The following is a 288358-nucleotide window of genomic DNA, read 5'->3' on the forward strand; positions in this document are numbered from 1 at the left end:
AGTACCTCACAACGCACACCACGGTATGTAGCGGACAGAGAATACGGTTCCCTTCGCCACATCTACCCTGCCTGCGACTTCCACATACACCGTGGCCTGGATAAGCGTGACCGCGCGTGCCTTCATAGTACCCTTCTAAATGTGGCATACACTTTTTCTTGCACAAAAATGCTACAGTAACCACTACGCTGGTTTTCTATGAAGCGCGAGAGCATGTGCCATGATACTCACGGCGGAACTCACTATGAACACAACGATTCAATGAGAGTACCTCGTGGTGCCGCTGTTGCACACGTGTGAGGTCCGACGTCCATCGTACACGCTGCAGGGCACTCCTAACTCGTCTCGCATGAAGTGCTTCACAAAGTAGGAATCGGCGCCGGCAGAAGATATTTGTTCGGGCACAAGACAACGCCTAACTTCTCGCTTCTTTTCGAGCCTCGCCTCGTGCTCATCGGCTGTTTCACGGACTCACCGTCGATCTTCATTTCTATTCGTTCGTTACTATCAAAACCTTACCTCTCCTGATGTCACTTCTTCAAAGATATGAGAAGTTCAAAAGTACTGAGTTGCAGCTCTGGTTTAGGGAGGTCAGCGGAGCAAGCCCATAATATGTGGGCTCTATCGGCGCGCTGACCGTATAGAGAGCTCAGTCGGGACTACAGCAACCGGGAAACATGGCGGCTTACAGGGCCGGTGAAGGGAGAGACAGCGTTTGAAGCGGTCGCCAAAAGACCGTTTCAGATTTTCGTAACAGATTTATCACCCTATAGAAAGGGGAGTCGTCCGAGCCGGTAAAGCACTGCGATGGCGTGATGCGCGACCAACCGGTCCTTCGCAGAAAATACCGCCTGGGAGTCGGCCAATGGCCCTGCTCGGTGGATGAGAACCCGAGCAGCGTCGCCTGCGGCCCTGTTTTCCGGTGCGTGTGCAATGAGAGCGATCCAAATTTCCCTCCGTCGGCTTGTTTATATAACTTGCAATGAATCAAGGGTCTCCTTTAGGTTGCAAATAAGGCTTGGGTGAATGAATTGATGAATTAATAATTTTTCTACAACTTCTGTTTAGATACCTCTAAGACCTGAGATTCCATTAGTTACGAAAGACACCTTGAGTTTTCTTTAAGTACTACTACCAAAGAGCTTGCACTGCTAATACGTACATGCTACGCCTGGACTAACCTATACTGCGTAATATGCAGCAGTGAACTTCTTTCTGTAGAAAGAGTAGCCTGTATTTACTCTTTTCGTTGCGCATCTTTTGCGGAAGCATTCATAGAAGGCCCTTGATTCTCTGGTGGCTATCTTCCTCTTTTTCATCTTTCAAACCCACCCGCATAGCATCGACCACTTTTCTTCCTATCTAAACGCGCCCAAGTATGATATGCACACTTGCTATAAGACATGAGTGTACAGTGGGTGCTTTTTTATCGCTACCAAGGTGAGCTTTCTCACAGTGAGAAGCGTGAGCATGAACGTAAGATGCAGATGTATTATAAATTTCGTTCGATAAGAACTTGGGCACTTTTATGCCCGGTTACTTGCCTTGCAAAGCGGGAAGTATGATTGAGGTTATTTTTAGGAGACGCGCTAGCGAAAGCCAAACACAACAAACGCAAGGCATCTGTGCAGTTGCTTAGCCGCCGCTACTCCGCCGCGCTGTGCTAGGCATGACGTCACCGCGTCTCCTCCTTAGGAAAGCCGCTCTGGTGCTACCGCGGTCACTATGGACTGTACCTCCTCCATTTTACAAACATGCGACCAGGGTTGGAAGTTCGTGTTACTCCAAGAGTGTATTTTAAGGCAACGTATGGATAGATGCGGGTGCGGGTTTGCGTTGCGCTTGTATTTGCACAATTGATTCCCATGGTTTCCCCACGGAAAATTCCGCGCTGGGTGCGAGAGGGGATGGAAGGAGGGGGGGGGGGGGGGGTAATGAGAGCAACCGTCATTCTGAAATCAGCCCGTCGGATATCAGCGGTATGACGGAAAATAGATACGTTTAGCATAGCGCGTGCCGCTACCGCTTACCGCATACGGCGCCCGCACTGAGTACGCGCTGACTGGTCCCGACTAGGCAAGCTAGCCCGATGCTGACGAGAACGTTGAGCCATCTAGCGTCATCAGGGCGGTCTGCGCATGCGCAGTGGCGGCTCGCGGTAGGCGGTAAGCGGTAGCCGCAGGTACTGTGCTAAAAGTATCTAACAGTGCTGGATCCAGTGTAAAGCAGAAGTCTGTTGCGCTCTTCGTATGAGAGGTGCTTCTCTTCCGGCCAGGATTACACTCGGAAATTAGCAGCGTGCTCTAGAAATATATGAATGCAAAAATTGAAAATGTGTAACTTCTTCGGTTTTGCTACCACAGTACAATGGAAAAAAAAAAGAGAGAGAGAGAAACCAATGCAGGGCCAGTGCACTTATGTGCACAATTAAAATAAGAAATGGCGGAGTAACTGCGAAGATAGGCGCAAATAGGTTCTCGGCTCTTGGCGGTTGGGACTCTCTACGACAGGGGTTTCGGTTCTACTAGCTGTTGATCTCGACCCACCCCAGCCGTCGCTGGGCGAGCGCCGAAGACTGAACGTGACATCCGCCCAGAGGCGCCGTTCATTTCAGCGACCCAAACCCACAGGGACTACGAACTCCATTTGCTGAGAGCTTCGTTCGCGATCCAAAATGCGCGCCCCTCGAAATTTCCTCAGCATCTATTCCGCTCTGAAACGTGCTCGAAAAAGCATCAATTAAAGCGCACGTTTCAGTCTAGCCTAAATCCCTATACGTCGAACGTGACGTCGTTATTGAGCCGGCCATCAGAGAAGAACGAGGACGGCAGCGGTGTTGGAAGCCGGCTAAATCTTCGGAAGACAGCGCGGCGGGTGTGTCGCGTCTGGAGGTACGCCGAGGGCGGTCCGCAAACGAACAGGCGAACGTAGATGAACACGTGAAAAAGTGCTTGGGATGTCGACACATGCCCTGAATTTCTGCTTTACTTTGAGCTCACAGAAAAGCTTCTTTTTCAAGAAAGGCGTGTTGGCTATCCTGAAAGGACGAACTATGAACGCTGTCCTAGTATTTTGCGCTCGTGGACACTTTCCGCCCGAAAATTAAGCAGAGGCTTATTAGCATATGGGGAATTCACAGAAAACAAGTTAAGAATAGCACCCCGGTAAACGCTCTTAATGTAACCTTCTTGACGTCATTCGAATTGCGGTCACAACAGCTTCCACTACCATATAGCCAGAACCAAGCCAGCAGCTCTCCTGAACTCAGTGCCGATACCTGCCGCTGATAGAGCGTAACCAGTGCAGAAGAGCTGCCGAACCATGACACGAAAAACGAAAAAGGAGGATTGACAGGATGGTTACCACAGGTTAACGCAAGATTCAGTGACAGCTGTAATGGTATTTTTGCTTCCCAATATGTTGTGGTAGAGAATGTGAGCGCGACCTCACAGCTGTACAGTTCTAGGGCGCTCTTTTTAGTTTTCCATACATAGTCGCCGCCGCGGTGGCTCAGCGGTTATGGTGCTCGGCTGCTGACCCAAAAGACGCGGGTTCGATCCCGGCCGCGGCGGCTAGAATTTCTTTGGAGGAGAAATTCTAGAGGCCCGTGTACTGTGCGATGTCAGTGCACGTTAAAGAACCCCAGGTGGTCGAAATTTCCGGAGCCCTCCACTACGGCGTCTCTCATAGCCTTAGTCGCTTTGGGACGTTAAACCACATTAAACCAACCAACCATACATAGTCGTCTTTCGTCAATAGGTCTCCTCTCCAGTCCGCCGCTCTAGAAGCGCAGCGCCGCCGATGATCCTCTTCTCGGGCAGCGCGTTTCGCAGCAGCTGCCGCAGATGGACCGTGCTACATTCCTCCGCTCTCGCCACACCCTTCCTCCTCCTTTAACTGTAACCACGCTCTGAATATTTGCAGTGGTACGCCTTCCTACACTCTTGCCATACCCTCCTCCTCTTGCCGTACCCTCCTTCCACGGCAGCCCTCCTTCTTCTCGGGTAACTCCCCTCTGGATGGTTCCTTTGACAACCACCCAACGGTTACGTATTTCTCCGCTCATGTTATACCTTCCTCCTCGCACGATAACCACCCTCCGAGTGGTTCCCATGGCAACGAGTGGTTCCCACCGTTACTCCGACGACTACGACAGACTATGACATACTACTACGATGCGAAACCCAGGAACGGGGTGCTTAACAGCTCTCGCTGTGAAAACTTGGTAAGACTGCGGCTGCTCCTTGCATGTATGGCCTGCTCAAATGCCAACCCACCATCAGAGATTATGCGAATTTCAGCGCTGAGTGCGCGCTAAACCTCCCTTTGCTAAAATGAACTGGTAACCGCAGGGGTCGAAGATGCAGCTACTACTGAAATCTGCAGCATCTTTAAGAGTTTGTAGTAGACCGAATTCGCAAAGCCGAATGGGTTGGCGTTCAGTTGATGCTTAAAGGGCCACGGACCAGGGGTCTGGCATTCTAGAAAAACAAGCCCACTACATAGATGAGGCATCGAAGATAACCTCTGCAAAATACTAGAGCCATGCGCGCCCAGAAAGGCTGCAAAAATTAAAATCAAAGCCCGTTCGTTCTTTCCTTCGAGAAGCAAACGTCCTCATCTTCTACTCTGGCTCCCGAGCCTTCGGGTTGACGTCATCCTGAAAACTTTCGCTAAAGGCATTCCACTAGTGCGTCGTTCTGACTGGCGGGCGAAGGGTGGGCGTAGCCGGTTCGTCGCGTCCTCTGCTCGTTGCGCGCACGCTCGCAGCGCCTTCCGTTTTCGCACACGCCTGCAAGCTCGCGTGGCAGAAAAAAAAAAACTGAGGAGGGAGTGTCCGGCAACCGCCTTGAAGCCTAGTCATAAAAAGTAAAACTATAGTAAAACGGAGAGAGTCGGTTCACCCCCCCCCCCCCCTCGCCGCCGTGATCACGCCAAGTGATAGCGTGCTGTGATATCTAGCCCCGCTGCGTGCGCTCTCCCTCAGATTTTTTTCCTCCATGCAAACCCTCCAAAACAAGGTTTTTAGTTGCTTGGGCCAGTTCATGTAGCTTTATCGTTTTCTGTGCGTATGCCGTGTCGTGTGTCCTAGAGCCTTTCCCTCGCTTGCACACTCGACCGCATCGCACACAAACTGCTTGTCGCTCGTTCATCTGTCTACACTGCCACTGTCTTGGTTTTTCTTGGCTCCATTGAACGACAGGAGCTTACGAGCAGGGAAAAGACACAAACGCACAGGACACATAAACACAACGGAGAAGGGCAAACAGGAGGTTGCCGGGTCTGCGCTTCGCAGTGCGTTTCGAACAAGAGTGACTCCCGCCTTTCCGGCCATAAAACAATGGGGAGGCCTCACAAAAAAGAAAACTCATGAAAAGCAGGCTCACTAATTGGAGTTGTCACTGACAAAAACAAGCAGATGTATGAAAGGATGCGCTAGTTAACAAGTTTAGGTGGTAAAGCCGATCGCGTCTTTCGATCGTTCAGTACGCGGAGAAAAATGCAACGACGCTGTTTCGACGCTGAGGACAAGCAGCTTCAGATAACACGGTAGGCGTGTGGTACAGAAAGACATATGTGGATACAGCGGAGCAAGGCCGCAAAGGCACGCGCAGCAAGCAATGCGCAATGACGATGGAGAAGTGGGGGGACGAACATTGGCCGGTAAACGACAGGGGTAAAGCAGTTTTGTTGCAAGTGGAGAAGGTGAAAACAAACAGCTTTAAACGAACAAGGAAAAAACTGGGGACAGGAAGGACAAAGAAAAAAAACCGTGACGAAACACCGCGAGGAGGCCCAAGGAGCAAAATAGAGAGGGTGTCGGGACACCCCCCCATGAAATATCCCGGGTAGCAAAAAGCAAGAAAAGAATTATTTTCAAGGAGGGGCCATGACGCAGACATGTGACGCACTCCACCAGACACCATGCCTCCGGCTAACATTGGAGGAGGAAGGGCGATTTTCCTTTTCGGAGCCTACTCGACAAGGTGCGAGAGTGAAAAATCTCGCGGAGGGAATGGAAGGAGGGGAGCATGGAGAAGTAGATTGACTGCGATGGTTGTAACTACTCTATTAATGAGTCTTTTAAAAAAATATTAGCGGCCGTGTCTTCCAGGAATGATGCCTTGCTACCAGAGAGGTGGAAAATATTTTCGACTAGAGGGTGGTCCGTGGTCCTTTAAAGCCGGAGTGTCACCATCGCGGTTCGCCTTTCTCTTGCATCTGGTTGAATTGAACAGTGGTGCTTTGGGAGCGTTCTAAAGACCTTGCAATACCACAGTGTGTGCCTAACGGAGGACGGCAGAACAAACGGTTTGTCTTGTTAATGACGTCGGAACATTCTAGCAGCACCGTGGTGACTTGCTTGCCGTCTGGGGCTCTAGCAGCTTCGTCCACACGGACACGGTGTAGTGGGCGGCGTCTCTGAGTGCGTGGTTTTACGGCATCTCATTTCAGGATCATTTTGGCGGCAATCGCTTCCGATCTGCCTCACGGACACGTACCTCGGGGTCTTCCCGCCTGTGGCACATGCATTCGCTCACGGGCACGTTCACGACGATGCTCCCGAAATTGTTTAACCGAGGGATTTGCCTTGGAGCCGAAAAGTCGGCGTCACCCGAAGCCTCGATAGAGTACGTGAGCTTCTACAGGGAAAAAAAATCGGCTTTTAAGGAAAGAAAAGGCCCTGTAGCTGTCCCACTTCTCGGTGGACACCTCAACCGCGCCGGGAGGAAAGTGATGAACGAGGGAGTGAAAGAGGAAAGGAGAGCTCTGAGAATACTGTGAAAGAAAGGTGGTGGTGGTGGAAACTTTTATTGCCAATGATGTAAATCGTGGGGGCGAAGCCCCCTACATGGCACTTGGATGCCTCCTCAATGTGAGGAGGAGGCACCCTTACAACGCGAAGGATAGCCCCTGGAGCGCAATCCTTCTGTGAGCGCTGGAGATGATCCGGCGCTGGTCTTGAGCGGACGAGCTGGTCAGAAGAGACTCCCCTTTTATTGTAAACTCTCAAGAAATGAAATAAAATAAACAAAAAAAATTGGGGAGGAAGCCCGCACCCAACCAGCGGTTATCGCAGGCGATCCAATTAAACATAAAAGAAAAGGGGCCAACGCCCAAGAGAAAATTTAAGAAAAACCAATTACAAGAGAGGAAAAAAAAAAGAGGCACAAATGATGGGCGGGGAAAAGTGATTTTTAAAGCAAGACGCCCCTGAAGGATTAAGAAGGACGAAATGAACATGAAACAGGGATGGGTCCAGCGTGCCCAGATTCTTCAGACAGGCTCGCAGGCGGCCAGGAGGAGGGAAGATGCGGGGATATGTCAGAAGGAAGAAGAGACAGGAAAAGAAAGCGAGGAGAAAAAAAAACGAACAAGCAAGAGATACTGGGCTTAAGAAAGCAGAAGGGGTACATAAAAAAGGGGAAATAGAAAGGAAGATCAAGTAAATGACAAAAAGGCATGTAATAAAGCAAGGAAATAGAACGAGCGAAAAGTTAAAGAAAAAATCAAACAAACAATTAAAACATGAAAATATAACAGCTAAAGAAAAGAAAAAGTAATGGCAAAAAATAGAAATAAACATGAAAAAACGAAAAGCAAACAAAACAAAGACTGCATGTACACGCAAAGCCAGCAAATAACAAGGTCCACATACCATCCACATACCCGTGAGGCAGGGGCAGGGCCACGGCCCACCAATATTGGCCATATGGTGCCCCCGACCACATGAGACATGGGGAGGCACAGAAATGGCAGGGAGGTCTACGAGCCATCAGGGCGGGAATAAAGACGAGAGACAGGTGAAAGAAGGGAAGAAACGCCAACAGCAACACGAATAAGCAACGCACGAGACCGAGGGGAACCTAACAAAGAGGGGAAGTCATGAGGGGAAAGAAAGTGCGGATAGCCGGGAAGCCGTGCTGCTATGTCTGCGGTGAGAGGACAGGCACGCAGGTAATGAAGAACATCCCCCACAGCTGCCCCGCATGGACAAGAAGGCGAAGGAAGGAGGGCAAAACGATGGAAGTACGAAGGAAAACGACCATGGCCAGTTAGGAGAGGGACAAGAGATCGGGGTGGAGGGAAAGAGAACGGGAGGCGGTTAATAGAGGGGACAAAAACAGCCAGGAGGGTGTCCGAATGTTCCGCGGTCCAGGTGTCTGACCAAAGCCTGAGTACGGTGGTACGCATGCGGGTGCGCACTGACAAGGGTGACAGCCACGACGGCCGCAGGAGGCCACGCGCCGACGCCAGTGAGGCGGCCCAGTCAAGGCCGTTGTACGATCGCTTTTGAGCGGATCCGCCAGGCAGGCGGACTGGCGGACCGAACGACCAGACAATAGGCATTCGCCCCGTTCGGCAGGCGGAAGGAAAGTTGGTGAACTTCAACTTTGGGGCGGACGAGCGAACCGCCCGGCGACCGAATTGCAGCGATTGGCTGCTTTTTACGTGACGTAGGCATCCGCTCCTGCCGGGCAAGATGGCCGTCCGTCGACTGAACTGGGGAGCGAGGCATAGGTCGTGGCTGTAGTGGTGGCACCTATGCCGCGAGGCATACTATATTGGCCACATGTTGATATTACGAGTGTTCAGAGCGACTGCAAACTTCTCCGCGTGCAGCAGCGGCGAGCAGCGACAGTTTCCCGAGTTGAAATCGACGCTGATGTAGTTGACAGAGCGCCTCTTCAAACCGACGCAAGACCTACGTGTTGGCTGTGTCACGAAGTGTTTATATGGAGCTGTTTGTGGTTGCTGCAAGCGTTCGTAATTCCTGCGAGGATCATCACGCACAGCGGCGAACAACAGCTGCTCGCGGTGAACTTTTGTGCGTGCATGAGCTGCGTAGCACAGTGACTAGTGTCCGTGTAGTGAAAGTGATTGCGATCGAAGCGAGTGCTTTTACGTCAAGGCAGTGAAATGTGCGCCTTCGAGAGCTCACTACGCACGCCGTGCTTTCCGAATGCTGAAATGAACGTGGCGTTGTGCAGCTAGTCGCATTCGTTGCGATGGTTGCAGTTATCGCGACCGAAGCGTGCACATGACGTTGTTTCCGCTACGCATTCATTACCATTTTGATCGCGATTTGTGTTGGCAGTGTGCTTGAGAATTGCCGTGTGTGCGACGTGACGCGACGCGAGCTTGGCTGCACGGCCGTAGGACTGTTTTGCGGCGACAACAGCGATGTCGCCATCGTTCTGCGCTTTGGTGCTCCATTCAGTACGTTTTGTGATGATGGGTGCTCGGGTTACGACTCGCCGGAGAAACTGTGTAACCTGTGTTAAAACATCGGTGCAGTGCAAATGTATCTTCGGGAACGTCATTTCTTTTTATATCCTGCCGGCTGTGCGCACATTTGCCTGCAATAAACATATCGGCGTGATGAATGGGTGACTGAACACTTCCGCTAGCCATTTCGGTTTAGGTTGTAACAACATGGAAACAAGAATCATTGCCGCTTTTGAATCACGACTGATTGACAGTGTACAAATCTCTAATATGTGCCAACTCATAAGTCTGTTTTTCATGAGCATTTCAATTGATGTAGTGCAGGAAAAAAAAAGTGTGGCAGCAGCTTATGCAATCAAAACTGACCACAGAGCAAGTTGAGCATAACGAGTCTTGATGAAAAAGAAGAAAAAAATATTGAGAAAACCTTTGCCATTGCTTTTTTTCTCTTTTTGCTTAGCAGTGTTAAGTCAATACTGACAAATGCTTGGCAGTATTCAGTTTAAGTGGGATGTTGGTTTCCACTGCAATCAGAAAAATACAGTGGTCTTGAAGCACCTCATAGGCAATGACAGTGTCTGTTGTTGATTTTGCTCATGGTCCTTTTCGATCCGGGGATCAGTGGTACGAAACTGGATGTGTTCGCAATGCTATTGTTGCAGAGCTGCTTGCGAAATCGGCCTTATTGGTGTTAAGTGGTTGTTCAGCGGTGCTTCCTGGGTCAGCCGCAGCACTTTGTTTAACAAGCCATTCTCGAAGCTTTGAGAAGATCTCGTCGATGCACTTGCATATGTCTGTCTGCTACCACCTTCATTTGCCTGTGACTGCTTGCTACAGACATGACTACTTGCAGACTGCAAAATAAGCCCTGTGGAGCTGGTAAAGCTACGCTAGGAACAAAGACGATGGTAACAACATCACTGCACAGGGTAGCAATTCTTGCTCTGTTGTCGTCCCTTAGCACAGTTTCGACATGCCAACTTGCCACCGGTGCACCCCACAGTACGCTATGATCAAGTTCTGTGAAATTTACAGAAAGCAACAACGGGAGAGGAAGTAGGTTGTATAGGCATATCTAGTGCATGCTGTACAGATAGCTTCCTGCCTTATTATAGCCTGGCCCCTCTGTTTTTAATCCTTCATCACCCAGCACCTATGGCCCTATTTGTGTTATTGGCATGTGCTGCAAATCACCAAACACATTTCATACTCTTGACCCTGCTAGATTGTTTTGGCCCATTAAGTTGTTTGATTCAAATCGGCAAGCTTTTAGAAGACATTTCTGCAATAGCCAACTTTTTCTTGTTCTTCACGACATGCACCTTGACTGCAACATCCCCCTATGATGCTTTTGTTCTTTGCTTTGAAAAAGCATGCATTTCCCCTATTTATGTGAGGCTGGTTTTCTCGTGCTTTAACTTGCATCCAATAGCTCTAAACTGGATCCAAGCTTAAACAGCCAGCCTTCGGCAGATTTCCCTTGCCAATTCTTATGTATCTTGCCTTTTCCTGCAATCTCGGACGTCCGCCAAGGCACTCCTTTGGGCCTCAGCTTCTCATTACTTGCATTATTACCGTCCCTTCAGTGTTTTGTCATATGCCTTCACTGACAGCCATATGGTGTGTGCCATATTGTAATCAATACCAGCATTTCAGTTGCTCAAAACAACAATTAGCATGCCCTGGATTGTCCTGTTTGCTAATGTTACTAAGAATGCAGTAATATTGTTTTTTATTGTCAGCATTACATTTTGCCAACTTATAAGGCCTTCCGATAAAGGTATATTCACTGTATACTGGTTCAAATACCTAATAATCCTCATACACCCACCCACAACCTATGATATTTACACCATGACGTGTTGTTAGTATCACCGTCTTCCAAGTTACTTGCATTCAATTCCCCTGTGTGTCATCAACATGGGTATTCTAATGGCACATGGCACAAATCTAACTTAACTAGAATCCTTGAATTAGTTCAGTCCTGAGCCGCTTGTTTTATTTTCTCAGGCCATTTTTGAAGGTCCAGTGTGACAGCACCAAAAGTGCATATTTGAATGTCTTCATCTTATGCAGGTTTTTTTTTTTGCTCCTTACCAACACGTACCCAACTAATCAGTTCCAACTTGTAGTCTCTCTTGCACTAGGTGCACTAACACTCTTGTGCCTCGTTTAGCTCATATGCCACTGAATTTCAAGATTCGTTTTTGTTCGTGCCACAGAAGGCTGTAACGGTCTTGCATCCCACAAGGCTGTGTATCTTATTGTCCTTCGAAGTGGTTACTACAGAAATCATGCTATAAATTACGAACTCACTGAGCTCCTACCTGGCACACCATTTTAAAGCTCGCTACTAAAGTAACGTCATTTAGGACCACTGAGGTGTGATAAATATCAAAACAAATAGATCTGATATAGTGCTCAGTCACTCGGTCACCTCGGCAAGCCAGTACAATGCTCTCTTATGCATAACGTGTTCATTGAGAACTTTGTTCATAATTTATTTCGAACTATATCGGAGCAGATTTACACAATAGTAGCATTTGGGCTAACTTTGCACAAGCTAGCTCTAGCTACCTACATTCGCCGACTGCAAAGCTAAACATGCATTAGTGCACCCACCTGTTGTTGACCAGGCTTCTCTTTGTGCTTGTCTGTTCTGCTCAGCTGAGCAACACACTGACTTCATGATGTGGCTCAGTGAGAATTCTACATGTGTATGCTTATGCATGTAACTTGTATATAGTCACATGTACTAAGGATAGTATTAACTGGGCAATTGGTTCAGCTTAAAAGCTCTCATCATCAGATTGCAGCAAAGAGATAGCAATAAAAGACAAAAGTCATCACTGCCTTTCTGTTTTTCTTCGTCATCCTTCGGCCTGACTTCAACTTGGTTTTTTTCCAACTTCCTTATGACTACTGATGGCTCAGTTAATTCGTTTCCTTGCAACCGAGATTGGCAGTGGAATAAGGATATTTTGCTAAGAAATTGGTAATTAGTAACTAGTACGACATTATTCTATATATAACAAGTGGTGCGGATATCGATTAACAAATACAGATTCTCTCTTTTGCTTGCTGCTTTGGGAATCGGAGTTGCCCTTAAAATTTCTCATATTATTTCTTACTGATCAGAAAGGACGTACCTTCAAGATTGCTGTAGAGCTTTACTGGAGAACTTAAGCATCTATGGCCCACACATACTTCAATGGCTTATTTTTCAATTCATTCTGTCCTGAGACATCATAGCTCTTATTTCTGAAAATTAACTTTTTCGCATTCTGCTTGATATGATTGTGTTTGTTTGAGGTAACTGCAAAATATGAAGCAGTTCCCGTTCCCTTGACTATACAAAGCATTCTATCCTAGTCTCCGCCAATATTTGCTATGTAAACTTTCCAAATCGGTTCTTGCATTTCCTTAACCTCTAGGCCAGTGTACTTACTCCCTTATCTAATTATGTATGGATTAATGAGGATGGCACATGTATACTTTTCTGAAATACGGAGCAACCACTTTGTTTTAAATTCATGGGACAGTTAAGAATGCTTTGTGGTTGTACGCACAATACGCCACCTTGTTTCTGTGCATGTCAACATTGATTGGCTCTCAACAGAACTTTCCACACTTGTTTACTATGCTGCATACTGGTTTGCACAATGTTCACTGCAATGTCACCTCAGGAAGCACTGGTAAAAGGAAGCGGCCTGCCCACTGTCACTGCAGAACAAAAGGGTGCACTTTAGTACAGTGATGCGCACCATATCCGCTTTGAAGCCACTGAGTGGTATTTCTATTTCGATTTTCGTAATGGTGTGAAAAACATGACGAAAAAAATCAGAAAAGAAATCAGTATTATTGCGTTGTCATTTTTCTGCAGTTAACACTGATCTTCCATATTAGTAAAGGTTGGGAACATTGTAATTTCCTCATGTATAGATGCATTCATATCTGATGGTAACATGCTAAAATATGCTGATTTTTTCATGCATGCATAATACACACATACACATACACCTTTTCTTTAATGAGAGACAGTGGCGTGTTTGATGTCATTTGACCACACATACTATGATGTGGATAGAGTTGAAGTGCGGCGGGAGTGAACAGGGACACAAGAAGAATGATATACAGGTGATGCTGGACTTCCCACAGCTGAAGAACCAAGCTGGGCAAAAATGATCTGGTTTGGTTTGGTTTGGTTTATGGGGTTTAACGTCCCAAAGCGACTAAGGCTATGAGAGACGCCGTAGTGGAGGGCTCCGGAAATTTCGACCACCTGGGGTTCTTTAACGTGCTATGACAGAGCATTGTTAAAGGCTGTGAACAAGCAGTCCACATCAGCAGCAGCAGATGCCCTCTCTACAGATGCAACAACCAATCTTGTCAAGGTCACCTTGACGTCAAAAGCAGTAGCATGGACTAAGCCTCGGTACTATTCCCTTTTATCTAAGAGCACACAGAGGCATCTGCTCTACATCACCTCTTGTGTAGGACAGTCCAGCATACACTGTTCGTGATATCGCTTTGGACAGTTGGCAGTATCAGTGAGGTGTTTGTTGCGGGTTGTCTCTTTTTGTTTCATGTTAACTATGCGTATCTATTCCTACAACAAATATTTTTGTTTGCATTGAATTGGCATCTAAGCTCAGCCAACAACCAATGTTCAGTTTTGGTTTTTGGCTGTCAGAACATGTTATCACCGAACACTATAGTCAGATTCAATTTAAGTCTGCAGTGAAGCTCTGCCATCTGGACCGCCGCACAGAATTCTTCCGCGCCAAAAAAAGTAGTCCGCTGTTAAAACTTTTATTGTATACTACCATAAGAAGCTTATTACAAGAAAAAATGATAAGCTCTAGAATTCTGATACCTGGATAGATTAATAAAGTCAAACATCAAACAACTTATTTTGTTTACTGTTATTGGTTAGTGGAGTAATACAGGATGCCTCGGGCCATGACCGAGTGCTAACAACTGCTGTTTCTTTGAAGTTTTATCCTACTATACATGAGGTACGCGGTATGTGAACCAGGATCATAAAATTTCAGTCACAGCAATTTCATCTTGCTCAGATGTTTGATGTGTGTTCCACAAGGTCATCATCCTCAAATCCATCAAACCATTGTCATGAAATGCACCATTATTTTTTTACTTGCAGTTATGTTGTAGGTAGGCAGCCAACGTCTGTGTTGAAGTACTCCACTCAGGATGTTGGTTTGCTTCTGCAAACAATGGAAACTCACTAAAAGCATGTGTTTGATTGCACAGACGGTTACCAGTTGAAAATAATAACAGTCGTATTCACCCGACATCACTGCTATCATTCAGCAGCACAGAGAACCCTATGCAACAATTTTGTGGCAACAAACGACAGAGTGCAGGAACCACTGTGTATACGCATGTATGGAGTGCATGCTGCACGTACTGTTTCTTACTTCAGAATGCTGGCCTTTGCCAGTTACCACCCAGCAGCTATTGCCCCATTTCCATCACTATGCAAGATCAATGCTCAAATGCATGTGCGGTAATTAATATCCAACTGTACAGCACTGCATACAAGAATTCCCAGTAGGTGTCAGCAGTTCACCCATGATGGCTATCATTAATCCTGCTTTTCAATTATAACCTCAGGAATGCCTTCAGGTACTTTCCCTGGGCCTTTTCACACCTCTGTCCCATTATGGGGGCAGTGCTTCTAATTAGCCCCCTCAGTTCATCCATCAATAACTGTTCCCTCTTTAGGCTGGTCACTGGTACATGTTCCTCCATAATGTCATTTTCCACCTGTCTTAGTTGTTTTTTGGGCTTCTCCCAATAAATGCAGACTTCATAATCTCTTTTGTCAGTTAATTTGTTATCCTTTGTCATTGTATGACCGTCGCAGCATTCCTTTCTGAAAATTTGACATCCTTCATTTTAAATACCCCTAGTATGCGGTCTTGACATTGCGCGCATCCATCCCGGCATCCGTGGGATTGGTACGCGTTACAGATTCCGCAAATATGTGCTTCCGAATTCGCTCACGCGGAAATGTACAGGTCACAGCCTGCCTTAATTTCGAGTGCTACCATACTGTACATGCGCCCGTTTCTTCGCCCTCCATCACGTGCCCCAGTACTACGGAAGCTCTTTCGCAGCGGCTCAATGCGCGGGCACAGCGGGGAATCAAGGCATCAACCCACGAGACGATTCACTTTGAAACCGGTTCGCATCTCCGTGGTTCGCCGCGTGGCGTCACCTTTGCGTGTGCAAAGTTCTTCGTCCTGTTGCCGGCTGAACTTCGGCACGCCATGGCTATGCCGAAGTTCAGCCTAGGTGCCGGTCGCCGAGGAGCAAAAAAAAAGACCACGTTTTCGCACCGTCTAGGTTGCCAACAGGAGCATGCTATTGGACAGACGGCAATCCCGGGCGCGCCAATCGGAACGCTTTAAACCATCCGCCTCGTCCGCCAGCTCCAAAATGATCGTACAACACCCATTCCGCCCCACGCCCGAGCGAAGGCCGAAAGCGAGCGGTTCGCTCGCTGGCGGATCCGCCCAAAAACGATCGTACAACGGCCTTCAGCGAGCTCGTTGCCCCAGACACCACAATGGGCGGGGACATGATAGAGGAAGACAGGACGCTGAAGAGAAATGGCGGCAAGAGTGCGCTTGATGTCGCGGACGCGTAAGTCGTTCGTAGAAAGAGAGTGAAGAGCCTGAAGGAGAGAAAGGCAATCAGAGTAGACATGCAACGGACCACGGTAAAGGAGAGGGGGCGCGCCGGGCGTAACAGCAGGCCTCATGAAACGCAGCAGCCTCTGCGCAGAAGGCACTAGAGGCTGTCTCTAGACGAAACCGGCCCACGTTCCGCAGCGCGCCGGAAGATGAGAATGCGACGTAAGCAGCACCCGCAGAGTGGGACGTATAAGAGTCATCCGTGAATATATGAAGGCCGGGAAGGAAGGACTGAGATGGAAAGTGAGAAGGGAGAAGACGGGCGAAGGAGAATGAGGAAGCCAGAGAGGGATGGTCGCACCAGGGATCAAAGCGGTGCAAGATATCAGACGGTAGGTAAGTGTGACCGCCAAAGGTGACGGGATCTACACCATTTAGAAGGCTGAACTCTGCACAGAGGCGATCCAATTCCAACGGAAGAGGGGTACCCGGAGGAGTACCTGAAGCGCTGCCGTGCGCGTTGTTTGGAAAGCCCCTGTGATGGCGAGAAGAGGGACCCGCTGCACAGAAACAACCTTCTCCCGAAGGCGGGAAGTGGCGCTGCGAGACCACCAAGCGGGCGCGGCATAAGTTAAAGCGGGTTGTATAACTTGAAAATAAAGCCTACGTAGAGAACAGGACGGGAGGGAACGGTGGAAAGAGAGAAACGAGACAAGACGCGAAGTGAGGATCTCTGCCTTGTCGCGGAGAAAGTGAGCATGCGGTAGAAAAGTTAGGTGGCGGTCAAAGACAACGCCTAAAATTTTGAGTTCCTGTTTGAAACTCAAGGGGCGACCCGAAAAGCGAACGGTTGGATTGCGCTTTTCCATTCCGCCCACGCCATGAGAAAACAGCATGCAAAATGTTTTTATCCACGAGATCGTCACCCGCGAATCAGAGGCCCAACAGGCTATTCTGTTAAGGACATCGGCACACAACTGCTCCAGCTCGTGGCGCGTGCGGGCCGGAACCAGCACAATGGTATCATCGGCATAGGCCTGTATTGTTACGCCAGGAGGCATGGGACATTCGAGAAGATCAGCGATTATGACGTTCCACAAAAGGGGTGAAACGGGGGATCCCTGAGGGCTGCCGAGAGTGGGGTTGGCGGACACCTCCTCACCAGTGCGTGTACGATAGACTACCGTGCGCTGCGAAAGAAATGAGCGCAAGAGGTGATACAGGTTGGAAGGGAGACCGCGGCAGCGAAAGAAGCGAAGGACGAGGGGGTGCCAAACGCTATCAAACGCGCCCTGAAAATCGAGTGATATAAGAACTACGGGCGTGCGGGATATGCGGAAATTTTCCAGGGCCGTTCGCAACGAGGCCAGGGCTTGCACTGCGCTGCGCGAATGGGTAAACCCAAACTGGTTGGGATGGAGATGGCCCCTGGCGTGCAAGAAATAGTAAAGACGGCCGTGAAGTAGGCGTTCTAAAAGTTTACCCAGGATTGAGTTCATCACTATTGGCCGGTAGGAAGTAGGAAGGGAAGAGGGACGGTTTGGCTTAGGAAGGAAGATGATCCGCCCCCTTCGCCACGCGGAGGGAAAGTGGCCGAGGCGGAGGGCACCGTTGAAAAGGAAGAGAAAGAAGGACGGGTGGGCACGCCAGAGGCCCGTAACCAAGGGCGCAGTCAATCCATCCAGGCCGGGAGCTGTGCCAGTACCGAGTGCGTTCACGAGCAGCTGAAGCTCGTTACGCGAGAACGGGACGTCCGGCGGCACACTGGGCGTTTACATGAGCCCGACAAAAGTCGGGTTAAGGGGGCTGTCGGGCCGAGAACCGGTTGTCGGGCTCATGTATACGCTAGGGGGTAGAGCCAAGGGACCGTCGAGTCGAGCTGGGCCAGCCCGACTGCAGGGGGTGGGTTGACTCTGCCCGACCCGGCTGGAAGGAGCATGTATACGCTGCCGCATAGGTTTAGCGCTGCCTCTCCTGCCTCCTCTCTTTCCTCCTCTCTGGTCTGGCTGGCGCTGATCAGGAACTCGGAGATATTTTTTCCAGATGTGCGCCGAACACCGCCATGTTGCTTTCCTCCTCTCTAGCTGGTTCGGAAAGGCGGTATCCGTGCGTCCCGTGCGTTCTCTGCGGTTCTCCGTGTTTATTGTATGCGGTTGCTTAGCTGTAGTAGCCCGATTTGGGTGTATGTGCGATTAAAGCTGAAACGAGGTCTTCGGGAAACCACTGCGCAGTCGTCTGCTGTTCAAACAACTACAGGAAGCGAAGGCGGCTTGAAGCGGAGCAGTGTGAAGAACACAGAGAGCCACGGCGGCTGTGCGGTTGCGGGCTGTTTCAGCTACACATACCTTACACGCGAGCACCTACTGCTGATGTCGCTAAGATATGTGTCGTCTGTGACCCTTGCAAAATCAAAACATAATAATTTGGGTAAATGATGCAGCAGCATTGCGGGTTACGTGAAACATTTCTGTTATAACTGCCGACACTGGCGACTGATTATTAACGACACTGTAAACTTAGCTACTTGACAGTACTTCAAAGCCATGATGCATTGCACAAATGCCACAGCTGTTTGCTTGCAGTAAATATCCGATAAACCAGCAGGACTTAAAAAACTGAGGGCCGCAGCTTTGACGTGTCCACCTTGCATCGTGACACCTCATCGACCAAATACTATTTTCAACTGACGCCATAATGCAAAGCGCCGATTGTTTAAAAAAAAAATGTGCCTATTAGGGACGTGCAATCAACAGGCACGCAGTGCCCACCCGACCACACGCATGCACTTTTTCGCTCTTTCGGCATTAATCAGAGGCCGCACCCGAGACGGACCAAACAGATACACTCCTCAGGAACTGTCACAACATGTGCACCAGTTTCGAGTGTGTAAATTACATCGCGTTCGAAGGCCAGATGCCTCTCTACTACATCATTTTCCGAGTTTAGCGAAATGTCAGACGACGCGAAGCTCCACATCCAGTTTCCTCTGTTCCTGCGACACTTTGCTTCGACGCGCGGCGCCGACGGATGCACTGGCGCTCCGAAGAGCGCTGCCACACACTCGCATGTTCACGCTAAGAGTGGACCACCCTAAATTTGCAAGCTTCACCAGTTATTTTACCGTTAGTACGAAGTAATCAAGAAATTTATGCAAAGCCAAAAGCCGCAACAGAATTCTGTGCGCTTATGCGCTCCAGCGGTGCCTTCTCCATGTAGCACTACAGAAAGTACCGTTTTTCAGGACAGTGCAGAGGGTAAATGTAGTGAAAGACTTGGTCGAACGTAGTTTCAATCTGTTCGTGTCACCGGCGCAACGCAGGGCAGACCGCTTGAGCGCTTGACAGCAACACTGCTGTTAGCCCGGAACGGAGCGGTTTTTCTATTATAATTATAACTACAACATAGAAGCGCTCAGCAAGTTTCGTGCTCGCATTGATAAATGTCTCCTTTATAGATACCAGAAAGCCGTTAAATGAATTTCGCACACTTGAGTAGAAGCGCACCTCCATTGTCGATTTTCGGCACAACTTGCAGGGAAACATCTGCGGTGCCGCTCGCCGAAGCACGAACCATTTTGTTCACAGTTGCTGAGTGCATACAGTGCAACACTTTGCAGGTCAAAATCATGCAAAAATTAATACTCGGATAAGGCTGAACAGCGCGGTGAGTACTCGCTGCCTGTATGGCCACCCAAGCCAACATGGCGGCGAAATCAGCCAGACGCAAGATGGCGCTGCTGTCGAAAGATGGAGCGCGCACCTGAGCGAAGCACTCGACAGCAAGCGACAGCGAAATCAAGACGTATATAAAGAATTGGAGCGGGAGATGCGCGGTATGGGTAATAATTTTACATGGGAACAGCTGCGCACCTGCTGGAAGAACATGAAGAAAAGGTTTACGCTTGTAAATATTGAAAAAGTCGTCCTTGTGTGACCTCCCGGGTAATTTATTCGCGGATTTTAGGAGCTGTTCGGATCGGACCAGTCGTCGCTCAGTCTTGAACGAGACCATTTTGACGTGAGGCTTCGGAAGCGGCGGAAGCGAACGTTTTGACGTTACATCAAGTACCATGTTGTGCACATTCGTCCATGAAACTAAAATCTCCATGAAATAGAGTTGATTCAAACATAACATGAAGCTCAACGCAGCAGCGGAGACACCCATTGTAAATCAAACCGAGCCGCGGCCGGCTTCGAAGAGAGCGCGCACGCGAACGTGCAAACCAACCGACGGGAAAGAGCAGCAGTCGGGAAAGGGAACTTTTCGTCCGCGCGTTCCTCCTCTTCTAGCATGCGTGTGGTTTGCTTGCTCGACGCTAGGGGTAGCGACGATCTCTGCCCGACCGGAAACCGGTTCATGTAAACGCGGTGGGGTCGGGCTGGTTAGCCCGACATCTGGCGCACCCCGACCCGACCCGCAACGTCGGGCTCCATGTATACGAGGCTACTCGACAGATGCACGGAGAGACGCGTGTAATGGTGTATCTATCAAAGAGTTGTCAAACGCCACCTGTGTCCGGAGCAAAAGTGCCGCCGACTCAACGACAGAAGTCGTCAGAACGCCGTCTCCTGTGTCCAGAGGTGGGAGGAATACGGGGGCGCGCAGTTTGGCGAATGCATTCTTAAAGGGTGCGCCGAAAAGGTTTTTTCGAGTCGCATCGTGACAGGCCTGGCGCAACACCGAGTCCTTCGCCTCCCTGATGTTGCGACTGTAACAGGCAAGTGCCGCCTGAAACGCGGTGCGATAGACGGGGCGCAGCGATGGTTCTGAGCAACGCTGGAAGCGCCGACGCAATGCTCGAACGCGGCGCCGCTCGATGGTGAGCTCAGGGGACCACCATGGCTTCGGTGCCGGATCACTCACAACTGTACGCTTGTGGCGCTCAATCAGCGTGTTAACTCGGTCGTGGAACCGGTTGACGACGGTCTCCAGTGCATCGGAGGAGCGCAGATCGGCGCCAGCAACCCGGGAAAACCATGGGTCCCTTGCTAGGCACTGAAGCAGACGAGCCCGGGATGCAACCGTTAGGCGGTGCTGCTTCGGAGAAGGAGGACCAATTGACACCTCAATATAAGAATGCTCGGACAGAGATTCGGCGTCCGAGACGGTCTATGTGTATCCGGAGCTGAGCAGGGATGGGGAAGCGAGTGTGACATCAATCCACGACTCCGCGTAATAGTTGTCGTATGTGGGGGCGGAAGTAGGGTCATTTAAAACAGTCAGTTGGTGAGCCAGGGTGAAGTGGACGAGTTTGGAGCCACGCGAGTCGGAGGGTGCGGGGCCCCACAATTCATGCTTGGCGTTGAAGTCACCGGCCAGGATGATGGGGCGGCCGGCCGCCAAAGCGACCACTTCGTCCAGTTCGTCTAACGAAGAGTCAAAGAGGGCGCGCGGCGGGGTGTAAACAGAGACAAAGAGGAAGGAAGTAGACTGAGAGGTGCAGAGCACGGCCACAACAAATGTGGAGGCGTAAATAGGGAACACCTCAAAAGGAGGATCCCGCGCAAGGACCAGTGAGCGCGGATGTGATTGCGCAGAGAAGACGGCAACCCCACTAGGAAGACCGGAAACCCCGCCACCGACCATGTAAGGGTCCGCCACCGCTTCCAGAGAAAACGGAGAAGAGAGGAAATGACTCCAGAGGGCAGCCGTCGCACGCCGGGTATGGTCAAGGTTGATCTGCAGAAAACTAAAGCTAGCCATTGCGATATAAAGAGGCATAAGAACGGAGATAACTGAAGTAGAAAAGGATCACATATGGGCGACAGCTGCTTAATACATTGATTAATAGATTGTGGCGGTGGTGGAAGCAGGAGGGCCGAGGACTGGCTGCGGAGACAAGCGATAAAGGGCAGCAAGAAAAGAATACGAATGAAAAATCAGTGGAGAAGACCGTAAGTACAATCAGAGTCGCAACCTGGCGGTTCGCGGGAGAGGTACGCAGGGCAATCGCGGCCCTAAGGGCCATAATTGGTCCTGGCGCGGACGCGAGCAGCGCGCTCCTGCAAAATTGAGCAGGAGGCATGCCCAGCTTGATGGTTAGAGGGGCGGCCAGCCGCGTCGCATGGGGCGCACTTGGCGTTAGGGTCCTGTATTGGGCGGGGACACTGTGCGAGAGGGTGCGACCCCGCACATCTTGTGCAGCAGGCCTTGGAAGGGTCCGTAGCATGCGGACACGCCTTAAGAGCGTGGCCGTATTGGGCACAGAACGTGCACAGCGGGACGTGGAGGTTCTCCTGGACCTCAACGGAGGTCCAGCTCACGGTGACTCGACGGGCGTCACGAAGCCGGGAAAAAGCGGGAGGGTCAACCTCTAGAACGTGCACACGCTGTCCAGAGCGCTGTGTGATGGACAATCTGAGCTTACATTTCTGCGGATCAAGTGAGAGTGCCGGATTCCGCCGGTTGAGGGCAGTCACGAGATCCTCGGGACGGATATCAGGATCAACCCCGGACAGGCGGACGTGGGGATTGCGTCGCTGAGGCATACGAACATTGATGGAAGCCCGGGTGGCCTCGATACGGGTGATGGCAGCCTGCAGGCGCTCGAGGTTCCCAGCGTCCCGGGATGTAACCACCAGGGCGCGACGGGTGGGTCGGAGTGTGACGGCTCCTATTCCCTCAGATTCTGGGTCGATGGCAGACTTGATGAGGGTAGCAACCTCGCGACCCACGTTGTCGGAAGCCCCAACAGACGTTAAAAGCATCTGATGGGGCTCCTCGGCCGGAGGAGAGTCCCCGAGATCGACGGGGCCTGGGTGAGCCTGTGTCGCAGTGCCTGAATCAACGCCGACAGGTGGAAGAGGGCCGGCACCGCCGCGCAGAGCCGCCGCAAAGGTTCTAGGCACATTCGGTCCGACACGCAGAAGGCGAAGTTCCGCCTCGGCCTCGGAAGCCCTGACGGACACTTCGGCATGCTGGGCCCTCAGGACCTTCAGCTCACGATCCCGGGCGATAACTTGGTCCCGCAAAGCACGGACGCGCTCTCTGTCACGGATGGCGCAGGCAAAGAAGTGCTGCGCATTAGCATTCATGGCAGAGACCAGGGACACAAGGGTGGCCCGGACCCCTGCTGTGATCTTATTCTTTCCGTCATTGATGATGGACAGCAGTTCTTCGTGCGCCGTTAAAAGGGAGGTATCCGTGCCCAGCTCTAGGTTGTCGGGGGCTGGGGTCTTTGGGACACCGGCAGGTGACGAGGAAAGGCCCGGGACGCCGGTCACGGGGGTCAAATCTGAGCCCGAAAGAGAACGGGGTTCACTACCTGAAGCGGCACCATGGTCAGGTAGACGATGTCCATCTGGTACGATCGTGTTGTCCGGGTTGTCAACTGTAGGTTCCGTGTCGAGGTCAGAGGTTACCTCAGGAGATGGCGGATCCGCGCGTAGTCCAGGTGCCAGGGCCAGCCCGGCAGCAGCAGCGCGGTCAGTCATGGCGGAGCCAGTAGCCGCCAGGCCTAACCAGGCCGCGGCCTGGGTGCGAAGTGCGGAGAAGATGGAAATTGAGGCGTTGTCCTCCGAGAGGGAGGACACTCAGGGGGTCCCCAAGGTGTTACAGGGCCCCTCCGAGCAGAGAACCTCTGCTGGTGATGGGGGATGAGGGAAGGTGGGGCATGTGAGGAGGGTGTGTAAGAAGTCTCCTGGTTTGCCGCAAAGTTTGCATGATGACGGGAATTGGTCTGGGTATCGGGCATGCAGCAGTATTGGGTATGGAGCAGTTCGGGTTTGTAGTTGTCGCCAATGTGCAGCCTGCGGTGTGGTGAGGGATGGAGCTGGGGGTGCGTATTCCCTTCGTTTGTCTCGGTAGTACGAGAGAATATCACGGAAGGAGAGCAGGCGCTCCGAGGCTCGTAGAGGGGGCTCGACTCCTGCCCGGAATGTGAGACCTCGGGCTAGGGAATGGGCCTCCTCGTTGCCAGGGAGGCCAGCATGTGCTGGCGTCCAGATGAGGGTGATGAGGCGCCGGGGCTGCCAGAAACGTAGTAAACGAGCAGCGGTGCTGGATATGTAGCCCTTCGCATAATTTAAAATTGCAGATTTTGAATCGGAGATAATTTTTGTGGCAGATGTAGAAATGAGAGCAAGCGCGATGGCTGCCTCTTCTGCCTCTGTGGTCGAATTGGTAATGATTGAGCTGGAGGTTAGAAGCTTTGCATTATTGTCGGCTACCGCCAGGGCCATACGGGAGCCTGTCGTATATTCCGCTGCGTCCGCGTAGACCACCTCATGGTCCTCGCTATACTGTTTGTGAAGGGCCCGAGCCCTTGCTACTCTGCGTTCCCTGTCTCGCTCAGGGTTATTAGGATCGGGTGAGCGTGGTCGGGCCGGAGAAGGGACGAGGAAGGCGGGAGACGGGGTTACGAAGTGAACAACGAGGAAAGGAGAACTTTATGCAGGAATATTTACATTATTTACAACAAGGGTAACTGAGAATGAATCTCAGTGAAAGAGAACGTCTTCAAGATTCAACAGGAGTGCCCTGGAGTCTCACAACAACAGCCCGTTAAATAACGCACGGATTCCCCACATCCCTGTCTGGGGAATATAGTTCGAAGGATGACGTCCAATAGCATGAGCAGACGTGGACTCCGGAGGTACCACCCACGGCTGGGCGGTGCTGGCTGTCCCGCTCTCCCGCAGCTCGGTTGATGGGAGAGGGTAGAGGCTCAGCAATTAAACACTGCTGTCTTTCACTCAGCACACCACCACTCTGTTCGTTGACCCGAGGGTCGACTCGGCCACGGAACGCCGCCATCGTCGCCGCATCTTCGGCGGTCTTTGACTTTCGCCGCTGCCACCATGGTCCCACGGTCCTGGAAGGTCGCTGCCTTAATCCACTTAGGCAGGAGGGGAGCGCGAGCTGCCTTAATCCACACAGGCAGAGGGGGGGGGGGGGGGGGGCATCCCAAACCCAACAGGGTGCATGTTCTTGGGGATGGGGGTTACGTTGAGGTTAGAGCGGAGGGTAGCAGAAAGGGGGACCCCCTCGGTAGGCTCTGTAATTGGGGTCAGGCTCAACTGGGACAATAAAGTACGACCAGCCTCTGAGCTGGATAGACGGGATAGTTGTGCCATAAAGATAGGTTCTTTTAGCTCCTCAAAGGTGTTGTGTACACCTAGTTTGAGGAGTCGGTCGTTGGATGTGCTGGGGGGAAGACGTAGAGCCGTTCTCGTGCAACTACGTAGGAGCGCATTAACCCGGTCTCTCTCCTTCTGTTTGAGGGGTAAGTATGGAAGGGCATATGTTGTGCGGCTTATGATGTAAGCCTGGGTGAGGCGAGTCGTGTGCCCTGAGTAGAGGAATGTAAAAAATGAATCATTTTTGAGGATCGTTGGCCAATACCGAGTTGCTGGTAGAAGTGATAACTGCGATACAAGCAAATTTCTTCCTGATGCCCAGTGCGGCTGGCCTGCTGTCTGCTAGCTCCGCTATTGGAGGCGTCCCAGAAATCGATCATGTCTTTATTTTATTATGAGACGAGGAACACAATAAAACGGTGACGCGAGCAGCACCTTTACTACAGCGCTGGCCAATTCCGAAGCGCCCTCATCTGCGGCATCGATGAAAAACAGTTAGGCTTAGCGACGACTACGGCAGCCAGGGAGAAACGTTGGCCGGGGGGCAACGCAGTTCGACGCTCGGCGTGCCCGCGGGCGGCGTCGTTGCCGAAAGCTCGACTGTCTCGCTGATTGGATCAGCGGCTTGCGTCTCGCAGTCGCAAGGCTGGAAAATCGAGAAGCGAGCAACTTGCCTGCGCGTCGTCCGGCACTTCTTTCGTGAACTGTAGGGACAGGCTCACTGGCTCTCCGAAGATCGCGTCCGCATACTCGCGTGTTCACGGAGAGTGGACCATCCTGTACATACGCTTTGGTTTTAGTTTTACATTACGGCCTTCGTACTACCTCCTTTTTGTTTCGCCGAGACGGCGTCTGTCAACGCGGAGATCGCGCCTCGCGCAACTCCTGTCGCACTCGAACACGAAGCTAGCAGGGCGTCCGCTCCGGCGGCGTGCCTAGTTTCCGCGGCTCGCCGCTGCGACGCTGGCGTCGCGCTCCCGAGTAGGGTGCCTCGATACCAGCGCCGCCGTTCAGGGTGGAGACAACATCGCGGGCGCCGCCATAATGAATCACACTGGATCAGCTGCGCTAGCGGGTGTAACGGCGCCACTCTGACTCTCGGCGGGCGTGAGAGTGCTTTTGACTACAATAGTCTTTTTCATCAACATCGCACTGCGTATCTTTTCACTCACAATAGCCATTTTAACATCCAACGGTCGAAGACGTAATTGCATGACTTAATTTTACAGCCCCAGGTGGTCTAGGTTTAACATCTACTGTTCAGTCTGTTGGTTTGAAAAACGCGCTAATATTTTTAACGATCTGTTGCCGGGCAGGTGCTGCTGCTACATGCGGATAGAAGAAATTGCTGCCTCTGTTTTTTCCATGATATTTCGGATTTTAATTCCCACGTTCTGTTAACGCTCGCGTGTCGTCAGACGCCCGAGCGCTGCGGCTGGTTTCGCTATCGTTGCGCGGGCTGTTTCCGTTTCTTCTGCTCGTAAAAACTGGTGTCTGCCTGCTTTCTAAACTTTCAAAGGGTAACTGCGAGTTGCTCGCCCGTTTATTCCTCACAAGGGCGCAATTACATCTGCTTATGGGGCGGGGGCTGGTATATACAAATGATGCCGCCGTACACCGACGTTGCCACTGCTCCTGCGTTTTCTTTCTCGAGGCCAAAGAAAACGAATCACCCCTCGTTGGCGATAGCATAAAGGATTACTGGAAGTTTCTCACTCGTTTAATTTTCATGTTCTTGCGTGCGCTCGCATGCACACTTCGCTTGCGCCATGGAGATATGCACCGGTTGCTCTCCTGCGATTTCTGTTTGTGAAACACAATTCTACACATATTTTTTCATATTTATTTTATTCAAGGCAATCGGTATTCATTAATAAACCATGCATGTAAACCTGCTCAAAGAAGGGTGGATTTTAGTCATTAAAAAACTGCAGTAATTCTGAAAATTTCAAATTCGAAAACGAATTAGTCGACATTGAAAAGTCACGTTTTTGGAAAAAAAATCGACCATAGAGGGTTTTGTTTAAAAAAACGCGGTTTTTAACGTTGGCTATCCGTGTATTTCCTATTCTGTCTACAAAATTGTGTGCTGATGGGTTAGGCTGTTCGAAAAATAACCCCTACGTAAAAGTTGATCTTTACTACTGATGAAGACGAATAAGTAACATAGCTTTTCAGCCTACCCTCTTACAGAGGGTACAGAGAACAAAACAAAAGACAATGCAAATTATTCATTTAATGCCAACTGTAATTGCAGGTCATGAAAAAAACACGAACTATAATATAAGTAAGCAAGACATTGGGACAGAAAAGTGGGGCATGTACCATCAGCAACGAATGAAACGCGAACAAGTAAACTGAGATGCCGACAAAAAAAGACCCACATTTTAGTTCTTGGAAAGGAAATACTAGATAGGTTGCTTAACACCTCTGAAGAATAGTCTTCGCGTCTTCGATGTTAAAGTAACCTGAGCCAGTATTGAGCTTCGCCTCACTAAGAGCATCTTGTTTGGCTGTTCGCTGCCTAATTGTGATGTTCGCATTTCATTTCTTGCTGATAGTACCTTGGGGCGTAACCTTAAAGGAAAACATAAAAGCAAAGCATGAAAAAAGGTTCAAACCACGAAATAAGTCAACAAGACTTAGGGGAAAAATGTTGTTGTGTGCACAGTGTGGTGTAACCTTCGCCGCAAACATGAAAACAAAGTAGGAAAAAGAAAGATTCAAACCACGAAATAGCAGAACGAGACAGAGTGGTAAAAAGCACAGTGAGGTGTAACCTTTAAAGCAATGTACTCTAGGGCTGATTCCGCTTTACTTGAACTTCCCATGTTTTCCTTCGCTCGGAGTCTCGAGGGAAGCGAAAACAGCGGAGGCCTTTACGCGTTGACCCGGCGCACATTGGCACACAACAACCCGTCATGCCGCCTCGGTGGTCTTGACAAGCTCCTCAGTCCAAGCAAATAAAGCGATCGACCGCAGCCACTGGGCCTCGAAAAATGGAAGCTCAGCTGCTTGCACCAAGTAACTGAGACCAGCCCGACCGACCGCTGTGATTCAAAATGGCGCCGCAGGGAGAGAGAGGCGGAGTTGGAGCGGTCAAAGGATGGCACCACCCTGAACGGCGGCGCTGGCATCGAGGCACCCTAGCTCCCGAGGGAGCACTGGCATTCCAATCGCAAAATGGGTGGTGGCAAAGCTACGCGCTCCGACGCGCTCCGTACGCGATCCGACGGAGCGGTCTCGATCTGCCATTGGAATTCAGCATCAGTAAACATACTTCAAGGAACACCTTGTCAAAACTGTTTAACCTGGCTACCACCGGCACATTCATTCGCGAGTGAAGCACGGAATCAGCCATTTTTTCTTTCTCGCTTTCCATTATATTCCCTATGTTTCACAATAAAAAGAATCAATTCAGCCTTGGTACCAGCATGACAGATGAAGCCTCAGCGATCTTTCCTCTTTTTTTTCACATTGGCAATTTTCACGAGAAAGTCAAGTCCCTTGCAGAGGTCCCAACGTATACAAGTACAGCAGAAAAGGGCACAACAGTGAAAAGAACAGCATTCGCAGGAAAAGTCCTGGGCGAAAAAGAAACACAGAGCCAATCCAGCCAAAACGGAAAGCATACCTCAGTTATTAGCCAATCTCCGATCAAATCACAGTGACAGAAGAACGACAAGCGCAAGAACCAAAGTGCATGCAAACCTATTTGAATTCAGAGAGGTCGAAACAGGACCTACGAGGTCAGGGGTAATTTTTCTGTCAGAAAATAAAAGGGCATTGAAACTAAATGTCGTGCAACTCAATGCATATGAAAATAACTAGGCACAGGCTGGCGCGGCTCACACAAACTCACACAAAGAAGACAGACGGAAGTTTTATGTATTTAATCTGTCGCAGATGTTGACGTAATGGCGAACGACATTTGAAGAGAGATCTTCGATGCAAGAAATAGTAGGGCACCCAATAGCCAAAAGCTGCCTGTCATAGAGTTTGCGCATATTTTCTAATGCCAGCTCCTGTACTTAACTCCATGCCCATCCCCAGCCGCTTAACACACTGAGCAATCGTGCGCTCCGGCTCACCACCCGATCTGCACTGACTGCCAGTTGCGATCAGCTGCAGCAGGAAAAGGGCCCCGCGAGCTGCTTAAGCACGGCAGGCCGCGTCCTTAACCCTGGCGTTCGGGTTTATTCCTGTCTCAACGGGATGTTCTCGATGCCTCGCATGGCTTTCTGCAGCCAGCGGCGCCGCGTCGCGCGCCACCATAAGGAAAGGACGGGGGCAGCTGGTAAATGGAATCAATAAGCGGAAGCGAGGAAGCTCAAGGAAGCGCTCGCTAACCAAATCACAGGGAGGTGAGTAGGGAGCAGCCCCAAGAGCGAACAATCTCATCAGGCTTAGCCCAAGTTGCCAACGTTCCTTTCTCGGCGTCGTTATGCGCGTGGGTTTGCGCGGTTACCTCGGATGTTCGCGTGGGCCACGCGAGGCGCGGCTCGCAATGGCTGGGGGCCGCTTTGCTTTCTCCGTCTCCCCCTCCGAGAAAAGCCGCAACCGGCGGTGCCCGAGGATGTTTTCCCGTGCGCGCATTTCCTCGGCCTGTTAATTTGGGCCCGCGTTCGACTTAAGCGCACGTAGAGGTGGCCCGTGTGAAGCGCGCGAGCCTTTCACGGCTTGCTGTAGCCTCTCCTCTTCGCCGAAAGTGTAAGATCCAATGTTGCAGAGCCTGCAGCCAGCGAACAGAGAGAAAAAACATTGTAAGCCAAAACTTAGCCCAACGCAACACGCCTGGAAGGTCTAAGCCCTCAGAGGCTTATTTGCATGGTAATCTAAACCTTGAAATACTCCTCGGTGATTCAAAACCAGTGCCTGAACGACGAACATGGCGCAGTACAAATGACAATACGTGTTTTAGGTTGCTATTCATTCTTTCTGTTTTCTCCTTCAGCGTGTTTGCTCGCATTTTTGACCGGTTCTGCTTTCTTTCATCCTTTTGCATCTGTTCCCTCGCTTCAATATCGGCACTGTAAGCACAGAGGGAAGATTTCCGCCGCGGCAGCTATCCTCTGCTGTCCATTTTTTATTCTCTTTCTATGCGGCGAGAGCACATTTAATTAAAGGCCTCTTTTCTTTTTCTTTTCTTTTTCATCTCTCGCCGGGGAAGGAACCTCCGTTCCTCCTCTCCACATGCCACGGCTTCCCGCGGCCATCAGACAACGCCGGCTTGTGGGCCAACCTTTCTCTCTCTTCTGCCAGCAGATTCTCTCTCTTGTTTGTCGCGCTTCGGTGAAGTAGGCTAGGAAGCGGAAAGGCACGGCGGCAGCCGTGAATGTCAGAAGAGCAGGCTGAATTGCTACGACTGCGGTCGACTTCTCGCATGTATACAGCGCACACTGTGCTAGCTGCACACAGCAGCGTCACCGTGTGCGATAGGAAGAGGAGGAAACTCTAGCTGCCCTCCTCCTCCTCCCGTGTTTTGTGAAACTGCTGAGAATTGAAAAAGTTCATTGCCAAAAAGTGCAGCAGGAAATCTTTCCCCGCCATTAGACCTACGTCTTGGACTATAGAAGTTCACCTAGCCAAAAACTTCAGCAGGTCAGTTAATTTTAGTCAAGCACATAAAACAAGCATTTTAGTTATACAACTAGACTAAAACCTGCGGACATAGACCCTGCGCATATGGGTTTTCCCAGCGCGCCTGGTTTTCAATAAAGGTGTCTCCTTTTTCTTCTTTAACAATACGCGCCTCTTTGCTCTATATATACAAGGCCTCATTAAAGGGCGATTTCTGGGCTTCTTTCGCGATTTACGCATTTTAAAAACACTTTTATTCCAAATGCTTTGCGTCAAATCAGTTTCGTGATTGACGTTTTCGCGACCTCCGCTCGGGGACTTTCAAGGACAACGCTGCGTTTCTTTAAAATATTTGCTGCGTTACATACGTTACCCGCAAGCTAATAATAATAATACTAATAATCATCATCGGCCGCCTAACAAAGCCCACTGCACCACAAAGGCCTGTCCCATATATCTCCAATCAACCCTTTCCTGCACCAGCTGTGGCCACCTTATCGCTGCAAACTTCCCAATTTCATCTTCCCACCTGATAGTCTGCCGCCCGCTGCTGCGCTTGGCTTTTCGTGGAAACCAGATCTAGTCCGCTTGTCGTGGCGCACGCGCTATCTCGAATCCGGGGTCCGTTTGATAGCGTGTTGAGTCTTAGGGCTTAGAAAAGACTGAACCTTCGAAGTTTGGGAAAACGAAAACAAGCTGGTTTAATGGCACTTTTACGAAACTTAATTACGTACTGGAGACAGAAGAGCAAATAATCAATAATTAAAAGTTGATAGCGCCACGAGACTGGACGAGCCTTTTCAACAGCGCCCAGAGCGTCCTTTCGCACTCAGAACCGTTCTTAAAGGGCAACTGACTACCCTCTGGTCGAAAATATTTTCTACCTCTCTGGTAGTGAGGCGTCGTCCCCGGAAGGCGCCGCCGCATATATTTTTTGAAAAGGCTCTTTAGTAGCGTAGTTACAGCCATCGCAGTCAAGCTAATTCGCCATGCTCCTGTCCTTCCGTTCCCTCCGCGAGATTCTTCTCTCTCACGCCTCGTCGAGTAGGCTCCGCAAGGGAAAATCACCCTTCCTCCTCCGATGTTAGCGGGAGGCGTGGTGTATGGTGTAGTGCGTCACATGTCTACGTCATGACCCCGCCTTGAAAAAAAATCTTTTCTTGGTTTTTGCTACCCGGTCTATTTGAGGGAGGGGGGAGCGGCGGGTCTCCCAAAACCCTCTGTATTTTGCTCTCTGGGTCTCCTCGCGGTGTTTCGTCACGTTTTTTTTTTTCTTTTACCTTCCGCTCCCCAGTTGCTTGGGTCGTGGACGTAGTCGTCTGGAGCGAAATGTCTTCCGCAAACCACCACATTCTTTACTCTTGTGTCAGGAAGGCCAATTCGTTGGAGCCAGACACGACTTAACTCATAATCTCCTGGCAATCTCTGCCGGATCGTGGTTCGAATCTAGTAGCTGCGTGCGCATCCAACGACGAAACAGCGTCGTTGCATTTTCTCCGCACACTGAACGATGGAGAGGCGCGATCGGCTGGACCACCAAAACTTGTTAGCGAGCGCATCCTTTCATACATCTGTTTGTCGACCCCAGTTAGCGAGCCACCTTTTCATTACTTTTTTTTAGGCCTCCCCATCGTTTCACGACCGGAGGGCCGGGAGTCGGTTTTGTTCGAAACACACGGCGAAGTGCGGACCCGGCAACCGCCCGTTTGCTTTTCTCCATGTGTGTTTATGTGTTCTGTGTGTTTGTCTTTTCTCTGCTCCTAAGCTCATGTCGTTCAACGGAGCCAAGGCGTAGACAAGATGCACTAATGATAAGCGGTGTGTGTGCGGAGTGGTCGAGTGTGCGAGCGAGGGAAAGGCTCTACTACACACGACACGGCATACGCACAGAACACGCTGAAGCATACATGAACTGGCACAAGTAACTAAACCTTGTTTTTGGGGCTTGCATGGAAAAAAAAACTGAGGAGGGAGCGCACACGCAGAGGGCTCTCTCATGGCGTGATCACGGTGGTGGGAGAACCCACTCTCTCCGTTTTACTATTTTTTACTTTTTGTGACTAGGGTTCAAGGCTGTCGCCGGACGCTCCCTCCTCAGTTTTTTTTTTTTTTCCTCCATGCGGGTTTGCAGGCATGTGCCAAAATGGAAGGCGCTGCGGAAAGCGTGCGCGACGACGCGACGCCCCGGCTACGCCTACCCTTCGCCCGTCAGTCAGAACGACGCACCAATGGAATGCCTTTAGCGAAAGTTTTCCGTATGACGTCAAACCAAAGGCTTGGGAGCCAGAGTAGAGGACGAGGACGTTTGCTTGTGGAAGGAAAGAACGAGCGGGCTTTGATTTGAATTTTTGCAGCTTTTTGGGGCGTACATGGCTCTAGTATTTTGCAGAGGTTATATTCGATGCCTCATCTATGCAGTGGGCTTGTTTTTCAAAAATGGCCAGACCCTAGTCAGTTGCCCTTGAAATCCCCTAAGGTTCCGCCCCTCCATCAGGTGGAGGCCAATCCAACACGAGGCATACTTCCCTAAGATGGGAACCAATCAAAGTCGCACAGCACTGTAACAGGCGGAGCCACTCGTTGGTCAAATGTTTAGGGGAAACCCCCAAGGTGGAGTAAATTGGTAATAAGAGAGTTGCAGTCAACCAGTGGGAACGGGAGAGAAGAAATTGCAAGTCTGCTGCCAATTTCTGTCGTGCAGCAACAGTGGTGCAAGCGACGCCGCTGCCCCCCACTGAGGCGACCTCTGTACGGTGGGGCCGGCTCCTGACGGAAACGGCTAATTACTTGATGGCTCCGCCCCGTTATTCCCCCGAACGGGCGCCCTTGGTTCTGTCTGTCGTCTGTCGCTGTCCCCAGGCGTCCTTCTCCGGGAAGGTCATCCCCACCCCCCAAAGCGTGAGAAAATCCCGCAGGCGCTTTCTCAGCGCGGCATCTTTCTTTGAGGTCATCGGCTGATAAAACAGCGGGTCGCAAGCTGAGTCATAACACGTTACCCCTAACGACTTAACGACTATTGGTTATCGTGCCTTCACATTACACCCTTTCCCTTACCCATTTGTTGTTGTTAGTTTCGTCTAGATGTCATTAACCTGCGTTTGTTCCCTGACCAATTCTGCTTTGTTCCTGTCTCTTAGAGTTGCACTAATCATTTTTCTTTCCATAGCTCGCTGCATTGCCCCCAATTCAGGGTCAACTCTCTTCCTTAGCCTCCCCGTTTCTGCCCCATAGATGAGTACCAGCAAGATACAGCTGTTATATACTTTTCTCTTGAGGGAAATGGGTGTTAGCATACACCGCTTAAGGAAGAAAAAAAACACGCCTTGTAAGCCGTCCACGGTATGGTAGCTACCGCAGCGGTGGTTTAGTCCTTTGCGCATTCTCCGGTGCATGCAGGAGGTGCGGAGTTCGATCCCAAGTGCAGCCGCGTAGCCACCGGTTTTCAAATGGTTACGAGTTTTCCCCTGGCCTGATACTCGGCTTCTCTTGGATGAAATGCATGGAAAATGGGTCTATGACCCCTTCTTACATAGTCGCAAAACTACCTTGTGCCATGACGCTCTTCCGTAAAGCTTCCCTTGCGCCATAAAAACTTTTGGTATGGTATGGTATGGTATGGTATGGTATGGTATGGTATGGTATGGTATATGGTATGGTATGGTATGGTATGGTATGGTATGGTATGGTATGGTATGGTATGGTATGGTGTGGTGTGGTGTGGTGTGGTGTGGTGCGGTGCGGTGCGGTGCGGTGCGGTGCGGTGCGGTGTGGTGTGGTGTGGTGTGGTGTGGTGTGGTGTGGTGTGGTGTGGTGTGGTGTGGTGTGGTGTGGTGTGGTGTGGTGTGGTGTGTAGGGAGTTAACGTCCTGCAGGTGCAGATTGGCTTTGAGCAATGCCGTAATGTAGGGCTCCGGATTAATTTCGACCAACTGGGGATTCTTTAATGAGGACGAATGGAAGTCGGCCTGTATCAATGAACTATACTGCATTCTAACACCAAAGAGCCAACTCTCAGCGAAAACGGAGCTTTTATAAGTTATAGAAAAGACTTATAGAAGGGAAACGTACGCGTTCCCGTCACCGGCCGAGTTAGCAAGTAAACTGCTTGCGTCGTCGCAGTTTTTCGTCTGCGGATCCAAGAGGCTGTGCTACACTGTCATTCACTTCAAAACGGGATCCAGGAAGTTCATTTCAGTGTCGACGTCAAAGCTTCAATTCAGCGGCGGAAAAATTTTTGAATTCAATTTTCTGGGCTGGGAGAACAGCTTCTCTGATTTCGTCAAAGGTGTTGGTGACCCTTGTTGGTCGAGCGAATGGGTCGCAGTGTAAGGAGGAAGGCCGAGAGCGATCTTATAGGCTCCTCTGATCATACAGTCAGCTTTGGTGGTGTCGCTTTTGAGGAGGTAAAGGTATACGGCAGGCTATACAATATACTGCTGAGTATCAGAGCCTGAACCAGCCGGATTGTATCATCCTCGCGCACACCTTTCCTGTTTCGAGAGATTCTGCGGATCATCCTGGTGATCTTTTGTGTTGTTTTGGGTAGCTTGAGGAGACAGTTCGTGTTTCGATCGCTCTGCAGCCATAGTCCCAGGATACGGATAGTAATCTTCGCGAAAGCGAGTACCCTCAATTTGGATGTCAATTTCTCCAGATTGTGAAGCAGGGGCCCTGAATCAGGAGGACCTTAGATTTGTCGGGGCGCAGCAGAGTCTGCATCTGGCCGCCTGACGCTCGACGCAAGTGGCTGCCAACTGCATGGTCTCTTCTTTTTGGGCTAGAGAGCATTGTGTTGTCCAGATGGTGATGTCATCGGTATAATTTTTGAAGCCGATGTCTGGGACTTGCTGCAACTCACTTGCCGTGCCGATCATCGCAACGTTAAAGAGGAGAGGTGGAATGATGGAATCATGTGGGGTGTCTTTTTGGGCATGCTCAGAGTGTCAGGGTGGGTTTCACCCATCCCACTCGTTGAGGTGCGTTTAGTCAGGAAAGTCTTGATGTAGCCATATATCTACAGGCTGCAGATTAGCGTGTTTAGTTCACTCAGGATGGCCTCGTTGGACATGTTGTCGAATGCACCCTTAGGTCTAGGGTCATTATGAGGTGTTCGTGGTCGAGCGGTATGTTAGAGAGGACCTCTTCTTCTATCAGCAGAAAGACGTCTTAAGTAGAGAGGGTGGCCCAGAAGCCAATCATGATAGGATGGAAATGGTTGCTGCCTTCGATGTAGTTCTGCAACCTGTTCTGGATTTCTCGTTCTTAGAGCTTGCCCAGACACGAGGTGAGGAAGATGGGTCGAAGCGCCTCCAAACCGGGCTTCTTACGCGGCTTCGGGATTGTGATTTCCGAATGTTTCCGATCGGACGGGATGTCTCCTCTGTCCCATAGGGCGTCGTTGATGTGGGTTGCAACATCGCGTATCTGGGAGCCTCCCAGGCTGCGGATCAAGGCTATGTGATCTTGACCGCAACCGCTGCAGTGTTCCGTGCAGCTGCTCGGACGGTTGCGTAGACCTCCGTTTCTGTAACTGGTGTTTCCAACTGTTCGTTCGGACGGCCAATGTAGGTTAGCGGAAGTGGGTGTGGACTGCGTACCGATGCACCGGTCACGAAGGACAGTTAATAAGCCCACATCGATCCCAGGAAAGATATGAGCAAATTTATTTAGGGAGCGGTTCGTTTCAGAGCGTGATTCTGAAGGGTCCACCGGGCTGCGGAGAATGGTCCACGTGCGCGACGTGCCAAGCGTGCCTCGCAAGGACTAGCAGAATTGCTGCCAGTTCCTGTGAGCGAACTGACTCGCGTGTTCCTGAGCCTCCTCCGTGGGATGGGCAATGCGGAGTTTGAGGATGCAGTTCAATTTTTGAGACTTCCATCTTCGGACAATCCACTGCCAGAGTTTGAGCAGGTGACGGTCGACTTCCGGTGTGTCCGATGTGCGTTGGACTTCTGTGGTGCCTGCTCAGTGTACCTGGCCAAGGTCCTCGCTCCACTCGCTTATAGATTTGATGGGACCTTCGGGTTGGGGGTGGTCTCGGTATTTGTTCCAGTCCATAAGACGGGCTGTGCCAAGTTTTCTTCGGACGCTGGGAAGTGCTGACGATGAAGTCGCCGCTACACAGGGTTTCCCCAAGGTTGCCCCACATTGCCTCACTTATATTTTTGGTCATGAAGTGGTCCGGGCAGGAATCGCGAGTGACACTATTGCCCTGGCGGGTAGGTTAACGAGTAAAGGGGATCAGTACTGAGCTCCATGCCTAGTCAGTCCAGGGCCTGTGAGATAGTGAGGCCTTTCTGGGATGTAGACTGGTATCTCCAGTCTCCTTGGGAGACCAAGTAACCGACTGTAGCCAGTTGACTGCTGCCGGCGAGCCTGGCTGCCTCGTGTAGGATCGTAGTGAAGTCAGCTCGAGCGGGGCGGGCTAAACACACTTAGTATGAAAGTAGTAGTATGACTAGATAAGCACTTGAAGTTTCATCTCCATGTCCAATCACTCATGCATAAGGTTTCCTTCGGCATTCATATCATAATCAAAACACGTGCATATTTTCAACCGCACATCTTACGTTCATTATATTATGCATATATCCACAGTCACCTTAGCTACTGTTTGTCCTGCTGGGGAAATACATATTTCACTCACATTGAAAGACTTCAGCGCCTGCAGAATCAGGCCATCAGGCTCATGTCATTCAGTTCATTCCTAACACACTCTTTACCACTTTATCATAGCTTGCGCATACTTCCACTTCAACAGTTATTCACTGTGAAATTATCCATCATTATCTACAAGGTAATTAATCATCATGCTCATATGGATGGCTTTCCTGATCAGCTTATAAATACTAATTCTACTAGGTTTCAACAGCGTAATAATCTTCTTCTACCTAAAGTGAGGACTAATTATGGAAAATTTACCACAATATTTGCCGGCATATCCTGTTGGAATACTTTGCCATGTGAAATTAAAGCGTCGTTTACTGTTCACTCATTTCATCACCGCATCAAAGAGTACTTAATTAATTTCCTGTGTAGTCCACATGCCTAAACAGTAGTAATCCTTGTTTAAAGTCTCATTTTCTTTGCATTATGTTTCAAAGTTGTTGCTGTATATACTTTTTGTTCCGTTTTTCACACATAACATTGTAAATTTTTTTTGTAGATTGTTTATTTATGCTAATTGATACACTGCCTTCCATTCTTTGCAATTTTACCACACTTGATTTGTTCTAGGAGGTCCCCCCGACAGTCGTGTACTATGGAACCTCCTTCTGTACTGATTTTATTGTATTTGTATTACTATGTACGTTTTAAATAAACTTGAAACTTGAAGTACTCGTTTTTCCGCGCTTATGGCGATGACTTCAAGCATGTTGTGCTCGATAGCTGTCTCCGGGAGTGTGTGTTCGATGGCAGTGCCATCTTTGGACACGAAGACAGATACTTTCGGCACGTCGGCATTTCGTATGGCGTAAGTAGCCCATAAGCTTTGAGGAAGGGTTCGCGCCAACTTCCTGCAGGAAGATGGCGTCGGGCCTAATGGGTGATGCTTGTATGAAGTGCTCCAGGAGTATTTGTTTCTTCCCAAAGCAGCGGCGGTTCCGCGGTGTCAAATTTGGAGGTATTCTCGGAGCCCGTGTGTAGTGGGCAGTGCCTTCCTGGCTAACATTGCTTTCCAACGACTCACAGTCGCTGGCGGTTACATGTGTCGGCATAGGAGAACGGCGATATGCTTTAGCTCGAGGGTTCTCCGAAGCAGTGGGTCGCTTGTGACCGCCGTTCTTGACTTCGGTGACCAGGGCCTGCTGCCAGACAAGTTCCGTGCGGAAACCCCCGAGTTGTGTCACAACCCGGCTCGTGGGGGTGCTGAATTGAGCGATGAGTTGGGAACTAAATGCGTGAGAGGCGTTCTAGTTCCGCGCGTACCAGCTGCTGTGGAAGAAAGGGGTTGGTGTACCCCTCGGGTTAAGTTTGAGGGTGTTGGGTTTGGGATACCCCCCCCCCCCTCTGCCTGTGTGGATTAAGGCAGCTCGCGCTCCCCTCCTGCCTAATTGGATTAAGGCAGCGACCTTCCAGGACCGTGGGACCATGGTTGCAGCGGCGAAGGTCAAAGACCGCCGAAGGCCGAAGATGCGGCGACGATGGCGGCGTTCCGTGGCCGAGTCGACCCTCGGGTCAACGAACAGAGTGGTGGTGTGTTGAGTGAAAGACAGCAGTGTTTAATTACTGAGCCTCTACCCTCTCCCATCAACCGAGCTGCGGGAGAGCCCGCCCTGCCGTGGGCGGTATCAACAGTATCCACAACGGTCCGTCTGATTGGACACGTCATTCTTCGAACTATTCCCCAGACAGGGATCTGGGGAATCCGTGCGTTATTTAACGGGTGTTGTTTTGAGGACTGCAGAGCACTCCTGTTGACTCCTGAAGACGTTCTCTTTCACTGAGGTTCATTCTCAGTTGCTCTCTTTTTGTAAATAATGTAAATATTCCTGCATAAAGTTCTCTCTTCCTTGTTTTCAACTCGTAACCCCGTCTCCCGTCCTTCCTCGTCCCTTCTCCGGCCCGACCACGCTCACCCGATCCTAATAAGGGGTAACAGGGGTCTGAGGGGTAGTGAGGCGCGCGGGAGCAAGGGGTGCGCGAATCGGGGTCCCTACATACGCAAGGGCTTCAATTTTACGGCTAAGTACTGTGGTCTTAGTGTTTTAGCGTTCCACCATTTTTGCCAATTTGTCCAAATGGTGCACTCAGGTGTGCGTGTGTGTGTTTGTGCGATTTGAGGAGCAACCGGAGCCACAGCTATTTCAGCCCAGCTCACCTGTTTCACCGATGGCTTCGGGAGCTTCGGTTTCTTGTTGGTCTTCTTAGCCCGGGGCGGGTCAAGGGGTTGTGCGGGGTTGGGTGGTTAGGTCCCGAGAGGTGGACTCGGGCCTGGAGCGACTGCTACTGCGGCTGCAGCTGGGGCCGTATTACGGAACTGTCAAAAATTTTGTCAAACGTTATTGACAGTGACGTCAAAATGACGAAACGATGTGACGTCGACGCTTGACGCAAAATTGACGCAACGAGGAATCAGCCAATTACAGCAGAGCGGCGCCCCAAAGCATTTGTCTGCATGACGAGGGACCGTCTGCTAAATTTTTGCTAAAATAGTAAAGAAATACACAGCGTTAAAAATAATTATTATTTATTCTGCCAAAAAATTATGTTTAAAGCTGAAAAATATCAAGAAAAACAAGAAGCGCAAGAAGTTACGCTGTTAAATTTGCTAGTCTTACAAAAATGGATGTCGAGTTTCTATTGAACATGTATGGGGAGCTTAATGATTCTAAAGGATCTCTATAGAAACTCGCTGCCTATCGACTCAGCTCATTAATTAGTCTATTTACTCTTTAACGAGACCTAACTATAAAATTTTGCTCTGTACGCAGTCAACAGAGATTCTTTAGAATTGGTTCTATAAGAGTTCATAATGAGCCAAATTTTATAGAATTTCTTTCGTGCCTTCACAATATGAACTCGCTCCGTTCGCAGTCAAAGCAAATTCAATAGAATTTCCTCCGTAAGACTTTATAATGAGTCGAATTTTATAGATCGTGTTTTGTGCCTTCGCTATATGAACTCGCTCCTTCGCAGTCAAAACAAATTCAATAGAGTTTCCTCAGTAAGACTTCATAATGAGCCAAATTTTATAGAACTTGTTTTGTGCCTTCGCTATATAAACTCGCTCCTTTCGCAGTCAAAACAAATTAAATAGAATTTCCTCCGTAAGGCTTTATAATAAGTCGAATTTTATAGATCTTGTTTTGTGCCTTCGCTATATAAACTCGCTCCTTTCGCAGTCAAAACAAATTAAATAGAATTTCCTCCGTAAGACTTTATAATGAGTCGAATTTTATAGATCTTGTTTTGTGCCTTCGCTATATGAACTCGCTCCTTTCGCAGTCAAAACAAATTAAATAGAATTTCCTCCGTAAGACTTTATAATGAGTCGAATTTTATAGATCTTGTTTTGTGCCTTCGCTATATAAACTCGCTCCTTTCGCAGTCAAAACAAATTAAATAGAATTTCCTCCGTAAGACTTTATAATGAGTCGAATTTTACAGAGCTTGTTTTGTGCCTTCTCTATATGAACACGCGTCGTTGGCAGTCAAAACAACTTCTAAATGGCTCGGTATCGCTTCAAAATGAGTCAAATTTTATAGAGCTTGTTTCGTGCTTTCGCTAAATGAATTCGCTCCTTTCGCAGTCAAAACAGAATCTGCGGCATTCTCTCGGTAAGACTTCTTGAGCCAGAATTTATAGATATTGTTCGCAGTTTTCACTAAATCAATTCGCTCTAAAAGGCGGTAAAATTTTAAATCAAACTGCACATCAGCAAGCTAGAAAGAATTCAACGCAAGCATATAACATTAAATCTTCGAAAGGCACCTCAAGAAAAATCTCAAGAAAAATTTGGCAGAAAACAGCGGCAATGTATTCGTTTGCTTTCTTGAGTAACGAAACAACCTCACCGCCGTTACGATCACTTGAAATCTCCGGAAACTGGATCAACAAAGCATACAAATATCTGTAACGAATATTTCTTCCTCATTGAAAGAGAAAATATGATCAGCTCTCACTACTGACTAATGAGCATGAATAGGAGTAGCCTTGTACAACGTTGTCATTGCATTCGCCTTTTGTCGAGTTCTTGTTTATTTGCGTCTGCACCAATTGTTTACTTTTTTTTCTTTGGCGAAAAAATGGACCTTCTCGTAACGTCTTCTCTATAGCATAAACGCTGCGCACGTGCTCTACCACGAGCAATGTTTGTAGACCAAGCACATGACGCACTGTGAGACTGTAATTCGGTGAAGTATTAGCAGAATTCCTTTGCAAAACTTCGTAAGTCACCTTTCCAGCATCTCAAAAACACTTTTACCATGGCGTCGCGGCTCGCGAGGGTCGGGAGTTGGGTGCAGCACTGAGGCCTGGCAAAGTTGCGTTTCACCGTTCCGTCGCGACTGCAGCGAGGTGACGGTTCATTTCACCAGCGAAGAAATGGCTTGACAGAGTTGCGCCTAATTCCTTTATCGCCGCGACAACAAAAAGCAGAAGCGTGCACAAGAGGCGCGCGACATTTTTCGGACAATATATTTCTCCAGCGCTGCACCCGATTTCTGCCCCCCCCCCCCCCCCCCTCACGAAAAAAAAATTATCTCAATGGTAAAGACTCCTTCCGCTGTAAAGAGAAGCTGACTTCGTGAGTTTTGCAAAAGAGCACACCTGTAGTTGAGACGGGCAGCCGCTACAGTAAACAGGCCCATTATTAAGATTATGTTCCTAACGTGTTTTTTTTATCTTCGCTAGTATCTGTAGACATAAATTAATAAATATTGTTTGTTTTAAGCGCTTCCCACATTTTGCAACAGACCAGCTGTAAGGCCTACAAGTCAACTTCACTGTGTGACGAAAATTCCTTTACCATGTTGGCATGGCCCCACCTTGAGTATTTAGTCGTTAGGTGCATATTAACTCTATGTTAGGTGCAATGCTGGCTTTTCTAGTCCGAGCAGATGTGCGCGCGCTTCATGCGGACGCCTACCGCGCAGTCTGATAGTCGATCCTCGACTCAAGGACGCTGAACCAGGCGTTGCCTTCTCAAGGGAGGGAGATGCGTCTAGAACCACGTTGGTAGAAATGCCAGCACTTCTAATTATGAGTCCTGCCGCACAAAATGAATTTCGCACCCCAGAGTCACCGGCTCTCCCAAGGAAACCGAAACTCCCTCCAGGCGCAGCGGCAAAAAAAAAATAAAAAAACTCACACCGAGGCCAATCCAGTCCAATCCCAAAGTCGTCAGCACCGGCGCCATGTTTTTTTTTTGTTGCAGGGTGCCGGGTGGCATGCGGGTGGCGTTTCGCGCGTAGTTTTTTTTCCTGTTGTTGCGCCTGTTGTGCCGTTTTTGTGCTGTGGTTCTTAGGATGTACTACGAAATTGGTGTGCGACCTGCGCGCTTCAAAAGACCTTCTAAAGCACCTGAAGTTCTGAAGATATTGGGCGCCGTATTGCGCCCTGCACCACGCCGTGACAACGCCGGCATCAACGTGGAAGAAAGAACGGCAATTTCCTCACTGGCGTCCCAGAACCCTCCTCGCAGCGCCGCCTCTCCTCCTCCGCTCTTTTCTCCCTTCTCCTCTTTTTTTCTTTCACGGCTGTTGCGCTCTTCGGTCTATTCCTCCGGCAAGTCTGCCTCCGCGCACCGCCGCCGCGAATCTGCGCGTCTTCTGGACCTGGTCAGCGCGCCTCTCAATGTAGGTGGTGGTGGAAACGGTTATTGCCAATGATGTAAATCGTAGGGGGCGCCTGGTTTGCCGCAAAAGTTTACATGATTACGAGCATTGGTCTGGGTATCGGACATGCAGCAGTATTGGGTATTGAGCAGTCCGGGTTTGTAGTTGTCGCCAATGTGCAGCCTGCGCTATGGTGAGGGACGGAGCGGGGGGTGCGTTTTCCCTTCTTTTGTCTCGGTAATACGAGAGAATATCACGGAAGGAGACCAGGTAGTGCATTCCCTGCTCACGACAGTATGAGGCATTAAAGGCTTTCGCCTTAATAAAGCGATTCTGCTCGTATTGTCTTTCACAGCTGTTCTGCTCCTGGCGAGCTTCTAGGGCGGCCGGCTCGCGATTTTCGCGTTGCCCTTCGAGCCATTTGTGTGGCCGGCACGTTCCTCGCGCAAAGAAGGCGACTGCGCACGTACTTAAAATGGCGTTAAAGGGCGATTCACACGATTGTCCGTTCGCCCGCGGCCCGCGCACTACCTGGTCTCCTTCCGTGATATTCTCTCGTATTACCGAGACAAAAGAAGGGAATACGCACCTCCCGCTCCGTCCCTCACCATAGCGCAGGCTGCACATTGGCGACAACTACAAACCCGGACTGCTCAATACCAAATACTGCTGCATGCCCGATACCCAGACCAATGCTCGTAATCATGCGAACTTTTGCGGCAAACCAGGCGCCCCCTACGATTTACATCATTGGCAATAAACGTTTCCACCACCACCTACGTGTTCATGCGTCAGCACATTGAGAGGCGCGCTGACCAGGCCGCGGTTCAGAAGACGCGCAGATTCGCGGCGGCGGTGCGCGGAGGCAGACTCGCCGGAGGAATAGACCGAAGAGCGCAACAGCCGTGAAAGAAAAAAAGAGGAGAACGGAGAAAAGAGCGGAGGAGGAGAGGCGGCGCTGCGAGGAGGGTTCTGGGACGCCAGTGAGGAAATTGCCGAAAGAACGACCTTGTGTGATTGCTTATGAATGTGAGTAGATTCTTTAAATTAGCTTCCAAAATGTTGTGCTGGGGGTTCGTGAAGTGCTGTAAATGCTGCTGGGTGTTGTCTGACTACTTCGGAGTGCAGTAGAAGTTTGAGTTCGATGCAACGGCTTCTGCAAGTCGCTTGTTTTCACGTGATCGCGAGCCAGTCACACAGCCACGGAAACCGTAACTTCCTCTCCGCAGCGAAGAAGTTGTGACATGGAGTGCAGTGGCATGTTTTTAATCTCACGATTTCGTTGTGCTCATTACTGCGATGAATGGAACCAACGCGCGGAAAGCACTGTGTTGGAACGACGTATGCTTCTCTGTGGCAGTGGTTCCCGGCATTTAGTTTTTCGTGCTTGTATGTGTATGTGTGCATGTGTACAGGGTATAATTCCAAGCTCAACAAAACATGGTCTGCCGAGCCCACGTTACAAATGCTCACAGTACTCAGGCCGTTCAGTGCCTAGAAGTGGAATGACGATCTAGCTACAACTGCCTTGAGTTGCGCACGTCAAATGCACAAGGAATTTTGCCGATGAGATTCGCTGCGAAAATAACTTTTGGTAATCCATTTCGGGCGTTGTTCGCTCATAGAGAGTATAAGCAATTTGTGGGGGCTGGCTTTGGTTGTTTTTTTTTTTGGCATTTCAAGCATACTTCGAACTGGTGCAATTATGAACCTCTGCAAAGTAAACACAGTAACACACCTTTATCGCAAACTGCGCATAATGTTTTCGACTATGCTTTTGAATAATTTTATTTCGAAGGACTTTATGGTGACGCATGGAGTTTCTCCAGAGTTCTTCAAAGAGAGAAGTACTGAGACTTGGATTTCGCCAACATGTGTAGTTGCTGTTCCCACTTGCACTGTAGTGTCATGCCGTAAAAAGCTTACCATTTTACATTGTATTTTGTTATGTGTGTGTTATTGGTGCTGATTCATTTGTCTGGCTTTAACCTCACTGCTTTTCTGCAGCAACTGGAACATAGCTTTGTTGATCTCACTACCAGAATGCTTGAGATATCGTCGGTTTTTAATGTATGTAACTGAATGTAGTCATTTCAATGGATTATACAGGCTAGCAGTTTAAAATAGTTATGTGACATTGTTAATGCACCTACTATCTACAACTATTTCAGCAGTGCCAATCCAACACTAGTGGAGCAGGAAAGTGAAAAGTTTTTTATTGTAGCAGGATCGGAATCCATCCCTTTGCTTAAAAAAGGGGTCATCAGCATCACCATCTTGTCAGATGTTTAGAGAGTGCAATTACTGTGTCTAAGTCGCCATTTCGAGAGACTCAGATGTAGACGCTTTGTGCTGCCTTTGAGCTACTGAGGTTGAGTGACTGCTGTTCTCAGCTGTCACTGCACCTAATTTGCTTTCTGTAATTAATCAGTGACTTGTAAAACACAGAAGACAGGTGAATTAGTTCTCTAAAAACAAGTGATTGTGAATGTCACTGCATTATTGGCAATAAATATTGTTATGTATTAGATTAATATTGTTACAGGTTAATGTAATAGTTATTCATTCTCATGAAATATTCTAGTCTGGCAGGGGTATCAGTCACAGCTGGATGGTGTTTACAGTTCTTTTCTAAGGGTACATTGCATTTATTTTGTAATCGTACTTTCTGTATTGTGCTTTTAGTAGTCTTTTCAAAGCTAGATCACCAAAGTGCTGCTGCTTGTTTGCATTAGTGTGAAAGCAGTTGTGTGCTAGGTCTCACTGACTTATTTTTTTTCTTTGGCCTATATGCAGACATCTGGGTACTTCAGACTGGCAAGCATGGGTGGTGCCTATTTGACGCCTCCTCATCTCTGCACAGACAAGAATGATGCACCTAATAATCTACCAGCCAGGTCACATCATTGGCTTACCGCAAGTCATCAGCACATTTTATGAAAGGAAATGCTGGTATCTATGCCATTGAATTATTTACTGCGGGATATGCACAATGAAGATCACATCCAAAGAATACCTGGAAGTGCCGATATGAATCAACAACTGCCTCCTTTTGACCAATTTTTATTTTCAGAATTATGCACTCAATTAAAATATATGCATTCTAAACTAAATATGTCTATACCAGCATAGTTAGAAAGTCAGACCTTGCATCAAGCAGTTGCATATTTTAAATGCGTGCTTGAGTTGATTGTTAATATCCCCACACATTTATCCTCCATACTATTTACTACAAAGGAATGAAACGCACATGAAACAGATTGCTTTTCGAAATATTTGTTTTGTTTCTTCTCTAAACCGGATATAGCTTTTCTTCTCATTTTTCTTTTTGTTCACTTGATACTGCAGCATATCATTGCTTTCTTTAGCAGTGAATTTTGCAGCCTGTTTATGATGGTCTCTTAGATTGTTGGGCAAACTGACCATTGTAAATCCAGGCAACACTTAAACACAGCTCAGGAAAGCATATGCATAGCTATAATATTAGTTGCCTGTGGACAGCAGCAGTTGTGTGAAGAAAGGGGGCTGTAACAGATGACATTCACAGCTTGTGTTGTCACCTAAGAAGGATTATTGAGCAGCCAACTGTCAAGCATCCTATTCTGGCCGCCCTGTATTCCCTATGGTTGGACCAATTTGTACACAAGAAGCAACGTAGAAAAACACAAGTTACGTATATGTAATGAAAAAAACCAGTTCTTTTGTTGGCACAGTCAGAGATTTGATGTACAGCTTTTTTGTGGTTAATAGCGGGTAGTGCAAACCAGTCTGAATTAAAATGCTAACAAAGGCGCGCCCTTGTAGCAAACGGTAATATGCATGATGGCTAACTGGATGATTATTGCTCAGTATCAGACGTAAAGTGTTCCTTGAAATTTGCATTTTCATCGGACGATTTTTAGTCATGTAGAGTAGAAATGAATAATGTACTCTGTTTTGTCATTCTTGTACTTTGTGTCTTGCTTGAATTAAGAATTTATTCCTGCTCAAAGGAGTACAGACGCCTAACTTTTGGGTGCATGTTTTCTGCTTTGTAATGATTCCTAAGGCATGGATTATTATGTGCTATTCTAGTATGCCCGCTAAATAATTTACAGTTGAATTTCTTTCTCATGCTGTTTCGGTTTCAACAGCCGAACGATGACTGTGACATCAAAGTGTGCTTACAGGTCTCGCAAGACATGAAGGAACTGTGATATGATCACTGTTTTGTCCTTTTAATTTGCTACAATGCTAAAGCCAAGCAGCCTCAACAGCCGGAATGACAACAAATGAAGAAGCAGCAATTTGCTGTTTTTTATGCCTCATGTGACCTATAAGGGCTCGTTAACGTTACATTCGTTGTTAGGCTGGTGAAACTGAAACAGCATGAGAGAAAAATTCAATTATAAATTATTTATAGTTAGCAGGTGAATACCACCCGGTGATCCATGCGTAGTAGTGTTTTCCACATTACTGTGGAGAAGAAAACATGCCACCAAAATTAGGTGCGTGTACTGTTTAACAAGAGGCAGTTTAATTCTGGACAGTAGATTTCACGTGTCCACTTCAAAACAAATGTGACTCCTTCATCATGTTCACTCTATTGTGCACGCAATCCTTGGGACAGCTGTAAATGATATCCTTTCAGAATACTACATACAGGTACACAGTGCTTTCTTTCTAACTTTTAATTCTCACAGAATGAACATGCAGCTAGCCTTTTGCTGTGGCTCCTACTAGCATTGTGTACCTTATGTAGGACATAAGTGAATAAAATTAAGGCAGGCATATACTCAGAGACATTGAAGGCAGAAGGCTAGGCAGTATTTGTGTGAGTCGTTACTCCACTGTTATTTCGTGAAAACATACTCTCTTTGAGGTGTGCTCTTTGTTTCACATGTGGCGCAGAAAATGAATCTAAAATTACTTGTCTCAAAATAAAATGTGCTGGTACTGCTCGTGTGCCATGTCTCCTATCAGTTTTCATCATAAATGCTGCTAATTACTAAGGCTCGCCAGAAGCTGCAAACATTCCATTCCGTAAGCTGCTGTAAAAGTTGCAAGTGAAATAAAGTTAGTTGATTGTATGTCATGTGCTGTTGCTCTGTATGATTTCTTGCATGCTTACAGCAATCAGTGGTTACCTCATATATGTTACATTGTGCATGCTGGGCTTCTATAGGAATGTGGTGGCCAGTTAGTTATTGGAACTCATTACTCAGATCTTATACAGTGTCAAAAGTATCACATTGTAATGAAATAAATGCATTCCAATGGATTTACCTAAAATTCATTTAACTAGCTTCAAAAGAAAGTTGTTGCAGTATTTCTTTTAAAGGACATTAGCCGTGTTCCTATAAAAATGTGGTAGCCAATTAGTTATTGAAACACTGTACCCAAATTCTATACAAATTCAAAAGCAGCACATTACAATGAAATGAGTACACTGAAAAGAATTTCTAAACAATTTCTCAAGGAGTTTCTAAAGAAAGTCATTACATTATTTCTTTTAAAGGACATTAGCCACATTTCTATAGCAATGCGGTGGCCAATTAGTTATTGAAACACTACCCAAATTCTATACACATTCAAAAACAACACATTACAATGAAATGAGTGCGCTGAAAAGGGTTTCTAAAGGGACTCTTCAAGAAGTTTCTAAAGCAACTCATTACAGTGTTTCTTTTAAAGGACATTAGCCGTGTTCCTATAACAATGCGGTGGCCAATTAGTTATTGAAACACTGTACCCAAATTCTATACAGATTCAAAAACAAAACATTACAATGAAATGAGTGCGCTGAAAAGGGTTTCTAAAGAGACTCTTCAAGAAGTTTCTAAAGCAACTCATTACAGTGCTTCTTTTAAAGGACATTAGCCGTGTTCCTATAACAATGCGGTGGCCAATTAGTTATTGAAACTCTGGACAAAAATTCCGTACAGATCTAAAAGAAACACATTACATTATAATGAGTAAATTTGAAAGACTCTCTAAAGAATCACAAAAGAAATTTTTGTAAGGATTATGCATGGGTAACTTTTGCTGCCGCGGGGGTGCGCTGACGGTGGTAAAATGTCAACAAGCCGCTTTGCACGAAAACAGCTGTTCCACGCCTTGATACTGTTTTCTTACGCGGCGTCGAAAATCAAGGTACTGTGCGGTTGATCTAAATGCGGAAAAATCGACGAAGCCAACTTGTTAAGGTCTGTGTTGTTCGACTCTTACGACCGGTGACAGAAGTGTCAAAGCGTGAAGCGTTGCAGTATGTGATGTGTGGTCGTCTGTTTCTTTTTCCTCGACCGGGAAACAGAAGACGACTACGAAGTGCGATTTGCAGGGGAAAATAAAGTTCTTTGCCAGCATAAGCATGTTTTATTCGTATGTAGCTGTGGCACAGAGGTGACGTCGGCTGCCGAAGCTTGTATGAAACCCGCGGTCGCAAATAACCGCAGTGCACACAGCACCCGCCGCTGCACCGACAGCGCACTCGCACGCACACCTCCCAGTTCATCGCCGAGTTCGTCGCACAGCCACTCCGCAGTCTGCTTCTCCAATCGAAAAAGGCGTCGAAACAGCTCGTCCGGCAAGTTAAACGCGTCTTCGTATGCCCTCCTTCGCCGTTCGTTCTCGCCGGCGCAGCCGCCATCGCCACATACACCACCGCTGCCGCCGCCATTTTCTGTCAAAAACGCAACGGCCAAATTGACCGCCTCGAAGCGGTCAAAAAAAGTCAAATTGCGCCTGCATAATTAGGTGTGCAACGTCACCACTTCTGTCATGTCCGTGACGTAAACGACAGCCACCCATGACGCAAAAAAGTAACATGGCCGCCGGCCACGGCCGACCAATAGGAGCGCGGCTACGGCGGGGCTAATTGACACTTTTTTGACAAGTTTTTGACAAGTTTTTGATTTGACAGTTCCGTAATACGGCCCCTGATGGAGTCTTCCTCAGAGTTGAACCAGCGCTTGCGGAGGCTGACAGGTGGGCCGTCCCGGCATGCCCTGTGCTGCGGGTGTTGACGCAGGGTGCCGGATGGAGTTTGGCTGGCTTGACTTTCCGCAGACAGTCACGGGTGCTCATGACGTGCTCTTTACCGCACAGTGCGCACTTTGGCTGACACAGGTCCCCCCCCACAAGATATTTGACACAGCACTGCCTGGACACCGCAGTGTCCGGGTATCGGCACACGTCATGGCGATGTTCCGTTTGCATGCAGACAGCACACCTGCCTGGCCGGTCGGTAGTGGAAGCAGTGGAATTCGGCGTCGTGGCAGTAGACTACCTTGGGTACCATGGGGCCCTCAAAGGTGAAGAGCACTGTTTTCATTTCGCATAGCATTCGGGCATAGGATGTTGACGCCCTGTGTACGCAACCCGAGGCCGGCCATAAGCGTTTCACGGGATTCTCCTTCAGGGAGGTCATGAATGACCCCCTTCTTTTCCTGGTCGCAGAAGGGCCCTATGCTGTAACGTCAAAGGTTTTGCCGCCGAGGACTAGACGGGCCATCTGGCGCACCTCGTCCGCCACTTCGATGTGGGGTGTGCTGACAATGAGGATGTTGGATCTGGTACGAGGACGGACGACGTATTCTCCTGCAACCTTGTGAGGATTAGAACAGGCACCAGAAATGGCACGTCAGATGTCGATGATGTTGTGGTCTTTAATTGATAATCCTCGTCGATGGCTGATGACGATGTGATGTCGCCCTTCAGTAAGGGCGGGAGGCGACGCTGGGGCCCGCGTGTCGTTGTGTTGTTTTCCGGGGTGAGCTGACTCAAGGCGGATGCAGTCGAGGCCCCGCTGGTAGTCAGAGCTTCAGCAGGGGTTTCCGTGACCTGCATGGCAGCTTTGCGCTTTTTCTTAGCCTTGTGTTAACTCAGCGCCTGGGCCCAGCCGGCCTGGTTGGTCGGGTGTGATGATCGGGAGACGATGATGCTGTGAGAGAGGGAGTGGATTCTCACGAATCCATTTCAATATCCGAGTGTTCTTCAGGAAGTGGCAGAGTGCCAGGCAGGCCACTGGTTCCGGCCGGCGCTGTCTCCATGTCCATTTCCGGTGAGGGAGTAGAGAACAGCCCGCGGAGGTATGATTAGGCCAATCGCGGCGCAAGAACGCCTGCGAGCGCGAAATACATGGGAGGCCTTTTTGGGAGGCAGTGTGGTCAGAGCTCGTTCTGCGGTACCGCGGATCAGTCGGGAAGCACGTACGACCTTTCTCGCGGCTCGGTGTAAACCGCCCCCATCGGGGGCAGCGCTCCAGAGAAAAGCAGATTTTGTTCTCTGAGAACAGTCAGTTCCTTGGGGCACTGATTGCACCGCTGCCGCATGGTAGCTTTACATTTGGCGGAAGCTGCGTAAATGGCACCTTGGTGAAACATTTCAGCCGGCTGTTTTTCAAGGTGATCTACAACTTCTGCATCGACACTTCATTCCTGACACCAGTATTTAAAAGCTTAGCTAATCAGTCTTGCTGGTTAACAAAGTTTCAAGAAATAAAAAATTGGCAGTGGCTTAGCTCTGGTTAAGCCGGGATATACAAGCGAAAAGCTGCAGTTATGCTTTGTTTAACGTCATGGCTGCCGCAGTTCGCGCACAACGCACTGGGAGCACCACGATAACAGTGTAGGCAAGCGCGTTATATAGCCCTCCTTTCGCATGCGTAGTAACTGTGGTAAACACGCGGCTGCAAGTAGCGTCATACGAGGAAGCCGAGCGCGCGCCGATGGACACTCGGTAAACACGCGCAGAGCGCGCGAACGACGGCGAAAGTCGACCGGCGGTGCCGCGCTCGGCGGTGGCTCCGCCGACCACGAGCGCCTCTCCAGTGACGTCGCGCGGCGAACTCGCGCATGCGCCGCTGTGGCTAAAATTGATCACGGCGCACGCCAGATCCGGTGTTGACTAGCCTAGTGAAGCGTTTCGCTTCAAAAAACACTGATAACTAGGCCTCTGCTTGCTTGCTTGAATATTTTGTTCAAAGGAGCCCTGCCGGTATACGGCCATACGACTGTCAGCAGCCCTAAATTGGTTTCACTCGCCTAGGACATGTCTTTTTTTTTAATATCGGTTATTTTTAGCCGGAACGCCGGTATATGTAGCGATTCTTGGTCAAATGTCTCTAAGGGTGACTGATACAAAAGTGAAAATCTATAATGCACATATTTCAAGTACCAGCGGGTATGTGCGATTTAACCGCCTGTTTTAAGCTTTGCTTTTTCAGTAGGGTATACGAAGAGATTTCCCGACGTTCCACGGACTGCTTACTGCATTAACTGTTTTGACATCGCTACAGTTGCAATGGCCCATTCGACCAGCACTTTTGGAAATCTAGTATAGGTCATTCGAACATGGCGGTCAGTTTCCACCGCAACTACAACTGTAGGCATAACGACAACTGCAAGAAAAAGCACGCTTGCGCTGCTTTAGTTCGATTTATCAGATGAACTGCTGGGAAAACTCACACATTTGAACAGTATAACCGATCCACCTACGATTTATTAGCGTTTAAAAGTGCGTAGAGGATCAAATCTTTGTTTTTAAGTTTATGCCGAAAATATGGAAACGACCACGCACTGATCAAGTATTCTACGATTATTCTCTGCGGAAAACGAAAAAAAGAGAAAAGACTTTTGTTCACTCATACTTCGCGATGGTTAGACAGATATGCATATTTCTCAAAGCATTTACATTGAACCGCCGTAAAGAGAAATGCTGCTTATCGAAGAATAATTCCGGGCAACCGGGCAGCTTTATGGCTAGTGCTGCACATAACGCGGTGCGATGTCTACACAGAAAAGTACAGCAATATAATTTCTTTTCAATAGCACGATGTACTAAGGGCACCAGATGGAGAATTTAAAAAGGAAGAATAAAAAAATGTAGTCCACTGGACCTCCGTATAGGCAGAATGGGTTTCGGCTTTTCGGGTGGCCGATTTTTGTGGCGGGAACTCTACTGCGACGCGAAAGCTGCTCCGGCCGCGTGAGAGCAGTGTTTTAGCGTAGTTTGTGGGCGCTGTAGTTAAAGGGACTATGCAGTAAATTAATTGAGATTACGTAAAGAGGAGAGATAGGCATTCCATCACTCGTCACCCCAGCGCAAGAATTTTCGAGCTAGCATCAATAACAACGAAGATATAGATGATTAAGAATGACGCTCCTCCTCTCCCCCCCTCAACTCGTACACGCGGAGCACCAGGAAAAAATAAAGAAAACAGCTCTGGGACTGGGCTCCGCCCATGAATACGTCATTCGCTGACGTTAGGCTTGCGACTTCCGGTTGTCGCACCCAGCACCCCAGCAGCAGCGCCGGCAGCGTCTCTCCGCTGAAGAGGATTCTGAACATGTCTTTTTGCCGCGGGAGCTCGATCCACACGTTCCTAGCATTCTTAGAAACAGTGACTTATTGCCCTGTGTGGCCGATTTCCCCAATTAAAACGAATTAACGTCCGGCTCTCGCCTTTTTTTTTTAATTCTGCCTCGTACGGTGGGCGGAGTCGACCAACGCGTGGAGCGCCTTTCACCCAGTCCCGTGGAGGCTTTGCTTTCACTTTATTTTGTTTTTTAGGTTTCCATGAATAAATAGTTTCATTCGCAGATAATATAGCCGCAAAATAAGCCCGAAGAAATAAAAATACGCGCGGACTATTTGCTACTACGGACTACTACGTATTACTCCGCCGATGGCAGAGCGGCAAGCCGCCACGGGACTGGGTGAAAGGCGCTCCACGCGTTGGTCGACTCCGCCCATCGTACGAGGCAGAATTAAAAAAAAAGGCGGTAGCCGGACGTTAATTCAATTTAATTGGGGAAATCGGCCACACAGGGCAGTACATCGCAGTTTCTAAGAAAGCTCGGAACGTGTAGATCGAGTTCCCGCGGCAAAAAGACAAGTTCAGATTCCTCTTCAGTGCACCTTTAAGGCCCATCGCCATGGACACATCCGAGGCGCACCAGCGCAGCGTTTACGCGCCCAGAGCCGCACCGCGACAAGCGTTAGAAAACATATGCAACTCGATGGCCTGTCGCTGCTACCGCGCTCAGCTCGGCTCGGCGATGCAAACGGCGCGAAGGGCCGTACCGGATGCCGAGAGAACTGCGTTCTCTGATTGGTTACACCGACCGCAAACCAGCGAGCCACTTCCGGCGCCGGCGCGAGCGAGGCGCGAATATCTGACATGGACAGATATTTGCCAAGCGTCAGCGCCAGCTCGCGTCTGCGCGTCGCGCATGCGCAGACCGGCTCCGGCGTACGCTGCTACGCGTAGGCGCTGCGCTGGTGCGCCTCGGATGTGTCCATGGAGATGGGCCTTTAGCCTTCTTGGATTGCGGCGCGCTTCGGATTTCTTTGCTTGTCACTGCGACAGAGGCACTGCGAGTGACTCCCGAACTCCCGACAGAAAGAGGCGGCAGAGGTAAATTGAAACCATATGCCCTGGCTCACGCTTGCCCGAGGGGGTCGAGCGGCGGCTCGAGCAGACGATTTTCACGGCTACCGGAAGCATGCCCGTGACGCTGTGGCCGCCGTGGCTCCAGCGAATGACAGCGTGACGACGTCACGGGTCTAGTGACGTCTATCTTCCCGATTTTAGCTTCAAAATTAGTCACTACGAAGACACCAATCGGCCCGCGAATTTAAAAAAACGCGGTTTTTAAAAATTCATACTATATTTCCGGCTCAGTTCCGAAGACTCATACTTGGTGTGAATGCTGCTTAGCATCATTTCTAAGAGTTGAAAACATTTACAAGTGACCTTTAATTAATTGCATAGTCCCTTTAAGTTCAGAGACGAGCGAAGCCAGCAGAAGACAATCATTTCCGCGCAAATGCGCGTGCGCTCTGGTCCTGGAGTGCGAAAACTAACAACTAAATGGAAAGCTAAAAACAAATGCATGAATAAAAATGTAAATAAGCGAACAAAAAAGTGTTGCGCGCAACCTTTTCTTCCTCTACACAAAGAAGAGCCATCCCATCTGCTCAGCAAATTACCCCAGAGAAGCCGAGCAAGAGGCCAGAGGAAAGCTTGTACCCATTTTATCACCGGTGGGTACCCGGCGGCACTGGGGTCGAACCTTGCACCTCCAACATACAACGTGAGTGCTCAAATCACTAAACCAGAAAACCCGCTGGCCACTAGCGTGCTCATGGTTCGAGCATGCTCTCGCGCGCCTCTGCAAACGGAAGAGAAAGACGACAAAGCGTCCCCGCGTGCGCTCGTGACTCGTGTTCCGCTCGTGACTCGTGTTCCACGTAGCAAGGCGCACGAAACGTCCAGCAGCTCTTCTTTGAGTGGAACCTTTCTGGAAACGGCCGGTAAGCCTTTCTTCTTGCCTTTCTCTGGCATTCTAGGCATGCGTGGTTCCTCTCGCAACGATTCGTGTTCCACGCAGCAAGGCGCACGAAACGTCCAGCAGCTCTTTTTCGAGCGGAACCTTTCTGAAAACGGCCGGTAAGCCTTTCTTGCCTTTCTCTGGCATTCTAGGCATGCGTGGTTTCTCTCGCAACGACTCGTGTTCCACGCAGCAAGGCGCACGAAACGTCCAGCAGCTCTTCTTCGAGCGGAACCTTTCTGGAAACGGCCGGTAAGCCTTTCTTCATGCCTTTCTCTGGCATTCTAGGCATGCGTGGTTTCTCTCGCAACGACTCGTGTTTGCCAAACGAATGAACCGCCGGTGCCTCGCGGCGCGTCGCTTCGGTCTCTTCTGCAGAGCGGCGCCGTGAATCTTGGCCGCTGCTCTTCCCTGAAGGTCTTCGAAGTGCGCGCGCTACGAAGGGAGAAAAACTGTGCCCGCTTGTGCCGCTCGTCGTCACCTGTAAATTACTCGCCGAGCACGTTGCAGACCTTCGGCGTGTCGACGTTCGCGCCGTGCTTCGCGCAAAGGTGAGCACCTGCGCTCGAGGCAGCGAGGCTGACGCTGTAAACGCACGTAACCACGAAGTGTCTAATTGTTTGCCGACACTTTCACCCCTGTTTCGCCTCTTGTGGCGTGTTTTTTCATCTGATTTTTTTTTTTTTGTCTTTTACGGGGCGGCTCCGATTGGTACAGAAATGATCCCGCATAATGCTTGAAACCTACCGCGTTGGCCCAGTGACTGTTGGTAACCGCGAGATCGCAGGTTCCATCTCCAGCCGCGGATGTTCCACTTCGACGGGCGCGAAATGCAATAACGCCTGTGTACTGAGATTTTGTTGCAATTTGAAGCATTCAGAGCGGTCGATGTAAATTCGGACCCTTTTCATTCCGTCAAATTTCCTATGAGCCCGGGTAGAAGCAGCTTTTCAACGCATCCACGCAACCGGAGGACTTGTAACAATTTCCGCCTCGGTCTGAATTTTCCAGGGCCATCTCTTCCGCTTACATAATCCGGGACCAGCACATTAGCAAGGAGTAAAGCAGGCGGCGTGATCAAGGACCCCCCACCCTCCCCCACCCTCCTCCCCCCGTGAGGAATTATGCCATCGGCCAAGTAGAGAGGTAAGATAGCGCATATTTTAAGGCGGAAGCCTTTAATGTCTCATCGTTGTAAGCAGCAGTTGTCGACAGAAAATGTCACGCTTTTCAATTGGTGGAAACGGTCGTGACGTCACAGTGCGCGAATTTCAAACGGGGCCAATTGTACTTTGGCTAGTAACCATGTAACCAATTGAAGGGATCGTATAGTGATGCTCCAATTTAGTGAGACAGAGCTTAGTTAACTGCTTAATTACCCAATTAGCCTAATTAGTTTTACTAGTCAGGCCATATAAATAAATAAAATCGATTAAGAAATTGCTCGAGCTCAGGAATCGAACCCCGGTCTTCGGCGTGAGAGACGAGCATGCTATCCACTCCGCCATTCCAGCTCGATGGTTTGGAATGAACAAACCGCGTCTAGTGAATACGGTGTCTTCACTCACTCTCATCCTCCTCCATTCCCTTCTCGCGAGGTTTAGGTGTCCACCGGCAAATGAGAGACAGATACATTTCCTTTCCTCAAAAACCAATTTACTGACGAGTGAGGCGTACAACCGAATGGGCGATGGCGTTCTATGGACTCCTTGGCAGCGTTGCAAGACGCTGTCGCGTTCCACTCTTAGGGGCATCAGCGACCACACTTTAGGTCAAAAAAGTGCCCCCCTGAATTTTGTGAGACAGTTACTGCGTAATTTCCTTTCCTCAAATACAATTTTCATTTTCTTCATTACGGCTCCTCTTTATCTATCTTCTTTCACTCCCACTTCCTCCCTTCCTCTACGGTGCGGTTCAGGTGTCCACCGAGATGACAGAGAATTACTGCGCCATTTCCTTTCCTCAAAAAGCGTTGCGTTCAAAGGGCAAGGCATCGCGCTGAACGGGTGGTGTTCCGTGGACTCCTTGGCAGCGCTACAACGCGCGGTCGCGTTCCACTCCTAAAGGCGAAGCTTAAGCGTCATTAATTAGCAGTTAATAAGTATTCGGACATTAATCAGTAATTAAACATTAATTAGTGATTTGTCATCACTTAGTGATTAGTAGTCGATTATGTGACGCCACCGGTGCCACAGAAACAGCGAAGGTGGTGCGGAAAACGCTTCCGCCTCTACCCACTTTAGACAGTCAAAGTGCCCCCTGAATTTTTTTGCTCGCTTTCTAAAATCAATTCTCTCAGACGTAGGCACTCCTCACTTGCAGCCAGCACTCCTTGATTGAGCCTAAGCGCTTGCAGAGAACTTTTACTGGCCTTTCTACTGCTGTGCAGACTAAGCGCGAGGGAATTTCTTGTGGCTTCAGAGGCAGCTACTTCTGCTGGTCAAAGAAGACTGAGACATCTACGCTGCGGACAAGAACCCCTTCGAAGCGCGATGCTTAAATGCCGCGGTCCCCGAGCCGGGCATTTGCACCTGGGGTCGTATTAACGCGATATCGTTAAAGGCCCCTTATATACGCAGAAAATCCGGCTTCGGCGTTGTCGCCGTTGTGAGCGAAAAATAGGGTGGCCCAGGTGGACACCCGCCGGATAAGCAACCTAGGTGGGCCGCCTAGGTCACGTGACCTTGTGGATTGCGAGCAAACAGACCACCGTGACAGCTGGCAGTTAAATTAATGATTGCTCGCGACAGGTTGCTCGGGGAGACTAGCTTGGGTCGCACAAGCCCCACTAGTGGCAGCGCCTGTCATCGCAGGGCAGTGGCGCATCTCTTAAGCGCCGCACCACTGCGCCGGGAATGGTATGAGGACTCCCAGGGACATATGAACGCGGAGCTTAAATGTCCCCTTCAGTTTTTTTCTAACGATCCATTTCCTTTCCATTTCATTTCGTCCTCTATCACTGGTCGCTGCTCCCAGTGGCGCATGCCATGAAAAAAGATCTCACGCTGATTGAGACAGAAACACGCTTATGTCGCCACTGACTAGCACGGAGGCGTCCCGCACTCATGTCGCACTGGCGGACCGGCGCCAACTAATGAAGAAGCACGATGGCACGTTTGACATGCGTGACGAACTTTATAGGACCTAATCCATGCTCGGCAAATAAAACTTCTATCGGTTCTGCGAAGAATTCGCACAGCATGGTCCGTATGACTCAGCCGCACTGAATGTGGCGGCGCCGCTGCCATACCGGCAGTGCCTGTGATTGGCCGTCTGCTTCCACACTTGGTGTTACTTTTGTCACGATTGACGCCACGGCCAAATGAGAGAGAAACGAAATGGATCGTTACAAAATATGGCTCCTAGTCGGCTACTGGAAACCGTCATTATGTCACTTGGGAAAGTTCTACCCAGAAGCAAGTTTTATTTGTGTGGTTTTGGTGAAGACCTGCGAGTACAACATCAGTGCATGCCACTCCAGCACATCATTCTGTCTTACTGCAGACTCAAGGACCGGACCCAATGAGCGCCAGCAGTAAGCGCCCCGTATTCTTCGTGCGCCTAAGGAGCCCTCCAGAGGCACCAGAGACACAGATATCCGCTGCGCAAGAATCATGTACTAAGTAAGCGATCACGTGCGCATTGAGCGCTTAATTAGGCTACTCATTAACTGACGTCCCGACTAACTCATTGCAGACAACAAGATGCGGCTGCCCCGCAGGTGGACACCTCACGAAAAAAGGCAAGTGCTGCTTTCTGCGCCTTTGGTCCGTAACGGAAAGTAACGGAGAAATGGGTTTTATTTCTTGATGTATTGTCTGCCTACACTGATACTTTTCCCAGCGTTTCACCAGTGCTCCAATGTTAGTAACACAGAAAGCCTTGTCAGTGTGGCGAATCCATGATCGGACCGCATGCTGTAATGGCGGCCCCCGAGGAAGTCTTTCAGTGGCACAAACAGAAGGAAATCAGTCGGAGCAAGGTCCGGACTGTAGAGGAGTTGTGGCGTATCTCCCAGCCCAATTCCTACATGTAATGTTCATGTCGTGCGATGCGCAGTATGAGGGCTTGCATTGTCTTGCAGGAACGGGACTCTCCTTTGGTTCGGCCGCTCTTTGTTCAACGTCTTATGCACATCTCTGAGGACCTGGCCGTAACAGGCACTGTTGATCGTCACACCAGTCGGCAGAAAGAAAATCCACATAGAGAGAGAGAGAGAGAGAGAGAGAGAAAACTTTTATTTAAAAAGAGGAAGGTTGCTCGAGCAACTTGGGTGGCACCCCTAGTCCAAGGCGCCACTGGCTTTAGCTGACTGACGGACTTGCTGAACCAACTTAAGTTGCTGATCCAGGGTCTCGCTGGTCAGGGCCACCTCCCACTGCTCATATGTCGGGTTCGATACGGTTAAGTGTTTTGGTTTCGTTGTACATTCCCACGATATGTGGTAGAGTGTAGGGCAAGCTCCACACCAAGGGCATGTATTCTGATATTGAGTGGGGCTAATCTTGTGTAGGATGAACAAGTTAGGGAAAGTGTTGGTCTGAATTTTCCTCCAGTCTATGGCTGCGGAGGAGTCTAGTTTTATGTGAGAGGGTGGGTATTTTCTGCGCTCCAGCCGAATATGTTCTAATCTGTCACCATAGGTGCTAGGCATGGGCGTGGGGTAGGGATGAGGATCCGCCCGGTGGGTTAAATCTCGGGCTAGATCGTTGGCTACCTCATTTCCAGCTAGTCCTTCGTGACCAGGTGTCCATGTTAGTCTGTGTGTTAGGCTGAGATTGCCAAGTAGCTGTGTTGCTCTTGAGGGAAGCCTGCCATTAAGAAAGTCTCGGCAGGCTTGTTGGGAGTCTGTTATAACGTGGGAGGACTCTCCTCTTTGGTCTTTATGTTTGATGGCGATAGCTATTGCCAGAGCCTCTGCAGAGGAGGGGTTTTCTGCATATATAGAAGCTTGGAGAGCCGGTTTTAGTTGGTGGTCAATCGCAGCGACTGAGAACTTTCCCGGCGTGGGGTAGGCCCCAATGTCTACGTAAACGGCTTTACGGTCGCTTTCTAGGTGTTTCTGAAGTGCCTTTGCTCGCGCTTGTCGTCTGCCTTGCTGATGAGCATGATGCATGTGACGTGGGATTGGACTAACGCTGATCTTTTCTCGGGTTTGGAGTGGAAGAGAGGTTTTACTGCCTCTTGTCTCCAGCCCCGGCCATGTCCCTAATTTAGTCAGGATCGTCCTTCCCGCATTGGTTTTTAGAAGGCGTTCTTTTTGGCTTTCCAAGAGGGCTTCTTGGAGCTCGGTAAAAGTGTTGTGCAGACCAAGCTCTAGGAGTCGTTCTGTAGAAGTGGCTATTGGAAGATTGAGGGCAGTTTTGTAAGCCCCTCTTATGATTGTATCGATAGCTCTGGTTTCCACAGTGCCCAGTTTTTGGTAAGGGAGGCCGTATGTTATCCTGCTCAGAACTAGGGCCTGGACGAGTCTAAGGGTGTCCTCTTCTCTCATACCCTTGCGGTGCCAGGTAATGCGGCGGATCATTCTTGAGATTTGATTAACTGTTGTTTTGATGGTTCTGATCATATGGTCGGATCTGAGGTTACTTTGAAGCCAGAGCCCCAGTATCCGGATCTTGTCCACTTCATTAATCTTGCGTCCACCCAGGAAAAGCTCAACTTCTCCTGGGGATGTGTAAGGGAGTTTGTGGAGTCTAATGACCTCAGACTTCTCCGGGGCACACTCCAGACCACTTTCCGCAGCAAATTCTTCAACCGTGTGTATGGCATCTTGTAGGGCTTCTTCTTTTTGGGCTAAGGAGCCGTGTGTGGCCCATAGAGTTATATCATCGGCATAGACCGTGTAGCCTATGTCGGGCTGCGTTTGAAGCTTTCTTGCTAGCTTTAGCATGGCAATATTGAAGAGGAGGGGGGATATTATAGCCCCTTGAGGAGTACCCTTGTTAGGCATGGGGAAGGGATGAGAACGGACTTCACCAATGCCTATGGTGGCGGTTCTGTTGGAGAGGAAAGCCTTGATGTAGTTAAATATCCTCTCTCCACAGTTTAGACCACTCAGCTCCTCTAGGATAGCCTGATGGGAGACGTTGTCAAAGGCTCCTTTTAAATCCAGGGCTAAAAGAAGGTTTTCTCCGTTTGTGGGTATTGTATTAAGCACTTCTTCGCTAATCCTTAGGAAGGCATCTTGTGTACAGAGACCTTTTCGGAATCCCACCATAGTGTAGGGGTAAAATTTGTTATCTTCTATATAGTTCTGGAGTCTGGTGTGTATGATTCTTTCATACAGTTTTCCCAGACAGGAGGTTAAGGAGATTGGGCGGAGGGACTCCACTGCCGGGGGTTTCCCGGCCTTTGGAATCATAATGATGTTCGCATGGCGCCACTCAGCTGGAACCTGGCCTTTCTCCCATAACTCCTTGTTAATGTATTCTGTTAGGTCTTTCATATGGTCGTTGCTGAGGTTTCGAATTATAGCGTTGGTAACCTTGTCTCCGCCCGGTGCTGTGTTCCGCTGAGCTATTCTTGCTGCAGCATAAACTTCAGATACCGTTATGGAGGCGTCTAAGCTTGGATTTTGTTGTCCTTCATAGGTCAGGGTGCATGGAGGGGTGTGGTCTCCTATGTACTTGCGATGCATGGCTGTTATGAGGTCTTGGTCTGTGCCTTGAAACTTATGGGCAACTGTTGGAGAGTTCGGCTGGTAACTGATTTGGCCTTATTCGGGTCGAGCATGCATCTTAAGATGGTCCATGTCTGGGCTGTGCTTAGAGTGCCTTTCAGGGAAGCACAAAACTCAGACCAGTTTTGTCTACACAGTTGTATAGCATATGCTTGCGCTTGCTGTGTAATCTTAGCAATTCGTAGTTTTAGTTTTCTATTGAGACGCTGCTTTTTCCAGCGTTTAGTGAGGCCTTTTCGAGCCTCCCATAGATGCAATAGGTGGCGATCTACGTCCGGTGCTTCTACGGTCCGTTGGATGGTTCGAGTGTTGCTTGAGTGGGCATCTTTGATTAGTTGAGTCCACTCTTGAATATTTTTAATGCCTCCTTCTGGCGGCGGGCAGTCTCTGAATTTTGTCCAGTCCGTGATGTGTACATTTCCCAGAGCTCTTCTGATTCTGGCAGTTGGTATAGAGAGACTTATGATGTTGTGGTCGCTGCCCAAGGATTCCCCTAGGTTAGTCCAGGTTGCGTGATTAATGTTCTTAATGAAGGTGAGGTCTGGGCAGGTATCTCGGCTAATACTGTTCCCTGTTCTGGTAGGAGAGGTAATATCAGTGACGAGTTCTAAACCTAGCATTTCCACGGCTTCAAGTAGATTAGCACCTTTTTGAGAGTCGCTTATGTAGCCCCAGGAGCTGTGTCTTGCATTCATGTCTCCCAGAACCACCAAGGGGTTGTCCTGGGCTATTCTGGTGCATTCTGTTAGTATAGGCAGAAAATCTTCCTTCTTGCGGCTTGGAGGGCTGTAGATATTTAGGATAAAGATGCTCTGCTTTCCCCTCTTTTGCGGCAGAACTTCAACTAGAACATGGTTAATATCTATGAAGGGGAGTTGATGTGGGACTGTCGTAACTGATTTGGCCACAAGAGTAGCTACTCTCGGCGAGTCCGTAGGTGCCATTGTATAATATCCACGAAGGTAAGGAGCCACGCGGGTTTCCTGGAGACAGATTATATCCGGGGGTATAGGAGACTTTTGAATGAACATAAGCAAGTAACTGCCCTTATTTTTGAAAGTTCTACAATTCCATTGCCAGATTTCTAAGTGGTTTTGTGCTTGTTTAGGGGAGGGGGCCATCTTGACTGCTAGCAACGGATTCACAATCGCTGACGTCAGCCACGCTTGTGTGTCTTCTGTTGACTTTGGCCCGGGGGTTGTCAGTCAGTCCTGCGCGTTTCCTGACTCCCTGCGTGACAACTTGGATTTTAGAATTGAATTCTTCTTGCACAGCGGAAATTTTCTGTTGCATCTGGAGGGATTGTTGTTGCACTTGTTGTTGCAGAGCTTGCATCTGAGCCTGGATTTGGACCATAATTTGTTGGAGAGTTGGTTGTTCAACATTTGTGTCAGGGGGAGGGCATTGAACAGAGGCTTGGGGAGTTGTGTTCTGCGTCTGAGGCCGTAGATTGCTAAGGTCTTCAGTTTCCATGCTTGCTGGGGCTGGTAATGCTTGTACTGGGCTAGGTGTTGCTGAGCGAGAGCTAAGAAGTTGGTTGACCTTTTCCTCTAACCTTTGTATGCGTTGGTTTTGCTCTGCTATTTTTGCTCTGAGCTGTTTGTTAGTATTTTCTAGCTGTTTGCAATCCTGGCATGTATTAGTATTGTTTTGAGCAGGGGAGACGGCAACCTGAGACCAGCTTACCCTTTTGTCGGGGGAGTCCATTTTCTTCCCTGGTGGAGGTCCTTGGCCCTGGCTGGTCTTGGTCTCCTGCTTCGCCTTGTCTTGCTTGTGTTTTGGGAGGGAAAGGTCTCCTGGCCTTGACTTGGACCGGGAACTAGATCGCCCTCTGGATCCACATAGAACACACCAGCGCTGTCCCAGAGAATCGTGGCTATGATTTTTCCAGCAGACGGAATCCTATGGAACTTCTTGCTATTTGGAGAGTTGAGATGCTTCCACTCTTTGATGCATGTTGCAACTCCAGGGTGAAATGATGCATCCACTTTTCATCGCATGTGATGATCCGATTTAGGAATGGCTGGTCTTCAGTGCCGAAACTGTCCTTTAGCTCTTGGGAGATTTGCCGGTCGAACACAGAGAGCTGCCTCGGCACCCAACGTGCACTAACTTTCCGGAACTGAAGGCTTTCTTGAATGATAGTGTTCGCTGATGACATGAACTGCAAGGCATGATCAATGAGTTAGACAGGCAGAGCAGAACGGTGGGGTTAAAAAAATAACATGCAGAAAACCAAAGTAATGTTCAATAGTGTAGTAAGGGAACAGCAGTTCGCCATTGGTAGCGAGGTGCTGGAAGTAGTAAGAGAATATGTCTACTTAGGGCAGGTAGTTACCGCTCATCCGGATCATGAGAGGGAAATAACTAGAAGAATAAGAATGGGGTGGAGCGTATATGGTAGGTTCTCTCAGATCATGAATGGCAGTTTGATAAATATCCCTCAAGAGAAAAGTCTACAACATCTGTATCTTACCGGTACTCTCCTATCGGGCAGAAATGTGGAGGCTAACAAAGATGGTTCAGTTTAAGTTAAGGACAACGCAGCGAGCTATGTAAAGAAAATTTATAGGTGTAACGTAAAGAGATCGGAAGCGGGCGGAGTGGATGAGGGAACAAACGCGGGTTAATGACATCCTACTCGAAATCAAGAGGAAGAAATGGGCTTGGGCAGGGCATGTAATGCGAAGGCAAGAGAACCGATGCTCCTTAAGGGTAATGGAGTGGCTTCCAAGAGAAGGCAAACGTAGCAGGTGGCGGCAGAAAGTTAGGTGGGCGTATGAGATTAAGAAGTTTGCGGGGATGCGGTGGCCACAACTGGCAAAGGACAGGGTTAATTGTAGAGACATGGGAGAGGCCATTGCCCTATTGCCCTGTAGTGGGAGTGGTCAGGCTGATGACGATGATGAGTGTTCAAAGTTCCCAGAGAAAGCAAGTTCTCGGGATGTTATCCGTCAATTTTCGAAGATAGGCGCTCCACGCTTTCATTGGTCTTAGGAACAGCGGCACTGGGCTCTGAGCCGCCGCAGCCGGGATCATCCTGCACTGAGGTACGGCGCTCTCTAAAACGTCTGCACCCCTCACATGTTTTGCTAGGGCTGAGCGTATAGGCTGTATTGAGCCTGAAGTATACTGTGAATTACGCATAATTTTACATCACAACTCGCTGTTCGAAGTACATGCTCACCATACGCTCCGCCACCTTGTTCAGAACATGACTTTTAGTTTCACACAGACTTTAGGCCACCGTGTGGCGACAGCGGAAACTCGTCCCATGTGTAAATGACGAACAAGAAGTGGCAGGATCTGTAACACAAACGAGAAAAAAAAAGTGCCGGTTTCACATGAACGTCCCTCCTAATATCTTATGCACCCGAGCTGCGGCCGGCAGAAATAAAAAGGACAGGGAGAGGATAGCAAAGATTATATATAATCTTTGTTATTGGTGGCGAGATAGAACAAAGAGCTATGTACACTATTTACAAAACACAAAAAGTAAACAAGTTTGCGCTACTCGCACACGAGTGTCCAGGCACTTTCCGAGGAATAACTACTTTCTACCCAGTCACAATGGAATTCAAAGTACCTACGGAAATCCATTAAAGTAATGCAAATTTCACTTTAGTAATTTCTTACTAGCCTCAGCCTTAATGCAGTCATGCGCCCGTATGCGAAAAAACATTCACCCCTGTCCACCCGGAACAGGACGAGCTCTTCAACAGCGGAGATTTTGAGAAAGTTGTGCAGCTTTCCTTTGTATCTGTATGAATGCACGCAGCTTGATACTAATAATTTCACCTTTAAAAGGCGCGATACATTGAGAAAGAAACTTTCCCTTTCGTTACACCGTTACACTCGTATACGTTCTTGCTTAGGCTTCTAAAGGTATAGTATGCTGACTTTTACTCGGACGACATTGCGATAGTCCAAACGCGCCTAGCCCTTTCTTATTCTAAAGCAGAAAACCAGTCGTTTAACTTTTGACCCCCTAAAATAGCGCCTCGTTACTGGTGCCCTTTCAGTTGAAGGTCACTTTTGAGGAACGTGAGGAACGAGACGACTCTGAACGGCCTCGCGGACGCGCCCTGGGGCGCAGAGCCTGCTGCGGTGGCAGCAGGAGCGCTGGACGACCAAGAAGCGCCGAAGGATCAAGGGGTGCTGGAGACCCACAAGACTCTGGAGAAGCACGAGTCTCTGGAGGTGCACGAGTCTCTGGAAGACCGCGGGTCTCTGGAGGAGCGCGGATTTCTGGAGAACCACGGATCCCTAGAGGACCGCGAGGCTCTGAAGGACCACAAGGCTCTGGAGGACCACAAGGCTCTGAAGGAACACGAGGCACTGGAGTACCACGAGGCTCTGGACGATCCCGAGGCTCTGGAGGACCACGAGGCTCTAGAGGACCGCGAGGCGTCGGAGGTCTAAGAGGAGTCGAAGGGCCCAGGGAAACCGAAGAGCCAAGAGAAATTGAAGGGCCAAGAGGAGCCGAAGGGCCAAGGGAAGCAGAAGGGCCTAGGAGTTCCAGAGGATCAAGGGGTTCCGGACGATCAAGGGGTGGCGGAAGACCAAGGAGGACCGGAGGGCCAAGCGGCGATGCAGAGATAGGTGGACGGGGCAGAGGGAGAGGCAGAGGCGGCGGAAGAGGACGAGGCGGACTCTCTCGCTCATCATCGCATCCTCGGTCGTCGCAGCACAGGTCGTCGCAGCCGCGGTCATCTCATGCACGGCACCTGCAGCACATGCCACCTCAGCCACCAATCCTGGACCCAGTGCCCGAGAAGAAGGGCATACCGTTGGTCACCGACGAATGGGTAACTACGTCCGTTCCTTGTGTGATTTGCGTATTCACCGTGAGCCCTCAACAAACTGCCGGCCCGAACAATATGAAAGGGAGCACACACTGCGCACTCTACAACTACGTTTATTTTTACTTCTGCTTAAAATTCAAGAAAACATCAAAAGTATACGTGTCTAAAGGAAAACTACTCAGAAAAAGAGAATAGTAATCGCCGACTGCATGCTAATAATGTCCCTTTATCAATGCTTCAAACTCCATGTGCTGCGCGCGTGTTTAAATCGCAGAGGTTCTCGCCGGTCAAGCCTAGAAAAGAGAGGGAAAGGGAACTCTGAAAAAAGTGGTACGGTTTCAAACATTTCCAAACCCGATTGCCTCCACCGAAAGTGGTTCGACTCTTATGGTACGTTCACACTTGGCCATGCGGCGTCAAAAACGAGCCAAACTCGCAGCCCCCGAAACTATGCGGGCCCCCATCCATCCCCGCCGCTGGCTCGACGGCGGTGTTGTATGCGGTGTTGACGAGTTATGGGGCAAGCATAAATAGCACACCCTCCTCTTAACGTTCGTATTGTCTAGCGGCTAGAAACCGGTTTTTCCGCCGGCAGAAATCAGTCCCGGATCGATCACGCTATCCGCCGGGTTTTTCGGCGGAATCGCTGCCGCAGCGGCGGATATCGCTCGCTGTTGATACCGAAAGAGTGAACGTGTCATCTTTAATGTTCCTGCTGCGGTGGCTTAGTGGCTATTGCTATCGGCTGCCGAGCCCAAGGTCGCCGGATCCAACCCCGGCCGCGCCGGCCGAATTCTAATGAGCGAAAACTTCCGTTTGCTGTGCGATGTCAGTGCACACTAATTGGCAGTTCTAGTATAGGGTGACCCTATCGGTTAGGGGATAGTAGAATAGTTGGGCGCCAGTGCGCATGCGCAAACACTAAAGCTTTTTGGGCGCGTGATTCCCCGCTGTTCCTTTATTCTCCTAAGCGATAGAGACATTATTCTAAAGCTCTCTAATGAATCCCAGGTGGTCGAAATTAACCTGACGCCCTTTGCCATGACGTTGTTAGCGTTGGGAAGTAAACCCGACATGCCGTATCATCTGCACTTAATGCGGTTAGGCCGCGTGCTTTTTGCTTCGTACATGGGCGGACACCCATGGCTCTGCGGGCACCTAAAATGTTTTTACGGGAACCTAGTCACTCGACCACTACCGCCATCAGGTGTGCGCCATCAGAGTAGGTCCTGGGTCCCTCGTGAAGCTCCAGCCGTTATTCCGCGCTAATTTCCGGTGTGGCAGTCGACAAGCTTGCAGGCGCCGATACGAAGAAAAGAGATGTTCGACGGTCTGCCTCCACGTGTTTCATGCGGTCGCCTTGTGGGCGCTCGTGGTACGACAGCTTCATTTCCTGCTGCTGGAAGCGAGTAGCTCGTCCAGTTTTGACTTTCCACTAATGATCGAGCAATCATCTTGCGAAACAGCTTCGAACCGAACACTAGAGCCTTAGGACAAACGATAGTATACTTAACGCCGCGACCGCAACGCGTCTACTAGGCTGCTTTCTCGACCCTCTACGATGCAGTCGTATTTATTATTTGATAAAGAGAAGAAGGAATAGGGTTCCGCCCTCCGTGACTGCATCGCTCAGGGAGGACACTTGAACGTGGAGATTGCCAGGAGATCAAAGTACCGTTCGTGAAGGAGAGAGTGTAGAGGCCATGTACACACGATATGCAGAATGACTGCATACAGATACATGCAATCACGTAAGCAAATAAGCAAGGCTGCAAAAAGTACGTGCGTCTCAATAAAAAATCACTAACGGATATCAATGTCGAAAATATACACACGCATAATATATGTGCATGGGTCACACACATGTAGTTTTCTGTCATTGCAACGACGTGTGTTACGACCATTACGACGCTGCTGTTAGCTTGGTGAGGAGGAAGGTAGTGGGCCTTCAGCTTCGGGAACCAGCTTTGCCAACTTGGCCGCAAGCTTAGGGGAACTGTTGCGTATTTCTGAACTTAGCTTACGGCCGCCGCCAAGACGTAGTACGTTGGTGGTCGTCACTGCTCAAGTCGAGCTCGTACCGCCTGCGCGTCGCAGGCCCGTGTAGATTCAGGTTGCTCGAAGATTAGGCGCCACAAAACGTACAATCTTTTATACTTGAGCTGGAGACGTTATAGCTGCTGCTTATTATGCGACCACCACAAAATCAGACCTAAACAAGTCAAGCGGCGTCGAACGGCCGTGCGCGAGCTATCACTGTTTAACTCACTTGAACAGTACCTCAAAGAGCCTGGAATTCTCTCTTTTTCTTCCCGGGCCAGTAAATGAAAGAAGTGCAAACGCTATCTCGTCGGCAACGTCTCTGCAAAGCACTCACTCGGAAACAGATCTCTGCAAAGGTTTCGGCCGACAGCTCTTACGAGCGTCTCTGGCTTGGAAAGCTTTCTGCCAGAGCACGGATCCTATCATTCCGGTCGCCTTTGCCGCTGTCGGCCCATTGCGACAAGCGCTGCACAGCGAACAAGACAGGCGCCTGCCGGATGGATCAGCTTAGTCTCGGAACTCTTCTCCGACAGCTGCCTTTCTATAGGTGTTTTACCGCTGCGCCTCAAGGCTCACAGGAAGCCAATATTGTAAAAGCGAGTATACGGCACGCGTCGATACTTCAAGACGCTCAGTATACATTTGCAAATTGCCTGACTAGCAATGCGCAATGTCAGGCTGTTATTTCAAATAACTTGTGCTTCATGCTGTGAGCAAGCAGTAAAGTGCTGCTAGCACTAATGCCGCAGTTTCCGGCGTTCATTTCTCCTCGTCGTGCTGCAGCCTTTACTGCTCAAGTGCACCTACAGATCCTTCGAGCTTATTCTCAACCCGTACTGTGCTGAACCAAATAACTATACGGTGCATTTTCGAAAAATGGCTGCGCCCACTTCCTCCCATTTTTCAAGCCGGAATGTGGCGTCTATAATGAGTATTTGGTGATAATAGTGAGACCATTCATAACGTCAGCGGTGGTTTCGACGCGTATCTATAGCAGCAGAAAGGTCCTTGTGCGTTATTGCCTTGGGCTACGCTGGTGAATCTTAAGGTTGAAGGCAGAAAAAAACTCCTTGTATGGTGCATCAAGGGGAAGTTTCTGGCAGAATGCACGGCAGCGCACAAGCGCTTCTGTAGTTGCGTCCAAATGAAATTCCAGCGACTGACAGGGCCATAATATTTAATCACGATGAACGCATCCCAAATTTGGTATTATAAAACTGCACACGCGCGTAAAATACGGCTACGGCTTTGCGTCCTGCGCCACTGGATAGGCATTGCGGTATTTGAGGGAAGCGCCTCCAAACAGCTGTATTTTTGCGGCATGCATGCAACTGAGGCAAAGGATTACGTGTTCACGATGCAATGCTTCCTTTCCAAAGCTTAGTGGCAAAAAATAAATGCGACATATATGCTGCACCAACACCGCAAACTCAATTCACACATGAGAGGCGTTCGTTGCAGAAAAAGAAACACCAGTGCGCGCACAAAGTAGAAGTAACCTACGTCTAAAACCCGAGCAGAAAAAATTATATGAGTATTTTCTTTAGTCAATTCCTGTGTTATTTTTTGCTTGTGTGTTGATTGATTGATTTCTTTGTTCAGTTATTGATTGATTGCTTCGCTCGTTCATTTGTCAATCGATTTGTTTGTTGGTTTTGTTCGTTCATTGATTTGTTTGTTTGCTGATTGATTGATTTTTTTGTTCGCTTATTGATTGATTTATTTCTTTATCTGTTTTGTTTATTGATAGGTTGATCTGTTTGTTCATTCCATTGTTTATTTAAGCTCCCCTTGTGTCGGTTGTATTCGACTCGCAGAGGCTGTGGGGCCCCGAGGACATGGTGCAGTGCCCGTTCGACCCGTCGCACCAGGTTCTTCGAACGCAGCGGGCGAACCACATGCGTTTCTGCACAAGCAGGACCAACGGAAGTAAGTGCCCGACTTTCGCATGCATACAAGGGGACTGCGTCTCCCACGCCACGCTCCGCGCAAACGCTTGGGCGGCGGCTGCAACCGACGCACGCTCTCCTCCTCCTCCTGAAGGGGCAGAAAGTAGAGGGGCCTTTTCGAAGCAGCTGCCACAAACACCGCGACCAGGAAGAAAAAATGTCCCAGAAAGAAAGGAAAGGCGCTCGGACCGCGATAGAGCCAACGCCTTAATTCTCGACACACGACGCCAGCACATGAACGAGCGCTATGCTATGTTGATTAAACGTTATCAGCAGTGTAGAGAGCGGAACGCCCACTTCGTACCTTCATGCTTCGACTTCGCTCTGTTTCGGGAATGTGACCGACATGACGTAATAGACGAATCTTATTTGCGCGCAGAATAATCGGTAACGCACTGTGTTGTAACCTTTGGTGTAATCAACCGCAATAACCTACGTGTGATCGGCCGCATGGTAGCGCTTTCTCGAAGTTATGCAGCGTTTTTGTTCCGAAAGCAACACTACGCGAGTCGCCGAGCCATTTCGCGGAGCTGAGGAAAGGCCATACTGCGCATGCGCGAGGAGCGGGGACGTCACACGGCGCATAGCTGGCGCGCCGCCGCCGTCGCTGCGCGGGTGACTCAGAGGTGCCGCCGCCGCGCTCGCCAGTTGCGCATGCGCAGTAGCGGCGCATAGCTAGCGTGCCGGGGCCGCCTCCGCTGCCGCGCGCTCTCCATCGCTTCTATCTCTCCCCTCGTTGCTTGCTCAATCCTCCAGGTTTCAACAGAGCTAAACCACTGCCAATTTTTCGATCTGATACTTGTCTTCACTTGGTCCCAAATTGCAAACGCTTCATTGTCAAGCTAAAGAGCCACGGTTTAGTGTTGACGTTCTTTCTAGGCTTTCAGCTCGGAGATATGTATTTAAACGTCTACACTGCGGCGCACATTACGAGGACGTACGAGTTCACGAAAAAATTGGTAGGAACAAAAAAAAAAAGGCCTCTGTGCATGCCCATTTTGAAGTATTTTTACGAAGCGCATTCGCATGCGCTGCGCAGTTATAAGAAACAGAGCATACGCATGCGGCTCCACAAAAGTATCAAGTTGACTGTTCACAGGTGCAATTAATAAGTTAATTTTAACTAAAGGTGCAGCCGATAATTCTAGCAAACTATGTCAGAACGTAGCTTAAGAGTTCCTGGATCAGCAGCGTGCAGTAAGAGCGGGCAACTATTCTGCGGCCTCAATTTCTCATGAGGCGAGCTTCATCTCTACAATCTCCGAGCAGTTTGGCCTTCTCTCGACACGTTAATTTTCTGTGAAACAAACCCATCACCACGCGAAGTTTTTGCTCAGGTCTCGCTGCAAGACTGTGTATAGCCTCAGTGTCATTCTCAACCAAATGACGGAGCCCCGAGTCTTTGGTGAACTTATTGGTCGTGGGCAGCATTGCTCTCATTTACGTGGCACTTTTGTGATAAAAAATCGGCCAGGACACGCTCAAAAAACTAGGCAAACATAACTGTACACTGCAAGCGAGCTTGTCAGTGGTCAGTCATGCAGTTCATAACTGACTGAATGACTAAGCCACGACGGAATCGCCCTGCATTTAAGGTGATGGCGGCACATGAAATACAGCTGTCGACATCACCGGTCCATTTCGCAAGTAAATTGTGTACGTCGACATAGCTTTTCTGGACGTGGAGACGCCCCTGCTAATTAGCAGGGGTGTCTAGACTTCTAGGGGGGTGGGGAGAGGGGGGAGAAGAGAAGCGATAGTCATTTTTAATTTTGTATTTGTATCGTTTATGTTTAGCGTGGGACTAGCAACGTTTGACTACAACACTGATGACAAAGACTGCGAACAATTACTTCACTATGCACAAGGACTAAAGTCATAATTATGAAGCGAAAAAAAAAACACTAGAGAACAAGTACTACATACAATGTGTCGAGAAACTATGCGGCAATTCAGACTATACTAGCAATAAACCTCATAAAAATAAACTAGCTGTTCAACACCACACGCGCAATGCAGGTGTGGAGAAAGCTGTACTTAAAACGTGTGGAAGTTCGTGTGGTGGTTCGTGGTTTCTTCCACCACACGTAGCTTTGGACTTTATGCCCCTTGCCGTGTATGCCTTTCTTCTGGTGCTATTAAACAAAATTCCTGATCGTATGTAAACAAAAAATTTCCTTACGACCCCCTATCAGAAAAAACAAGGAGATGAGCACAGGAGATCACTGGCTCAGTGCCCCTTCAAATGAAACAGTTCATGAATTACGGGTGAAGTAAGGTGAATTAAGGGTGATTTAAGGTGAATTAGGGTGAATTAAGAGTGAATTAAATGTGAATTAGGAGTGAATTAGGGAGGATTAAGGGTGAATTGAGAGTGAATTAAAGTGAATTAAGGGTGAATGAAAGGTGAATTATTAATGTGTGATGGTGGTGAATTATCGGTGGTTACTATGCCAGCTAATGACGTCACGTCATGTTGACATAGTAAGTATCGATATGACGTCACCGGCGCGGCAGAGGAGAGCGCCCGCCATAGCTTCTCGGGGTCACTGTGACGTCAGAAGCGTCGAGCGGCGGCGCAACAAAAAAGCAACTTGAAATGAGCAGGCGTCATTGCTTTTGCATTATTCAAATGCGGGTTGCCGCAGTGATCTCGAATTTTTTGTTCTCGGGTTGGGGAGAGGGTGGACCTCGTCATGATGGAGGAAAATCATCCCCGGACTGCTGTTAGGTTTGAGCTTTTACAAGGTTTTGACATAAATATCTAGGTTAACTTCTCATCGTTAGGCAGCACATCCAGAAAGTAGAATTTTTTTTGTTCTTGGTGATTTCGAATGGCTCCATTTCAATCTTTTTTTTTTTTTGGTCCTGACTCAAAATGACGAGCTAGGTTTTTCTCACCAGTCGCGATGTGGGGCAAGAAATTTTCTGTTTTGATGTTGAATGCAAACTATGATGCAAACGCTAACGCTCCAGCAGCTCAGAGCAGATCACTTTTCTTCGTTGTAAGTCCTCGGATGAAGAAATTCGAGCAACCCACGTAGTGAACACCTTGGAGTATCTCGTCAGGGTGTCGATAATTTCCGCCGCATTTAACGTGCTCACTCAGAGCTGCAGAGCCAGTTTGCGGCTCGTAGTGCTCCAATCAACACTAATCGTGTCATCGTCGCGCTGCAACGTATTTGTGCTGGTGGCAGTGGCAGGGTGTACAGACAGCGCCTGATCGTGCAGATCCGTTCCGCCGTTTCTTGAAGCTTCGATCCTCCTGAACCAGTGTCCGACAGTGCTCCTGACAAACGCATATACAGCACGCAGACGTTCGTGAATGCGACACCGAAGCCATTTGCGTGGTGTGGCACGGTGGCGCCACCTATGCGATGGAGGCGAAAATGCGCACTCATACTCCGAAAGCACAATTATGCCAATCTGTGAGATCTTATTGTATTACGTGTTTCACGTAACAAGGAGGAAAGGTATTAGAAAACATTTTTCCACAATACACGGAATAAAGTTGCGCGCTTCGAAGGTTTTGGCTTTCCGACGGGAAAAACGCAGCAATTATATTTGACTTCAAATCAGCGTTGGTACATTCTTACGCGCCCTAGAGAACACAGAAAGCCTGCACGGGCAAAAGAAACAGTTTCTCTGCGGCAGCGGCAGCGGCGATGACCAAGCCGGCGGGCTTGCGGAGACAAGCATTCCACGGGGCAGGTGGGCTTTCTTGCGGTGCCTGCGCACTCCAGTTTAGTAAAAAAATTACGAGGAACTTTAGCGGCTAAAGTGGTGAAAGGCGAAAGCCTGAGTGCTGCATTCTCCTACGCGATTGTTCACTGCACATTTTGTTGGTGCATTAATTAATTGCCAATTAATGACGCTAAAGCTTCGCCTTTAGGAGTGGAAAGCAACAGCGTCTTGTAGCGCTGCCACGGAGTCCAAGGAACGCCACCACCCGTTAGGCGCGATGCGTCGCCCTTTGAACGCAACGCTTTTTGAGGAAAGGAAATGGGGCTGTAATTCTCTGTCATCTCGGTGGACACCTGAGCCGCACCGTACAGGAAGGGAGGAAGTGTGAGTGAAAGAAGAAAGAGGGGCCGTAATGAAGAAAATGAAAATTGTATTTGAGGAAAGGAAATTACGCATTAACTGTCTCACATATCTCAGTAGACACTAGTCGAAAATTGTATTTGAGGAAAGGAAGTTGCGCAGTAACTGTCTCACATATTTCGGTGGACACCCGTCAAAATTCGCACGCGGTGACGTCACGACAATTTGGACCAATCTGAAACGCGGACAAATACGCCTTGCTCGTCGGTAAATTGGTTTTTGAGGAAAGGAAATGTATATGTCTCTCATATATCGGTGGACACCTAAACCTCGCCGTAACGGGAAGGGAGGAAGATGGGAGTGAACGAAGACACCGTATTCTCTAGACGCACCTTTGTTCATTCCAAACCCTCGAGCTGGCATGGCGGAGTGGTAGCGTGCTCGACTCGCACTCCGGAGACCGGGGTTCGATTCCCAAGCTCGGCCATTTCTTACTCGGTTTTATTTATTTATCTGGTGTGACTAGAAAGGTTAATTCGACTAATTGGTTAAGTAAGCAATTAACTAAACTCAATCAAACTTACTTGGAGCATCACTATACGATCCCTTTAATTGGTTGCATGGTTACTAGCCAGAGTACAATTGGCCCCGTTTTAAATTCGCTCACTGTGACGTCACGACCGTTTCGACCAATTGAAAAGCGTGACATTTCTGTCGACAGCTCCTGCTTACAACGATGAGGCATTAAAGGCTTCCGCCTTAAAAAAAAAACCGTAAACTGTCACCGCAGTATGCCTGCAAGTGAGAAAATGCGCCGCGAGTGGTTCTGCACGCGTACATACAGCTGGAGCGCTGGAGCTGGAGCGGCTCGACACGCATCTTTTCACCACCACCTTCCTGCAGTGCGTTCGCTCGTGTAGCCCGCTCCAAAATGTTGTTAGCCCTCCGTAAACGGCAACCAGATTGTTCTCATTATTTAAATGTGGCAGGTCTGCCCCAGTGCATACTGCAAAGGAAATACTTTCTCTGCGGCGGGGATGACCAAGGCGTCCCACTCGTTGGGCCGAAGACAGATCTCAGGGGAGGAGCTATGTGACAAACCAACCAGAAACTGTCAGTGGTAGTCCGATTGGCTAATCGCGTGCGGGACTTCCGAGCGACGAGCGAAATTTTCTGTGGGTGCAGGTCCGAGCGACGAGGCAAGCGACGAGGGCAAAATGCTTCGCACGACGGCGCTGCTCGTCGCTTGCCGCCTTCGCGTTCGCGTGACTTTTCGCCTTAAGAAGGGCAGCGAAGGTGGCATGGAGCCCTTCCCTCTTCCTCCTCCTGCTGTGAATCGGCTATAGTACAACAGTCAGATGCAACTCAATAACGAAATGGCAGATGCCCCTCGAGGAAACTGTCTGGGCAATGAATGGCGTCGACCGATTTTCATGACGCCGTGGCTAATCCCCTAAGACCTACTAGCGTGACATCCCAAAGGGTGGCAGATGAAAGAGGATAAACCATGCCTTAATCGGATTAACCACGATTTCATCTAATTTGGTTAGCGCAGTCGCAGAAGAGTCGCTGACCAATTGATTTTCTGTTTCAGGGTACAGACGCCAGCGCAGGGCAGGGGAGCATGAGCTGCCGCCACCTGACGAGGACTGGGAGCTGGGTAAGCTTCCAGAGTCTTTAAAAAACATTTCCGCACGGTTACGACCCAGAACGCTTATACCGCGCGAGCAAGATAAAGAGGGACACTTGATTAGCATGCCGCCAGCACTACCGAAGTGTGGCTTAAGAGGCATCCTCTTTATTACCTGTCTCTCGCTAGCTCTATTCTGAGCACTTTTCCGCGTTCAGTGCAGGAGTAAAAATAAATTTGGCCATTGCGCGTTAATTAAACCAGCTGTTCATTTCCATATTGTCTGTATAGCTGCTGTACGTATTTGCACTGAGGAGTATCGTGCTACCCCGCGCATAGAAAGCTGCATGCATGGTCGCATTCATAACTAATCCTTGGAACGCGTTGCCTACACCCACAGCATGAGAGGAAACCCACAAAAAAAATGTTCGGTCCAAACTTACCTCCTTAGCGCATTAATCGGCGAAAGGTAATTTGCATTAGCGGCCGAGAGGTCGAGTGGCAGGCCCATTTTGTCGTTTCACAGGCGACTGTCCGGTTGGGCGTCTCGCAGGCCCGTTTTGGTGTCTGTACGAGGGGGTACCCAAAAGAAACCGGACTAAATTTTTTGGTCGCCAAAGCTTCTGTGGTACCGCGTTTTGCCACTAGGAGCGCATAGAACGAACATTCCAGAGTCAGTAAGCAGATTGCCGTCGTTGAAGGAGGTCAGACTAGTTTAGGCAGAGTTTTAGAGTGACGACTGTTTTGTGTGAATGTCGTTTTTGCAATGGCTGATTTTCGTGAACAGCGTGCGCCGGTGAAATTCTGATTTTTGCTCGGAAAAAGTTGAATGGACACTCTTGAAATATTAAGAAAGACGTACAAGGACGATGCTATGGGGACAACTCAAGTGTTGCTGAATCGAATCCTGAATCAAAGCAACAATCATGCCAACGGAAAACTTCAAATTCACCTCGCCTCAAGAAAGCTCGTCAGGTGAAACCAAACCTCAAAATAGTGCTTATTTGTTTTTTCGACGTGAGAGGAGTCGTCCATTGAGAATTTGTTCCGCAGGGTCAGACAGTTAGCCAGGCTTTCTACTTGGATGTTTTGAAAAGATTGGGCAACAGTGTGCGGTGGAAGCGGCCAGATTTGTGGCGGTCGGGTGACTGGTTTTTCCATCATGACAATGCCCCTGCTCACACAGCTCTGTCTCTACGACAATTTCGGACCAAAAATGGCATGACCCCTATTCCTCAACCCTCATACTCTCCCGACCTGCTACTTTCTTTGTTTCCTAGAATGAAAAAATAGGTGAATGGAAAGCGTTTCGCTGATGTTGCTGAGGTGAAGAAAAAAACGACGGAGGCACTGTCAAGCATCACAAAAGATGAATTTAAACAATGTTTTGAAAAATGGAATGAAAGATTCGACAAGCGTATCATTGCCAGTGGGGAATACTTTGAAGGAGATTGAAGGTCTGTGCTTAAAATGTGAACAAATAAGTTCAAACAAAAATAAGTCCGGTTTCTTTTGGGTACCCCCTATATATACGCTCACGTCCATACGTACTCGTCCTGCTTCCGCTTGCGGTCTTCGGTTCGATCGCATTCCCGGTACACTCCACGGACTCCAGCGCCCGCTTGCACGAAGAAAACAGTCTAGTTCCCAGTGTTGTTTTATTCGCAGTCTAACCCTGCGTTGGTTTCGGAGAAGGAAAGGCACAGAACTGGCTCACTGGGTCAGTGGACACCTCAGTCGCGCTTTGGGGTACGTGGTGGTGTCCACCTAAGGCCCGTTTCACATGCGACTACAACGAAAACAGTCGGCCTAGTCGTGAGGCCGCAGTGCGATTTTCGGTCAGTCCTTTCACATGCAACGCGTGCCCACCGAATTCGGTCGGAGGGACAGGCAAGTTGCTTGATGTTCGCATAGGCAACCAATGATTAAACGCGACAGAAACGCTACTCTCAATATGTTGATGATGTTATGACGACCAGCGTACTTTTAGATGCAAGACAATATTTGATATGGTTTAATTAGAATGAACAGTTTTTCTTCCGCCGCGGCAAGGCTCCCACGTGACACCATGTCGCACGCCGTCTGGCCGCTCCCCATTGGCCAGTTGCAGAGCGAACACACCGACGCTGCGATTGAATTACAACTGGACGGAACTCTATCGCGAGCCGTCTGCGGCTAAACCGACGGCCCTCCCCAGTTGCAAACCGACAGAATGCGCAGCGTCGCAGGCGAAAATCGCATGCATGTGAAACGGGAGTAAAGCATTACCCATAACGCGGCTGCCGCTGCACCCTTTAAATTGCTTCTACTAAATGCCTTGTACCAAACTATTAGAGCTCTCGGTGTAAAATTTTCCGAATGCGCCTGTGTAAGGCGACATTCTACGACAGCAATGTACGGTATATATTTATTCATTCATTTGTCTCTGCTTCGGCGGCTCGCACTGCGGGATTCTGGCGCATTTTCCTTTGCGCCTCAGCCATGACGGCTCGTTTAGCGGCAGCGTCCATCGTTCAAGGGCCAGGGTCATGCACGGCAGAGAGCAGGAGTAGAATTGATTTAAGCGTCACTGTCAGCCGATTTCATATTATCACTTCTAGAACGTTCCACATCTCACGATGTCGTTCGTCGCGTGACCGTGGGCAACCTAGAGTCACTGGAAGGAATTTTATTGCTGATTTTATGGAGGACTATGGCAGCTGTGTGGCCGTTATAAATATCCAAGTATTTTTACATATGACTCTTCTGCATCCCTATTCCGTAAGGCCTGCATGACTGCTGAGGTTTCCACTAAGTCAAATGCTTTCTCGTAATCAATGAAGGCTATATATACGGGTTAGGTATATTCTGCGCATTTCTCTATCACTTGAGTGACAGTGTGAATATGGTCTTTTGTCGAGTAGCCCTTACGAAATACTGCCTGATCATTTGGTTGATAGGAGTCTAAGGTTGTGCTGACTCTATTACCGATTACCTTTGTTAATACCCTGTAGGCTACGGACAGTAATTAATTTTTCAAGTCCTTCCCGTCTGCTTTCTTATGGATTAAGATGTTTGCGTTCGTCCAAGTTTCCGGCACGCTCAAGGTCATAAGGCATTGCGTATACAAGGTTAGTAGTTTTTCTAGCACAATTCCCCCCCCCCCCCCCCCCTCCCCCCATCCTTAACAGATCTGCTGTTGCCTGACCCTCACCTGGTGTTTTCTCCCTGTGCATTGCTTCCAAAGTTGTTGTTTTTTTGTTTTACTTCCTCTTTCGTTATTGGCGGGATGTCCCATTCCTGTGCGCTACTGCCTCTCTCATTAACGTCCTCCAGGTGGTCGAAATTTCCGGAGCCCTTCACTACGGCATCTCTCATAGCCTGAGTTACTTTGGGACGTTAAACCCCAAAAAGCCTAAATACTGACTACTGTATAAATTTGTGTAGAACTCTTCAGCTACTTTAATGATTTTATCCCTATTGCTAATGGCATTGCCCTCTGTCTCTTGACGCGTACATCTTATTTCTTCCTATACCTAGTTTCCTCTTCACTGCTTTTAGACTGCCTCCGTTCTTTAGAGCATGCTCAATTCTCTCCACATTAAACTTCCTTATGTTGGATAGTTAGCCCTTACTGATAAGCCTTGATAGCTCTGCCAAGTTCTGTTCTGTCTATGGGGTTAGACACTTTCACGCTTTGGTGTTTCTTACACAAATTCTGTCTAACCATCCTGCCGCCACTACGGCGTCTCTCATAGCCTTAGTCGCTTTGGGACGTTAAACCCCATAAACCAACCAACCTTAATGATAGCTGTGACATCATCGTTCATTACTTAAACTTAAAAGTCGTCCTCAGTTAAAGCCGAGATTCGAATCCCGATCCTCTTGCATGCAATGCGAATGTTCTACCTCTACGCCATCGCTCGTTTACCACATCATGTAGTACCACATCAATTCTGGCGGGACGTTGGCACCATGCCCAGTGCACACCGAGGAGACGCCAGCCAGCCGCTTACATCATTTGCGCAGTATTTGTTACCCGGCAGCCGGTATATTTAGCCAGCGCAGGTGGCAGGCAGGGGCGCCTGCCCATAATGCCATTGGCTTCGCGTCCCCTGTTTCCATTCACCGCGGAAGTCTGCTTGCAAAAGGGCAGTTTACATTCCACTGATGCTCGGAAGAATTTCTTTTGGCGAAATTCAGCCTCATACTGTGCATACACGGGGCTCACGCTCTGCGCGAAAGCCATGGTTGTACACTGCAGCGCTCATGTTGGTCTTCCACAACGCCTGTGCAGACATCGTCCCTGGCCAGCCGGGATACGTGCCGCTGGCAGCCCCACAGCAGCCCGTCTTCCGCGAAGTCAACAGCATGAGCCACTCTGAGAAGAAGGAGTTCTACGTCGAACTTCTGAAGCAGTACAAAGGTGCTCATGGGTAAGTACGTGCCCACACACTCCTTCCTTGTTACGTCAGCCGTAAATTTCAGTATACGAAGTTGCTTCCCGAGTGCCATGCTTGGTTGTTTGAAGCGCCCGCTGTCTGACGCGGGGTAGGTAATGTTCTGTCGTTGACTGCTGCTGCACTCGCCTCCTCTAAATTTGAGTTCTCATTAAAACAAAATTATAGACATTTCCCTTGTCGCACGCGCGTGCGCGTATGATCTGCAACTTTTCCCATTGATGCTCACGTGGCAAATATTTGCCCGCGACCGCGCTCTGCACCCCATGTTTTAACGCACCCGAGACTGCCTTTTCAGGATCATCTGTAAACCAAGCACGCGACTTGCTCGTTATTCCTGAAATGTTGTTTCACAACAGGAGTTCACGCTTTCCATTTAGGGAGACCAGCCAAGAAGACGACAAGGGACAGAACAAAGACGAAGGAGCCGCGTCCTCCTCGAAAGAAACCGCAAACCATGCGTCCTCTTCCAAGCCCCAAGACCCGTGCTTCCATGCGTCCTCTCCACGCGTCCTCTCCCAAGACGTCGACTCCGCGTCGGCTAGTGTAAGCTACGCATGGACATTATGATTATCACAATAATAACCATCATCCTTACTACGCCCACTGCAGGGCAAAGGCCTCTCCATATTTCTCCAATTAACCCTGTCCTTTGCCAGCTGAGAACACCTTATCCCCGCAAACTTCTTAACCTCATCCGCCCACCTAACTTTCTGGCGCCCCCTGCTGCGCTTACCTTCTCTTGCTATCCAGTCCGTTACCCTTAAAGAACATCGGTTATCTTGCCTTCGGATTACATGTCCGGCTCATGCCAATTTCTTATTCGTTATTTCGACTAGGATGTCATTAATTCTCGTTTGTTCGCTGACCTACTCTCTCCAGCAATAATACTACGCAGTACGTGTGGCTTACGTAAGCTCCCCATCGAATCATGTACAGTTGCATTTATCTTATTCAACCTTAAAAATGAACCACTAAACACTAAAATGGCACGGTAAGCGCTAATCAGATACGTTGGGCTAGCACGAACGGACCGGACCTCATGTGCACTAGACGACGTCCAAAAAAATGAATGGCATTTCAGGCTCATTTCAAGATTTCAAGAATTAATCATCGTTTATACCTATAAGAGGGGAAAAAGAAACAAGTATTGCGTGCCATATTCCCCCCAAGCTCGTCAGCCCCGGATGCACGCCCGGGGCGTGCAGTTGCACGGTTGCCCGGTCGTGCTTTGTGCCGTGAGCTGTAAACTTTTATTGCTAGGTGAACTACTTAGTTACCATTGAGCTGCACAGCTTTCTTCAGGACAACGTTATCAGCTTCCCGCGGCGTATGCATCGCCCTAATGTGAGCCGGGGCGCGTCCTTCTCAAGTTGTTTCTCTTGTGTCTACGTCCTCAAATGTAAAAAGAAAAAGCCAGGATTTGAGGCAGCATGATGTCACAAGAGCTACGCCGCCGATAAAAAAAAAATGAAACACTAGTAAAATTAATGCCTTGTAGTCAGATTCGCGTCTCTTTGCCATTTGAAAGTGTCGTTTTCTTCGCAGGTAGGCTCCCTTTCCCCCTTTGATCCTTTTAATGTTTGCGGGATCATGTAAACCAAACACACAAAGCGGCGGGCTGCAAGTCGACAGCTTATCCTGCCGTGCCAAGTTTCCCCTTTTACGCTACTCCAAAACATTTTCCGGGTCTGTTTTCCATTGCCTGGTTCAGGAAATTAGTATTTTATAGCTCTATTTATTTATTTAATTCTTGTACCTTCAGAGCCAGATTCATTATAGAGGGGAGTGGTTACATAACTTAAAAAAAAAACGTACAGTACAGCAAAGTAACTGGTGGTACAGAAATTATGGCTCCTATTTAACCAATATTATCTAACGGGTTCTTGATGTGCTGGTTAATATAATATAATACAATACATACAGTGCAGCAATACAGTACAAAAAAAATGGTAGTACAAAAAAAAATAAATAGATGCTCCTACTTATACAATGTTCCCTAATGCGGTTTTGAAGCGTTGGTTGTCAACAATCATAGCGGTTGATGCAGGAAGGTGATTCCAATCAACATCTGTGCGCGGAAGGAATGACTGAAACCTGGCATTGGTTTTGCATACTGGAATTCCGACTTCGTTATTGCGATTTAAGCCTTGATTAAATGTATTTGGAAAGGGAGATCAGTCCGTCGCGAATGGAAGGATAATGAAATATCTTGTGAAAAAGTGAGTCTAAGGGAGTTACGGCGAGACGCTAAAGAGGGAAGGCTAAGATTTAATTTCATTGCAGAAATGCTTGCAGAATAAAACGAGCAGAATTGTTTTGTACCATTTCTAATGAGAGTATTAGGTATTGCTCTACTTCGTTCATTTTTAAGTGAATCGATGCGACGACGAGCCGGACAACAGATATTTTAACGCGATATCATTAGAGGCTCCCCGTTCACTAGAAACGTCGGCTTCCGTCCGTGTCACGAAAAGGTCCATTGGTCGAGAGGGTCGTGACGTAGTCATGACGTCAGTACAGTTCATTGGCCGAGAGGGTCTTGACGTCATCGCACAAGGCGCTGGGGAGAGTATGCGCTTGAGGGATCTCTAATGATATCGCATTCTACTGCTGTGAGTAGCTTAGGCGTCATCCAAGCTTTTTTCCCATTTTTTCCTCCTCCTCCAGGGCGTGCCGCCCAGCGCCGCCACAACCATGGACGGAACGCGCGGCGAAAGAGGTAGGCACTCACCCAGAACAGATTTTGTTCGCTCGCAAACTGCGTAGTCTCGTGGTTTAGGCAGGAGTTTGTATTTTAAATTCCCAAAGAAAGCCACGCCAGAGCAGGCAGTTGTGCCGTGCTGTTTTAAAACTTCCCAGACCTCCAAGTAGTCGGGCTACGTCGCATGGATTTGATGCACCACACTTCAGAAACAGGACAGAGCGTAACACATCGCCTTATTTTTGCTGAAAGATACTTCAGACACCCGATTTCGTCTTCTCTTGCAACTAGCCACCGTTCCTTGCACGAATTAACCCAGCTTTCTCATCTCTTCAAACATTTTGAAAAAGCAGAATGCCACTATGCTGTAAGTCGCGCTGCCATCTGCAGCGCTGCTGCCGGCAAAAACGGTATCTGTGATATCACCAGCCACATTCTATTGCAGGTATTTTTGAAACCACCTTAGCGCTCTCAACGATAGTTTTAATAATTCCTGTGCATCTTGATTAACGTCACCCTCATTATTGCCACTGCATTCCGCCTAGGCGGCGCGGCAGTTGTGGGGTCAGGATTTGCAGACGCCGACTACCACGAGAAAGTGAGATTCCCATATGGAAATGTTAGGTTTTAAATTGTTGCTCAGTGTTTCGCAACGCCATAGCCGGGTGTTCATTTCAACCTTTGGATTGCTGGAAAAAAAAATTTAGTCGATAAGTATGAGTAGTTAACGAATGCTCTTGATAAGCGATGACAGAGCAGCTTTCTATTACGCTCCACGTCAGCTAAAACAATGCTATTTTTGATAACGGTTCTGTAAAATGCCCCCTGAAATGCTGCGCACCTTTGCCACAAACAGCGAATTTTCGTCAAACACCAAAACCCTTTCCGGGAGTGTTCTTCAGGGTCATGGGCGGCACACGAAATTACTAAGAATTAATAGAAATAGATTATTTGAAAATTAAAGCAAACAGATTCTGTTCGTGATGTCTCGTGCAATAAGCACAGCATTTTAACCGTTAATTAAAAAATAATGTAGTACAAGTTAGTTTTGATCAACGTACTCTACCAGAAAGGGCCCTGCAAGCGAAAACTATAGGTCAAAATTTTGTAATCAGTCAACATAAGAACCTGGTGGCACATTTAGTTTCTCCCGCAAGGAATCCAGCGAAATGTCTGGCCAACCGAACATGGCTGCCATTCTTAGAAAGACACGCGCGCACAACGAAATCGTTCAGATATAAGCGAGTCGACGTTTCGTTGGGCGTCCTTTTTAAGTTTTCCATTTGCAAATGGAAAACTTAACTCTTTCACGTCAGTAAAAGTAGGACACACGCACACACCTGGCCTTCTCGCGGCCGTGTCTTTCGGGTCAGCAGCCGAGCACCATAACCACTGAGCCACCGCGCGGCTATACATATACTCTGATCGGACATATAACATTCAGCGCATTTTTCTGCGACGCCTCGTATTAACTTAGTCTTGCTCTATATCAGCCACCTAGTACAGGCTGCTCGCTCTTTGTGGGGTGACTTCAAGCTCAAATTCTTGGCGTGTCTTTTCTAAGCGGTAGCGCGCGTCTCTCGCAGCGCGTTCTGACCTCCCGCTTTTCGTTCTGCATGCAGCGCCATCAGAGGAGGTGGACCACAGCCACAGCCCCATAGACCAGATCCCACAGGAGCCCAGCCAGTCGACACCGGGGGCCCTCGTTCATCCCCAGCTGCCGGCGGGAGGCAGCGAGGGGGGTCAGCTAGTGACGCCTGCCGAAGATATCGCCGCCATGAACCAGCTGCGGACGCGGCTGGAGACTATGCAGGTGGCCACAAACTACGACCCTTATGCGGACGAGGTAGGTGGAACCGGCAGCATCGGCCTCGGGCTCCTGGGGCGCAACCCGCTCAAAGCGCTAAACGATCCCATTCAGAAATCACGGTCGGCAGTACCACACTGCGTGACTTATTTCCTTCCCAGACTGTTGAAAATTACTATGGTTTAGGTAATATTGATTTAGAGACTTACTATTGCATTTTGTGCGCCTTGCTCCTCAATTATTCGATGTAATTTGTCCTTTAAGTGGTTTATAAGTGGTCCGGACGACATCGTCGACAAAGTGGGAGGTCGCTGAGGTATCCATGGTCCTCACATCTGGCTTTTTTTTTTCTTTTTGAAGCCATATGCGGTGAATAACAACGCAGAGACTTTGTCTGCCTGCGAGACACAACATTTAATTGGTATTTTCTCGCTCCTTTTATCCGACACCATAGTTTCACCGTGCTGTCCTTGTAGATACTCTGTGGTAAATTTATATATGCTTCCGCGAATCAGTTGCGCAGTGCCTGCATGACCGCTCCTGTTTCCACTGAATTTCTCCTATTACATGAAGGCCATTTATGCTAAGTGGGCGCGTCGTATTCAGCAGAGTTGAGAGCACAGTTTGATTATACAAGTGTGAAAGAAGATATTGATACTTGGACTATTTCTTTCCGCGAATTCTGCCATTATTTCTTCTCGGCCATTCTTAAACCCCACGCCATAGTTTCCAACTGCTTTTTCTCCCGCCAACTCCTGTACTTTAGACGTTGAAGTTACCCTTAAAAATAGTGAACTGAGTTTTCACGCCGTTCACTGACGCTTCAACAACATTCATGGAACCCAGTACAGTCACTACGGGACCTCCTACTGGATAAATTTGTCCATCTTATATTTTCTTTTTATCGCAATAAACTCATTCTGATGCTGAACCCTTCGATCACTTCATCGTAGTGGTTTGGTGGTACGAAGGCTTGTTACTGTCAGCTCGTATCTCTTATTGGCCTTTATTGCGGTGAGGGCTACTCTTGTGTTAATGCCGAAATTGTTTATTTTCCACTATTCTTTTATGTATTAAGAGTCATTCGTTAATGTTTTTTTTTCTGTCGGCAGCCCTCTATAACATAGGACGTTCCCGTTGTTCAACACCGTGTGTTAGCTCACTAGTAGTTCTTCGAAGTGCACACCTCGGCTAGATTCGTTCGATAAGGTTGTAGCATTCAACTTTGCCAGGCTCAGTTCAAAATGGCGTCACCTCCTGATCCACAGATTCGTAGCACCCTCTCTTTCGGCACAGATCTGTCCACAACCTTGGTCAGGTGCTTCAAAGCCACCCGAAACTGAAAGTCAAGGGTTACTGAATTCATGGTTTGGTTTGGTTTTATGGTTTGGTTTTATGGGGTTTAACGTCCCAAAGCGACTAAGGCTATGAGAGACGCCGTAGTGGAGGGCTCCGGAAATTTCGACCACCTGGGGTTCTTTAACGTGCACTGACATCGCACAGTACACGAGCCTCTAGAATTTCTCCTCCAAAGAAATTCAACCGCCGCAGCCGGGATCGAACCCGCGTCTTTGGGGTCAGCAGCCGAGCACCATAACCACTGAGCCACCGCGGCGGCAAAAAATTCATGGTTTAGCCACAGGATAAGGAGTGGTTAACTACTACACCAGGGCGCCCAAATCTTCTGGTCAGGGTGCACTTTTCTAGCTCCCCAGGGAGCCTTTCTAGTGTGGTCACACCTTGATTAGCTGACCCTACCTTGGAGTTTCCCGAAATTAGTTAGCGCCGCAGGCTTGGCTTCATCGACATCCGGTCATAGAGACTCAGTGGCTTGTCCGCATTGGAACAACACATTAACGATCACACGATATTCATTAAGCAGTGCAGTTCTGTCGAAGCATTTCTAATGGCGGCAGTATCAGTCTCGTGCAGACTTCTTCGACCGCTTTCGCAGATTATACACAATTTCCTCCAACTTCCTCAGTGTGCTAGAAGTATTAAGCCAAATTTGTTAGGTTTACCCCTGAGAGACCGTAATAGACTACAACAGACAATAACGGACAATTCCAAGTGGTGCAGAGAAAACAACTACGCATTTGTTTCGTAACGGGGCCTCGGGCATCTGCGTGCTTTTTAATAACATTAGGGAGTTTTATCACAATGGAAACATAATACAGCGCATACACCGGACCAGCCTCGGCTGCCTGCTGCGCATACGCAACAGGCACTCGGCTACTCTAGTGGATATTCACTGTGCAAAACTTTGTGGTCATCTTGGGCACTTTGTTTTGCGAAGAAGACAGCAGAGAGTTGAGACACAGACGTGTATCGGAGCAGACATATGTCTGGGGTACGTGCACAATAGCATCCGGTAATGCACGCTTTTACGCTAATACGTCTGTGATAGGCTAAAACTCTCTATCAAGGCTAAAAAAGAAAGTGGTCTCGAGTTAAGTCTACCAAAAGTTGCTCACCGTGGTACACTCGAGGGCCACGTGTACAGAGTAGACGAAGAGCGCGCTCCGACTCCGAACAATAGAGAGTGGGTGCACACAGGCGCGTAGAGTCAGGTTGCGCTGTTCAGTAAAATAAATAGTGGTCGGACGAGTCACATGACAGGTGGGAAGTGCACGGCAAGAGGACCGGCCTGATAAGGATGAGGTGTTCCGAGGAACTGAAAGGGGGGTCAGACGATACGTATGCGGCAAACATATTCGGAGGGCAGCTGTGTTACAATATGCCATTTCAGAATTTTATCCGCAATGCATAGCTTGTCGGGATCCCCGAACCACGGTTTTTATCGCTCACACAATCATTGATCAAAACAAACAATATTCGAACTCTTTGGTTGAGCAATAAATAATAGCCGAAAATTTTCGGCTTTGCAGGGCCGGAAGGAAAATAAATGTTGCAGCTTTTCCAAGGATTCCATCAGTGGCGTAGCCAGATTAATTTTTTTTTTTTTTTTTGGGGGGGGGGGGGGAGGGGGAGTGTTATACGCCGCCAATAAAAAAAAAAGCGCCTGCACCCAAAAAATATCTTAGTCATTTTTCTGCAGTAATAAAGCCGAAAGCTTAGTTGTTTCGTTCACTGTAATGTCTACATAATACGAGTGCAAACAGGATTCCAAGGACTTGATTCGTAAAGGTTATTTATTTTTTCACAAAAAAAAGTCCTACAAGAAATCGCGGATATTTACAATATTTACAACGCAATAACTTACAACGCAAAACCGTATGCTCTACAACAAAGTCAGCAACTGCGAACGAATGGCATTTGTCAAAACTTCTTCCCCATGAATTTGAACCTGCACACGGACGCAGAGGCGTCACCTCCTAAAAAAATGCACTTTTTATTTTCGCGCTAGTTTATGATCATTTGAGAACAATGCCAAGAATGCAAGAGTAGGCTAACGTGAAAAGGTATTTTTTATTGGGTGAACTGTGCCTACATTCAAAAGGAGTGCCATATACGTCGTGTGGTGGCGAAACGTGACTGTTTTCTACGCTAACTTCTGCTTCCTATTAAAACAGGAAATATTTTGTCAGTAAACCGACACTCTTCTTGTCTTCGTTTTTACATTTTAGTATATAGATTCGGTGTCCATAGCCCGGGCGGAAAAAAAGGTCGAAGGGGGGGGGGGGGGGGGGGGCGGATGCAGCGCTCAGAAAATTTTCGGGGGTTTTCTAACACCAACCCCCCCCCCCCCCCCCCCCCCCCCCCCCCCCCTGGATACGCCCTCGGATTCCATTATCCCGATAACTGACGTATTCTTTAAATATCTTGCGCAAATAGTGAGGCGACGTTTACGACACCGGAACCGCGGCATAAGAAGCTGACATCAATGTTTTATCTTCGAAAGGTTAGATATCAAACTCTCCTAAAAAGTATACAGCGATATATGCACTACGAAGCCAACAAACCTTTACTAACAAGAAAAAAAATACCCCAGCTCCCTGAGACGCGCAGATTTTGCCGCAGTTAACCTTTCGAGTTCGCTCCCAACATGCTAAGTGCTCCCCAAATTAGGGTATCGATTCCTTCTTGCAGGTTCCACCGGAACGCATTAGAGGCTCATAACCTCGCTTTCGCGTGTGCTCGGCTGCTACCGCTAACGAGCTGCAACACATTCTGCAGATGATTCACGGGCGGCATAACGCTGCGAAGTATCAGGTCACCGGAACCGCTCGGGGCGGGCCAGCCCAGGGCGTGGACCTTTTAATGGAAAGTGGCGACGGGCACTGGTAGTGCTGCTCGTGGATTAAAACTGGGCGCTGCACGGAAGCCCGCCATTAATTTTTAGAAATAGGTTTGTTGAAGTAAAAGATGGCTTCTGTGCCATTGTAATACCAGGGTTGGTGGACATCACAAGTATGGTGAATCACGCTAACTAGCAAGTTGTTTCACTAATTTTTGATAGTTAACTTTAGCGGACGATCCGCGCAGACCGCCTACCAAGTGACGCAAACGTCACTCCGCCGAGTGACCGTGAACGCCCTGCGCCGAGTCCGATGGGGCGCAGCACGCTAAAAAAGGCGCCGCGGTGGCTCAGTGGTTACGGCGCTCGGCTGCTGGCCCGAAAGACGCGGGTTCGATCCCGGCCGCGGTGGCTGAATTTCTATGGGGGTGAAATTCTAGAGGCCCGTGTACTTAAAGAACCCCAGGTGGTCGAAATTTCCGGAGCCCTTCACTACGGCGTCCCTCATAGCCCGAGTTGCTTTGGCACGTTGAACCCCAATAAACCAAACCGAACCAAGCACGCTGAAGGTCATTCACGAGGAGTGACGTTTGGTCACGGTGTATGAGGGCCGTGCGGATCGTCCGCGGTCCGGTCCGCTTGTGGAAACTGAACGCTGAAAAAAATATAATAAAGAGAGGCGGGGATTTGAAAAGGCGCAGGGACAACTTCAGGGGCAAGAGTACACTGCTTTCGCCTAGACTTTCACAGCGTTTCATCTACGATTGGGCGGCTTTACTTACAGCATGTTCAAAGTGTTTCACGGCCCAGTTCTCTTTGTCGGCGTTTTTAAAGGAAAAGCGCCGCTATCGTTTGCGGTATACGAGAATGGTGTACACAAGGACCCCAAGGCAGTTTTCTTCGACGCTGTTCGCTTTCCGTCTATGAGGTTTACTTACCCCTCTCGGCATTAAAAGACGCACGGGCGGGACCGGTGACGCGCGTGAAACGCTCCCGACGGCCGGCTTAACGTGGCTTACCGTTTTTCCTTTCAGCAATGTGCTCTTGAGCTCAGTATACTTTCCGCTATTTTGGGCCCCTTTGTTTTTGCGGAAGAAAACAGAGCAAGGCGGGTTTTACTCGCCTTACCGCCGCACCCACGCCTCCAAAGTGATACGCACGGACAAGCGCTGTGGGCAGAACATTAGATTGACCGATTCGATCATTACTTTTGTATCATTGTATCAAGCACCACCCATGCTAACATTTTCCTCCAAGGCTTTTGTGTGTTTAAGATGGTCGCTGTGGTGTTAAATGAAAGTTTTCGCCCTGTACAGAGGCAGGACGGTATGGCCCGGACGCTGAAGTGCCGCGCAGGAGGCTGTGGTGCACGCGGCGAAATATCTGTAAATAAATGAGAAAAAAATAAATACACGATTTCATGAAGTTTCTTTAGTGGAAACTGCCCTTTCCATAGTATTTGTGATAATAGAGAGCAAATAATTTAGCACTTCATGGGAAACTTTTTGCTGAAAATCAAGATTTTCACTCGAACTTGAGCTTAAACAACATCGCCCGATATTCACCCCCCAAATTCCGGAAAAAATGAAGCCCGAAAACGATGGGCTCTAATTATGAAATACGAGCAGAACTGCCCGAACGCGCGTACGTTCACCCGTCGCTGAACGTGTTGTTGCGGTCGCAGGCTTCGTACCAGGCCGCCGGCCGAGGCTCGGTGATACCGAGGACTTCCGTCTTCGGTTGGATCGTGACGTCCGACGACGAGGGAGGTATCTGCTACTACTCGCCGCGGGGCCGCGGTCGGCCCCTGTACTGAAAAGCGACCACCCTGCTCTGCAGCCGGCCCCCCGCTGATTGGCCCCTTCGCAGCGCGCCGTGTCCAGAAAAAAAAAAAAAAGCAAGAAACCGGCGTCCAACGGTGAACAAAACTGTGTCAAGGCGGGACTTGGCAAATCTTGGACATCAGCAAAGAGGACACTCTCGACACGACGCGGTCCCTGCCATCCTCTTCAACTTCGACTCCTGCGTGTCTGTGTGTGTGCAGGCGTGCGTGCGTGTGTGTGTGCGCGTGCGTGCGTGCGTGCGTGCGTGTGTGTGTGTGTGTGTGTGTGTGTGTGTGTGTGTGTGTGTGTGTGTGTGTGTGTGTGTGTGTGTGTGTGTGTGTGTGTGTGTGTGTGTGTGTGTGTGTGTGTGCGCGCGTGGGCGTGGGCGTGTGCGTGTGTGTTTGTGTCACTAAACTTTCAATAAATGAATGAAAGATTTCCATGCTTTCGTAGCTGCTGGTATACAAGCTCAAAGATGCGTTTTCTGCTGGGGGTTTCGGTGAATTTCCAGTTCAGGCCAGACTTATACACATTACAGAAAAGTAAGATTAGAATTATATCCAACTTGATTTCAGTGGTGAGCAGAGCCTGGAAAGTAACTTAACAATTATAAGAAGTAATCAATTACTATTACGTTATTATCCATCCGTCTCTTATTAGCATGTAGCAAATTACACGTACGAGAAAAGCTGGTGAAGCTAGCATGACTTACACTCTGTTGCAGTACACACGTTTGCAGTTTCGCCAGCAGTTGTTATTCGAAATTTTCTTCGGCGTTTTACGTTTGCTAGTGAACACACGATTAACGAAACTGTAGAGTAGCTCGATGTACGAACCGGAGGAAAATGCGTTGCTTTAACATGCGAAGACCTTGCGCACCACCTCGAAGTTATGCAAGGCGCCGCACTTTGCTGCTGTTCGTGCTCCGTGAGGACAAAGCCCGTGCTCACTAAACATGACATTCCGTTGTGCCGTCTCGGTGCAATGTGGAATTCGAAGCGCGGGGCGAGTCAAATTCAGGCCGCTCGGGCTTGCATGTGCGGAAAAGCGCGCGCGGCTTCTTCACAGCTGGACCGTTGTCTCCCTAACTGGGCTACAACTGGCTACAACCACTGGCTACAACTTGCTTTTGGAAAAAAAAATTCTGACAGATTGCTAGTAATCTGTTTCTGAAAAAAAATAATTGGACTGCCGAGGACCTTGCATCTTAAAAAGGTAATCAAGGCATTAGAAAAATCGATGAAAATGTAATTTATTAAATAAAAGTAATCAATTAATTTGATTACTTGCTGTAAGCTGCATACTTTCTTCGAATTTTGTCATGCACAACAGCATGCACTTAAAAAATGGATATTGAGTTTCTAATAACATTACGACAGAATCATGGGAACTAATTTCTCCTTTGCTGTTTCATGTCGCAATGTCCCACTTATGCGGACGCTGGCCGAGATTCCCGACCTGCATGATGGCCTGTACGCGGACGATATTCCCCTCTGGATCACAACAGGAGCGATCGGCGCGGTACGGGACATCGTTCAAATCGCAGAGCAGATGGTCGAGGCTCACGGGCGAGATGGGCCTGGCCTGCTCACCCCACAACTACTCACGATCCGACCGCGACCACATGATCCCCCCATCGAAGTCACCGTCAACGGCCAACCCGTTCTCTCGGTACAACGCCTCCGCGTGCTCGGACTCCACATACAAACAAACGTGGTCGCCATATATACCATACAAATTCCTGGAACGCAGATAGCACAAATAGCCAACGTCATCAGACGTGTGGCCAACCGCAATTACGGCCTGGGGGAGCGGGACACGCCGCGCATGGTGGACGCACTCGTCGTCAGCCGCCTCGCATACCCCCTTCCCTACCACAACCTCACGCTCAAGCAAACATAAAGGGCCAATATCATCCTACGGAAGGCGGTCAAGACTGCCCTTCGGATCCCCTTGAACGCCAGCACGGACAAGCTTCTCCAACTCGAAGTCCTCAACACTATATAGAAGAGCTTTTAGAGGCCCATCGGTCGAACCAGCACAAGCGTCTATGTACCACACCCGATGGCCACAGACTCCTCCGACAGCTCGTATACTCCATCCCGGATGGGACGCCGGACGCTGCAACCAGACCCGTTCTCACTCGTATAACTGAACAGCTGTGACTCCAACCCCTGCCACGCAACTTGAATCCGGAACTGCGCCCGGAGAGAAGACGAGCGCGCGCCCAACACCTCACTCGCCAATTTAGGAACCGGCAGTATGTTTTGTACACAGACGTACAAAAGTGGGATTCCCACCGTTGCAGCGGCCTCCTCAGACATACGACACGCGCGACTGTGGCGGCCATGAACACTCGGGACACAGGGGAAGCAGAATGCGTCGCCCTAGCCCTAGCTATCGATCATGCAGCCCGACACACCGACGAGATGACCATCTGCACTGATTCACAAACCGCATAAAGACACTTTCTCCGTGGCATCATCCCACGCAAGGCCGCACGTGTACTTGAACCCTCGCTCCGCAACACTCCGTAACTGTCACGAGGGGACCTGGGCACGAGGGTATCCTCAGTAATCGCGTTCATGCGTACACTCGAGCAATCTCTTTCCGAGCACCGATGGAACCCTCTCCCAACCACCGTGGTAGCGGCGACGACGGCATCCCCGACTACGATGCGATCATGATTTACATTCGCGAGAGTAGGCGCCTTCACCCACCGCCACACCGCTCCCTCGACACCCACGACAGCGCAGTCTGGAGGCTTGCACAGATCAACTCGTATGTCTCGCCGGTAATAGTAAGCCGCATGCACCCGTCCTCATGCCCAACTCACTGTTCTACCCGTCGGGCACCGGCGGCCAACCGCTACCATTATCTTTAGGCCTGCCCGCAACTGCGGGCTGTCGGGCCCATCCTGAACCCATCTTGCTCTTCCTGGGAGTGCTCTCGTCGTTTTTTATAGCAAGGAAAATGGCTGAGCTACTCGAGCAGCGCTACTGCATCAAATTTTTCCAGAAACTGGGCGACAGCCAAGTGGAAATCATTCGGAATATTCAGACGGCTTTCGGTGACGGTGCTATGAGCAGCACACAGATTAAGCACGGTGGAGAGCGAGCCACGCTCCGGTCGGCCATCAACATGCCGAAATGACCAGGTCATTGCCGAAGTGAACGCTGTGGTGATGCGGCACCGTCGTGTGACTATCCGAGAAATTGTGGATGAGGTGGACATCAGCACTTTTTCTGCACATTCCATTATCACCGAAGATTTGGCCATGAAGAGAGTTCGTGCCGGAGCTGCTCACGGTGGAGCAAAAGCAGCTTCATGTTGAAGTCTCACAGGAGATGCTGGATTTCACAAACAGCATCGCCCACGTCATGAACACCATAATCACTGGTGACGAGTCCTGGGTGTACGGGTACGACCCGGAAACCAAATCCCAGTCATCACAGTGGAAGCAGTCCACGTCACCAAGACCAAAGAAGGCCCGCAAAGTGCGCAGCAACGTCGAAGTGATGGTGACTGCTTTCTTTGACTCCCGCGGTGTGGTACGCCACGAGTACTAACCACAGGGTTAGAAATAACCAAAGAGTACTACAGGGATGTCCTCCGTCGCCTACGTGCACGATGCTGTGCGACGCAACATACCGGAGTTGAGGTTAACAGGAAATTGATGCATTCATAATGACAATGCTCCTGCACATTCCTCGCACTTGATTCAGACTTTTTTGGCGAAAAACCAGAGTCCTGTAGTTCAACAGGCTCCTTACTCTCCTGATATGGCCCTTTGCGACTTCTGGCTGTTTCCCGAAATCAAGAGGCCATTGAAAGGATCGCGATTTCAGACAGGAGAGAACATTATGGCTGCAACGACAGCTGAGCTAAACTCCATTCCGAAAGAGGCCTTTTCGGAATGCTTCCAACAATGGCAGCACCGCTGGGAGAAGTGTGTGGAGTCCCAAGGAGACTACTTTGAGGATGATTAGGTTTCCAACGCTCCAGTTATGCCAGTTTTTTTTCTTTTGCCAAAGACCGGATACTTTTCTAACAGACCTCGTATGTATCTCCTCTGTTTTGTACGTGCCTACATTTTTATATTTTAGCAGAGCTACGCGTATATTCCGATCAGCAATTACTTGTATCAAGATCGCAACATTCATACAAAAATAAATGTAAAATTGGCAGTGGCTTAGCTCGGCTATGCCAGGATATACGTAGAAAAAGCGAGCGCAACGACGAGGCAAGCGATATGACGTCATACCAAACGGCGGAAGCAGCTCCGCGGCGAGGCGCGCGGTGTGACGTCATGCCAGATGGCGCGGCGAGCGCGCGGCACAGCGGCACCCGCCAGCTGCGGCGGTTGCTAGGCAACGGCTCAAGGTCGGTTTCTGTGCCTCCTCAGAGCACCGCCACAGCGAAACCGCAAGTTCGTGGCCAATGTAGCTTTCGCGGCAAAAAAAAAAAAATTGCTGATAAAAAAAGAAAACCTAGTTTTTCAGCCCATCAAGATGCATAAAGATGTCAGAGCAGTAAAGAAAGAAGTCGGACTAGTTGGTGATGGCTCATGACGAAGAGAAACTCACAAAAAGACAGACGTTTCTGTCTTTTACGTGGTTGTTTGTGTTTTCAGCGCAGTAGCGTTTTTTTCCGGCATGAGACATGACATATCAGAGCAGCACCTTTTTCAAGCGCTGCCTTATATACCTTTTTTAAGTGCTCGTGCAGCAAAATGCACATCAACCAACAGAACTTTGGGGTTATTTCTCTTGATTTTTATCTGCCAGAGATTGTAAACCTGACGCCGAAACGTTTTTAGAAACCTGTGTTTATTAACAAATCCCCATTAACACAGGTTAGGAGGCTGTATTGCCGAAGTGTAGGGTGATCTTCTTTTACGGATTTTTATTTTAAAAACCAAGAGAGATCCGCCGGTGCAGTCTATGCCGGTGGAATGTAAAGCAAGGCGTACATTATGTACGTGACAGTGCAGTACACGGAAAGCGGGAGCATAACATGCGGCAGAGGCTGCAGTACGGATATCAATCCGCCTGAAGCAATATGAAGTCACATAGCTACAATTATTTGCAGGAGAATCCTGCCCGTTTCTTTCACCATCTTGCTTGAGTTCCTTCAAGACCGCACCATCAAAACACCCATTGGAGTTCCAGTTCTTTGTAGACAACGAGAAACCACACGCAGGCTGCAGCACGTCCAGCCGGCGCACTTTAAAATCTCCTCTTCAGGCCTGTGATACGGCCGCTAACAGGCCCATATATATGAGGACTTGGGTCCCCTAAACATTTGACCAACACAGTTCCCACTTCGAGTTATTGATCAATTCGCTCTCGCCCTATCATAAGCTTGCCGTCCCGGTTAGCCCATTTGGTAGAGCGACTGCTCCGGTGAAGCGGTGGTCCCGGGTTCGAACCCCGGACCAGGACGAATTTTTTTTTCACTGTGAAGTTTCTGAGAAAGCTGTACAGCTTTCTTTTGTAGCCGTATGTCTGCTTTCAGGTGGATTTCAATGAGTAATTACTCCCTTATTACAAATCTACTCCACCTTGGGGGATTCCCCTAAACATCTGACCAGGACTTAGGTTGCAGACCAGGGTTGTACTCATCAGGTAGCCACCTTCACCACCCCACCAAGGACCTTTAACCTCAATGCCGAAGTACACGAGCCGAGTAAATATATACTGCAATGCATGAGATTGGGGTGGGCTAACTCTAGTCTTCTGCCTAAGAGGAGAACGACTATCCCTGTGTGCGCGAGAAACTCATGTCGAACGGGTGTGCGGACGATCCAACGAAAAACCAGAGGTTAGCAGCTTCGTTGTGCCGACTGAACTTTCCTTCACATTAGGTGCTCGTCAACCCTAACCGTGGAACTCTATAGCCGCACCCTGCCCCTTCGGCCCATGCCTGACGAAACCAGCCATACCAGTGCACCTGTCCCATCTACCGCCAACAACTGTAACAGCGTCACTCGCCAACTCAACACAGCTGTATTCAGCGGCACAGGTGGGACGACTGACAGTTGCTGCAAGCAAATATAATGGCTGCTAACTTACCAACTGCGTCAGTTACACGTCTGGGCGTGAATCGGCAAGCGAGTCATGCGCTGCAATATATTCGCTCATTCATTGTGGACTGGAGTAACTGGAAAAAACGCACGGCGGCTTTGCGATGCCGTCATCACATATCTCGAGGCCCGAACGACCACGCTCTGCCGAAACAACACCGCATTACAGCCGCCCCACGCGCACCATAATATTGTCGCTAACAACCGGCAGGCTTATTTAAGAGAAGCTTTCATGGACGGGACAGGCTCACAGAACAAGAGCTCGAGCGAAGACAAAGCCGGCACGGCGTAGCCTAGGAATGTTCAACTGCTTGGGAGCGCCATTGAAGTGTTAACGGCACGGCAATATGGCACAGCCCCACGTGGTCAGCGCTGAAGTCCTCAGCCTGGATGATGCCACCCTTCTTCTGAAGAGAAAGGAGCCTCATCCGACGCCGCAGCACACATGCTCCCTCCGTGCGCGGTAGCCCTCTCCCGCGGTATTATCTGTGCAGAGGTGGCTGGACTTCGAAGGATCAGTGTTGGGATTGCCCTTCTCACTCAGGCCATCACTTTCGAGGCTCGTTTCCCTGTCCCGGGTGGCCCGTACCTTTACCGAGATGTCGAAATCCGACATCCACCACTTGCTTAGGGGCCTTCCCAGCACTGGGAACAACAAGAATCCAACGTCTGGCAGCAACAGGCCTCTCGCTAGACACTGCATCGTCCTATGCAGCTCAGACACAGGGACATCATAATCGGTCTATTCCGGAACTTGTGGCGTCAGTTGGCGAAAGACGCATGTTACCGAGTATACTGCGTGCTGAGTTTACAACAGCTGCATCTTGCCAGCAGTCACCTATGGGGCAGAAACGTGGAGGCTAACGAAAAGGGATGAGCGTAAGTAAAGGACAACGCATGCCGCGAGCTATGGAAAAAAAAATGACAGGCGTAACGTTAGGAGACCGGAAGCGGGCAGAGTGAGTGAGGGAACAAATGTGGGTTTATGACATCCTAGTCGAAATCGAGGAAGGAATGGGCTTGAGCAGGGCATGTAATGCGAAGGCAAGATAACCGCTGGTTTAAGGGCAACTGAGTGGATTCCAAGAGAAGGCAAGCGTAGCAGGGGGCGGCAGAAAGTTAGGTGGGTGGATGAGATTAAGAAGTTTGCCGGGATACGGTGGCTGCAGCTGACAAAGGACAGGGTTAACTGAAGAGATATGGGAGAGGTTTTTGCCCTGCAGTGGACGTAGTCAGGCTGATAATGATGATCATGACACGACTCGGAGCTTTGCAATCGTCGCCGGCTCGCTCGCTCGCTCAAAATCGGCAATTCAACATAAGAGCTGTTGAGATACTTGATGCGCAAAACCGAGCACGTCGAAAGAGAGAGACAAAACATTTATTCAATGCCTTTAGAGTCTTGAGAGTCTTCATGGGTGGAGTCCCCAGTCCAGGACACCTACGGCGGCAGCTTGGGCTGTTCGACCAGTGAAAACTGATCTCCGGGTTCCCAGCAGGACGCTGCCTCCCACTGCTCCGGCGTGGCATTGTTTATGGCTGGGACTGCAGGGTTGTGTTGGAATCCCTGTGTGGTGTGACATAGTGTGGCTGTCTCTCCGCACCATGGGCATGAGGGCCTGAATGCAGTGGGGTGCACCTTATTTAGGGCAAATAAGCATGGATATGTGTGCTTGTTGGGTGCTACATGCCTCCGACTTATAGTCTGCTCTTTAGTGAGTTGGTTATGGGGTGGGGAATAGAATGTCCTTAGTCCCCTAAGGTGCTTCAGTATATATGGCCATGCGTCTGGGTAACTGTCTTGAGTCCTAACGCATTAGCCGTCGCTCGGTTAGTATGTCCTCGAGCGATGGCGTCCGCCGCATGGTTCCTGGCCAGGCCGGCCGTTGCCACATGATGAATGTTTTTCTTCGCTTGAGCTGCCATTGCTTAGAACGCGGAGAGATTTCTTGCCAATTCTGCCTTTCAATGAACTGCAACAGGACGTCTGCGAGGCCGAGATGATGGTGATCGATGGATGGCTAAGCGACCCGGATGGCTAAGCGAAATCGCCCTTACACTAGCGTTATCACTGGCGTCAAAGCGTAACCGCAACCGTAATAAATGGGACCATTACAGTTTTATCAGACAGCTGCATGGTTCTTAACGGCATTGTGCTTTAGTGCAGGTATACTTCGGATATTTTTAACAGCGACGTCCCGAAACACAAATTTTATTTTAACTTTGCAGGTCAAGTAGTTTTCGATTTCACCCATTCGAGAAGAGAGCTTAACTAGCTGGCTGTAATAATTATATACAAACGAGCAGGCGGAACAGTGCAAGGACGAGTACGAAAAAAAAAATCGCGACGTAAACAAGAGGGATGAAAGGCCCCATTTGCCCCATGGAGGCTTAGCGTCCATCCTGTGTGCGTCTTTAGCCCTGTCCATTTTACGCTCGTAAACACCACTTGGTTTCATTAAAGGGGTAGAGACACCAAATTTTTGTGTTGTATCTTTGGGTTGTAAATAATGCGTAGCGATTCAGTGAGCATGGAACACCATCTTAGAAGCATGAACTCGCATTATATAATTAATAATCGTATTATTTGTACAAAGCAGTTTCGGTTTCGGTTCGTAGTTGCCAGGTTTTGCCAGGCTCTTGCATGACGTCAAAAACCAGACAATGCGTTGTCACGTGGGTCCGGAAAGCCGTGACGTCGGGCAGGCTTGTCGTCTGCTTGACACGCACGTGGTGCGCGTAAACACGGAGAGCCGGGCGGAAGGCAAGTCGAACAGCTCCGAGTCGGAAAGAAGAGTTTTATTTCGGCGAAGACACCGATTATGAGGAATCGCGGGATGACGCAGACGAGGAAGAAGACGCCGCGGTTCGAACCGACGATCGGCCGATTTCAGTCTGGCGATGGTCGGCGGCAGCGATTTTCGTGCCGTCGGCGCGTCTGTCACACAGCGCAGACGCCGACCGAGCGCCGGTCGTCGCCTGACGAGCGCATCGCCGTCGCGTCGCCGAGATAGCAGCCGTCGGCCGACCCGTGTGAGTTCGCACTAAAGCGATGTGATGAGTAGGCCTTTTATTATAGCACAGTCGACTTCCAAAGCGCCGTCAACTGCGGAAGCGAGACCAACTAGGCCTAGCGACGACTAGGGCAGCCTGGGACCAGCGCGCAGTTCAGGCGCGTTCACACTAGGCCGACGGGACCCCGAGGTCGACGCGACAGCGACGCCGACGGTCGCGTCGGCCAACCTGGTCGTTCCCCGACTAGCCGTCACACTGCACCGACGACGACGACGACGCCCCAACGACCAAGCGTCGTCCTAGTGTGGCAACGCCGCCGACCAAAACGAGACCCGTTGGCCGACGTGCCTTGGGCATATCGGTGGCCGAGCGAAAACATTCGCCGACCAAAAACAAGTAGCGAGCTCAGAGCGCGAAGTGCAATCATTATTTAGACAAATAATCACAGCAACATTCATCAAGACATATGGCCACTTGGCCGACGCGCCGCACTGATCGTCGCTTGCGAACTGCCGCCCCACTGCAAGCAGGGACACGGAGCGGTGAGCATCGCTGCGCCGCTCTAGCTCCGCCCGCAACCGGTGTCGCACTTCGCCGCCGTACAGCAGTCCCTCAGAAAGACTGCTCGAGAAGCGACAAAGCATGCCTGCTTATGTTTCGAGCTTTCGGCAACGGCATCGCTCACGGGCGCTCCGGGCGGCTAGCTCTTCTGCTGCCTGGTTGCCGTGGTCGTCGCTAGGCCTATAGCCTCTTCCGCATCGAAGCCGCAGCGGCCGGCGCTTCGGAAGTCGCCTGCGCTATAATAAAAGGCCTACTCTACACATCGCTTTATTGTCTACAGCATCATCTCACAATAAAATAATAGTATGGTAAATCTCCACGACGTCTTCAGCAGCGAAGCGAGCGGGCGCCAGGCGAGCCGGACCCCACGTCGGGCCAAGCGGCAGCTGCGAGGCGGTTGTGGCAAAACGTTTGCTCGTATCACAGTCGTTACCTTTGCCAGCAGCTCAGTATTGGTCAGCGATCCTCAAAAATGACACATTTTTCACATTTCTTATCCCAGGGTTTATTATTACGTCAAGAACACACTTTCGCTGCTTTTTATGACACGCCGGCAGACGGGATCCAGGCTGGCTGGCCGGCCGGCATGCTCGGCGTACTTCACGTTCGCACAAGAAAATACATAACATCCATGATACCAGAGAATGCTTCCTACATTATAGCACGGGCAATATGCCTGTGCAAAAGTGGATCTTTCGGCAACGCCGGGCGTAAAGCACAGTCGCACTCGCGAGCGTGCAGAAAAAAAAAGACTCGCGAGCACTCGTAACCAAGGTTGCTAGGCCGCGAAACCGCAAAACTTGGTCCGGTACGTCAGAAAACTGTGCAATGACGTAGGAAATACTTGCTTGTGTTTTCTTCTCTGTTCCTACGTCACATTGATGCACTAGCGATGGCTCAGACTTCAAGAGTGAGCATTTTCACAAACTTTAAAATGAAATTAAAATATGTTCTAGACCTCCCTTAAATTTAATACTTCGCTCTTATGGTCCTCACATACAAAGGAAACGTATGGCAGTCTTTTGTGCAACCTTGGAATTTGATGTCTCTACCCCTTTAATGTACTTCGCTCAGAAATGTTGCTTTTCAGTTCGACAACAGTCCCGCTCTATTTGAATGACGCTTTTCAATCAGTAATATTGCCTCTCAGTTCGACTACTGCCCCGTTCTTCCGATCGCTAGCTTACGCCGCGCATTAACTCTATAGACACGCGAAGCACGCCCACTCATACGGTCAATAGGGAAGACGGAGGCCCTCTAGACACAGGCCCTGCGCAGCAGCGTTTCGGCGGAAGCGCACCTGCAAATAGACTGGTGAGCCTTTGAAAAGATACCACATGCTGTTTTTGTACTACGTATCGCGTTTCTAAGCCATTAGTTACCGAATGCTTTGAGAATCTTCGGCGCATTACTGCTGGGTTTGAAAACAAGATTCAGGCATGTGCGGCCGGATATGCATGCAAAAAAATGAAAAATTCACTTACCTTTGGAGCGCATCGCCATCAACAAAAGGAGATCACCCTTCTCGTTTGGCAGCAAGTGGGCAAAATAAAATAAAAAGTAACACACTACGACTTCAGTTCACTTCACTCAATGCTGTATATTTATTGCCTGGACGGCTAAATAATGCCCCTCAATAGTGTATACAAAAGTTTGTTCGGAAGTACGCACCAGACACGCACATGACGAGAATAAAGTGCACGCCTGGCTCTCTGCCTCATGTAGGTATGTACATGCTGGGCTACCTAAATATCCACTTGACTAAATGCTGCATCGGAGAGCCTCGTAATAGTGACAGTTCTCTCGCGAGCCTTTGAGAGTAAAAAAAAAAGTGTGTATATAGCTTGGGCAATGTGTTCAGTGCACGCCTGACAGTTGGCTCGGCCAAGCTGCGAGTAAATGCGGGATATCCTTCAACGGGAGCAACGTGCGCCGTGCTAGGGAAAAGGAAGCACCGCCGCCCCCAGCAAGAGGACTAGCCACGACGACCAGGCCCGAGAAGCACCGCTCCCGGTCGCCATCTGCAGACGGGCCTCCCTGTCGACGACAGCGCTGACGCCTGCGTGGGCCAGAATTGCACCGCAGTCCCGTTCAGTTTGCGAACGACAACACTGCTCCTTCGTTGCTTATATATATATAGGGGGCCATTGGCATCGAGCTGAGCCTTACTAGTATACGTTATACGCATCTGCGACAAAAAAAAAAAAAAGGGAAAACCAATCTGCGACGTGTGCAAAAAGCTGCATAGAGGAGGAACTCAACGGCCTCTCGCATTACAGATAAACGACAACGACCAAAAAGAAGGAGCTCAGTGACATGCCAGGTGTCAAGCTCCATTAAGTTTTGTTGACAATTTTCAACACGCCTCCAACTTTACAAAGTTGTTGCTGTATACGTGCGGTAGACCTTGGATCTGAAAAGGCGCCAGTTTCTTCACGTTAAAGAGAAAGTAGGAGGCGACTTGGTTTGAAAACTACCCAATAAATTAGAAGAAAAAAAATAGGAAAACGGTGTTGTCTGCGCTCAACTGAACAGTAATTAAATGTAGAAAGAAAAAGCTTTCTAAAACTAGGGGGAAAAAAAGAAAAGAATGCAGCCACACGTATACGGTTTAGACACATAGTAAACGGAGCTCGCGGGTGCATGACCCAAGCTTCACTACCGCGCGGTCTGCACGCGCTGCGCTAAAGAGTGTCACGCTGCCTAAGTGACATAAAAGGGCCCCGCGCTCGGTGCACGCTGGGGGAAGAGTTGTGCAGGAAGAAACACTTTCGCTCAGCCGGCGCTAACGTGCTCAGTTTACTTCCAGTTTTACTTTGCTTCCTTCCAAAAAGGGAGGAGCCAAACTTCATTACAGCATCGGCTGTCTCCAGAAGCCAACAAACGCCCTGTAAACAAGGCATGCACTCCGCGAGAGCACAGTGCCGCGAACAAATGAGAAAAAAAAAAAGTGGCTGTTCCAAAGCGTCTCTACGTTAAAGTAACAGTGTTGTTTTGCAACCTTCCCCCAATTTATTAAATCCATGCTGTTGCAATTTTTGTGCTATTCCACTGCGCCGTAAACAATAAAAAAAAATAAACGAAAAAAAAATTAAGCCTTGCATGTTTTTTTTTTTGCACCACTTCGAAATGCAGCAGAAAGTTAGGTGGGCGGATGAGATTCAAGAAGTTTGCGGGGATACGGTGGCCGCAACTGGCAAAGGACAGGGTTAATTGGAGAGACATGAGAGAGGCATTTGCTCTGCAGTGGGCGTAGTCAGGCTGATGATGATGATGATGAAATGCTGCGCCGCTGAGTTTGCTGGTTTACTTTACCTTACACCCTTCTGGCTGACCACGTGATCCTGAGAGCAGTTTTTACCTCTCTTCTAGTAGTGCCTTCACAACATAAAAGACCGCGAAAATTTCTAGTCCAATGGGAGAAGTGTATTTGGAAATGGTGTACTTCCAAGCAGCAGGCTCCCTGTTATCCTATCGTTATCCCGGCATTTCTGGAAATATATTCAGCTACACGCACTCTAAACAAAAAAGAGCAAAATGGGATTAAGCTGACCTCTAGCTATAGAGGACCGCTTACTCCCTTTTTATTCCCGTATAGGAGTATTTGTGTTTGTGCGCAAACGTTAAATACAGTGAGTGCTACAGCAGTACGAAGGCCAATGAGACACTTCCTTTTTCGTCATAATGTGCTTTTCATAAGATCGCGTGACGTGTAATCGGCGCTGGAATATAAAAAAAACTAGCAAAAATAATCAGTCGTTCCGTAAGAGCATCATCTTTTCATGGCAGCACCGTCACTCAGCGCCGGCCAATACAAGGGCATAACTTCAGCCAAAAACCTCAACTGTCATTGTGCCACCACTTCTAAAGAAAAAAAAAACTTCAACACCAACACCTGGCCGCTTTCAAACAAGGTACATGCCACTGCGAGCATTATAAGCTATAAACATGCCTACAGAACATATTTTTGACAAGAGAGAACACAGTTGAGAAAAAAAAAAAAAAAAACTCCCACTGCGATTCCGTTTTTTATTCTTTAGCAAGTCCATTTTGACATATCCGTTTTAGTCGACTACCAAATAAAATTTGCTGCACTATTTTATTACAACGTACGCGTGCAAAAAGATTCAAATAAACTGCATACTTGTCGCCCACTGACGTAATGGTTCCAGATCTCGAGTGAATACACTATGCCTCAAAAACGGAGTGAGAACTTTTAAACACTGCCATGACACCCACGTGACAATGAAATGATTCCTACAAGCGCACATGACACCTCGCGTACGCACCACTGCATGAGTTACTATACTGGAAATACTTGTGTGGTGTCCACGAACCCCACAGGCACACAAAACGCGAGTGTACCTTTCAGAAGCCCGCATTTACATTACCCGGCCGCGGCGGCTGAATTTCGATGGAGGCGAAATTCTAAAGGCCCGTGTACTGTGCGATGTCAGTGCACGTTAAAGAACCCCAGGTGGTCGAAATTTCCGGAGCCCTCCACTACGGCGTCTCTCATAGCCTGAGTTGCTTTGGGACGTTGAACCCCAATAAACCAAACCATTTCCATTACTTGATGGGACCAGCTATACACTCCCGGGAAAACTATCCAAATATACTTGCTGCGCAATGCGGCCATTACTGAATACTCCCAAGTCCCATTTATGCAGTAACGTGCTTCAAGAATGCTCCGAACAACTTGGGCATTGGCCATCTCATCACAACAGGTCCTGCACACAACGTGTTTAGGAACAGCAAGCTGTTTCGGGTATACTGACGAACGAAGGCCGTCTGCATGCAACGCCTCTACCACATCTGCTTTCGTTCTGTTATATGGCACAATCATGGGCGTCCGGAGGGGGGGGCAAGGGGGGGCGGTTGCACCCCCCTGGAAAATCACTCACTCGAACCGTGAGTGATGGCCGCACACCAGGGGCGGTGGTGCGCTCAGTCAAAATGGTAAAAGCAGCCCCGCATGGTCACATCTGCGAAATGCCGCGTCCGGGCGTGCGTCGTTCCGCCGTTTTCAAACCACGCCATCGTTAGCTCTACTGAAGGGCGACCTGTTCCAGACATACAGCGGCACCGGCGAGCATGTGTTTCGAGCCGCCTTGAGATGGGTGTCTGTTTCTTTGATCTCTAGAGAGATAGCGACACAGAGGCAGACAGTGCACGGGGCATCTTGTTTTCGCCTATGTCGTTACGCCGGTCACCGATGAATTCTTAAGGAGGGAAGGACAAATCAGCCGTGTCCACCCCCGCTTTGTCGGGCTGCTCAGGGGCAAGCGGGCGATGAGTTGGCGCCGCCGCCGCTCGCTGTCTCCTCCGATCCACGTGTAGCGCAGTTCGGTAGAAGCGCCGCTTTCAGAATCTCCGGCAAAGGGGATTAGCTGCTTTTGTTCACGGCGACGCAGTCTCCCGAGGCGCCCCCACACCAGCGTTCTTTGCGTCTTCTGTGAAAACCAGCGCCTTTGGTCAACGCAGCCCGATGGCGCCTGCCTGGCTCGCCTGTCACCTCTGGCTGGGCCTCAAATCACAACAGCGCCCATGTACTGTGCGTGTCAGTGCATGGTAAAGAGACCCAGGTGGTCGACATTACCCGGAACTCTGTACTACTCCATCCCTCATAGCCTGAGTCGTTTTGGGGCTCTGAACCCCATAAAAACACAAAAACAAATTTTCCGACCGGAGTGGCGAGTGTCCCTTCCCCTCGGAAGTTGCGCGGCGTTCCTTTCACCCCCAAAGTGCGCATTCGGGGATACTGCGGCAAGTAAGCCCTCGCACGTGTGCGCGCCTCTGTGTTTGTGCTTGGGTGTTTTTAGTGGCCGGTTGTCAGCGAAGCTGAGAACAACCAAGACAGCGGACGAGAAAACGACGAGCGGCGAGCAGTGTGTGTGGGGTTGCTCGACTGTGCGGATGCGCAAGCAAGATGGAGCGAGGTGTATGAAGCTGCGAGCGTGCATTTATCTTGTAAATAAGTTTTCGTTGTATATATAGTCATCTTTTGTTTTCAACGTACGCGTTCAACAGTTTTTCCAATCAATGTGTATGATGAGTGTGCACCGAGAGCGTGTAATGAAGCACAGAAGTGAATTTATCACACGTGTAATTACGCAATTCGCCCAGAAAAATCCGAGGCGCCTACAGTTGCTGTTCAAGGAAGACTGACTGAGTGACTGTAGTTGCGTGTTTGCGAACATATTGTGCTGTGTGCTGGTCATCAATCCGGGTGAGTCGAGAACCCGTATGCAGGAAGACTGAGCACTCTTCTCCACGAAGTGATATAGCATCTTTTTGCATTTTTTATTAATTTTAGTTGTTTCTTCGTTGATAAACTCCAATGTACCTCTCCTAGCCGCGCTTTAATTTGCTGTTTGTAATTTTTCTTTCATGTGTGCATTTTGTTTAATTTTTATTTATATATAAATAAATAAATTTACTCCGCAAATAGCGCCTTTTTGCTACGAACATACCCCCCCCCCCCCCCCCGGGGCACCAACGGGGCCCCCCCCCCCCCCGGGGCACCAACGGGGCCCCCCCCCTGCAAAAAATTCTGCGGACGCCCTTGGGCACAATGGTTCTCAATTTACTACCTACGGCTTTAATTCCCCAGTAAAGGAAGTCGTAACGGTTTAGTGTTACTTCCATCTAACGGCTATATACATGTTTTTTTTTTCTTATTTTACTGCTGTGAGCGGCCGAGGGGCACGGTACTGGATTACCAGTACGAACTGATGCCTATAGAGGTATTGCTGGCGCTTATTAGAAGATTCACCGTGGCGGCTGCAAGGGCAACAAATAAAGACCGACAAACTACGGTCGACTGCCGTTGTCCGGGAAGCGCCCGTGCAGCAATCAGAACGCGAGCATGCCGTTACAGTTCCTTAACAAAAGGTAACAAAATGTAAAGGGCTCAGTACGCGCGCGAAGCTAGCACCCGGTGTGAGCGGTAACAGGGATCGCGCTTTAACGGTGAGGTATAAACCTATCTGCCTCTGCATGGAAGGGGGAGAAGAAACTGCATAAAGTACTATTACGGCTACTAGAAACTGTGTCTTCCTCGTTCAGCTGATAGCGAGAATTCGTGGCCCATCTACACTGCAACGAACGTGAACAATCGGTGTGCATCAAAACACAGGTTATAGACCGAAAGAGCCCCAGCTTTTTTTTTTTAATGGTCACGCATGCACTGCGTGCAGTCGCGCTGGGGAAGTTGCGCTTCTATACAGCCAAAGGCATGAAACCCGCAAATACCAAGGCCATCGAGAGTCCCGTTAACACATCGACACGGACGGACCACTCACGAGCCATGCCAAGCCAGTTTTTTTTTTTCTTTTGTCATCTCTACACAGATTTTCCAGGCATTCGCCGCAGTCTGCTGCGTTTGGTCGCCGAGCTCAAGGTCACGAACTCTATTCCGACCGCTGTTTCCGCATGTCGATGTCGGCAAAATGTTCAAACGCCTATGCATAGAGATTCCGGAACACATTAAAAAAATCCCAGGTCAGTTAGACTGGCAAGTTGGTGAAGTTCCATTTTTTTTTTTCGACGCAGCCTTTAGAACAAAAGACGGACAGAAGCAAGGACGACATAAGCGCTAATTCCAAACTAGCTGAGAGCAGCACTTTGTTTTAACTACGCCAAAAAAACCCTATAGCAAGTCTAGTTACCAGTTACGTCCGTCTGTCTGTCCCTTCTGCGACGTGCAACTTTCGTTTCATGGTATATTTTTTTCTTTTACGTAGTTCAGTGCTCTTTCAGTTGCAGTTTCTTTAGGTATTTCCACAGTTCAAAACATTTGTGTCTGTTTCCGCTTTACACTATGCCTTTTACATATACGAATCTCAATCAATTCTTACCGGTCGTAAGCGTCGCGCGTTCATATATTAGTCTTCAGCTCTGATCTCTCCTTTCTTGTTTTTTTTTTCAGGAGGAAAGAACTGCACCTCCTAAATCTTTTTGTATCAAACTCACCCTTTCTGCCCGCTCTGCCCATTCAGTTCTCTCTCTCTCACACACACACGCACACACACACACACACACACACACACACACACACACACACACACACACACACACACACACACACACACACGCGCACACACACACACACACACACACACACACACACACACACACACACACACACATGTGGAAATGCTTTAAGCAATAACCTTCACTTGATTACGCACGCAAAGAAAAAGGCCAACTAAGCAGTCGCACAGTATCCAGCTACGCATGCAGCGCGGGATCCAATTGGGCCGTAGAGCTTACATCTATATTCCACTTTTTTATAAATGGAAAGAACTGAGCAAATGATTCCTTGCCTCGTTAAGATACGTCAAGAAACTCGCCTGACTTACCTCAAGTCTCAATCAATGACGACGATTCTTTCCCCGTTTCTACAAATACAGATGACCGGGACATTAGACACACGCATGACTTATGCGCCCTTTCGCCATTTCGGCCGCCAACTCGAACCCGAAAAGATGTATTTCAAAGGCCACATTAACTGGAAGCGTATCATTAGTGTTCTTTCATTACGAGGGCAAGTCAAAAATAACACACGAAGCTATTCATCCAAACAGCGAATTACCTAATTATAAAGACTCGTGCAGATCCCTTGGAGTCGGTGCCTCACCAACACAGGTAGCCGCCGCGGTGGCTCGGTGGTTATGGTGTTCGGCTGCTAAAGCCAAAGACGCGGGTTCGATCCCGTCTGTGCCAATCGAAATTCGATGGCGGCAAAATGCTAGAGGCGCTTGTGCTGTCAGTGCACGTTAAAGAAACGCAGCTGGAAGAAATTGTACGGAGCCCTCCACTACGGCGTCCCTCACAGCCTAAGTCGCTTTGGGATGTTAAACCCCATAAAACCAAACCAAATGTGAAACGTATGCCGAGATTTCGACAGGAAGGCAGGATGTGCAGAGAGGATTAAAGAGGGAGCCGCCATACGCAACACCCATATAGAGATGGCAAAAACTACTAGCCTTTCTTTTCGGAGGTCGCTTGCCTGTACCTGCTGGAAACGAAACAGGCAAAGATGCGTGCAATCATAGACCGAAGCAGAACTTGGCAGAACGTACAAGAAACACAAAACAAAAGCCAGTAAAGTCGTGTTTAAGTAGAACATTCTCAAACAGAACATCCGCTTCTTATGATCTCTATGAAAACAGAAAAAAGAAAAACCTTTCTGTTTACAAACGACAGTATAACAACGAGCGCTCAGCATGAAACCACAGGCAGACTTTGTTACCTTCTCTTAGTTGGTATTATACTATACTGACACTTGCTTTACAAAAGTTTTTGGAACACTGAACCACAGGAAAGCTGATTGGCTTCGTAGCTAAAGGAGGCGGCCAGTAATTAAGGGGTGCAATACCTACTGCAGCACGCGTGTAAGGAGCGAAGTTGACATCTATTCTTGAAATGGTAACAACGCTCCTTACTCGTTAATTTTCGGCATTGTTGCCCTCCATTAGGATAAATTTCACTAGGCACCGTGACCAAGCCACAGCTGTGGATTTATTTGTGGATTTAGGCTCACAATAGCCTTACAGGGAGGCAATGAAGTTGTTGGGAGCACGAAAAAGTACGCAGCTCCGGCGGACAACCTCAACAGAAGGCAGGCCACCACGCTCTGACGACTGCAAACAGACACGTATCCAAGCAGAGTCGTGCATCATAAAATGTGACCGACTAGGGACATGAACGAGTGCGTGTGGTGTGGGGACCATGCCACGACGTAAGTACCACGTCACCTGGGGCGCCGAAAAGAGCCATTTATTATCCAAGATTAACAGCACTAGTCCAAAGCAGTGGGAGGCCCTCCTGACCGACTCGGACCCGAGCACACAGCTCATGCTGGTGACGAGGGCCAAGGCGGCGGTGGAGGCCAACGGCATCCTGGATTTCCAACAAGCGCGGTGGGTTACGATGCAAAGACGCCTTGCGGCTGGCGAACGCATTCGTGACCAGTCGAATCTTGCATTCGACTCCCTACCTCCACCTGCGGAAACAGGAGAGGATGCCCTCGAGGTCATCCTCCGCAAAATCATGAAACGAGCGCTGGACCTCCCGTTCTCTACCTCTACCAGCCGCTTTTTGGCACTGGGGATGGTGAACACTTTTAGGGAGCTTCGGGAGGCTCACCTCAACAACCAATACACTCGTCTCACAAAGACAGGGTCGGGTCGCCGCCTTTTAGCCCGACTTCACATCCAGCACACTCAATTCACAGAGGAGAGATGCCGCCTTCCCGTACACTGGAGACGCGTCCTCCACACGTGCGGCCTCTCCTCACCATTATGTCCAAAGAGGATCATAATGGCAGGCGCCTGGCGCGGGCGGAAGCCTTGGACCGCCACTTTCGGAGCAAACCAGGAGTCTTCTACGTGGACGCGTCCGGCCCGGACCCCAGGGGATGGTACACGGCCGCGGTCGTCCACGAGGGTAAAACAGTGGACGCCCTTACTTTCAAAGCCCAGTCAGCAATTCACGCAGAAGAGGTTGCCATCGATTTGGCAGCCTATGACACCTCCTCCAAATACATAATCACCGACTCGCGATGGGCTTGTCGAAACGTCACGCAAGGGTGGGTTACTCCCCTAGCTTATCGCATTTACCAAAATTGTAGCCGAGACTCGGATCCCGCGCACCGATCTATCGTTTGGGCTCCAGGTCACCAAGGCGTCCACGGAAATGAGGCAGCCGACGCCGCCGCCCGCGCGCTCTCTCTCCGGGCATTTCCCACGGGACCCGACGCCGACCAGGACTTCGATTTCAATCCGATTTACACTTTTAAGGAAATGTGCGATTATTACAAATCCACGCACCAAACTCTTCCCACCCCGTGCAAAGGCTGGGGAAGGTCAACGAGCGGGTACTCTTGCGCCTGCTCACCAACACGATGTTGTGCCCGGCAACTCTACAGCATTTCGATCCTCAATTCGACGGGCGGTGCTCACACTGTGGGGAGGTGTCTGAAACCTACCACATGGTGTGGGCCTGCCAGCAGAACCCATCCCTACACCCTATCCCGAACCCCACCCGAGAGGACTGGGAGCGCGCCCGGGCTGCGGCAAACGCCAATGGGGTGCCTGACTAGACATCCCACCTAGTGGTTGTAAGGGCGTGACCCTTCAGGTCACGACCCCCAACACCTCTCCCTATGATTAAATAAATGTTTTCACCACCACCACCATCCTGGACTAAGAGGGAACTAACTACCACTGAAGCTCTATATCCCTCTCTCGCCCCCCCCCCCCCTTCCACCTATACCCTAATTCTTCCTTACTGAAATAAATGTTTTCACTACTACTAATAAAAGTTACTCAGTAGGGACGATAGACTGTTACTTGAAAAAACTGCTCTTGTGCGCCATTAAACAAGTGAAGTAGAGCAGATTGGTCATTTCGACGTGACAGTCAGACTTAATGCCCCCTTTGAGTGCGTGTACGTAGGGGATGGCTTTAGAGTGGGGGGGAGCGATTCCTCATGGTCTTTCATGGGGGATGCATCAGTTTTCGGGAAAAAAAGGAACCATATTCATTACCTCCAAAACCTGTGGCTCGGCCCTCTGCTCATTTCGCCACCTGCTAGGCCACCTGCCTCGTCGAAACTACATATCCCTATCGTTTTCGCAGTCTTCACCAGCAGTGAGACGTCACTGCTGATGAGTGCAGTGACGTGCAGTCACTGAGTGCAGTGCACAGCACTAGTGTGAAGTGTCGCCGTCACAGTGAGGAAGACGGCAGAGCTTGATAAACGTATCTGAATCGACATCTCTGCGGCCATTCTTCAACCAGCAATACCAAAATTTTAACTTGGTTTGTTCCGTTCGTGGAACCAACTCCAAAAGTTTCTGTCACTGGAAAATTACAACTACCACAAAAAAAAAAAAACGCAAAATACGTGCAGGAGGAACTTGCATCACGCAGAGCCTCAACAGACTTATTGTACTTCGTGTTCTTCTCCGCTAGTTACAATGTTTATATAAAGTGGACTACGAACAGGCGACCATGCAATGGATTCTAGGAAAGGTGGTAAGAGGATCCTAGCGCGAGCACACGAGCACCTCCCTGCAAGCGGAACTTTTTCTTATTCACAGGCACGGTATAGTGGAGATGGCGTCCAGGGTTCAACACTGTCCCGGTCGCAAAATGATGTATGGCGCTTAACTCCAGGGCAACAAGCCTCCGAATCGCTTTAGAGGTGGTGAATACGTCTTGCAGTTTTATCTTGCAATATGTCCACCGTAACTTTTGCCAGTTTCCACTTGCGAATTTCCACAGTTGCCATGGGACACTTTCAGCCTGCACATAGCAAGCACGACGTCGCCGCCGTTCAGCTCGTTAGCGGGTCTGTTCCTTAAGTGGTGCGCAGAATGAAGCTGCAGGATGTACTCTTTCGTCATTCTCGTCCAAAGGTGTTCAGTGAGGCGTAGCATGTATACATGTCTTCGGACAGCTACCACACATGTTGTGTACCCTGTGACGTAGACTTTGGTATCTTGCGGCGGCGTCGGGAGCCTCGTTCCGACAAGCAAGTAGGCAGGAGTTGGATCTCAGTTCAGTGAGTGTGCCAAGAAGTGGTTATGAAAAATTAATACCCAGGACCTAGAAAGGACTGGCCGAAGAAAGGCGCTGACTCGGAAAAGATGTGGTTGGAGCGCTTCCTAAGCAACTCCTGGAACGTTCGCAGAAGTAGCAGTCGCGGATCACTCACTTCACAAAAGTTCACACTCGGCAAATCAAGTAGCGCTCTCGCAGTTGTATCAAAGTGCCCCCGACACCACCGTACAGCACTTGGCAATGCGCTCAAGCTGCCAACAGTGCTGAAATGTGGTGATTTATTGGAAGGATGACAGTTCTTCCGCTCTTCGCGTGATGTCAAGCGAGATGAGCGCTCACCGACTCGAAGCATGCCTTGGCTGTCTTGGGAGCCTATCGGCTGCGACAGCCACTGCAACCACTAAGGCCAGTGCCACCATGTGCGGCTAGACGAGACCATTCCGATCGATACATTGCGTGCGAGGTGCTCCGCAGAATTGTCTAATCTTGTACAATATTTCCACTCAAAAGGCTGCGTTCGGTCTTTTACAGTTCATGTGGTAGTGCGACCATATATTTTGCACTTCGAAGCTTGACACTTTGTTCAAAGTCAGGTATGGTCGCGCTTACGGAGTGATCCTTGTCAACAGGATCTGACATCCCAAGCTCTACGATTCCTTCGAAGAGCAGAGTGAGTCACCGCTCTCCTCACTGCCTCTTTTAGCTTGTGAAGATGTCGTGACACCGCGAAATGTCCAGCTGTGCTAGGAGTTCATTGTTATGTGTCCAGACCATGTCGAAACTACAAACATGGCCTGTCAGAACAGTCCGTATCTGGTCAGAACCAATAAGTATACTTGTGCCACTTCTCATTACGAGTGCAGGATAGCATAGTTTGTCCACAGTGTTATTTCCGTACTTATCGATGCCACAAGAGCTGAATCTATGGGCGTGCGATATCTAAGCAAACCGGTGAAATCTCAAGTGTACGCAGAACAACGCCCGTGTCGGAACTCTGGCTTTTCAAGTGTAGTTCCACAACGCGTCGTTTCCAAACTTGATTTGATAAGCTAGCGAATATGTTTAAGGCAATGGTGGTAAAACCCATGCACGGACTTGAGATGTCTCGAAAACTCTTCCGTTTTGAACGTGCGCTGGCTGCCACCATCGAAACTCCTCGAATATAGCACCACGTGTTTTCATTTATTGCCCAGGAACGAAATGTTCGCAACAGTGCACACGAGTTCAATCCGTGCTGGACATTAGGCCTGCTCGTTCAGATGAATGTGCACACGGTCGTGTCAGTGCTCACGTTGGTCCCACTATGACGCGTCTGTCGGTTCACACCCCCGACTCGCGTACTTGAGGCATGATGACCCCTGCAGGTGAAGCAGGTAATCCTTCGCCGACCGTCTCGTGCACGCTGACCCTTCGTTGTGCAACGGAAGCAGCGCATGCGCTTGGACGGAAGTCGTTTCTGCTGCTGGAGAGGAAGCCCAGAGTGGCACGACTTATTCAGTAAGTAGCTTGCAGAAAACGTAGCTCTCGGCAATCCATGGAGAGTTGCCTTGAATAACCGATGACGTAGGCTGATTGTGCCTCACAAGCTTTCCGGTGCTGCCTGGCCGTGTACTCAAGTTTGATATCCCGGCCTTTTCAGCCCTTGAAATCGCTCTTCTCGAGGCTCTTAACTGCCAGAAACGCCAGCAAACGGTCCAGCTCTGACATGGTCGCAGTGGTGACTCGGGTCATCAGCTACTGCACCAGGTACTGGACGACGATGTCAGGTAGCAGCGATTGAAGTAGGATATCGCAGAGCATCGAAGGAAACGATGACTTGCTCACGCCCACGGTCGTGCAAGCGTCTTCGATTTTAATGAGGACTCGGTCGTGCATCTCGCAAATATCGGCGAAGTGCTCTTGTTCCAGCGCATCTTGTAGCCAAAGCGCCTCTTCAACGAAGCAGTCGGTCCAAGAGGCAATCTTCAGTAGTAGGGAGGCTCACGATGGCGCAGCATATTCTTTCAAGAAAAGCATAAATAGCGTAACTTTTCCCATGACAGTAAGGCCATTGTTACGATTGATCGTCTAGTCAAACTGTTCCCAAAACTCATACTCGAATGGCACAAGTCCCCAGAGAAGTCCCTAGAGAAAGGAGCGATGGCTAGTTGTAGCTTGGGTAACTTAGCTACGAGCATTTCAAAAGGATCTGCGACGACATGAGTAGCGAGGTCTCCGTTGACGGAAGAGTTTGTTAACTGAGAAGGTCGGCCAGAGTGCGCTTCACTAGTCTTCATAATCAATGACTGCCACGTACTCAGTTTCAAAAACCCTTCATCCCAGATGTACTCTGAGTTTTACGTTTATCTTCTTAAGCTAGTTGTTATTCGTATTGAGCATCTCGCACAAGGACGTTACAGTTGGTTATGTGCCGCAGATTCGGAAATCAAAGGAGCACTTGCCTCATTGATGAGTAGGACGTTTTGCGCTCGTTGAGCCGTCCACTCGAATTTCGGTCCATCCACCTGAGATAACCGCACTCGTAGCCTAGAGATCCAGGCTGCAGATCCCGGATTTCGACACCAAATGTTTTCATTCAATCATGAATGGACTGAATTAGCCCGGGTGGGAAAAAGGCTTTGAAGGCGGACGCAGGGATCAAATCGTGCAGATAATGTACGTGAATTTCGTCTTTTGAAACCAGAGTATTTTTCACCATATTGCCTTACCACTTTTTCGTAATCACTATAAATTAGTCTTCAGCTTATAACCTTCCCCGTACCTAAGTACATTTGAGGCTCCGGAAATACAAGGGCTCCGGAAATTTCGACCACCTGGGGTTCTTTAACGTGACATCGCACGTTAACGTGACATCGCACCAGGTGGTCGAAATTTCCGGAGCCCTTCACTACGGCATCAGCCTGAGTCGCTTTGGGACGTTAAACCCCCATAAACCAATCTTTTGTAGCCAGTAATGTTTTCAAATATATTTAAGGTACGGGGAAGGTTATAAGCTGAAGACTAATTTATAGTTATTACGAAAAAGTGGTAGGGCAAAATGGTGAAAAATACTCTAGTTTCAAAAGACGAAATTCATATACATTATCTGCACGATTTGATACCCGCGTCCGCCTTTAAAGCCTTTTTTCCCACCCGGGCTAATTCAGTCCATGACTGACCGCAAACATTTAAAAGGAACTACTCAGCTACTTTGTAAAAATTGTGAGTACTTATGTACTGTTAATATCATTATTATTACTCTCTGCTTTTTTGTTTACCTCGGCGCCCTCCTTAAATGTGTTCTCTTCGTCGTTTCAATAAAATGGCGTTTTTAGTTTCCTGTTTACTTCGTTCTGTATAACTAGGGATTTCTCAACTTTTGCAAGTTATTACTGTCTCTTCTTCTACGCTTTCTGTTTCCCAATTTATTATGGTTCATATGTTTTGTAATCAGTGATGGTTCTATTTAGTTCTCGCATGCCGTACGCTATGCCTTGTATTTGGTTTGATGGACATATTCAAGCTGCGTCCAACTATGTCTGGTGAATAAAACTGAATTGAACTGGAAATCTACAAAAAAATCCGATTTTAGAAAATATCAGATTTTGGTATCTATAAGGTCCTTTTAACTATATTCCCTAAAATTTTCCCCGAAATGATGACGCCGACCGATGCGATCGAGCAGCAGCATGTGCCACCAGAGGCCGATCTATGCCCCGGTGTTGACGCCCGGTAGCGAACACGAATACCTCGGCGACACGTAAACACCTAACCAAGGCGCTGAGGCCCAGTTCCAACGCGGATGAAGTTTCGTTTTCGCGACAGCGCGGGATGCGCCGCCCGGTTTATCGCGATTACGATGAACATTTGTCTAGCTGGCGCTGCAGTATTAAGGGACACTTTTAACTATGTTCTGTCGCCTTGGAAACGGCTTGGAACGAAGCGTCCGGCGTCCGCGACTCACATCGTGCGGTGTCGGCGACTCTCGGCAGAATGGGACCACCAGAAAAAAACAAAACAAAAAGGAGGCATGCAGGGCTGAATGAACGAAGGACGGCAAATAAAACGAAGACCCCCCCCCCCCGCAGCCAAAGACACTAAACATTACAGTCCTGGGACATTCGAAATGTTTTTTGACCCGACTGCCCTACTTGCAGAAAGCGTAGCACGACAATGGCCCCACGGATTTTCATGCGGTTTGTTGCATCGTGCTCCCTGATAAATTCTTTATGAAGTGATGTTCCTCTATTTTTAATTATTTTCTTATTTTCTCACTGTCACTAATTTGATATGACAATAATGAGTGCATTATGCAAGCGTGGATATAATATTCTGTGAAGGAAAAAATCAGGCTGTTAAAAATGCTAGCGGAATGTCAATGCATCAACCATTCCTTTGGGTAAAACTTACAAGTAACTGCAGACTCCTACCATGTATTGTTGCAACGCCAGGCTTTCTGCAAGTTTGGTATAACAATAAAATATATAAAAATTTATAATGCCAAAACTACCTAAGGTATTTCAGTGAAATTCTATATTTCTGAATTCAGTGGACTTCCCAATAAGCGCACCAAATTCATTGCTGTATGCCACAAAATTTTTAAATTTCACCTCTGATTAGTGCCTCCGCCTTTTAGGCTGTACACAGCCTAGCCAGCAATGCTGCTGTTGTTGTGCCCTTTGAGAATGGCAAATATCCTCCGTGCGGATTAGCCACACAGAGAAGAAATCAAAGAGAGATATTCGCATACAGAATTTAAATCATAATCTCTGCTTAGAATGAAGACGGCAAGGGTAGATGGTGAAAAGTAAAAACCCACACAAGTCTGACCTGACAAACATCAAAAGGCAAAATACAAGGCTAAAATCTGACTGGATTGGAGATGTCGGTGCTGTACATAATTGGAACACCAGCAGTGGTGCCCAAAATGACAACGCGAGCGCATGGGTAATCCCGGTAAGCGGGTCTTTTTTGCTGGAACAGTAGTGGGGATGACATCCAAGATGTAAAAATAATCTCCAAACCATTTCGCAATTGTACCAACCTGCCCAAATTTCTCCTTTCGTTATGCTCTACAATTGATTTTAATGGTTCTCGAAAATTAACGTCCAAGCCAGAACTATGAATATGCACTGATGAATTCCGTGCCGACTCTCCACACCACCTTAGGCACCGCACTGGAGGTTAAGCACACGAAAAGAAAGTGACAATTTACAGATATACTGTTGGGCCCCCTTTAACTAGAGTGCTAAAGCATGGAGAAGAGGTCACGATGAACATCTGCGACACCACCATGGTACCATCATCATGGCTGTCCGCAATTTGTTTTCTTACGGATTGTTTGCAGAAAAAGAGACAGAAAATCAAACACTGATTTCTTTTACATCATCATCATCATCATCAGCCTGACTACGCCCACTGCAGGGCAAAGGCCTCTCCCATGTCTCTCCAATTAACCCTGTCCTTCGCCAGTTGTGGCCACCATATTCCCGCACCACTTTAGTTTCAGTTTGGTAATAACAACCACGGTGTTAATCACATGGTTAGAACCATGTAATTTGAGAAAGTTCGCATAGCCAGGTTGCTAAGTATCTTGAAATTTGTACACATAAAAGTGGCTGGCTACCAATCGGCCTACCAAGTCTACTGCCATGGTTTGCAAAAATGTGGAGAGGGAATGCACGGCAATGCAGCTACCACTAGCCCTAGAGTCTGTATGCCTCTATACCTCTTTTACATGGCCAAATGTGGGAAGACCTTGTCACTGAAGTGTGCATGCAGAGAGGTTCAAACAGTACCAATGAAGTGAACTTGATGCACAGCATAAAGTATAAAAAAGTCACAGGGTCACCTAACTACAGTATGTGTCAGCAATGCAATAGCATTAAAAGCTGTTGATGCCTTTACATCAAGTTTTGTGTCATTCTTTAATGGTTGTCTTTGTGTACCACTACACCAGACATCTCTTTGGGTCATTTACCTGGTGATTGGATGTTTCCCTGAAAGTGTCTAGAGGTGGTGACATGGATGCAATAAAGACACATAGAAATATGTAGTTGTCAATTTCAGTCTGGTGACACCACTTCCGATCCAGGGAATCATGTAACCGACGACACATTTTTTTCCCCGGTGTGACTTATAAGGCTGTCGCATTAAAAATGCTAGGAAAATATCATACCTCACTTATATAGTGCACAATCATGCAATTTCTGGTCACCAGCCAAGAGGAGCCCGAGACCTCCTATAAAAGTTGGTCAGGTGTACCCCTTGAGCCGATACCAAGTTTAAGCCCTGGTCAGGCATTTTCATAAAGTCTGCCATTGTGCTAAGACCTATGCAGGTGAAACTGCATAAGCCCTATAGGTGTCCTATTAATAAGCGTGTATGGAAACCTCGCATGATGGCCCATGAGTACAGAATGCCGCCATTTACATTTACGTGCTTTCAACTTCCCATTCAGTACCACTCCTTATGCACAAGCGGCATTGTAAACACGAGTGCATTAATGTATGTAAAAGCAATGTAAAAGCAAGACTGTCTGCTAGAGTCCTCCAGAACATGATACTCCTGTCACTAGTCACGAATAAGAGACATTGCAAGAGGTGAAATCAACACTTGGGCTTTTATTGTCATCAGTAAACGGTAGAAAAGCTATTAAAAAAAATGAAACCCCAAATTCAGCTTTTCATTTACAACTAACAGTACTGATACCAAGAATTTTTGGTGCTGTGGAATCACAGCCTTAAGGCAGTCAGCTCTCTCTATTGTTAAACAATTTCCAGCATTTGTGCCATAGCCAATATACCTAAACTGCATATTGTGGTAGTGAAAATCATTAAAAAGATACCCAGAAGATGCACTACTATTAACACAACACTTTTTACAGACAAAAAAAAAAAAAGAGACTCTGCCCACAATATAACCTTATACATGCTGTAAAACTGAACAACGTATGTTCAAAAACAACTAAAAATATATGTATACATTGTAGACCACTTATAGCATATACCACACAAGCTAAAGAAATTCATACCAAAGATGGTAACCATGATTAAGCACAGTAATAATTTTCTATTACTGGACATCTACCTCATCAGCACATCCCTTACGAAACTGAATGCTCTGTATAAAACAATATGGCACTGAATAAAAGTAGAAAACTTTGCACGTTTGCTTAAAAATCATCCTTGGTTTCGGTATTATTAGTGTGATTCATGTACGATTGTGGTTCTGCAAGATCATCACAAGGGATAATTTAGAACTTGCCAGAAGTGCCACAGATACTCTCCAACTCGGCCACAATAATTACTGGATTGTGCCAGGCTCACAACCCCCCCTTTCCTTCGTGCCTCTGAAAGACATGAGAGGAAAGCAGTGCACCAAAACACCAAATGCATTCCAATCTAGCCAAATTTTACTTCCTTTCCTTTGCTTTTTTTCCACCTGGATGTCAAATATAAACCGAATGAGCTGTGCTTAACATAGGGCTGTTCTATAAGTGGCCTATAGTGTATTACAACAGACAAGCTGTAAAACCTACATGTCAGCTTTTCTTCACAGCAGCTATTCCTGTGCAATGGCAGCAGGGCTTGCCTAGGGGGCAATAATGGACCTTTTCTAGTAGCACACCCCTCCCGCGGCTGCAGGTGGCAAACAAGCACGCCACGTCAGGCCAGCTATGCTCCCTCCCATTATCTCTGCAAAAATACCTTTACAATAAAGGTGTGAGCTTACTTTCAGGCAATAATTAATTGCAGTGCTGGCTTTGTCTAGGGAGAGCAGACAGGTGTCAGTCATCAGCGGACAAACCAGCCATGGTGTAAATTGTCACTGCTGCACTAAATCCGCTTAATATCACACTAAAAAATGCTGGCAAACGAGACAGCATCTTTTTGCTCGAGGACAATGCATGTGAGGCCACGCGGACACTTCTGTCTGCCTAAAATATGATAGCATGGCACCTAAATAATGCTCTGCAGTTCTTCCAGTCATTGGTCGCACAGACGCTGCTTATGGAAAAACACATGCGGCTAACTCATCCGCCATCTTCACCGGGAGATCCTGCCAAAAATGGTGGAGGAGGAGGCTTGGCGCATGCACAGAACACAAATTGTAAATTGTGGGGTTTAGCATTGCGAAGCGACACATGGGCTACAAGAGACGCTGTAGTGCAAGGCTCTGGATCAATTTAGGCCACTTGGGGTCCTTTAACGTGTGCTGACATCGCACAGCACACGGGCGGCGCCTTTTGTGTTTTGCATCTATCGAAGTACAGCTGCCATGGCTGGGATTGAACCCGTGTCCTCTGGCTCAGTAGTCGAGTGCCCCAGCCGCTGAACCATCGTGACGAAGTGCATGCAACGCTACTAGAAAAAGGTCCATTAGAGGAAGTGATGGCATCCTCTGGATCCTCGCATGTACCCGCCTCACCATAGAAGACAAGGTCAGGTTTCCAGCATCCTTGAGTCGGGGATTAAGTGGATTAAGCACAGTGCCAACAGGTAGTACACTGCCTGGCGGGTGTTCACAAATAGAGTGCACGCATTTGCTCAGCTTAGATGATGCCAGCATTGCTCCTACTGCCCCAAAGTACAAACAGGCAGCTACTGTACAGGAATTTCCACCACACAGGGAAGCTCACATGTAAGCTTTGCAACTCATCTATCCTCTGGATAAAATGGATTTAAAATTCATCACTTCAGGACCCAAAAGATGTATGATATATAAATGATGACAGCATTGGTCACAGCACATGCATGCAGTTGTGAGATTACATCAGTGCTTTGATGACAAGAGGACAAGTGCACTGTCATAACAGTCTATACAAACTCACACCAGATGGGTAACAGGCATTCTGTGAGGAGAAACTGCACATTATTTACACATACAACTGCGAAAGTATGAATATATGTTGCAGAAACTTAGCTGCAACATCTTATTTACACTGTGCTCAGTATCAGACTCAAAAGAGAGATACGCAGGTGAGAGGAGGAGCTCTCTGAAATGGTCACAAAAAAGATGCCGACAGCTACACTGGCTACCGCACTGCAATGCTCACAGCACGCTAAACTGCATCCTACTCCAGCACTTCCAAGAAATCTTCACTGACTTCACATGGCCTTTGCAAACATGATGACAGATCACACACTTGTAGCATATGTTGCCAGTGCAGCTGTTTCTCTTTCTTTAACAAAACAATTTTTCAGTGTGTTCAGCATCGAACTCAAAAAGAGAGATACTCAGATGAGAGAAGGAGCCCTCTGAAATGGACACTTAAGGGATGCCGACAGCTACACTGGGTACCACACTTCTATGCTCACAGCGCACTAAATTGCATCCTACTACGGCATTTCTTACAATCTTCACTGATGACAGATCACACACCTGCAGCATATTCTGCCAGTGTACCTATTCCTCCTTTTTTAACAGAACAATTTTTCTGGCTTCTTCTTCACGTGCAACATACATTATTAGGTCTATCAAAACATGTCAGTTTATAATGATAGTTACAAAAATATACTTAGACCTCTTGCCTGTACATATATTAACCCCTCTTTTTTTTACAAAGCCCAATATGCTCACAACAACAATGAAATGCTCTGACCATGAGAAGTGTAAGTAAGCATCACAAAATGAACAAAAGCCCTCACAACCAGAGGAACACTGTACATTGGAGATGAGTTTCTGGTATTTGTTATGCCGCCCAGCTTCAGTAATGCAGGTGAAGCCTGCTTGGACATGTAGTGACATTTGTGTATTTGTCCACACGAACTTCAGCAGTTTCCATTATCATTATAATGTCCATGTTACAGCTCTATCAAAGCTGCCAGCCACAATGCTTCTACTGCAGTTTTGTTGTACTCGCACAGTGAATGGCAAATAAGCGACAGATTTCAAACCACCAAATTGCACGCCCTACACAAGCACTGTAAAGAGGTAAAGCACTCCTCTTTGCCTTCTCCTCATAACAAATACATTGTCTTATCCTTGTTTCAGCAGTAACATTTTATTTAGGACATCCCACAGAATAGTATATTTGGAATTTCTTATCAACTAGTAGACAAAAAAAATCTAATTCAAGGTCTTGCGCATTCGCCTTTATGGATAGCATTGTGCACTGCCAATTCATGTGCGCCACGACCGCTTAATGTGAGCAGCACATTCTGCTGAGCATTTAGTACTATTACCCAAAGCTAAGATACTTTCAGAAAAGCAGATCATGCATCATGGTCAGTTTTTTTTTTTTTACAAAAGAAAGATTTTAATTATCTTTCAGTGTTTCACATTTTGCAACCTTGATCTTTTTAAACAACTATGAAAAATGTTTTTAACTTAATTCCAGTGGTTAAAGAAAATTCATCAGCCAATGCCAACTTAATTATATATAAAACATGCTCAGTCACATTGAGTACCACTAATGAAACACTTGCAAGCATATTTAAGCTGTGTGAATTTACTTATACGGAACATCCCAAGTACCATGAGCCAAGGACTGAAAAAGGCTGGCAGATGACCAAAATGGAATCAGTATAATCTCAAGCAAGGAAGAGTATAGTTCACTTTATATTAATCCAATTAACTAGGTGCAGTCGGGGACAAAAGTCTCCGGACCACGTGTTCCTCAAACGAAGCTTATAACTCTACTATCAGACAGCGGCTGGAGACCGCATTTGTGGAGATGAAAGAACAAAAATTTAACTTTTACCTCCACAAGCGTGGTCTCCAGCCGCCGACTAATAGCAGAGCTATCGGCTTCGTTAGAGCAACACGTGGTCCGGAGACTTTTGTCCCCGACTGTACATGAGGCCAATTCTTTAGCAGTACCATGCAACCATAGACAAGCCAGTGGGTCAATGCTCACGCAATGCTGTTAAAGAATTGGCCAAGACTACACAGTCTTTAACTTCTAAGCTGGCTGATATATGCACAAAGTTTGATTTAAATTGTTCAAAGTGAAAAGAGGGCACAAAAATTACGCTAGTGTAAATTCATTCTAAACTTTTTTTTCCATGTTCTGAAGGCAACACACAAACCCCTGAAGGATCACAAGATAGTGGCTACTCGTATGTGCTGACAATAATTGTAACCATGCAAACTTGTGCCCAGTGAGAATAATGAGCAGAGAAGCAGTGCCAGGCATGGGACATTAAAGGCATATTCCTCTTCTACGAATATTTTAATTCTGCGTGCCTTTTTTCAGAGTGTGAAAAGCAGTTTTGTATTAAGCTACCACTGCAAAATTGTACTATTTAGGTTTCAGGAGGGGCTCAACACCATTTTAATTAAAAGTTTGAAATTTTCCTGCAGTTTAATGGTATGGCATATGTGGGGTTGAATGTCTCAGAGTGACTCAGGCTGTGAGAGACACTGTAGTAGAGGGCTCCACATTAATCTAGACCACCTGAGGATCTTTAACATGCACTGATATAAAGCTCATCAATTTTATAAGGGTAGCAGCTCGGGCCAGTTTGTGAAGCTTACCTAGAGGTGCAGAATGTGAGATAAACAATGGATGGGAACCTCTCACATGTTCCTCATTCTTGTTCATCATTTCTGTTGCAATGTGCATCTCTGGATGCGATTAATTTAACGAATTGTATTATCAGCATGAATTAATAAATACATCTACTTGGTCGAGTGTATGCCACCAATGACACCTGGTAGACTGCTATGAAATAAACGGCAAGCAGTAGAAGTTTATAGGATGTGTGTGCTTGGGAAAAAATTTAATGTAGCACTGCCTCGCAAGCCAGTCACCTGGAATTGATTACAGCTGATGCAGCATGCGAATCCCCCAATCTTGTAAGCATGTCAAGCGATTACTTTGCTTAATGGTGTTGAAACAGACTTTTTTCCGCACACCCACATCCCATTAACTTTTGCTGGTGACTGTACCTTCATTGTGGTACATTGCCAAGGAATGTGCTAGTCTTTCTTTTTCTTTTTTCAGGCCTTAACTCACATTACATGGGGTATTCCGCACAAAAAAGCAATGCAAAGACAGTAAAACACCACAATAAGCCAGCAAGTAATGAAAGCTACAAGTTGCAATGCACAAAACATAACACTGAGCAAAATTTCAAAACTAATTTATGCACAGCCAGAAATTCACAGCAAGGCTTCCTTAATATCCACAGTTTAAATAGCATAACTGCCAATACTGATAATTTAGAGCCACCTTGCTAAAAGCACTGTCTACTTGATTTAAGGCAACTGAACTCTCAGACAGCAGAATAATTGAGGCGTCCTGTCATGCTATCATGTTTCAAAAAGTTCAGACTACCTCCACCATATACAACAAACCAACCGAAATAAAGCTCAGACTGCAGCCCACATTAAAAAATGGCACCATGAATGATTGAAACTAGACTGCCCATTTCAAACTCCACACTACTGTAATGGAGGTACTACGTCTGCAACACACCTACTGCTATGCAAGTGATGTATAGTTTTGATGTGCAGATTTCTAGAAAACAAGCAATCAAACTAGCATGACAGCAGACACAAGTAATTTGACTTGTCATGTGATGGAAGCAAGATTCATATAAAATGCAGATCCTAAAGTCAATGTCAAAATGAAAGAATCAGAATAAAAACATGCAGGAAGCCAAGAATGGAAAAACTATAAAGAATTTTGTACATGCCAATTAGTTCTATATTTATTTACCTAATTACATCTTTTTTTTTTTGCATAATAGGTAATATCCAGTGTAGGCCAAGAAATAATTAGTAACCTTCACACAATAACACTGTTTAGTTACTGTGCGTTTGTGCAGTTTGCAGTGAAGTGTTTTACCACTATCAGTTAACCTACCGATACTAATGTCCTTATGCTTTATGCTTAGTGAGCATAGCGCCCCTTGACAAGAAATAGGTGGCCTCAGACCACAGCATTAACATCACAGATTATTTATTCTGAAACACTGTTGAGCACAAGAACCAATTAGTGCCTCCTTGATGATAGAAGCTAACATTATTAGTTTTATGCTGGTTATGCTTGCCACCACAATGGCCATGATCACTAAACTCTCAAATTTGTGAAGTAAAAATGTGACAAACCTTAAATAGTAGACAGTAGTTTTAACAAGGCAACAAAATTCTTGCATCACAAAAACACAAAGCATAACAAAAAATGCATACGAGGATACACGTATTTCATTGTCGATAAGCAGAGTGAACAAGAACGATGAGAATGCTTAACGAATAAGCAGGGTAAATAGGCATATCAATAAACAGGGCCAATGACAAAAGCACCACACAAGTGCTAGCAGTACAGATGGCATCAGAAGTAAATAGAACAAAGTTCTAATACTAAAGTTTCATATTTCATAACCTTTGCGAATTTAGCATGCATAGTGTAATCGTTGTGTTCTTATTACTCCTGACTCGACTCGTATGTATCCAGTTGCACTTCATACAACCCCCAACACATGAACCATTATGTTTGGACACTGCATAAGGCAGTGTGCATACTGCTATGCTTAAAATTGACGAATCCATTTACTCAGAGTTCCCACATGTGTTCTGATGCCCATTACAGCTTATTATATTGCGACCCCCAGTAATATGTGGTGAGGCTGCTGCTGTCGCACTGCATGGCAAACTGAGTACAACAGTACTGTCGCAATAAAGTTTAGATGCCACTGAAACCACAAAAAAAAAAAAACTGACCTCCGTAGAACAGGCCAGCAGCATGAAATTGAAAATGTATCCAGCACTTTCAATGACATCACCTGAGTGCACCTCCTCATTTTAAAGCTGCATGCATAAGTTAAAATGAAACATGGCTTTTTTTAGTACTGTGGCAGCACTCTGCTTGCCGCAACAGCGCCTATCTTAACAGACAAAAGTTTTTTATTATTGCTACAAAGCCATACTGCACAAGCCAGCCTTCAAATTTATCGAAGGTTCTATTACAAGCACAATCAAGTCAAATGAAGTGACGGCACTAGCTGTACTCCATCCTCATGAGATTGTCCTGCCCATCAGTCCCCATGGCCCAAGATTGGCCAACAACTGAATGTGGGAGTTTTCTGTTACGGAGTGCGATGCCGACACCTGCTTGCTCCAGAAAAACTCCTACAAGCAGCTTTTGCTCTAAACTAGGGAATGATTAAAGTTATAACTTCTGCATTTGAAACTAGCCCCATCTTTTGGGATTCCACAAAACACAAGAATACTGTAGCTCCAGTCTGAGTTATCAGTTTAGCTTTGCCGTAATGTCTGCTAGCCATCCTGATTGGTGGGGTGACTGCCCTAGTATGGCGGTGGTTTAAGGTTTGCAAACCAGAAAATTTTTTGCCAACAACAAAGGCTTGATAGCACTGTATAGCTTTTCTTTTTTTTTCTGTAGCCATATAACTGCCCTCAAATCAGCACTAATTATTATTACTCCAGTTTTTGATTGCTGCATCGTGCAAGTATGGTTTTCTAATACAGTCGAATGCCGCTACAAACAAAATTCATGGGACCCGGAAAATTTTCGCTGAAGCGGAAGCTTTGTTGTCACGAAATCGGGACCGAACATTGCCAGACTGGACCGGACAGTTCATGAACAACGTTTATTTTCCAGAAGTCTGTCAGCTTTGGTCTTTCTTCTGTCAGCTTTGTTGAAATCGGCACCGTGGTGCGATTTTCTTAGAACTCCGGAAATCTCACGCAGTGGACTGTTTAATGCACCACTACATTTTCTATCAAAACAGATTTTTTTCTGCATCCGTTATAAAAGTGCCCCTGCTTTCATCCTGCGAGAACCCATGCTGAGACCGTGCTGCCTGAAGGCATTTCAGCGTGAACTAATCACGCGTGCGCTCACGTGCGCATGCCCCTCTAAATCGATGCTTTAGACGACATGCCAGAAATGGGTTTGCACCGAAGCTTCAAAGACGATTTACGACGCGCAGTACAAACATACCGTCCCACTACCATTCACGAGCAGTGCCTGTAGGTCAGGACCCGGTGGACAAAATAAATAAATCATTATCCCGACACTTTCCTGCAGCGCAAAAGCGTGACTAGAGTACCATAGCCATCATCAAGCTTCTTGCAACGATGTGCTGCCCACCGGCAAGCTGGGCGACAGCGGATCATTGCACCCCGCTGACTCAGTGTCGCTAGGCCTAACATGCTCCACAATGACGCTGCAGAAACAGCGCCTTGGAACCAGCCACTGCTTATCGTAAAATGTTAAATGTTTTCCCCGGTATCTGTCGACAGAATAGCTTCATACTGAAATGAACAAAGAACTGATTTCCATTATGTCTCTGTCAGTGAAGCGAGCACAAAAGCTGAAAGCCGCCTCGCACCAACGGCCGCGGTTCGCAATCGCAGAGTACTAGTCGTCGACAAAACCATCGCAGGCAGGTAGTGCGCCGAATTGCATCTTTATGCATACGGCTGAGCTAATGAAAGTGCTAACTGTCTTTGGCAGCCATTTTTGGTGAAGGCTAATGAGGTACGGGCATGCGTGGATGCACAAAAAAAAGAAAATCGAGCGCTTAGTCTGAAAAATTTAATTCAAGTGGAACCTCACTTCGAGAATTGTATGTTGTGAGGGAAAATAATTGCACTGTGCTGTATGGTTTACCGATGGGGAATCGGAAATACTTCGTTGTGGCGAAAATTTCGCTGTAGCAGTGTTCGTTGTAGCGCGGTTTCATTGTAGCTAGTCGCTACAAAACAAAAGAGAGAATTCAAAAATTTGTTTCAAGGCACACAGTACAACTACTGTTACATACTGTGACACTCATTTAGCCACCAGTAACAGATTGCGCACTGTTACAACTTCTCAATTATTCATAACTTATCGTACAATATTTAGTATACTTCAGTTGTCATAAATCATCCCAACCTTTCTTTTTTTTTTTGCGCAATGCTATTTAAATGACCTGTGTCTGTTCAGACTCAAAACAACCACCCCTCTGAAATAAAGCAACTATCTGTGACGATTATTACCTCAAATTTCTTATTTCCTCACAAATAAACATGGATGGTATATGTAACGAAAAGCTTTAAATTAAGAAAAACTTTTAAGAGCCATTGAGCAGAATTTGAAAGAGGCCTGAATGATGGCATCACCTTCACTGAAAAAGCGCTTTTGTAAGCTAGAAAAGGCCAGAAAACAAAATACAGGTGCCGCCATCACAGGCTGTTTTTGTAAGCAAACTATGGTAATGCAGGGAAGCCACACTAGCTGGTGCTTGACCTGCTGCCATTGCACACTGGCAATGGCGTGCGGGGAAGCCAACCTAACTGGAGTTCGTTTTATTTTTTTGCAGCCTCCGGAATCGCCGCGGCAGCTCGAATTAGGGTTAAACTTCAGAAAACGTCTCCCACTTCTTTCGTAAGCATCGTCTGAGTTACCATCCCTTCACTGACTCAACTGCTCTGCTCATACATGCATTTCTGACGAAATTTTATGTTGCGAATTTCAGCTATATTTAAATATTTCACGATTTTTTACGTCTGCATTATAACGAGGTTTTACTGTATGTATGTAATTTGCCATTTTCAAACTATCTGTATAAAATTCTACATAACTCTCATATTTCTCGTTTAATGCTATGTATTCTTATAAGATGTGTTTCTGTGCCATTTGAATTTTGTGAAAGTGCGAGGGCACGGGCGCAGTTCTTCAAACTTGACTCATAACCACCTCCCTTGTCTGATGTAGGCTTCGCGTGCGCTGCTAGCCACCTAGCTAACACCAACGGCTGGCCTTTGCTCTTGGTTTGCTGGTTCGCCACCAATACTGAATCTGCACGATGGCCGCTTCGGCTACGTGCCATTTTTTGCCACGAAGAAAGCAGATAGACTTGAAACACCATTCACGGATGTGGCGTTTCTAGCAGTGTTCCTGTACATCTCTCCGAGTAAAGTATGTTGGACAATGGTCCACCTAATGCAACATTATGACGATGCAGCACCCCCGGAAATACTAAATGCCTTAGGATATCACCAGGAATGTCACAGGCTGTTAACTACGGCTAGGCTGCCATCACTAAATATGAGCACTGCATCTACGATGGTAACTCGGAGATGTGCATTAGAAAAAAAAGGCATTAAAGGCATTAATGGTTGTATGTTCCCAGATGAAGTGGTTAAATGACTCCTGGGAATTTTAGGCTCGCCTGTGGAAACTCTTCTTGAGAAGATATGGCTGTGCTAGCTGCTGGAAAACTGATTTTCAGGCATAGAGAACTGATTTAGGTGAGTGTATTTGAGCAAAAGGTTCGTCTGTCACTTCGCTCTTGCAAACATCAAGTGCCACAGTCTTTCGTAAACAGCATATGAGTGGCATCACTGGCGGTAGTAAACGTTCGAAAATAAGTGACCCACACAACCTTGCATATGTTTTCCAAGTCTCTAAGCAAAAGCAAAATGGAAACTTTCCAAATAATCACACAGGAGAGAAGAAATTGTGCACCTCACATGGGGTAAGAAAAGACTGGAGCGAAATGTGCCAGTGTTCAATGAATAATACCATGTACTTTTCCTGCTTTGCCTGACTACTGTTGAAGAATCAGATGAGCTTAGCAAAATCCCAAGTTTTGCTTTTCACATCATTCTTGAGCATTTAGCATGCCCATTCAACACATGATTTCAGAAGCCAGGCTGTTATGGCTCTACTAAATGGGTGCAAAAGCACGCAAGTCACTGAATATGTTCAGGAATGTTTCAGCATTCGGTTTTAGCCTGCCCTGCGTCCTTAACCAAATGTCTCACAGTATGAATCCCTGCTCAGACACAATTTCTTTTTCAATACACCTCCACTGAAAATATATGAGACAGCAGACACCCATCGTGAAAGTGCTAAGGGCTGGCCCCAAAAACATTACTAAGCATCTGACTTGCACTTGTGATGGGCAGCAATGGCTGGCCTGACTACTGTCCCTTGGAAGACACCGAGAAAGGTAGTGAACTTGACTGTCTCAGCCAGCCCCCTGACTCTCCAATAAACTAGAGTTTAATTAGATTTAGCCTGCACCGCCACCTTATCATTTGGACAGCATCATGTCCCTCTGAGATTCAGCAAAAGCTTCCAACTACCACCACATAGTTCTGGCTTGGTTTTTCTGGTTTATTGGGGTTTAACGTCCCAAAGCGACTCAGGCTATGAGGAACGCCATAGTGAAGGGCTCCGGAAATTTCGACCACCTGGGGTTCTTTAACGTGCACTGACATCACACAATACACGGGCCTCTAGAATTTCGCCTCCATTGAAATTTGGCCGCCGCGAACGGGATCGAACCCGCGTCTTTCGGGCCAGCAGCCGAGCGCCATAACCACTGAGCCACCATGGCGGGGTTCACATAGTTCTGGTCATATACTCCACTGCTCTTACTGCTGCAGTGGCACCGTGCAACTAAGCATAGTTTCTTTAGTTAGTGTTGCAGAAAACTGCATAAAAGTCATTAATACAAGAGCTGTTGATGAAGCAGCAGTTTCTTGCACGTATACACACATCAGGAAATGCACTCACCACACGTGGTGCTGAAGGAATGAAACTCTTAACGGGAAGGGCTTCCTTAAAGAAAGTAGCAGGTTCCGTGACTACATCTTTACCAAGGCTACACTGAACACAGGCCATCTATTAAAAAAGTGCTAAGGACTGAGCACTTAAAGATGCAAATTGAAACAGCTCTGAAGGAAAAGAGTTACACAGCCAGAAGAAAACAGACAGGAAGAACCATGAGTTTCAGGGTTACACGGTTAACCCTTTAATGCTCAGAAAGTAAAATGGCTGAATTAAGTCCTGATAGCATCTGGCTAGTTGCTGTTTCTAGACGTTGCAGGAATATAAAACGACAATAACTCTGCTGAGGAATCCTAATTCTTCTTAGGTCAAAACCTTGAAAATTAAAGTAATTTCTGAACGTCTAGCTCAGTTTGCTCACAATCCAGCGGGCAGGTTGTGATCACATCACAAGGTCACGCGTGATGGCGATCACCATTTCCACTTGCACAGACCCTTATAATGCTAATCCATTAATAAATATAGAATTCCCACCTTTTCGACAAATCATCCATTCGGCAGTAAGCTTATCATTTATCTGCAGCAATTCCAATAGTATGTTCAGAGAAGTCAACTGGGTAGAAAGTGGAATGCCTCCCTTTGGCTGAAAGTATTCTCCCAAACCTATGATGAAACACATATGCTCTCACAAAAGGCAACTAGTACATCTAACAAGACTGGATGTCAATGTTCCTGGAATTCTTATGCTTTGGTTATGTCAGCAAATGGCCACACGCACTGTGAATGGCTCGGAAAGCCTGGTATCCTACCAAATAATTTACCATGCAAGTTGCTTTGTGCCAAAACCGAGCTCTGTAGATAAGACTTTTTGTGCACTCTATGACATTATCAATCCCGGAATATATGTTCCAGAAGGAATGCATGTTTTTTTCAGGCTGCTATATAACTTTATTAAGGCTATGAAAAATGGATATGACTTTTCTCTCATTTGATAGTGCTGTAGAGAAAGGATACTTTTTTTAGCCTGCTAAATAACTTCATTAAAGCTACAAAAAATGGATACGACTATTCTCTCATTTGATAGTGCTGTAGAGAAAGGATGTTCCATTCAGGATCTCAGCATCAGTGCTGTAATGTCTCTCAGAGACTGGTCGGCATCTTCTCAAGATGCTATGTCCATCACGTACACATAAAAGTAAGAATGTATTGTGTGATAAAGTGTGAAAATGGATGCTATAATTTGCAAAGAACTGTGATCTCTGACGATCACATTATCACAAGCCTCAAAAGAGAAAACTGTGAACGCCTGAAGTACCTCCATAAATTGAGAATAAAGAAGTTGGCAACAGAACTTTTTTATCATCGTACCAGTCTCAAGTGTCATGGAAGTTGTGGGCATGTACATGTCGTGCTAGGCTGTGAAAAAAAGGGGACGACGACGTTCCAGATTATGTGATAAAAGCAGCCGGGAATATCAGTCTGGAGCTTCCTCCTGGATGCACACTCCACATCAAGGAACATGAGCACATGGCTGTACAGCGATCGAATGTGAATAGGGTGAGGGTTTTTACCCCTTTTATACCAGCTTAGCCTTTCTTTGGTGGCCATATAGCCAGTTTACGTTGTCTGGCATGATAGCACTATGTTATTTCACATTTGTGTTCATACACAACAATAAATCGGTAGGCATTGAATTTTCAATGACACATTTTTGCCAGGCAAGCCAACAGTCAGAAGCCATGTCAATACATAGTCTGAGGCTTTTATTTGCTGTCCAATGAGTCAGCGGAGCCTTGTAATAGTAATGCCAAAGTCCAGGCATGCATCCTCAGCTCCTACCACATCCCTGTTACAAAAAAGCTTCATTCTCCTCATTTTCCATTTTATTTATGCCCTTTTTACAAGGAGTATAGAAAATTGTGTGCAGTTTGACAGCTATCAAGGTAACTTTAATTGTGAGGAGTTTAAATGCAGAAACCTAAGCAAAACTTGTCAATATTCCAGCAGATTTTTGAATATACAGTAATCCCTCGTTATAACGAAGTCAGCGGGACGGCGAAAAAATTCGTTATAAGCGATAATTTGATATAAGCGACCGCTCGAAAAAAGCTAGAACAGTCCAGATTTAATTGCGCCACAACTGCAAGGAAGCTGGCGGATGACGCCGCGCGGCGTCCGCCAGCTGCGGCGGTTGCTAGGCAACGGCTCAAGGTCGGTCTCTGTGCCTCCTTGGAGCACTGCCACAGCGAAATCGCAAGTTCGTGGCCAATGTAGCTTTCGCTACAAAATTTGCTCGCAGCACAACTGTTACTTCTACCAGCAACTCAGTATTGGTCAGCGATCCTCAAAGATGATACAGTTTTCAAATTTCTTATACCAGAGTTTATTATCTATATCAAGAACAAGCTTTAGCTCATTTTTGTGATCCAGACGGGATCCCAGGCTGATCAACAGGTCGGCAGGCTCGGCTTACTTCACGTTCGCACAAGAAAAATACAAAGCAGCCATGCTACCATAAAGTCTGCCTCCTAGATTCGAGCAATGAGAGCATGCCTGTGCAAAGAGTGGAGCTTTCGGCAACGACGCCGCCTGCAGGACCGCCGGGTGATAAACTGCGTGCTGCTCCCTGACTGCCCTGGTCGCCGCTAAGCCTAGCCGGTTTCGCATCAATGCCGCAGCTGTTAGCGCTTCGGAACTGGCCAGCACTCAAATAAAGGCGCTACACTGGGCACCCCTTTACTGTCAACCGGTCCCATAATAAAAGATACGTTAGATTTCTGCGACGCCTCCAGCAACGAAGCTAGCAGACGGCAGGCGAAGCGCATAAATTTGCTTGTATCGCAGTCATCACCTCTACCCCCAGGGCTTGCTATGAGCTTGAACAAACAATACTATCGCGTTTTCAGACGCCGGTGGCCGGCATCAAGGCAGGCAGGCCACGGCCGGTCTCGACGCGTGCTCGCTCGCTCGCGCGTCGAGACCAGCCGTGGGCAGGCCAGCCCGGCTCAAAGGAGCGCGCCTACGTCATTATGACGCTGCTGCTCTCCGTGCTCACATTGGCTCCCGCTTCCCGTCACGTTTGCCGCGGGCGGCCCGTCGTTGAGCTGGTTGGACACAGGCGGCGAGCTGCGATCGAACGCTGCGACGCCGTTCGCAACTTCGCGCCGCGGTGAATTGCGCTTGCTTTTCGCACATGTCCCCGCCGTAACAACAAAATTCAGTGACCCTACCACGCATTTAGACCGTTCGTCTAGTCGAATGGCGCGAATCGAGCATGACCGGTCACTTTTGCGCATCCAGGACGCCGCGGTTTTCTGGCATCGCAAAGCGCGAGGAAAACTATTTTCGTGTCATGGGGAGCACCAGGAATGCGCTTCCGAACGAGATTAACGGTTCGGGCGCGCTGCACCATGGAATTTGGCCCCGCTGAGCAGGGGACACTCGGCACTTTCTTGGTGCCCGTTACTAGGCAGGTCATCGATCGTGAGTTTGGTACTTTTGTGGCCTGTTCTATGCCTGCATGAGTCTAATTCGTTGGCGGTATTAATTTGACACTGCATGTGCAAAGGGTCGCCGCCACGGCGGTGATGCCTACGCTTGGCGGCGGCGATGCCTCCGCTCGCCACTTCGCTCTAAGCGGGTCAAGCTCTTCGTGCGCTTCGAGTAATGCGGCTTAAGATGCATGCGTTTGGGTCGGGACAGGAAGAAATTTCGAATAAAGCGATATTTCGAGTAAAGCGATTTCGTTATAACGAGGGATTACTGTATGTCCATTACTGGAAAGTTTCTGTTCTGTACCAGGCTCATTAAGAACACAAGCAGTGGTACATAGCTTTCTAAAGTTACATAATTTTTTCTTGTGGACTACACCAGCAGCGTATTCTAGTTCTGACTGACAAAACAAAAACTGAAAGCAGTCAGCCCTGCCAATCAGTCTTCGGCTTTGTGCTTTCTGATAAGTCTGTCGCAGCTTATTCAGCGCCTGAAAGTGGAAACTGCTGGGTTTGCATGGCTGGCGAGTGCAAGGCCAATAGCCGCCGCAGCCGTTGTGGACAGGCAGTGAAGCTCAAAAACAGAAACTAAACGGCTAGGCTATTTTTTGGCTAGCGACTGCGGCCCTTCTATCGTTTTCATGACTGCCGTTACACGCACGTCAAAGGTGCATAGGTTACAATGCATCATGCAATAGGCGGGATTTTTTCACGACCCCTTGCCCGCCCTGTGACACCCAAGCAAAATTTCACAAGTGGCCTTTTCCGCTAATCATAGTAGATCAAAACGAGATGGCGGAACTCGTGTTAGAAGAGTTGTGAAGGGGACAGGACGAGTGCCATGGGTGTAGGTGTTAAGTATGTCAGCACATTACGGAAGGATGAAACAAAAACAAAATGCGTGCTTTTGCGTTATAATTGTTATAAGTGGGTGGTTGGCCATCTTGTATTCACTATGCTGGGATGAGTGCAAAAGCCCACTTGCAGAATTACGCATGAGGTCCAAACCTACGAGCGTTCGAACGTGATCGGTTTACGCGACAAACGAAGAAGAAGAACACAAAAAAGATGCCTTTCTACTGTTTTCCCAGCACTTTAAACCCAATCTTCGGATAATTTCTCCAGACACTGTGGTTCTGCCCCGTCGAATTTACGAAAGCAGGGGCGTTATTCGATCACTACTAAATACTCGGAAATTTTCTAATAAGTACTCAGAAATTCTTGAATATCAATTTCTCGAATTGAATATACACTGAATAACAAACAAATTTGATCTATATTCGAAATTTCAATTATTTGTGCATCCTTAATTGCAGCATATCTAATACTCCCTTATTTTTGTTAACTGCATTATTCAGCTACAGTATAGCAGAAAGCAAATTAGAATAACTCAAAAAGAATTATTATGAGCTAACAGTCATAATAATTCTGCACAGGCATTTTAATAGTTAAATGGCTATAAAACACACTTAAAGACTCGTGACATATTCCACTCTCAATATTTTTTTACAAGTACAGAATGCAGAGGGTCGAAAAATAAAAGTAAATATAGTAGAACCCTGTTATAAACTAGTTAAGAATGAGCAAAATTCTGAGTGTACCAAGTTTTACTAAATGTGGAGTTATTACAAAGCTTTATTTTAGCTTTCAAAACTCCGATAAGACAACAAAAGAGCAATCAGCCCGTCAACAAACTGTGTGTAGATGAAAACATGAGTTCAATTGAAACTAGAACTTCCACTAGAGTTGTAGAGTTGCAAAGTTGTCATAACAGGGTTCTATTTTATGAAAATAAACCTGAGTTGTGCTAAACTGGCATATCGTCCCCATTAAAAGGACAACCAGTGACAGACCAAGCATAATATTTGAATGAAAACTTGGGACTTCTCGATGTGAATGTAAATAACGGAAATGAACACCTGAGGCCCAGCAAGTCTTAAGCGCTCAAGGCCCTGTCATTCCCAAGAACTTTCTATCAAGTAGGTTGAACATTTTGAACTAAATACTAAGACAGAGAATGTGTTAGGGAATGCACACTGCACGAAGTGATGTGAGCAGTCAGAGCAGCGAATTAAATAATCAGCATGTCGTAGAACAAGACTGCAGTCAAGATGTCGGTAATCAAGCTTAATAAACATTTGAAGTTCATGGAGCTGGGCAGATACTAGCAGCCTGTACCAAAAAAAAAAAAGGGTTACAAGCAGGCTTTTACTGCACAAGGCAGATTTAGGGTTGATGGCGGAACGAATCACTGACCCGTGATATACAGGATGTTTCACCCAAGACTTTAAATTTTTAAAAACATACTTTTTGAGTTAGAAGAGCGCTTTTTTCGGCATAACATTGTCAGCGGTGTAGTACATTGGAGTACAGCTAAGAATATTTAAGTTAACTTTTTAACAATTAATGTTAGGTTCCTTAATTACTGAGAGGCCGTAGCTCACCATAAGTTAAATCCATATCAGTTTTTAAGATTTCGAAAACACAACTACCCTCGGCGCTGTGGTGCAACAAATTTTGTTTGGCTACATCGGGCCAACATACTACATGCACTTTCGAGAAGCTTGCAGGCAAAGCAACCCCTTCAGTGCGTGTAAGTTGTCAAAATAGTCAAAATTTGTTGGGACACAGCGCCAAGGATAACTGCGTTTTCAAAATTATAAAAACACATATGGTGTGTGTGTGTGTGTGTGTGGGGGGGGGGGGGGGGGGGGTGCGACAGCAGCACCCTGGTGCAACCTAACATAGGTTTTGTCTGCTGTGCTACATATTCATTAAAGATTGGGATGTGTCGCAAAACACCACCCAAACTTCCTTCACTGCAAAACGTTTAGCCAGCAGTAAGTCAGTGATAGACATTGAGAGGAATAAAAATGAGCAAACTAGTCACGGAAGCTGAAATTTTGAGTGCAGATCCATTCCTGCATGCCTCCTTTCAGTTTCACCACAAGGCGCTTGCCGCAAACTTTTACTGTATCTATGGCACAAAATCTAATTATGAAAATCCAGCAAAAAAAAAAAATATATTAAATCTGAACATACATAAAATTCTCATATGCCCTGTATTGTAGGTTATTACATGAGCATTATTATAGCTCATACATATACTGGGTAAATTATAACTTGCAGGTGTCAATGCACTCATACTGACTTTCTCATCTGATGAACTCCTGCCCTATACTTGTGGACATTTCTTTCTCTTTTTCAGCAAGAAAGCTCAAAACACTGCATGTTACATGGAAAAGCAGCGCAAAAGAAACATCACATCTAATCTGTTATCCTCTGACAATGAAAACAACACATCTACTCAAAAACCTGATTAACCAGACCGAAGTACAGTAGCCGACCGATTTTTCGGAGTCCGAAAAATCGGACTTGCACCGAAAAATCGGACTTGCACGACATTTCGGACTTTGCTGGAGAACCGTCAAGCCCCTCATAGGAACCTGTACATTTTCACGACCGATATTTCAGACTCTCTGGAGTCCAGAAGTTAAATTTTTCGGACTAAAACAGACGCCAACAACACCGTGGAGATTGGTTTTCACCCGAAAGTTCACGTATGTGGCCTAATATAGACGCGAGCAGGCATCGCTACCAACCAACCCATTCCCCGCTCACACGAAAGGTGCCATTTTGGATTTAAACAGAGTCGGCGCATGCCATGGCAGGTGATGACGGGAGTGAGTCGGACGGATTGGCTTGAACAGGCTTGGCTATTGGTTCTCCATTGTTTTCGTTCAAGACGGCCTAAAAAGAGCGTGTGAGCGCACTGAAAATGGGACAGCTGCAGCATCTCCCACGATTTGACAACACCACCCGCGGACCCACGGGTCGGGGCAGCGGATGCAAGAGAAGGGATGGGGGGGGGGGGGGGGGGGTGCACTCCGAGGTGCTTACGTCTTCCTGTGGATTACCTCTCGGTCTTTGCGAGCATCACTGTCCATGCAAACAGACTGTTCTTGCTTCGCGTGGCTTGTGCGTTCGTTCGCGGCAGACTAGCGGCCGCGTCGCACTGTCTGCTATCGTGATGTGATGTGCAGACATGACGAAAGCATGACTGTGGCTCAGATACAGTCTAATATATCGCTTGCAAGTAGAACATGGGGTCGGGCGAATTTTGCGACTTTTAAAGCCAGCTTTTGGCAGAAAAGTGTTCTTTTTTTTAAGTTAATGGATTTTTCGGACTGTCTGATTATTCAGACTATTTTCCGGGTCCCGTCGAGTCCAAAAAATCGGTCGGCGACTGCATTGCAAAGACCCCATGTAAAAGAAAAGTTCATCAAATAAATGCATCAATGAATCGCAAAAGAGCAGGCTAGCATTTCCAACCCTACTTCAAGATGTTTCAAAGCAAAACAAACACTAAAGAGAATAAATGAAGGTTAACTGTTCTGTAACTTCATCAACAGCCATGTTTCAGATGCGGTAATCACTGCAGGAGCACGCAAAGTAAACATGACAGGTAACATGATGCTCTGCTACTCTTGATCAGTGTATCACATAAAAAGCTTACGGATTCCAGCTGTAACTGCAGGCCACAGTAATGTTGTTGAACATGAAGACATACCTTGTTTGGAGAATAATAAAAAAAGGTGGTGACATGGGCCCATATTCGAACCCTGATTCCTGCCAGGACTGATTTCCAAAAGTGTGCACCGAATGGCAGAAGTGGCTGTGGTGCTTAGTCGCATCACAACGCATCCTTGGAGATGCACGAGTTGCTACAAGAACACACTCAATTTGACAACTCCATTTCTTGCTGCATGGCCTGTGGCACTGCAGGTGTGGCTGCAGTAACTCACAGTTTGGTGGCGTGCCACCTACGCATCACTCACTTGTCCTGTTAGCACATCAAAGCCAGGTAGTAGTGCAATGTCGCTGCAGTTGAGTAGCAGCAGTGCCTTAAAGCAATCATCCCAAAATTGCCTCTTTTCAGTTCTAAACAAATACATTTGCAAACACATTATATAATGACGATGCTTTCATATGGACATGCTACTACTGTTTCCGAGATGCCCTTTTTTTTTTTTTTAACCAGCAGTTCACGCAACTGCAACAAGATCCAGCCTTTCTACAGCTAGGGAAAATGAGGACGGGTGGTGTGACTGCGCTTTCTGTTGCAAATCAGAGAATACAGGCCCAGGTCACAAGTGTTTACAGTAGGCCAACTTAAAAGGACTGTACAAACCACATCTCATCAAAGCTGCTGAATCCTTATCTGAGGCTTTTTCTCTCCTCCTGGCACAGCTAGAATACTATAAGCCACGCGTTGATAAAAAGTTTCCTTGCAGGTAAATAAAACAGCCCATGATGGAATTTTATCTTCACAGATGCTATTGGGGATATTCAAAATTCCGCAAGTGCACTTTCCCACACAACTAGTATGTTGTCAAAGATAAGATGGCCAACTTCTGTACACAAAAACTGCGAGGGCTACAGGACAGGCGCTAAGGGTGTGGATAGAATGTAAAAAACGTATTTTGGAAGAATAAAAAAAAAACTAGCCCTTCTTGCTCTGTTTCAGCTGGAAACGCATGGTCAGTAATCTTGTCTTGGGTAACGTTTTTATGCGGGAAAGCGCACTAGCGGAATTTTGAATGTCCCCTACTACCTTCCTGATCACTCCACAAAGGATGCCAAGGGTCAAAAGAAGAAAAGAGTGGAAGAAGCAGTTTAGGGCTCCTTGAAAGTCAACATGTGCTGGCAAAGCATGCCAGAAACAATTCCAAAGAAAAAGTGATTTAGATGATTTTTTTCCAGGTCTATTCTATCCTAGTAGACTAGGGAAGCTGAAAATCTTGTATGCAAAAGTATTTGAGCAGTATATCACAGTGTGGAAGTCTAGCCAGTAGGCTCTCACAGACTTACATTAGAATGCATTCTCGTCAATTACATTTATAAACCATAAATAATTCTCTTAAGTATGTGCATTAAGCATGAACATCTGCCCGAGAAAGTAAATGCCACCACTGCATGCTTTGCAACAGGGCGCCATACAATTTTTGACAGCCCAGCTGTCATCGAATCAAAAATAGCTAAAGGATGCAACTAGTTTTCAGGCTAGTCGTGCAGCGTATGAGTACCGTGTGGGCAGCCTGTGCCACCTGTGCAGTGCCTTCCACAGCATCAGGCATAGTCGGCGCCTGGCACAGACAGTGGCCACCAGGGCAAGCATAAGCAGCCCAAGAAGCAGCAGAACCAAGGTGGACCTACCGACAGGCACTAGGCCACGAGGTGAATAGAAGTGCAGCAGAAAGCTGAGTGAGCGCTCCTCACTCCACTGGGTGCCCTCACGGCAGTCGCTGCACAGTGAGGCTGGAGGGAAGGGCTGCTTTGGGTGCAGCGGATCCTCAGAGATGTCCCCAGCCAACCGTGCGTTGACTCTGTTATGCGCTTGCCAGAGCCAGAGGACGGCATCCCGTGTCGTGTGGACCTCGGAGTCCAGATCCTTGGCCATGGCACCAAAGTGGGCAGCACAGTAGCGGCAAGAGAAGAAGTAGGCCACATAGTCCCTGATGGCCTGGAGGACATCTGCACCAGATGTGCTTCTCCCAAGAGGGTAGCCTGCAAGACAGACATAAGCAGTGGTAGGAATGGCCAAGAGATTTTTTAAGCAGCCTTAGTTAGTAGCAGGTGAAAATTCCATTTGGAGCAGCTTCCCCGTGTTTTGTAGCGCGAGACCGATACTGAGAAATAAGATACAAATGCGAATATTGACAGTGTTTCAACTAACTTGTGCCAGGGTTTAAAAAATAACAACATGCTGCACAAAGATTTGAATGGTGCAGGGTTTTGGGCAGTTGTCCTAGCCATGTTTGCGTATCTTTTAAACGCCTCCAAGTAAACTTTTTGCTTAACACGGAAAAATGAGTGATATTTTGTACTGTTTATATTAGTTCAGATTTTTCTGTGCAAAAGTTGCAGAGAATATTGAGAAACGCCCACTTCTGTTGTTATTTTCGATATCACTTCAGTTTTTTTTTTTAACCTTAAAGCCCCCAAGACTTAAAAACTGGCGTTTGACTGCACTCCTGTGTGGCGACATAGGCACCCTCAAATGCATTCCAATTGAAGGAACTCAGTTAGGGAAAGCCAGGATGAACAAACAGACCACCAGACATAGGGATCATTCAGGGTTGAGCGCAGCCGCTTTGCTTCGCCAGAGTTATGATGCTGCAGCAGGAGCGCAACCATGTCGTCACCATTTCACGAGATAGCACAGGTTTCTTGCAGTCCAACATGGCTGTGCCCCTCGTGACGAAGGGTTCTGCCGCGCATGCGCAGTATTTTCCTCCACTGATGGGTTCAGTGTTGCCGCATGCGTCCCACAGACTCCGCACCTTCCTCTTCAAATATTTGCAACAAAGAGACTCAGTTTGGACTTCTGCCAAACGAGCTTGAGTCATTGTTATGGTGTGAGGAAGACTTCTAGCAATGACACAAGCTTGATATCACGCGTGCACAAGTGCACTTATGATCTGGTCAGTGCATGCCAACCCCTAGCAGCCAACCCCTAGCAGCCAACCCCTAGCATGCCAACCCCTAGCATGCCACACCATCACTGGAGACGGCTTAATTTAGTCAGCACTCCTATTTTATGAAGCAACTTACTACAGTAAAACCTCATTAAACCGCAATTGGCCAGAGCTCAGAAAAAGTATGTGCTAAACGGTAGGACAGCTTAACTGAAATGGAATAAGATCACTTACTTACTATATTTACTCTCGTAACTTGCACATTTGTTTTTTAAAGTTAAGGGTTCAAAAAAGGGGAGCGCAAATTTCTCGAACACATCCTAAAAAAATTACCGACGATTACGTTACTTCCTAATGCGAAATTTGAGCGCAGCAAATAAGCTGTTTCACCTTTTCGATAGTGAGTCAACCCCAGCTGCGGAGTTGGTTTCAGGGACAACGCCGCCGATGCCGACACAAACAATATGATACCCTCGCTTCCGCAGCGCTAAGAACCAGGTCTAGCCGTGGGAAGGTGGTCACGTATTCGTCGACGTGCCGGGGCCTACGTGAAATAACCGGCGCGTCGGCAACTGAAGAGCACCCTATCCGCCACACAAGAACAGGGGGGGGGGACCCTTTCCTCCTCTTTCTGCATGGCGGCGACGGTGTTCTATGCAGTCACGTTATCTTGACTCTCTAGCGGCGTCAGTGGCATCCAGCGGTATCAGTCGGTCGCTGCTAGCACTGGGGGGATGAAAGGGGGGCGGAGCTGGTTACGAGGCCGACGACAACGCCGACGACGACGCGAAACCCAGGAACGGACGCCAAAGAGCTGCGCTCTAAAAAGCCCTTAAAAAGGTCACAAGGTGCAGTATGTACCAAAATTCAAGTTGACTCCAAATATAGGTCAATGCATTCCCTCCTGCCCCACCCCACGTTACATAGCTCCCTACAGGATGGCATGACAGCGCATGCTCAGCTCAAAGCAATAAACACGCAATGATACAATCGGCAAATGGAAATAAAAGGCGATAAAATGACACCCTCCTGTGCAGCCAGGCTCACTAGAGGCAAACCTAATAGTAAACAGTTCGGTAGTTTCATATTCGGCACGTGAGCCAACGGTTCGGTAGTTTCAGATTCCGGCAAGCGCCAGAGGTTACCTGAAGCTTGCTCTGCAACTGTTTGTCTGGTAAAGTAACCACCAGAGCAAGCAAGTCGGGTAAACAGCGCGCAATTCGAGCATTTTTTTAGCAGAACCAATTTACAATGAATTAATGACTTTTTTTTTACACATGGAGCTCCATGTACCCTGCCGGGGGAATGGGCATTGGCATGGGGGCACGTACTACTCACGGCTCGGGCGAAACTACGTTATACCTCGTATATAGGCCGGCATCACGTATATGGTGACGCCCCAATTTCAAATATTCTTTTCTGTACAAAATGTTGACTTATATGCGGAAATATATAGCGCTGTGCCCTTTGAATTCCTAAGGGAAGGATCTATCCGATGTGCCAGAGCCTATTTCTTCTTGCCATGTTCAATAGCACGAACGATCTTCCAACTTTTCTCTTAAGCTGAGCACCCGGTGTTTCTGTCCCAGCTTTGGCAAGACACGAACGTCGAACTCGCGATGCACTCAGCTGAAGGGCCACTGCACAATTAGTTCTTGCACAACTGCACTGCACTGCACAATTAGAGAGAGCTCCAGAAACGGCACTAGTCATTGCCAATGTGGCTCCGCTTAGCTACAATTTTCCATTGGCCGTACAACTTTCCACTGCCTTTGGGAACAACCCAACCATTGTGATTTCGATGCGCTCACACACGACCAAAGGTGAAAAAGTACATGTTACCTGATACATATGCGATAAGCTGGTGTGGTTTATAAGGATACAGAATGCATTACGTTCAATGGGAGCCGAGGAGGGGATTTGACTTTAATACTCGTAAAATGAAGCTACTGTTTAAGGAGGTACATTTTAATGAGGTTTTACTGTAAGCCAAAAGTTCGAATTAAAATGGTAAACCCAAAGCTTGGATGTTGACGCCGTTCTTAGAATGAGTGTCAGTGAGGTCTGTGGGATCAAGCTATCAGCTGGAGCACGCCTGAAACCTTTCTCAAGGTCTTCTTATACAACATGTGACAGTGCTGCGCAAAATACCAGTTTTTTTATCTGCATGTGCATTCGCTGTGTTTGTACTGGTACGTAGTGTTGGCTGCGCCGCCAAAGCATATATGCAAAACACACGCACACCATGTACTTTATAATGGTGCCAACTGTACTTTACATTCGTACATGTCATATTGACATTTTTGTGATGTTGTGGCCTTATATTCACAGTTTACGTGACATTTTAATCACTTTTCAAATTCGCTACTCGACATGCGACGTCACTACCTTTTTGACCAATCCGCATTTTTTTGCACGCTGTTGGCATCTCTACGTTCTACACTGAATGGAAGCCTTCATGCTATTGCGTTAAAATGTTTCAAACAAAAAAAAGTTTTGACTACTATGGATGCTTTTAAACTAACAGAAAGTCTGATTTGGCTACATTTAAAGGCTCGCTTCATATAATACTTCCATCAATCCTAACGTCTACTTTCACTAAAGACCCTACCTTTATGACACAGAAAAATTAAGAACTGTGCTTGTAATTCTAGTCAATGCAGCCAGAGGCATTCAGTCAGTACTTAGTTTACCAATAAACATGTTAGTATATAAGCATGCATGCACAAGTGAACATATAATGTACTAATACTGTTGCACAATGACTTAAAATTCTCATTGTAAGCTAGTATTTTCCTACGACAATAACAGACGCTATCAACATCTGCCGAATGGCTGCTGAATTTTTGTTTGCTAATTTCGCACGAAGAAATAAAGAATAGCGCAGGCGACATACCTCCAGACGTGTGGTAGGCACTAACAGTCAGACTGTGAAAAAGCATCCAGAGAGCACAGGGGTAACCACGGAGACCCGGCCGGCTGCCTCGACAGGCCTCATAAGGCCCCACAGCTGGAAGTTCCGCCTGCAACAAAATTTCCTTCCTCATGACATAATGCACTCCCCCTAATTAAAACTCCCAGGATACCGACAACTTGCTGAAATGAAGCTGAGTGCATACTGAAGGGATGCTAGTTAATACAACAGCTGATACTCCATGCATATGACTGCTAACGAAGCCACACTTTGTCAATACCAGCAGTGCTGCCACACATTTGTGGCCATGTCAACCACAACAGTAAAGCACAAGTTCTGTATATTGTACAAAGCATGCTACTTTATTTGAGAAAAGTCAAGAGAGAACACTGAAGCATGTGAACTTGTAGATTCCCTGGCTACAATTTAATGGTCAGGCATGTGCAGCAGTGCTGACTGCAGCAAGGACTGTGTGGCCACAATACCATCCATCACTGTCCTGACTTTTAATGGCACACTAAACATGTGAAACTTTCCCTCCCATCTTAGTCTGTCATCATTATTGGCCACTGCTTGTTGTTGCTTGGCGGTGCCTCAATGCCATTTCAGAGCAGTGCAGTCAAGACTCTTATTCAAGGAGTTATTATAGTTCATGGAGGTTGATCATACAGACAAGCAGTGCACCCAAGGAGTTTCTAAATCTCCACCTGAAACAATAACTAAACACTAGGCAGCATTTTTGTGTACTGCGTCAAAAATGCTGTCTTCTACAATTACGGCACAACAGACTGCATCCATGCACCCAAGCGTAAAAAGTGGCATCACCCCTACTCTGAACAGTGGCATTTGGCCACAGGGTGCTGTTGGTGGGCCGGCAGTGGTAACTACAAGCTAGCATGGTGTGGAGTGGTAGCTACTAGAGCAGAATGGTTGGCACTCTCATGCGGCTACCTCTTGAAAGCTCCTTCAGTGTTGCACCATGCAAACATTTGGACAACTCCATATTAGAGAGTTTTAGTATAGCATACGTAGACATACGCAAAGGCATAGCATACGCTATAAAATAGTGACAGTCGTACTGCGCATGCACCAAACGCTATTTCAAACCGATGTCTTACGTATGTTCGCGTTACATACGCTATTTTTCGAATTTAGCGTGCGTGCTCTCGCGTACGCCAGGAAAAATAGCGTTGTGAACATGGTGGCGCCCATGTCGCCCACTTCAGAGAGAAAATGTCATTTTATTGGGTTTTTAGGCATATTCATTGCCCTTAAATGGAACGTGTGATATTCGCTTGGCCTCCTCTTGCCGACAGCAGAACGAATGAGTCATTAACTTTCCCTATGTTGGATTCTATATAACGATTCCACCGTTCCTAACCCTAACAAACACCGCCGACTGTGGATTGGCTTGATTTGGATTTTTATGCTAAGGTAGTCATAGCCTTGCCAAAAGTAGCCGTTTTGGCTGTAGGGCAGTAGGGGTCCGAAAGAATGCTAGTATGTGCCATGACGTTCTTAAAAAATCTTGCTCGGTTCGGTTACCTACAAAAAATTTAAAAAGAGCTAGGCCCTGCCTCGACTGCGCAGTGCGCGACTCATCGGGGACACCATGCAACTGGCTATCTACGTGATACGACTTGGATGAGCTTGGCCAATGCCTTGGCTAAGTGCGAAAAATACGACACAAAATGTTTTTACATTAAAACATCAGATGGCGCCACTGCGGCATTAGTTATCGTTGCGTTTGGGCGGTTGTACGGTAAACTAAAAGTGCTCTTGCAACTTCCACAGTAACCTCCCGCTAAATGCTAAAGAAGAGAAGGCCCTACTTTGTATGCTACCAGGGAGCCACTCTGAGCAAAATAAGAAGGGTAAGAGAAAAAGCACTAGTACAAACTATATACTGTCATTGGTATCACCAAACTTGGTATCGCCAAAAGTACACTTATGTGCACCAACAACTTGCAACACGTCACTATACTGCTGGGAAAATGCCTGTGATCAAGGTGTGGCAGATTTACAGCTGAACATATACAGTCGAATTCACATATATCTAACTTGCAAAAAAATGCCTACGAGTTCGATATAACGTGTAATAAGATATAAAAGTAGCAGTAAATTCAGCAACATAAAAACACACAGAGATATAAAAAAATGTACAATAGACACTTATTGTGTGCAGATTACCGAGCAAAACAGTGGTGAATTTTTTGTTTCTCCACCTTCACTGCCTCGGAGAGAACACATTTTTCAATGTTATCGATGGGCTCTGAACAGCTGAGACCACAACCACAGCCTTCTATCGACACGCAATAGTGACGAACCATGCTGAGCACACGGAGCACGTCAAAGCACATGCGCACAGGTTCTCTCAAGTCCTTGGCACAATTCACATCAGTGATGCCCTGGTTATCCGCGACGCCGGCAATATGTCTTCAACCACAAGCTCTCCCCCGGTCTCAACGTCGTCATCTGTGGAGATAAAGTCGCCCACAGCTGCCCCATCAAAAATAGCACCAGAAAATTCGAACAAGTGGTTCCACAAACCATCAAGACCTGAGACAGCTTCGTCGAGCTCACCCGACAAAAAATTTGCTCAGTCTTCTCGGGAAAGCAGAGACCAGAATGTCAGAAGCAGATCTGTATAGTTTCATTTTGACATCATTCCACAACCCACTCAGCTTAGACAGGGTGCTTTCCAGAGTGCTTAAGAGGTCGATTTTTAAGTCTCTTCCAGTCCTCGGGTTCTGTAGGAGCCATCCAATCAGACATTTCCGAAAACCAACCTTCACTGTGCAGATTATCCCCTGGTCCAAGGGCTGAAGCACCGACGTTGCATTTGGCAGAACTAGCACCGCAGCGGCCGGCACCGACGTACCAATCTTGGCCTATCAGGTCGTCGATCCAAGATTTCAGCCACTTGGCAAAAAGTTCACGGGTCATCCACGCCCTTAGATTGGACCTCTAGGTCATCAGAACCAAAAGCGCATCCTGCAAGCATCGCAGAGACTTGCATTTTCTGATCACGAGTGGTCGAAGCTTCGTCGATCCATCCATGCCGGTGGCAAGCAACTTCAGATTTCTTCTCATCTCGGTCAACTCGCTTGGTAATTTCCAGTTTCATGGAAAACAGGAGGTTCTGCCGTTTCGGGGCTGCCATCACACGCACACATAGACAAAGAACACCACGCGAAATTACCAATGGTAGCACGACACATCGAAAGTACGACCTGCATGACGACGAAGGCACAACAGAAACAAAGAGCTAAACACGAATATTCTGGTTGGCTGGGTACGCGCCCACCGCCTATGTCATGGAAAATCTGCATAATTATCGGTCTGCGCACTATCATTCGGAGATGTGCTGACGAAAAGCCAGTTTCTTGAGTTGACTGGAGTTGTCCAAAGTTCGATCGGACCTGCGGAGAAGCTAACCCCCGGAGATATGTTGAGGGAAAGCCAACTTCTTAAGTTGCCCGGTGTTATCTGGAGTTCTGTCTATCGGAGGTGATGGATAATTTGTGTATGATGTAACCGCACATTTTCCTACAGGCTCACATTGTGGCTTTATGATGCTCAGAAATTATTCGATACAAAGAATAATTTGATCTAACCGAGTTCAAAATAATCGGGTTCAAGTGTATATAATACATACCAGGTGTTTCAGGGAAGATTTTAAATAATTCTCAAAAACAGGTTTTTTTTATGAAAGAATATGGCTTTTCAGCATAGTATTACCAGTGTTGGCAGACATCAGAAAAACCGGTAAATCGTCTTAAGTAGTAAGCTGGTTAATTAATTCTTAATAATTAACTTTTAACTAGTAGAGTTAGGTGCCTAGTTGCAATTAGAGATTTGTAGCCGGTTGCTAGTAATAGCCATATCAGTTTTTAGAATTTAGAAAACGTATTACTCTTGGAGCTGTGGCTCCACAAAATTTGGCTTTTTTGACTAGTTACACATGCACTGGAAAGGTTGCTTTGCCTGTATGCTTTTCAAAAGCACATGTATTTTGGCAAGATGTAGCCAAATTTTGCTGAGCCAGAGTGCTGAGAATAATCGTGTTTTTCAAATTCTAAAAATTGACACGGCTATTATTAACGACCAGCTACAAATCTCTCATTGCAACTAGGCACCTAACTCTAATAGTTAGTCAACTATAAAAAATTAGTTAACCAGCTCACTACTTAAAGCAATTCACCAGTTTTCTGGTGTGTGCCAACACTAGTAATACTAAGCCGCAAAAGCCATATTTCTACGCCAAAAGGCCTATTTTTGAAAATTACTTCGTCTTCTCTGAAACACCTGGTATATACAGTCGAGTCCACTTATAACAATGTTCAAGTGCCACGAAAATTCCATTGTTATAACCAATAATTGTTATAAACGGGTTTCACGAAAAAAAGCACAACTGCAAAGAGGGGTCACGGACGACAAGTGACATGCGAGCTCCGCCGAGGCATCATTTTGGTGGCACCGAAAGGCGCATTGTAAAAAATACGAGAAGGTTGCTGCGGCTGCCTCTCAGCTTGAAAAATCCCTTAGTGCCCGAAAAAAAACAAAGAAAACATGAAAACTTGAAAGCATTTAATAGGGCAAAATAGCTTGCACTTCTCACTTCTTTGCTGAAACAAACCTGTAATCGGTGAGTTTCGACTGCTTCACGGCAATCTTGCTGACATCGTTCTGGAGGGCATCCAAATGTTGGACATGTCTGAGTGAAAGGTTTTTTGCAAAAACGAAGTCCCGCAGGGACTCGATCATTCTTGAGGCCTCCTGATGAGAGACAACTTGTACAGGCTCCGGTTCATCTTCGTCATCGTCTTTCGCGCCGGTGACTGCTGCAACGATCGCCTCGTCAGTCAATTCTTCGTTTGTGCTGACTGCATCGTCGGCGTGCAAGAATTCTTCAAGTTCTTCCGTGTCGCCATCATCACCGCACACCATAGACCAAAGTTCTGTAATCGCTCCATTGGCAGGAGCTTCGTGACACTCCGTGTCACTGATATCCCCGGCGAAGCCCGCTTTTCGGAAGCAATTCATGACGGTGGAGGAGCTGACTTCTGCCCATGCCCCAAAAATGAATTGAACAGCCATCAGGAGCGAAATCTTAAAGTCTGGAGCGGGTCGGCATTCAGGCAAAGCAATGTTCAGGTTAAGAGCAAGCCTGCTCAACACCCGCCGGTGATACAATGCCTTGAAGCATGCAATCACGCCTGCGTCCATGGGCTGCAAGCCTGCAGTCGTGTTCGGCGGCAGGAAGAAAATTTTCACATGCGACAGCTTCTGAGCAGTCTGGTGTGCAGTACAGTTATCAAGGACCAACGCCACCTTCCTGCCTTCATGCTGCATCCGCTGATCGAACTCGCACAGCCACTCGCGGAAAAGTTCACGCGTCATCCACGCTTTCTTATTATGACGGTAACGAACTGGAATCCTCGCAGCACCACGGAAACAGCAGGGATTCCTAGATTTTCCAATTACGAAGGCGGGGCACTTGTCGCTGCTGTCCATATTCACACAGAGGAAAACAGTCACCCGCAATTTGCTCTGCTTGCCGCCCTTACAGGGATCGCCTTTGAGTGCATGCATCTTTGACGGAAGCATTTGGAAGAATAGCCCGGTCTCGTCACCATTGTACAAGTCCCGGTCTGCATATGCTTCGCGGATGTCCGGCAGTGTCTCTTCCAACCACTTCCGCCTAGCGTCGACATCGAGCGACCCTGCCTCGCCCACGACTGCCTTGTAGACGATTCCGTGCCTCTCCTTAAAGCGCTGAATCCAGCCACCAGCAGGCTGGAAATCGGTGTTTTGAAGGAGATACGCAAAGTGCTTCGCCTTCTCTGCTAAAATCGGGCCACTAATTGGCAAGTTCATAGCACGTGCGCTAAGGAACCACTGATACAGTGCCTCCTCCATGTCTTTGTAGGCACCATGCCGAATTCTCTTCCGGCCGTCCTCCATAGCATGGCCAGCACTAGCATGGCATTCGTTTTCAGTCATCTTGAGCGCGTTGCGGATAATGGTTGAAACCGTTGGCTGCAACAGGCCGTACTTGCATACTAGGTTGCACACTTTTTCACCACCTCGGTGCTCCCTCAAAATGTTTTGCATCGTTTCCAAAGATATTGCCGCTTGCTTTCTCTTCTGCGGCAGTTGATCCGGTAGAGCCACGCTGGCCGCGCTTCCTGAAGGAGAATCGTCCATTGTTGAACTCTGGGGAGGAATCCGATGGGCTTGCAGAACCAGCAGAACCGAGGCCAGTGATGGCAGATGATAAAAACCACGCTGGCAACACACGTGCTTTGACGCTGTACGCTGCCCTCGGAACACGTGCAGCTCGTGAAGCAGGAGCCAAAGAAAGTGGGAAAGATGGGGCAGCCCACACTGAAATGCCGTGACGCGTTTTCAACAGGCGGCGCACCCTCAGAATGGACTGCTCCCCACGCGGATACAAAAGCAACAAAAGGAAGCGCCTCCCTACCCTCTCCACCTCTGCTCAGAGGAAAGTGCCCATCTTTTCTCCTCCTCCGAGTCATACAAGCTTCTCCGGCTCACCCCATGCGCCTTGCCTCGTATGCGTCGTCACGTGATCTTTTCGCAGCCACTCTGTGGCCACTGTGCGGGCGGCTCCGCATACGCGCGCGCGTTTTTTGCGCCGTAAGCGTCTTTGAGGGTTGGCTCCAAATGACTACATTTAATTGTTATAACCGACAGTCTAGTATGATAGCATTGTTATAAGCGGTTTATTTTACCATAGAACACATTGCAAAGGTGACGGTGCCGCGGCTGTCCATTGCTATATCCGATATATTGTTAAAAGCGGTATTGTTATAAGTGGGTTTGACTGTAGTACCTAAAACTAAGAGTTCGTTGCACCAGACATAAGTCAAAGCTTTGGAAATTTTTTTATGCTATCAGCTATGGCTAGTAAAAGAGAGCCTGTTAAAAGCCATGGAACCTTTTCTAAATAGGTGAAAAGAACGGGAACATTAGCTAAGAAGTTTAAATGGCAACATATTCCTGGTTTTATGGCCGATGCTCAATAATGCATCTATTTCAGTTTAACAGTGAATGTGAGCGCCAGCAAAGTGTTTAGCTCAGATATATGAATATGTACTGGTTTTCTGTTTGTTTCTTAGCCTTTTTCTAACCAATGAGAAGTGAGGATCTCCAACCCTCTCCTCCGTATATCAACAATATGCCCAGCATTCAAAGATGACTCCCCACAGGCTGCTGCTGCAAAAAAACTTTCATTTTCTGCAGCAAAAGCTGGACCAAGCTCCCTCATTAGCACTGCCAAAGGCACATTTGTCTCAGGACCTCATGACGCGAGATACACACCTCACAGCTCTGGGCGATTGCAGCTCAGGTCTTAACAAAACTCCTCATTGGTACATAATGGCGATGGCAAGCAACACAACACATCTGTTTTCGCCATAATTTTATCATGAAAAATAGCCTGTGCAAGCAACTAGTCTTGTTTAAATTAGCTGTTTCACATCTTGATATCTCCTTTATTACATTGAACATAAACATAACTGGCTATTGGCTACACCAAACTTTTCCAAAAACTTTGCAAGCAACAAAAACAAGAAATGTTTACGTTATGTACCAAACACACTTGGCCATAAAGCCGATATGTCCAACTCCCCAGAGCCAAAGAGCGTTCACTCTGATGGCAAGCAGCAGGCTTCACTGTGCTACATGAATGCAAGTGGCAATGCGACAAGTTCATGCCATGGCTCACACCTTTTTTTCACACACATCAACAGCACCATGGAAGATACAATAGTATTGACAGTTTTATCCATGCAGTATCCTGCAGTGCGGCTGTCCGGCTGAGGTTAATTGTCATGAAGGTGGGGAAAGCGGTGGTGCTACCAAGATAATGTAGCGGCGTAACATACCTCCTTTCCATGCGACATTGCTGTCAGGCGGGGAAGCCACCTTAGCTACCATTTTATTTGCCAGCGAGTGCTGGCAGTGCTGTGCAGAGAAGCCAACCTACCTGGCATTCTCTCGCAACCTGCAAAATCACTGCCAGTGTCTTCAAAATGGCATAAAAAATTCGAAAAAGGTGTCTCCCTGCTTATGTGCCTCCTCAGTTACTACCCGTTTACTGCCTAAATTGTCTGCCCTTGCATGTGCTTTTCGACAAAATTTCATATAAATTTTTTATTACACTGAACTATCTTACAATTATCAACCTGGTCACTATAGTTAATGAGGTTTGATTGTAAAGAGGCTTTTGCCAATTCAAATACAAAGCAGAGTCAAAGTGGCTCTCTGTTAGTAACCTAGATCTTAAAGCACCAGAAAAGCGTAATAAAATACTAGTTTTCATAGACAGGAACATACTGTGTGAGCTACAACAAAGAGGTATTCATAAAAAATTGGCAAAGTGCTGTACATTAGAATAACAACCAAAGCAGCACGGTGAAGAAGTAAAAAGTTCAACTAAAGGGTCAATGTGCAACACATTGCCCTTTTTCAACCTAAATAGATGTTAAAACTTGCGCAGAATTTTTCCTCTTCAAAACAACCACATTCCTACAGCAGGAGGACCAACCAATAACGACTATTTCTGTTTAAATACTGCCCTTGTACATTTATCTCTGCTATCTGCTCGCATCCTATACTTTATGCTTAACAACAACCAAGAAGGCGACTTGATACAGAGGAAGTTGAATTTAATCGGCATTAGATAACATATAAAAGTCGTATACACAGGAAAACGTATTTCTATCCAAGTAAATAAGGGTTAAGCTTTTTGCAACAAACCAGAAAAGCTCCTTCTAAACTCTTTCTCTGTTCCCCTCTTTCGGTGCTCTTTCCTTTGGTAGTTGGTTCAACCATCACACTGTTGTGAACAACTGTACAACAACAAGATGCTTCTTAACGTGTACCTTACAAAGCTAAGCTCACCTGCTTGTTAAGAAAAGATGAAAGGTCTTCTCCCCGTAAAGAGTCTCCTCCAGATGATGTCACGAAGGTGTGCAAGTTTTGCAGCATCTGCTTCATCGACTCACTTCCTGGAAAATACTGTTTCCCAGTGGCACATTTTAGTTTTTGTTCAACAATAAAAATTATGGATAGCTTAAAGCCTTGGGGTTAAAAAAATATAAAGGTCGTATCAAGGCATAGAATTCTTCACATCAGGGCTCAGCTACAAGCCAAAAGAAAGGGCAAAGGAAAGTGGACACCCCGCAAGTGCAAACAAAGCTCTTCATGCATCACTGCCTTGAACTGAGTGCCTCAGTAGTGTACTACATCCTATTGATAAATATTCACACTAATTAAGGCGGAAATTTGGGCTAGTTAGAAAGCGTTTGGAATCATATTTGCTAGCGTTTAGTGAACACACAAGACAAGAACACAAATACACAGGACAGACGCTAGTCCTGTGTATTTGTGTTCTTGTCTCGTGCGTTCGCTAAGCGCTAGCAAATATTCACACTAAAAATGGCCACTTTAAACAAACATGATCGCTTGAATGAAGTCAATGCCTTTGCCTTATAATGTTGAATGGCATACGTGCGTAAGGTGGATACTCTCAAGACAATTTTGAAGTGCAAACAATCCACTAAATGTTCAAACCCTAAAAAACAAACGGACATCAAAATGCATCAAGTGCACACATATACAAACTTAAAGAAGGCAACAGTAATCCGACCGTATAAAATGAACAGAAAAAAGAAATGTTAATGAGATTGAAGCCATAAAAACAATATGAATATATTTATAGCCTCACACTAAAAATTAACACACAAAATATAATACTCTTGCCACACCAATGCTATATATCATTCACTAATACACACCTCAAGAAACCAGAGCACTTGCTACAAATATGGTCACATAAATAATTAGTTTTAGGAACAAGAGCTCCCACTAACAGGAAAAAATACTGTGGTGATTAAAGGTAGTTGGTAATTCAAGGCATAAAAAAGTAAAAAAAAGAGCTTACAGCACCACTTAAGTATCTCAGGTACGATTAGGAACCGTAAATATTACAATGCAGGTGATAACTTAGAGTTTGAAATACGGTAAGTTAGCCTCTTGTTTAGCCAACTAATGTGGCAGTTTAGGCTTGTTGGTACGGCATGACATGAAAATGTATAGCGTAATATATTTTCGATCCTGCATTTCCTATATTTTAGAGTATTTTAGTTCCTTCCTTGAGATGTCCCAGATAATTTTGCTAGCTGCACATGCGTGATGTTAGGCCATGACGTGCCTTTATATTATGCTCTGCGGTTCTCAATAAACCGTTGCAAGTTAGCGCTCGTGTGTCTCCCGTCTTCCTTCACAGTCCTCGTTTTGTTGTCTCTTATCTTTCTTTCTTTGTGTTTCTGTCCGTCGTTGCGCTACGAATATGTATAATTTGTATTGTCTTACTAGCATACATTTTCATGTCCTCTCAGCTAACGTGGACAAACTGAAACAACAGCTACCTCTCAACATACTAAGCTTATGCATAAGAGCAGGACAGTCCTTGCATGACTGATGGATAATGACTCGAGCATTTTGCACAGTCTCGATCCCTTAACGATAAACCAAACCAGATATCATGACGGAAGCCAACAGCCATCGAAACCAAGGAGCATAGGAGATGTTTTTCTTTTTTAATTTCCAATTTTTTATCAATGAGAGACTAATAAAAACAGAAGAAAAAACAACCACATGCCCCCGGTGGGATACGAACTGACGACCTCCGAATTTCGTGTCCGGTGCCCTACTAATTGAGTCACGGCGACAGCTGTCCAATCTGCTGCTTTCGGGGGTATTTATGCGTAGTGTAAGCGAACCTTCCGAGTGTTCACCAGCGCCACCCTCGTCCATAGCGGTGGATGTAGTATGTCCTGTATTACCGCGAGTGCTGTGTAGGAACGTGGTCGAACGGTGAGGGCAGAAGCTGTGCGAGAACCCTCTTGTGCTACCTATGGCATCAAGGCTGCCACTATTGCGCGCATATGTTAGCGTATATTGGTATCTTTTCTTTTGGTTGTCCTTTGTGTTTTAGCTCTAGTTACTCTGTTACAGCTAGTGAACCAAAAGCACCAACTCGCCCGTCTTTCTTCTTCATCAGAAAACCGGTGATTTGAAGGTCGTGACATGACTCAAATGACATTAGGACAAGTAAATATATAAGTAAATAGGTTGCGCTGAAAAGAAAATTGGAGTAATTGGTCGGGAGTCGAACCGCTGATCCTCTGTTGCAAGTCAGACATGCTACTCGCAGGCCCCGCAGGCACGTTCATACAGCTTGATTAAAGCAGGCCTTTATATGCATGTTGTGTGGTCTTTTAAGTAAAGATTGCAACTGTGAAAGAGGAAGCAGTGTCCGTGTCTGCGTGAGCAAGAGGAGCCATGGCTTGGACACATTAACGTTATTGTGTCATACCTTTAAAGGCACAGCTTAAAGGTCACCCAAACTTTTTTACTGAGGAAGTTAAGCACATTAAATAACCACATTTAACTTGAGCTGATTGTTTCACTTCCTACTTCCCTAGTTAATGATTTTTATTGGTTCCAGAAACTTGTAAAACAAGTTGTACTGAAAAAGTCACGCACATAGCTGACTCAACACATAAAGGTGGACTTTTTTTTTTCTCTCCTTGGCATTACCGCTCCTGCGATTAGCATTATGATAATTTCAGCTACTGCCCAAATTCAAGTTAGCTATACATTACAGGACCTCCTGTAGACAAGCCTCCTTGGAATGGGTTTTTTTCAGTGGCACGGTGGCTCACTAGGCTATCGTACCCAGCTACGAGTCGTCATGTTCAATGTCAGCCATGGTAGCCACATTTTTCAATAAAGGCAAAATGCAAAATAGCCTTCTAAAATTTTGGTTGCCATTAGAACCCCAGGTGGTTGAAATAAATTCCAGACCTCTACTACAGCATGCCTTATAGCCCAGACTTGCTAGGGCACATAAAAATTAACCATTAGTCAACACCTTTCATGTGCTCATGTATTTAAAATTTAAAAATTGTTTTATTTAAGAAACAGGAAATGTCAACTAAAGCATTTCATGTGGAAGTGCTGTTTGTTTATTCAAATGAAGTAAAGTTAACATATCTGTCATTTGTGGCAATTAATTTTCATTAACAAGCCATGGACTGACGACTGGAAAGTGAAGTTCAAAGGAAAGTAAATGAGCAAATTAAAATCTATAACACGTGTCCAAATTAGCTATTCGTACAAGTACATAATCCATTATCTTTTTGCACTGACTTGCAAAAAAAAAAAAAAAAACCAACCTGAATTCTTCTATTCACATACAGTTAAACCTGGATATAACGAAGTTGGAAAAAGTCCGGGATTTTTTGTTACATCCAGGTTTTCGTTACACGCAGTTTTCGCAAGAATACCCGAAGGGCAATGCAGAACGGAAACCAAAATTAGAAATAAATGTAGGTGAAATCACCTTCAAAATGTTTACAGAAAACCCCATTATTCGATGCCGCGGCTTCAGGCCGGAATACATGAAACGTTTTTACGGCTGCAAGTCAGCGATTTTCGCCCGACGGCACGCTCTCGACGCCCAGCGCCGAGAAAAACACCTCTGCCGCTGATCTGCATCCGCCAGATATTAGACACCTTTAGCATACCGTGTACCACGTTACCGTTACCACTAGCGGAGTACCAGGAGCCCGCCCACCGCTGGTGAGCACACGCTGATTGGTCTCGATGCAGCAGGCGCACGCAGCTGCCAGGTACCTGGCGCAATCTGTTGCCGTCAAGGCAAGTTGCGCATGCGCATTGGCTGCGCGTTGGCTCCCGGTACTCCGGTACCAGTAGCGGTAACATGGTACACGGTATGCTAAAGGTGTCTATTGACGCGCGGCATCCGGTGAGACTGGAAGCGGCAGCTGAAGCAAACCATACCAGTGCGGAAAGCCCGTTCTTCCGGTTTGGCTGCCTCTGCCTGCCGTCACCAGCATGGCCGCCATGGCCGACGAGCTAAGCAGTGATTTCGGCACGGAAATGTTAGAATCGTGAAAACGAACGCTACATCAGACCTGAAATGTCGCTTTTTTGTTTAGAAAACACGGCCGAATCTTGGGTCTAAATGCCTGCATTTCCTTCCTGAAGCGAATGTGTCGAAGAAAACTGCAGCTGGTGGTGTCCGCGGCTGAGCAGACGCCAAAAGGTATGTGACGCCATGCGTTCGAGCACGCAAATTCTTATAGATGCTTATGCATGCGTGCTAAAGCAAGTACATTGGCGTCAAAGTGAACACTTTCGTGATTTTAACAGAAGAGTTAGCATCGCTGCTCTCACAGACTTAACTGCTCAGTGGTATTTGCCACTTGTTGATCGCAATTGTTTTCGCGTCGAGGGATACATGATGGCGCACCGCCGCTTCTTCGCTCCGTGTATCTCCAGCCGGGTGTCGCGACGCCATGACATTTTATGCCGCAAAAATATCGTTGAAAAAACGTTGCATGTATCCCGGGCTACGCGAGCAACCGTGGGGCAGCGAAAGCGAAAGCAACGGAGATGCACTGATGGACGCGTTCTCAACTGCGGTCACTAGTTGCAATCGTTGACGCTCCTCTCAAGCCAGTTCGTGCTTTACTTTTCAACCAAATTTCGTAACTCAGCACAAGCTAACAGACAGTCGGCCTAGCGAGTTCGTTACATCAAGGTCAACCGCCGCTAGGTGTTCGTTACATGGAGGTCTCAAATACACACGCTTCAATGGGGACAGCATTGGGCAACTGAAAAACTTCATCATATCGAGGAATTAGCTATATGGAGGATCGCTACATCCAGGTTTAACTATCACCATCTTTATGGTAAAAGACAGATAAAAAAGCCTGCACTCATGGAAAGTGAAACAGCAATATATCCAGCAGGTACACACCTTGAGCAGAATGTCCACAAAGTGCACAAGAGCAGCAAGTTCCGTTTGATTGAGCAGCTGGTGGCCAGCCACTTCCTGACGTAGGGAGTATGCCAGTGCATTGTTCAGGTCAGCTAGGTACACCCTGCAGGCCGCCAACCCGGAAAATCATCAGAACCCTTGAATCAATGCGCACAATGCAGGCAGCATCTCTCAGTATTTGTACAAACACTGGCGGAGCACAGTACTTTTCTGCCTCCATTCCAGTGCTCTTCCCGATGCAGTGGGCCCAAATATTAAGCACGCTTTACTATAAAACTTCTGCTCTTGACCCCAATGCGCATAGCAGGGTTGAGGCAAAATGCCTTGTCAACTTTCAACATCAAAGCTTTGCATCTTCAGCCCAAGAGATTTGCCCATGCGATAATGAAAATGAAGCATTGTCTATTTCTAAAGATCTTTTCCCCATGGGCACTGTCATATTGGAGAAGTGGTGTTATCTGGCTACTGGTCTTGTCACGGACGCCATGATGGCTTGGGTGGCTGGCCGCAGCAGCATTTCCCTCAGCAGGAGCAGCCATTGGCTGCGCAGTGTAATCACACTATTTTGTGCTCTTCTGCATAGGAGATGCTTGCATTCAGGAAAGTATTGATTTTATATGGCTGCTGTGACTACCGGAAACCTTTTATCTGCCGCTGCTATCACTGACACAGTGTACCTATGTGCAGACCAAATTTGCATCGGCCAAGAAACAAGAGCTGATTGTGAATAAACGATGCACAGGGAAAGAAAGATGTTCGCAATGTTGACAGAAATAGCAGAGTATGCGGCAGTATGCAGCAGAGTATGCAGAGTTTGTATGCGGCACACCGGATAAAAATCAGCAATAAGAATATGAGTAAAGAAGACTTTTCCTCTTATCTTGCTAAATACACCTCCCTAAAATTGAAGTTGAAAATTTAGTCGGTAGTCTGCTAGTTCCCTACATGGACTACATTTTTGCTACCTAATGCTTCTTCCACTGATATGTATGCTAAAGCGATGCGAATCATCTAATGGTGAATAGTGGTCATTTTCTGGATTAAAATTAAATCTGCACATACATAACTTCCCTTACGCTTCCTTACTGACTGCACGTACAGTTCTAATTAGCAATTTCAATATGCATATATTCACATTTTGTGTCGTCTGAAAAAGAAAAATTTTCAGTACAGAATGCACAAAAATTTGTGAACAAAGCATGCAGTACACACAGTCTTAGGACAAAAAGCAATTGGATGGCACCTGATGTGCGTTTTTTTTAATATGCGACTTTTCGCTACTGTCCGAACAGAACTACCGTATTTTCCGGTGTATAAGACGCACCCCTGTATAAGACGCACTTGCCATATATGCAGGCTGTCGTTCAAAAAGTTGGTATATAAGACACACCCGTGTATAAGACGCACCCCAATTTACCCAGTTAGGCTAGTGAGGCTTAATTAAACATGCTTGTGCGACCATCGTGCATCGTACCTGTGAGAAGTTAAGCAATGCTAAGTGATCTAAAAAGGCAACACTCACGCCATACCCACCCAAGTTTTAGCAAAAAAGAAAAAAAAAACAAAAGTACTCTTCTTATGTCCGTAACAATTTTTTATTTTAACATAAAACCTTTGAAGTCTTCATCTTCGGATGCGCTATCAAAAAGTTCGCCCATTTCTGGAGGCAACGCGGCTGAAACATTCCCTTCGCACTACGGACGTACTATGTACACGGAGCTAACAAAGTTGCAAAGGGTGACTAAAAAAAAACGCCGGCTTGTCTTGGCTTGTCTTGACAATGGCGAGAAGCATGATTTTCGCCATCTTTTGGCATTTCACATTACTTTTGCTTGGGGCCTCCGAAACTGCCGCGTGTTTATGATCCCGGAAGTCGTTATCCCCGCCGTTTCATAATAAAGTTCACCTAAAAAAGATGTGCACGGCAGTCCCCATATTGAAGTATTAACCGTGTTAAAACCGCGTTATTGGTATCGATACTTTTTCGGTGAAAAAAGCTTGAACATAAACCTGAGTAATTTCCAAACTCGCAAAAAAAAAACACGAAAAATTCGCGTATAAGACGCACCCTTGTATAGGACGCACCAGCAAGATTTTTGAAAAAAGCTGCATCTTATACACCGGAAAATACGGTACTGCACTGTTTATCTGTGAAGGCAACACAGTGAAGGCACTACCACTAGCATAGTGTAGAATTTTCTTTTCACTTTTCCTTTCTCAAAACCCAACTAGGTAATGTCTTTCTCAAAACCAGACTAGGTTAGACATATACTTGCTGAAGACTCCCCTGGGGCCTATGTATGCTACGAAAGAATCATACTGGGCCATGATGCGCTAGAAGTGCAAGAAAATGACTGGCTTTCAAGCCTAGTGCAGCTTAAGCAGCCGCTTCAGCTTAAGCAGAGCCCACCACATGGCCGATGCATTAGCCAGTGAGAGGAGGAAAGGACCCTGCCCCAAGCACACAGCTGCTTTTTTCTTCGCCCGTGAAAATTGTCTGTAGAGATGTTCCCAGAAGATTTCTGAGCCCAAATAACCTCTGAGCACCACAAAACAATGAAGACAAAGGTGGTGAATTGTTAAAAATACCTAGAATGTCCACATTAAGCTTCTGGAAAGTCTGTCAAACTATGTTAATTATATTGTACATAGTAACTAGTAGAGTACTAACCAAACTACCAACATGAGAAAAATATTCCAGCCCTAGTTTGTTTCATAAAATGATCTGCTGCACTTTGGGCAAAGGAAGTCTTAGCTTGGCACATTACCACTGCACCATGCACTCACCTGCTCGTGTCCACTTGGCTGATTTCCTGCGACAGCTCTGTACTAGCAGGTGTTGAAGAAGGAGTTGAACTTGCTACTCGAATGTAAGGTTCCAGCGCCCGCAGCACCCGCTCACGAGAGCCATTTTCTTCATTCACCCTGTACATGATAGCACAAACCATGAGTCAAACATAAAATGTAAAAAAAAAAACAAAGAAACACAAACAACAAATACTGCAGAGCTGTCATCAAAAATCAACACACATTCAAGAGCTGGTCGCTGTGTTCTACACACTGAGAACAAAGCACATTTGCTACGCTTGTTACTCTCACATGAAGACAGAAAAAAGAATGCAATGCCTAATGATTTCCAATGGTTAAATTACTTGTCCTCGGGCAAAATGAGAAGAATCAGCTTTAGACACCTGAGTATCCTAGTCGTGCTGCCATTACGATGAAGAGCATAAAGGTCCGCCCAACGAACATCTGAAGCATCTGTCACATGGGGTAGCAAGGACTCCAGCCAGCTGCCATCTGAAGAGACCACGAGACGCCGCACATATATGGACTGCCTTGACGATAGCTCCAAGGTCACCTGTGCAGGAATGTGCCGTTCACTTAATGCGAGTCCTGATGTCAAGTAACTCTTCACTTCCACCATATTACCCATCCACGCTACCCTTATCTTGATCACATACATCCAAGTAAGTCTTAAATCCAAAATGACAAGGAACTTCTGTGCAAAAATAAGCATTTATTCTTTTTTTGTGTAGTCCACTTCTGCAAGCCAAAGTGAGAAAGTATAGCTGTTACTGTTAACAGGTGACAAGAATGCCATCATTTCTTTTCATTTTAGACAAAAATAAAAGATAAATATGTAGCATTCTGGCCTTGCCATGGGGTTAATAACATATTGCACCTTCGATTAATTCTCACATTTTTTTAATTAGAATAAATTTCACGATTAACAACTGTTAAATACCTTGCAAATTAAAAATAGTGCCTATCACTACACTTTATATACCCCTTTTCATAGTTGATTCATTTTCTGAAACAAATCAATAATGTGTCCAATCAAATTGACAAAAGATAAACACCACAAATTTGAAAAGTTAAGCTCACTACAATAGCAGCTCACCTCTTTCCCAATGTATGAAGCATTGCGTTCCACCACAAGGATCTGGGTATCTGTCATTGCAGGTGCATTCTGCCACAGCTCTTCTACGCTTCTTACTCTGAAATGCATATATGATATACAGCATAAAAGCTGTATTGACAATGAGTACAACCAGTCGGCCACATTTTATTAATGCAAGTAATCCTAACTTCGAAGAGCAAAACTTTAACTTGACAATAAGTTTGCAAATATGAATTCAAGCCAGCAAGAGCAAAACAGATAACTTATTTCACAGCAAACAAGGGAAGGGGAATAAGGGGCTCGTTATAAATATGACAGAAGCCAACAGCCACAGAAACCAAGGGGCACAGGGGATTTTTTTAAAAATTAATTTATTTATTTTGTGGTGTTGATCAATTTAGAATATTACTGAATATGTTATCGCTTAAAGCTAATTGATTAGAAAAGCAGAAGAAAAAACAACCGCATGCCGCCGGTGGGATCCAAACCCACGACCTCCGAATTACGCGTCCGGTGCTCTACCTCTGAGCTGCGGCGACGGCTGTCAAACCTTCTGCTTTCGGGGGTATTTATGTTTACAAGTAAGTTAGGTTACTTGTAAACATAAATACCCCCGAAAGCAGAAGGTTTGACAGCCGTCGCCGTAGCTCAGAGGTAGAGCACCGGACGCGTAATTCGGAGGTCGTGGGTTCGGATCCCACCGGCGGCATGCGGTTGTTTTTTCTTCTGCTTTTCTAATCAATTAGCTTTAAGCGATAACATATTCAGTAATATTCTAAATTGATCAACACCACAAAATAAATAAATTAATTTTAAAAAAAATCCCCTGTGCCCCTTGGTTTCTGTGGCTGTTGGCTTCTGTCTTATTTCACAGCGTGTGTTTACTTCCGGTGCCCATTTGAACAAGGAAGGCTGTATGAAAGGTTCTTTTATGACAGCTCCAGAAATCATGCATCCCATATCACTTAACAGCTAAGGTGCTTGGCTACAATGCTTAAATTGTCTTTGCAATTGTAGTTACAATTTTAAATTTAGAAACATTGGTTTTAATTACAGTTTTGTTAATAAACATACATGTAAGTGAACTGGAATAACAATTGAGAAATTTGCGCTGCAAACAGAAACCAACGTTTGTGACGTCAACAAAGCTTCTGCCTTCATAAAACCTTGGTGCTTTATTTGCTGCCTGGTAAGAGATCTGGGAGTGAGACAGCTGAAGGGAGACCAAAAAGCTGTGCTAGTCTACTGCAGCAGAGAGCAGGAGTTGTCAGCTTGCCAATCATCATCCACAACCAAGACAACACTGCTAGGACAATTCTGCTCTTGCACTGCCTACCTTTCATCCAAGAAAGCAACCACCAGAGTGAGTGAGCCAGGTAAACAGCTACGACAGCACATAGTTCAAATTTTTCCCCGATTTGTGTACATATTAAAGGTTTTTTTTTTTTTTTTTACAAGCGGAGCTCCATGGTTAGTAAACAGCAGAACTATGAGCCAGCAAGGGGCGTGTACCACCTGCAGCTTAGGTGGACAGACCTTAATCCTTGCAAATAGGTCAGCCCTTCATACAGGTAGACCTCCCAAAATTTGAGACTAGTCATTTCTGCAAAAAAATGAAAAAAAAAAGGGGGGGTAGACATTGTGGGGCTCGATGGCCCCTTTTTAGCCATTTCAACTGCGTGTGCTGCCTTCCAGTCATCTAGGTGCGTATGGGTGCAATGCAACTGCACATGATCGAACCCCCGCTCGCGAGATGTGGCATGTGATCACTGGAGCAATGACTTGATAAGGGCGGTGAAACCAGCGCGCAGGGGGATTCCAGTAGGCGTGCTGCTGAGGTGCGGTCATGCTATCGGCAGTTAGCACAAGCCGTCACGATGTACACAGACGACAGAGTGGCACCTTACCGGGAAGACAGAAGATGGAAGCGGTGTCGCCAAAGATGGAATAGCTGTTTGGCGTGAATGGCTGCTACGCAAGCTGCCTTGATTCTTGTACTGCCTTGAGCCCCTCTTTATCTGTGCCACTTCGTCCCATTCGTGCCTCAGTTTGTTTTGCCGCGTTCAGGGGTTAGCGCCAGTTTTGTTGTAGTCCGAGTAATGCGCTCTAGAGAGCCTAGACCGCATGCTCTGTTCCACCACTACGTTCCCTGCTGTGCCCCTTTGAAAGCCCTGGTTTGGTCCAGAATAAACCGGTGTTTTATACTGACTATGGGTGTGTCACTCGTCGGACGAGACCATGACTCGCGGACCCCGTCCCCTAGGAGGAGAGGCCTTCAACTAATACACAGAAATATACGGTAAACTGAGCCTAAAAAAATACATGAATGAATACATGAATCAATTCAGGTTATGCAGGTCAGAACCCACTAACCCCTGAAGAGGTTCAAAAGGGGGCCAGCTGGCTGGCCGTGGCCCTCGGTATGCGTCTTTACTGTCCACAAGATCAACAGCCTGGTGTCGCAGCTGGCCTAGGTTGTGGCGGGTCTCCACCTCAACACCTCGATCATGAAGTGTTGAACGTGCCTGGAAAAACTGCAATTGAAAGCAGCACAATGTCAGGTGGACCAAGAAGAATAAGTATCAGAAACAGCCTACAGCTGTTCCTGATTGTTATTAATAATAAACAATAATATAGGGTGCAAAAGTAAACTCTTTGTGGATGATTGCATCATATATAAAGAAACAGCCACAACGAACATCTCGTTCTTTCTGGCTAAGTGGTGCTCCCAGTGAGAAATGTGTACTGATGTCAATAAATCAGTGGCAATGACAATCTCAAGAAAAAAGCAATTCTCTCACTTCACTAATATCGTAAGTGGCGCACCGTTTGAAAAGGTTGAGAAAAAGAAATATCTAGGTAATAACACTGACATCAAACTTTTCTTGGAAAACACACAGAACAAATATTACAACTACTACGCTACGAAAGTTATGCTGTCTAAAAAGATGCTTAAAGCTTGCTCCGGTGAATATTAAGCTACTGGCCGACAAAACATTTGTGAGACCTTTTTTAGAATATGCTGACACATTTGGCTTCCTCATACAGCAACTAACATTGCTAAAATTGAAGGTGTATAAAGAGAAGCAGCACAGTTCATTCATCGAATACTGTCGCACTATCTCACCTTCACGTTTCTTAGCTTGTTCAGACCTTAGCATATTATCAACGAGAGCAAAACATGCTTAAGTTTCTTTTAAAATTCTGCATAGTCAGTATACGCTAAAGAAGTATTCCTTTTCTAATGGCACATTCAGGCACTCGTTCTTTCCTCGGGTTTCTCAGAGAATGGAATAAACTAAACTCATCAATAACAAATACAAATTCATAATCCAAGTTCATTTGACCACTAGAACTCATCACAAGAGATTATTAATGCTTCTTATGTTTGTTCTCAACTCCCTCTTATGTAACACCGACAATATGCAGAGCTAAATTTAGTACACCTGTTATTGTTCCGTAACATTTCCGTTTTCCCTTTGTTTAAGATGTGGCCGTGCTGTTTAATAATTTTATTCTGCACTTGTTTTCTATTGAATTTTGTATACTTTATCCTGCATTAAGACCTTCACATGCTCTGTGTAAAACAAACAACTTTTTGTATCTTTCAGAATTTCTTTAATTTTTTTTTTCGTGTTATAAGCTTAATGGCATAAACATTTGACATAATTTTCACCAAAGTTTGCATTACAAAACCAAAATTTCACTATACAGCCAAATATTTTTAAGTCCAAAAAAATACAATGAGCCGCTAAAAAAATGGGTATTTTTTTTCCACAATAAGGTTTGTTTTGGTTTGTCAAAGGTGGCTCGAGCTATGAGGGATGCCACAGTGGAGGGCTCCGGATAATTTTAACCATCTTGAGTTCTTTAACGTTCCACAGTAAGGAAAGAGTTAAATGTGCTAGGAGGAAGGTAATTACCTCATTTGTTAAACGGGATTTGTAAATTTTTGTTGCATTATTAGGTGTCATGGTGGAAAGTCGTAAGTGTAGTGAACCCATTAAGAAAAAAAGCTGGTTTGACTACTACAAAGAGCCCATACTTTCCCTTGGACGAACAATCAGTAGTATTCCTGATAAAAGAAGCATTACAAAAGCAATGCAAAAGAAAGCTGCTAAGTTGTACAGCTTCAAGAAAACCAAAGGACAAAAAAAGAAAGTAAGCTAGCACAATAACACCAACTAGCGACCAGCTTACCTACCTGCTCACTGCTCATTATTATTTGTAATGTAAGAATGAACACGAAAGTAAAATGCAATTTTTCAACTTATAAACTGATGGCCAAACAAGAACCAGCTGATACACTACTGAAGTTCAATGAACCAACCACAGCACAAGCAGAAAAATGAGATTATGTTCTCTTCAGCAAGAAAGGCGTTAACATGATAATAACAACAAAGACTCTTCTATGTCTATTCATACCACCTTTACTAGAACACAATTAGAATTATAAGTTAAAAACTGCATGCAGACATGAATTATTGAAATGACCTGGAGAAAAGCAGAAAGACAGTACTATCCAATTGTACCTATCATGGAACTATGGTTTGTTTAAAGTTAAAACGCATTTTAACCCTTTCACTGCCAGGTTTTTTTACTCACATCTGCACACACCCTGCCGGGTTTTTTTTTGCATGTTAGTTTCCTGGAAATTTTTTGCTAGTAACGCACTAAAGGACATGTAGATATGTTTATTCAGGATAATCTTATAGATATTAGTTGTAATGAATCAAATCTTCCAGCACCAATCTGGCCTCTAGGATTTCCTCCTCTTACGCGGATTTTTCGGTGGCAGGGGGACTTCATCGCTGTCATCACTCGACAAGGCACTTAGGTGGGCTCTTTCCTCGTTCTCATTATCATTGGACTCTGAAATCACAAGCAGTTTTGAATTTCTTCGTCCGTCAAAGCGCGGACGAGTGTGGCACATAGCCTCATGGCTGCTGTACGCAAACCAAAACGAAGCGACTCGGATGTGGAAACATGTGCGCCATCTGTTGTTTAAAATTTACCCTACAAGATCTATGAATTTACGGAGTCTCTCCATAGATAGCGCTACATGTTTACATAGTTTTTTTTTACACGAGTATTACCGGGAGCGGCAGGGGGTGAGTTAAAAAGCCAAAACGAGTTAACTCGGGAGAGGCAGGGGGTGTGCATATGTGGTAGCCCGAGCTATCTCGGGAGTGGCAGATTAAGGGTTAAATAATCCACTGCTTGCAACACGTCTGTCACATTCCGCATTGGTATTTAAAGCAAAGACCAAGGGGAGGAAATGCAAATTGAATTTTATTAATGAACTGTCAGATATCATGAACCTTTAAAAACCAAGCCATTCACAATTCATGTGTCAGAACAAGCGATATACGACTGTTTTCACAGTGACAGATATTGATATAAGGCACATTTACAAATCAATTTCAAGCACAAAGAGCTCCGCAATGTGATCGGTAATCTTCAACACCCTGCTTTGACAGTTCTATGAAGCATAGAGACTTCTGTTGCACTGCGATGTAAAAAACAAAAGATGAAAAGACATCTACAAAGTGAGCTTATAGACAAGAGATTCATAGCACAATACAACTCTGCTACACGAGAAAAACAATGGTCTCCTAAGCAAAATGCTGCTAAAAACTGAAATGGAAAATAAAAAATAAAACCAACATTCTTCTACAACTGCCATTGTCCTTCTCCCCATGAGTAATTGATCGTTTTTTTCTATTCTGCCTAGCAAATGGATTACTCATACATTGAGAATAAGCATGCTGGAGCACAGGCTAGCTATGTCAAGATTTTTTAGAAGAATAACGCTTTCTAAAAAGCTAATTAAAAAATAAAAACTAAACATGGACCAGGAGAGACAATGTATTACAGCAGCAGCAGGGAAAGTTTTGTCCTACCATGGCACAAGTATTGATTTTGTGTGTGTGAAAAGTAACTCAATACTAAAAAATAAATTATGGTCACACAAGCTTTTTTTCTCAATTAAAAGTGAATGAATCATCATTCACATAGAAAGGTGATCATCAAAACGAATGATCAAATAGTAAAACACTTTTTCTTTGCCAAATTTGTATCATTAAGCTTTTTTTTTTTAAGTGTAACTTTTGTTACTATCATCATCATCACCATCATAGCCAGGTTACATTTACTGCAGAGCAAAGACCTCTCCCATCAATCTACATTCAGCCCTGTACCATGTCAGCCGTAACCACCCCACCTACACTGACAGGTTTCCTAATCTCATTCACCCCCCCACCCAATGCTCTGCAACCCCTGGCTAAACTTCCCCACTCTTAGAATATATGATGTTACCCAGTAGATGTTGGCTGTTGTTGTTAATCACATAGCTCTTTCTAAACAACAGAGAACTGAAGAAAAAGTTAGTTACACTCATAAAAAGACAAAGGATATCATCTTCATAGAAATTACTTTTATCGTTGGATAAGAATTGATGCCATATGTGCGGCAGGTCTGCATGTGGTCGACACAGTCGATGACTGCCAAGCTTATAACAGGCTTCCAACCTGCATGAGACAAGAAACAATCTGTCAAGCATGCAAGCACATATATTTAAGGTCACATGAAGCACCATACAGAACTTGTTCCAACAAAAGTGCATTGTCCACAAGGGTGTGACAAGACTCAGGTACACGTTACACACATTCTCCTGGACCACTCGGAGGCCACTTCAAATTGCAGTACTACAGTACTACAGGAGTGTTATAACCACTGAACCAACTGAAACTAACAAAACATATCTCAAATGCATGCACCATTTCATCATGACGACTGATGTTGATACATTACAGTCTGGCTCACTCAGAAACATATAGATACAGCAAAAAAAAAAAAGAAAAAAAAATACCGACGATTACGTTACTTCCTAATGCGAAATTTGAGCGCAGCAAATAAGCTGTTTCACCTTTTCGATAGATTGAGGCAAAGAAATCGAGCAACAACACATGTATGCGCTATCACAGAATTTTTTTTTATTTTTCACACGTATTCGCAATTTCGGCTCGGGCGGTGCACATATACAGATCCGCCGCCACCGATCTGGCTCTCTGATTGCCACCGCACAGGGGTTGCATTGGAGGAGGAGCGAAGAAAGGAATTAAGTTCGAGCCGGCGCTTTGACAACCGGAGACTCGCAGGAAGAGGGGGGAGGGGGGCGGCGTGTACACCCAGCGGCAAACGATGGGGGCAGAAGCGCGCGCAGCAAGCGGACAACACGATAAAGGGAGGAGGGAAGAGATAGCAGCGACTGACTGATGCCGCTGACGCCGATAGCTCTGGGGGGATGAAAGGGGGGCGGAGCTGGTTACGAGGCCGACGCCGACGCGAAACCCAGGAACGAACACCAAAGAGCTGCGCTCTAAAAATTTGAGGAACAACAAGAGGCAGCTGTTTAATATGGACACAAGCTCAGTACGGGCAGCAAAATCAACAGCAAACACAAACACAGAGTTCCAGTACACCACCTAACATGCTGATTCCATAGCTGTGCTGGAATAACAGAAAATGAAAACTTCCACAACAGAAGCTTTCATTTTTCTGCTCAGAAAAATTTAATTTCAAGACCATTTCTATCTTCCATTGCCTTGCTGCACCAAATGAAGACTGAATGAACTGACCTAATTACCAACACAGTCTTGTTCATGAAAAACAACAAAATAGGAAGCAACTGCAAAGCAACGAAAGACCTGAGGCCTAAACTAATTTCAACATGCTTACATTAAGCACTTATCCTAGCATGCTGTTTCACATGTAAAAAGAAACTCCAAAGAAAGATTTTTATTACACTAACATCAAGAGACAAAAGTTTACATCCATGAGTATACTCTGATCGGTGTGTTGATACATATATTGCAGTGCAAACTGGCATCATATTTAAAGGAGTATAGACACCTAACTTTTGGGTGCATGTTTTCTTGTTTGCAATGATACATAAGGCATTATTATACATGGATTACCACGTGGCGTTCTCCTACGACCACTAAATAAATTATAATCAAATTTCTTTCCCGCGCTGTTTTGGTATCGGTTTTAATAGCCGAACAATGACTGTGACATCAAAGAGTGGTTTTAGGTCATGTGAGGCATGAAAAACTGCAACATAATCGCTGCTTCTACCTTCGTCATCCCGGCCCTTGAGGAAGGCTGGGTTTAGTACTGTAGTGAATTAAACCGATGAATCTGCGTATCAATGTTTTTCCATGCCGAACGTGACATAAAACCACTCTTTGACATCACAGCCATCGTTCGGCTGTTGAAACCGAAACAGCACGACAGAAAAATTCGATTATAAATTATTTAGCAGTCATAGGCGAATATACCACAAGCTGATTCATGCATAGTAGTATCTGCCGCACCATTGTAGAAAACAAAACATGCCACCAAAATTAGGTGTCTATACTCCTTTAACTCAAAGTGTTTCTACCAGTCTGCACTGAGGAATGACCGACTTCGCATATGAATTTAAATGTATCAATCTTCACACACAAATATACATCAAGTTTTGTGCACTATCAACTATAAAGTGACGTGGACTGGCAAACCATCTGACAGCACAGCTAAGTAGTATACAGAAAGGTCTGAACTGTTCAACCTCTGCAAACATATCAAAATGCTGTAGATAACAGTGTAAAAAATTAATAAATGAGCACAAATACTTTGACACAATATCGGCTGTTGCTACACAGAAAAAAAAAAAATTAACAATACACTCAACAGTGAAGCAAGTAGATGAAACATACACAGTGTTGCCTCTAATGCAACTTCAACTACCGCACAATGTAGCAGAGTCGACTTCTAGTCTGTATTTGATCAAATGAATGCTGAAAAGTTGTGGACTTTGCTTTGCTGCCCTTGACAATTAAAGAAACTTTTTTCCATGTTAAAGCTCGCATTGTAGGCATGTGATCTAATAAATGTTTTTCTACTATTCACAAACATTTTACTTTCATGTTTTAACTGAGGGCAGTGAAGGCAGACTCGAGAAAGATTCAATGACTTGTGCTACTCTGCAGTGAAATTTTTATTTTACAGGCAATTTTGTCAAGCATTATTATCCACCATGATGTGATCAAAATACTAAGAAAAAATGGCCAACAGCACAGCATCGAAACTACACTCAAGGCTAGACATGTTTCTCCTCCAACAGTGTCTCAAGCACAGGCACATTACTGATCATGACCGAGTGCCCGAAGATGGCAAGTGATTGCGATAACTCTGCCGCAGTGGCAGAGTGGTTAAAGCGCTCGGCTGCTGAGCTCAAGGAAGCGGGTTCAGTCCTGGCCATAGTGGCCGCATTTCGATGGAGGTGAAACACAAAAGGCACCCATGTTCTGTACGATGTGACTGCACATTAAAGATCCCCAGGTGGCTGAAATTATTCCAGAGCCCTCTACTGCGACACCCCTTTTTCTCTTTTTTCTTTCACTCCCTCCTTCATCTCTTCCCTCATAGCATGGTTTTAGTGTCCACCAAGAAGTGAGACAGTCACGGCACCCTTTCCTTTGCTTAAAACCAATTTTCACTTTTTTTCATGGCGATAGCAGGTGGGTATAGAAAGTACCCATTCAAATATAGGCACCATTACACGTTGCAGCTCTATGCAGAGTTGTCCTCATCTATCTGTACAATAAATATGATTTTCGTGCATGACCCAATTATAGAGGGCACATGGGGTTCAGTGAAGCTGCAGCAAGAGGTTCCCAACACCGCTCATAAAGGCACGGGCTACAGCATAAATTTTTGAAGAGAATGAAGGTTTCTACAAAGCTAGTTAAAAAAAAAAATCTGGATCAGAAGAGGCAATGCAGCAGCGGCGAAAGTTTTGTCCTATTGTAAAACAGGTACAGGTTCTGCAAAATTTTGTAACCCAAAGCAACATTATAATCAGGACATTGAAATGAACTCTAATAACTGAAACAGAATCCCAAATAGTCATCACATGCAAGAGTTCTAAACACAAACATCATTGATAAAGCTGTAACTGTCAGTTTTTCTTTCAGACACGGGAAATGCTTTATTAATAGGCTATCCTGACAACAATATTGCACATTAATATGATCCTGTGCAAACCTACCTTGGAAATTAAAGCAGATGACGGTGCAAAAAAGCACTAGAAATGAGATGTCCTCTGAGCAGATAACTTAACCTCCTATCCTACCCCGATGTCTACCTCTTTACATGCATCTGACCTGTAATTGACAACTACACCACTACATGCTTCAAGGCTGCCACCAAGCATCAAATCCAAAGCTAAACTTGAAACAAAAGATTTAACAGCATTCATGCATTTACTTCAAAAACAAACTGTGGTTACAAGGAGAACTTGTGTCTGAATGCTAGAAAGGTTCCACAAACTCCAGTACCACTATAACAAGTGGTCAAGTCCCAGGCAGCACTACACTGAAGAGGAGCATGTGGTGCTATCACTGGCCGTGCTCAATTGCTTCTTGACAAAGCCAGGACGTTATCAGCAGCCCATCACATATTTGTCTTCATGTGACTAACACGTGACTACATTCATTCAAGACCCCTGAAAGAATATCAGTTGTGAGCCTAAGCAATGAAGTTAATCATATGTCCACCATCACTCTCAAGATGAACATGTTTTCTCCTAAAGTGCACGCTTAGTAAGACGTGTACAGCAACTCACAAACTGCCCTGGCATTATTCAAAGAGCCAGTACTTCTTTATCTCAAAAAATAATTGCTTGCATTCACATGAGTGGTGCCTTCCGACAACTGCCCTAGGTCTCTTAAAGAAAAGACTAAATAAAAACAACTTCCAATCAGCTGCTCGCACTTTTCTCCTGTAGTACACCTGCCCTGCTGTGATAATACTGCTGACATTTGCATCATATCACATGTGCTTTAGTGAAACAGTCTTTTCCTGCCCTCTCAGCAGCAAAGCTATCACCAAAGTCAGACTAGGAGGCCCCTTTTTCAACAGCTGAAAAGGCTGCAGAATGATGCATTGCATCAATAACTCTTCCAAAGCATTGACAATGCATTTACCTCTACCAATAAGTTCTACAAAAATTTTAAACTGAAGTTTATTCATCATGGCACATTTATATCTTTACAGTACCAACACTTCATATGTATCTAACATGGGTGAAAGAATGCTATGCAGTGGAAGTGAACAAAGCCTGTGCGAGTTAATTGAGTTCTCATGAATACATTTAACTTTTCATAACAATTAACCATATGTGTTTGTTATGCATACAATGTGATAGGGTTTGAAGTCCCTGCACCCAGCAAGGCCGGACAATACTGTAAGTGTGGTAACTCAAAATACACACTTTTTAAACTTGACCACCATTTCTTTGATGATTTACATAAGAAGCCCAATAGCATTCAGTACCACCAGAGGTCATGCCAATTCATAGCAAGTTTGGCTCCCATATACCCCAGTGAAAAAACTGATAGCTTTGCAATTAGCCACTGTGGATTCCAGAATTAGCTTCTTAGCTAATTCTAATTAGCAAATTAGCTTCACTGGATTCCAGAATCCACAGAAGCAAACTAAAGCCATCAACAGGTTGACCAAACCTACCTTCATGTTCAGTGTTATTTCATTATGCATTATTATCCAGAAATATTAGTAAAGCAGGAAGTTTTAGCAGAACTATAACACGACATTGTTCTCATGGACCAAAGATATTCACAAAACTGCCAGGTGTGGTCACAAGGAGCTGAGAGTGAATATAAACATCCCTACATTAACAGGTAAATCTGGTGATGAGTGGACTCTACTGAAGTGCATCAACTGCAATACAATTCAATGACGCTCATGCTCCCATCTTTAACAAGTTGTCGCAAACCAAATGGATACGGCAGGAAAGAAAAGATAAACCTGCACCATTTATTTTTTGTAGAGAATGTTATTGGCACTTTCATCATACCAATTCTTATTTTTATCCTTCGGCTTCCTCGGTGTTTGCCATTCACACTTTGTGATGATACTTCTTTGGATGCACTTGCAATACCTTCCCATACAAGTTCTGAGAACACACAGAAGTCTCTGCTTCTCAAGGCTACGTAAACTTTACTTAAGCAGCATGCAAGTAAAGAGAGAGAGAGAAAAGTAGTAGAGGAAAGGCAGGGAGGTTAACCAGAAGAATGTTCCACTTGGCTACTCTGCACTGGGGAGAAGTGGAAGGGGGGGGGGGGGGGGGGGAGCATAAAAGGATAAGAGGAAGTAGAGAAATGCGGTCCGTAGCAAGCATGATGAGCAATGACACACGCGCTGAAAATCCCCAGCAGCAGCAGCTGTGGCCTGTACACCTTGAGGGCTGCCGAGCGCTGCGATCTGAGTAGAACACATCAATAGTCCTCCATCACTAACACAAGGCAGTCAGGCAGCACAGACGTTCCATTGTGAAGAAAGGCTGCTTGCTATTGCAGCCGATAATGTGGATGACAACATAAGACAAATAAAAAAAGTGCAGCTCTTCCATCACTTGTGGAAAGACAGAGTACCACCTGAATTCATCTCTGGATACACATGTTCAAAAACCCCTTAGATTCAGACAACTTTCAGCGATTACTTCAGCTGGTTGAATTATCCCAACAGTCATTCAACTTCTTGAAAGAAAAGAGCATGAGGTGTAAACCGTTCAACACCATCAACTTTAGCAGGATGCATTTAGTTTATTAGTGCGGTCATTCATTCCTGTTCCTAGATCTACATACTATTGGTAACTAGTATCAAATACAGGAAAACAGATTCGGTAACGGAGATGTTAAACTCATGTAGTCTAGAATCATTAGAAAAAAGACGTAAAAAGCAGAGATTAAAAATACTTTACCAAATCATTCACGGAGAAATTACCATCAATAAAGAAAAATATCTGCAGCCTCCAGGTAGACTAAGCTCCCGCCTTAACCACCACAAAGCGATTCGGCCATACTTGACATCAACTAACGTCTTTCGCTGCTCATTCTTTCCGGATGCTATTGAGCACTGGAATAAACTGCCCGCTCACGTTGCCGAGTCTACAGGTGTAGCGGCATTCTTGAATGCACTTGGGGATTCCGTCTAGGCATGGGATTCTTGTAGATGGGCGCGTAACTGATTGTCCAATATTGCTTTTTGTATAGCAGGTGGTTCTACAGTGGTGTGAACTGTGTTGCGTTTCAATGCTCTCTTGTATTGTATGCTCAAAGAAGCTTGTTCATTCATGGTTATATATGCTTTTTTTTTTTGTCTCTTCACTTTCCCTCCCTGTAATGACCCTCAAATGAGGGTTGACAGTATTCATAAATAAAAAAAATAAAATAAAAAATTAAACAGTGGAAGATTTCGCTCAGAATTTTTCTGAACAGATTTTTAAAAGTTTCTATCACATTTCTCTTCCTGACACATTGCCAACATCTTTCATAGTACAAACTGCATAGCACATAAAACGATGCTTTTCCCATAGTTTCTGTAACAGTAGAAACCTAAACCTGATAAAAAGAGCCCCAGTAACCCAACCATGCATCACACATCACACACTGAGCAGTGAACAGAGTTGGCAGCTTAGCAATGACGTCAATTCCTAAAAGCAATTTCAAACATCAGAGTCCCAGCCCATTTCCAGCTTCAACTAAGTCAACTTGAGGCGAGGACCATGGTCAAGGGCAGATTTTTTTGTGTTCTCCAGTTCTGAAAAACTGGATGGAATATATGCTAAGCAACCTCGTTTCCTCCACTTTTATGGTCTACATGAACTCTCAAACGCACAGAGACAAGGGGGCATGGGAGTGATAAGGATGATTACTCTTGAAGAGATATCTTGTTGGAACACTTCCAGACAGGCACTGCTGCAAATGCTGGCACACTGCTGGTAAGCTTGCTGCTGAATTTACTATTACACAAGGTCCTAAAACTGAACCGCAGCCAATTGCTGTTTGCTCTAGGAGCCGCATAAGCATTCTTACGGCTAGCCCTTCTGCTGCTAAAAATTAAAGTACAGCTCCAATGCATTTTTTTGCTCACTAAGAAGAGCCCACTGCATTTTTTTTTAAAGTTAAAATCCAGAACATGGATAATAGAAATGTGCAGACACAGAAAACCAGCTGAAATATTCTGCCGACAGAACTGCAGACAGAAAACCAACTGAAAGATTCACAAAAACAGCTCACAAGATAAATCAATTCATGTTACCACCAGATGCTTTAATGAAACACGATTTGCCAACTGGAAAAACACAAACAAGGAACAATGTTGCTTAGAAGCCAAGACAAAGTAGTGTCGTGTAAGATGATTGTAGAAGTGCAGAAGTTATGGGCGATTAAGAAGTGCTTGCTGCTGATTTGTGTCCAACTTTTGTACCACTAAACAGCAAACCACTGGCACACCAATATGGGTCATAAATGATGCAACAAAAAACTACTGCTTTCATTTCTGCCATATCACTTAACCCTTCATAAGGCGCAAGCTGTGTGCGTGTCTCGCATGCATACAAACAGTAAAATTGCACTCAGAATGACTCTAAAAATCGAATGACATCACTTTCAAGCCATTTCGACCACCAGTTTTGTAGAATAAAGGGTACACATTTCTACTCATGACTTCATAAAAAGACCTGTAATGTGGTATGTATCCATACCTCAGTAGTAACGACACATAAGAAAACTTGCAATAGAATTGAAAATTGCTTCAAGAAGGATTATGAGGCAGCTCACTGATGGTAAAGGCTGAAAAGCTAAACAATTTTTCAAATTTTATTTTTCCCGCCAATATAGGCTGTGTGAAACTGTGCACCCTTGCTTCTAAAAACATGCATAACACCAAGGAGGTCTGTTAGCGAACAAGAGAAACATGCTGCATGGTTTGTTTGATTGTTCAGTAGTATTCAGCACACAAAAATATGGTACACAGGTGCACTGTTGTCCGTTTGCTGGCACTTTAAGCAAGCGGGATGAGTCCGGCTGTCCTACCAAGGGTTAATGGCAGCAGCCGCCAACTGATAAGGTTGAATGGCATTAATGACATTGTCAGGAATGTTGACAGAGCGAGGTTTGCCGTGCACTTGTGTTAATCCCCCAGCAGATTTGAACAAGCCAGGCTATCATAAGCTGACTGTCATTTCTGGAGTTAAAGCCGAATCAATGTTCACAAAAATGCATATAATGAAACCTGCAGGGAAGGTTGTATTTGATTATAACACATAGTTAGGAGAGCTGCAGGGTGAATTCTTTGCTGTATGCATATATAGTTCGCCCATGGTTTGCAAGAATACAAAATAAAACGGCGCAATAAAACAACAGCACAGAACGAGACACATGCATTAATTCACCTTTCCCCGGTGTTTCGTAAGCCCGTTTTAGCTTTTTTATTTCTTTGGACAGCTGCAACACCTGTCACCTCGACTACCTCAGCACAATAAATTCTCCCACATTACACGTATTCCGGGTCCGTCCACAGACTGGGCCGACAATAAGGCATTGTTATTTTTGTACACGCGGCAAATTTTCGCTGAAGAAGATCCGGTGGTCAGGTGGCATAAAACAAATTTAAAGCCGATCACAACGTTATGCGTATCCGGTTAACTTGCAAGCATTGTGGTTGACAGCAATGAGCTCCTGCTAGAGTTCCGTCCAAACTCGGCGTTTACTGGCACTCTAGTTTAGTGCATACTAGAATTAGACCAACGCTTGGTGACGAATGTCCCTCCAGGATTCGATCAGACTCCAATACATACCATCACACTTAGTACGATGATGTACTGCAGCGTGATTTTGTTTTAATTCATACGCATATTAAGCCGGGTTTGGTTCGTTTAGATTTCCTTCAGTTGAGCAGTAGCAGTAGTATGAAACTTTTATTAAAACAGCCTTCAGGACCACTCCAAGCGCAGTTATTTTTATTTTTCTTCAGTGTTTACCGTTTCATCCAGACGGAACAGTACAACTGCTGCTAGGAGTTCCGTCCAGACGGATCAGTGCACAGCATCACACATGTGCCAATATTTGCTGCTGCGCGGTTTTGCTTTGAAAGGTTGGATTGGTGTCATTAGGGGACTTAGTGGCAGTCACTGTCACTGTGGAGATCTCGATGCTACTGATAGCGATTTTTGTTACCCTTGGCCATAACTCCAGCAGCAGTGCTTCGGTCTGGACGAAACTCTAGCCACAGCTTTCAAAAGAAAGAACTCACCTGCGACGTCGTTGGCGAATGCTCTGAAGATCGGCGAAAATTTGATGCAATGGCCACACCAGTGATTGTAGAATTGTACAAGCCAAGCATTCTCCTTGTTTAGGATTACTTTTTGGAAACTAGTAGAGTTGAGAACCTCAAGCGGCATAGAAGGATCATAAAGGCTCGCCAAGCCAAGCACGAAACTCACTCTAATTAACAGCAAGATCCCCACACCCAAAAGAAATGGTAACTTCGTACTGCCGCACATTCCCAGGCGCCGTGGCGTGATTCCACACGCCAACAGCGTTAAGCAGCGCTGGGAACGTCCGAACTGCCGCGCTCAGCTGTTCACGACAGCGAAAGGCGGACCGCCGGCAGACGAGAAAGAAGCGCTCCGGCGGCTGCTGCGGGGGTTGGAGAGAGAGTCGCCAGGCGTCGTAAGCATCGCAAATGCAAGGCATCACGTCATGATTTATTAACACATGTACCAACACGTCGCACAAGTTCTGCTCAAACTTTTTTCAAAGTTTTCTCTATCTTATATAATAAAAAAATTATAACTTTGTGGTGAGACTACAATATTTCGTGGTATGGATAGTATGGGCATAGGCTACTTTTGACGGCAGCGTTAGTAGCAAGCACAGGGTTTTTTTGGCATGATTGTAACAGTCAGTTGTAAGACAATCCAAGCATCCAAGTCACTAACAGTTTCGATTCCGAGACGCGATTAGATGTGATAACAGCGGCGTGGCGGCGTTTACTTGATGATTGTTTCGCCTCTTTCTCTCGTTTTCATTTTGCGCCATGGTGGTCGACACTTTCAACCTGAATGTCGGTGTGTTAGGTCATGTAGACAGCGGGAAGACATCTCTAGCGAAATCCCTGAGCACAACAGCAAGTACAGCTTGCTTTGACAAGAACCCACAAAGTCAGGCGCGCGGAATCACGCTCGATCTTGGTTTCTCGTCTTTTCAAGTGGAGGCTCCTGAGCACTTGAAGAGTCAGTGCAGGAATCTTCACTTCACCCTAGTCGATTGTCCTGGACATGCTTCGTTAATACGCACAATTATTGGTGGTAAGTGGCCCTGTTCAGTTGCACGAAACTTCTCGGTGAGTAGCTGCTTGGACTGCGCCGTTCTGTCCACAACACGGCTAGTCAGTGGTCACAGTTTAATGGTTTCGTATATGTGGGCTTCAAATACGCTATTGGCTGTAATAGGTTCTGTGCGATTAATGAAAAATCCTTCTCTATGCAGCCATAGCTCAATAGCTATCTTACGAAGGACTTAGTCGCACGGAAAGCAACGTTCAAATACCTATCGTAACGCGGGTTTTCACTGGCATTAGCATTGGCGCTGAGCGTGCAAGAGCCTTGGCGTACCCCTTCTCACTCGTAGATAATTCAGCGGCCTTTGCAGGCCATCGAATCCTTGAAATTTACTTGCAACTTACTTGTTTACATCCTTGTGTGAAAGTTAGCCTGGCGTGACCTTTTGGAACCAGACATGCCGCTACGATGTTTACACTGCTCTAACGGTGTATTTGATTAAGCATTAGCACTGTTTACTCAGCACACGCATTTCTGAATTGTCTAAAAAGCTCACGTTTATCATCCTTTCACCCAGGTGCCCAAATCATTGATTTGATGATGCTGGTAATAGACGTGACCAAGGGCATCCAGACACAAACAGCCGAGTGCCTCGTCTTAGGTGAAATAACCTGCGACCATATGCTTCTGGTCCTCAACAAGATTGACTTGCTGCCAGATGCTGATAGAGCGAAGCTTATTGACAAGGTGACACTTTCCTTCTCTGCTCTTGAGGGCTCCCTGAAATGCCATTTATATTATGATGTGATATTACCATCAGTGCAGTATAATATCTGCATGTTGCAATGTTTGTGTTCATTTTTAGGTTGTGTAGGTGATGTTGTGTTGTACTGAAGGATGTGAAATTGCATTCATGTATGTTTGTTTACAGTTGATTTTCGTCAGGTCTGCTTTGTGATGAAAATTGATGTATCATTGTTATGCCAATGTAATACGTTTAGAAAAACATGCTAGGTAGGGTGGATTTTGAAACAAGAAGGTTATTCTCATTTACCAGATAAGTGGCGGTTGCATAATACAGTTGAACCTCGTTATAACGAAACTGTTTATAGGGGAATAATGGGCATAATGAAGGAATGACTATTACCATTGGAAGCTCGGTCAACACGGGCCATAACGAAGCAATCACCAGGCCCCTTCAACTTTGTTATAACGAAGTTCAACTGCAGTACCCTGGGCCAATATAAGTTTTTCTGTAGCCGTAAACACATTAGAAGGCTGCACAGTGAAATACTGCTTGAACAAACTTCAGGGGATTCTAAAGAAATTTTCACACAGTTGAAAGTTCACTCAACTGAAATGAGTTCGCAGAGGCTTATTCTGATGAAGCGAAGTAGATCTGTAGCATTCAGATGTCTTCTAAATGCATTTATTTCACAATGCTCAAGTACTGGGAAATTACGGAACGTTTTAATTAGGCGAGATAGAAAGTCAAAAGAAAATCAAAGTTTGTGCAATTTTAGGTTTGGTTTAATTCGAAAGTGTGTTTTGCAAGGAATGTTTTTAAACATCTTACACCTGGCTGTGCTTACTCCTGTATTTATAGGTATTTGGCTATTCATGTTTCCTTTTGGTGCTCTAAAGCTTTCTACTTGAAACTTGCATGTCTTAATGTTAACTACTGCATCAGTTAGGCTATTGCTAAGTAAAAAGATATACCAGTTTTGTGTAAGTAACTGCAGATGGTACGATTTCAGTTGTATTTCTGCAATTTGTGAGAGCGTTCATCGAAAACTCGGCTCACACTACATGGAACCCCATGTGAAGTGTTACAAAGTATCATGTTTCCTTACGTTGTTGTTTATGTAGACTACAAAAAGGCTGAAAAAGACATTAGAGAAGACCAAATTTGCTGATGCTGCCATTATTCCTGTGGCCGCAAACCCTGGTGGAGCTGAGGTAAGGAACCTGCTCTACTTTATTAAATGGCTCCGGTTTCAAGAGAACCAATAGCATGTATAAACATTCTGTGAGCTTAATTTCTCAACAAACCACAGGAGGATTCGTTTGGAGGTTGCGGAATTTCTTTAGGCAAATGGGTATGTGCAGGCATGCCATCTGTAATAGTATATAAGGTAATATTAAATCGCATGATATGCACTGCCATGTACTTCGACAATAAGTCAAAGTCAGCAGACAATGTTTTCATGAATTTTAGATTCCGTAGATTGCAGCGGTGGAAAAGAGAGTCAACTGCTTGTATCAGCTCTTGTATCAAAGGGAGTGAGGTTTTCCAAAAGATTTCAACTGATAGAGCAGGTGGAGCCAGATCTACTTTATGGTAAACAGTGTGCAAAAGCTTCTCAGAGCCCTAGAGTTTATTGTAATGTTATGAAAATTCTGTATAAGCAAGAAAAATATGCAGTCTACAGCTTTTGGTCGAAAATATTAAACAGGGTTTTTTCAAATAAAATAAGTGGTTGGTTTACTTATAGAGTGAAGAAACTGCCATTTAATGGCAAACAAAACATTTAATGTACAGAATGCCGAGGTGGTAGTACGTACTTAGACTCATTTATTTTCTCACAAGACGTAATCTTTTTTGTGTGCATATGATAATTTGCTTGGGAAAGTATGTCACCAGCTTTTATGTTTTTCTGTGCCGTTCCGGAGGAGGTAGGTTGAACTGAAACCACATGAAACAAGAGTTCTGGAAACGTTATTCGCTCAAGACGAGTACTTCGAGAATTCGAATACCAAGCATTCGCATCGAATCGAATATTGGATACTTTACTATTGGACCGAATATTTAAAATTATTGAATATACGCACAGGCCTAGTGTTGTGCTAAAAACGGAATCACTGAAAACCACGCTACTTGGCAAGCACCGCTGCCATAAACTGTCTGTACAACTTGCGCATATTGTCTTATTTCAATTAAATCTTTGCAGAACGTTGACCACACAGCGACGCTCGAGGCTGTCGGTACAACTTGCGCACATTGTCTTATTTCAATTAAATCTTTGCAGAATGTTGACCACGCAGCGACGCTCGGGCTCGATGATCTTGTAGAGGCCCTCTGTCAGGCAGCTCGGTTGCCTGAGCGACAGGATAAGGGGCCCCTTGTGCTGTCAGTGGATCACTGCTTCTTAGTCAAGGGCCAGGGTACAGTGCTCACAGGTACCATTCTGCAGGGCTCAGTCGCTGTGAATGATGTGAGTGCTCATTTCTCAATTTTTTTCTCGGCATTGCTATCAACGTCTACAGATTTCTCTGCACAGTTGTTTGCATATTCATGAAATAAAACCTGGAATATATGCAGAACAGGTTTTTCTACTTTACATCCATAGATCACTGTGAGTCCCCAGCGGTTGAGTGATGCGCCACTTCTACGCTATGGGAGGGACGGCCACTGGTAGGGCTTGCGAGACCCCAGTTGTTATTCCCGAGCAACCTCTCACAACCAACCATTAATTTAACTGCCACTGGCCATGATGGTCAGTTTGCTTACATTTTCATGGGCAGGTTGTCATGACGTCACAAGGTCACGTGAGTTGTCTAGGTTGTTTGTCCAGGGATTTTTCGCTCACGCCGACGCTGGCTTTTCTCCTTAGCAGAACTCTTAACACTGTCATGTTAAAATACAGAAAGGCTTCTACGTTATCGTTGACTTTGTGTTGTAGGACATCTGCAAGATGTACTGTCTTTGTTGAAGCGAAACTTTGCAGACATTAAAACTTTATGAATCATTGTTTCTCACCGCGTTAAGGTGCTCATGCACTAATTGATGAAAAAGATAGAAAGTACTCGCTGTTGTAGCTCAATGGCTGTGGCGATCTGTAGAGGCAGAATTCTAGGTGGAGCAGCTACATTTCGTTGAAATTAAAATGAAAAAATTATCTTGTGCTGAGCTTTCATTGTGCGTTAAGGAACTGCAGATAATTGAAATTAATCCGAAGTTGTCCACAATGGTGCACCCTCAGGCACAGCTTCGGCATGAAAATTTTAATTTTAAAATATGAAAAGTTCTTTTTCTGTTTTTGCTTGTCTTTTATTCTATCTTGAAACCAAGAATTTCCCTAACGCAGCATTGCTGGCTTCTTTGAAATTAAAAAAAAAAAATAGTGGGAAAAAGAAAGAGTGTTTCACAAAAAGTAGGAATCTTGCTTTGCAGTTATGTTGCACCTCGGATACTATTAATGTGTGCTTTGGCACCATAGGAGAAAGTGCACTAACCAGTGAGTGTGGAAGGTGGCAACAATCAACAATATTCAGGGCACCAACCTGTGTAAGACTGGTGATTAAAAAAGAGGAAAGGCAGAATGTTATACTTGCATACTCTATGTGGATAAAACTGATGCGTTGTTGTTGGGCGCTGCCTCTGTGAGCAGGTCTGTTTTCATTTTGTGAGTAATCAAGTATTTAATTAATAAATATGTCAATGACCTTTTTGTTTTAAATTATGTGAAAAATGCCTTGGTAAATAATTCTAAACTGTTGAATATAGGCACCTGATGACAGCTGAATCATCAAGAGTATTGGAGGTTGCAGTGCTGTAGTTGAAAATGTGGTGAACAGAACTTATGTGCAATAAATCTTTTGTTGTGCAGGTGGTAGAGATTCCATCTTTGAAAGTGACAAAAAAGGTCAAAAGCATCCAAATGTTTCGGAAGCCAGTTAACAGGGCAATACAGGTAAGGGTCAGGCATATCTTTTGCCTCTCTGTACAGGAAATTGAAACTAACAGTCGGGCACGTAGCCAGAAATTATTTTCGGGAGGGGCGCGAGGCAATTTATTTTACACCAGAAAGGGGGCGGGGAGAATGGTGCATGCTTAACGGGAAACTTCTAGGATGACCGGGGGTGGGGGAAGGGGAGACCTCGGGCCTTGCCTGCTAACAGTGTTAGCTGCAGTATGTATTTCATAATTATGTATGTAAACAGATACTAACCTTTCCCAGTTGGCTGCATGTAGGCAGCATGCATAAAAAAGGTGGCTAATTTTTACTGTGCAAAGTGAGCTCTCGGACAACATTTCAACAAAACAGTGTTTGGAGTAACATTGTCTTGCCAGTAGTGCACCTTACTTGGCTGGTCTTCCTCATGTAGCATGGCTTGGTGATGCTGCAGACCTTCTTAACTGTCTGCAGCAAGATTTCATTGGTTTTCTTGCAAAACATGGGAGGAAAAATGAAGTTCCAGCATTCTAGAGGCGTCTTTAAAATGGTGAGGAAAGAAAAAAATTCACGTTTCTCCACATTAAGCTTTTAACAAAAGAGCAGTTCTGCTAATGCCAGAGACTATGGGAAGGCTTGGTTCTGTACAGCATGCAAGTTTTCATTTCTTTGTGCACTTAATAATGACATTGTTTTTCTTTCAAATTTGCATTTGTTCGTATCAGAATTGGACATAGTAATCATTGAGACAAAGATATCAGGTGGCTTATTTGAAAAACAGTTCATTCCAGTTGTTGCAATTGTTTGTGTGGCTTTAAGTTGGAGCGCCTTAATTGGAGCAAACAACTAATCTGGCTTTCTTTTGATGCTGTTATTTTTCATTTAACACTGATAGCAACGTGTGCTGCAGTTGCTGTGTGTTATATAATGTGTATTTAATTCATATTTTTCTATCTCACTGTGTCTAACCTAGTGAATGTGGTCGACTACATGTAAACAGCACCAGTTTCTTCACCCACTCATTCTCCTTGATGGTTCAGCACACCTTAGCCCCCTCTGAAAAAAAATGTTTTGCTGTGCCATTGGATGAAAGTGAAATGATAACTGTGTCACCTGCATGCTTTGCCTCTAGGGCAGCACATATCTGAGTGGGTAGAATGCGAGAATGTGAACTTCTGGTACTTTTGGCGCTCAATCCAGAAGTGCACACCATTGAACATTTGCTGCGCTCTGCTTCCTTGCCCTACCCTAACGTACACCTGCAGAGCTTGCAATAGTCCAGTGTTGCTTGCGTGCAGGGTGATCGTGTGGGCGTGTGTGTGGGTCAGCTGGAGGCATCGTTGCTCGAGCGAGGCTTGGTGTGCACTCCTGGCCATCTGGGGGCACAGCTGTTCCTCCTGGCACGGGTGCAGCCTGTGGCTCACTTCCGCGGTCCCTGCCCCTCTGGCAGCCGGTTCCACCTCTCAGCCCTGCATGCCACCCTCATGGCCAGGTCTGGACCACCTTCGTGAACTGCCCAAATGCTGTCTACGGTACAGTCGGCGCAATGAATGCACTCTTTCTGTCAGAAAACATGATGCTAATTTGGGAGGTGCATTCACTACATGTGGTAAAACTCGCACTGCAGTCAACCGAAATTTTCCCAAATTTTAATCACAAATGTAGAGAGTGCATTTATTGTGCAGTGCATTTGCAATGCAAGTGAATATGGTTAGTGTATGTGTGTGCCACTTGTGTTTTAATCATGGTGTAATGCATGTTCATTCTAGTGACCCATCAGTTGACAACCCTTTCAGACATGCATTATGTTCTACTATAGAGAACAAATCTGAAAATTTGTGTGCGTATTATTTAGGACCTACTTTTTTACAAAACCGTACACTTCTTTGCAACCGCTCACTTCCACGCTCATGGATACACAACATTATTCTTGTAGCAAACACATTTATACACTTTTAATTATTTTGCTCATCATTCGAAGCTGTTTCCACAACTAAAAATCAGCTACAGCATCCTTTAAGAGAACATTACACCGCGTCAGAGAACAAAGAAGCAGTAGCATCAGATGGCGCTTCATAGGTGCGCCCTAAAACTTTGTGACATCCATCTTTATTTCTTGTTTTGGAAAAACAATTCTTTTTTTCTGGACACGAAATGGCCCTACCATTTTGTCCAGGAGAAATTTGGAATGCAGCTGGCATCACTGACTTAATGAAAACAGTGATAGACGCTTTTTCAACAATTTGAGAACTTCCACAATTGATTCCATGCCACAGAGAGTTAAAGGACTCAGTTAATCAGTGTAATAACTGTAAATCTTTACTCGGAGCACAGCCATACTTTGTATACACACATTACAGATGCATAGATGTCCCCAATGTATTGCATGAGTCCAGTAGACTCCATGTTTGTGAGAGCTTATGTTTTGGTGCAAGGAGTATTTGGATTCATCAGTATTAGCTGATTATCAGTAGCCACCTACTAATCTATATTGTGTAAACAGGTATATAAACTATTACTGGTATAAATATTAGTATGCAACACTTTTGCATTGTTTTGTCTTTTGCATTGTTTTGTCTTCTCTAATTACTTGTGAGCTTCAGTAACAACAAAAATAAACCTGAAAACACCTGAAAGACAAGCAGAGTGGAAGATAAATGCTATTAGTCTGATTATTATTAAGAAAAGTTACAATAAGTGCCCACTATACTTGACTAAAAAGAAGCACCGAAAAGTCCTTAGTCCAGAAATGACGCTTGTCGGGCTATTTGGCTGTTCATAGCTTCCAAACAGCGAGAGACCAAGATGGGGCATGAAAGAGCACACAGTTACACGAGCACAACACATGAGCGCTTGTGTCATTCTGTGCTCTTTCTTGCCCTGCCTTGGTCTCACACAGTTACAAACAAGTGATTGCAGTGCTTCGTGAGCTTTTTTCACAGTAAAAAGCTTACAGGAAGCAGTAACTGCTACAAATGTTGTAGTTGGAAGTGTTGTGGCCCTGGGCTTCAGCCTAATAGAAGGGGGCCCCTTGGGGCCATTGCAGGGTGTCCTTCTTGAGCTGCCCTCAGGGCTCAACCCTGGAGGAGGTGGGGCTGCGATGGGACCCTGAACTCCTGAGTGGCCCAGCTGCTGAGAACCAAGAGCAGTGGGCTCTGCTTGAGCTGGACCAGCCAGCACTGTTGGCACCTGACATGCTGCTCATCGGCTCCCGTCTTGACATGGACCCTCAGGGAAAAGCCTGCAGGCTGGCTTTTCATGGCCGTATCCAGCGCTGCTACACAGACCGGTCAGCACTCGCAGGCCTGCCTGTCTTTAAGGTAAGCACAAGCAACAGCACAAATGCGAGATTGTGGATTCTGCTGTAATCAGTGCGCGATTCCACGTGCCTTTTATGCATGAAACGGTGTCATGGCATGTCTTTGAAAAGGCACTATAGTTTGCTAATTGAGTGCCAAAGCAGTTATGTTTGCATTGTGAGTGATGCTGTAAGTGAATAAGGAGTGCAAACGCTGAACCATAAGTGACGTTCGCAGCCAGCTACTGTCCAATTACTAGGCACATCTTTGTGCACAACTTATAGTCGCAGGACGTCGCTGCAATCGAATTTTATGAAGCCCTCAAGAGCTGCATTGAGCTTTGCAAGTTTGGGGATATCATATTGTGAAAAATACAGTATAATGTCAGGCAGATGACAAATTCATCTCATGCAAAGTATATTATCTTTCTTGAATGCTACTTTTTAACGGTACCGTCACCCACTTCTCATACATTACTAGTGCTTTTACTACTTCCCACCCCTAGGAACCACCAAACTACCTGAAAGGGTAGCTATGGAGGTTTTTAGAGGTCACTGTTTTCTAATGAAACTTATAATATAGGTTTTTCTTTCATTCCTGATTACTTCCACCAAGTTTGGTAGCCATGCGACAGTTCATTCCAATGCAAATTGATTTTAAAGCTTGCCATATTCATGGCCTCAATTCAGATGATTTCTGTGGATAACACAGCATTTGCAACATTGGAAACAACCCCTACACATTAATACCCGTTACCGATTCCCTAACAAAATATTGAGGCTTGTATTAGGTCACCTCAGGCATTTTTATGAAAGGACTCATCATTTTCAGTCGCTGCTTCAGCCATTCAGCACATGTACAAATGTGTTTCTAGTAACGTTTGTGATATCATCGCTGCGTCAGGTGAAGCATCAGCCCTGGCTACAGACTGGGTTTTAGTTTCAGTTTGCTGTTTTCGCCATTTTAAAAGGATTCCACTCAGTGTTTTGAAAAACGGTTTATTGTGGCGACAAGAGGGGGCTCTAAGGAATGTAATGTGACTATCAACTAGGAGTGTTCAAAAATCTCCCAGAGTTTCCCTTTAAATTGTCAACTGCATCACACGGCAGAACTCTGGGATTGGACCTTTAGAATTAACCACATCACCACCTGGCTGTTTTACCGTAGCTGCAGTCCTCAAGATGTCATTGCTGTCAAGCATTTTCTATTATGCCTGCATTCATTCTGGTATCTGTGCTTATGTAGCCACTGAAGGTGATGCCTAGTGGAGTTCTTCACTTTGTGTCCAGAACTTAACTTGACACAGCATGTTTTTCGGATATCTAGGTGTGTCTGGGACTTGTTTTGCGCTGCTGTACATTGTGAAGACAATCTCTCTGCTGTTTTTTCTATGCCTTTTTCCTGCCTATATTCATGGAAGAAAGACCTCCAAAAATTATGGTAATAAATGCACTGAAATCAATAAGCCATGGTCTGGGAATGACATTTTGCGTATAAAATAAAAAAATTCATCAGGGCAGGTTTCACATGTAGTCACTTTTCTGTCATGTTATAATCTTTTTACACTAAATCAGTCCTAGTAACAAACATGGTCAGTGCACCAGTCACTGTGCTCACTATGTTTAATCATGACGGGCAGCGAGGACATCTTTTATGCCTTTTTCAGCCGAAAAGTCGTGAAGAAATAGCACAGTGAATTAGGTATGAGATGATATCCTTCAATATAACACAAATAGCCAGTCTATAACTTAAAGCAAGAAGGCTGTAAAAAATTGGTAGATGTTCTTGCACAGTGAAAGCAAAAGCTGTGTTTTTTGTAGTGAAGTGTGCAGACAGTTGTAGCATGAGGTTACAGAATGCCTGGGCGCGAAAGTACTTACTTGAAGCCACTTGCATTCAGAAGAAAGATAACACATGAAACCTGGTGTAGGACAGTCTAGACTTAATCAAAAGGTGCAGGAGAACTAAGCATGAATGTAAGTTGCCAAAGCAGGTGGCCAAGGCCAGCTTCGCATTTCATCAACTTGGGAGAAGTGTAGCATTGTAAACTATGAATGTATATTACTTGCTGGTCTAGTTTTCAAAGAGTAAACCTTAGTGCTGTCACCATTTCTGTAATGGTATTCTCATAGGGTCAAGCATTGCCCTGTGGGCAGTTTATAAAAAAAGACAAAGAAAAAGGACTGCATGCATGCCCCATATTGCCCATGAGGTCTCATGTTTGCTTTTGCTTCTTATATTAATAACCATGGATGCACAGTGCTATTTCCAACTTTACTTACGAGGCAAGTCATCTAGTCTCGCATTCTTATTGTGGCTATGCACTTGCTATTCTGCAGTGCTCTAGGCTGGTCTACCGATGAGTGCTTGTTATGCAGAAATTTTATTGTCATATTTACATAGAATGCAGCCCAAAAACCACGTTATTCCGATTCTTCTAAGTGCACATGCTGCTAACACCATCACCAAGCTTAATTATTTTTTGAGGACAGAAGTTTGCTGCGGTGCTGAATTCTTCATCCACATTCCCTTATGCCTGTAGTTGCCTCTGCATGACAACCTGTGCCGCAGGTTTTTGTTTCAGACAGCTTAGGCACTGCAAACTGGGGTGTGCATATGAGCAGTGAACTTCCTTGCAAATGATCAGTCAGGAAAAATCTTGAAACGTTGCAGTTGCAACTGCTTCTGGAAATAAAAAACCCAGCTTACACAGAAACAAGCCTTTATCAGCAAGTGTTATGTCATGTTTAAGGGTCAGTTTACTGAATTTTTATCTACTGTATGTTCTGTCTTAGTGCTACTCAAAAGCTCCTCACCAACTTGAACATGTATCCAGCTCTGGCACTAAGGAGCACAGTGGAACATTTTAAAACAATTTTTTAGGTGGCATTGTTCCCTTCCATTTGGTAGACGGCATCTCCAACTGTGACACTGCAGGCGTGCCCGCTTCCATGGCAGTGGGGAGCATGGCATAATAGCGACCAGGTAAAAAATTGTAGAATAGTTCGATATAGCCAAAATTTGATCAAAAACACACGCAGCAGCAGCGGAATTTTAATCAGTGAAAGGGCAGAAACTCAAGCAACTTTTACTAGAGAAGCGAAGAAACCTTTTCCAAAGTTTTAGTGCCATTTTGAAGCCACTCGCGACGATACCGGAGGCCGCAATAAACCGAGCACCATTTAGGCTGGCTTCCCAACACAGCTCCGCCAACACACAGCAGTGGCAGGCCAAGTGCCAGCTAGAGTGGCTTTCCCACATTGTAGCCATGTCTTGTGGAAAATGGTACGTCAGAGTGAGGCCTGCGCCTTTTCACAACCCGCGTGACAACCGACATGAGCGTAGGATGGTTGCTGCAAGGCTACGACCATCCATGCTGCTGCTTCCGGGGCGCTGTTGACAAGTGCCAGAGGCTTGAACGCATGCTGACCGCCTGACTCCTGGCCCTCTACGTCGATGTATCTTCCGTGGCGCTGTTGGCAAGTGCTAAATAGAAATGCAAACCTTAGCGCGAATGTTTGCCACACCAACACCAGTCACTTGTGTAGTGCAGCAAAGCCTGCTGCCTGCCATGTGAGCAGGCACTGCAGTTGGCACTGGGGAGTTCAATATATACATTTTATGGCCCACTGCATTCGATATAGAAAGCAAAAATTGCATGTAAAAAAATTTAGGAAAATTTGGTATAGCCAATAATTCGTAATATCACTTTCTCGTTATATCGAGGTTGGACTTGTAGAGCCAGAGTTTAAACACTGTAGGTATGATATGGAAACAATGCAGCAACCCAAGGAGCCAGCACTGTACTGCTACAAGCAACATGAGTAACGTCAGTGGCAGCTTCATTGCTATCAGCATAGTAGTAGCTTTGGTTATATGATGTGCTTTTTTTTTTTTAAACACACGAAAAAAATGAAGACTCAGAATTAAACTGTGGTGCACGACATCATAACTAATTTTCAAGAGCATAAAAATAAGTTGCCTAGAGTTTATTTCAACCAACATTAACTCTTCGTTCAGTGGTGCATCATATTCATCGATATAGTGTGTTAACTCCCAGCAATATGACCCACCTACCAACAGAGCGACAGTTTTAACACAGCACATCGTTGCCATTGATTCTGGCCTTAGTTTTTCTCTGTTCATTTAAAAATATAGCCTCTTAGTAAAACCACTAGTTCTGCACTCAGTTTTACCACGAAGGACTAGATCTGTCAGAATATACCAATACTATTTTTTCACTCATCTCCAGCAGTAGGCTGACCAGTGCACATAGAATGTAGCTGGCATGAAATTCACCATTAGCTGGAGTGCATATAAATATGGGTACCGAAAAATGCATCAGATATTTCATGACATTTGAATTAAGGCGACCATGCACTGCAGCATGCACGTGCGTGCTCTGCACTGCCAGTGGCTCTTCCTTTGCGCTGCTTGCCGTCATTTTGCCAACACTTCTGATGTGACGCTTTTTCAAATGGCAGTGTCACTGACTTTGTGCATGCTTGTGGCGTCTTTAGCATTGGTCCTTGGTACCATTATATGTGACATGGCTTCTAGTGCATTTGTTGCATGAGAAGCAGGCTTAGTTGCCGCTAAAATTTAACAGTGCCTTGCTTTCCCTTTAGTGTGTGTGAGACTCTTGGCATGCCTCAAGGTGCAGCATCAGATTTGTTTAAGTCTCATCTTGCTGTGCATCTGCCTATAGACCATCGGTGGAAACAGCACAAAAGAATAGTAAATTTAAAGCTGGCACCACTGATTTTATAACAAATTTCTTTGTCTTTACTTTTGTTCCATTCGTAAATTTTGAGCTGCGGAGGTGTGCGCATCATGGCATGAGTGAAGTCATTGTTTTTTTTTCTGTCAGCCCAGGTATTTGAACTCATTCAATCTGTGCCACAGAAGCCTTGATGCATGCTTGAAGCTTCGCAAGCACCTTGATATCCACATCTGAGAAGTGCGAAAATTCATGTAGCCAGCAAGGAGAGTGACACGGAAAGTGTGTGAAAAAAGGGGAAAATCATATGTACTAGCCTGCATTCTACTATCCATCTCATGCTTTTCTGTTCCTCATGCACCTCAGACAATAGCACTGCGCAATAAAATGCAAAGGCTATGCCGAAGCAAATGCAGTGAAATGGCGTCATATTGATCATTTCAAGCAGACTAAATAAAAGTGGAGTCAGTGCACAATGTTGGTGCTAGCAACTAATCGAACACCCACTTATCATGGTGTGAGCGGCAAAGAGGCAGTTTGTGCCAAATAAAGCCGCAAAGCACCTTTACTTAGATCAGCTACCACTCGCATGCTCCATTTACCTCTATCCTCACTTTGCACATTACTGCTAAATAAGCAGCATAACTTCTTCAAAGGTGCCATCTGAGCTTTGTAGTAAGTATCGACACCTTAAATACCTGAATTTTAACTGGACTGTGCTCCTCTCTCAGGCCACAGCAAAACTCCTGCAATTGCCCATCAGAGAATGGCTCTCATTCGAAGCTATTTTGAGGAGCATTGAAACGCTGCAATGCGCCCTGAGCTGGGCATGCACTACTCAGCGTCTCTACATAAGGCACTAGGGCAGGGCTCGTGGGTTGACCACACATACTATTAACCAGCATTTTATCTGGCCCGCCTTTCTTCTGTAATCGTTGGTTGTCATCTTCATCTGGCTTGTTTGAGTAATGAAGCGATTTAAACAGGCTCTTCTTTTCTCACGCTGAGCACCTGGTTCTCTGAAATGGGTGGTGTGGGGGCAGAGCAATCTGTAGCATTGAGTTGCTAGGCGAGAGCCACTTGCTGCTAACAAACAAATCCGCCTTGTGTCCATGATATCAATAATTTTTAGTGACCCTGAATTAACAAAATAGTAGTATTTAGCCACTGGATTAAATATGCAGTTTCTCATCATGTTGAATGTTCTTTACATGAACAGTGCAGAGTAATGCAGTTCACACCAATGGCATTGCAATATGCCAGTGCATGCGAGAGGCAGATCAAAGGGGTGGAGGCACCAAATTTTTGTTGTGCGTTCTTCCTTTGATAGTGAACATGGATCACCGCATGGAATTTGCCTTCACCTGGTAAACAATTTACAACTGGATTGCTTCTCCTATGATGCAACAAGTAGGTTTGGGATCAGATAAGGCCGACAAAAACTGCATTATAATCGCTGCTTCATAATTTCTATTTGCTCCATTTCTTACCCTAGCCTTCCCCAGGAGCCAGGATGACATAAAGTGAAGAAGTACCTGATATGTTAGTTTTTTTAATGCATCATTTTATCGTAACCACACTTTGGCTGCTGAAACTGCATTGGAGAAAAAAATTCAATTAAGTTATTGACGGGGCACAGGCAAGTTTAATGAGACAATCAATGTTTACTAACGACTTACACACCATTTTGCAGAAATAGCATGGAAAGAAAAGTCTAGTGTGTCTACTTCTCTAGGCATTAAATTTCCTCAGAAATGTTGCAGCCAGTTATGTGAAGCTGGCATTAGCTGACAGACAAAAAAAAAAAAAAAAGTTTGGTCTGAGAGTACAGAAGTGAGCATTTGTTTACAGTGCTCAAAAGGTGCTCTGCAGAGGACAGAGAGTGAAATTTTAAAGAAAGTACTGAGTTTTCGGAGATGATACTTGTGCTCGAGCACAGCAAGATAGACCTAAAATCCATGCAGGCACAAGCGTCTTGCTCCTAGCGAAGCAGTTTCATCAAAATTTCTCATGACTTGCTCCGCAGCACACTGAGCGCTCTGGACAAGTATGCTCACCACTGTACTTACACTGTACTAATACCAAGAAAATATAGAAATCGTCAGAATGAAAAATCAACCACTAGTTGCTAATGCAAAAACGTGCCTTTTGTTCAGCGAAGTGGTGGTGCGTGATGCTGGATAGACAAAAAAAAAATTCAGCATTCTTTTTTATATTTATATTTTACATTAATTCCTTTTTTTTAATATTTATACGGCAAGCAAGCGCACTGATAAATGAGGTTCAGTTGTCTTCAGAATTTCTGTGCCGTAACAGTTGACTTCTGCCAATGGCCCGGTTGCGTTCCTCATTTCCTATGGTTGTATTTGCTTAATCCGGCTTTGGTACCACGATTTCCGCTCGCCATTATCTCTAGGGCAGTCTTTCGCTTCACGCGTGGCGCCTTCCCACCGACCTTCTCACCGTACGGCTGTGGCCTGATCTCCGCTTTCACCTGTCCTGTCTGCGCCACGAGCCTGCGGAGGGGGGGGCAAGGCTGTCGGCTTTGCGCACAGATATGGAGCGAGACTATAATACTGTGCGTCGCATCGTGCGAGCTCTGCGCACGCCAGTCCGGCGAAGCGCGCCGCGGCGCGGCAGTATAGATCGGCGGTGACGATAAGAGCGAACGAGCGCCTTGCTGGCGCGTTCAAGGCCGCGGTTGAAAAACAAGAAAAATAATAAAGCAGTTTGGCTCGTTTGAGTTGGCGCCCTTCTTCCACGCCCTCCGTTTTCTAATCATCGCGCAGGGACTCGCTCGCAAGCAGAATTTCTCCGCGGCGCGAGTCGAACGCTTGTGGACATCCCGTCCGTAGCGGGACAGTCGTCGCACTGCCGAGTCTCGTGAGGACTGAAAATGAATTTTAAGTTCCAAAAATCGCCGAATGCACCGGCCGCGGCTGCCGCGTTTCGATGGAGTTTCGCGCTAAACGCAAAGGCGCCCGTGTGCTCTGCAATGTCAGTTCACGTTAAAGATCCCCAGGTGGTCGAAATTATTCCGGAGACCTCCACTATGTCACCTCTTTCTTCCTTTCTTCTCTGAGTCCCTCCTTTATCCCCTCCCTTACGGTGCGGTTCGGGTGTCCGTCGCGGTGCGAGACAATTACTGCGCCATTTACTTACCTCAAAAACCAATTTTCAATTTTTTTTTCAATTCTCCTGAGTTATGAGAACTGACAGAGCATCACAAGTCCTCCTTTGCCTACTCGCTGATCAGTGGAGCCTTTGTAAGCCAAATAGTATGCACAGTGATACATTCATTGACGCCCCCACAGATGCTAGTCCCGTCATGTCATAGTGACCTGCACCTAGCACACTGCATTGTATGCTGCTACTAGGCATGGGCATTTCAAATAAACAAGCCCAGTAGGTAGATCGGGTCGTTACGATCGTCTGTGCGAAATATTAGAGCCATATGTGCAGCCTGAAAGATGCTGGAAATTCTGATTAAAGCCCTTTTGATAAAGCCATCCTCTACACTGGTACCCACGGCGTCCCTGTGACGGCATAGTCAACTGCATTTCATTGGTCCATCGTTCCGATTCATTCTGCTGGTTGCTCTCGTTCATTTTCATAGCGACGTTCGTTTTGACGTGCACGCGTACATGCGCGCGCATACACGCACACACTTGTTCAAGTCCCTGCGTGTGATATTGGTAACCTGTGCCCTTCGTTTTTCGTTCATGTCTTCCTATGTTACTGCGTACGCGGGCGCACAGTCTCGACAGAAAGTTGCTATGTACGTTTCCGTGCTCCACCCAGATGACACGCAATCCACCAGATGACACGCCCTCGAAAGACCCATGCGTACTTTAAGGTGAAAGCCTTTAGTGGCTCGTACTGTCGTGACCAAGACGTGTTAGCAAATTTGTCCGCGTTTCAGAATGGTCGAAATGGTCATGATGTCACTGCGTGCGAATTTTGACGGGTGTCCACCGAAATATGTGAGACAGTTACTGCGCAATTTCCTTTCCTCAAATACAATTTTCGACTGGTGTCCACCGAGATATGCGAGACAATTACTGCGTAATTTCCTTTCCTCAAATACAATTTTCATTTTCTTCATTACAGCCCCTCTTTCTCTTTCTTCTTTCACTCCACTTACTCCCTTCCTGTACGGTGCGGTTCAGGTGTCCACCGAGATGACAGAGAATTACAGCGCCATTTTCTTTCCTGAAAAAGCGTTGCGTTCAAAGGGCAACGCATCGCGCCGAACGGGTGGTGGTGTTCCGTGGACTCGCTGGCAGTGCTACAACACGCTGTCGCATTCCACTCCTAAAGGCAAAGATTAAGCGTCATTAATTGGCAGTTAATTAATGAACCAACAGAATGTGAAGTGAACAATCGCGTAGCAGAATGCAGCACTCAGACTTCCGCCTTTCAGCACTTTAGTCGCTAAAGTTTCTCGTAATTTTTTTCCCAAGCCAAGGCCCAGCTGCTGCCACACCTTGACTACTAGCTTTCATTGGTTGTGAGAATAACATATGCTTCCAATATAGCTCTAAGAGCTCTTTGCAAGCCAACTACGCTGTGTGTGGACTGCTACAGCAAGTCAGCCATACCCAGAGCTTGTCACTTCGTGTAGACAAGTCCTGGTCGTTTAAAGTTGGTCCTCAGGAGCTGGCAAATTCGCATGAGCACGTTTCAGCCCTCCTCTTCACGTCCCCATTCCACCCTTGTGTTCTTTAAGTGATAGCATGAGTCAAGGTTAAAAATTATCAGTACTATTGAGTAGTCTAGACTTGTGTCCATAATCAAGGGGCTAAAAAGCTCCACATATGTTTACAAATTATTAGCAAGGAATTGTTGTGCAAGGAATAGCAGGAAAGAAACGAAACTGCCACGTCTTCAAAATAGAGGACATAATGCAAAGAAAACTGCCTGTTTCGCAGAAACTCACGGTGACTTAGAAATCAAATGCTGTGAAAGTGCTGCGTGTAGCATATAGCTGCAGAGGCACCAAAAGCAACTAGTGTTGTCCGACACCTCACTGCAAGCATGGGCACCTCATGTGCAGGAGAAGAGTCGCAAGGGACTTGTGGACCGTGTGCTGAGTGAAGATGAACTGGTGGTACGCTCGTTGTTCTCCAAGGGATCTGACCTGGCTGCCTTCCATGGTCTTTGGGTGAAACTGGCTACTGGAGACTGGGGCACCTTGGCTGGCCCATTTGGTCAAGGTGGCAAAGTGCGTGTGCGCCTCCAGGGTCAGTTCCTTGCTTCTTTTACCTTGTCCAAACAATGTCAAGTGACCTTACATGCACAACTTGATTTACGAGTGAAGAGTAAGAGCAATGGGGAAAATCAGTATCAGCCAGCAGTGGTTTGCACTGAAATACATATTAACTGGCATAGTTTTTATTTGCTAAGCACATATTATATTTATGTACACAAAATTGACATTTGAGTCTTGTCTGCTGGTGGCCTTGTAAAGCGGCTCACAAGCTTCGGGCCATTGGAGATTCACACGGTTAAGCTAGCTACCATAGGCAGAGGCTTTGCAACAGGTTGCATGATTTACAGGCGAGCCATCTGCTGAGCTTCACGCTCTGCTGCCCAAGGAGCGCGGAAAGCGGCCATCTCTGCCTGCAGACCAGAAGCCCATAGAAGTGGCCCTGCAGTTTAGGAAGTACCTGTTTGATGCTAGCAGCAAGATGGTGCAGCCGAAAGTGCCCCCTGGACTCTACCGGCCAAAATGACAGTCAGGAAGCCTTTGTAAATAAATCTGTCTCACAGACAGTCCATGTGTATATCACTGGGTAGAAGGCACTTTTTCCATAGGCCACGGCTGCATGGGTATGCCAGAGGTGATTAGCTGTTCCAACACTCACATTTGCTAAAGCACAAATCTACTCTTGAACACACACTGGCAGCCTATCAGGCATCACAGGCACACTCACAGTTCAGATCTTAGAATGAGATGTCTTCCAAAGTCTGTCCATGCAGTGGCGGCATTCAGAAGTAGCGCCAGAAGTAGCGCCACTCATAGCACTGCCTTGAAAGCAATAAAGTACTTTCAGATTGGTGCAGTGCACAAAACGGTTCCACTTCAAACAGCTCCTTCAACAAGAGTTTTCGTCCAACCCTTCTGCCACCAATAGTGCACTCTCTCTCCAAAGTGTCAGTCGGACACTGGTAGCAATCGTGTGGGCATGACAAGGCGACTGAGGCAGTGATGAGCCAGGCCTGAGGCAAGCAGCACAGAAATGGCAATCCACCCATTGTAGCGCATGATGATAAGCATCACCAGGAAGCCGAGGGTCAACTGTAGTGCGTGAAGAAGAGTCTGTAGCAGCCGGAATTTCAGCCGTCCCCAGCGTTCTGCATCCATATGGCCGTAAAGGAGGTTCACCTGCAGGAACAAGCATCAATACATTGAATTAAATGGAATTCACAAAGGCCCAATAACAAAGGCTCTGCACGTGAATAAAAAAATTGACTCACACTCCACATTTTTTAAAATTATGATTATGCTCGAATTATCTCGCTTCGCCCATAACAGCAGCCAGGAGGGCAGCCACTGCCGAAGCTCCAGTACTAAAGCACAATATGCAGTGTGCAATCTATTCTGGTGGCGCGTTTCCCTCCCCTTTCAATATATATATACAATATTTTTTGATAATGCACAAACTAATGACTACATATCACACGCCCATGTTTTACCTCTAATGATAGGCGTTATGGGTAGAAATGCCAGTGAATTAATTTGTTAGTCAACATATACGAACTAATATTTTACTACGCTTGTATTGCTGAGTTGATAGACCTGCAGGCCAGCCCACTTTTCACAGAAAGCCAACAATTTTGACTGGAACCGTATACTTGGGCATTCAAAACCATGAAGCCGCACATGCCTCTTTGATGGGTTAATGCCCGGACGGGCCGCTTTTATTTGCGTCCTTCATCCCGGCCGTCCGACGTACTGTTAAACGCTCCGGTAACCACCCTACTTCTCTAGCATGGCAGCGGTCGGACCCGCCTATACATCGCGAATAATGCACTGAGGTGAATTTTCATTTGCCTGGCTAAACAAAGCAGCATACCTTTCTACAGGTGGCGGTGCTCGAAACTATAGTAGGATACAAGTTAAGAAAACAGCAGTTGCTAACACTGGGCCGCGATCCGCGGCGTCTTGTATTACTCCGCAGAGCAATTGCAGCAGTAAACGAAATGAGCTTTTTAATGTTTGACTAGATCAAACAACCCACGTATCAAAATTCTAGAGCTCAAATTTTTTTTCTTGTGACAAGCTTCTTGTTTGGGTAACACGAAACGTTTAAACAGCGGACTACTTTTTTGTCGTGGAGGAATTCTGCTTCACTGCAGACTTAAGTTGTATTCGACTATACACACTTAATTATTCTAACACGGTAGATTCACGCCTCAGCCGAACGCTGAAATCCGCTTCTGCGGCCGTACAACCAAAGGGCCGCGACACGTGCACATCGCTGCCGACAGCTTTCGCGATGCGCAGGAGAAAGGATTGAACCATGCCCGCGTACCCGACTGCACGACGAAGGCCGAGCGAAAAAACAGCGACTGCCTTGCAGATACGTCAGGCAGTAAACCACCGTACCGCGCTCTCTAGCAGAAGGGCAGCGGCGTTCAACGCCGGGTCCATGCGATGCGGGCGAGGCACCGCATCAGCATGGTGTGTATCACCATCAGCATCAGCCGCGAGTGTAGCGCTTCCGCGGTCGCCAGCCTTTCCCAGTGACGCACATGCAGGTCGCTATCGCGAGATACGGACGCGAATACTGTTACACACACCGCGAAAGTGCACTGATCTGATCACGCGAGCGCTGATCAGCCGCCGCCTTCGGCAGAAAACAGAACAAAATAATAAGCACGTCGAGGGACTCCACGCGGAATCAAAACAAAATTCCACCGCGCTACCCGGTTCGACTGCATGCAGGGAAAACGGTACGCCGAAAAGCAGCGATAATTGCCGGCAGCCAGATACCTGCCTCACTGCCTTGCCCCTCGAGCACAGCTCGATAAATAACCAGTTTGGTCACCGCGGTTCAAGGCAGGTTCTTTCCCCCCCTTTGGCAGCAGCTCTGGCTTTGCGGCTATTGCGATCGACTGGGCATGAGCCGCAAACAAACCGGGCCTTCTACAGCCCTTCGTCGAGGAAAGGTCGCTAGGCGTGACGTTCAATACTGCGCGTTCGCTCGAGTTCAACCCGAGTTAAAACTGTAAGACGCGGACAAAGGTGGTCCCGCTGCGTAGTCACGATGGGTCGCTTGCAGTGTACAACTTTTGTTCCTATCTTAATTTTTATACTCTTACTCGTTTAGGAGCGATTTTCGCCCAGATAAAAGGTGGAGTAGAACTATGATGGTGAGGCACACATAGGCAGAGGCCTTTGGGCTAGTGATGCAAAACTATCGAAAAATTTACTATCGATAGTATCGAGTTTTTTTGAAACTATCGATAGTATTATCGATAGTCTACTATCGATAGTACCACCATCGATAGCAAGACTATCGATAGTGGAACTGTCGATGGTAAGACTATTGCGTAGGCTGTGAAAGCGGGCGAGTCCTGTCGTTATTCAGATTATCACCTCCATACCACACACTCAGGAAGCCAAGTTTAGGATGCAGTGAGTACGCGTGGTTGATTTTATAGAATCGATAGTACTATAAATAAGAAGTAGTATTGACACGGGAAGTAGTATTGACACGGCTATCGATAGTACTATCGATAGTAATAACTATCGATATAGCGCTATCGGTTTGGTTTGGTTTATGGGGTTTAACGTCCCAAAGCGACTAAGGCTATGAGAGACGCCGTAGTGGAGGGCTCCGGAAATTTCGACCACCTGGGGTTCTTTAACGTGCACTGACATCGCACAGTACACGGGCCTCTAGAATTTCTCCTCCAAAGAAATTCTAGCCGCCGCGGCCGGGATCGAACCCGCGTCTTTCGGGTCAGCAGCCGAGCACCATAACCGCTGAGCCACCGCGGCGGCTGATATAGCGCTATCGATGGTAAAAAAAACTATCGATAGTTTTGCATCACTACTTTAGGCTTGTCTGTTTCTAGTACACTTTCTATCTGTACTGCAAGTAGTAAAGCTTAGCTGTGAATATGGGTGCACAAACAGGAGTCAATGACCAATTTTAACACATTTTGTTACAAAACATCGTTCATCATATTCATGCAGTCTGGTTTGTTACAGTCGTATGCACACGACACTACAGGCGACCTCACTTACATTATGCAACAGCTAGACAACAACACGGACAACTGACGAAGCTCAGTCTCGGGGCATTACGAAGCGCTGAATAATATATCACTGATTCACTGCAGGCGCAAGTCTTATCGCCAGTCAACACCAAGGCCACTGGGTACGCGAAACCACTGTATTCCGCCAGAATGCGATAGCACTGTTCAACAGCTGCCCGATTAGGTTTCAGCAAGCAGACGCCTACACTGCAGATAAAGGCGAGAGTCCGCTCAAGGATATCATTTACCATCTTCGTCGGGCTATACAAACAGCAAGAGTGCTGCCAAGGTCGAGCGGCTAACAAGCACGGAGTTCTTGCGCTTTTTGAGCAACTAATTCTCACCAAATCAGGTTCACCAGAAGCAACAGTTGTCCGCATTTCCGCGCTTAGCGATGCGACAGTGATGAGCTTGTGAAGAGAGAAAAGGCGCACACGTCTCCGCAGTAGTCTCGTCCGCTCATCATGACTGAGGCTACATCGCGCGATCTCTCTCCTCCCTCAACACGTTGCCAGTTGCGGGAAAGAGAATAGATTTCATTGATCGTTTAGCCCCCATTCTGTGGCTTACCAGGACTGTAAAAATTGCAATTTTTTTTTAGGAAAGGAAATGGCACAGTATGTCTCGCATATCTCGGCGGACACCTGAACCGCGCCGTAAGGGAAGGGAGCAAGGTGGGAGTGAAAGAGACAAAGAGATGCCGCAGTGTAGGTCTCCGGGATAATTTCGACCACCTGGGGACCTTTAACATGCACTGACATCGCACAGCACATGGGCGCCTTTGGCGTTCCGCCTCCATCGAAACGCGGCCGCCGCGGTCGGGTTCGAACCCGGGTACTCCGACTCGGTAGACGGGCGCCTTAACCACTGAGCCACCGCGCGGGTCCAGGACTGTGTCTTTTTTTCGTTTTTATATCAGGTCTCGCCCAGCACATAACGGACGTGCTGGACAAGTGTCTGAAGGATGGTGATGCAGGGTTGGGTTTTGGGAGCCAGCCAGTCATTGAGGGAGACAGGAAGGGCTTGTGACGTGCTGCGCTGAGCGTACATGCACGGGATTATTGGATTGCTGGACATTCCCACAGAGCGTGTGTGAAAGACGGGAAGTCCCCGCAGTTGGGTAGGGGGTAAGGTAGGGGGATCTGGGCACCTAGTGAAGTGGTAGATTGTGAGTGGGGCTACAAACAAGGGAATGGGTCTGTGATCGCCTTAGTACACAGGCGAGCGGGTCATATCCCGTGGGGGCGGAGGTAGAGCTATTCTGTTGTCAGCAGGTTCTTGCAGTATAGCGTGCTTTTTTTTCCTTAGCGTGCGTCTTCCGCGCCGTACTCGTGCCCTGTAAGTAACTGCAGTAGCGGGTGACACTGTGCGCTGTCTCGTTCCCCGGTACGACTTCGTGGCCAGGAATCCACTGAATGAAGATTTAGATGCGTTAGTTTCGTTGCACATGTTAAGGCCCATCTCCATGGACACATCCGAGGCGCACCAGCGCAGCGCTTACGCGCCCAGCGCCGCACCGCGACAAGCATCGGAAAACATATGCAACTCGATGGCCTGTCGCTGCTACCGCGTTCAGCTCGGCTCGGCGAAGCAAACGGCGCGGAGGGCCGTACCGGATGCCGAGAGAACTGCGTTCTGTGATTGTTTACACTGACCCCAAACCAGCGGCCACTTCCGGCGCAGGCGCGAGCGAGGTGCGAATATCTGACATGGACAGATATTTACCAAGCGCCAGCTCGCGTCTGTGACTCGCGCATGCGCAGACCGGCTCCGGCGTACGCTGGTACGCGTAGGCGCTGCGCTCGTGCGCCTCGGATGCGTCCATGGAGGTGGGCCTTTAGCGAAGAAAGCGACGTGTATGAAGAGGAATGTGTCCTTGCTGGAAGGTCCAGCATGCGTCTTGACTGTCCGTCCGTACCAGGACCTTGTGTTGGTGCAATGGGAGTTCAATGGCCACCATGATGGCTGTTAGTTCCATCTGTACTAGAAGGTAGGTCCAGATGTAGATTCGTGTTGTGCCAGTTTTCGGACACTACTGCCGTGAGCGCTAATTCTACGCTATGGCTGGCATCCGTGTAGTAAATACTTTTAGAACAGGGTGACGCTATCGGTTAGGGGCATAGGGAAATAGAGGGGGGCCAGTGCGGAGACTTAGGACAATACCGCCCCTCCCTCCGGTTACTGTCCTGCGCGTGCGCACTGGCCCCCTGCTATTCCCCTATGCCCCTAACCGATAGCGTCACCCAATTCTAAAAGTCTCTATTATAATAAATGCAGGTGACGGGGTAGCGAGTTTTCAGTTTGCTGTAGCAGCAGGCCTTCGTTCTTTGTGGTTGTCGATGTTCATGCGTGCAGGTATGGGGCCCTGCAACACTGAGAACGTGCTCCCATGGGGGATTGGAGGAGGCGCGACGGAAGGGAGCTCCAAGGACCGAAAGTGCACTGCGAACGCGATGCGTCAAGCAGTAGCGCAGTGAGGCGGCGGCACAAGAACCATATATCGAAAGTATCTTTCACAAGCATCCCCTAAACCATACTGCAAGGTTCCACGTGTTGCTGTCCCACACACCTTATGTTTAGCTTAACGGAGATGTACAGCGTTCCTTGTAGCATGTTTGTAGTGATCGGCACGAGCGCCATGGAAGCTCAGCCACCGGATGGGCCGCTGGACCTGGCAAATATGCCAGATGCTCTCAGTCGGCAGCTAACATCCGGCTTGTCTGTAATTCCGAAAGAACGTGTTCCTCCCGTCGGCCGTTGTTGACGGTTGCGCGTGCAATGCACAAAGTTTCTTAATCCGGAGGTAAACTGTACGAAGCAGAGTGAGAAATCCTGACATCAGTTTTGACGAATAGGAAGGCGCGAAAGTGACGTCAGAATGATGTGAGGGGAAGCTCTAGTTTATCTCTCCTAGCTTTATGAGCGGAAGGAGTGGGGGATATTTTGCTACTTAAGCGCCACGGCATCCCTTTCCGTTAGTCGACTTATCTGGAGCTAAGTGGGCAGACCCCACGCTCCAGTAGCCGGTTAGCCGCGGAGACGGCGGAGAGAGTTTGTCCACTGCAAGTTATTGCAAATGCTCTGTACATATTTCCTGCTTATCCCTCTCGAGTTTCCGTGACACCCGCAAGTCCGAAGGCGAAGAAGACACACGTTAGAAAGGGTTTTTAAAAAGAAAGAACAATAAAAGTGCCCTGGCGAAGTGAGAACGGGAACGAGGAACCTACCATCACTCATATATCAGGGAACAGCTATATACCATCCCTCATGTCGCAGCACAATTCAGGCTCGCACGCCGCAGCCCAAGCACTCATAACCCGGGCACCCCAGCTTAGACCCGAACGTTGAGCAGAAGCAAGAGCGGCTGCATGATCCAACGGACTCATGAAATAGGGGGACCGCGACCATCAATTTTAGATCAAAGTGTTTTCATCCTCATCACCGGGTGATCATTTTACAGCGAAAAGCAGTTATAGGGAGAACCCGTCGGACATTATAGAGAAGCGCAATCGACTCTGTGCGTCCAGGCAGAACGCGATATAGCGAAGCGTCCAAACCGAACATCGCCGCCAGATGAGCGCAGGATATGTTCGGGAGATGGATGCATCCGGATTGGTCTAACAGCAGCGGGAACGCAGCCGCGAGGACCGCTTTCGCTCAAGTGTTCAATGCTTCGACAGAAAAAAAATGATTTTGCGGAAAGGAAAGACGCAGTAACTGTCTCGCATCTCGGTGGACACCTCAACCGCGCCGTGAGGAAGGGGAGTTGCGATTATTACATGCTGAAAGTGTGAACGAGTTGGTCAAAAAGGGAACAGCGCTATAACTGTCTCCTTACGAGGTATGAAGGAGGTAGTGAAAGGAGTGAAAGAGAGAGTGGCGCCGTAGTGGAGGGCTCCGGAATAATTTTGACTACATGGGGTGCTCGAACAGCGCACGGGCGTCTTTTGCGTTCCGTTTCCATCGAAACGCGGCCACCGCGACCGGGCTTTGACACCGCGTAATCGAGTCGAAACGCCTCTGAGTCGCTCTGTGCGCGTCTGCGTGGGGATTAAGTAATTTAAAAAACATGCGGTAGCAGTCTCACAGTGCGCAGGCACCCAGACCGTACCATGAAAAAAAAGGGATTAAGGAAGGGGTGAACCGGCTCTTACCAGTGGCGGACTACAGCATGAGCGTAGTCGCTGTGTGATTTCCTGCAGCCGTTCTGGGCTACTGAGAACTTTGCAGTGCTAAGCAATATCCATGCGGCTCAACACACCCGAAAGCAGACGCAGTGAACTACAGTTTGTGCCCAGTATACGACTCAGTAACACCAGCACATGTCTGCGACAAGCGCCGATTTCGAGGGCGAGAGGGAGGGCCAAGGGTTTAATGGTGAGAGTGCGGAAGGAACGGCGAAAATGGGGGCATTTGCCGATCTCTGGTAGCATAAGAGGGTTCTCGTACAGCTTCCGCCCTCGCCGTTCAATCACGTCCCACGTGACTCTCGCAGTAATACAGGATGTACCACGCCCGCCGCTATGGGCGAGGGTGGCGCTGGTGAGCACTCTGAAGGTTAGGTTACACGCAAACATAAATACCCCCGAAAGTTTGTTTTGTTTGTTTATGGGTTTTAACGTCCCAAAGCGACTAAGGCTATGAGAGACGCCGCAGTGGAGGGCTCCGGAAATTTCGACCACCTGGGGTTCTTTAACGTGCACTGACATCGCACAGTACACGGGCCTCTAGAATTTCTCCTCCAAAGAAATTCTAGCCGCCGCGGCCGGGATCGAACCCGCGTCTTTCGGGACAGCAGCCGAGCACCATAACCGCTGAGCCACCGCGGCGGCTAAATACCCCCGAAAGTAGAAGACTGGACAGCCGTCGCCGTAACTCAGTTGGCAGAGCACGCGAAATTCGGAGGTCGTTGGTTCGGATCCCACCGGCGGCCCGTGGCTGTTTTAATGCGTGAAGCATTTGAGGGCTCATATGACCAGAAATTTTTGTCTCGAAGTGACGCACGGAAAGGAGAAAAGCGCAAGGAGGACAGAAGGGGCGGAGACGAAAAGCGGAAAGGGGAAGCAAGGGCGCGCGTCTGAGAACCGGAAAGCGGAGAAAGAGGCGGTACGAGAGATACGCGGCGATCTTCGGCACATGAAAGCAGCTGCGTCCGATCGCATGGACGAACGCTGAAGCCACAAAGTGCACGCGAACGCATTCCGCCGCATCAGTTACATGGATCGCCCCATATTTTTTTTCTTTTTTACTTTCAAATCAATTATCTTTCAGCCATGAAGTAACTACACCAGTAATTTTTCATTTATCAACACCACAAGTTAAAAAATGGAAACATTCCCTTATGCTTTCTTTGGTTTATATGACTGTTCGCTACCTTCATTTGTGTGTCATAACGAGCCCCTTATTTCACTGTCGTTGTCAGCTCAATGTCAGAGACGAGTATACTCAAAGTTACAGAACTCTTCATGATAAACTTTCCAATTAGTAAAACAAAAAAAAAATTGCTCGCGCGAAACGCTTAGGGCTACTCTACAGCGACAGCGCAGTACCAAGATCGACTCGAGAAAGCTTGATCCGCTGCACTGCTGGGGGCACGGAACCGTTCAGAGCATGCCAGGTACCTTCAGAGAATCTCGGAAAGCAGCGAATCTCAAAAAAAGTTACAGACGGGCACCTGTCGACAGTCCGGGCTGGGCGGAGCAACCTCTCTGTCCCAACTGAAGTCAGACGAATGGGCGTCATATTTTCATGCAAAGCTGTCGCTTCCACTTACACAATCCACTAACTGTCCAAACTGCGGAATCGCGAGACCACCACCGTTGCTGATCAGGGTCGGTGGGAGACGAGGACGCCACCCCAACGCCACGCTCGTCGTGATCACTCCGCACTGACAAATTTAAGCGGAAGTTTAAAAACAATACTTGATAAGGCTGACAAAAACACCGAGTCCGAAACCGACGCGCACAGTTATTTTGCAACATACTGGGTAGTCTTACTTGTCCAAAAGCGGCCCGCATCGCGCAGTGAGCGCCATTCTTCGCCATCGTTCAAACTGAACGATTTGAATAGTCGCGGTAAGGAGCGAGTCAACCGCGACCACCACAACCGCCGGCGCAAGATTGCACAAAATCCTCGCGACGTGCCGGCACAGGCGAGCTCCGCCACCGCTGTGACCCAATGTAGCGGAGAACCTCTGATTCATGATAGGACCGAAGGCTGTCGCCCCAACATCCTTGGCCGCCATCCTGTACAGCGGCGCTGGCTTCGAGGCACCTCGGTTAAGTTACGGTGAACGCACAAGCTTCGCAATCAGGCGATATCGGTTCGATCATACGTGCTCGAGAACTTGTAAACAGTCGTCCCTCCTCACCTGCACCGAGCTTCCTCCTTGCCGTAACTTCTTCCACACTGAACTTGCGCAATGAAGGTAAATTTACGTCAAGAAACACTGAGCGAGGGCTTAGAGGGAACGGGCGCACGCTATTACGTATGTCACGTCTCACGCACTTCGCAATCAGATGCGCATTTGCCGCATCCTTCCCTGGCCATGAAATTTTCTGACGAAGAACTGCACTGATCACACCCGCCCGCTCATTTTTCCCCCGAGAATAAGGTTCGGAAAAAAAAATTGCGCATGCCTCTGTTGCATGCCTGATGCAGAAGTACGCATGAGTTTGGTCCGCTCTCATTTTTCGTACCTGTACGCACGGTACAGGTACGAACGTACAGAACTTGCGTCTGTCTCTTCTTTTCTCTCATCTCGTTTGTCAGCGCTGTTTCGTCGTTTCAGTTAGATACGAACGTATCTGTACAATACAGTACATTTTCTGACTAGATCCACGTCTAAGGCGCTCCGACATCCGCATGTGTTTACCGCACCTCCTTGAATTCATGAAGGCACGCTTGCAAATGCCAGGACGATACTAGCGCTGGCTTGACGTCAATCTGACGTTTTGATCACCGAGTCTACGTTGTAGCGACCGTTGGCACTGGAGAACGCAGCCCACCACCGCGCTCTTCGCGGCGTGCATTGTGGAGACCAGAACGACTCGTGCCGTGGAACGTTGCAGCCCGATCACCTGACTCGTGAAGAGTAAGGTGATCGGCCGGGATCGAACCTGCGTCTTTCCGGTCAGCAGCCGGAAAAAAGACGCCGGAAAAGTGGTTTCGGTTAACCACTGAGCCACCACGGCTGCTACGACAATGATTCGTTTTTCTATGCCGGCGTCACACCGAACAACGCGTTTATCCCCACTTCGCAAGGGTCACTAAGCTCACACACTATGCTGGAAGCAAGCGGGAAGAAAAAAACAGAAACGAGGGTTAATTTGCTTAACAAGTTTAGTTTATTGGGGGTTTAACGTCCCAAAGCGACTGAGGCTATGAGAGACGCCGTAGTGAAGGGCTCCGGAAATTTCGACCACCTGGGGTTCTTTAACGTGCACTGACATCGCACAGCACACGGGCCTCTGGAATTTCGCCTTCAAGAAATTCAGCCGCCGCGGCCGGGATCGAACCCGCGTCTTTCGGGTCAGCGGCCGAGCGCCACAACCACTGAGACATCGCGGCGGGCAAGGACGTCGTTGAACCGAACAATCTTTTATAACATTTTTGCTGCTGTTGTCTGGACACATTCGGGCATACGCTAGGGCAGACACTAACAGACAAAAAAAAAACTTTCGAAGAAAACTTTCACGCCATTCAGTGCATTTCATTCCACCCTTATGAATGAACGACTCGATATATCACTGCCGGTGACTGATATTCGCCCATTACACAGCAAGGTTTTACTTCACACCCAGTGTCCCTTTACAGCCGGAAAGGACTCAAAACTAGCCCAAGTTCGCTACCAAAAAAATATATATATCTTTCAAAAGGTTACAGACCTTACAAATGTGAAAAAAAAAAAAACGCATTCCAGAAGGAGCCGTTGCCACAAAACACGGAGTAAAACCAAATCATCATAAAGGTAAACAAACGCCGCCCCCCACTTGCCGGCCGGATTCGGCATTCAGCTCGACGAGCGCGACCACGGAAACCACCGCAATGCGGCCTGCAGGGGCCTGCGGCGACTCGGTACGAAAGCGCTTTGGCATATGGCGGCCGCGCGCTCCGAGCAGCCCGCCGCAGACGGGGTCAGGGCTACCCCACAAGCGCGACGCTTTTACAGCTTGTGGAAACGGCCGTCCTGGGCCCCGCCCACAGGAACATGCAGGAGGCAGGTCCTCCTCCCGGCCCAGTTCATCCGAGCGTAACGCCCACGGCCACAAGAGCGTCTAGCGACCCAGCAAACCGCCAGCCAGCCGACCAACTGCGAGATCTGGGCAACTATTCTTGGAATTTGGAAATCGCAGGGGGCGAACGAGTGCTTACAAAGAAAAGCTACGGGAGCAGCGCTCACTACCACCTGTTCTTTTATTATTTTTTTTTAAAGAAAACAGTACCTAAAGCTACAAGTAAATATTTGTCGAAACGTGACGCGTGTAGACAATCTATCTGCAAGGAGAAATACTCTTTTTTTCAGAGAGAAGTACTATAAAACATTTCCAAATTTCGCGAAGCAAAGGTAATAGGTCCCTCAGCGCTCCTTATGCCAACATTATTCGCGGCACCAAATTTTCGCGAGGTCTATGTGATTCGCGAAAATTATAAGTCGTTTGGAGTATATGAACCCATTATGCACATGAACAACAAATTTTTACATGCGTGTTTTCTTCTTTTGAGTGATGCGTTAGACATTAAAATTCATGTATCATCACGTGATATTCGCCTGCGACCGCTAAATAATTTAAAATTGAATTTCTTCCCTCATGCTGTTTCAGTTTCATCAACCGAACGATGGCTGTGACGTGTAGTTGGTCTTTAGGTCACATGAGGCGTGAAAAACGGCAGTATAACCGCTGATACGTCGTTCGCTGTCACTGTAGCTCTTGAAGCAGGCTGGTCCAAGTGTTTTAGTGAATTAAAACTGAGTACCAGCGTCTATACAGCAGGTATTTCCGCGTCTCACGTGGCTTGAAAGCCAACTACACGTCACAGCTATCGTTCGTATGTTGAAACCGAAACAGCATGAGAGAAGAAATTCGATTATGATTTAACAGACGCAGGCGAATACCACCCGGTGATGCACGTATTCTAACGTCTAACGCAGCAACTGAAAGAAGAAAACGCGAGACTAAAATTACGTGCCTACAGTCATTTAAAGTGCCTGATGCACCATCACGCGTGCGTGAGTTACGCACGCCTACCCTTCTACACCCCTACCTCCTCACATGACAGGTAGCCACAACCGGCTTCTCCAACACTCTCCTCGCGGCTGACATCCCACACACCTACCCAGAGCTGTACAAAACACTCCCGACTGCCAAGTTATGTTATCATATATGACAGGGGTAAACGTCCAGCCACATTTTTTTCGCGCCATAGTTAGAATAAAAAAAAAACGTAAATAAAGGAGGGGGGGGGGGGGGGTCTATGCGATGCACAAATGTGGAAGGCGGCAGTAGGCAATATACACAAGAAACAGCCCACGACGTACTAACGTCGTTTACCGCATTTCAATGAAATATATGCGGCTGGATGTCTATCGCCGAAACCGGACGTTGTATGAACACGCGGCCGCGGGAACACAGAAATAACCCCCAAAGGATATAATAATGCGCACCTGTTTGTTTGCGCAGGTCAATGTCTGCAATTGCTCGCCTTAATTGTTTCAAAGAAACCGACATTTGTCAATTCGCACAGCAACAAAAGTGTGCGAGAGTAAGTGGAAACGTTTCATATTTCAATAGAGAAAAGCGCAAAAGCCACGCCTCAGTATACAACTATATCAGAGACGGAGCTAGCCTTAATTCCTTGCTGAACGCTATACAGGGCGTTTAAAATTATTCAATACAGATTTTTCTTTGAAAAGCCGAGAATGATACGTCTACGCGGTCTGTGCAGGTTGATTCTACGGCATGACGGACATTATTTACGTAACAGAGTGGAACCAAAAGACGAGCAAACTAAAATAAAGTGATCAACAGTTTAATTTTTTTTTGTTTTAGGGAATAAAATTATATTGAGAAATTGAAAGCTTTCGACACAGAAGTCTAACCCAGTTAATAAAATTTCTGAATCAGGCTACTGAGTCGGAGTTCCCGGGTTCGAACCCGGCCGCGGCGACTGCGTTTCGATGGAGGCGAAACGCAGTAGGCGCACGTGTGCTGTGCGATGTCAGTGCACGTTAAAGATCCCCAGGTGGCCGAAATTATTCCGAAGCCCTCCACTACGGCAGCTCTTTCTCTCTTCTTTCACTCCCACCTTCCTGCCTTCCCTTGCGGCGCGGTTCCGGTGTCCACCGTGATGTGAGACAATTACTGCGCCATTTGCTTTCCACAAAAACTAAAAAGCAATCGTGCTTCTAGATATGGGGCGCAGAAAATACGCGTTTGGCAGCATGTTAAGCTGGCTTTCCTACGTTACAGTTTCAGAAAATGGCGTCGCTGCACGTGGTATTGCAACCGGAATCACGTCAACATCATCCACGCCCTAAAAGACGTAAACTGTGTCTGCATTTGATTCAAAGAACGCCTATTTTATCAATGTGCAACGTGGAAAAGCCAACTTAAAAGCCCTCAAAAGCGTTTTTCTCACGTTCGATATCTCGAAGCTGGGCTCGCCTTCGATTTTGACGGTCTTCGTTTTCGCCATATAACCTTGCGCCATAAAACTAAAAATAAAAATGTTAGTTAATTTTAGTTAATTATCAGTCTTCAGATAATTAATGCCCGCCTTCGCGTAAAATCAAACTACAGACACCACAATGAAGCATCTTTCACTGCTTTTTAAAGAAAAATCTGTATTGAATAATTTGAAACATCCTGTATATTGCCTACACGTACCACGATTCGAACCATTTGTATTCGTGTTGTGTACTATGCGATGTATAGGCACCTCAAAATGGTCGTATTCTGTTCTTCCAAGAAACAGTCAGTTGTGAGCCAGCACTCGTGCCGTTTATTTTATTATTTTTATTATTCTTATCAGTTCCCATTCTCGTTCGTAATTTGCTCCCGTACGAAGGATCGACCAGCTGGCAAGCTGAGCCCAAAGCTTTGCCTGTGGCGTCCACTTCAGCGCAGCTTGTGCAGCGTGGGACCTGGGCACGGAACAAGGTCGGGACGACCTGCAACCTCGCGCCCTACCGCCGCTGAGCGTCGCCGTGGGAACGTGCGATCGTCGTTAGACGGGCCATTTGCATAAATCGGTGTACGTGTACTCCGCTGGGCTGATCGCATGTGCTAATGTAACCACTCCATCATGTGCCCGAAATAAGCCTGTGTACTCCGTGTCAAACTGCGAGCGCTAGAGCAGAAAACACGACACGAAACGCGCCGGCGTAGTTCCTCGCAGAAACGAATCCGGTTTAAGCGGAAGAGGTATACTACTTTTGCTCGGGCGTGCTACGATACTTTTGTGGGTCAAGTTAAAAGTTGGTTCTTGGCAAAAAAAAAAAAAAAATGCCTTACTTTTGTTCGGGACAGAGACGGTAATTTAGACCATGGCCGTATGACGCAGAATAACGCAGTCCCTGGGGACACCAACGGCGTTCGCGTCAACAATGCGCAGGACGCAATCGCAGACCGCACGTCATTCCCATCGTGCCGGCTTTCAATAGACATTTCACCAGGCAGTTCGGGCGTTCCTTCCGTCCTTTTAGTGCGTTACTGTTTACGCAGCTCGAATCCCGGCTTGCGGCGGTGATCCGACGCATTCGTAATGTGTTTTGCATACATTAGGACCTCACTTCTGTCCACACCGTCCAGAACCATCCGCATGGTGCAGAATAGCAGGCCAGACATACTCAAGCCAAGCACTGACAGCCTCTAAAGCCACAAGGCAACCTGACCAGGTCGAGCTAAACGACTGCGCCTTCTATCACAATGAAAAATACAAAGCTCGGCAACTGGGGACAACCGCGTGACACATGGGTTCCCACAGAGTTCGAACGTAGGGTCCACCACATGCGATGCCGATGTTCTACCACAAAACTTGCACTAAATGCTTGTATGCGAGGTGAAAACAACCGTAAGAATTCTGAACAGCGCACGATGTAGCGCACGATGCAGAACAGCGCCTTTCTCCACATTTTTTCTACGCGCTGTTTCGACACACTGACGCCATACCAATTCGCCCGTCAGTTCACAGAAACGAACAACCGCAAAAACGCAGTGTCCCTGCTGCACAAAGACGATATACCAGCCATCGCGGTCACTTTTGCGAACTGCAGACGAAAAAAACGCAAGCTTTTTTTTTTTTCAATGCACAGTCAAAGCGGTGAAGATAACAAATCTCTGCTGCGCGCTGTTTCTTCAGAACGATGCGCAAGACATTATAGCAAACATGAATCATGGCGAGGAAATCGCTTACGCCTGGTAAATAATTTATCCGCCCATGCATTTTGGTCCCAGCAGCCTAACGGTACTTGTGACCTCAAAAGTAGACTGGTTCAAGGCGTTATGTGGTTTAACGTCCTAATACCACTCAGGCTGTGAGAGTAAAGATCACATACAAAACCTGCACTGCAGTTACTCCTTTATAGCTTTAGTTCGCTCAAAATCTAACGCTTGTCTACTCCAGAAGATAACCGCGACTGAAACAGCTGTCACATTGCAGCTTTTGTACGCTTCATGCGATTTCCACTCTACTTGTGGAACGACAGCCACTGCTCGGCTGCTAAAAACCGAAGCTCCATGGAAAGAGAAATTCAATTACAAATTATCTACCTGGTGCAGGAGAATTCCAAGCGTCGTTTAGTGTTGTGTATTACGCACCGTTCCCAAGGAAGAAAACTAAACATTTGCCGCCTCCACCCCATTAGCGAAATCCTAGCGCATTTTCAATAACGTCGCGTTCCTTCTTCATCGAAAAGAGCTGCACACTTCAAAAGGCGATACATGTGTACGTTACGCCTTGGTTCGCTGCGTAAAAACGTTCACAGCGAACAACGAAAGCAGTCTTTAGAATGGCGATAAAAACGGACTCCACTGTTTTCATTTTTTTTCTTTTCCCATTTTGTTTTCCGGAGATTGTGCTAAGGTACCCATTAATTGAGGGACACTGAAGCCTGCATCGATTGCGTACCGCGTTATAATAACGAAAAGAGCACTCTCACAGAAAACGAAGCTTTTATAAGCAAAAAAGGGCAAAAGAACTCAATACAGGTGTCGCCATCACCGGCCGATTTCGCAAGTAAACTGCGCGCTTCGACGCTTATTTAACCGCTGATCCCAGAGGCTAGTTTACACCGCCACTGACTTCAAAACGGTGGCAGCCATTCACGCTGTAGACGTCACGAGTATGACTCGAGTCTGAGCGATTTTCTGAGCGATAAATTCCTATTTTGCTGTCGGACAAACGTTAAGGCAACCAGGAAGAACCAGAGGATCAATTTTTACTGATAAGAGTTTTTGATGGAGTTGACAATTAAAGGACTACAGACACCCAATTTTAGTTGAGTGTTTTCTTCTCTGTAATTACGCTAAAACATCGGAATGCGTGGATTACCACCTGGTATTCGCCTACATCCGCTAAATAATTTGTAATGAATTTCTTCCCTCACTGGGCCTCTTTGATTTACCGCGCTCGGGCAGCCCGCTGTCTGCCAGAAAGTTCGCCTCTGACAGGAAAGCGCATCAAGGAACCGGCGATCACGGCTTCAAGGTTACCGCGGATCACGGAGGACACGAGCTCTCCGTAGCTTCCGTTCTGCTGCGTCTCATTGCTACGCACGCGTACGGCATAAATAGGCTGCTTGAGATCGATAACAACGACCTGAAGTTATTGAGGGCTGCTGCAGACAGCAAAACAAACAGCTGATCGTGCTCGCACCCGTATACATCGGCGACGACAACGCCAGAGTGTGCCTTCAGTGCACAGTGTGCTGTGTAAGCTTCGAGAAATCCTCAAAAGCATGCGATGAGCAATCGCAATCTAACGTGTTTCAGTCGACACCACATAGGACGGAAAAACTGCCCGTCCGTTGCTTATCAAACGACACGCCCTACTCTCGGATTATCGCGTGTTTGTTTACTATGCAGTAAGTATGACTGGTATGACCACAAACGATCGACCCTGCATGGTGATTGACTCTGCTGTGGTCGTTGCGATTTCTACGCTGGTGAACTGCTTCCTGTAAGCTGTAATCAGAAAAGAATCAGGATACGTTCCGTTCAACTGTAGTCTGTCGGCCGCCAGCTTTTGCTGCGGGCAAGGAATGCGCGCATAATCTCGACAAAAGCGCATATATCAGCTTATTGAACGTTCATCTAGAACAAATTAAGCGGGTGTACTCTACAAATTTAGCTGCGTATCGTATCTGTAATGCTACAGCTTTACCGAAGAGAAATGGCACTGGAATGAAAGGTGCTACAATCAAGCCCTGCGTGTCGGCGCCTCACGTACCGCGTGCGCTTCTATGATCAGAGCTGGAAGATTTTTTTATATCTTTAATGAGACAAACGCGAGGAGATGCATGCCTACGGTACTTCTCGGATATTTTGAGCTTATGTGGCAGAAGGCCCGAGCATCAAGCTGTACAACAGTTGGCGACGACAGAATCGGCACTCGCCTCGATCGGCTGCCGTAAGTGAAAACTGTGTGGCCACATATATGCCCGCAGAGGTGCCTCGAGCAATGTACTCGCGAGGGCTTTTAATAAGTGAAATGTTTAAGCCAAGCGTTTCTCAAAGCATATCCGCCTTAGCACTGCGCCGAACGCAATGAAAACCATACGCTCTCGTATCGCGCTAAACTACCACCTCGCAAAACATGTTCAGCACATGCATATATGCGCGCGTCTGGGCGCATACTCAGAGCTGGAATCTGCGGCTGCTCTCGTGAAAGGCCACGAAGGCCACCGCAATATCAGCCGGGCGCACGAAATTAAAGAAACACTGAGGAGAAATTGAAGTTGGCTTGTATCGACAAAATACCAGCTCCTGATTACAAAAATGCCACTCATACTGACAACAAATCTCTTGTAACGTAGAAAAGAGCAAGAACCAAAATACAGGTATCGCCGCCACAGGCCAAACTCGCAAGTACAAGCGTAATGATGTCATAGGACAAAACAGTGTTGCTAGAACCAAAACTGGGACACGAGAAACCACAAATCACTGAGGCGCAGCCAATGCATGCGTAAATCTCCTTGACGTAGTCAGATGGCGCCACGTACCGGGCAGCTACGCGCGCGCCTGCAGCATCGGGACCAATCAGCGCCTGCTCACCGGCGGTAGGCGGGCTCCCCGTATTCCGGTAACAGTAACAAGGTACACGGTATGCTAAAGGTGTCTATTTACGAGAACTTCGTTCACGACTTCGAGGACGGGATCCATCGTAACGCTGGCAAAACGCCGGTGCAGACGTAAACGAAGCGACGGTAGCGACGGCCGCAATAGCCGATAGATGCCTTCAACGTGCGGCCGGCGGTAGCTTTCTTTTCGGCTGCTCCTAGGCCGCTCTGCTGGCCGCCAGAAATCACGGAGTCTGCGTTACGTCATGTTCACGTCACTTAGTCCTGTGTCGTCATAAGAGAATCCCAAGTTTGAATCAGAGCGGCGGGAAAAACTTTTTCAACTTCGAATACAAATTTCTTAGAAATAATGTATATTTCGCTACCGGCCAAGCGGCAACAAAGCCATGAAATGCCGAACTATCAGATTTTGCTATAAAAAAAATATTAATAGAGCTCTCCTCACTGTCCCTTTAACAGCCGAAATATTTTGTGAATCAGAAGTATGCGATCGTGATATGAAGCGAGCATTGTTTGGTTTGGTTCATGGGGTTTAACGTCCCAAAGTGACTCAAGCTATGAGAGACGCTGTAGTGAAAGACTCCGGAAATTTCGACCACCTGGGGTTCTTTAACGTGCACTGACATCACACAGTACACATGGGCATCTAGAATTTCGCCTCCATCGAAATTCGACCACCGCGGCCGGGATCGAACCCGCGTCTTTCGGGTCAGTAGCGGAGCACCATAACCACTGAACCACCGCGGCGGCGAGCATTTGTGCTTACGCGGTGGTGAGGCGATCGAGATATGATCGTACATACGCACGCAAAACATATAAACAGCGATAACTACCGCAAAAGGTGTCATTGCAGGCGACACAGACGATATGCACCGTGGCCTAGTCGAAACAAGCGCTTGCATCGCGCAAAACATCGCATGAAGAACCGCGGTCCTTCTAGTCCATATAAAAATGGCCGCGCGAGCTTCCCGCTACCATAGCACCTCTCCGTCGTCTGCTAGTTGCCCGAGCGCTGCCAGCACAAAATCGTCCTGGCGAGTCTGGCTGTCCGCTGGCAGCCCGAAACCGCCCAGCCAGAGAAAAACTAACGCGTTCTGGGCAGCCACCGGAAGTGCGCGGAGCAGCCAGAGAAAATCAAGCGCCTGGCGCCGCGCTCTGGCAGCCCGCAAGCAGCCAGAGACGGATAATCTACGAGGCACGGTTTCATCAGCCAAACGATGGCTCTGACGTCAAAGGTGGCTTTAGGTCACATGAGACATGAAAAAAAAAAACTGGAATATAATCGCTGATACGTAGTTGGTTGCCATTCCGGCTCTTGAAGGCTGCTGGATTAAGAGTTGTAGTGAATTAAAACTACGTGTCAGCGATCATATTGCAGTTTGTGTCATGCCTCACGTGACGCAAAGCCACATTTTATGTCACAGCCATCGTTCGGTTAATGAAACCGAAACGGAAACACTGTCAAGAAGAAATTCAATTACAATTTTTTTAGCGGACGAACAACCACGGGTGATCCAGGTATACTGATGTCTAACGCATCATTTCAAAGGAGCAAACACGCAAACAAAGAAGTGGTGTCTATACTCCTTTAATCTCTTCAATTTTCCCCCGCTCTTCCCAGAACTGCCTTCCTTATTTGGCCTACAACAAGGTATTCTAGAGAATGCGAATTTTAATCGCAGCATTTTCGATTCCCATGTTTCAGCGCGCGTTCCATCCGTAGCGGCCGAATGGGACAGACTGAGTCTACGTGATCCCAGAGGACACCAGCCTCCAGTGCACCGCCGAATCGTCAAGCTGCGGCTGACTGTGCAAACGAAGGAACCACAACGGCGGCAAGAGTCGGAAAATGCCAGCTTCGTGAATGCAGCAGATGGAGGTATGACACGCATACGGGCTGAACGCCACGATTAGGCGGCGAAAGCGGAAGCGGCAGTGAGAAACGGCGATCCGTTTCATTACTTTTTTTTTCCCCCACTCCCTTTCTTGCTGCTTCTCCAGGAAAAGGGAAGGGAAAAAATAATACCAACGGCTGCGCGATGGCGAAACTGCGGGCACTCCTGAAGCGCGCCGTGAGAAGGGAACGACCGTTAGGCCCTCAAGCGGTGTTGGCGCCGCGCAAGATGAGCTTCGCGATAACGTGCCGCGATCGGGAGACTCCGAACGAGCCGAGCTCACTTTTGGCGCCATTTTGTTTCGCTTCCTGGAGCAGGAAGCCGTTCATGCAAAGGAGAGGGCAGGGGGGGGGGGGGGGGGGGGGGCCTTCCAATCACACATCGGCGGCGAAGGAGGAAGAGAAGGGACAGCGGACATGACAGACTGCAATGCCAGGCACAGCCAAACTCACGCAGCATGCCCGTACCGCGCGCGCGCACGTGCGCGCACCGCGTCCCGCTCGACGCGGCAGCCTGCGCGGCACGTGGTGTTACGTTCCGCTTCGGTGCACCACCACGCGGGGGGAAAAGCAAAAAGTAAACGGGTCAAAGGTGGTAAGCAGCGTCTTCCGCGCAATGCTTCGCGTAGTAGTGTACCCATCCAGGGCACGAGGCGCGCCTCGAGATGAGCTAAACACTTACTCAATGCGCAATGCAGCACGACATGCCGGCGAAATTCGGCGACACTCGTCACACCGACACGCCCATCGCACAGTCGCCGCACATTTGCAAGTGGATGCACGTTCGTTTTGCCCGGCGACTCTCTGAGCGCGGCTCCGCGATAACGAAAAGGAAGAGCCGGGCAGCGTGACCACCCTTGAAGACCAGGAAGAAGTCGAACAGGAGAGTGAGCGCCGGCGAGCGTTCGTTTCCGCCCGCGACGCTGACTGAATCCGGAAGTTAGCGCCGCGCGCACCAAGCGCTCACCTAGATAGGTGTTTGACGCTCAACGGTTTCGCACTGCGATATTTACCTGTGACCTGCTCAGTTCCCTTCTCCGAACGAATGAAATGCTGGTGGTTATACCAGCACGGAGAGAGCGAGGCTACCAAAACAAAAAAAAAAACGGGAACCACAGCTCAAATTCACGGGTAACTGTCACCGATATACGGACGTTATTTGACACCTTACAACGTTACCCTCCAATCACTGCTTTCAAAACACATTATTCAGACATCTCAGAACAACCCTTCAATGAGCCAAAAAAAAATATTGCAAATCATTGGCTTCGTTTCTAAAAAATTGCAAGGCTTGCCTGGCTAACAAATTATAGCAAAATGCACAACTACTGCCTGTATCATTAGTTCCTTTTACATAAGCCATCAATAGCCCCCTTTAAGCTTTTCACAGCTTTACAAATTTAGCTTTACACAAAGATTTACACATTTAGGAGGAGCTACAATTCTTTGCTAGATTAATTTTCTTCTGGCCTACACCTCCAGGACACACTTTACCTGCAGAAGATCCTACAATCTTACAGATAGATGTAATACTCTTTTTTATCTCCATGGCAGATGGAGGCCAGGTTGACAAGTGTCAGTAAGCAAAACCTTAGAAGAAAGTGCTGCCAGCATGCACAAACATTTTACATTTTCTCATTTTTTATCACTTCACACTTCCCTTCACCATCTACCTTCCCCTACCCTCAAACAGCCCACAGGAAGCATCATTTCAAATGTCTGCATCACTTTCCAATCACATGTGGCACAGATGCACAAAAGAAGGAAGTAATTTACTGAACAAGTAAAGGAGGTGATGCAGAGACCCCACACCTAGTTTCTTTGTACATTAAACTATTCTTCTGCACCTTGCTGTGGCAAACAACACCATAAGTCCACAACGTCAAATTCCAACCCTGGAATGAGCCACGCTTACACCATGTTTATGTTATAGCAAGAAAGATGTATTAACTCTACACTCACAGCAGTTGGGGGGCTCACACAGCACTAGAAACTATTCAAACTCTACTATCCGCTAATGATTAATAAGGTGACTCTGCCTTGTCCTGCAAAGAAAAGCACAACACGGCTACGAGGAGCAGAGGATCAATCAGACCTGGGAGGCATCCGGACTGGCCTCAAGGCGACTCCGCTGGCTGGGTGCCCAAAGACTTTGCTTGTGCACTTCTGTCACATAATGGTGTGAGGCTGTGATGGACTCATAGAGCACTGAGAAGGCAGCTACTCCCAGGCACATACCAAGCATACCTGCATGGGAAACAAGCTTCTTATGCTCTGACTGCACTAGCCTGAGTACATGTCTGTCCCAAGAGTTAGTTGCCCAGGAGATAATTTCATCCAAGTGGCATCACTATGCCACAAAGACCCACTCATGTTCTGCCCAGCAGCACACACTGCACGGCTTAATTTCATTACCAGAAAAAGCTGTCACAGACAAGAGACTGTCAGAAGCACAGCTTTAAAAAACAAGGCTACCACCATGAGTCATGAGAATCAGTACACTGCACAGCAGGAACAGTGAGGTGAGAATGCAGAACCACTCAAAAGTCTTATTACCACAGATCTGAATAACATGCCTACCTCTGCCCTTCTGGGGGCATGTCACCAGAATGTTGAACATGGAACAGAACAAACACACAGCCATGCTAAAATCTGAAGTGATAAATACATCTGCCACTTGCAAGGCAGGCTTTTTAGAAAACAAACAGGGATCACCTCCAAGAGAGGATGCAGACAGGCCTCGAAACAGCAGGTTTTCCACATGAGTGCTAAATTCAAAGTATGACTGATGGCCCATCACCTCCATCTGTGCAGAACGAAATAAGCACGAGCACACCATTAACAAGGCAAAAATGGTAGCAGATGACTCGTCTCATAAAAATGCAAAATATGTAACTTGGACGAACATGAAACCAATAGCTTTTGCTTTTGTAAACAAATCATAAATTAACTCCCACACTTGTCACCAATGCCAGGGGCAAAAAGGAGCAGCAACAGCTGCACTCCTTAACAAGATTCCATTATTCCACAGATCTTTCATTTCTTTTTGTTAAACCCAACACAGCATCTGCCCTCAGCCCATTTTGATAAAATTCTTATCTGCAAAACATGAACATGGGGGATTTTACTTTTGGCATATCTAGTGAATGTAAACACTGCTTACCCAAGAGAAAGTCCCATATTCAGCTACTGCTCACAAAATTTGGACAAAAATAAAAGCGCCAGCTTCTTGTGAAAGTCGCAAGCTGGTAGATTCCCAGTATAGCAATGCTGATAAGGTCCTCAGAACAAAAACGTGCTTAGGATATTGAAAAATTCATCTTCTTGCCTTGGTCAGTGAAGTAGCTCTGTGCATGCAAGCAGAACAATTCAATAGGAATTTCTCCAGTTTCACTTTGCTGCCCGAGCAGCATGTTCTTTCTTCCTCACAACTCCAGCATATATATTCCTTTTACTTACCAGACCTAGCACCTTAGATGCCTGTATGCTAAGGAGACAGCAAGTAAGGTATAGATGATAAAGAGCACACTTTTCTGGTTCCATCACAAGTGCTATGCACAAGTCTTGTACACAATGGAACATGCAGTCATGACCCCAAACAAGAGTTCTCCACATTACTAAGATAATTCTGCAAATAAGGCAGCAGCCAGTAATACAAAATAAGTTAAAAGGGTACATTTTTGTTTATTGTGCTAAAATGATCAATATCAAGCAAATATTTTTTTTTGTTAGCATTTGACATCTTCAACAAAAATCAGCCTCCTGAATAAACAGTAGCACAGGCAACTTACAAACTAGTCTGGAAGAATTTCTAGTTCTGAAAATCAGCTAACATGAAATAACCATTGTTTTGTTGAAACCATAAAATCAGACTGTACAGAAGAACTATACAGATGAATAAAGGTGCTCTCTATCTAGATACACAGAAAGAATCAGGCCTCAGAGGGTATGGGTGGCAAAGCCTGGCAGACAGTGAACAATTTTATGACAGAAATATATCAAAAGGAACAAAGCCTAGAAATTGTAACACACCTAGCAAAGTGACTTACAAGCATAGAACATCCCAAGAAAAAATATGTACAAAGATAAGGCATTACACATTCAAAAGAAATGACAGCATGAAGTTTATACAATAATGAAAGATGATGACACTTATAGAGCAGGTAGCGCCATAATGATAAACCACAGATTTTTTCAGCCTGTATTTTTTTTTTGCGTGGAATACACTAGGCGGTAGGCTATCCAAACAGCAGGTACATAATACTGCCATGTACGCATGCCATATTGTGCAGAAACGTATGGAATGGTGTACTGACTGTACTAAAAGCATTCGTGGAGCTTTTCGAGAGTGGTGATGAGGTGAGGAGGTGGGTTGTGGGTGCACAGCCTTCTCCAGCTAGAGGGTGGGCTCAGCAGGTAGCCAATGCTTCTGGAGGGCAGCTGGCTTTCCCACTGCCCTCCAGCTGGCTTTCCCACTGTGTCTTCAAATGTGATTTTGCCGTTGCTTTTTCGTTTCACTGCTGTGTGGGTTTCTAACAGGAGGCCTTATAGAGGCCTTGTGCAGGTAGGGGGTTAGTGGTCGGTGGACCTTCTGGAGGGGCAAAGGTGGTATGGGGAGGTGGATCGTGGGTGGGTAGCCTCCTAGATGGGAGGGGGGGGGGTGCAGTGAAGAGGTCGCTGGTGAGTGGTGCTTTTAGAGGGGAGGCTTCACTTTTAGAGGCTTCACACATACAATGCCAACATTTTCACCGAGTGCCATTGGTACTACTATCACAGTAAAATCTGCACACTACTCATGCTTTTGCCTGTGCTGCTTCTTTTTCCAACATGTCGCACACCTGCTACCAAACTTGTGCCCATTTCGTACACAAAGACTTCTGCTAACTACATTAGTTCTGGTTACTGATACTTAACCACAAAAAATAGGTGCCACAAGTTTGAAAACTACGCAATAAACACCTTGATGTAAGCAGTAGGGTACAAGTAGCAACGATGGTAATTCTAGAGCAGGTGAATCTAAGTGTTCAATGGTCATTTGATGCCACTATGTATTACAATAATGTATAATTCAGCTAAGGCTGCAATTTACTGAAATAAGCTTCATTGAGTAAGGAGACTAAATTGTACAGGATGACACAATGAATACAAGAATAAGGATATAGAAACCGCACCCAATTTGTTCTCTCTCATGCCCAGCACATCGATCGATCGTACTTCCAAGCTACTGAAGTGGCAATGCTATCATTCACCTACTGATGCGCAAACAACGCACTTTACATTATCATGAACCACTGTTTTTAAGAAAACCTCAGCCTGTTATAAATGCTTAAATTAACATAATCAGGTGCTAGGCTGAACGCATTCCCCCCGAGCCAGCAGAGCTGGTTGGAGGCCTTTCAGCGTCTCCGACCTGCATGAAATCCGGTCAAGGACCAGGGACGCCGGTCGACGAACCCGGACCACGAAAACACTTCCGCGATGGGTCCACTTTCTCCCGCTACCCGCACTGCCGGCTTCCGGGTCCAGGAAAGTTTACGACGTCTGACCGCCAGTGCGCTATTTCCCCGTTTCAAGAGACTGTGCCCGCTACCTTTTTGTCTTAGTATTCGTCGATACTACAAGCTCCAATGTAGACAGCTTTGACCATGACCAATGAGCCAAAGGTCAACTCAACTGCGTCCAAGAGTGTGTGTAAAGCTACGTCAACATCGAACTGTGCCGGTGCTTTCGCAAATGCAGCAGCGCTGTACCTTGGGACATCAAGGTCGACCACTTGATCGGAAAAATAGGTGGGTAATACACGTGTATCTCATCTATTATGCGCTAAATAAATGCCGCATATGCTTTCGCAGTCAGGGACCGACAACTGTGTAAAGTTGAGACCGGATAAAAATGCTTCTCGCTCGGAGTCAAACAAAGCCGTCTGTGAGGCACGGGTCCATCATCTGCTGCTAGAAACAGTCATGCAACGCCCGTAAGGAGTGCAATACAGTCGTCAATCTGTTTGTCGCTACACAAGAAAATAGCGTGCACAGAGCACACAACGCACACCACGAACTCCTCCTACCTGCAGGCAACTCCTCGATTCGCGTTGCCCGCCACACTGTCAGTTCACACATAAAACGGGCTCAAAGACAGAAAACACAACGCCCGTGTACGTCGCTTTAAGGGGAAATCCAACAACACAATACGCCATGAAATACAGGTGACGCCGGGGAGCTAACAAACAAACGGAGCCAACACTCCAGCGAGGAGGCAGGGCGAAAAAAAGAACATCCTGGCAGCGTGTTTTTCAAGCAGCGCGCTTGTCAACGGCCGCGGCGCAACGCACTGCCCAAACAACTGCACTGCAACCTTGGAGACCAAGGGGTTCACGCCCGCCGGCCTCAAAGTGGTAGCGCACAACTCATGTACGGACACTACTAAAGCTGCGGCCACCTCGGCAATACAGAAGCCAGTCGTCGATCACATGCGCATGACTACTGACAAGTCTAAACAAATTCCTGTACAATCAGCGGCAACGAGCTCGCGAAAGCCAAAGACAACGGCCAGAAAACAAAGTGGGGCTTACCTTCAGCTGACGGTGGTTGGCGCTTGCCGTCCAGTGAGCCCAACTGCCGCCGCGCTGTGTGCGACGGAGCTAAACTTGGTATACGCCAGAAGAAAAGCAAAAGTGAAGAGAAAGCCGGTTGCAATCCAGTTTTCACTTTCTCGAAGCCGCCTCAGCATCACGGCGCAGGCAGCCGCGCGTAGGCCATCCGGATCGGGCGTCCTTCGCGGCGCCGTTGCCATGCCACGGGCGATGCTAGCGCAGGTAGCGCCGCCTTTCCGCGTTTAGGAGAACTGCGCCAGCGCGCGCGCGCGTCCAATGGGAGCCTCCATAGAAAAGTAGGCTCTCGTCGAGGGACTTTACTCGAGCGCCGCCGCTACCGCCGCGCCGCGTACGCGCCGGCGCCGCTTCCGCGCCCAGTGCCCAGTCCGGCGGTCCGGCCGCTGGTCCGGCCGTTGGGAACGCGCAGTTGACCATGTGCGTATTCAGTTGTTTGTTCTGCAGTATATTAAGCATTCTGCGCACCTTTTGCTTCTACAAACGCCCATATACGTGGTCTTCGACTCGCTGACATAGTTTGAAAAACCAATAATGGACTTGAACCTACAGCGGCGTAGCTACGACCAAAAATGATAAAGATTATTTGTCTGGCGCAGCGACAATCGCCATTTTTATGAGGCCGTTCACATGTAGAGCAAGGGGGGAAAATAGCCCAAGCCCTTCTTGACCCCAAGTCACTTTTTGCGCCGCGCCTGATATGCCATCGATCTAGTGCATAAGCTGCTCCTACATCACTTTATTTATTTTTATTACATGCCTGAAATACCTCTAACAGGAGTGTTATATGAGAGATTACACAGTATACATGATATGCGATCAAATGATATGAATGATACAGGATTACTCGTTGCTCACGATGTCAACGCAACCTAATTAATGTTGAAGTTGGTTCATATTAAGGTCATTTTTTAGACGAAACCTGAAAGCATTCCTGCTCTAGATTAGTTAATTTGTTTATCAGCATCCCCTAATAGATAACCAGAGCTTCGCCTCTGTTTTATTACCACCAGGTATTAGAAGTTTTATCACCAATAAGTACAAGAAACGTGCATAAGCCACGTCAAAGATTATTGACGTCAAAGATGCAAAATGTTACTGAAATGCGAGATTTATTTTTTAGAATTTTCGCACCACCGTCATTACCTTCTGATTTAAAATTCTCCTAGCATTCAATATGACAGTTCTTATTATATTATAACATAATATAATTACGCATGCTTGCATGCACAAACGCGGCGACAAGGCGGAATAAACGTCGACGTCATTTAAAGTATGCCTTTTCGACACGTTTTTGCAGGGAAAAAATTTTCTGCACAACACATTTTGCGTCATTCGGGGGCCTCAAAAGAGCTGCTGCTGCTTCGTTTTATGCGATACAATGTTGCTGAGCGGCGAAATCTGCGAATGTGCGCAGTAATTTACTGGCCAGACACGTGTTGTTGATATCTTTTTCACCGCAACAGCACAGCAGACAGGCTGTACGCTCTACTGTTTTGTCGAAAATAGATTTCACAACACTTGGCACACACTCCATTAAAATTAGTTACCCGATTCGTCTTGAAAGCGTTTGCATAACTATGTTGAAAACAAGACAGTCGCTGCAACGACCCCTCCGAAGTTTTGCTGCTTTCGTCAGCCGACTGTCGCAGAATTCTTGCAGTCATCCACTAAGGCATGCAGAGGGGCCTCTGCGCCGCGATTTTACCGTCCTATATGGGACATTTGTTTTGCGCTGAATGTATGGTATTTCCACACCACGAAAGAGGCCGCATTCGCAAGAGAGAGAGAGAGAGAAACAAGAGGGACGAAGTAGTAGCGTAACGATGCATAGCGTCTCAAGGCGTCATTTTGCTTTATCTTCGTACTGCAAGTAATCCAGAAACAAGGCACGCACACGGACTGCACAAAGCACGACCGAAACCGGCGCCGCGCTTTTCTCTGGATCAGCTGTATAACCTCAATCCTCGCTCAGTCTCGTATAATCGCCTTCAGGCTTAGCTATACCTTTCTTAAGATTAAAGAAGAAGAAGAAGAAAAAGGAGTTGTATGGTTTGACACGTTGTTAATAGCTAGAGGTAGTTCTTGCTGTTTTTTTTTTCTTGCAGGTTTGGTTAAGTTGCCTTTTTTTCTTTTTCCCCTGCTAAAGAAAAATCGAGTCCTGGCGGCAGCGGCTATATGTTTCCAAGGCGGATATAGTGCAGTTAACCTCAAGTAGTCGACGTTGTTCCTGAGGCCACCACTTAAGCACGAGTAGGTAGCTTTTCTGTTTCGAAACACACCACAGGTCACACAGAGAGAGATATATACCGGTTCGGTTCTGGTTGCAGCCGCTGGGATTTCGTCCCAACAGCTTCAGGGTTAACGACGATTACAAGCGGTGGTTGCTCACGTTAAGGTTGGCCACAGCGCGAAAAGGACAGCACGAACACGAGAACCTGACACATGTATACATATCGCGCCTGATCACATCGTTGGTCACAGCGTGCTGTGTGTGTGCGGTTCTCGTGTCCGTGATTCGTGATTCATGCTGTCCTTTCCGCGCTGCGGCCAACCTTTGCAACTACGATGTCAGGCGCTTCGGATAATTCAAAGACCAAAAGGGCAACGAAATGAATGTCAAAACTCGTTATCCATAGCGCTGTAAAATGGATTGGTTCCTTTCGAAAATGAATGCTGTCCTGAACAAATCAGCCAAGTGACTTCGTGTAGAAGCTTCATTATGAGACGGAGCTAGCGAGCAAGTCCTGGAATATCTGCTTGAAATCTGCGGACAGTCGCATGTAGTGGACCCTTCATGAATTACAGTCTCATGTAGTGACTCTTTCTGGGCTTATCTACTTCTTGGAAAATTGAATTTAAGCCAGCAACTTCCTTTTCTCGCGGCACTAGATTCACACTGTGGACTCAAGATAAAAAAAAAAAAACTTTGTGATCACAATAGGAAAGAAAACGATGATGTCGCCTAAGCTCAGAGATTCGCGAAGAAATCGGTCTTGTCGACACTACAGCGCACTTGCAACAACGGCTGCTGGCAGCTATTCCTGCATTTCAGTTTTTTATCGTTTTCTAGCATATACAAGTTCCATTTTCACTGAAAGTATGTCATTGGAATGCGGTCTTCGATACAGGAAAACGTCAATTTGTTCTCATTGCCCGTTTAAAGGGGCCACTCAGCAAGTTTTTTCTTCATGTTCCACGGAGAAACCGGTTGTTTCAAAGGCCGAAGTACAAAAAATGCATATTTGCAAATACTACCTCGCCACCCTTCTCTAAGCGTCCCCTCCCAGAATTTGCCTAAAGGGATCGTCGAGGTGGGCTCAAGGCAATCCCCGCTGTAGCTGAATCTGCTGCGGAATAGGTAGGTATAAATGTGGGGTTTAAAGGGACTCTGAGGACAAATTGATGTTCACCTGTTTTGTTAGAGTACAGCATTATAACTACAAAGACACTGCTTCCACTGAAAATGGAGTTTTTAAAAGCTATAGAAAAGGTAGAGAAATAATATACAGGTGTCGTCATCGCCGGCAGATATCGCAAGTAAGCTGCGTGAGTCACCACAGTTTTTTGGGTACTGATCCCACAGGCTAAGCTACACCGCCATTCAGTTCAGAACGCTGATCATAGAGTTCTTTTCAGTGTATACGTCACGAGTTTGAATCTAGTGGCGGTAAAATTTTTCAATTATATTTTCTGCCGCCGCGGTGGCTCAGTGGTTATGGTGCTCGGCTGCTGACCCGAAAGACGCGGGTTCGATCCCGGCCGCGGTGGCTGGAATTTCTTTGGAGGAGAAATTCTAGAGGCCCGTGTACTGTGCGATGTCAGTGCACGTTAAAGAACCCCAGGTGGTCGAAATTTCCGGAGCCCTTCACTACGGCGTCCCTCATAGCCTGACGGTCGCTTTGGGACGTCAAGCCCCAATAAAATGATAAACTAAACTTTCTGCATAGCATTGTCAGCGGTGTAGTGCATCAGAATGCAGCTAAGAACTACGTGGTAACTAGCAGGCTGGTTAACTAATATTGAATAGTTAACTTTTTATTTGTTTATTTATTTATCACAGCACCAACAGCACTGCAGTGTAGGCTAGGCTCTACAGCTAGGCTCTACAGCTACTACAGCTAGGCTCTTTAGTTATTGATAGGCTTGTAGCTCTCATGCGTAGTATCCATATCAGTTTTTAGGATTTCGAAAATGCGCAAGGAATTTTGGGACCGCACACGGGCGAAAGCGAAACCATGCGGCCACAAAGAGCGCTAGCCACGCCTACGAGCACGTGTCAAACAGATGCGGGTACCACGTAATCCTTTCGCAGCCCCCGACTGGAGCGACGAGCGAGAAGATAGCACGTGACAGGCTCGCCGATGTGCGAGGCGTGGCTGGCGCTCTTTGTGGGCGCGCGGTTTCGCTTTCGGCCGTGTGCGGCCCCAAAATTCCTTGCGCTGCAGTGGCTTCGAGAATGGCATTTTCGAAATTCTATGAACTGATATGAACATTAGCTGAAGTTGAAGGTTATTTATTTACTCTTCAGCGAGAGAGGACATCGAGAGGAAAAAGCTCCTAGGAGTGTGACAGACTCTCGAGCCCTGAAAAGTACGGCAGCACTCCAACCATATATACATAAAGAAAACATAAAAGACACAGCGGAAGGGACACAGCGGTACATTAAATACGGGAACACAAGCATTCCTGCCAAAATTGAGCAGAAAGAGTAAGTTGATAGATGACTAAGGAGCAGAGCGTTACGCTGAACAGATTGTGACAAACCAGGATATCAAAATTAATACAATAATGTGATAACAACAAGAACCTATATACATTTAAAAGGCAAAAAATGGAAGTGTCTGACAAAAAGAAGCAAAATTCAACACTTTGAGTTTCTCGCAATAACAGGTGACCACGAACTTGTGAACAAAGATAATGGAACAAACTGGATTGGCTAGAAGAGTAAATGCTCAGTCCAGCATCTGTGATATCATTGAGAACGGAGAGAAGGCTATGTCTCAGCATCGGAAAACCATAATTTGTTCGAGGTGCACTGACGTAAAACTGCTTTGTGCGACGCAAAGGGTAAAGACTTTCGTAGTTCACAAGTGCAGTCATGTTGGAGCAATATGCTATTTCTTACGTTACGTATGAGTGCTACAAGCCTATAAATAAGTAAGGAGCATAAGAGTATTAGTTAAAAGTTAAAGTATTAGTTAAGTTAAAGATCTTCCTGATGAAACTAGCTATTACTGACATAACTTTCGCAAAGCTTTGGCTGGTGTAGTATAAACTCTGACAACTTTGTTCCGCACTAATGTATTTATTGCCTTAGCTAAACATTGCACACACAGGATTAATCTTTTATGTACTCGTTTTTTTATCCATTGTTCGCTCTAATTTTTTCTGACCACTCCCCTCTGCAATGCCTGTAAGGTCCTGAGGGTAAAACAAATAAAAGGTTAACTATTATATATTAGTTAACCAGTTTGCTGATTAACACGTCTTAGCTGTATCCTGATGCACTACACCTCTGACAATACTATGATGAAAGAAGAGTTCTTCTAACTCAAAAACGCCATGTTCAAAAATTGGCGGCAATCTTAAGTGAAACGCCCTCTATATGATATCTCCACCGCATTAAACAATGGGTACCAATTGACTGAAATTGTGTTGTCGTCTTCAAGAGCCTTTGACTTCATTTTTTCTCCAGTTCATTTGATGCTGAGTAAACTTAACACTGACCTCACTATTCTTGGATGGATTTAAAATTTCCTGGCAATCCGAAAGGGGGACGAGGGAGGGGTGACTGCGGGGCATAACGCATCCATTTGCGTTTAAACATCTTTTCAATCGTGTGTACTGAACTTATAATTTGCAGCAACAGTTTAATTTTGTTTATGTTATTTGTTACGTTTCCTTTTCTGAATTTGTACGCGTTTTGTCTTTGCTGAATGCCGCTGCCTTCTGAAATGTCGTAAGAGTTGAAGGTTTTGAAATTAATAAATAAATACATTAGCATTTGTGCACTGCACAGTATTCCTGAAGCTCATCTGAAATGTTTAAGCGCATCTCACGTTAAAGTCGCCTCACTTCCTTTGAGCCATGGTTTTGTCAAGGAACCTGAGACAGGGCTCTTTATCTCTCTCTCCCTATCTCTCCACATTGCTTTTTTCAGAAGAGAGTTGCCCAAATGATTGATTGAGCGTTATGTCTCGTCAGAGCTAGGGGATACTGGGAGAAAAGCAATTAATTGGCCCGCCAAATTCCCAGCCCCTAACAAAAACAGTTACAAAAGCGCTGATAATCAATTCAAATCCATACATATAAAAGGCATTTGCATTTCGCATGAACGAACAGAATTAGGGGAACAAAAATGTAGAACATTTGTTAATTGGGATGAGCAAGCCACACAACACATTAGCAAAAATTCAGTCTATATAGACTTTTTTGTGAGGAGATATGCGTACATACAAATATAAAAAAACAAAATATCAATTATTAGTAAAAGGAAACTCCATCCGCTAGTAACAGCACAATCAGATCTTTTTTGCAAGAACTTTCTGAAGCTGAAATCTAACAGTTCTCCAGCCTTGATCAATGTGTCTGCCGACTGATATATGCATGTTTGATGCCCATAATTGGTTCTTGTTTTCGATGTGTGTCTGATATTCCGTTGTAGAGGGTAACGGAATGTTTCATGGCTGTCTAAGTTTGTGAATAACTTTTGTGTATGTGTGGTAACAAGAAGCTTCTTGTAATATAGCTTTTCTGCGCGCAGAAGTGAATAGCCCTGGAATAATGGAGAAGTTTCAAGATCTACATAAGGGCCATGGTGATTACAATATATACGAAATATTTGTTTCTGCAAAAGAATTCACTTGTTGTAGTTTGTTTTTGACGTTGTTCTCCATATCAAAACTGCGTAGCTAGGTTTCGAGTAAAAGAGAGCATGGTATAACTGTTTTTTTAGTCACAGCGGAATCAGCTGGGTTATCCTGTTGATATCGACCTATTTAGAAAGATCAATACATAACTTCCTTATATGACAACCTCAAGGTACATAATCATCAAACCATATGCCTAAGCATTTTTGCTCCTTGACACGTTTAGTTGTCGCACTGCTGTAGTAAATGTTAATGTCACTGGGTATGTTTTTGTTACGAGCCCCGAATAAAATCTATAGTTTTTGCGGCTTTTAGTTCTATGATTCTTTCAAACAGCGCGAAAGACAAGGACACAGACAGAAGAGAGACACACAGCGTTGACAGCAAACTGCGGGCCGAGGCTAAGTGCCTCAGTGACGTCCTTGGGAAGCTCCAGGTTTTCCGGTTTGTGCACCTTACCACATGGGGCCTGATGATTCGGTGGTTGGCGTTTCCTTAAATGCACCAAAATTTGTTGCCACAGGAATTCAGCTGTGCGATCCGAGATGAGCTCGTGCTCACCGCGGAAGTTGTTTGGTTCTGATGAAGTATGACAGCGAGCGTGCTCGGCAAACAGCCCCATGTGGTCAGGTGCACAACCCGGAAAACCTGGAGCTTCCCAAGGACGTCACCGAGGTACTTAGCCTCAGCCCGAAGTTTGCCGTCAGCGCTGTGTGTGTCTTTTCTTTCTGTTCCTTGTCTTTTGCGCTGTTTGAAGGAATCATGGACTACCAACTAGCCCGCACCACCCTTTTAGTTCTAGGCTGTTTTTTCTCAGCCAGTCAAAAAGACGATTCACATCCGCATTTGGTTTATTGGGGTTTAACGTCCCGAAGCAACTCAGGCTATGAGGGACGCCGTAGTGAAGGGCTCCGGAAATTTCGACCACCTGGGGTTCTTTAACGTGAACTGACATCGCACAGCACACGGGCCTCTAGAATTTCCCCTCCATCGAAATTCAGCCGCCGCGGCCGGGATCGAACCCGCGTCTTTCGGGCCAGCAGCCGAGTGCCGTAACCACTGAGCCACCGCGGCGGGTACATCCGCATTTAAGCTGAAAGAGAGTTCAGAAGTGCCACTGGATGTGAAAAACACATTGGTATCATCGGCATACATTACCAAATCTGATGAGTCAGGCATTCGTACAATATCGTTTACATAAATTAAGAACAATAGTGGGCCCAGCTTTGAACCTTGAGGAAAACCCTTTCTTATAGGCAAAATGTTAGAGGAAGCAGAATCTAGCTCGACAAATTGGTTTCGATTCGTTGCATAACTTCTAATTAAAACACTAGCTATGCCACCTATCCAGTATATCTATAATTTATGTATTAACATTTTATTATGAATCAAGTCGAAAGCCTTTATGTCTAAAACAAGTCCAAGTGTTACCTTTTGTTTTTCTATATTCTCGATCATTTTATCCTTGCCTAGAAGGGCTTGCTCTGCCCAGTTGTTTTTTGAAAGCCTTACTGGTACTTGGAGATCACGTTGTGTTTAATCAAGAAAGACAACAGCTTGTCAGATATAACATTTTCCGATATCTTTGAGAATACATTTAAGACGGATAATGGCCGGTAATTTGAGACGATCTTTCTCACCACCTTTATGAATTGGCGTAACTCACGCAGTTTTTAACACGTTCGGAAAAAATTCCTGAAGATATTGACAAATCAGCGATTAATCTAGAACGTCACTTGCGCATCTGTATCCAGCGGGTGAAACGGCGCTGTGGCGGGCATTGAACGCTTTCGCGCCATGGTACGCTGGACACGTATACATTCCGCAGTTTTGGGAAGCACTGACGGCCACAAAGATAAGGGTATACATGTATATCGCTCACGTGTCCAGCTGTTATGCAGCCAGGGAAGCAGAGAAGCCCGGTCGTCCGTACCCCCCTCTGCGTGTTTAGGAGTCCCTTGGGGAGACCTGCCACGTCGCCCGAGGGAGAACGCATCTGTGCGGCGTGGAGACCTGCGTTAAACAGGCGTTTGAGTTCTTATCTATACATAAGACAAAAAAGCAAAAAAACAGAGATGAAAAACATCTTCGTCGAATACAACTCTTTGGCAATACAAACAAGCAAAGTGAATAACGGTTTTTTCCTCTTCCTCCCCCTGAACCCGTTCTGCTCGTCCGCGATAACGAGCCATGGCGAACCCGAGAATAGTTATCGGATCGCTTTACTCCGCAGCCCCTCTCTCTTTATCCCGGCGCTTAGCTCAGGGGAGGGGGATACGGGGGGAGGGGGGGGGGGGGAAGGAGTCTCAGTTTCAGTGCAGTGGTTGGCTGTAAGCCGACGCCGCAAGGAAGAAACGGCGAAGTGTAGAAGGCGTGGGGACCGCACACGCTGCGTGGTTCGCCTTGCAGAGGCTGAGCGCGTAGAGTGGTGACGCGGCCACTGTGCTTGGAGTCCTTTCATTCATCGTTTTGCAACTCTGCTGCCGAAGCTATATTTCTCTGGCGTCGCCGGTAGAGCACCTCGCAATTTGCGTGGCATGATTCGAGTTCTGGTCAAGGCGTAATTGAAGCTCGTGACGCATTTAATTGTTTATCCGCGCACATGCATTGCCCTCATCAGCTCCCACTATGGTATGCGGAAATATCTCGGGTCTCAGTAGTAAATCTCTCAACAACGTCGTGCATTTTTTTTATATACAGCGTGTTTCACTTAAGACAGTCAGCAATTTTTAAGAATAGGCTGTTTGAGTTAGAAGAGCGTTTTGTTCGGCACGCCGTGGTGAGCGCTGTAGTGCACCTGAATACAGCTCAGACATGCTAACAAGCAGGCTGGTTAACTAATATCAGTTAAACTATTAATGTTGGTCTTTTAATTATTGAGAGCCTTGCAGCCAGCCGTAAGTCAGATGGATATCAATTTCTAGATTTTCGCAAATGCCATCCTCGTCGCCGTGCTGCAGCGCAAGGAATTCTGGAACCGCACACGGACGAAAGCAAAACCGAGCGTTCGTCACACAGCGGTACGGGTGTCACGTGCTCCTTTCGCAGAGCCCGACTGGGAGCGGCAAGCAGGCAGTGAGCACGTGAGAGACGCGCCGATGTGTGACGCAGTCGTACGCAGGCGTGGTTGGCGCTCTTTCTGGTTGCGCGGTTCCGCTTTCACTCTTGTGCGACCCCGAAATTGCTTGCGCTGCAGCGGTGACGAGAATGGTATTTTCGAAAATCTTAAAACTGACATGGATATAATTTACTATGGGCAACAAGCCTCTCAATAACTACAGGTCCTAGCCGTAGTCGTTAAATTAGTTAACCAGCCGGCTAGTTACCACATCTTAGTTGTATTCGGATGCACCTCTCCGCTGATATTGGCATGCCTAAAAAACAACGCTCTTCAAACTAAAACAGCCAGTTTTTAAAAATTTCTCGCTCTCTTAGATGAAACACCGTGGATATATACCGGGTGTGTCGCCTAAGATGCTGTGCAATTTTTAAAGATAGCCTCTTTGAGTTAGAAGAGCGCTTTTTTGGCATAGCATTGCCAGTGGTGTGGTGCATCAGAACACAGCTAAGACGTGCTAACTGGTAGGCTGGTTAACTGATTTTGAATAGTTAACTTTTTAACTGTTAATGCTAGTCTCCTATCAGTTTTTAGAATTTCGAAAACGCAGCTGTCCTCTGCGCTGTGGCCCAGCAAGTTTTGGCTGCATTGCACCAAAATACACGCACTTTCTGAAGGCTTGCAGGTAAAGCAACCCTTCCAGTGCCCGTCTCTTGTCGAAATAGCCAAAATGTGTTCGGTCGCAGCGTTGAGAGTAACAGTGCTTTTGCGGTTCCAAAAACTGATGTGGGTATTACTTATGGTGCCCTACACACCTCTCAATAAATAACGTGACTAACAGTAATGGCTACTCAATATTAGTTAACCAGCGCACTATATAGCGCATCATAGCTGTATTTTCATGTGTTCAGCGCTGGCAATGCTGTGCCAAAGAAAGCGCGCTTATAACTCAAAAAGCCGATTTTAAAAAATTGCAGATCATCTTAGGTGAAACACCTGGTATAACGAATGAAGGCAAAAGCTCAGAACATACTGGGATATTTATGAGCTCCGAGTGCACCGCCAGCGTGTACAGTGGAACTCCAAGCTACAGCGAATTTTGTCGTATATCGAATATAAAAGTTAAATTAACAGTGTGCAGTAAATTGCTTGTGTCGGAATAGGCCCTGAAAAGCGCTGAAATCGGACAGCGCAATGCCATCTCCAAAACGCAATTTTTGTTTATCCAGGCGTCCAGCCACTTAGGAATTCAAAATATCGTATTCGTCCTGACCATTCAACAAATTTAATTAAAAACAAAAAAAGCAATGACGAGGACCCGTGTTGGGGCCACTGTTGTTCTTGCTCTATGTCAGTGATACCGGTGACGGAATAGGGTCTCAAATGCGGTTTTCTGTGGATGATTGCGTTTTTTATAGCGTAGTCACTTGTGATCGCTATGTTGAAGCGTATCAGAATGACCTGAATAGAATCTCGGAGTGGTGCGTTAAATGGAACATGAATTTGAACTTGTCTAAAACAGTTCGCATGAACTTTACAAGAAAGAAAAACCTTGGCATGCACTCATATGTTATTAACAATAGGCCGTTAGAACAGGTATTCAAACTGAAATATTTAGGTGTGTACTTCACTGATGATTTGAACTGGCACCGTCATGGCGATTATGTCACTGCTAAAGCATGCTAAACCCTAAGATTCCTTCGCTTAAATGCAAGCACTTTTCTCATGTCATGCCGGGACATACTTTACAGGACGTATGTGAGATCAACTCTGGAATACGCATGTACGGTTTGGGGTCCGCCTACTGCTCGATATAAAGATAAGTTGGAGAGGGTGCAAAACACTGCCTCTCGTTTTGTGTCGGGCACACGTGGGTCTCAGTTCAGTGCATCGCGTACGAAAGAAGCACTCAACTGGGAATTGCTCATCACGCGCCAAATGAAATTACGTTCGAAGCTTTTTCATTCTATTTATTATTCAACTATTGGTGTGGAGCGAGAAAAGTACTTTCAACAGCCTTATCAGAAATCTAAGCGTGTTGACAATGATTTGAAGGTTCGGAAAATTCCGACAATAACAGAATTGTTTAAGATGTCGTTCTTTCCTAAAACCATTAGGGAATGGAATAGGCTGCTGAGTAATGTCGTGGGTGCTGCATCAAATCATGCTTTCTTTTCTATGTTTTAAATGTATGTGCATGACTAGCACTTTACATTTATTTTGTCTTTTTCTGGTTTTTTATATTTTTTACTCTGTCTAGGAGGAAAGGTGTGATAATTTTTGTAATTTATGTATTTCTTATTGCACCCCCCCCCTCTTGTTATGCCTTGGCTGTGGGTTCTTTGGTTAATAGATAAATAAATAAATGAATGACGTACCCTCCACCCAGCAGACAAAAGCAAGAAAAAACGCCTCCTGTGAAGTCATCCTGTGCCCCTATAATAGAGACTGTAACGTTTGTTTACGAAGCGTGAATATAGCAAAAACACGTGGCTTTCTCGTTTTCTTGCTGGACAGGACTTTTAAGTCATGGAACAAAGGGTATACAACAAAAAGGCACTTCCTTTTTAGAGAAAGTTGAGTGCCTCGCTATCTTACATAAGGAAAGAGAGGAAGAAAGAAAGAAATAGAGAAAGAAAGAAAGGAAGAAAGAAAGAAAGAAAGAAGGAAAGAAAGAAAGAAGGAAAGAAAGAAAGAAAGAAAGAAAGAAAGAAAGAAAGAAAGAAAGAAAGAAAGAAAGAAAGAAAGAAAGAAAGAAAGAAAGAAAGAAAGAAAGAAAGAAAGAAAGAAAGAAAGAAAGAAAGAAAGAAAGAAAGGGCAAGAAGACACTGCGGAAGGCTACACCTACTCTCCGCGACAGGCCTTCGGGTGTGTTTTAATTAAAGCGTCTCAAGAGCAAGACCGAACGAGCGGAAGGCCGAGCCCGTCATCCACGTGCTGCGCATGTGTCAGGCCCAATTCTCGGCGTTTTTTTTTGAATTTTTGCCTCGTCGACCACATGCTTATTTTTTGTCATTCGTCGGCTGAAGCGCTAAGTAGAGACTTCGTTTTGCTCATGAAGCGCGAGTGAGTGTGCTCATTTGTAAACAAACTGTGCAGCTTAGAGGGAAAGGCGAGTCGTTGGCAGCCCCTTGAAAAAGCAACACATTAAACGGCGAATTTACCCAGACATATGTTTAGGCGACTTTTATTCACAGTGGGGAAATCACTGCACGTAGTGCAGGTGACTGTTTTCGCTTGTGCGGGACGTCGGGCTGCCCGAGCTACTTTTGAAGTATTGGCCTTTGTTATCTTTTGTTTTCCCCAGAGTTGGTCGAGCTAACAAAGAAGCCACGTGTTCGTAACATATTTTTGTTTTGTTTTGCTCAGTAATCTTCTTGTTCTTGGTCACTGCTTTACCTACTCTGCGGCATTGCGTTTTGCCCCTTGCTTCGTTTACAATTATTTTGTCATGCAAATTCCTAATTTGCATTCCAAATGCTTTTGTAATCCAAATGCGAATGCCGCTCTTGCAAGCAGAGAACGATCGGCTCACCTCACGACGCTTAACTAAGCAGGAGTTAAGTCAGTAAAAAAAAAAGAAATTGATGTAAGCAGTTAATAGACGCAAGCGAGAAACAGGCGGGCACGCGTACTCGGCAACCTTCCACACACGACTTAACCTTTGCACACGGTATTACACCGATAACCTGGCACAGCACAGATTCCCGGAAACAGAAAATGCACGCCAGTTATCTGATTGGAATGCCTTTCGCAAAATTCGCAGCTGATTGGTGTCCCCTACATTCTGCGATTGGCTTCATACTGGTGAACAGCGCAAAAAAGGCGGGACAACAACAAGACAAGCGCTGCTTGTTGTTGTCCCGCCTTTTTCGCGCTGTTCACCAGTATGAATGCATACCAACTCGCCCAGATCTCAGCCTTACTAAATGTGATTTCTAGTACACTGGGCTCTAATATGTGTAGAAATTTTAACATCTCTAATCCGGCCATCATCGTGTCCCTCCAGCGCTTGTCTTGTTGTTGTCCCGCCTTTTTTGCGCTGTTCACCAGTATGAATGCATACCAACTCGCCCAGATCTCAGCCTTGCGATTGGCTTCTTTCCCTAAACTAGACCAGGAAATCTGCCTCAAAAAGCGAGAAACTGGAAACACATACACATACACCAGACCATCATTTGACCCGTCAGTGGCGGCGTCGTAAACGTCTGCTGCAACGGATCAAAACGCAGCCACATAACCTACAACTTAAAAGCGCACTTGCCGCCGCGGTAGCTCATTGGTTACGGCGCTCGGCTGCTGTCCAGAAAGACGCGGGTTCGATCCCGGCCGCAGCGGCTGAATTTGGATGAAGGCGAAATTCTAGAGGCCCGTGCACTGTGCGATGTCAGTGCATCTTAAAGAACCCCAGGTGGTCGAAATTTCCGGAGCCCTATCTACACTACGGCGTCTCTCATAGCCCGAGTTGCTTTGAGACGGTAAACCCCAATAAAGCAAATAAACCAAAAGCGCACTGAAAAAAATGCACACAGGCATAACGCAACAGTACCTAACCATCGACACAACAGAATTACATCCGGTGTTTGATCTGATCAACGGCACCTTTCATCAGAAATCCACATGCATGACATCTCCTTCGGTCCCTTCTTCGCCCACAACACCATTCCAACCCCACCTTCGACAAATTCCTTTCTCTTCATGGGCCAGCTCAGCTCACCTTCCCGACCCTGACAAAGATACCCGCCTGTCCCACAACAGTCAGCACTAGTCTGAGGGCACTGTCCCCTCTGAGTGAAAGTCACCATGCCGGGCGTACCTCCTACTTTCTACGCCCCATCTCTCTGTTTTCCTGCGTTGGAAAAACGATGGAGCGGATGGTCTTGAGTCGTTTTCAGGAACATTTCGACGCCATCGACTTCTTTCCACACTTCCTCATTGGCTTTCGCTCCCACGTGTCCACTCAGGACCTTCTTCTACTTCTTGAGCCTGAACCCCTCCTTAAGCCAGGGCCACGTTTTGGTCACAGTCGATGTTCTTTTGACAGCCACGATCACATCCAACACACGCACTGCACACACAATACACGTATACCTTGAGCTTGTCGATACTTTATAACTTCCTGCAAGGACGGACAGCCCAATTCCGATTGCACGATACCCACTCCAACATACCCCTCTAGCGGGGGACGTTGCAAGGTGCGGTGTTGTCGCTCATACTTTTCAACCTCGGCATAACTCCCCTAGCCGGGCAACTCGACTGTATCTTGTATCTACGGCTCATCTCAAGCCCAGCTTTCTTGGACACCCCTTTTTACTGTGAGGCAACTATGGAATATTGCAACATATTGCTATGAACATACTGATGGCAGTGATTGAACCTTCCGTGCGCATCAAAATCTTGCTTTTGGAGTTTGCGCTAGCACCGAGTAAAGACTACCACGGAAAACCAATGCGGTGCGTTTTTGACAATAACTGGGGGACAACTGTGAAATATTGTAACATATTATTATGAACATATTGATGGGGGTGTAGTAGAACGTTCTTGCGGGCTAGTTGCTTCATTCGAGATAAAAGGCAAAAGGCTTTCACCTGTCCTGTCCTCTTTTCGGAGCCATGCCTTTCATCTGATGGGGGTGGTCTGATTTTTCGGGTCCGCAGGAAAAACTCCCCTTTCGTTTCATTTTATTACCTTAAAGGCATCAGGAAGGGATATTACAGAAGAGGTAGGAAGTATTTTGTAGACATTGTTATGATAGTACATTTCTTTTTACATTTTTGGTTAACTTAGATGAGCAGGTGATGACAGCAATATCGCTTGTAAGGCCGTTTCAATGCGCAGCTGCGCGGGGAAAAAAGGAATTGGAAAAGGTGACAGTCCGTGAGAGTGGACGGGCAACATGTAGTTGATGACTGGTGCGTGGTGATATGCGTGCTGGGGCTGTTAGAAACTGTATGGAATAAAGATATGCTGGAAGTGCGACGCCGGAATGATAAGGGCGATATACTGGATTCTACTTTTAAGGCGGAAACGCTGACATCGTAAGTATAAAATGCATCAGTGAACCTGGCAGCGCGATTTGGAGCGGATTTGAGAGAATGATAAGATGAGCTTGATGAGGATTTCAAATGGGTGATGCGAATTCTAGTTCTGACGGGAAGAATGACTTATAGGCTAATAACTTATGTTGATCACCGTGGTATAGATGACGTGTTACTAATCCTAACGTTCCACTGGGTGATGATTTCGTGTTAGTTTGGTTTGGTTTTATGGGGTTTAACGTCCCAAAGCGATTCAGGCTATGAGAGACGCCGTAGTGAAGGACTCCGGAAATTTCGACCACCTGGGGTTCTTTAAGATGCACTGACATCGCACAGTGCACGGGCCTCTAGAATTTCGCCTTCATAGAAATTCTACCGCCGCGGCCGGGATCGAACCCGCGTCTTTCGGGTCAGCAGCCGAGCACCATAACCACTGAGCCACCGCGGCGGGGAATTTCGTGTTAGTGACATGCAAACTCCGAGAAAGGTCGCTACAAAGAGTTACACGTGAACACCTGTATGAACGAACCGGTTCTATGGCCATGTCAGAGATTTTGTAGGAAAAGATAATAGGATCATGGCGATGGTGGAAGGATAAGAGCTTAAATTTATTTGGATTAAGTTCAATTAGCCATATAGTTACACCGGTTCTCGACAGCATTAATACCGCTTTGAAGTGATGATTGATCAGTAGAGGCAGTAATAGCACGATAAATTATACAATCGTCAGCAAACATGCGTATGTTAGAGGTTACATTTGTTAACAAGTCATTAATGTATATTCAAGTAGCGCGCCGAGTACAGATCCCTGAGGAACACCTGGCGTTACTGGGAGGGAATTAGAGTTCGTTACGTTAGTAAGGTGGAAAGTTGGGCGAGTTGAATCTTATTCATGATGAAGTTTAACAGGAGCATACTGGGAGGGGTTAGTTAGGAACCCTTGAAACCATTTAAAAATGCTCGGATGCAATTTAATAGGAAAAGTTTTATCAGTAAGCGTTTAAGGGGTACCTTGACGAAGGCATTAGCAAAATCTAAAAATATGACGTCGGTTTGGTGTATGAAGACTCATGCAAAGATCGTGTAAGGAAGTGGTCATTTCGGCCTCGAAGGAGTAGTCCCTATGAAGTCCATGCTGTGCAGGATGGGAAATGTTGTTTTCAAGAAATGCCATGATATGCGTATAGGTGACATGCTCCATGATTTTTAGGATACGCTGGTTAAAAAAATGGGCCTTTACTTAAAGTTGAGTTCTTGTTACCATTGATTTGTGGACTTGAGCGACCTTCCCATCTTTCTATGACGCACGTGATGCTCGTACCACACGACAATCTCTGTCCCGCCTGTGCTGCGGTGCTCCCCGCTTCTCGCCACTTCGCTGCACCATCACGGGCAAGGCAGAGATTGTCGTGTGGTGCGTGCGTCACGGAGTGACACGATTTGATTGACGTCCCTTTACGCCCTCCCGCAAGCGTGCGGTTTTCAAATGGCGCGAGACGTGGCCCAAATTATTTGAGCCACAGTGGCGAGGGTAATCGCGTTTTCGGAATTCTAAAAACTGACATGGCTATTACAAACGGCCGGCTACAAACCTCTAATTGCAATCGAGCGCCAATCGATGATACTTAATTAACTACAAATTTAATAACTTTATTAGATAACATCATTCGCTTGTTTTTGATGTTCGCCAACACTGGTATTCATATGGCGCAAAAAACTTTTCATTACCTCAGAAAATTTATTTTTTAAAAATTATTCGCTGGCTTCCCTAAAACACGTCAGCCAAGTAAGGCCATCTGCACATAGCACTCTTTCCACTCTTTCAACAGCATATGACGTCAACTCTCATCAAGGAACTTTCGCTCCGATCGCTTTCTTTTTTTGTTTTTCTCTCACCAAACACGAAACGCGGGTTCGAAGCTAATTGGTAGCGCAGCACGCTTGCCTTGCTGGGGGCGCAAATACCAGATAAGGCAGGCCAATGACCGCGATGACCCTCTGATACCATGCACTAGGCGCAACCGCCGCTTAAGCAAAAGGCAGATTAAACGGCGCAGTCATAAAACTTGGCCAATGGCCGTTCCTTAACTCTGTAACCCAATTAATTGCAACTACACTAACTCGTGCGCTACCTCCATTGTAAGGTTCCATGTGTGGCTGTTTTTCTTTTGTGCATCTTACTGTCGGACCATCCGCGAGTTTTACGGAAACCCAGACCTTATGTTTTGCTTTACGGCGATGTACAGCGCCTCTTGTAGCATGTTTATAGTGAGTCGGCACGAATATCACAGGAGCTGAGCCGCCGGATGGGCCTTAGAGCGCGGTAAAGGTGTGAGATGCTCTTGAGCCGGCAGCTGGCATCTGGTCTTTTTGGTCTTTGTTGCCAGTTGAACGTGTGATACTCGAAGTTACGCAATCCGGAGGTAAGCTGTACGAAGGAGAGTGACAAACCCAGCAGTCCAGTTAATGTTTTGCGTGAGCTGAGTGATGCAGTCGAGGCTGTACAAACGGACAACATGATAATAGGAGGCGATTTTAACCTGCCTGAGGTCAATTGGATTCATCAGGGGCCTACTTCTAGGGTACAGAATGCGTCAACCAATGCAGTCATAGAAATATGCTGCTCTTACGCTCTCACACAGTTGGCCCTGAAGCCTACACGTGGAACTAAGATTATAGATCTGTTGTTCACGAATACACCCACGGCTGCGAGGTCACCTGTAGTACTCCCAGGCGTTAGTGACCATGATGCTGTTCTTTGCGAGATAAATTTGCACTAAGCAAAAAATGCAAACTGCGTTCGACGGCACATTTACAGTTATCAGAAAGACCGTACAAATGACATAGCATTTTCCTTAGATGTATCACCCTAAGAAAAGAAAAGGCCGGGACCGTCTGCATACATAAATATTTTTGCCTCGGTAGCAATACAGACGGGGCCGCACGGCTTACCATCCACACTAATTTCTTCGTGCGCACGGCCGATATTGAAATATTCATATGTTATTTTCACAACATTGGAGGGTATCAAGAAGAATTCCGGAATTTTCTTCCCCCCCCCCCCCCCCCCCTCCCCGCTCCTCCTCGGAAAAAGAAGTAACGGCAGCACAGTGCAACGCGCCGCGTCCCCCTTTTCCTTCCATCGTCATCAAGAATCTCATAAGTAGCTCAACCACACGGCACTTCTGGCCCCGTGAGTGCAACCACTGCTCTGGCCCGCCTGACACCAACACCACAGATGGCACCATATCCTGAGAAAGCCACTCTTCGGTCTTCGGGCTACTCACTGGGGGACACGAAAGAACAGCACACGACAAAAGAGCATGCGACAAAAGAGCTCACAGGAAACAGCACAGCGACAAAACAGCACAAGGAAAAAAACGGCACAGCGACAAAACAGCACTCACTGCGCATATACGCTTATCTCTCGCGGCACCGTTAGAAGGCGCTGATATCACGCGAGGCCACGCGCTCCGGTGTTCCCGCTATACCGTGAATAAGGTAGCAACTCGTGGCTGTAGACCGCCTGGGCGACGTTTCCGTTGGTAGCCATGTGAACGGGGCAATTTTCGTTGGCGGGGTATTACGACATTTTCGGGAGGGAGTATCGCAACAAGAAGATATACCGCTGCAAAAAGAGACAAATACATCTGTGTTTTGTGTCCTTCAAAACAACTACTCCAAAACCTACTAACGAAGCTATAAGAGCCCCCTAGAAGACAGTACGGCCACTCATGACACGTAAACCTCCATTGGAGCAGCGCCCTCTCACCCGACGCAGGGAAACTCATAACTCCACCACGTACAGTAGCTCTACTCAACGCATGAGTCGGGCGGCATTTAGAAGCGTGGACGTGCGGGAAAGCCGGTGAAACGGGAAGAGATGAGTTTGTTGCTGTAACTCATGAGTGAAGGACTACGTCCAAATTTTATGACGGTGGCATCGGCGTGTATATACGTCTTAGTCTAAATTTACTCCATAAGGTAGAGATAACTGAAGGCACCACACGAGGGCGGCACGCGCATGACTCTCCGGTAAGCAGTAAAACTCGCCACTCTTGTAAAGTAACATAGGGACAAAGTCTTCACAGACCATTTATGGCTGCCAAATCGTCACGTGACGCTCTCCCTTCTAGCTTTTTTTTTCATTCCTTCATGCTAAACACAGGCAGTTTCTCCGTACTGTTGCAGGTGATCGCGCCGATGTCCTGCTCCCCCTTCATCAAATCAGCATTCACTCCCCCAGATGGAAAAAAATTTCAATTTTACAGCTGGATTATTGGACCGGCAATCTTGCCTTTCTAGCTGGAAACCATTCAATCCCAGCTTAAACGCCTTCTGCTTCCAGCTGCAAAACGCCGTTTCCAGCTGGATTATTGAACCGGAAGTCATCAGTAATGCAAGAAATCGCGCACAGTTGGAACGTTTCTTGCTTTTAGGTGGAAAACAGCTGCAGCTCCACTGGAATCTCTAGGACGCCATTTCTAGCTACTCTAGTTAAAAATGTCGCACTTTCCAGATGTAATTTTTGTCTCTGTTTCATAACGGTATCAAATGGTGCTGCAAAAAAAAAATAATCGCAGAAAAAAAAATAAACGCGTATTACATTGCTACTTGTATGCCGAAGTTGGATGTTGGGAATGAGTGCTTATTGAAAGTATAACCCTCCGTGGCGATCGTGGCGCATTCGTGCACGGAACCCTGAGACCACTACACGATGGTATTTTTCGCAGCGGTAGATTTATTGCGGCTGGCCCTGTAGAGCCGGCGAACTCATCGTCGAGCCCGTCCGGACTTCGGCGCCAGTCCGCGGCAGCCGGCGAGGAAGAAACGCGGTTGCACTTAGCTCAGGTTGCTGCGCGGATCGTGCTCCCACATGCTGTGGCCCACAGCTCTGACGTCGCCGACTGCGGCACAGCCTGCAGGAACTTGCAGCCATACGCTTCCAACTCAGATGGATCGAAAAAAAAATAAGCAAACTGTCAAAATGCGCGGCAGAGCGGCTGCGATCGCGTTCCTGCGACCATGGGCACTTCGCGCGCGGACTGCATTCGGCACTTGAGTCAGCCGCTCTGCAGCGTCTGACAACGGCCCGCAGGTGACTCAACGCCGCGCGGTCGGCATGCAGGTGTTCGGGATGCCTGCGTGCTGCTCCAGAACACGTGCGCTCGACGGGCGTCCTGCGTGGGTACGCCGCGCCCGCGACCTCTGGCTGCACGCCACGGAGCACCGAAGGCGTCGAAGAACAACAGCCATGCTTTCCCTCGCCGCACGATCTCATGGCCGGTGCCGGGCCTAAGCGGGCTTTCAGTTCATGCAGCGGCACACCAAGCTAAGACGAAAATAGCAGTGAATAGACAAAACGTGAGAGGGAGGACAAACCCGAGTTAATGATATCCCCGCGGAAATAAAACCGAATAGAATTTGTAATTATGGCGGATATGCAATGTGGAGGAGGTGGAGGGATTGCTACATTTTGTCTGACAAAGTGTCTGCGGCTGGAGTAATACTAATTGGAGGAGCCCTGACAGTGAACGCGGAGCCTGGTTGGTGATGTTGGTGATGACGATGACGATGATGAATTGCATCTTTTCTCGTTGCCACGAATGTGAATTCAGGCCCGCGCTCTCTGCGGAAGGGATGAAAAGTCTTTTAGTTTGGCGCTGGATAACAGTTTCTCTACATGAGTAGTCTTGGATTTTGTAGGGCTGCCAGTCGCTGCCTAGAGACTCTAGCGCTTTCAGAGTTATTGTCATCTGCAACGAGAAATAACTGCTGTGCACTTCCCAGGCCTTATACGCTATCAGAGAGCTGCTGAGAGTGACAATGCTGGTCACGTGCCTTCTGTCATTTCCACTTAATTGCATAAAACGTAATACGGAATAATTGTTGACGCATGCTGAAATGCCTCTCAGTGGACACCATTAGAAATAATGCAAGGTCAGTGGCACCGAGATATACACGTGTCATCAACGGTGAAAAACTCTAACGTAAACCAAGCAGCATTGTTGGAGATCACCTATAGTACGTAGTCGTCTGTTTTACTTCGCACTTTTACAATTAATTATTCAATATTGATTGCTTACTTTTTAAAGAGCTGAAGCTTCACGAAAAATTTGAATTGTAGAGTTGTGGAGGGGGAAGACAGCCCAAATGGCTCCATTTCTGGAAAAGTAGACATTCTGAACGGTTTTGTGCACATTTTGTGGGAAGCGCGCCAAACCTCACCCTGGAGAATTTTCGTGCCGCTCGCGCGTTGATACTCCTTCAGGTGCTGCACAGATTTTTGTAGACGCGACCTGAACACTATAAAAGTGTCGCGCACGAGGCGCAATGTGCATAAATATGGACGCAATAACAAGCATCCGAAAAATATTGCATGACATTCTTGTTATTCATAATTCAGTCGCTTTGGGACGTTAAACCCCAATAAACAAACAAACATCATAATTCACTTGCAAGAGGTCTTCTGATCATATTTTGTGCATTAAATATATTTTCTCCCAGGAATTTGTCAGGTGCCAGACGGCAAATTTGGCAAAATAACTTAATCATCGTAAATTAAAAAGTACTCCGGCTTGTTATAGGTGGCAGTAATGAATACTGTTTTAGTTTAATTGCCGCAATTCTTTACCCATTTTTGAACCCTTGATTCATGTAAGGTTGGGCATCTGGCGTGTGTGTGCGTGCTTGTTGCTTTTATCTGTTTTGCCACCACCGTAATCGTGCCACGCCTGCAGAATGAAGCCGTACATGCATGACCACATTTAGCTTGAATATTTGTAAACCACAGCGCTGAACGCCCGAGGGCACAAAGAGGGTTTGCTTGGGAAACACGAGCAACGCAGTGCGTAATACTGAGAATCCATGAAGCGGAATGGACGTAACGCCTTCCACGTCTTATTAAGTGCTGGTCACGTGACAACCTCTACAGCAGGATTCACCCACACTACTGACCGCCGCGCACTGCTCCTCGGCGAAAAGAAAATAGTCCGTTTTTAACGCCTCTCTTGTTGCCTAAATAAAAAGCTAATCAGAAGATGAAATTAAAAAGCAAGAAATTGGATGCTTCTAGCTTGTTGAATGGAGTGAAACATTAAAAAGTTTATTTCGTTTCCTGGTATGATTGCTTAGCTATCCACGCGACCTTGTTGCCAAATGCTGTTTTTTTTTTTTTAAGTTTCATCCTACTATACCACTTACACTGAGGCGACCGTTTTAGCCGTACCAGAAAGCACGCAAGCTCCAACCAACCCCCCCCCAAAAAAAACAATAATAACAATCATGTGCATTTTCGCGCCTCAGACATGCATGCGGCGAAAGATGTGAGGCACATCCGAGGGAGCAGCCTCTGTGTATTACCGGCTATCCGGAGCAATTCAAAGCTAACGGGACTCGCAGCACACGTTTTCCTGCTTTGTTTTGCATTTCACCCACAAAGAAACCCGTTGTGGCGGCTGCCTGGCATCGACGCTGGAAGCATCCCAGGTAGCACCGAAACATTACGATAATGTTACACTTTTGTTTTCGTCTCATGTTGTTTTAATGTGCTGAATATACTTTTTTTTTCTAAGTTTTTGCAATGTTGCATGTAAACGTTAGAATAAACTTTTCCGAGCATTAATGAAACGTGCAAACAACATAAATGCGACGTTCTCGAAAATGGTGACGCAGCCCTACACAAGCATGCAGGCCCGCCAGTTGTGACGGCACATAACTTACAACGTTTTGCAAGAAACAGCAACGAGGGCGATCCTTCAGCTGCGCTGTACTGCACAACACGCAGACGCTGCAGCCGTGGCCTTGTGGTATAGCACCCGTCTCGGCTTCGGGAGGTGGTGGGTTCGACGCCCGCCGCCGGCCGGGTTCCCACCGGTTTTCTCAAAATGGGCTCAAGCTATGCCCCGGCCTGGTGCTCGACTTCCTAGGGTTGCATAGCTTGGGAAAGGAGCCTGCGCCTTCAAATCCCGTCGCTGTGGGCAAAACGTCACAGGGACAAATCGAAACAACATGCAGTATTCACTCCCCTCCGAACGGATACCATGGAGTCAAGCTTATATACCCATTACTGAGGGATATGCCATGAGTGAGAGTGGCGAATGGGTAATAACCAGTTGTCTGAGACAATAATGGGGCTGTGCGTGCAATCCATGGCGACTACTATATAAGAGATTTAGTTGCAAAGTGCTGCTAGTTGAAAAACATGTTCACTCTTAGAAAAGTAGGAAAAGTTCTGGGACCGAGGGAATATAACATATTCACTGGTTAATCCTGCTTAATGACAATAAACGTTTCTAAAACAAAACAGACATCTTTCACTCGTCATACAGTTCGCATTCCAACCACTTATATTCTTAACGACAATACTGTAGGACTAAAAACAACATACAAGTACCTTGGCGTGCACCTTCAGTTTGACCTAACATGGTATCACCATATCGACCTCACCCTAGCGTCTACTAACCACTCACTTAGTCTTCTCAAACATAACCTCAGACACGCCCCTATACACGTTAAAAAACTGGCTTATATCACTCTAATACACCCTAAAATCGAATATGCTGTGGCCATTTGGGACCCTGAACAAGCCTGCGTTATCAATAACATTGAATCCTTGCAAACCGTGCGGTTCGCTTCATATTTTCAGACTACTCACCCTTCAAAAGCGTTACGGTATTAAAAAAAAAAAACGTGCCGAACTGGAACATTTGTCACATCGCTGTAAACTTGCTCGTTTAACACTTTTCGATAAGCTTTATCACCACCCATCCATTCGAAGTGATTTGTTTCAGTCACCTCATGCCATCTTTCCACGCCGTGATCATTCAAAATTAAACGCGTAAAGTGTCATTCACCGTCTTACGCCAATTCATTCATTCCCCGTACTATCATTGAATGGAATAGTTTACCATCAGTCATCGCCAAAGAAACTGACATCAAAAATTCCAAGAGCTTCTTTGTTTTGACAGAAATGTGTAAAATTTGCTGTTTTTGTTTGTGTTCATTTTTCCTTTTTTGTGTTATGCCTTATGTTTCAACGTTTTTTTTTGTTGTTGTATTGCACTTTTTGCTCAAATGTATCGCGTTTATTAATGACTGTATCGACCCCCCCCCCCCCCCCCCCCCATGTAATACCCTCTTCTGGAGGGCCTTTAGGGGTAACGTGAATAAATATTTATGTTATTTTACAGTTATGATTCAAACATTAAGATCTTTACTTTCAATGTGAAACCTATGTTTTGAGATACAACACATGACGTTAAATGCTGCAACTTGCACAACATTTTTATACATTATACTAATCTTCGGTGCTATCTGGGTTGTTCCTTACGAATCTTGAACAACGGTTTATAACTGTTTGTAACCTACAGAAACTACAAGAGGAGAATAGAAAATCGACTTACGAGACCATGAATCCGTACGCTTGCACTCGGTCAGAAGTATTTCGGAAATTGGTTGCAGCCAATTTGGTCGAACTCTCATGTGCGTACCGAAAACACCAGTTTAATAAGCGTGGACTTCAGTATTTGCTCACACACCTATATTCTTCGGGAGGCATTCAGGATGCCTTTGACATATACTAAAATGACGTCGACATTGCGAAATTGGGCTACTTAATACTTGACTTCTCAGTAAGTACGAAAGCGGCTCAAGGAAAACCAAGGTTGCATTGCCAAAAGACGTACTGTCGCCGAACAAGCAAATAAGTATACACTGTAAGAACTTTAACGCATTACGTGTTGCCGAGAGGGCTTTGCCTAGAACTCTGCGCATGTGACCAACCCTAGCTCCGGCGAGGCTGATTAGTACGTAGCCACGGTTACAAGCCACATTTGATGTTTCCTAGATTCACTCCCCTCGAGCTCCGCGCACACGATTAACATGGACTCTGCCAAGGCCAGCTAGCAGGTACTATAGGTGTCATTCGTATGGACGGAGACGTACTGTGCGTACGTCTTCGTCTATACGAATGACATATCTAAAGCTGTCCAACAGAAACTGCCTCTTCAGGATTGATAATGACACGCAGAGGCATACGAAATCTCGGCAACGCATGAAATCCAGGTCCACATAAAGGGCTGAGATCAGAGGCCGAAACCTTGCGCGGATCAGAGATCAGAGTCTTACGGTCGTTAAAGTGTAGCACAATGGTTTCTCAACGCGTGATAGCACGACGCTCACTCGTCTCTGTCATTTCCTGTTCACGCTTCCCCCTATATTAACGTTGCCACCGGTTAAGCTCATGAGCCTGCGGTCGCTTGTGCTCGCGCTCCTCAGCGCTCCGAATGGACCGCACCCCAAAAGCACTAATCCACCGGCGCAGGTAACCGCGCGACTACGAAGGCGCACGAGCGGTGGCAAAAAACAAAAAGCAAAAATACAAGTTTTTATTTAATACAACTGGCGTTAAGGGGAACGGTATATCCCGGATCTTCGTCCTATAGATTTAGTCTTGGCGTTGATGCAAGCCTTGCTTTTGCGTTTGACTAAAATTAGTTGCTTCGCTAAAATTGTCGTCATAGTCACCCATACGGGGTATAAACTACATGATGAACGAGAAAAGCCATCAAGAGTGTCACCGCATATGTTTCATGTGTGCGGTGCAGTCTTGCATGCAACCCCTTTTGATGTCAGCTCGGCCGCCAACTACAGCCACTTGAGACCCCGCCCCTAATTCAGAACGCACTTCTTTTATAGCCCTGGCAAACATAATCAACGCAGGGCAGTGCGTGCACATCGCTTCTTATGTTTTTATTTTTTCTTTGCGTATGCTGCGCAATTAGAAAATAGTTAGCGGCGACCTCATTTTATTTTATTTTTCCTCTGTGCGCGGCGCTGCATGTAGTCTCCTCAATGAGCGAATGAAGGGCGTGAAAAGAATACGTGCGTTCCACCAAATGACCGTTGCCCTCGTGAAGAATGTTTGCCCTTGCGAAGGAGGAGGGCAATGCGGACCGATATAGCACTGTCGTATGCTCTAGCGAGCCAGATCCCGGTCGCCTAAAGTCCCTAGATCAGCTTTCTAGGGGCTTTGCAGTCGCCAAGCGGCAGCGGAAGCGACGACAAAGTTGCAGCAGAGGCAGGGCACGCACACTGACGAATCATGCCCGGAACACTGACGCGAATATCGACATGGCGCACTAGCTGCGCTCGAAAGCACAGGTTAATCACGTCTGGCCGCACTTCAGTCGAGCATAGCAGCTGCCGCAGTTTTCGGGCTCGGCCCGAGTTCAGCGAGGCGGAACATTTGTGTCGCTTTGTTTCTTGTCTTCAATCGAAAGTTTTCCGCGAGTTGTGGCCCGTGTTCCGTCCTGCCGCACGCGCTTCACCTTTCCGTATCCTCCCCTTTTACCTCACGCAGGGAAACAGGGCGTTCCTTTTCAAACACGATTTTCGTGACATGTTTGGTCATCGGATTCGCATCAAAGCTAGTTGCACAAAATACGCATATTCCGGGTAATAGTTCCGCATTGTTGCAGCACCTCATATATCACGACCCATTGAAACTTTGCCGCTCAAGTGCGATAATCGCAGTGTTGTAGCCCCATTATGTGCACGCCGCAGCCAAGCCTGACTATATATGCGCTATACATATTTTAATTTCTGTATGACGCGCTCTGTTCCCGCAGCGACTTTCGCAAGCATAGCGTTGCCGGTCTGCTAGCGAACGCCACCAATACGTCGCGCGGACGAGGGCACTTCAGACGTTACTCCAGGTCACTGGCCTGAATAGGACTCTGTAAATAGCCCTTAGCGTCCGTCCGTCCGTCCGTGCGTGCGTGCGTGTGTGCGAGAGGCCGCCTCTAGCAGTCGCTGCATCCCTCACCTGTTTCCTTACATGAAGTATAAGCCAAGCCAGTGCCTCCATATCTACATCTCGTTTGTGTGACCCTCGCCTCTGTGTTTGTTTACTGAAGTGCATATGCGCGCGTTGGCACCGCAGGAGCTGCACCTTTACGGAGGAGGCTCGCAGATAAAAAATCAAGAAAATAAAAGCGCATAAACGTGCCAGCGTTAGCAGGGATCATCGTTCATTCTGCCATAGTTTCTGCGCAGTTTTTCTTCTTTTTTTCCGCTTCGTAGTCCCCATCATCAGAAATGCAGACGATTGGCCTACGTTACAGATGGGTACTTTTGAAAGACATGCGTGCATTTACCTTCTTCTGTCACTCGCCTTTTCACTCATCTTCACTCGCCTTTATGCAATATTTTTGGTCTTTGGAGATAATTTAATGTTTTCTCTCTCAAAACTGTCAAGCGCAGCACTGGAGAACTGTCGCGAGTAAGTACGCGGGGAACTCCGGCTCCCATGCGAGTTGCCTATATACGCTCTCGCACTACGTCCAACACAAAGATTAACGGTGGGGTTATTAGCAACCTTGCATGGTTACCAGTCAGTAATCACTGTGACGAACAAGTCAATTGTTTCGTCGAAGACATTTTTGAGCACTTTCATCGTTGACTCGCCGGAAGTGTACGTTCTTGGGCAAGTTGTTGCATATCCATTTGAGCGAGACAGGTTGCGCTATTTAGCCAACCGCATCCGGCTGCGCTACGTTTATCCTGCATTGCGCCAGCCTCGTCCCGTCTGCCTAGCGATTGTCTAAGTAGCGCAACCCGTCTCGCGCCAATAAATTACCGCGAGTTGCAGAATGACGGAGCCAATGAGGTGCGCTATACAGCGGCAGCACGTCGGCATTTTTTTTTTCCTTTCAGATTCTAAAGAAGAGAGTACGAACGTCGAATCGCAGATTGCAGGCACACGGGCGCATGCATATAGCGAGACTCGTAGAAACGGCACCCGCTTCCAACCGCGTGATTCTTTGCACGAAGAAACCGCTCCGCAGAGAATGAAGGGCGTAAAAAAACGAGTGCAGTACCGAATAATCTCTTTTGTAAACGGTCGCTGTGCACTTTTTTTAATGTCTGTCTTCAGAGAGCGGAGAGCTTGCACGACAGCAGTGGCGAAATCTGTTCGAAAACGGCATTTCGTGACGGCAATGGTGCGCGAGTGACCGGTGTACTGATTCAGAGACGGGAACGGGTGTGGCGAATCGCTTGCATGCGGTAAGTGCTATATTGATTAAATATCTGCCATCGTATACGACTCCCCCCAATCACATCCGAAAGCGTTTGTTTTCGACAGCCTGTTCTCTGTGCATGATGCGTGTTTATGCGTGCGCTGTTTGCAAACGTGCATGCACATGCGTCTACGGGCGTTTACGGGGGCAGATACTATCGTTCGCATACGGCCGTTTCTGTCGCGTATACGTTTCACAGCCACATCCGTGTACTCGTACGACGTCTAGATGGCTGCATATATCAGCGCCTGCGTGCGTGCGGCGTTAGGTGCCGTGCCTATAAGGCAATAAACAAGAGTTAAAGGGCGTGGTGGCACGATCCCTTTTCGTGGAGGGGCCAGTAACTGTCCAGTGAACAGCGAGGTGTACATATGCAGAAAAAAGCAGCCACACCTTCCAGAATGGCCTTTTCTAGGCCGCAATGGCGGTTACAAGGATTAGGTCACAGTGTTTCATTAAAATGAAACATAATGGACGTAGGGACGTACGCCTCTGCCGCAGCAAAAGTAAGGCCTCTGTCTTTGATCTGGTGTGGACGTGAGTGTGTGCATATATGCATGCATGTTGGTCTTTTCCTTGGAACTTTTCGGCTGGTGTCCGGTCTTCGTCAGGAAATGCGGGAAACAGTCAAGGTGTCGTCCTAAATACACCACGGCAAGACGTGATTTGTAATTATCAGGAGAGTGAAATATATGAAGTACGTGGCACCAGGACAGACTTCTAGTACAGTGCGTACCACGTGTCATCACTGCGCATGCGCAGATGATCCCAACGCGGCAGTTGTGCCCGCAGCTGGCCAGAGTCACTCATTGCGATCTGCGCACGCGCACTGATGGCACGCGGTAAGCGGCAACCGATGGCGGTGGCAGTGGCGGTAAACGCTATGCTAATGTCTCGACTAAAGAAATACATTTTAATTAAGAATCGACGCACAGAATGCTCAAGCCATGAATCTACCGATACTACAAGAAAAAAAATATGATTAACAAGAGTAAGGCACGAAAAGGATAAAAGTGAAATAATATTTAACGCGGGCACAGAGATCGATCAATCGATCCCTTTCACACCTCCTTTTTCTCAGCAACGGTAATTTGTAAATTATGGCCGATTTCAGAAAAGCGTGCGCTGTACCCTGGCGTCAGTGTCAACGATCGCCGATGATCAAAAATCACCAAGAGTGCCTATCAATGCAGGAATGTCATAAAGAATCTGGGGTTGAGGTCGTTCTTAGCTACTGGTGGAATCAGCCTTGTACATGTTCTGCCTGCAATAGCTCCACCGTAGCGACACTTACATGTTAATTAAAACCGGCAATTTTCGGCGCATATCTGTGACCTGGCAGATCTACGTCGGCGTGCGCACAAACCCCCCAATAGTCATCATCTGCTGCTGTCATCATCTAAAGTCCACGTCAGAGTCTATAAGCAATTTTAGAAGGTTTATGAGTGGTGTCCGCGCAGGGAAACAAGGTCTTGAAATGAAGCGTGTGGCGCTCCTACACTCTTGAGAGTAGCAAATAGGACGCACCTTTCCGCACCGAAATCTGGGCAGCATATGAGATTATCACCGCACACACCACATGAAGAACACAGCGGAGACTATGTCAGGCCCGTATTATGTATCCACGCTGGGATACGAGCCGAACCCACGCGAACAGTAAGACACGTTTAAAGGGTTCGGTGGATACCACAGGGAACTGCAATGGCTGGGGACCGTTTCTTTGGCGCATCGCTTGAGATCTCGAGGGTCTTTTCTTGATGGATTCGTAGACAGCGCTTCATGGCGAGGTTGTCCGCCACCTCGTTGCCCAAGACGCCTATGTGAGAGGGTACCCATTGGGAAACGTATAGAGTACCCTTTGCTCCAGATTATGCACCAAGCGCAGAGACCTAAGACAGAACCCTTCAGAGGGAACCAACGCTCTAAAAGAATCTGACTTTCTGGTGCGTTCATCAAATGAATGCCAGTTCCTCTTCTCTCTGGTAGAATGATGACTGTTCTCGGGGCTATACACATGCGGAGGAAGGCGGCTGGAAAAGACTGCTACGTAACCATTGTCTCAAAAATTGCATGATTACAAGTACAACGCTGCCACTTTTAAGCGGACAGTCTCACAAGCGAAAGAAGCATACGCCCTTCGGCACTTCGATTTTATATGAAAGTCGGTCAACTGACGCGCTCTATTTGATTTTACACAGTCGAGAAAGGTGATCTCGTCCTACCAAATACGAATCCTTAGCTTTAACACCCGGAGAAGCCATCGATACACTATAGAATCAATCACCAAAGGGTTAGAGAAGAGGTTTTCGTCTGTTCTTTCTTGCCGTCCTATGCTATTCACGCCAATGATTTACGACTCACAACTTTTCCTATCTGAGCGCCCTCCGGTTAGGCTGCCAGCCGCGGCACCAGGACCTGACGCCGTCGCATCAGAAATGCTGAAAATTCCCCTTGAAGAGTCGCCACACTCTTTATTACATCACGTTAACTATGCCCTCAAACACGCCGAGGTGCCTTCCGAGTGGAAGCTCGACACGGTGATCCCATTACTCAAAAATCAAGGGGCAGGATAAGTCCCGGACAATATTCAGCCTATTTCTGTAGCATTTAACACAATCAAATTAATTGGAAGAGTCCTACATGCTATAGCGGTTCGAACTTCTTGCACAGCAGAGATATTTTGAGGACATGCCAAATAGTTTTTCGGCCGGTATGCTCTATATGAAACACGCATACTAACCTAGAGAGTCGAATTCTCTTAGCGCAACTTAATGGAACGTTCGGTGCTTTCTTTGCACTGCTTACTACAGCAATCAACATTCTATCCTACTGAAAAGGTTATAGTCCCCGAACTTCCCAAAGCATATTGTAGCCTGGATCTCCGCATTCCTGCAAGACAGGGTTTTATTTTTTTGCGTCCGTTAATTATGGTATAAATTTGAGGAGGTTTAAGCAAACCAGATGGGTACCACAAGGGGTTGTCTTCTCCCCTGTGTTATTTACATTCTCCTCAGCCCCATTCCCATTCAAAGTTAAATTCGCACTTACATCTACGCGTGCGGGAATGCGCTTTTTGTAGATATCCATTCTCTTTATGTTCGCTTGTAGTCCTATCTGATCGCCCTCGAAGTGTGGCTTAACACCGTTCACCTTGCTCTAAATGTAAGTGCGCTGCCCTTGTTTTCCCGAAACAGGGTCCCGTATTCGCCTCTCTGACTTCAATTTAATTCACTTTTTTTTTTTTCAGGGGAAAGAAGGCGTCCTGAAGAGATTCAAGGGCTAAAAGCTGCCAGGAACAGCCTGACTGGGCCGTGCCTTCAGCCCATTCCACAAGTTCAACCTCTAAAATATCTGGGCGTCATTTACGACGAAAAGCTAACCTGGCGGCTACATATTGGCCATGTCGGGGCTAATGAGATTCGTGCCGTTGGTATGTTGCGTAAGTTGCGCAGTATCTGGTCAGGAATAGGGATGTGAGTGCCTAAAAAAAACCTTGAAAAATTTGGGAGAAACACGTTTATTTCGTTTTTTTTTCATCACCCAGAAGAAAGAAAAAAAAATCGACAAAATTTCGAAACCAAGTTATCTACGCAGTATAACCACCGGACGCACCGTAAAAGTTCGTCTAAATGAGCTATTTGGGAGTGTGCCAAGCATCTGGAGCTGTCCATATTGTTGGCAAGGTCTTTGTATAGCAACCAACCGCTGACGTCAGTCGCATGTCGGCAACTCCGAATTGCCCCATCGCCTGCGTCGTGTGAAAGAAACTGGTCGCAGTTCGGTAATGTGCGTATACGAAGCTGCGCAACAGGCTTGCGCGAGAGTGCGTGAAAAAACTTGAGTACGTGCACTCGAATCTCAACGTGGGAAAAGGCGCACAAGCAAGCATTTCCCTACCCACCACTGACGAACCACACCGATGCAATGGTTTGCGTCGATTGTATATTATGCAATATATGCCACCATCTTTTCCCGAAAAGGCTTTGCAGCACATTTGTTTTGGTTGAAAAATATCCCTATTTACTAATTTCTGAGTTACAAAGTAAATGAAGTGCGTTTTCATTTTTTCTCAGAACTTCGTATTTTTCTGAAAATAAAAACAAAAAAACGGAGCATTCAAAATTTCTTGAAATTTTACATCTTCAGTCAGGAATGCGAAGATACGTATACACTTCTTATAATTTACAGAATGTACGCCCGACCAATTTTAGGATTCGGTTCTGTACTGTTCTCTGGCTCTCCTGACAGCAAGCTTCATCCCCTTGTTCTTTTAGAGTGAGAACGCTTCGGTTGCACCGTGAGCCCTCCAAGTCTGTCACTAATAACACGCTGTACCCTGAAGACTGAATCTCATTCTTCTTATCCTCTTATAAATTGCTAACTGTGCAAACATACCCCAAACTCTGTGAATCACGCTTGCACCACTCTCAGTCTGCCTTTTGTTCGCAGCCCTCCTCTTTTTTTTTTCGGCGTCCACTGTCTTCGTTTGCACATCATAAGTTCTACCATACGCCACTCAATGTTTCGGCAATCTTACCAGTTCATCGACAATCAAGCTGCGCTAGCCATCCTAAAGCCGTCTATCCGCCCCCAGCACAGACCACAACCCATCTTCGTTCGTTTTTTGTTCAGACCGGTCGGGACTGGAACAAACTGCCTGTCGACGCTGTGCACCACTCCGACCCACATTCCTTCAAGACTGCCATTGAACCACTCTTCACTTGAACATTATGCCCATCCCTCATGTAATGCCCCACGCCAAGGGGCATTTGAGGTACTAATAATGAATAAATAAATCCCACAGGTCGTTTCCGTGCAAACTCTACTTGACTCGTTAAAGGTGGAAATATACAACATCCTTCCGGTGCTCAGCAGTGGGGCGTCTGTACAAATTACATATGATGACATCTTTTCCTACAATGCTAAACCCTTACCATCCCATTCTGAATGGCTGATTACAGGATAATTCCTGGAGCTTTCTGACTATCTTAATGATCGCAACGGACGTTACCCAATGAAACGAAAAGGCAGCTGTGCGAATTTTCTGCCCGGTGCTATATATTGGTCCTTTCCTTTACGATTCCCCCATTTCATTCCCATTTATCACGCAGAGTTTCTGGCGGTAGCACCTGCTCTGCGCGAACTAAAGCCCTTTCATTCTTCCCTTGCAGTCATTAGCGATTCTTTATTATTGTGCTTGTCTCTCGCTTCATCCGTTAACTCATTCACTGCTTCCTCCTCATCTGTGTCTTGTTCATTTCATATGGATGTCTGGTCAGAGTGGTGTGTGTTTAAATGGAATCGCGGGTAACGTATCGAAAGCTTCCCCCTGAGGCCCCGTGCTAACCTGCAGCGTTTGTCAAAGCTGCCAGGTTTCGGAGACGATCATTATTAACTAAGCTAAACGAGTTGTTTTTTAACATTCCCAGATTATCAACATCTCCGGTATCCCTGGAGCAGAAATTTCTGCCGAAAACGGCAGACTAAACCGGTAAACATTTACCAACGCAGGTAAGTACGTGTACGTGGTCTGGCGCTCTCTCCCCGATGCGCATTTGGCCGTGAACCCGTATCAAATGACCATTTTTGGCTGTTTTGTGTCTCTTTCTCCTCATTAAGAAGGGGGACGTTGTAGGAGGCCTTGCAGCAACTTGGTCTCAGCTGCTGGATGCTGATTGTGCCTGCATCGGCCTCTGCATGGATACTGCCACGCTCTTGCAAAATATGCTCCATTGTTTCTTCAGATTTAACATACACACTGCATATGTGTCATCATCTTGGACAAATTTTCTTTTTTTAGCCGCTCGTGTCAAAAGGCATTCTTCTCGTTTCAAACAGTAGGGCGCTGCATACCGAATGGTCGAAGAACGATTCTTTCCTCTTTGCCTTTTTTTATATGGCAGGTCAAGTCTGGTTCTTTGTTATCTAATTAGTTCCGCTCAAACTGTCTGCCTTTTCGGCCTTGCGTTTAACACTCTTTATTTCCTCGTTCTGGTTTCCTACTTACTTACTGGTTAGTTTTTTAGTTCCAGTCCTGTAAAGTGAGGCAACGCCTCTTCTATACAAGCACGAAAAACCTTAGCTGCCCATTTGTTTTTGTCCATTTTCCACAGCCAGTCTTCATACTGTTTTTTAAACTGCGCTTCCCGCGCTTCGTACGATTTCCAGCCCTGACCCGTTTGTGTTTTTGCGGTGAGCACCTAATGTTAACCTCCCAACAGCTTCCTGGTTTATGCTTAGCCCGATTAAGTTTCTGACCTCATACAGAAAACGGCATTCAAAAAGTAAGCCCTTACACCGTTATTCGTTCCCAAATACCTCTGAGAACTTATAACTAAAGCACCCTCATTATTACGTCCCCTCTTCGCGCTTTCGTCCTATAGTGGATTATTCATTCTTTTCAATCTATATTTTGGCGTTGTTTACACATATCCTGAGATAATTGCACTTCTACCCTGGGTACCTGATGGTCTTCCGTTGTGAGAATCTGTTCAGTGGTATCGCAGAATATCATAAAAACCTGATCAAACGACATTGAATGTATGGATGTATGGATGTTAGGAGCATAGCTTGTTAAAATGTGGTGGTGGCAAGTTCCACCATGCTCAAGTTTAGGTCAGAATCCCTGGATAAGTTTTCATAAAACCACGTTGCTTTTCCCCGCTCCACCGGGCTTGGAAGAAATATGGCTGCCGTGGCCAAAACAGTAAAAACCACGATTTTCACGGACTTCCCTTAGAACAGCAGGGTTGCAAAGCATCTGGACTTTCTTGCCCAAGAGTACGCTTCACCGAGTTACAAAAATTATTGGTCGTCCCCCTTTAGTCTTAGTGTCCGTTCACGTTACCTCCGAAGTTAGCTGTGCCAACTACGCAGAAGTCTAATTCGACACTTATAATAGCACCGTTGCTAAGGCAGATACACAGGGAACCACTGCTGCTGGGAATGTCAGCATCGCGGAGGATCGTCGTAGCACACTAAAAACTTATCCAGTGACTAGTTCACATTAGGCTTTTGTATGGAGACTCCATAGAGTTGATGGATGGATGAATGGATGGATGAATGGATGGATGCAATCAATCAATCAATCAATCAATCAATCAATCAATCAATCAATCAATCAATCAATCAATCAATCAATCAATCAATCAATCAATCAATCAATCAACCAATCAATCAATCAATCAATCAATCTTGCCTTAATTTTAGCTATCACTCAGATAACCTTCGCTTGGTTATTCCTACCTGGAACAGGCTGACGCGTGAGTCACACTGCACAGAATCAAAAAGCGCTTTATTGAAAGAATACGACAGCTTAAATAGCTACGGCGGTGGCCAGTTATCAGCACAACCGGTGATAGCAACACAGGCACAAAACTGGCGCATGCTCTCCTGTGGCACACCTACGTCACAGTGCGTGACTGCACAATCTATCACACTACCCGCTTAAAATTTAAACCTCAATGCTTTGAATAAATCAGCCCCGCTGCTTTCAAGTGTAGGGTGTAGCCCTTTACAGAAAAGTATCAAGTATTCAGCCGTTTCTTTCTCCCTCCACACGCTCCGCATAACGTGACTATCTAGTGGTACCTGACACGATATGTCTTAGTCCACAGTACTCCTGTCCTGGCCTCGAACAACGAAGAGCTTCCCCTAGAATTATCGAAGATATTTTCTTTCCGAATTTCCTGCTTAAACATTGCCTGTTCCTGCAGTGCCTATTTCGTCAGCATCTCTGTTTTCCGCGGATATTATTTGTGTAGCGCCATCGTGCGGGAACCACGAGAAACAAAATAGGCGGTAGTATAGCAGACGACACTGAGAGCGCATCACACGAGGCGGGCTACCGGAGTGCGGCTAGAAAGGGGAAAAAAATGGCACGAGCAGCAGCGGAGGACGGCGACGTAGAGCCGGCTTACAACTGCACGTTTTATGTGAGTACGCGATGAAAATGCCTTGGATAAAATAGAGAATGAAGAACCAGCTGAATACGCTGATGAGGGAAGGAGTGCGTTCTTGCATGTCAAGTTCCTTCGCCGACGCAGAGGAAATCAGCGTGCCTTCAGCTCACTGTCATCTTGACTGGCTGCGAGCATGGGTAAAATGAAAAGCGCCCCTCTATACCAAGCGCGACGAACCGGCAACAAATACGCGTCGCAAGTTGAAGGTAGCCTGGCGTACGGAGCACACGCCTTTTACAAGGCGGTGGCACTGCCGGCGAAAGGCCAGTTTGCCTGCTGCGGCACCAGCACGAAACAGGCTCGCTCCACTTTCCTTCAGGGCGCATGAGTTTATTAGCAGCAAACTGACTTAAGCGAAAACATACGGACGTAAATTAATTAGAGCGACAGGAAGACCGAGTCTGGAGCTTAATTTTTCTGGTAAACGACTACAAATGCTGATACGGTTCTTTGTTTACTTTTTATTTAAGTTTTTTTTTTATCAAAAATAGAATACAAGGCACATACTTTCAATGCGTTTCCCACCGTCACGCGATCATCTATTCGAGAGTTCGACAGAAATCCGTCTAGTCAAGCATTTTGATTCAATGAAATGAAGAAACAGTCACTGAGCATAGTCGAAAAAGAAAAGTTCTGAAACCCGTACGGGCTTCTTGTTCACAACGAGCGCTCCAACAGAGGCCAAGAACAACAACAATGAGAAGGACAGGAGCGGTGACGAATGTTTATGCGAGGAATAGGAACTACACGTAATGATCAGCCTTAGATACTTGGCATGGGGCCTTCGTTCTTGTTTAATTTCTTGCATGGTCTGGATGAATAGAGATTCAAGTAGAAGGCGCGTCGTCAGGTGCGTTCTTTGGCTAAGGCAGAGGCGTTGCCCCAGTCGATCTGGTGGCCACGTTCGTGTACGTGGTCCGCGAGTGCATTCGAGTCATGACTGTTGTTTTTCACTTCACTTTCATTATCATTTATGCGTCTCGAGAATTTTCCTCTCTCACCGATTTAGGCATGGTTACAGTTCAGGCAAGGTATCTTACAGACTCCTGGAAAGTTGGTTTAGGTTTGGTTTATTGGGTTTAACGTCCCAAAGCGACTGAGGCTATGAGAGACGCCGTAGTGAAGGGCTCCGGAAATTTCGACCACCTGGGGTTCTTTAACGTGCACTGACATCGCACAGCACACGGGCCTCTAGAATTTCGCCTTCATCGAAATTCAGCCGCCGCGGCCGGGATCGAACCCGCGTCTTTCGGGTCAGCAGCCGAGCGCCGTAACCACTGAGCCACCGCGGCGGGGCCTCCTGGAAAGTGCTCATCTGGTAATCGCTTTTCGACGTTTCTGAGATGGTTCCGCAGCTTGTTCGACGGCACGTGGGCCGTGTGCAAGTCATGTCTCGCAAAGACACGGGAAAGCGCTTCGCCGATGCCATGCACGTAGGGGATGTCTGCTCGTGCACAAAAAGTCCTACGATCCGTGGTCGCCGGTTGCGCAACTTGCTCTTATTGCACACCCGGCCAAATCTTTAACTGGCTCGGGTGTTGCATCGCTAAATGCACCTTGTAAAAGCTTCTTTTCGGCTACACTGCTGGCATATTCATGCTATAATTTGACGCGTGAGATGGCATTTCGTGCTTCCCTTTTGTTCATATAATTTTTGAGTTTAGTTCTCGCATGTTTAGATCAAAAGATGTTTAGATCAGTTATCAGAAATATTCATCGCCTGCCACTACGACGAGCCGAAACAAGCGGCATACGCAGCGATGGTTCTGGTCCATATGGCCTCCTCCTCTGGGTAAACTACCACTCCTTTCATGGTGGACAAGTCGTTTACCCAGATTAAGCGCACATGCGCCATCAGAACCATTGCTGCGTATTCCGCTTGTTTCGGCTCTTCGTAGTGGCAGACGATGAATATTTCTGATAACGTTGATCTAAACACGCAAGTACTCCACTCAAACATTATATGAACAAAAAGGAACCACGAAATGCCATCTCACGCGTCAAATTACAGCATGAGTGTGCCGGTGGTGTAGCCGAAAAGAACCTTTTACAAGGTGCATTTAACGATGCAACATCCGAGCCAGTTAAAGATTTGGCCGGCTGTACCTTAGTTATGAAGTGGTTCTGATGACTGTTGCTGAACTTTCCCGGTGCACTCTTATTTAATTCATTTTGCAGATCTTCTTGTTGCTTGCGCACGCATGGCGCACGTTTAGGCAGCGAGGCGACGATGGAGGCTTTGTGCGCTACCAGATAGTTAGAATTAAAATCCAAGTACCGGGCGGTGGGCGGAGCAGGACATCCAAAAAGGGAGGATAGACTTCTTGCTCAAACTCCGCCGTGAGCTTTAAGCTTGGGTCGACACTGTTAGTTCATGTAGGAACCGCGGCACGTCTTATTTCAGTAAAATGCAAAAGCAGTTTCCGACATACCAGTAGAAGACCTTAGGTGCCGGAGTGAAGGTTTTCAGTACTTTTTCCTCTAGGGCTTCTATGACGAGGTTTGCGGTGGACACCAATATAAAAGCACCCATCGCTATGCCTTGAGTCTGCTTTTAGAATTTCAAATCATACAAAAAGGACGTATTGCTTTGGAAAAACCGTAGTAATGTGCTCAGCGCTGGAGCGTCAAAGAGCTTGCCAGACTGCTGTCATTTTGGAATGCTTCCTCGCAAGTGGTGACGGCTAGATCAACCAGGGTACTGGTAAAGAACGCCGTGATGTCGAAGAAGACCATTATGTCTTCTGCTTCTAACTCCAGGTCACGCAAATTTTTTCAACAGATTCTGGGCTTGTGGATATTGGAAAAACCGTCTAGAGCAGGACCCGAACCGTTTATGCAATCAGGGCGGTAGTAAAGCTTCTCGTCCGGAGGCACGAGTTTAAGCAGGCCTCCCGATAACAAGAAGCATTACTACAGCCTCCTATGCGCATATGGTTCGGCTCCTGCTGTACAGGGTGTTTCACCTAAGACTGTCAGCAATTTTTTTAAAAATAAGCTTTTTGAGTCATAGAAGAGCGCGTTTTTCGGCATAGCATTGTCAGCTGTGTATTGCATCAGCAAAACTTCAAGCTGGGCTTGGCCCACAGTCTTTAGCACGAGCTGTTGCAGCGCAACGGGACGGCGCATAGAAAGAAGGCAGGACAGCGCCACAGTTTCAACAATGCTCTATTGCGCGAAAACACAATATATGCCAGCTGGTGACGAAGCGTTATCTTTCCGCGGGCTAAAATATTCCATTTCTATCTAGAAAGCCGATTCCATTCTTGTGCAGCATCACTGAAACAGAACTCACGCCATCATGCCCGGTTTTCTGGGTAAGGTATGACTCAATCAGCTGTCGAGTGATCGGATCTTTACACTTCCTCAGGATGGTTATATAATGCAGCCCCGCCCGACAAACCCTCATTGCTTTTCTTTCAGTGTAAAGGAAGGTTCGAACCTGTGCCATTTCTTGTCGAAGTCTTGCTTCCCGAAGCCTCTCATTCCAACTAGTGCCGCCGCGGTGTCTCAGTGGTTATGGCGCTCGGCTGCTGACCCGAAACACGCGGGTTCGATCCCTGCCGCAGCGGTCGAATTTCGATGGAGGCGAAATTCTAGAGGCCGGTGTGCTGTGCTATGACAGTTGGTCGATATTTCCGGAGTCCTTCACCAAGGCGTCCCTCGTAGCGTGAGTTGCTTTGAGTCGTTCAACCCCCGTAACCAAACCTTCCAATAAATGAGTGGCAGGTTGTCGACCACTCCTTCTGTGCAACCTACACACGACTTAGCGCGCTTCTTTTGACATTTCGTTCTTTCATTCTTTTGACCAGATGTTCTCTGACACAGGCTACCAAGCTTGGAAGGAGCGGACAGGCGCCTTATATTTTGTGGCTAAACTCTTCAGGTTACGCGCAGCGTGGAGCGTGTATGGAACCACAGCAGGTTTAACACTTAGTCCTGAATCCTTGCTTTATTGCCTTCTTCTTTTCACTTTTTGCAGCACTGTTTCAACAACAGCAGACAGTACACGAGCAAGATACCCAGCTGATTTCAATTTGGAAACCTGCCTCTCAAAGCTTGATTTCGCCAAATGGCAACATGAGTTGCATAGGCTGGACCACCGTTACTAGATTACTTTTCCAGTTTGCAAACTCCAACGCCGCGGATGTTGCTCTTGCCTGTACCGCCGAGCGGGGGCGCTCTCGTCGCTGTTTGACCGGCTTCTCGGCAGGGGTAGCCACGCTGACCACATCAGCGAAGAATATAGCGAAGCGTTCTTGTGCCAGGCGTTTCTTTGTTGGGTTAAGCTGTGCTGCAAGTTGATCGCTGCTCCTCTGTGTCCTTGCCAGATTTATATCAGTGCGTTTCGAGCGACGCAGCTCGCGCAGCGTTGGCTCCGGCTACAACTCAACACACAAGCGCCACAGCGTCGGTGCACCCGAGCTATGCGTCCGTGAGTCGGTGCGGCCGAGCTGTCGACCTGTCTGCTCCCAAACCAAGGCAAGACCAGCGTTCTCCGTAATGTGCGACCGCAGTTCACACTGACCATCGCCAAGGCGACAAACATTTTCTGGAAAGTGCTGGAAGAGCTAGAGAAGTGCAGCCTTGCTCGCTTGGCTCGCGCAGCCTTAATGCCATGTGTAGTTGCACATTCAGAATAATATTTGTGCCCTATTATGGAAATATCTTCGTTAAACAGTAATTACCGGTGTAAAGTGGCGTGAAACACGGCGCGCTCGTCTCATAGCGATAGTTCGTGTGACGAGAGGCCCGCCGGAGTGGTCCAACAGCGTCGAAAGCGCCACCTCACGAGAGGGAGCCGAATGGGGACACGTTTGGCCGCCGCACTGCAGCCGAGTTTGCAAACTGACCAGGTAATCTAGTAACGTTGGGCTGGACTGTAGGGAGAACGAAGCTATGGCTCGTTTTACTGGGTAGCGGCAGGAATTCCGGAATTCCTGCCGCGAGGACTATATATCGAGCATACGTGGTCTTTCTTGACAACGATTTGCAAATCTGTGAACAGTTAGCAACAGGGACTTCATGTGTAAAATCAGATGCTGGTCAGCCGTTGCTTTTTAAAAATTTGAAGTTACTTGATGACGTTCATGATCGACGAGATGTGAAAGACGGCAAGCATGCCACCGCGGGCCACGCACTCGCGGGCCACGCACAGGACACTGGCCACCAGATTGCAACGCCTAGATCTTGTCCAAAGAAAATAATCTGACGAGGAGCTTTGAGCCTTCTGCTCGTATCCATATTCATTCAGACCACGCAAGAAGCCTTTAACAAGAACGAAGGCCCCATGCCAAGCATTTACGCCCGATTATTACGTCGTATTCTTCGCATATAAATTATCCACCGCTCCTGTCCTGTTCATTGCGAACAAGAAACCTGTACGGGATTCGAATTTTTTTCTTTCGATTAATCAGATCACACCGCCATATTAAGAAAAGAATATAATAATGAACACCCAGCATTTCTTACATTATTGTACGAGAATGCTAGGCGTGCATTCACGCGTGCCGCACCTGAATGGCGGTCAAGTATATAAATAAGAAACAAGCGACAGATAAATAGAAACAAACGACACAGTGTGATATAATACTTGCACTTCAAAAGAAAGTACCGTGCACACTACTGTGCAAAGCAAATAGACAGCACCACGCCGCTGTTTTTTTTATACGAACACGGTAAAGGGGAACGTATTGTGCATGCGAAGAACGCTTCTCAACTTGAAACCCTCTTCTTTTTAACAGCGTCAAATTTTATAATGGGGCGTGTGACTTGTATGACCTCAGCATCTCACGGCGCGTGGCTCGTCACTCAGGGTCTCAGGCGCCGTCACTCGGTCTCTTGCTACAGTGGCAGGAAATATGGGTACCCCGAGCCTCTTGGAAACAACGTCGCCGCGAATGCAAACGACGACTACGTGCAGGTCGGGAGTGGCGCACCCGGGAAGCGCGAAGATAAAACTTGTTGTTGGGCTGGTTTGTGCATATCTTTTAACGGTGGAATATAGCGCGAGGACATATGGACGAGAGGAATGAGTAAAATGGAAAACAGCGCAAGGAAACATGGACACTTTCCTGCCGCCCATGTTTCCTTGCGCTGTTTTCCATCATTTAAAGTGGAACGAAAAAAGCGAGAAAATAGACAACGCTGCCGTTCTGCTCAGCTCGTTCGGTCAGAGACATACTATCAAAGGCGCTGCAACTCTCTGGGCAAGCTGTGCGTTTAACCGCCTCATTACCAGTAACATCTTAGGGAGGCACGGTGAAGCGACCAGTTATAAAGCATCAAAACTGGATATACGTCTTTGATGGCTGCACGGTAATTTTTTTTTTTCCCGTGCTAAGTTCTTGAAGTTCTTGTCCTTCACCATGAATAGGTGTGTAATGGAGTAAAGCATGGGGGTGTGGTTTGTGAGCTGGGTCTTACACTGCATGCACCAGATAATAGGTGAAGACTAGAGCTGCATAAGGGAAGTGGTCAGCAGTAACGTTTTTCACCTGAGTTACGTCGCGCTGTAGCTGCGAGCACATGTATGTCTGTAAGCGGCGTCACGAGGCTGCTACAAGTATCAGATGAGAATAGCCCATTCACAGTGCCAGTGTAGAGCGGCCAATTTTTGCACGTCATCCCGCCGGCGTCGAAAAGGTAGTCGTACAGCGCGCCATGTGAGCAAGCAAAACGGCGAAACAGTTTTTTTTATAAAAACAGTTCATGAGAGTGTGCTGCCGGGCTAGTTCGTGCTGCATAATGGATGAATTCAGCAGAAAAACCAGAGGAGGGACACAAGTGAATGTCATATGTGTTTTCTTGTGTCCCTCGTCTGGTTTTTGCGCTCAATTCATCCCATAGGAAAACGGCAAGTACTCAGTGCGCACCCACGTATTCTCGCCCATTTCACTGCTTCACTTTATCCGAAGTCTTCTAACAAAGTTTCTTCAACGTCCTTGTTAAAAAAGAAATGGACCAGTCGTTAAGGTCTCTCCATATGAAAGGCAACAAGAAGTTTAAAAAAAAAGAATTCTTAATGATTTCTCTATTAAAGTTCAAAACGACATTTGGATATTATACTCGAAGAGGAAAACTAGTTAGAAAAAAGGAAAAAGGGTACTTGCCACACATGATTATGGAGTAATGATTGATTAAACGCTCGAACTTTGTTCCCTTTAATATTGGAAGGACCGGTACATGGGCCGTCAGTGCGGTCATAGGAGGGACAGCAGAAGGACCGGTACATGGGCCGTCAGTGCGGCCATAGGAGGGACAGCAGCCTTAAGCGGCGCCATCTAAACAGTAGGGAAATAAGAGAAACAGTAATATTTCCATTGGGTGCAATAACACCCAGCATATGATGCCACTTTTTAGAGAACGGTTGGAAACAAACAACCTGGATCTGACGTGTTTATTCTGGGTTGAAGGGAGATTCACCGATGTCAACCAAACCATTCGCATTTCCATTCTGAATGATGTCATGCCCTCATAAAGCTTGACTTTGCTTATTATATTATGCCATCGTGATGTTGCTGCTTCGTCTCCGCATTTGTCTTTCAAGACATACGCTTCAAAAATATTCTTATGTATGTTTGCAGGTACGTCCAAACAGGCAGCCGCATAATCGTTTCCTTGCGCAGGTGCTCATACAGCCTCTAGCAGTTCATGTGCGCCATCAAGCACTCCTCGAGAGTTCCCTCGCGTTTGCATACTCAAAGGCACTGGAGCTCTTCCGCATAATGCATGAGCACAGGATGTCACTAGCGTCTATTGCTTTGCTGGTAAATCTTTTATTTTTGACATGAACACGCAAATTCTGAGTCACTCACTGCATTAATTTGGTGCCTTGACATGACTACAACGTGAACGTAAGCCAAAGGCTGGCCAACCTCGTCATGTGTTCCGAAAATGAAAAAAAAAAGACAAAATTGAGAAGACACAGTAGCCTGAATTTTGAGACACGCACCGCTAGAAGCACAGCCTTCATTGGGGCAAGGCCTGCTTTTTAAGCCAATAAAGAATGCATTAGTCAAGGAGTCCTAAATGTAGTGGTATTTATACCGCAGGAGCTCACTGTAAACACAAATAAGCCCAAATAGGAATATAAATGGCTAGTGTCCGCTTTTAAACTCCTTATTGAAAATTGCGCAATCGACTTTAAGTAGTAAAAAAGAGGAAATCCTCCTTTTTTACTGCCGTCGCGAAATCGAGGAGTAAAATAAAGCATTTACATGATTTTACTACTTTTCCAACAAGGAGTATGTCGGCTTCAATACTCCTTCAGGCCCTTTATGCACTCCTTAGTGTCTGCCCGCCGCCTAGTGGCAGCTGCCGGTTCGCTGCACTTGCAGGTGACGACGCCGGCTCTGTCGTCGCTGCCTGCTCGCCTGTGCTTTTGCTGCTTCACGCACGTTTGTCATGTTACAAGACACCGGATCGCCGCAACCTCGCGCACCAAGGTGCGCCACAGACAGTGCCTGTGAAGCCCCCAGTGTATTCGGAGAACGCTTGGTGTTGCATCGCCTGCGACGGCAGTCTGCGAGAGGCTTAGCCAGCCGAGCTCAGCCGAGCCAACATGGCGGTGTGTGACGCGTCGACCTCCCCGAAGCCGCCAGTTTGCCACCCGCTCCTTTGCGCGCTCTTGTCGTGACGTAAGACTGGACATCATCGACCTTAGCAGCAACGTGCTGCCATGAACGTCTCACTCAAGCCAGCAATATGTGCAGAAGCAGCGGCTAGTCATTCATTGTCTACGCAGCATACAAGTGTTGGCTGCTGCCGTTTCGCCGCGCCGACATGGCGATGTGTGTGTGACGCACCAGTTTTCTCGACATCGTCGGCCCCTCGTTCTTTCGCTGTATTGCAAGAATACTAAAGATCGGATTATCATCGTCGTGTGTTCTGGTAAGCAGTATTAAACTCTCCTTTGATGCCATAGACGCGCATGCACTTAACGCCGCTCCCTTTTCAGTGTGCGTAGACTTGCTGTGAACCACGGGTGCGCCGAGATGAAAGGCTTAACGAGAACAGCAAAACAGCAAAGGCTTCATTGTGGTCCGGTGGAGCCAACTCACACAGCAGGCATGAAGTAAGTATCTGAGAAATTTGTTGTTGCATGCGGCTGAAAAAAAGAGTGTGGCACTGCAGTCGTGGCTGTTACGCTAACATGTACAGCTGGAAGTACGGTCAGTTCTTCTAGGGACCAAATTTTCTTCATGCGTTCACGCCCCATGAATGTGGAAAAGCTGTACAGGCAATGACAGGTGAAAATGCACAGCCTTGGGGTCTGTGAATTTTTGTCACGTTATTACGAACAGTGCTGAGAACCGTGCCCTAATCGGTTGCTTCCTTTCCTGTGTTTTAAGAGGGCCTTGTTATGCAAACAATGCAAGCGATTTTATTCTTTTCAGTCATAGCACAGGACATGGCGACGCCTTAGCGCTCACGGAGATTAGCTAAACTGTTACATTTTCCGAGTTGGTGGCATCTTAACGTTGCAGCGATTTTCGGCAGCGGACATGAGGTTTAAACCATACTGAACGCTGCCTTTTCTGGATGGTTAGGCGTCTAGTTCCAAAATGTGGTATCTTGTAAGCTCTTCGCATTTGAAAAATGTTAAAAGAAGTTTCCACTTCGCGTGCAGTTTCCGAACACATTCCATTATGTGAAACTCGTGGAGGCAAGCGTTCCGGTTCAGACTGCTGATCCCAGGAAGGCAGCGAAAGAAAAAGAATAAAGCTTACGCCAGTGTACGAGATCCCCTGCTCGTGCTTGACGTAGTACATTGGCGAAAGCAAGCATTTCCCAGAAAAACTGAAGCAGCACAAAGCGGATGCCAAACAAATGAACAAGGAAGGAAGCGCGGGTTGACAAGACTGACTTCGAGGGAACTATCCTTGCATCAACTGTCTACGATCAGTGACCCGGCGGATGACTCACCGAAGGCTTAAAAAAAGGCAAGCTGTGACTCACTCGCAGTCACACCTGCTGAAAGAACCAAGAAGATTCCCAAACATGTTTTTTTTTTTTTCTGGTTGGCGTTCTTTCCCGAACGTATAATCCTTACCCATCCAGATAGACCTGTCTAGAATGTTTTCTTTTGAACCCTGGCCACGAATGTGAGGGCAAAGCTTAACAGAAGACAGGTGGCGGCGGGAGGGTGGGTCTGGCGGTAGCTTTCTATTCCTAACAATGCCTGCTATGTCAGTCACCCTTGCCCTGCCTTTGGCCTATACACAGAATGAGGACGTCCTGAAAATGCGTAGCTGCGGGCTCTCCCATCAAGGAAATTGCATGTAAGCTTCCGCTGCGTGTATGCAAAGCGCTGTGTTTTGTTTGCATGTTTTGATTTCAGTAATTGGTTCTGATATGGTGCCTGAAAAGCATGAGGAACCTCTGACAAGTAAAAAAAAAATTATATCTCGAGGCCTCTTTCGGTGCAGGAACGCAGCCAAAGGCAACGCGAATGCGCAAGTGCCTCAGTAAGACCATTTTATTTTTTTTTCAGTTTTATGCTTTGCGGAAAAAATGTTCCCTATCGATGCTGCTTCCCATTCGCCGTATTGCCTTAACGTTTACGAAAGCGGCTCTCTGGAATTTGTGATTCCCTGAAAACCGCGTTTAGCCGCTGTCATCCGACAGGGTACAGGTATGTATTAGCTAGTTGATTACCTACTATGTTCTGCTAGATAATCTTTTGTCATGAAAAACGTTTAAACTTCAATAATACCTACTTTATTGAAAAGTGCACTCTGAACGGTTGACTTCTACACTTGAAGCACGTCATACTTCAAGCTTAGAGGCGCAATTCCACTGATGCATTTGTTTTTCTAATCTTTCTTTCAGAAGGAGCCTGTATGTTGACAGCGAAGCATTTCAAGGTTCCCTCCTTGCTTTCAAGTGTGGCATCTCTATTTTCATTCCTTTGGGTATTTAAATTATGTACCCAAAGACAGCGTGGGTTAAGGCACTCTTCTTTTCTACAGGGGCCAAGACGTTGGTTCTCTGTAACCGTCGAAAGCAAGCTGCCGAACACATGTCTCAAATGTTTTGTACCCAATAAAATATTGTTTGAAATAAATCACTGTAAGTTCATCGACGCATTTATCCTGGAATATCAAGCTCTAAAATGAGCCTTCCATACGAATACTTTATTTCAAATCGGCTTCCGCATCAAGTGAAGTAATATACTCATCTGGGAATCATAAATGTAACCCTATAGTAAGAAAAATTTCTCAAAAAATTTCCTGTCAAAACTACTTAAAAGGAACAGGCACGTACTCCTGAAATGTACTATAAAAGTAGCTGCAAAGGAGTATATAATACTTCTATTAATTGCCATGCTAACTCCTTTGTGATCACAACTTTACTCCTAAATAAACTCCCGTCTGCAGAGCGGTAACATTTTACTCCTTCTAGCACTCCGAAAGTATCCCTTCAAGCAGAGGAGTAGACGATATACTCCTATTCTGAGGAGTATAAAAACCCCTTTTCGGGAGTGCGCTACGCGATGAGCCATTTACTCCTATCCGGGTGTTTTTCGGTTTGCAGTGTAGCCGCCGTTCGGTTGAACGTGCAGGCATTCCTTCATCGTAGCTTGGGGCGAGTTCACCTGACATTAATTCATGCGGGACACACATGTAATTCATGGCAGCCTCGAAATGACGGTATCTTGTAGACTTTCTTTCACCTGACAGCTGCTTTGAAAGGTAAGCGAGCGCATCGGGCAGGATAGGCGGCACGTCTTCAGTCTTCCTGCGCAGAATATGTTCTTAAAGGCGAACAACGCTGCCTTCTATGGGAGGTGTTCAGCCCTTTTCGATAAAGTGTTCCTTGGAGTGACATTCACGCACAACAGAGCATTTGAGTCTTATCGACTCGATGGGCAGATAGCAAGCTTCCATTTCCTAAACAAGAATCCAGCGGCACGAGGCACAGCGAAACTTGCACTCACTACGTAGCCATATTTGCCGTTTGTGGCGAAGTGAGCGGTGTCGTTATATTAACAGCGAGAGCTGTTTATGGAACACTCACGACCGGGCTACGCGTCGCTTCGTTTAGCGACCCTCCTCTCTTCACTCTCACCTCCTCGTGCTTCCCTTCACCCTCGCCCTCCAAGGAAAGCGACCGCGCCGCCAGTGGCCGCACTCCTCACCTCTCCTCTCACAGCGCAGGGGCGCTCGCTCTCCTACCAGCTCAGCTGTAGCTGATTTAGCGCGTGACACGACACAGCGTAATCGTTGTCGCTTTCTTCGTCTTCATTCTGACGCATAAAACAGGATCAGTTTCAGCGTAAAGCCCAGTGCCCATTGCTCTGCGGCACTTGTGTGGGCGCAAAAGCAGACGGTTGAAGGAGAAAAAAAAAGGAGCAGCAGCTGATTTGTTGCCTGTGTGCCAGACTGGAAATCTCAGCTTTAACCAATAGTTTTCCGTGATACTCACAGCGATATGTAACGTTTTGAGCGAAAATTGAGGTTCGCGAAGCGCTCATCCGCAAGTAGCAGACCCCCCGTGGATACAACTCAAGAATGCAGCGGCAAATGTCCTTCAAAAAAGTGGTAGGGTTTTAACGGGGTTAAACCAAGTAGACCTACGAAAGCATGTGTTTAGCCTGGTTGGCTCATGGTTTTGCTTTGTGTGTAGTTTAACACGAGGCATGGTCGGCTTCGGCGATAGTGCTTTCGGCGATAGTGCTTCGGCGATAGTGCGATAGTGCATAGTGCTTTCGTTTCTGTGGCGATAGCATGGTGCTCTCGTGCAGTGGTGAACGAAGCTGATTTGTTCGCGCCGCCGCGGGTTCGAAACCCAGTCGCGACATTGTTTGCTTTATTTCTACAGGTTGGCCAAGGTCACCCTCAAGGTTAAGCTTCACACAAAATTCTTGGTGCCGCCGCGGTGGCTCAGTGGTTATGGTGCTCGGCTGCTGACCCGAAAGACGGGGGTTCGATCCCGGCCGCGGCGCTTGAATTTCTTTGGAGGAGAAATTCTAGAGGCCCGTGTACTGTGGGATGTCAGTGCACGTTAAAGAACCCCAGGTGGTCGAAATTTCCGGAGCCCTTCACTACGGCGTCTCTCATAGCCTTAGTTGCTTTGGGACGTTAATCCCCAATAAACCAAACCAAACCAAACCAAGATTCTTGGTGGGAACCGTGTTAGTAGCGCTTTCGAACTAAAAAATCCCGCCAGCCAATGGCATCGACCGATGTCATGACGCCACGGTTAATCTTCTTGCGCCTGCCATCCCTCTGCGATGTCATACTACACTGTGCAAGGGGAATGACCGAGACGTTATGATAAGCGTGCAGTAGACAGCAGCGCCATTTTTGTCGTCATGAAATTGAGGAAGCTGTGGCGCGCGGTTCGACGCTCCGTGGGCAAGCTTCAGTCTGGGCGAGTCGGCTGAGATGCGATTGAGCGGAACAGCCAAAATATGTCGCAGCACTTTCACACAGTTCATGGCCAGAAATCAGATCGGAGCTGCTACATGTTCGTGTAATGTCAGATAGGTGTGTCCGTTAAAAAGGATGCCGATGCCAAGCGTAGCACGGCGGCTTCTCAAGCGGAGGGGGCCAAGCTTTTCCTCTTCCACAGAGAGTATGAGAGTGCCGCCGTCAAACGACATAGTTGGACTGCTCCCTACTTGGTGCACTTTTGCTGTCGCTGTGGGTACGCATTTACGAAATTCCAGAGCAAGTAAATGCGCCCTCCGACAATACTCGCTGGCACCGCTGCTCAGCAGAACTTATAGCACCGGGAAGTCGAACCAGAGGGCTTCAAACAAGTCCTACAAGCAAGCTTATTATTGCAGAGCGTAGGTGAAAAGTGCCGATAATGGCACTGTCGGGGGCTGAAACGAAAGGAAGCCTTAATGATATCGAGAGCAGTTGCTACATGGATTAAAATTTCATTTGTCCAGCTGATTACTGCTTTGGTGGTGGAAGAGCCTGACGATGGACCGACATGCGCAGCCGCCGCTTTCGACGAAGTTTCTCTTCCGAGAGCTGTGGGCTTTGGTGGGGGAGGGGGTTACATGCGGCACAACAACAACCTTCTGACTGCTTACCCCAGCTTTCTTGACGCATGTGCTTCTCTGCTGGAATGTTGATGTGCGTGCGGGCGGTGGATGGGGGGGGGGGGGGGGGGGGGGGTGTGGCGGCATCGCATAACGCGACGCAGTTATGCAAGGCATGCGCCGGTGCAGTGAGGGAGTGTAGTTTTTCCATGCAGTAAACAAAAAAGACAAAGAGGTTTGGCTGCAGTAGTAGGATCGCCAACTTCCACGCCGAATTCTGGGTCCGATTCGGACATCGGTGATATCCTTTTTTTATTTTTTAGTATTCCTGTTTATCCGCTGCAGAACGAAATAACCAGCCACATCGGTGTGCCGCGTATCCATGGAAAAATTACTCGCGCACTGCCAGCGTCTCTGCAGCCACTGACTGCACCCGTTGGCGGCGGTTCGTTCCTTATGGAGTAACGATGGAGTGCGGTGCCGCGGCTCGTAGCACTATAGTTTTCAGTGTAGAAACTGTACTGTTAAGCTTCTGTAAAATAAAAGTGATTTCGCGCAGCTGTTTTTTTTTTCTTTATTGCCTGGCTTTTGCAAAGAAAATTGGACAAAACAAACAATCAACAAAACACAATAAACGCTGTGTGCATACGACTCGTGGTCAGCCAGCATGAATCTGGCTTCGTCTAATTAAAATTCAGGCAATGTACAGAGCGGCTCTAGTTTTGAGAGCCACTCCGGAGGGTCCGCAGCGGCCCTCTGAATGGCCAGAAACATGTCCATATTTTCGCGAAAGTAAATCCTGGCAGGTCTTGCTTCTCGGTCACAATGGTAGCCTGCCATTCTGGAGCGCCATATACAGTGGAGGCCTGTCAGCATTATTAAGTCGAAAGGCACCCCATCCTCATTTTCAACAGATAAGTACCGAATGCCGTACGGGTCTAGCGGAAATTCTTTCTTTAAGGTTCGCTGCAACACATCCCAAAATAAACCCCTTCCCAACAGTGTAAAAAAAAATGGTCTATTGTTTCCGGCTTCCTGCAAATCAAACAGCGAGATCGCTGCACAGAATTTTCGCCGTCTTCATCTGGTCGTCTGACTGAGAGCGCTGCAGCCGGACCAACCTGTTCAGACGGGTACAGGAAGGTGGGCTGGGACTGGGCCATTTGTTTCTTCGGCAGCTGGTGAATCGTTTCTTGTTTTTTCGGGACACAAGAGACCCGTTTGAAGCGGGCAGGCAAAGCTCACACAACTCTCGTTAGCGATGTTCCCATATATTGCTCGAAAAGTCAAGCACCGTGATGCTGCCTTCAGACGTCTCCTTTCGCGTGTCGTCGTGCATTAGTGGCAGTAGTTTCCTTCGCGTGGCCAGCGGTTCCGCGTCCTCGTGCACTGCGCCAATCGCGAACATCTCAGCGCAACCGTACCTGTCCTCCATCACTAAAGTCGGTCAATTACTACAAAATACGACGCACAGTCACTGTCCACACACCACTATGGCCGATAGGACGCTTTACGTAACCGCCATGTTGTGTCGATGAAGCTCGGTTAGACTGGGCTGCCAACAAAGCATTTAACGGTTGTGAATGGATTCCCGGGTATTCAATTTACCTGGGATACTCGAATCCTTTCAAATATTCGAAATACAGCGTACACTTTGCTTTCGAATAAAATATGGTTGTGAAATACATAATAGTCGATTCGTTAGCGAAATTTTCGAATATTATCACATCCTTAGTTCATACGCGACAGAGCAAGCACTTTGTGCTACGTGGGGCAAGCCGTAGTAAAGGCTACTGATTAGCATTTCAGCCATCTGAGACTCCTCAACCTCAACGTACACCATAAACTGGGTACGCGGGCGTTTTCACCATTTCGTCACTACATAAGTACGCGGCCGCCGCGACCGAAGTGTACCCTGCTAATTCACGTTGAGCAGCGTTCGCTATAACCACAGCTGGGCATAGGGAATAGCAAGGCACGCTGACGTCAACAGCAAAGTTGCTCCTTTAATATCAATGCGAAAGCATTAGATGGCTCATCGAGACAAAAACCTGGCGCCGCCCAAAAACTGACGGCGTTACAAAACCTGCGATAGGTCGAAACGGTGTGATGTCATCAAAGGCGGGAAATACGAAATGTTAACCAGTAGTAGTCAGTACTAGTACTTACAACTTGATCAATACGAAGGTATAAAATATAATTCGAATAGAATCAGAACATAATTGGGCTACTTTCGCATTGTTCGCACGTAAGTTCCTTAAGTGCCGGCGGTAATTTTGTTTTTTCAGTTGCTAAATCAGTTATTGGTGCACGTATCCCGCGTTTTCGCTGTGTTTCCGGAGGCCACCTACACGGTTCCACGGTGCCCATCTACACTTTTTCGCTGGATGGGCAATGTCACCTCGCGGCGTGCGGATTTTATGCCTATCAGGAGCATTCTTGTTCGAACGAACCCCAAAAACAATGGCAAGCGAGAGTCACCTCACAGTGTAAAAAATTGTGCTTTCACTATTAAATAATACGTTCTTCGCGAAAATGGCAGATATCGATGGCTGCAGTAGTCCGAAATGACCGAGCTGTTAATTATTTCATCCCTCGGTATACGTACAAGGACCTCTTTAAAGAGAACCATGCTCAACGGGCCCGGCAACCCAGTTTAGAATAACGAAAAACTTGCTAGGCTACTGTGCGCGATCGTACTGCCCTCTAGCGGACGCATCTGGAGTTCTAACTTAGCGCGGACACCCTCGAACTCCGTTCGGCAAGCTGCGACTACGCGTAGTCGCAGCTTGCATTATACTGCAGGGTATGGTCACTTGCGCATCTACGCTGTGAGCCGTAATGCCGCTGCTATATCACACACGGAGTGAAATCTGATAGTGAAGTAGCATGTTAAAAGAGAGAAAGCTTTCGCATCGTGTGAAAATTATTTCGCATTTGCGTCGCCACGCACGCTGCACTGTTGCGTGCCCGTAGCACAGACATGGAGGCAGTTCTGCAGCGAGCGTTCTCGCATGTTCAAAACATCCCGAACAGCACTTTTTCTGACATACGCTTGTAAGCTATGTGAAGGCCCTTACGTAGTGCGGAAGAAGGCTAGTGCGAGGCAAATACAATAGTTTTTCGAGGAAAGGAAAGGCAGAGTAATTATTGCACTCTGTGTAGACACTTGAACCGCGCCTTCAGAGGAGTGAATAAGAGGGAGCACGTAAAAGGAGGCAGAGAAAAAAGGCGTCTCAGTGGAAGGCTCCGATTAATTTAGTATATTAATTTAGTTATTAACCTAGTATAGCACCCAACACACGCGTTATTTTGTATCTCGCGTCCAATGAAACGCGGCCTCCACAGCCGGTATTCGATCCCGCTCACGTCGTGCTCAGCAGAAGAATGCCACGGCCACGTTAGAGGAGTTCTTTGTGCGGAATTAACGGAGACGCACCCCTTTCAATGCCGTGTTCGTGCCCTCTTTGCGTCCCCGTATATTTCGAGCTGAAAATTTTTCTAACATTAATCGACACCATATGGACCAAACATTTGTGCTTCTGCCACCTCGGCGAGAGCGAAAGCGAGCCCGAAACGGTGGCTTCCATAAGCGTGGTGTTCAGATGCACTTAAGATCCAATCACTCAGGCCTGGAAGTTGACGGTCCGCGCTCCTGGTGTCTCATGCAGTGGGTCTAAAAATGACTGGGCGTCTACCGTTGCGCCATAGAGAAAGGTTGTGCTGATACGAACTGCAGCGACAGCTGAAGCGGCGCGAAATGCTGCAACACGGATGCCTGTCAGCGATAAGTCCTTGCTTGAAGCATTAGAACGTCCTTGACGAAAACTGATGGAAGCAGCGCGGCTTCTCCAGTGCCGGCGATAAAGCCAGCATCAAAGCTGCAGGATGGGCCCGCCGGTCTCTCGCTGCCTGCATGCGCTTCCACTGCTAGAACGCGCTGGAAAGCAATTTGTCCTCCGCTCGCATACTCCGTTTTACTGTTGGAGCCCTTGTATGTACTTTGTTTTCTTGCCGTGAATTTGTGTCTGCGCCTTCCGACATTCCCCGGTGTTGCACATGTTGTACACCTTTTCTTAACAATGGGCCCTGCACCAGCTGTAAGTTGACTTTTCATTTTTGGCGAATGTTCCAGCACAATTGAACAGACGCGGCAAAGGAAAGGTGTAAACTCAAAGAAAACTTGGAAATGGGTAACATGCAATCATGGCCATAAAGCAGAGGCTGGAAGTGCGTCGATGTAGAAAGAGGGCGAAGTTTTAATACGGGTACTCAAATTTAATCTAAACTAGACGCTGTTCTATGTTTGCCCAAAATAATGGAAGGCCTCGAAGATTCAATGCAGCTACTCTCTGGATAGTTTTATGAGTTTTACAAACGTCTGTTCGATCAAGAAAAAAATACCAAAAAACTGTCCACGCGTGTAGACCAAAAGAAGCCGGCCTCTGAAATGAAATTGCTTAGCTGAAGCTTGAAGTCGATAGCCTAGGGCGCCGTGGTTGCCGCTTAAAATACGTGGTGTCCCTGAGTCCAAGAGCGAGTACTTTTTCCGCATGTGACAAGGCAGGATATTCCGCGGCGAAGCAGGGGGATAACGCCAGGTATCACTGTTCGTTTCTTGAGGCGAGAGAACCGCGACTCTCGGCTAGCAAGAAGGCGTGTGCTAAAATGAAAATAACTTCATCTGCGTTAATGTCATGCGGCTCTCCCGCCCATTGCTGGCTTCTGCAAAAGACTGCGCTCAAATGAATGGCTACGCTTGCATTTGGCATGATAAGAAAATCTTTACTGAAAAAAGCAGAGCGACGAACGAGCGATGGTCATTCGCAGTGAGCAGGATTTTATTGACTTAGGGTTATCGACTCTTGTAGCACGTCACGAAGTGCTATATCTATAGTTTAAAGTTTTGATCTTCCTTGCGAGCTCACATTCTGAAAAAAGAAAGGCACTTTCCTCGTTTCACCAGCTGACCGACAGAAGTTGAAATAATCTTTAACAAGTAGATTTTTTTCTGAATAACCTGAGCCTTTTTTTTTATATCACTTCCTTTACTGAGACCAGGTTTTCTTCTGGCTGTGAGCGTTATTTTTCTTGACGGTTATGACTGGATATTCGTATGTCGCGCATTCAAGCGTGGAAGTGGTACTGCGGTGTAAATCCGTTCGCAGTTCAAGTATACTGCATTTTCAGAGCATATATTACAATGATATAGCATTAAATGCGTTGCTGCGCAAATTCAGTGGCATCCTGTTAGGGGTGTTTTATCGCCAGCCATCTGGATCCTTGAATGATTTTTTGTACAGTATGAAAAAAAAAATATTGTTTGCATAAGTCTCGAGCTAAAGCTGCACTTTGCTTTTGTTGCCGATTTTAATCTAATTGCTTCATCAGACAGCTGCGTCTACAAGTGCTGTTTGTCATATGCATGCTGAAACGTAATAGACAGCTCAACCAGAATTACTACTATATCTCAATATACTTTAGACCACTGTATTACAAGCCTCTTTCCAGACACTGTCAAATCGGGTGCATAGATTTTTATTTTTCAGCGACCATTTGCCCATCTCCAGCATTTTTCCTTACAAAATATGCCCCACATGAATAAGTGAGATGCAGCTTTAGTCCACCATTACTCCGAAAAAAAAAAGAAAAATATTGGCAAATTTCAGGATCTTCTTTAAAATAAAAGCTGGAAATACCTCATAAAGCTTATGAGGTATTTCTTGCCTCCTGAACATGCAGCGCTGACAGACGAGGATGTCCGCTTTCGAAAAGCGTTTTGCCACTCGAATCATAGGTAAAACAAAACAAAAATGTACGAAAGCCTCGGATCACTCGTAAATTGTATTGAAGAATCAAGCAAAAAAGTAAGCTATTTGATAAGCTCCTTAATACCAATTAAGAAAATAACTTTTCTCTATTTAAGAAAGTTCGAAACAAGTTAAATGCAGGTATTAGCAGGTCAAGATGTGAATATTGCATAGCTAGGTTTACTAACATCGTTTTACGAAACGTCCTCGGCCGTTGACGGTCGCTTTTTCGAACGCCCTGTTCACGTGACCAAGCAGCGGCGCCGAGGGTAGGCCAGAACGCGCGCGGGCCCATAGGCCAGCAGTGTCTTGCAACGCAACACCTTCCAGAGAGGGTAATCTATCGACTCATGGTTTCCAACACGTTGTCTCTTTCATATTTACTAGGGCAACTTAGCATGTAGCCTTGGATGAACCTGTGCCATAGATAAAATTTCATTATAAGCGCCTTCACTATGCCCCCACTGGCACGGCAAAATGCCTTATTGTGTATTTGGGATAAGGGCTGCATTGGATCTGCTCTATTTGGCGAATAACTGCTATTACATAATTCAGGATCCCGGCGAAATGTGTAGGTTCCAGCAGACAGGTGGGAAGGAACAAGAGAAGGCAGAGCATAGCGGTGGCGAGACGCGTTCCTATGTATACGCCCTACGCCGGATGCCCGAGTCACTTGATACCGCGCGCACCACTGCTCGTGTAAACACAGCACGTGAAAAGCACTGGTGCCGGCTGGATTGTGGTGCGGAAGCATGAGCGCCTGAATGCGTAAGTACACGGCAAATGAAAAATCTGAGCAGCGCCGCTGCCGTGTTGTACAGTGCAGTGGCATTACGTGACAGCGGTAACCGTCGGTGATGGCGTTCAGCTTCAAAAGTGCTTTTCTCGCCTAAGACCAAAAATACATCTATAAATTTTTGAGTGTAATTACAATTATATTGACTATGTAACGAGCGACGTTTTGTAGTTTTACTTGGAACATCTCAGTTTGAGGCTGAACACGGGACAAATCGCACGTTTACTGCAACTTCGAAATTTTTTTTATCATTAGCTAGTTGTGTTCTATTCAAGTTCAAAATTTTTTACCAAGTAGTAAATGACCAAGGCAGCTGATGAAGCGTTTTATACTGGTCACGAATGTCGTGTGTGTTTTCTGAAAAAAAAAAATTCTACAAATTGTTCTTTTTGCCACTTAAATAAACAACTAAAATATATACATAAAAATATTCCTCGCAGTCTATTTTTGGCTGATACTAAAGTACAATGCTTCTACAACGTTCAAGGGAAAATTTCGGGCTAAAGAACTAATTTTTTGTAAGATTTTTCATGAGACCTGGTTTAGCACTCGTCTGCAAAATTCAAAGGGCTATCACATGAGCGGACAAATTTTTTTCCCAAAAAATACGAGGGGAAATTAATTTGTACAGTGCGACAAGGAGCCATAAATTTTCTAGGTTAAATCGGGAAGGGTCGAGCGCATAGCATACTCTGGTGCGTTTGGCATGGAATGACCCTACTGTCCTCCCCGTCATCGTTGCTGCTACCTACGTTTAACGGTTGACCTATTCTAAAACGTTGTTAGTAACTACAGTAGCATATAACCCTAAGACTTTCCACAAGTTTTAAAAATAGGTTTTTGAATTGCAAAAACACTTCTTTCCGCATAGCATCAGCGGTGTAGTACATCAGAAGACAGCAAAGATGTGCTAACTACAGCAGGGTGGTTAACTAATATTGAATAGTTAACTATTAGCTATTACTCTTAGGCTCCTTAATTATTGAAAGTCGTGTAGCGACCGTAAGTGATACCCGTGTCAGTTCTTAGAATTTCGATAACGCGGTTATCCTCGGCGCTGTATCCCAAGAAATTCTGCCTACATCACGACAAAATGCACGCGCTTTCGAGAAGCTTGCAGGCAAAGCAACCTCTCCAGTGCATGTAACTCGTCGAAGTAGCTAAAATTTGTTGGGCCTCAGCGTTGAGTCTAACCGCGTTCTCGAAATTATAAAAGCTGATATGTCTATTAATTACGGTGTACTACACGCCTCTCAATAATTAAAGACCCTAAGAATAATAGTTGAAAAGTTGACTATTCAATATTAGTTAACCAACCCGCTGGTTAGTATGTCTTAGTTATATTCTGATGTACTACACCGCTGATAATGCCATGGCGAGAAAAGCTTGTAGGCAAAGCAACCTCGTGGAAACAGCCAAAATTTTGGGCCACAGCGCCGAGGCTAACAGCGTTTTCGAAATTATAAACACTGATACGGACATTACTTACGTGGGTTGCATGCCAGTGTTGCCACGACACATAAAAAAATAGTAGTAGATTTTTTCGCGAAAAATCAGTAGAAATCAGTAGATTTTTCATTTCAATTTTTGTACTCAATTTATGAGCCCGCGAATTCAGCGCTTATATTAGTACTCTGCTGTATTGTAGCTTCTAAGAAATAGTACAAAAATTGGCCACGAGATTCTTGGCGATACTTTTGAAAAACCCAGGGATCCAGAGAGCCATTGTCAAGCACGAAGTGAAAAACAGTGAAGCCCTCTGATGGCATATTCAAAGGCGTCAGATGGTAGTTAGTACCTGAAATCTTTAGAGTATAGTATCTTCCAGACAGGGGTGATTGGGAGATCGCTGGGAGAGGCCTAAGTGCTGCAGTGGACATAAATATAACCTCGACGGGTGAATCACTAAATTATTAGTACTAACATATCGAGAACTCAAGACATACAGATATTACTTATCCGGTGAGCTCGTAATGAAGCGCGCACGCTGAACTTAATGAGTGACCTGCCACACGCGGTATGTACTGCGCCATTGGTTCTGGTTCGATAGTTTTGGTTTCATTGTTGTGGACTTGTGGTTTCATAGTTGTGGGGTACGGTAGTGCACCCACTTTCACAAATTCACCGCCTCACCTTTTGCCCACTTTGCTCAAAGACAGAGGTAGCGCCACGTTTGAGAGTCTGGAAACGCAAGAATGTATGTTTTAACCATGGAGGAAGGAAAGAATGATGTTAACCTCGGAGCCAACCGCATTTTTACTGAAAAAGTCATGGAGTTAATATAACCAACTGGAAAAAGTAGCAGCTTTTGCTTTCGTTTCAGTAGAAAAGCAAGAAAATCAGTAGATTCAAACGCTTTATCACTGAATCAGCAGAAAATTTTAAAAATCAGTAGATCTACTGATAAATCAGCAGCTGTGGCATCACTGCTGCATGCCTCTAAAATAATTAACGAGTTCAACAGTAAGAGTTTAAAAAAAATGATGGTCGATTTACGTAGTTAGGCCAAAATGCAAATTAGATGTGCTGGCAGTTCGGTTTTTCCATCGGTTCCGGTGTTCACATTCAGTGTTCACCGACGAAAATTTTTCAGACATCGGTGATAGGTTAATGTCCATATATGCGAATTTGTTCATTCTCTCCATTCGTAGATCCCTGGGAGTCTTCCTAACCCTCCTGGCGCAGTGGTGAAGTGGTCAAGCGATGCGCCACTGCCCTTCTAAAGCAGATGCTGCCATCGGCGGACTTGGTTGCTTGGGTTGGTTTTCAACCCAGGTTGCCCTTCCTGAGCAGCCTCTCAGGGTTAAATAAGTTGCCGCCTAACATGGAGGGCAGGTTGCTAGGTATATATATACCAGATGATTTTTTTAAACTGTTTACAGATCGTTATCTTAAAGCCTACGAGAGATACGTGGGTGCGGTATGTGCAGGTGGATTCTACACCAAGGCGGACATTATGTACTACCGCGATGAAAAGAAACGCGAACAGCGCGGCGCCTACATGCTCCGCTTTTCGAATTTTTTTTTATGGCGCTTTTATTTTGGTGGTAAGAAAAAAACGTTAGAGTAGTCCATGAATGCGTCAGGGACAACTCTGGCATTTTTTTTGTTTTGCTACCACCAAAGTAAAAGCTTTTTTAAAAGAAATGCGAATAGCGGAACGCCTATGCTTCGCTCTGTTCGCGTTTCTTTCCGTCCTGATAGTACGTGATAGAGACCAGTGGTTGAATGATTATTTACTGAAATTAATTATAAACTTTTTATTTATGATTTTAAAGGCCAATATTTTAATAAGAAATTGAAGGCCGTGGACATAAAAGTTGAGTGTCATTTTTAAATTTTATTTACCGGCAGTGCAGTCCGAAATATTCAACGTCAAAAATACGCATTTATAGCTCGTAAAGTTGGCTTCCCGCAATGCTCGTATTTAAAATGACGTTGCTGGCATTTGTAATACCGCAAATACGGAAGCTGTTTTGTCTATCTTATGGGACAGAAGCAGTTGACGTCACTTCCGCGACAATACTACGCCCAGCGACGCCTTTTTAAAAATGTGCATTGCGGAAAGCGAACTCTACGAGCTAAAAATGTGTACTTTTGACGTTAAATACGTCGAAATGCATTGCCGATAAAGAAAATGAAAAAACTTGACTCAACTTCTATGTTGGCAGCCTGTATTTTCTTAATATAATGTTGGCCCTTGAAATCATAAGTGAAAGAGTTTATTAGTCAATTTTAATTAATTAATCGTTTCATTGCTAACCTCCATCACGCACATAATGTCCGCCTTGCTGTACAATCCACCTGCACAGACCGCGCCGACGTATCTCTCGCAGAGTTTAAAATAATGATCTGTAAAGAGTTAAAAAACGGTATACAGGGTGTCCCAGCTAACTCGGACCAAGATTAATAAAAAAACTAAGCGTTCTTCAGAACTGAAGTAGCGTGGATGTTGTTAGGGTTTATCTAAAGTTAGAGTAGCATTTTTTTTCGCTCCTCCTATTTGAATAATTAATCGAGATAAATAATTTAACTTTTTAAATATAGCTTGAAACGTTCAGGTGTCAATAGGGAAGTTGTGGAGCTCCACAAATATTGTCCAAACCAGGAACTTCCAACGAGATTGACTTAGCGTGGCCGT

At 46.8% G+C, this 288358-nt stretch overlaps 4 protein-coding genes and 3 long non-coding RNA genes across 11 annotated transcripts; 5 read left to right on the top strand and 2 right to left on the bottom strand.

Annotated features, from left to right (window-relative positions):
* The first annotated feature begins 43772 nt into the window (after positions 1 to 43772).
* On the top strand, positions 43773 to 47772 carry LOC149352484 (uncharacterized). The gene is made up of 2 exons (XR_016290800.1): positions 43773 to 43857; positions 45625 to 47772. It is a non-coding gene; the product is annotated as an uncharacterized LOC149352484 (long non-coding RNA).
* A 6373-nt stretch (positions 47773 to 54145) lies between these two features.
* Positions 54146 to 58872, top strand: LOC149352485 (uncharacterized). The gene is made up of 4 exons (XR_016289535.1): positions 54146 to 55261; positions 55336 to 55693; positions 58647 to 58765; positions 58839 to 58872. It is a non-coding gene; the product is annotated as an uncharacterized LOC149352485 (long non-coding RNA).
* A 5045-nt stretch (positions 58873 to 63917) lies between these two features.
* Positions 63918 to 180187, bottom strand: LOC149352486 (sulfhydryl oxidase 1-like). Of its 3 annotated transcripts, none has more exons than XM_089581677.1 (11): positions 179808 to 180187; positions 170079 to 170173; positions 166017 to 166177; positions 163644 to 163740; positions 162931 to 163100; positions 162527 to 162664; positions 159719 to 159842; positions 154768 to 154884; positions 145819 to 145945; positions 141661 to 142011; positions 63918 to 63988 (listed from the first exon to the last, which is right to left on the bottom strand). In XM_089581677.1, exons 1-11 carry the CDS (start codon positions 180055 to 180057, stop codon positions 63933 to 63935), a joined length of 1686 nt encoding a protein of 561 aa, XP_089437803.1. In that variant the 5' UTR covers positions 180058 to 180187; the 3' UTR covers positions 63918 to 63932. The 3 variants fall into 3 exon arrangements, with proteins under 3 accessions (XP_089437803.1, XP_089437802.1, XP_089437801.1); XM_089581676.1 differs by lacking the exon at positions 63918 to 63988 and adding an exon at positions 102508 to 102986; XM_089581675.1 differs by lacking the exon at positions 63918 to 63988 and adding an exon at positions 109106 to 110936.
* LOC149352487 (uncharacterized) lies at positions 64672 to 91557 on the top strand. The gene is made up of 9 exons (XM_089585118.1): positions 64672 to 64755; positions 65847 to 66632; positions 70490 to 70601; positions 76260 to 76325; positions 80572 to 80710; positions 81115 to 81280; positions 83405 to 83456; positions 85061 to 85284; positions 91128 to 91557. The coding sequence occupies exons 1-9, from the start codon at positions 64672 to 64674 to the stop codon at positions 91257 to 91259; spliced, it is 1761 nt and encodes a 586-aa protein (XP_089441244.1). The 3' UTR covers positions 91260 to 91557.
* A 234-nt stretch (positions 180188 to 180421) lies between the features above and the next one.
* Positions 180422 to 199307, top strand: eEFSec (eukaryotic translation elongation factor, selenocysteine-specific). 2 transcript variants are annotated; one of them, XM_089581678.1, is made up of 9 exons: positions 180423 to 180864; positions 181415 to 181584; positions 182707 to 182796; positions 183867 to 184052; positions 185448 to 185531; positions 186812 to 187005; positions 188560 to 188833; positions 198589 to 198775; positions 199092 to 199307. In XM_089581678.1, exons 1-9 carry the CDS (start codon positions 180594 to 180596, stop codon positions 199265 to 199267), a joined length of 1632 nt encoding a protein of 543 aa, XP_089437804.1. In that variant the 5' UTR covers positions 180423 to 180593; the 3' UTR covers positions 199268 to 199307. The 2 variants fall into 2 exon arrangements, with proteins under 2 accessions (XP_089437806.1, XP_089437804.1); XM_089581680.1 differs by lacking the exon at positions 183867 to 184052 and having other exon boundaries at positions 180422 to 180864.
* On the bottom strand, positions 198873 to 226828 carry LOC149352489 (protein SLC31A2-like). Its single transcript, XM_089581681.1, has 4 exons — positions 226566 to 226828; positions 222710 to 222800; positions 222090 to 222241; positions 198873 to 199920 (listed from the first exon to the last, which is right to left on the bottom strand). The coding sequence occupies exons 2-4, from the start codon at positions 222798 to 222800 to the stop codon at positions 199690 to 199692; spliced, it is 474 nt and encodes a 157-aa protein (XP_089437807.1). The 5' UTR covers positions 226566 to 226828; the 3' UTR covers positions 198873 to 199689.
* A 44850-nt stretch (positions 226829 to 271678) lies between these two features.
* Positions 271679 to 274683, top strand: LOC149352490 (uncharacterized). Of its 2 annotated transcripts, XR_016290802.1 has the most exons (3): positions 271679 to 272504; positions 272572 to 272688; positions 274446 to 274683. It is a non-coding gene; the product is annotated as an uncharacterized LOC149352490 (long non-coding RNA). The 2 variants fall into 2 exon arrangements; XR_016290801.1 differs by having other exon boundaries at positions 271679 to 272688.
* Positions 274684 to 288358: the final 13675 nt, after the last annotated feature.

The sequence above is a fragment of the Amblyomma mixtum genome, chromosome 3 (genome assembly GCF_055824585.1).
Source record: "Amblyomma mixtum isolate Tamu chromosome 3, ASM5582458v1, whole genome shotgun sequence".
In the NCBI taxonomy this organism is placed as follows: Eukaryota; Metazoa; Arthropoda; class Arachnida; order Ixodida; family Ixodidae; genus Amblyomma; species Amblyomma mixtum.

Coding starts and splice junctions, on each gene's coding strand:
- LOC149352487 (XM_089585118.1), top strand. CDS start 64,672: ATGGGAGAGGCCATTGCCCTATTGCCCTGTAGTGGGAGTGGTCAGGCT. Junction 66,633..70,489: donor CGTTGGTCACCGACGAATGG/GTAACTACGTCC, acceptor TTCGACTCGCAG/AGGCTGTGGGGCCCCGAGGA. Junction 85,285..91,127: donor ACGACCCTTATGCGGACGAG/GTAGGTGGAACC, acceptor TTGCGGTCGCAG/GCTTCGTACCAGGCCGCCGG.
- LOC149352486 (XM_089581675.1), bottom strand. CDS start 180,057: ATGTGCGGCAGTACGAAGTTACCATTTCTTTTGGGTGTGGGGATCTTG. Junction 159,843..162,526: donor AGCCAAGTGGACACGAGCAG/GTGAGTGCATGG, acceptor GGCGGCCTGCAG/GGTGTACCTAGCTGACCTGA. Junction 110,937..141,660: donor TCGTGGCCTAGTGCCTGTCG/GTAGGTCCACCT, acceptor CTGTTTCCGCAG/GTGGAGGTAGGGAGTCGAAT.
- eEFSec (XM_089581678.1), top strand. CDS start 180,594: ATGGTGGTCGACACTTTCAACCTGAATGTCGGTGTGTTAGGTCATGTA. Junction 184,053..185,447: donor GCTCAGTCGCTGTGAATGAT/GTGAGTGCTCAT, acceptor TTTGTTGTGCAG/GTGGTAGAGATTCCATCTTT. Junction 188,834..198,588: donor CAGGCCTGCCTGTCTTTAAG/GTAAGCACAAGC, acceptor CCTCATGTGCAG/GAGAAGAGTCGCAAGGGACT.
- LOC149352489 (XM_089581681.1), bottom strand. CDS start 222,800: ATGGAGGTGATGGGCCATCAGTCATACTTTGAATTTAGCACTCATGTG. Junction 222,242..222,709: donor GTCTGCATCCTCTCTTGGAG/GTGATCCCTGTT, acceptor TTTCCCATGCAG/GTATGCTTGGTATGTGCCTG. Junction 199,921..222,089: donor CCAGTCCGGATGCCTCCCAG/GTCTGATTGATC, acceptor TTGTTCCTGCAG/GTGAACCTCCTTTACGGCCA.